General features: G+C 42.2%; 1 protein-coding gene across 1 annotated transcript; it reads right to left on the reverse strand.

The window, feature by feature from the left end:
- Positions 1 to 5109: 5109 nt before the first annotated feature.
- LOC136577911 (uncharacterized) lies at positions 5110 to 240110 on the reverse strand. The gene is made up of 66 exons (XM_066577827.1): positions 240022 to 240110; positions 229247 to 229412; positions 221033 to 221215; positions 220733 to 220885; positions 217480 to 217624; positions 208227 to 208385; positions 206172 to 206290; positions 202957 to 203241; positions 198807 to 198962; positions 195573 to 195757; positions 194971 to 195153; positions 192350 to 192441; positions 189295 to 189464; positions 184185 to 184344; positions 179995 to 180074; positions 177134 to 177314; positions 174235 to 174390; positions 171514 to 171647; positions 170276 to 170434; positions 169648 to 169819; positions 167711 to 167922; positions 166438 to 166626; positions 163900 to 164039; positions 151880 to 152042; positions 150481 to 150573; positions 149387 to 149521; positions 145653 to 145772; positions 141829 to 141921; positions 139913 to 140130; positions 139176 to 139369; positions 137755 to 138054; positions 134018 to 134238; positions 132032 to 132193; positions 129448 to 129525; positions 127108 to 127479; positions 126647 to 127000; positions 123747 to 124097; positions 120299 to 120433; positions 119690 to 119839; positions 117314 to 117430; positions 115938 to 116111; positions 114401 to 114608; positions 106855 to 107015; positions 105175 to 105287; positions 86170 to 86251; positions 71415 to 71552; positions 71088 to 71250; positions 69943 to 70064; positions 67599 to 67739; positions 62599 to 62712; positions 61189 to 61317; positions 49580 to 49741; positions 49341 to 49502; positions 48527 to 48695; positions 45904 to 46088; positions 43052 to 43144; positions 31976 to 32180; positions 28593 to 28780; positions 26522 to 26616; positions 22086 to 22270; positions 19676 to 19878; positions 19359 to 19521; positions 16166 to 16275; positions 15555 to 15677; positions 13792 to 13933; positions 5110 to 5227 (listed from the first exon to the last, which is right to left on the reverse strand). Exons 1-66 carry the CDS (start codon positions 240108 to 240110, stop codon positions 5223 to 5225), a joined length of 10659 nt encoding a protein of 3552 aa, XP_066433924.1. The 3' UTR covers positions 5110 to 5222.
- Between the last annotated feature and the right edge of the window lie 48248 nt (positions 240111 to 288358).

Genomic DNA, 288358 nt, shown 5'->3' on the forward strand with positions numbered 1-288358 from the left:
AATGGATCTTTTAAAAAAATCGCATAGCACTTGCATGCGAGTGCGATGCAATTTTTACCATTGATCTCTATTGGAAGCAGGTACATAGATGTGAGGCCATGTGTTTTTATTAAAGCTCGTATCCAGAATCACAAGTTTACAAGCACGATATTGGTCCAAGTTTCTTGGACTGATACCGTGCTCACTAATGTGAATACAGCCTTATAGAGGGGGCTCCTGAGGGGCTATGATGTCCCTCTAACTGAGCATATTGATAGTGGTTGTCTTTAGAAGAAAATCCCTTTGATTAGGATATCAAGGAACTAAATAATTGCTGTCAGAAACAGTCCCCTACTTCTAGTCGTATGAACTAAGTTTATAGGCTGAATGTAGGTGACCCACTGAGTCTGGAGATAAGTGTTATACTTCGCTTCCCCGGCGTTCTCCCAGTGTCAGCACAGGCAGACCTCTTTAGGGTGCCACTGAATGTATTAAGCGATGGCTTTCAGTGCTCACACCGGGGAAGGTAAGTATAACACTTACATACCCCAACTCAGAGGGTCACCTGGTTTGAGCCTATAAGTTAGCTTGGCATTCACAACCCTCGGCGACCCTAAATGGTTTTCGGTTTTGTACTGCTTTCAGTTGTCTGATATCCATGCCAGTATCAGCTCTGACAGTATCAAGCATATATATGTACTGTGGCCTTTATTCTGGCAATGTACTGCTGAAGGCTCTTGTAAAATCCTTCCACAAGATGGATCATACTGTACTGAAGTATTTGGCTTCTCATATGTTTTTATTTAGTTGTCAGAAATGTAATTTATGGAATTTCCCACTTGGCTACAGCTTATACATTTTTATGTACCCCTCACAGTATGTACTTGTATGTTTAGACTTGCACAATGCTAACGAGTACCAAAAACTGCAATTAGAATTACACCACACATGCAGAGTACAGAAGTGTTCTCATTTCTAAGAATGGCATCCAGTCTACATAACAAGAAAAGTGTTGTGCAGTGGACCACACAAGCCGAAATCTTGAAGACTGACTACACCGAACAACTAAAAGAGCGCATTCACATGATACTGATTTGCTGCAAGATGTTATGGATTTTGGTACAGATCTGCAGCAGATATTAACTCCTTCAATTTGAATTCAATGAAATCTGCTGCAGATCTGCCCCAAAATCTGCAGCAAATCAGCGACATATGAACGCCCCCGAAGAGCAGAAATTCTGGTGTAAAAATGTTTCCATATCTGGTGTGGTTTGGGGCAATATTTGATCTTCACGGCCTATTACCCCTAACTCTCTTGTGGCAGTTTTCCTCTTATTGGTACCCTCCACGTTCCTTTGCCAGGTATCTTCTGTGCGCATACAGAACGAGGTACATGTATCCACTTTCAAAGCATGGGTTCTAGGGATCTACTTGTTTAGCTGCAGGGAGAAAGAGACAGCTCAAACATCGAGCACAATATCAATGAAATATAATATTCAAAGGGTTTCCCGGGGAAAATACTATTGATGACCTATATCACGCTGGACCCCAACCAATCAGCTGATTATGCGCTGGCCGACAGCACCGCAATTACATCTGGTCAGAGCGGAAGCAGCAGAAGTATCTGCTCCAACCTCTGTGAAGTGGCCGACGCTTGTAACGGCAAGCTTGGCTCACAATGAAATCAAAGTGAGCCAAGTCTGCAGTTACAAGTGCCGGCCACTATGCAGAGGTCGGAGAGACTTCCGCTCTGACTCCTGTGTAATTGCAGCTTTGTCAGCGGGGGCACAATTAGCTGATCGGTCGGGGTCCCAATCGACAGACCCCAGCCGATCAAGTTGTCAACGAGAACGAACACCACCCAACCACTGTTCTGCAATATCATCCTAATAAGACATCTGGGCATGCTCAGTAACTCAGAAGCAGTTCTATGGAGGTCAATAGATTTCAGTTTTACGGAGCTTATCAGGGCTGTCAGTGTCTGTTATGTCTAGATAAATTACATAGATTACAGTCCAGACTGTAGAGCGCACCCTACAGCATGTGAGTTGAACACAACAGATATAGAATGTGAAGGCAAACTGGAAGAGGTAGGCAAAAAGGAGGGACTGGGAAGACTGAAGAAGGGGATGGCACAAGGCAACAACTAGCATAGTTGGATGGACTGTGCAGGGAGGTTTTTATGGTGACCGTTCTAGGCCTGAAGCTGATACAAGGACAGCAGGAAAATGCAAATTCAAGCTGTCAATCCGGAGGTGAGGAGAAATCGGGAAGTAGTCAGAAACTGCACAGGAGGTAAAATAGGGAAATGGGAACACCTCCTTAAATCTGATATTGCTCATGCGAACAATAAATTGTCAGGTGTAAAAGCACTCTAAGGGAATCTTTTCTCCTTCTCTTACGCCATCTTTCCATCTTATTTCTGTGACTACCTTGACATGGGTTATTTCACCACATCAGTGGCACTTGAATTCTACAGTTATTGCGTCTTGTATTATTGCTTTGATTTTGGGGTCAAAGTTTTCCTCAAATTATAATATAGCGTGGGGCTCATCCAGCTTGTATGTGTCTTTAGTGGATTGTTCTTGTACTGCGCCAGAGACCTGCTCAAAGAGATTCTGGGCTCCTGAATAAAGAAAAGGACACTTCTCATATCTCCCATATTCAATATCTGTAATATTATCTACATTTGTCTCGCTGTTAAGAGTTGTGTTTGTCGTATTACATGTAATAGGACTATATTTGTCATATTGCTGTTTGACACCTTTATAAATCTCCCCATGTTCCACTTCTGGCTTTGCATAAAGAAAAACTTCAAAAACTGAGCTAGGTGACCCTAATCTATAACCTGTCTGCCTTGTTTCCCCTACTGATCTCAATAGAAGAAACACTGCTACATTGTTACCGGAGTGTGATAACACTGACTGCCACAAATACAGTTCGTTGTTACTTACGACTTCAACAGTAAAATCTATCATATTTCCAGCGGGCTGATCTCATTATGATGTTTGATTTAGATACTAAGACAATTATTTGCCTTTCACTGGTTCAGGGAGCAAACAGTATTTTATGGGTTTGGAAGTAATTTATAACCTACGTTTGTCGAATTCATTTTTAACAGATTTTCCAATGCATCATTTTAAGATGTTGTCTTGTCTGCAGTCATTACAGACGATGTTCTGTAAATGGGAGGAGTAGTAAGTTAAGGGCGTCTATCATCACAATGGAGTTTAACAAATCATTTTAGAATGATATATTAAATATATCCTGAGCCGTTTGAAGGTTATTTCCTCCATACAACTTCAAATTATAATTATTAGTCCCCTGAAGTTTTTCTGTCATCAGTTGTTAAAGGGGTTTTCCACTGAAATACTATAGATGATCAGCTGGGGTTCGTTGCTTGGGACCCCGACCAATCAGCTGAGTGGGCGCATGCTGTCAGTGCCGCAACACAGAGGTCAGAGCAGAAGTCTTTGTGCTGACTTCCATGTTGTGGCTGGCACTTGTAATGGCAGATACAGCTCCCATTGATTTCAATGAGAGCCGTGCCTGCAGGCCACTACATACAGGTCAGAGCAGAGGCTTCCACTCCGACCTCTGTTATTGTAGCACTGATAGCATGTGCCCGCTCAGCTGATCGGTTGAGGCCACGAGCAGCGGACCACAGCCGATCAATTATTGATGACCTATTTCTGGAAAACTGGGGACCTGCTGCTTGGGATCTCCAGAAATGAGCTGATCATCCAGCCCGCTATCAGTGCAGTGGAGATGATGTGCATCATAGGGGACAGGAGCAGAAGTTCCCTAGTTAATTTCAATCTCATTGAAATTATTGGGAGCTGAAGCTGGCTATTACACTTATGGCACTTCTACTTCCGATACCCAGGACGGACGTGGAAGCGTAATAGCCGCATCAGTTCCATTGATTTCAATAGGAGGAAAGCCAGCTAGGGTACTTACACTCCCATTCCCTATAATGAAATTATACCAGTGCATTATACCATATGTCAGTGCAACGGGCCGGGTAATCAGCTCATCGTCAGGGATGCCAAATGGTGGGTCCCCAGCAACACACTATTAATGACCTTTCCTGGGGATAGTTCATCAATACTTTTTGCCTGGAAAACCCCTTTAATGAAAAGCCATCTTAAATAAATGGGTTGGCCATTCTTGATATTCCTCGGACTACTAGTGATTCTTCATTACCTGTGAGGACGCAGCAACAAGTGTCTAAATTTTCTTACAGCTTCACCATGGAGAAAAGATTCAGTATGACTTGTAATTTATTCATTTAAGTCATTTGGAGGTCCATTGGGTGGTCCTATTGGAGACTGACAGCTGCCTATGACTGTGCATACAGAAATAGTTGTCAATCACTGATAGGACCGCCCACTGAACCTCTGAGCTCAGAATGAGCAGAGATATAACTGAATACAATACAAGCTATAACAAATCTTTCTACAAACTATATATCAATCTGCTCGGCTCCTCCTGCTTTATAACATGATGCCTGCTGTTTGGACAGTATGCTCAGATTCCTTTTAAGCAGCTGCATCTGCAAACTGACAGCCAGAGGCGTAACTTGAATGCAAAATCTGTAAGGGGCCCCCCAACTATAATGCTTTATTCATAGTAGTGGGTTCCCTATATTGAAAAAAGAGGCTTTATGGGGCCCCTAAGGCTCCTGGGCCCAGGTGCAACTGCATCCCCTATAGTTACGCCCCTGCAGTGACAGCTGATTTGCTCGTTAAAATAAGCTCATATTTACTGTTGGGCAGCAGTGAATGTGATTGGTCAAAGACCTCACAAAAGAAGTCTGCAGGCTCCTTCACACGGACTAGTTCAGTGATAGACAAACTTCTGTAACTTGTTTCAACATCAATAAAAGTTCCTAGAAAAATGGCACAACATGATATGATGTCAGGGACGTTACAGCATATTATAAGGCAATGCTGATCCTTATTTAATAGACTAACAAAGAAAAAACAGTTTGAATATGAAATAAGAATCCTCTTTATTAAAAATAAAATAGTGTTACTTACAACAGAACACGGGGAGGTGTAAAATGCTCTAGATAGTCGGTTCTATACCCTGTTTTGGACTTAGTTAGTTCAGATCTAGTTTATATCTGCTTAGGTGAATACAAGTTTTACAAAGGTCAGATATAAGCACTTAATGTGTTCTTACTCCTCAGATACTACACAACATGGACGTCACCGCTGCTGCTGTGGATGGGGCTCGATTCACACTGCAGGAAGAAAATAGTCCAAGTTAGAACGCGTTAGTTACCAATTCACATACTTACAATTACTGCCATATAATGGACTAGCTGATATACCCGGCTTCACCCGAGTTAATTTGGTACGGGTGTTTATCTGGTGTTCACACGGAAAATCTTATGAAGTCGTGGTTACTTTAGAGATACCGGAGAAAACATATGTTCACCATTTTGCATAGTTCTCTGCGTTGCCCAGGAAACCCCACGGGGAGGTAACCATGCAACGTTTCCTTTATATAAAATGACATCAGTAAGTGAGAGAATTAAATTCCATACGTAAAATTTGGACGCTAATTATTTTGCACTTAGAATTGAATAATCGAGTTGGGACCCATTAACTTTTCCTATTTATGACAATGCCCGTGCCAAATTTCAAGTTTCTATGACATCGGGAAGTGAGAGAATTAGATTTCGTACGTAAAATGTGGACGCTAATTCTTTTGCGCTTAGAATTAAATAATCGAGTCGGGACCCATTAACTTTTCCTATTTATGACATAATCAATGCTCGTGCCAAATTTCACGTTTCTATGACACCGGAAAGTGAGAAAATTACATTCCGTGTGTAAAATTTGGACGCTAATTCTTTTGCACATAGAATTGAATAATCGAGTTGGGACCCATTAGCTTTTCCTATTTATGACAATCAATGCTCCTGCCAAATTTCACGTTTCTATGACACCGGAAAGTGAGAAAACTACATTCCGTACGTAAATTTCCTATTTTGGAGATAATCTATGCTTGTGCCAAAATTCATGTTTCTACGACATCGGGAAGTTGGAGAACTTTTGGCGAGTCAGTCAGTGAGGGCTTTCGTCTTTATATACATATAGATGGCTGTGCTGTAGAGATGAGCGAGTATACTCGCTAAGGCACTTTACTCGAGTGAGTAGTGCCTTAGCTGAGTATCTCCCCGCTCCTCTCTAAAGATTCGGGGGCCGGCGCCAGTGAAGGTGAGTTGCGGGGGGGGGAGAGAGATCTCCCCTCCGTTCCTCCCCGCCGGCCCCCGAATCTTTAGAGACGAGCGGGGAGATACTCGGCTAAGGCACTACTCGCTCAAGTAATGTGCCTTAGCGAGTATACTCGCTCATCTCTACTGTGCTGCTATTACATCAATACAGTCACATGACTCCAGAACTTATTGGAAGTTGTAGAACTAGGACAATGTGTATCTAGAAATCGTAGAGAACCAATCACTCACTAAGAAAATAAAATAATTGTCCTTAATAGATTATAGAGGTTTCGCAATATACGGGGGAATTCATCCCAGGCTCTACGGTCCCAACGACTGAGAATTCTAAGAATAAATCTGCATAAGTTAACAGGATCTAGACCCGATGCCCCATGGCCCACTTTGTAGCAATATTACTTTGAGAATGCTGTTTGCTTCCAATGTTGCTGGGCAGCACGATGACCTGCCATTTCTTTGGGTTTTCTTTACCAAAGTTGGAATGAGCTGCAGCATGTTGGCAGAGTATTCGGAATATCCAGCCATACACGCTAGTGTGAGCAAAGCTAACAGTAGTCTGGCCTCTGGCTTGATATCTGGCCCTAGCCTACCAGGTCTGGCTAGTAAAGTAAACATTAAGGTGCTTTTACACGGGAAGATCTGTCGGACAAAGATGCTCAATTGATCGTTCCAGTGATAATCATTCCTGTGCTTTACACAGGAACAATCATCGCCAGTGAATGGAGGCGGGGTGGGCCGGAGACCGTTCCAGCCCACCCACCTCCAGTCACAGTAAACATTCCCCTAATAGAGCTTCAGTGGCTGGTATAAAGGTCAATTAAATGAGCGGTGATCTCCTTGGTCGACACTTGTTTAACCCTCTCCAATCCACTGTCTGAGGTCTAAAGACATTCTGATTGAAGGCTGTACAGCTCCGATTTCGGAAAACCTCTGCAGGGTATTTTTTACTGTAGATAACTGCTCTGTTGTCAGGCGCCTCTCCAGCATGTCCCATACCGCAGCACTGGCTCTAGCCAGCAGATGGCGCCATTGTATAATGGCAGAAAGAGAGAGCCCCCTAGGAAACCCTGAATCCAAAATTGGATTGCAAAGGGTTAAAGGCTGTGATCGGCCTGCGTAATGTGCTATTTAGAAGGGATGACAGTCATCTAAACAACTGCATGAGCGCTGACCTCACCGCTTAGGCTGTTAGCACCTTTTTTGCATTTACACTGGACAATTATTGCTCAATTTAGTTCGTTTGAATGAATTTTGAGCGATAATTGTCCCATGTAATTGCCTTTAAAACAGCTTGCTTTATACACTGCTACATTTCAATTTCACTGACACATTGTAGCAAACAATTAGACAGGAGTGAGATCTGATGTATTTAGCTAACATTTGCTTCCCTAGACTGGATGCAGTTGTAGCCACATGTCAGTCTGTAGTAGTACTCATTCTGTACAGCTTTTCACTACCTGGATGTAACCAAGCGTATTTCTATCTACTTCCATCAACCAGAAACACTCAATCTAGACCCGCATGTTACCGTCACAGAACAGGGACCAGGAATGCAAACCTGCTGGATTTTTGGCGGCTGTTGTGTAGCATTTGGGATTTGCAATGTGCACGGATTCGGCTATGTCGTGTGTCCTAATTCTGTGTATAAAGTCACTAAGGGTGCTTTCACATGAGTCAGGATAGCCTGCAGAACGCACCCAAATCCACAGCCTGTTCTTTTTTGCAAATTTCTTTTAATTGAAAGCAAATTCTTTCAAGCACAATGTACAAACTAGTTCAGATAGAAAATGTCAGACAGTTTTCCACAAAGATAAAATATCTAAAAGGTTGACATAGCAACAATCTTATCTCAGAAAGGCAAGTCACTTACACTTACAGTACAAATAAGGAAAGAAAACAAACCATGTAGACTGTTCCCAAATCTCTACATCTGGAGATACACATCCACCAGGCTCAATATATATCAGACAGAAGAGGTTTGAGTGGAAATCAAGAGTTAGGCTGGGTTCCCACTGGACGTATTCTCAGTGGAAATCTCGCATTTTTTCTGCAGCACTTAGCTGTTGGTTTTGGAGCAGCCTGGCTGCATGCTTTTCCATTGCGGACAGCTCCTCTGTAGAGAGGAGCGCGACCATAACCGAAAAAAAAAAATTTGACATTCTGCGGCCGGGAAATCTGCACCGGAGCACCGGTTTTGCCGAGACGGATTGGCCGTCTCACGTGGACGAGATTTTTGACAAATCTTGTCCACATGGCTAGCTAATACCGGGATTAGCAGCCACAGGCGGATTTGTAGTAGCAAATAATTTCAGTGCATATCATTTGTGCGCTGGAAATTTTTCCAAGGGTTCCAAATGCATACAAAGTTAGAGCGCATTCAGACAACCGTATATCGGCCGGGTATTCACGCCGGCCGATATATGGCGTCTCTCTCTGCAGGGGGAGGAAGCTGGAAGAGCCAGGAGCAGTGCTCTGAGCTCCCGCCCCCTCTCTGCCTCCTCTCTACCTCCTCTCCGCCCCTCTGCACTATTTGCAATGAGAGGAGACAGGGCTAAATTCTGGGAATTAGCTTCGCCCCTGGCCCACCTCTCCGCATTGCAAATAGTGCCGAGGGGCGGAGAGAGGGTGGGAGCTCAGAGCACTGCTCCCGCCTCTTCCAGCCTCCACCCCCTGCAGAGAGAGCCGCCGTATATCGGCCGGCGTGAAAACCCAGCCGATATACGGTCGTGTGAATGCACCCTCAGGCTGTGATTTTGCCTGGAGAGTAGTTTGTACTTGTCCCTGAGGGCAAGGTCTTGTAGGAAATTGGTAGTATGAATTTTGGGGTGGACCTTAAATAAATCAACAACGGCAGTATTTTTAGTATTCTGAGTCTTCTTATTGGCGATTGTTTGAGGTTCTTTCCAACAAGGCAAAGTATTTTGCGTTTTCCCCAAGTAGAAGGAAAGGAAGTTCAGGGGGGCTAATGGAGAGATGTGTCTGGTGGGGTTAAAGAAGAAAATGAAGTCATGGAAAAATTCCACAGTATCTCTCGTAAATGTGCTAATAGGAATCTGCAGCTTATTCTGGCATTGCGGATTTCCAAACCAAAATCAGCAGGTTTAACCGCGGATGTTGATGCAAAATTGCAGGCAGATTTAAGCTCTTTTCAATTCCACATCAAAATCCGCAGATGGCCTGCAGACTTTGGTATGGAATTTACCACGGTTTGCAGTGCATCCTGAAGGCTCATTCCAGCCCATTTGAAAGCACCCTAAGGGTATTTTCATGTGTAGCAGAAATTATGCAGATTTTGACCTGTTTTTTGCCGAGGATCCTTTCAATTGAAGAAATGAAGTCTGCTGTGGAAATGTGGGGAATTCTGCGACAACAAATTTGTACCAACAGTTCATGCAGAGATAATTCAGGGCATGCTGTGGATTTCCCAGTCCTTGGCATGCCATTCTGTTGGGGAAATGCTGTGGATTTTAACATCGACTTTCACCCTTAATGATATAGTCTGAAATCCATGGCGAATCTGCAGCACACCTTCACATCTAAATCCGCAGCGGAAAAGCCCTGCTACATCTGGTCGTAGTCATGAATCCCATTAACCGCTCCTATTACCAAACTGTTCAGTATTCTTAACGATATAAAAAACAAGCTGATCCCTGAGCGATTAATCTTCCAACAACGTGGAGATATAGATTAGAGATGTCAGTAAATAGGATTTCATTTTATTATCATCCAACCAGAAAGCCAGCGGTGCATATTAGTAATGAGCGGCACTGAGGGCAGACACATTACCACAGCACAATGAAGTGCCCGTTCCATCACTGCAGCAGCTGGCACCGATATCTACTTCAATCTATAACTTTCAGTAAATGCTGCACAGCTTAGAGGAAAAACACACTGTGGGAAGGCCATTATGTTTTTATGGCACACTGAATGGCCTTGATGTCAGAAATGGAGCGCTAACAGCAAAACAAAGATTACAGCGTACTCAGTCTTAAAGCGTTCGCTATATATCAAGGACGAGTGACAAGGTTGTCACCATGAGTAGTGTGCCGAGCCGCTAAGATAACAAGATCTGGATGGATTAATGTATGCACATTAAGCAGTAGCAATATAGTTGATTACTGTAATATACTGCAGATATTACCGCAATGTTGCAGGCTGTTGATTGAACATAGGCAAAATGCTATTTTTTATTTCCGGTTACTTATATATCATCAACATATTCCACAGCACGTATCCTAGATAGAGAGAAAAGTTATTGAGCCCGGTTGGGGACGGGGAATGATGTGAAGTATGACAATTAGAGATGAGTGAGCACGCTCGGATAAGTCAGTTATTTGAGCGTGCATCACTCTTCTCGAGTAACTGCATTCTTGTCCGAGCAGGCTCGGGGGGGCGGCGGGGGAGAGAGTGAGAGAGATCTCTCTCTCTCCCCCCCGCCGCCCCCCCGAGCCTGTTCGGACAAGAATGCAGTTACTTGAGAAGAGCGTTGCTCGCTCGAGTAACTGACTTATCCGAGCATGCTCGCTCATCTCTAATTGTCATACTTCACATCAGTCCTCGTCCCCAACTGGGCTCAATAACTTTTCACTCTATCTAGGATACACACTAGGGAAGCAATTAAAGTGTATCTATGCTTTCCAAAACTTTTGACATGACATGGAGACATGATTGCTGGGGGTCCAGATGCTGAGACCCCTACTGATAGCTAGAATAAGGCCAGTTTCATGCAACAGGATTTTAATTGCGGAATCTGCGATTGTCACCCGCAAATGATCTGCACCTATTGAAAGAATAGTGATTGAGATTTCCGTGATCGGCTTTAAATCGCAGCATGTTCTATTTGCGTGCAAAATCCGCACGGACAGCTCCCATTGAAGTCAATGGAAGCCGTTCGACCAGCAGCCCATCTGCAATCAACATTGCGGATAGGCCGCAGGTACCCACGTCATTTCTCAGCGACAGTGCGAGAAAAACAAATATAAAAAAAAAATCTATACTGCGCATGAGCGATGGTGAGCGTTCGAGGTCATCTGCAATACAGAAAAGAGAAGGTACACGGGGGCGCTGGCCGGGGTTAGAGCCAGATTCCGCTGCGGCCTCCTGCATGTGGAATCCAGCTCGCCCGTGTGTAGCAAGCCTAAAGCAGCTGAAGTCACTGCTGAGTAGCTAAAGACAGACCCATAAACCTTCTGTTGATACATTTTGTTCTGGTTTACATCCTTAGGGTGGCGTAGAGCGTGTGTTTGTGCGTACATATGTGCGCACCCCTGTAAGCGCAAAAAGATGCGTGTATGCAGGTGTGCAGTGCCTTCAATGGAGTCGTGGCTGCTGCTGGCGCCTCCACTGAAGGCAATGGTCTGATGGCACCCCTTAATATATATTATATATATATAATATATATATAAATTCCCTGCTGCACCTGTCTCAGATGTGGGGAATAAAGAATTCCCTACCGCAGCTGTCACAAATGACAGCTGCGGTAGAGGGTCTAGCTCCTAGCACCCCGAATTGTTTTTCAGGGAATGGCTTTAAATATAAGCCATTTCCTGAAAAACAAGGCAAACTAGTGTAAAAAAAAAAAAAAAAAACATACTCCCCTTTCTTAAGCTGACGTGGCTCAGCCGCGTCCGCTCTGCGCTGTCCCCGGCTCTGCAATGCAGTTCTTTGAGCAGCCAGGGAATTAAAATCCCAGCCTGCTGAAAGAGCTGCTTCTGATTGGCTGAGGCGCTCAACCAATCACAGGCAGCTCTCGCTGAAAGAATGACTGGCGAGAGTTGCCTGTGATTGGCTGAGCGCAGCAGCCGCGGCTCCATTAAGGGCAATGCGTGCATTCCCTATGGTGCACGCATGTCCCATCTTTACAGGTGCATGCCTGTAAAATACGGACATGTGAACGCACCATAGGGAATGCATTGGTTGTAATAGATGCGTGCTTTTGTGTGCGTGTATGCACGCACAAAAACATACTCGTGTGAAGCCACCCTTAGTCATGTTGCAAAGCCTATTAGGCCTCATGTCCACGGGGAAAATCAGGCCCGCTACGGATTCTCCATGGAGAATCCGTAGCGGGTCCCTCCTGCCCCGCGGACATGAGGCATAAAAATAAGAATAAACTTACCTCTTGCCCGCTCCGGATCTTCCCTTCGTCGCGGCGTCATCTTCTCTGCGTCGCGGCCGGATCTTCTTTCTTCGGCCCGGCGGATGCGCAGGGCACGTCGGTGACGTGCCCCGTGCATGCGCCGGCCCGAAGAAAAAAGATCCGGCCGCGACGGAGAGATGATGGAGCCGCGGCGAAGGGAAGATCCTGAGCGGGTGAGTAAATTCCAAATTTTGTCTCCCGCGGATCCGGACGGCTTCCATAGGCTTCAATAGAAGCCTGCGGGAGACCCGCACGAAAATGGAGCATGGTCCAGATTTTTTCATGCTCCATTTTTTTAAAAATCACTTTTATTGACCATTCGCGGGTATTTATCTACCCGCGGGTGGTCAATGCATCCCTATAGGGTGCGGATCCGCGTGCAGGAGAAGAGTTAAAATCCGCTGCAGATTTTAATTCTTCTTTTGCCTGTGGACATGAGGCCTTAAAAGGTTGAATGCTGGCTCATAGGGTGGTTACCACTCCAACAGGTGGCGCTGTGCTGGCATGATTCCATCATTCGTAGCTTTTTCCTAGGCTACATTGCATGACACATAAGACTCTACAGACTCGTGGTGCTCTCCACACTGCAGCTGTTTTTTTTTATCAGAATTTGCCTGTATGTTTCTACACAGACTGATGCGGTCATCACCACTGCAGGGCTTTACAGAGGAAATTATAAATTTGTAAGTAGGACTTATTCTTTGCTTAAAGGGGTTTTCCGAGGTAATTGGTGGAAGTCGGGGAATACAGAGTACAGAAAACAATAAAGCCAGTACTCCCCTCCTGCTGCCACGATACTCCCACATCCTCTGGTCTTCTACTGACAAGTGCTGCAGTGGTCACTTGTGTTTGCTGCAGCCAATGGAAGGCTCAACAAGGATGTCCTAAGTAGTGCTCTAAGGGGTTGTCCGAGTTATAGATCCTGTGTAAAATGCATTTACCCTGCGGTTACATAATAAATAGCCTTATAGTCACTTCTCACCGCTCCTAACATGTCCCACAATGCCTCTCCATCCTCCACTACTTTGTTTGTTTAAAGCCTGCAGTCCCACCCAGTTTACAGGAAATCACAGGTACTGCAGCCAATAACAGCTCAGCAATCCTTCACTGAGCTCTGTTATTGGCTGCAGCGCCTGTGAAGTCCTGTAAACAAACTAGGACAGCCTGTAAACTTGACATCAGAGGGGAGACCCAGATCGGTGCCACAGACACAGCAGGAGCGGTGAGACGTGAGTATAAGCCTATTTATTATGTAACTGGATGGTGAATGCATTTTACATGGGATCTACAGTATAACTTGGACAATCCCTTTAAGTAGGACTTAATCTTTCTCCTAAGCCTGCATCCAGAGATGTATCTGCGCGACAGCTCTGGTAGACACAGTATTTTACTTTAACCACATTTTTGTATGGTTTATTATACTTACCACATTGGGACGGTATTACTATAGGAACAAAGTTTCTGTTGCATAAATGGACATATGCGGCCGCCAAGTTGCAGATTGGCTTAATCTCATGTGAATCACAAATGTCTTCTATGCACATTCTATAAAATGGAGCAGGTTGAACCTGAAGACAAAATATTGAAAAACAGTAAGTTGCTGCATAGTAACTGTTCTCTATCCATGGCAATCCCTTCTAAAAATGATGCTGGGCCCCACTTCTGAAACTTTCAGTGAAGTTGCATCCAGTTATACTTTACCCTGCAGCGGCCATCAAACGGGAAATGTAGAATAATCTAGAAGGCCCATCAAAAGCATTTCATGGATGTGCTGGGCCCGCACGAGCTCATAGAGGGGAATTCGAAGCAGGTGACCCTTCTCATGATATTCATATGCTTTAAGACATGCCACGACTAAGAGCGGTAACACTTGAAACGCGTAGGTGCTGGTGTGTGCAGTTACTACCTCTGCCATTTTTATGGATTAATAAAGTTGAACTTTTTAAGGAAGTGCTGGAATTTTTTTTCTATTTTTGGATCACTATACACATCTCCAAGGGTCCATCGGAGCTTCTCGATGCACTCCTCTAAACAACTTTCAGCTTGAGAGCAACATTTGCAAGACTGAGTGAGCTGACCTTTTTTTTGTTTTTTGAAATTACCATTATTCCTTTTCTCTCCTGTATTTAGCACCCCAGATCTGCACTATGGAGCGCTGTTTGTTTTTTCTCTACTCCAATCTGTTAGACATACTGGAGAGATTGAGGAATAACCCCACACCAGACTTGTGGGATAATATTTGCACTCATTTTTAAAAAAATGATATCCTTGGCCAATTATTTTCTTCACATCACCTTTGAGTCACCTTTAACATACAGATCCTCACCCTTCCCCAACCCATTGGCTATACCCTCCTACACACCGCCCCGCCCCTCCTGTTGCTTATAACCCCTTCTCCTCCACCTAATTCAACCAGGGTATCTCTAGTCTTATTTACCCAATTGCAAAATTGATCCACTTCCATAAAAACATTAAAAATTCCTCATAAGTTCTCTTCCCTCGATATCATCTTTGTACAAAGCGCTCAATCTTAGAAAATGACCAGTTTCTCAACGTCTCTACGTCATCATTCAAGTACAGTCAAAATAAAAACGAGCATATCCTTGCTCACAAAACAGTAGATATGATTCACCCTTATGAGTGCTAAGTACTCATGCATTTTTCATGATGTGTAGGCTATAGCATAGATGTAGCAGAGTTGAATTTACCAGTCTAAGGAGCTGTATTAATTAAAAGTCACTCTTAAAGGGGTCGTTCCACTAAAAATATTAATTTCCTATGTTAGATCATTGCGAAATATACTTTTTGTAATTGGAGCTCTTCTCTGTTTAGATATTCCTGTTACATATTCGTTATAGCACTTTCTCCTTTTTACCTCTCAGAAAGTCCACTTAATGTGTCCAGTGCCAGCGGTCACACATGCCCAGTAGCTCCATCCTACTGCTATAATACTCTTGTACATGCATGGCCAAGGCCAGTCAGTAAAGATAAGAGTGCGACAAGCTTCTTACCAGCACTGGACATGTCTGAGAGGAAAGCACAGGGCGCCAAAACACATGCTTTGAGCCTTCTCGTAGCCATAATCATGGCTCTAACATAAACTGCTCTCTGACATCTAAAAGACAACTATAAAAAACATTTTCTTTTTGACATATACTGAAGACATTGTCAGTGTTTTTAAGATCTTACCACTTTGAAGCAGTTCCTAAGCACAGACTGCCCCCCTTGGAAGAGGGCTTTACATAACTTCTGATGAGGTGCAGAAGTGCAGGCCTTCACCTTCTTTCTTCCAGAGCTACACTGGCTGTCAACCTAAGTAAAGCACAAAAGAGTAAATAAATATTCACAAGTTCTAATGTCTCTAGAATGGAAGACTGGTATTACTGATATCGGCTGATGATTTGAACCTGTCACCTACAGATAATGAAATATTTATTTGCAAGAGAATTAAGAGCCATTGACATCAACTTGGGGTGGGGCACAATTTGGTCACTTTATCTTATTCCTAAATTATGTTTTTGGTTTCATGAAAATTGCTAATAATTAAATCTAAAAAAATTATACATATTTTACTGATCTGCTATCTGAACAAAACAATAAAATATTTCATTTGTTTATATCTGAAAGTGCTCTAAAATATTACGAGACAAGGAGAGGAAAGTTTTGGCAAGTGGTAATGGTATTGATAGACTCCTACAGGCAGCCAAAAGTGCTAATGCCGCTAATACATACTAAAGTACCATGTTTATAATAGTTGATTTATTTTTAAACACAAGAATCAATAGAGAATAGATAACCACCTGCCACTTTAGTAAAAATTCATGTGTGCTGTTTGCGCGAGTATGTTCTGGAAGTGTCAGATCATTTCCAGCTTCATTGTCATTGGTGCCAAAAAGTCCAGCAGAGACCCCTATAAGTACAAAAACAATCAGATTAAAAAAACTGCTTTTCAAGAAAAGCTTCTATCACTACTCAGCTTCAAGGAGATTTCAGAAGAAAGGAACAGTATGATATATTTTTATCTCCTTTATCATGATCAGACTTCATGTTTGAACTGTGTACTTTATGATTATCTAAGTATGGAGAACAAATGGTTTTCTAACACTCATAGGTTTCCTCAGAAGTTATGTAGAAATGTTATAACCCTCCTAACTGATAAGCAATAACCACATTCCTGATCTAACTATGTTTATGGCTGAGCATATAGAATTATCTGAGATATCGGAGTCATAGCTACGCCCCAAACCACTAATGGGAGGTTCTGTAATTTTGAGAACTACCGTACTTCTCTCTGCTGTGGCTAATGGATGGGGACCTAAGTATGGTTTAACACTGATAAAAGTAAGGTTTTATTAGGCAAAACTATATAGACATACGTCTTTTTTCAGCCCGACATACTATGTTACTATGAAATGCATTGTCCACTTGGGAAACCTGTATAATGAGAAGTTCTGTACCTTCCTTGATCTACAAGGGGATTCAAAAAGAATGGTCTAAAGGTAAAGCTGATTCATTCATACATGAACTGACACACAACAGCCAGAATGACATGAAAAGATAGAGGAACTCTTCAAGTTTTTAATACGCCTTGCAGATGTTCTGGGACCCCAATACCAAAGCAGCTAGACAAGCTAAAACAATGTATCTCCACTGCAGTGGAATTGATAAGAGAGGATATGCTGGGATGCGTCTGGGTAGAACTTCACAACAGACTTGAAATCTGTTGTTCTACCAATAGCGCCCACATCAAACATCTTAAAGGTGCATTCAAAACTTGAACAGTTCTTCTGGCTGTTGTGTGTCAATTCATGTAAGAATAAATCAGCTTTACTTATGCACCATTCTTTTGGATCACCCAGAGTTACAGTAATTTCAATCAAGGGTTCTGATTATTCACTGTGAAGTTTAAGTAATCTAGAACCATGATGGACTGAAATTACTGGTAATCAGGAACTAAGCAAAAGTAGCCCTGATTTGTTAATGGACCTAGGGAAGCGACAAAACGGAAAGCCTGAAGGGCTGCCATTTTCCCCATACAGCTTACTTTGAGAGCCTGCCCAGCTGAAATTGAAAAGAAGCATCAACTTTCAAGAGCTGGGCTTTAAAAGAAATCCGTCACCATGAAAGAAATCCTGGCCTACTATAATACATGATAAATGAAAAGACACAGATTCCAATGAAGTAATTGGTTTTGAACTCACTTTTAGGCTAGGTGCACACAGGCATAACTGCAAGTTGTGCTCAAGGATCTCTGGTGTATCTTGCATCAAGCAGCACATGGCCAACACAGGAATTGCATGTACTATTTCTTAACCGTGCAACGGACAGGTATATATTTTAAGTTAAGGACATGCCATGAGATTTTACTTGGGTCAGTGTGAAAAAACATCCATGTGTATAGCATAAACAGCTATAATGGGCTTGTGTACAGTAAAATAACACAGACAACACACAGCCCGAAAATACAGCCGTGTGCCACCAGCCTTACTTCCCAACAAAAAGCTGTCGAACAGCCTGTGTTCCATATTGGCTCATGGGCCCTGGTAGGGTTATATGTAATGTACAGGAGGACACAAATCACTATATATAGTGCACCAAGGAGGGGGAAGTGAAGTCATGGAATCACATAGTAGTCTATAGAGTGTGTGAGAAAGATGGCACACACATCACTATGGGGGACACACTAAGTGAGGAATGCTATCACTGGGACCCTCATGACTTGGCCAGTCGATCATGCAGTGTCTTCGATCATGGTTTGTACCAGTTCAGTGGTTGGCTCTGTCATCCCCGACTCTTCCCTCCCTTTATTTCGTAGAAGCCAACAGCATGAGTCTATAGGTCTCCAGTGACAGCCTGGCATGGAACGTCTCCCTGGACCCCGAAGACCAGAGAAACCAGAGACGGGGAGACGTCTGGATATTCAGTGCACAGTTGAACAGCCCATCAGCAAGCACCGTAGAGCAACATTATGAGCGAGGTTACTTTCAATTCTACTCACAGACAGGACACAACATACACATTACTTCTCACTGATAACAACGCTCAGCCCCTTGCCCCGACTTCTGTCCCGTCTCAGTACACCAAGCACAAGAGTTGGAGAAGGGTCTGAGCGCTGTTATCATTGAGAAGCGCTGTTTATGTTGTGTTCTATCTGCATGAGTAGAATTGAACGTAACTTCGTTGCGTGAGAGATTGGGAATGGGAGCAGGAGGGGGGGGGGGGGGACAGCAATAGCTCTTATGGCGCGGGGGGCATTTGGGCCCCTAGACTTATGGGCCAGGTTGCAATTGCAACCCCTATAGCTATGCCACTGTTCCGTTTGCCTTTCCTTTACTGTTTGCCGGAACGTAGAAGTCATGGGGATGTTCTACGTTACAGGGCACAGAATGTCTGCGGACGTGCTGTGGGGAGAGAAAGGGAGTTCAGAGATAATAATTCCATGCATTGTAGTGGTACGGAGGGGGAAGGGGTCATTGTGATAGTTTCTTTTTAAAATACAGCATAGAGGACCTGGACTTTGTCTGCATTTTACTCATTTAAAGAGGACCTGCCAGCTCCTCTATGGCAAGGGGAGTAATAATGCACAGTTGTCCATTTGTTCCTTAATATTCATCAGGAATAAGAGAGGAAAAGCATAACACAGTTGTAAGAAAAGCTGCTGCAAAAACTGTTCTTTCATGAAGAATAGATGTAATTACTACAACACACATCTGGAGAGCTGATAGGTCCTCTTTTATATGCTGGTACCTTCAGTTGTATAGGCCGCAGACGTAAGATCTGATATTTCACCCTACTGCAGAATTAGTTCAACTGCCTGAGGACCAGAATATGTAACAATATGGCAGCTTGGTGACCCCAAACATACCAGATTATCATAATTTTACTCTACTTGCTTGTTGGATTACAGTACATATCCATTCATGTACTGTAGGGACATTCAATGTATTTATGCATATTGCCCAGTTGCTTCAGTTTGCCATGTTTAACTCATACCATGATGCCATCCTTCCAGGGTCATACTGCAGATGTCATAGTGATTGTCGCATTGTACAGTAATTCCTTCTTGATTTGACACCTCAATTTTGTTAGCGTGTTTCTTTACTGATACTCCATTCTTGAATGTTGGAAGATCGAGGTTCTGGCAATTCTCTTCTATCTGTGGAAAATATTGACATCAACATTTGGAGCAACACTGATTGCAAAATGTGTACAAAAAATAAATAAATATATATATATATATATATATATATATATATATATATATATATATAGTTTTAATGTTAAATCTGGATGGAGATTTAAAGTTTTACCTTTAGTCCAGGATAGATGTCAATGGCGAACTGATTCATTTCTATATGTAGTGATCTTTGGCCACCAGTACCTTGGTTTAGTACTATTGTGAAGGTATTGTGTAGAAAATCCTTAGCCAACAGGAGGCTACATTTTGAAGACAAGTCAACAGTGTTCCCATCAAAGGTCACAATGTGCTTGTTTCCAATCAAGACAGCATGATCTAGTAACAAAAGGGACAGGCGTAATAAATAGCATACAGTTCCATAAAGAAGACAATCTGATCACACGATTTGTTTGTTGATGATCATTTTGATGCTGACATTTTGACCAATAAATTGGATGTGTTTAACCTATGATATTCTGCTAGCATCACTTACTGATGCCACCTTTTCAAGGAGCCTGTATCCTATCAACTAATGATATAGTAACATACAGTGGTTCTTTACAGTTTGTGAACCCTTCAGAATTTTCCATATTTCTGCTTATACTTCACTTAAAACTCCATCAAATTTTCACACAAGTCTTAAAAATAAAGAAAACCAAATCAAACAAATGAAATTAGACTTGGTCATTTATTCATTGAGGAAAATGATCCAAAATCACGTGCCGGTAACTGGCAAAAGTATGCAAACCTTTAGGAATGGCAAATAATTTGAAAAATTGAAACGGGTATGTACCCCTGTTCAAGACAACTAGGCTTGTCCACTAGCAGAATAATGCAGACCAAGTCTATATAGACACTGATTAGTAAAAAATAGATCAACGGGGTAGTCTTTTAGTTCTGTTTCGCTAAATAGGATCCAGTTGTCAATAGGGACATACCCAAAGTTTGATCTATGTTATATTCCAGATTGAAAAGAAGACCTATATGGTTCACTATAGATAGATATTAAATGGCTTGATGCTAATTGGCTCGACATGTTTCTGTCGGAAAAAGCGACTCATCATGAGCTTAATTAATAGAAACAGGGAGAACCAAAAAAGGGTCCTGAGTTATTGAAACAATGGGGCCAATGCCTATTGGAGATAGGATCCACTATAGTACATGGGTAGCAATCCTCAGTATTAATACCAGAGTAGTACTGGTCCTATAGTTATTCCCCAGCCTAAAGGTTGCTAGCTCTCCCTGAGCTGCCTAGGGCTGGAAACAAACCCTGTTTAGATAAATGGAAAATGCCCTATCACAATTCCTAAGTACTCTGGATCAGTATTCCCCACAATCGGTGCCCAGAGAAGAAGGTCTCCAGTCTACCTTCATGGCAGGATTGAAAGGAGAACATTCTGAAGTGTTCATAAACTTTCAAGCACCACTGTAATTTGAAAAAGGCATGTGTCCATTCAGTCCAACCTATTATCCTACAATGTTGATCCAGAGGAAGGCAAAAAAAACGAGGTAGAAGTCAACTCTCCTCATCTTTGGAAAAAAAAATCATTCTCGACTCCAAATCTGGTTTGAGAATAAATTCCTGGTTCAACATTCCATCTTCAATAATCTACTTATTGTAACATGTAATATTTTTTACGTTCAAGAAAGGTATCCAGGCCCCTTATAAACTCTTTTGGTGAGTTCGCCATCACCACATCCTCAGGCAGAGAGTTCCATAGTCTCACTGCCGTTACAGTAAAGAACCCCCTTCTATATTGGTGTAGAAACCTTCTTTCCTCTAAATGTCGATGAGAGCCCCTTGTTACAGTTACAGACCTGGGTTTAAATACATCATGGATGAGAGCTTGTTATTGACCCATAGTTATGACCTAATAGTGTATTATTTCTAAAGTTGAAAAAGTCAAGGTGTAATCTATATCTACAGTACTACATTTTCTATTACACAAAAGTCCTTCAGGTTTCATACTTTTTAACATGTTTGTAGACACTAGATATTTGTATACTGAGTCAGCCTGTATTTGTTGGTAATCTAATGTCTATGGTAGGCCTATCGAATATATTGTCCTAGAATAGAAAACTTGTGCCAGATCCTGACCAATAACTTCTTCACTATTGGAAGGATATTTCATGTAGATGGTCATTCCCACTGTTGTAAATGTCATTCATCTGCATTATTTTCTCTTAGTTCCATGTGACATTGGACAGAATATTGGAATTTTTCTGGGTCATCAAGTTATGGTTATGGTTAAGTGTTATGCTCATCTACAAACCACTGTTGCCTATTCTTATTACATAAATACCACAGATATAACAGTTATCATTTATAATCATTATTTGTGATCAGATCAATAATAATTGTCATTATTTCTATGGCTTCAAGCTTTGCAATAGCTTCAACTAACATAAATAGTCCAATTCTATACTGTCAATCCATGACTGGGCAAGGATCAAGTGCTTTTCATGATTGTAATATCATATTCTAATAAATATTGCAATTTTACAATATATGTGGAACTGCACCAAATAACCTTGTCACCTACATTCAAATGGACTTTCCATCATCCTTCGCTTAAATCGGTAATACTCTGCTATGGGATTCACACTGTACAGCTCTCTTAGTGGTTTCATTAGCTTCTCCTCAATGATGTAGTGTGTGACATTGGCAAGGTCTGTTAAGTGGTATTCCATTGGAAGAACAGGGAAACTCAGTGTGACAGAACAGTTACTGCAAAGTACAAAAAAACAGATAAATGAATAGCTCAGAATAGTTACAATAACAGCATTTCCAACCAAATACATGAGAATGCTAACCTCAGATTGTGTAATACAGGCGAATGCACGGTCAGTCAACAACCATGTGGAAGTGTTTTTCACTTTTTCTTGGAAAGACCAATGTATAAATATGACAGATGCAATACTTATATCTACTGAAAACCTGACAACACTTTTGAATGGTTTTTGGAAACTTTCCATTACTAGAACAATTGTTTACATGACAACTGCAAGTAATTCAAGAGAAATCCAGGGTACATTAATTCCAGGAAAGATTGGTCACATTTTGTTATTAGTTTCAGTTATTAGTCATTAGCACCGTGTTTTGGAGGGGTGCAGATATACAGAAAACGAGAGCAGGTATAAGAATCTGGTCATGTGTGTTTAGATATTGGTCTTTGTTATATTCTATAGAAGCAGATAGAGGAAGAAAGACAAGTGCAAGGTCAAATCCACATGCTATTTTATGAAAATAGAAGCTGTTTGGAAATCAGATATAAATGAGAAACAGGAAGCAGATGATTCCGTTTAACTTTAGAGGTGTCAAAATAAAGTGCAGTGAGCAACATGGTAATGTCATCTATTCTTCCATCTGAATGCCTCTATTGAATTTTTCTGTATCCTTATTTGTAAGGGACCTACGAAGCAGAGATTCTGATGTTGATTCATTCAGTTCCACTAATCCAGAATAGGATGGTTTGCCTCCCACCTCACACCAGGACCTTTCGGCTGATTGTTGTAATGCCCATAGAGCATGGGTGGGTCCTCAGGCATTAAAAGCCATGAGCCCCTTACCAGCCACTATACCCTTGATATAATTGATTTAAAGTGCAGGTCCTGCATGTAACTTTTTTTTCATCATTAGCATTTTTTATTGAAAAAGATGTTTTAACAAACAATTAGGGTCATATTTTGTATAGAAGTCGGTGAACATAAAATTTGACAAATATTTGATAAAAAGCAATACAAAGTATAAAAAGTACACACCCTTACTGATAGAGAAAAAGTAAAAGTAAAACATGTACGAAATGTAGAATGCGATAAGGGAGTTTATAACCAGGATAAGGTTCAAAGAGCAAAATAATGATTCCAAGGGTTCCACATCATATGTGAAGGTTTTTTTTATGAAGGTCATAGATTTTTTCATAGGAGTTATGTTCGATATAAGGGAGATCAGGGCTGTAATAGCAGGAGACTTGGGGGACTTCCCATTTTTAGCTATAATCAGTTTTGCAGAAAGGAGTATGTGACAAATCAGTTTCCTGAAGGGTAAAGGTATCGAGCTGGAGACAATCAAGCTGGAGTATCATATCAGGGTTATTAGAAATGGTCACTCGAGTTACATTCCTTAAGGATAGTACTTCTTCCCAAAACGAGGTGAAAACCTGCCCCAGAAAATGTGGATTATGGAGCCTGGGTAACCACAATTCCTCCAGCACAAATTGCTCAGACCAGAGAAACATTTATCAATTTTCACTTGAGTAAAGTAGCAGCTAGTTGGGAGCTTGTAGTGAACCTCGGAAAGACAGGAGCTAAAAGGAGTTTTACCGATACACTCTAACACAAAAAAAAACATTGGTTTAATGAGAATTTAGTAGATACATCTCTTTCCCAATTTAGAAAATTAGCTGTTTTGGATTCGCCCATGTCTCCTGACAACACATTAGATATATGACATAAATGAATGACTGCCTGAAGAGTTTTTGGATATGATATAATGTAGCTTTGAATGGATGAGAACTTCAAAAATGTTAAGCATTTTAAAAAGGGGCAAATCTGGATAAATATAAAAGGATCTATACCTGAAATTTCAAATTCTAACCTGAGCTCAGAAAATGTCTTATTTTGTCATTATGAATAGAGATGAGCGAGCATACTCGCTAAGGACAATTACTCGATTGAGCATTGCCCTTAGCGAGTACCTGCCTGCTCGGAAGAAAAGGTTCGGCTGCCGGCGCGGGTGACAGGTGAGTTGCGGCAGTGAGCAGGGGGTAGTGGGGGGGAGAGAGGGAGAGAGAGATCGCCGCTCCCCGCCCGCTCGCTCATCTCTAATTATGAACAAGATCTGAAATAAAAGTGACTCCTTTTATAACCCAAATGGACACCCTCAAGTGGAGAACAAAGTATTAGAGTCTCCAGAGAAATTTTTATAGTAGTTTTCTCTGTGCTTTTTCCAAGCTTGAATAGTTACCAACATAGGGGGTGGGAAGGAATTTCTTCAGAGAAGGGAGTGTACATTTCAGGTCAATGCATGCTTGAATAGAAGTGATTTTAATGGTCTATTATCATTTTAAGTACAACTCTATAGAAGGCCAACTGGAGTCTGAAGAATAGTAGTCCTAGTTTTTTAATTGATTAAGAACTGTAGCATAATAGTAGAAGCGTAGATTCGGTACTCCCAGCTCCCCTATTTATGGTGAAGGCAAGTAATAGTGACCTTACGTTTTTTATTATTTCATATTAAATTTGTATTTGGAATTTTCTTATTATGGAATGGGTAATAGGGGTAGTGATTGTGTAGAAATAATTGAGAATTGTGGGAAGAATTAGCAACTTGTAAATTACAACACGCCCTAACCAGGAAATTCTGTGGCTTGAGAGAGGATTTAATTATGTTTGACTAGAAGAAAATAGAGGCAGGAAGTTTATAAAAATGAGATTTGCTAGAGAAAAGCATAGCTTAATCCCCAAATATGGAATGTTGTCCCGTAGCCAAAGGAAGGGAAGTTCAAGCTGGATGGATATTTTAAGTTCTTCTGGAATATTAAATGCCAAGAATGAATGATTAGGTTTATGATAGGAGGTTTGGCTAAAGTGAATAAGAATTTTACGCATTTTTAAAAGAGGGAAGAGGATATGAAATAATCAGTAGTACATTATCCGCAAGCAGGCTTGTTTTATGCTGCCCAAGACCAGCCATGATACATTTAATATTGGAGATTGAGCTGATCATCTCTGCCATTGGCTCTATTATAAGGGAGAACTATAGAGGAGACAGAGACATCCTCGCTGCATACCACTGGTGATTTGGAAAGAAAAAACATCTACCAGCACCCTTGGCTGAGGAAACACAGTATAGGGCTTGGAAAGCATTAAAAATATTGTCGTGAAAGCCAAATCTATGGAGAGTAGCAAAAGCGCAGCCCCAGTAGATTCTGTTGCCTTCTCAGCATTCAAGGCAAGAAGCAGCGAAGGCAAACGAGAGCCTCCAACCTCTGAAATTAGATTTAGCGTTCCCCTGGTAGCTTCCAGGGCCTGTCTCCCCCTCATAAACCCCACCTGATTATTATGAATTAAGTCAGGAAGTACCACTAAATGTCTTTATATTAACAATTTAGAATATATTTCAGTATCACAATTGAGCAGGGATATTGGTCTGAAGTTAGCTGAGGAGTCTAATGATTTGCCCAATTTGGGGATTGTAACTATAGTTGCATGCAGCATTTCATCCGGCAGACGACCTTAAGAAACCGCTTTCTAAAGAGTTTTGGTTAGGTGCGAGGGAAATTAGAGGATGAAATAATTTATAATACTTGTTAGTGAATCCATCTTGTCGCAGAGTTTTGTGGTACTTAAAAGATTTAATTATTTTTGAAACTTCTGCAGGATGAATGGGGGCATTCAGTTGTGTAAGGTGGTCTGGGGGAATTGTGGAGCGTTTGATTTTTTTTGGAGGAATTAATTAATTAGAGAATGTGTAGGTTGAGGAGTAGATAGGTCATCTATCATATTATACAATTTAGAGTAGAAAGCATTGAATTCATCCACCATATTAGGAACTGAACTCCCGGATTTATAAAAATATATGGAATTTTTGCTTATTATAAGAGGAATAATTTGAATAATTTTAAAATGAATAGAGCAGCAGCATGCTTGCTTGACTACACCATTCATTCCGGGATCTTCTCATGATCTGTGGGGGACATCCACTCATCAGAGAGTGTATAAGGAATAACTTTAAATCTTAGTACAACCCCTTTAAGCCATATGTAACACGTCAAGAAAAGTTACGCTTAGATATCATATCACTGTCATCATGAAGGGTCTATAGTTTATCTGCATAACAAATTATTTATATATATATATATATATATATATATATATATATATATATATATATAAAATACACTAAGAAGAAAACTTATGTCTTGCATAAAATAATTACACGTCTAAATATAGTACACAAAGGTGCTAATCCTCATACCTGGAGTAACGGAACAGTCCTGTCAGAGGTTTCCGTATCCTGCTAACTGCCCTGGAAAGTTTGTTCTCTGTCCACTTCAGAATCTGATGGATGCCCTAAAGTCAAGTTGATTAATATGACTTATATGGAAATTCATTTTATTATATTTATCAAGTTCATTGTTTCCAATCCTAAAGCAACATAAAAACCACATTACTTTCCAAAACATTTGATTAGTTAAATGTAGCATATGCCACCACATAGGAAATAAAGGATGCCATAACTTTACACACAGCAAATTATAATGTGTCACACCAAGACAGAAAACCTGATAATTGGCACATGGCAGCTCCTTACCAAAGGACAAGGGTATGGGGGGGAAGAGGTGTTGGCTTATGGAGGTATCATACACACAGTCAAGGCAACTAACTTGTCCACACATAGTATCTGAATATTACACTTATGCATATCATATTCCATTGCATTTGTAGACATGTTTTGCAGAGTATGACATGCAGGACATCTTATAAGCAGTTGGGTCAAATTCTAATAATCTTATCATTTGTGGCTGTATGAGTGGACATTGCCCAGCAGTTGTACTAGGCCATTTTCAACCCTTCCTTTGAAAGGAATTAAGCGGTGGCATGCATTTATGACCTCTGCTTCAGTGGGGTTCCCAGTGGTTGGATCTTCATCGATTATTAAGTTATCCCCTATCCTGTAAATAAGGAATAATTTTATAATCTTTTTAATGACATTTTTAATTGTTGAATTTTCATTTGTTCTCACTAAGACAACCCCTTTCCATATGACCATTTGCTAGCTAACATCAAGGGCCAATAAGAGAAGCTCTTGCCCTGACGGACCAACCCCCGAGTTTCCATACAGATGGAACAATATTTAACTTTACATTTTAATGCATTAAACAAACTGTGGCACAAAACAGATTTTCAATGGCTTTTTATCAGCATTGGCAAGTTATCAGCAATAAGTTAAATTTTGCTACATCTGTACATGGTTGGCTATTCATTTGAACTACCAGCATGCAATGATACATGTAGCCTGTAGCACCCAAGTGTATGGCCAGCTGCTGTTTCATCTAGAGATTTTTGAAGCTAACCCCACAGCAGTCAGCTGATCGAGGGTTGTCTTGACAGATATCTCGACTTTTAAGAAAAATACTTGCTACACACTCAGGGGTGTCAAACTCACTTTCACCGAGGGTCACATCAGCATTATGGTTGCCTTCAAAGGGCCATTTATAAGGGCTCATTCACACAGGTGTATTTGCATATTGTATTATGTACACAATTTGTACATGTGTAATATAGACAGCTTAAACACCGTTGATTTGTATTGGGGTATCTAAACATACGTTTTTCGCGTGTGTAAAAAAAAATCACAGCATGTCCGGTTTTGGTCCATATTACAATACAAAATTGCCCATTAAAGTCAATGGGATTGCATAAATACAAGGTGAATACGGCTGATACATGCACATTCACTGTGTGTTATGCATAAATGGAAAAGAAATCGATGGGACCTTCTTGTGTTTTGTTTTGCGCATGTGAATACTTGTCCAAAAAAGGAATGCAGGAAGGTCAAAATACACAATGAATGTGCCCAGTTTATCTGAAAATACAGACCGAAACAGCATATGCCCATGTGAATAAGCCCTACATGTAACTACTCCTTACTATGGCTATGAAGCTCTATGCACTATGTTGGTGTTTCTTCCCTTTCATCTCTTTAGCACCGAGCTTCCTACCTTGGAGGGTGACTAGGGTGCCAGGTACGGCAGTCAGAGCTGTGCCCCCCCCCCCCACCTGCGGGTTGCTGAACAGCGCGGTATGGAGGCATGCGCCAGAGTTGAGAATCCAAGATGACACCTGCTCCCTGTGTCGGCACTGCTCCCTCTGCCAAGTGCTGGCTACGTCCTCCGAGGAAAATGGAGATCTGGTCTTTCTGTGTCCGGACTTCGTCTTGGGCCACATAAAATGATGTGGCAGGTCGGATTTGTCCCGCAGGCCTTGAGTTTGACAATGTGCTATAGACTCACAAACTTTAGACTTCATATTGTTGTTACACTCACCAAATCTATACCAGCTTTCATGCCATGTAGAATGTGTCTTATAGGTTCCATTAACCATTCATCCTTAACAATACTTGGAAGATATGCATTGATTTGCTGAAGGCTAGTGTCTGTCCTTTCCTTCCAAACGTCATCCAGTGGTTTTAATGTTGCATCGTAATAGGCATCTTTTAATGTAGAAAGAGGCTCTAAAATGACACAGTAAATGACACAGCTCTATAAAATAGCACATTAACACTGTACACATTTCTTAGAGGGATCTTCTGAGTTATAAAAGATTGGAGTCAGTAGGGTGATGAGTCATATATTTAAAAAAACAAACACAATACTCAACTCCCCGCTAGCACCCTGCTGCTGCTTCGGACCTTCAGTCTTCTGTTCATACTGGCTGCAGCAGTCATATGGTTGTTTACCCACGTGACCGCTGCAGCTAATAGGAGGTCCAACAGGTGCATCATCAGTGACAACCCATAAACTTGTCAGGGGATTCTACATTAGAAGCCTATTTGACCAGTTTATGGGACGTCACCAGGCCAGATGACCCAGAGATGTCACCTGTCAGATGTTGTGGTGCCAGAGGGTGCTTTGGCGCAATACTGAGTATATTACTGTTATATAGTTTGGGGCATGGGGAAGCCCAAAACTTCATTAAACAATTAGGCTAAACAACCGCTTTAATGACATTATATAATTAGAAGGGAGGAGGTTAACAAAATATCTTCTTCCTCCTGCTGGTTGTAGCTGTCGGCATACTCTACAGTTTCATTGTGGCAGACACTGCACCATGCTCCCGTCAGTGCCACCTGTACGCTTTGTGCATGCACCTGCTCTGCCTCTTAAATGGCTGACCTATGCACCCAGCTTTTCTATTCTCAACCAATCCTTATACTTTCCTGGTTATTTAAAGGGCCACTCTGGCAAAACTCACATTTTTCCATATCTGCCCCCTCACCTGATTGTCTGTCAAACTCTGGGGGTCTCCTTTGTGTAATCTAGTCACCCTGCACTGAAGCCCCCTGTCAGGCATCATCTCGATGGTAAGATTGTTTACTTTTACATTCAACCAATCTAATGATGCATCAGCCCAACATAAATTAAGATTATACCAAGTGGGTCTTAAGGGGGAACAGTTAAATTAACATTATCTTCTATATTCACCTAAATAGGCTATAGACCATAAGCATACAGTCAGGAGGATGAGCTGTGATCTCCTCTATTATAACTGTCTGACGGGAGCTGTGTGATCATCATCAGTAACTGTGGCAGGGGTGTCTTGTCTGTCATTCAACAAAGTTTCAGTGGTAGATCCATGCAGACAGATTGAGAAATTGACTAGAAAATTAATCCCTAACCACAGCTAGATATTAACTGGTCAGAATTAAGATCACATGACCATCTTAGGAAAAAGAGGCTGGGAGTTTCAAATAGAAAGAAATAACTAACTAGGGTAACACTAGCTGACTTATATATACTGGGGGGATAGCTACATCATGAATGAATTTTTAAAAAATCACTGAAGTGGCCCTTTAAGGTATCTTCCCTCCACTAGAGGGTATCAGAGCAATAGATTTTGTTGGTTCTGTGAAGGTGAGACTAGTTTTGCTCGACCGTTGGTTGTGATCTGTGCCTGTTTAACCAGCTTTCTCAAATTTTGCTTGTCCTGAACCTGGCTTGTTGTTTAAATATGATTTACCTGACTGTGCCTACCCTGACCCTCTGCCTGTTTCTCCATTTTGCATGAACTCCATTTGCCACAATCTTGGCCTGTTACATTGACTCTGTCTCTGCCTGTACCTCTGTAACATACTACAGTGCTTTTGACCTGTCTCTGTCAGCTGCCACTGCAAGAGATCACTATTGGTGTAACGGCCTAGAGTCCTCTGCAGCCAAGACCAGATCCCTCAAAAAAGAGTTAAGTGGTGAAAAACAGGGAACTCCTTGGTGCAGCCCTCAGGAACTGCCCAAAGCTAAATCAGTTAGTAGTAAAGTGGGCCCACACCTGATGCGTCACACTGACCTTTCCACAAACTGCATAAATCAATAGCATAGGAGATTATAAGAAGCTTTGTAATACATCCTATCAGATAAAAATGTTTCTTTCTCCACTTAGCAGGTACTTCATGAAAGCCCAAAACAGTAGTGGTCCTAGAGCCGGCTGACAAAATAATCTGTAGCTTGTTATGGACTAAATGAGAGGCCTTTACCTAATGTTTAATTATTGGTGCCCATGGAACCTCATTGTACATGCCCAAATTCGGGACAAATTAAATGGGCCTTAATTAAATGCCAATGAGGATAGAAACAATGATAGATAAGTGTCATCTTAACGCAACATAAATGCAGAGGGGGAAAAGCGCAAACCTTCTCCCATTTCCTGTTCGCCTCTAGTAGTTGAAGTGATTGTTACATTTACACATCAGTCCTTTGATCGGTATTTTTAATCAATACCTGTAAGTCAAAACCAGGAGTAGAGCATAAACAGGAAAAAGGGATTGGGAGCATTTGCACCTTTGATGTGTTTTGGACCCACTCCTGGTTTTGGCTTACAAATCCTAAAGCAAATTTTTGAGCAAAATTTTGGGTGAAAGAGGCCTTAAAACAGTAATACTTTGGCAAAATAATTTTTGGCACTATAATTTCTGTATATCATCAATGTTTGCAGTTCATATGGAGGTATTGTTTTTCTTACTATGTTATGGATTTGGAGGTATTATTTGGGCTCTGTACTATCGAACTATTTGAACTAATTATTTGAACAGGGCATCACATACTTATTTTAGTATATATAATGTGTTATTAAGCTCCGTATGGCATTATTATCTGCACTATTTTGTGTGCACTACATGGTCTAGTATTATTTTGGTAGTAGTGTTTTAGTTACTTGCTGGATTGTTTTCTTAGTTTCCTTCACATAAGGTTATACTGTAGGTATATTCTAAAATATTCTTGTTTTAAAGAGAGTCTGTCACCACTTTTGAGCACCATAAACTCAGTTAGTCCGGGAAGTCTGGGGATGTAGATTTTATACTCACCTGGCTCCTTGTTCCCACACTTCCAATCGTGGGAGTCAGCGCCAGTGGACTCATTTCTACAGGCTGTGCACGGGTATTTCCATAGAGAACAATATGTGTGTGTGTACGCAGACGCTGTTCTCTATGGGAATGCACATATACAGCCTGCAGAGATGAGCTCGTTGGCACCAACTTCCATGGGTGACAGCATGTAAACGGTCAGTCGAGTGAGTATAACAACTACATCTCTGGACTCCTTATATTTATGGTGCTCATGCCTGCTGACAGATTCCCTTTAAGGACTTCTAAAATGATGTCCATCGTGATTCACTTGGCATAGGCAGTGCAAAATACTGTACATTATTCTCTTACTTTGCAGTTCAGTTTGCATTTGCTGGACCAAGTTGTTGAGTTTTTCTAAGTATAAAGGAAGGTCATGTCGAAGCATTTGTCTTAAGCCGCTCTGCTTCCACATCTGGTGAAATGCTTTTGGTCCATACTGTAGGATTTCAGCAATCTCCTGGGACACTGCCAGAGGCCACCCAGCTGCTTCATGGAGGAAGTGATATTTTTGCACCTGCAAAAGTAATTCAAAAGAAAATCACAAAGAATGGATTGGATGGATGCAATAGAGCTCAAGGCACCAGGCATTATTTAAAAATATAAGAATTTCTTCCACATTCTGAACAATTACTGGAGAATGAATATATATCTGATTTATTACTATAACATTAAAAATGTTCTCCCCATACTGTGCCGAAGGCACCCAACAACCGACTGCACATGGGCCAGCAGCAAGACAGGACAGTGTCAGAAGCTAATGATCATATACAGTGGGGAAAAAAAGTATTTAGTCAGATACCAATTGTACAAGTTCTCCCACTTAAAAAGATGAGAGAGGCCTGTAATTAACATCAGAGGTAGACCTCAACTATGAGAGACAACATGAGAAAACATATCCAGAAAATCACATTGTCTGATTTTTAACGAATTTATTTGCAAATTATGGTGGAAAATAAGTATTTGGTCACCTACAAACAAGCAAGATTTCTGGGTCTCACAGACCTGTAACTTCTTCTTTAAGAGGCTCCTCTGTCCTCCACTCATTACCTGTAGTAATGGCACCTGTTTGAACTTGTTATCAGTATAAAAGACACCTGTCCACAACCTTAAGCAGTCACACTCCAAACTCCACTATGGTGAAGACTAGAGATGAGCGAGCACCAAAATGCTCGGGAGCTCGTTACTCGAGACGAATTTTTCGCGATGCTCGAGGGTTCGTTTCGAGTAACGAACCCCATTGAAGTCAATGGGCGACCCGAGCATTTTTGTATTTCGCCGATGCTCGCTAAGGTTTTCATGTGTGAAAATCTGGGCAATTCAAGAAAGTGATGGGAACGACACAGCAACGGATAGGGCAGGCGAGGGGCTACATGTTGGGCTGCATCTCAAGTTCACAGGTGCCACTATTAAGCCACAATAGCGGCAAGAGTGCCCCCCCCCCTCCCAACAACTTTTACTTCTGAAAAGCCCTCATTAGCATGGCATACCTTAGCTAAGCACCACACTACCTCCAACAAAGCACAATCACTGCCTGCATGACACTCCGCTGCCACTTCTCCTGGGTTACATGCTGCCCCCCCCCCCCGCACGACAGTGTCCACAGCGTACACCAAATTGTCCCTGCCCAGCCTTCAGCTGCCCTCATGCCACGCCACCCTCATGTCTATTTATAAGTGCGTCTGCCAGAGGAAAAGCAGGCACACACTGCAGAGGGTTGGCATGGCTAGGCAGCGACCCCCCCCATAAAAGGGGCGGGCCGATAGTCCACAATGCTGTACAGAAGCAATCAGAAATCCAATCCTGTGCCACCTCCATCTGGAGCTGCACACGTGGGCATAGCAATGGGGAACCTATGTGCCACACACTATTCATTCTGTCAAGGTGTCTGCATGGCCCAGTCAGACCGCGGTTTTTTATAAATAGTCACAGGCAGGTACAACTCCGCAATGGGAATTCCGTGTGCACCCACAGCATGGGTGGCTCCCTGGAACCCACCGGCGGTACATAAAAATATCCCATTGCATTGCCCATCACAGCTGAGGTAATGTCGTGGTTAATACAGGTGGGCTTCGGCCCACACTGCATGCCCCAGTCTGACTGGGGTTCTTTACAAGTGGACAGATGTAGGTTAAACTCCCTGTGGACCCACAGCATGGGTGGGTGCCAGGAAGCCACCGGCGGTACATAAATAAATCCCATTGCATTGCCCATCACAGCTGAGGTAATGTCGTGGTTAATGCAGGTGGGCTTCGGCCCACACTGCATGCCCCAGTCAGACTGGGGTTCTTTACAAGTGGACAGATGTAGTAACAACTCCCTGTGGACCCACAGCATGGGTGGGTGCCAGGAAGCCACCGGCGGTACATAAATAAATCCCATTGCATTGCCCATCACAGCTGAGGTAATGTCGTGCTTAATACAGGTGGGCTTCGGCCCACACTGCATGCCCCAGTCTGACTGGGGTTCTTTACAAGTGGACAGATGCAGTTACAACTCCGTGTGGACCCACAGCATGGGTGGCTCCCTGGAACCCACCGGCGGTACATAAATATATCCCATTGCAGTGCCCTACTCAGCAGAGCTAACGTCAGATACAATACAGGTGGGCTTCGGCCCACACTGCATGCCCCAGTCAGACTGGTAATATGTACCTTAACAGTAACCTCGTTGGTGGTAATGTGGTGGTGACTGCGGACCTAGTAGCGCGGTTTTATGTAGTTGGTTTTCGGAATGTGGCCAGGATTAAGTGGGCCGTGGCGGGGGGATGGTGGTGGTGCTCTCTTGTTGTGTCGTTAAAGGTGAAATTCTTGGACTGCCACCAGACGGACCAATGCAAAGGTATTTGCCAAGAATGTTTTCATTGTTGGAGGAGGAGGGGGATGTTTTGGAGGCACTATGTGTCCTCTCCACGTGTCCGTGGTTATATGCACCTTAACAGTAACAGCGTTGGTGGGAAATGGCCTCGCTGCATCATGTCTTTGTGAAGCCTCTGTTTCCACACCCCAGTGACATACCATTAGCAGCGGTATAGGCAGAGCCCAGAATTATTAACATTTCAGCGGTAGCATTAGGGACAGGCCCCACTAACATATCACTAGCAGCAGTATAGGGGGAGAGCAGTCTTAGTTCCATTTCAGTAATAGTAGCACTCAAGACAGGCCCCAGTAACATTCCCATTGCAGCAGTTTAGGGAGATAACAGTCTCTTTCACATTTCAGTAGCTGCAGTATAGACAAGGCCCCAGTTACATTTATGTAGCAAAAGTGTAGGCCAACCCCACACACCTTTCTGTACCATGAGTGCAGGCGAAGAACATAGAAATTACTATGATTACACTGTAGGTGAGGGCCCAAAAAAATTGGTGTACCAACAGTACTAATGTACCTCAGAAAAAATTGGCCATGCCCAACCAAGATGGCAGGTGAAACCCATTAATCGCTTTGGTTAATGTGGCTTAAGTGGTAAAACTAGGCCTGGAGGCAGCCCAGTTTAACGAAAAATTGGTTCAAGTTAAAGTTTCAACGCTTTTAAGAGCATTGAAACGTATAAAAATGGTTTAGAAAAATTATATGAGTGAGACTTGTGGCCCTAAGAAAAATTGCCCGTTCGGCGTGATTACGTGAGGTTTCAGGAGGAGGAGCAGGAGGAGGAGGAGGAGGAATATTATACACAGATTGATGAAGCAGAAATGTCCCCGTTTTGGATGGTGATTAAGAACGATGCTTCCATCCGCGGGTGCAGCCTACGTATTGCTTAGGCATCGCTGCTGTCCGCTGGTGGAGAAGAGAAGTCTGGGGAAATCCAGGCTTTGTTCATCTTGATGAGTGTAAGCCTGTCGGCACTGTCGGTTGACAGGCGGGTACGCTTATCTGTGATGATTCCCCCAGCCGCACTAAACACCCTCTCTGACAAGACGCTAGCCGCAGGACAAGCAAGCACCTCCAGGGCATACAGCGCAAGTTCAGGCCACGTGTCCAGCTTCGACACCCAGTAGTTGTAGGGGGCAGAGGCGTCATGGAGGATGGTCGTGCGATCGGCTACGTACTCCCTCACCATCCTTTTACAGTGCTCCCGCCGACTCAGCCTTGACTGGGGAGCGGTGACACAGTCTTGCTGGGGAGCCATAAAGTTATCCAGGGCCTTAAAGAGTGTTGCACTGTGCTGTACATGCTGCTCGATCTCCGCACCTCCCCTGCTACCTGGCCCTCGGAACTACGCCTTCTGCCACTAGCGCTGTCGGATGGGAATTTTACCATCAGCTTGTCCGCCAGGGTCCTGTGGTATAGCAACACTCTCGAACCCCTTTCTTCTTCGGGAATGAGAGTGGAAAGGTTCTCCTTATACCGTGGGTCGAGCAGTGTGTACACCCAGTAATCCGTAGTGGCCAGAATACGTGCAACGCGAGGGTCACGAGAAAGGCATCCTAACATGAAGTCAGCCATGTGTGCCAGGGTACCTGTACGCAACACATGGCTGTCTTCACTAGGAAGATCACTTTCAGGATCATCCTCCTCCTCCTCCTCTTCCTCCTCCTCCTCCTCCTCAGGCCATACACGCTGAAAGGATGACAGGCAAGCAGCATGGGTACCGTCAGCAGTGGGCCAAGCTGTCTCTTCCCCCTCCTCCTCATCCTCCTCACGCTCCTCCTCCTCCTCAATGCGCTGAGATATAGACAGGAGGGTGCTCTGACTATCCAGCGACATACTGTCTTCCCCCGCCTCCGTTTCCGAGCGCAAAGCATCTGCCTTTATGCTTTACAGGGAACTTCTCAAGAGGCATAGCAGAGGAATGGTGACGCTAATGATTGCAGCATCCCCGCTCACCACCTGGGTAGACTCCTCAAACTTTCCAAGGACCTGGCAGATGTCTGCCAACCAGGCCCACTCTTCTGAAAATAATTGAGGAGGCTGACTCCCACTGCGCCGCCCATGTTGGAGTTGGTATTCCACTATAGCTCTACGCTGCTCATAGAGCCTGGCCAACATGTGGAGCGTAGAGTTTCACCGTGTGGGCACGTCGCACAGCAGTCGGTGCACTGGCAGATTAAACCGATGTTGCAGGGTGCGTAGGGTGGCAGCGTCCGTGTGGGACTTGCGGAAATGTGCGCAGAGCCGGCGCACCTTTCCGAGCAGGTCTGACAAGCGTGGGTAGCTTTTCAGAAAGCGCTGAACCACCAAATTAAAGACGTGGGCCAGGCATGGCACGTGCGTGAGGCTGCCGAGCTGCCGAGCTGCCACCAGGTTACGCCCGTTGTCACACACGACCATGCCCGGTTGGAGGCTCAGCGGCGCAAGCCAACGGTCTGTCTGCTCTGTTAGACCCAGCAGCAGTTCGTGGGCCGTGGGCCTCTTCTCTCCTAAGCTGAGTAGTTTCAGCACGGCCTGCTGACGCTTGCCCACCGCTGTGCTGCCACGCCGCGCGACACCGACTGCTGGCGACGTCCTGCTGCTGCTGACACATCTAGATTGCGAGACAGAGGTTGCAGAGGAGGAGGAGGAGGAGGAGTGTGGTTTAGTGGAGGAAGCATACACCGCCGAAGATACCACCACCGAGCTGGGGCCCGCAATTCTGGGGGTGGGTAGGACGTGAGCGGTCCCAGGCTCTGACTCTGTCCCAGCCTCCACTAAATTCACCCAATGTGCCGTCAGGGAGATATAGTGGCCCTGCCCGCCTGTGCTTGTCCACGTGTCCGTTGTTAAGTGGACCTTGGCAGTAACCGCATTGGTGAGGGTGCGTACAATGTTGCGGGAGACGTGGTCGTGCAGGGCTGGGATGACACATCGGGAAAAGTAGTGGCGACTGGGAACTGAGTAGCGCGGGGCCGCCGCCGCCATCATACTTTTGAAGGACTCCGTTTCCACAACCCTATACGGCAGCATCTCAAGGCTGATAAATTTGGCTATGTGGACGGTTAACGCTTGAGCATGCGGGTGCGTGGCGGCGTACTTGCGCTTGCGCTCAAACACTTGCGCTAGCGACGGCTGGACGGTGCGGTGCGAGACATTGCTGGATGGGGCCGAGGACAGCGGAGGTGAGGGTGTGGGTGCAGGCCAGGAGACGGTAGTGCCTGTGTCCTCAGAGGGGGGTTGGATCTCAGTGGCAGGTTGGGGCACAGGGGGAGAGGCAGCGGTGCAAACCGGAGGCGGTGAATGGCCTTCGTCCCACCTTGTGGGGTGCTTGGCCATCATATGTCTGCGCATGCTGGTGGTGGTGAGGCTGTTGGTGGTGGCTCCCCGGCTGATCTTGGCGCGACAAAGGTTGCACACCACTGTTCGTCGGTCGTCAGGCGTCTCTGTGAAAAACTGCCAGAGCTTAGAGCACCTCGGCCTCTGCAGGGTGGCATGGCGCGAGGGTGCGCTTTGGGAAACAGTTGGTGGATTATTCGGTCTGGCCCTGCCTCTACCCCTGGACACCGCACTGCCTCTTGCAACCTGCCCTGCTGCTGCCCTTGCCTCCCACTCTGAAGACCTGTCCTCAGTAGGCGTTGCAAACCAGGTGGGGTCAGTCACCTCATCGTCCTGCTGCTCTCCCTCCGAATCCTCTGTGCGCTCCTCCCTCGGACTTACTGCCCTTACTACTACCTCACCGATAGACAACTGTGTCTCATCGTCATCGTCCTCCTCACCCACTGAAAGGTCTTGAGACAGTTGCCGGAAGTCCCCAGCCTCATCCCCCGGACCCCGGGAACTTTCCAATGGTTGGGCATCAGTGACGATAAACTCCTCTGGTGGGAGAGGAACCACTGCTGCCCAATCTGAGCAGGGGCCCGAGAACAGTTCCTGGGAGTCTTCCCGCTCCTGAGCATGTGTCATTGTAGTGGAGTGAGGAGGCTGGGAGGAAGGAGGAGCAGCAGCCAGAGGATTCGGATTTGCAGCACTGGACGGCGCAGAACTGTGGGTGGACGATAGGTTGCTCGAAGCACTTTCTGCCATCCACGACAGGACCTGCTCACACTGCTCATTTTCTAATAAAGGTCTCCCGCGTGGACCCATTAATTGTGCGATGAATGTGGGGACGCCAGAAACGTGCCTCTCTCCTAATCGCACAGCAGTCGGCTGCGATACACCTGGATCAGGAGCTCGGCCTGTGCCCACCCTCACTTGGGCCTACGCATCCTCGGCAGCGTCCACGTCCTCTAGGCCTACCCCTACCCCTCAGCATGCTGTATTACCAGTGATTTGATTTCCCAGCCAGCAAATAAATTGGCGCAAGCCAGCAGGCCAAATAGAATTTTTGCCCTTTTTTTTTAAAGGAAAGGCCCACTGACTATATTCAATCAATAATAAATGTGTTGTGGCCCTGCTGTGTGTCACAGAACTGCAGTGTTGCAGTGTTATTAACTGCAGCAGAGCGGTGATTTCCCAGCCAGGAAATAAATTGGCGCAAGCCTGCTGTTAAACTTAGCTGGCTGCATATGATTTTTGTTTAAGTTCTCCACCCAGCACACACGTACCCAGAATGCTGAGGACTGTCAGAGGCAGGCCAAATAGAATTTTTGCCCTTTTTTTTAAAAGGAAAGGCCCACTGACTATATTCAATCAATAATAAATGTGTTGTGGCCCTGCTGTGTGTCACAGAACTGCAGTGTTATTAACTGCAGCAGAGCAGTGATTTCCCAGCCAGGAAATAAATTGGCGCAAGCCTGCTGTTAAACTTAGCTGGCTGCGTATGATTTTTTTTTACGTTCTCCACCCAGCACACACGTACCCAGAACGCTGAGGACTGTCAGAGGCAGGCGAAATAGAATTTTTGCCCTTTTTTTTTAAAAGGAAAGGCCCACTGACTATATTCAATCAATAATAAATGTGTTGTGGCCCTGCTGTGTGTCACAGAACTGCAGTGTTGCAGTGTTATTAACTGCAGCAGAGCGGTGATTTCCCAGCCAGGAAATAAATTGGCGCAAGCCTGCAGGCCAAATAGAATTTTTGCCCTTTTTTTTTAAAGGAGAGGCCCACTGACTATATTTAATCAATAAAATATGTCTTCTGGCCCTGCCTACACAATTCTGTCCCTGGAGTATTACTGCAGGGCGCAATGCTCTGCACGGACGATTTGAAAAAAAAAAAATGTGCAACACTGCTAACAGCAGCCTCCACAGTACTGCACACGGTTAGATGTGGCCCTAAGAAGGACCGTTGGGGTTCTTGAAGCCTACACTAACTCCTAACACTCTCCCTGCCTAACCACCACTTCTGTCCCTGTAGTATTACTGCAGGGCGCAATGCTCTGCACAGCCGATTTGGAAAAGAAATAAAAATGTGCAACACTGCTAACAGCAGCCTCCACACTACTGCACACTGTTAGATGTGGCCCTAAGAAGGACCGTTGGGGTTCTTGAAGCCTACACTAACTCCTAACGCTCTCCCTACAGCAGCTCCAACACTATAGCACTGTCCCTGATCTCTGTCACAAGTGACTCACAACGCATCTGAGGCGAGCCGCGGGAGGGGCCGACTTTTATACTCGGGTGACATCTGATCTCCCCAGCCACTCACAGCAGGGGGGTGGTATAGGGCTGGAACATCACAGGGGGAAGTTGTAATGCCTTCCCTGTCTTTCAATTGGCCAGAAAAGCGCGCTAACGTCTCAGAGATGAAAGTGAAAGTAACCCGAACATCGCGTGGTGCTCGTTACGAGTAACGAGCATCCCGAACACCCTAATATTCGCCCGAGCATCAAGCTCGGACGAGTACGTTCGCTCATCTCTAGTGAAGACCAAAGAGCTGTCAAAGGACACCAGAAACAAAATTGTAGTCCTGCACCAGACTGGGAAGACTGAATCTGCAATAGGCAAGCAGCTTGGTGTGAAGCAATCAACTGTGGGAGCAATAATTAGAGAATGGAAGAGATACAAGACCACTGATAATCTCCCTCGATCTTGGGCTCCATGCAAGATCTCACCCTGTGGGGTAAAAATGATCACAAGAATGGTGAGCAAAAATCCCAGAACCACACGGGGGAACCTAGTGAATGACATGCAGAGAGCTGGGACTAACATTACAAAGGCTACCATCAGTAACACACTACGCCGCCAGGGACTCAGATCCTGCAGTGCCAGACGTGTCCCCCTGCTTAAGCCAGTACATGTCCGGGGCCGACTGAAGTTTGCTATAGAGCATTTGGATGATCCAGAAGAGTATTGGGAGAATGTCATATGGTCAGATGAAACCAAAGTAGAACTGTTTGGCAGAAACACAACTCATCGTGTTTGGAGGAGAAAGAATGCTGAGTTGCATCCAAAGAACACCATACCTACTGTGAAGCATGGGGGTGGCAACATCATGCTTTGGGGCTGTTTCTCTGCAAAGGGACCAGGACGACTGATCCGTGTACATGAAAGAATGAATGGGGCCATGTATCGTGAGATTTTGAGTGCAAACCTCCTTCCATCAGCAGGGGCACTGAAGATGAAATGTGGATGGGTCTTTCAGCATGACAATGATCCCAAGCACACCGCCAGGACAATAAAGGAGTGGCTTTGTAAGAAGCATTTCAAGGTCCTGGAGTGGCCTAGCCAGTCTCCAGATCCCAACCCTATAGAAAACCTTTGGAGGGAGTTGAAAGTTTGTATTGCCCAGCGACAGCCCCAAAACATCACTGCTTTTGAGGAGATCTGCATGGAGGAATGGGCCAACATACCAGCAACAGTGTGTGCCAACGTTGTGAGGACTTACAGAAAACGTTTGACCTCTGTCATTGCCAATAAAGGATATATAACAAAGTATTGAGATGAACTTTTGTTATTGACCAAATACTTATTTTCCACCATAATTTGCAAATAAATTAATTAAATTTCAGACAATGTGATTTTTCTGGATATATTTTCTCATGTTGTCTCTCATAGTTGAGGTCTACCTATGATGTCAATTACAGGCCTCTCTCATCTTTTTAAGTGAGAGAACTTGTACAATTGGTATCTGACTAAATACTTTTTTTCCCCACTGTAGAAGAAATTAGTTAAAGCTACATTGAGGAGACAACCATTTCTGAGCAGGAAAGCAAGGGAGTAGGAGAAATGTCTACAGAAGAAATGTTGGTATAGTGCCAGTGGGAGGACTTTTGAGCTCAAAAGGTTCACTATACTCAAGAAAGCACTAAATAGTCCTCACTATAAACATCATGCAATAAATAATATGTTAGTAAACATTCAATATCTAGCAAAAACAAACATAATATTAAAAATGAAAGCATTATTGTGAACTTATTAACGATGAAATTAGTTGTTCAACCACAATAGAGGTTCCAATCTCTTCCAATATGCCCCACAGACCTTCCTCTTCTGAGTATAGGGTGATCAGGTTATAAGAATGCATCTAGTAATTCATAGAAGTATAGAAGGAGTGACTGAGATAAAGTTCAGCACTTCGTAGAACACTTACCTTTTAACCCTAATTCATTAACCTAATGCACAGATATCTATGCCTAATACAACTATACATGACTGCTGGTGTAAAGGGACAACTACAAGCTCTACAGCCCTGGTCATCTAAGATACATAAATTGTAACTTGCTGAATACACACAGTAGTCATGAAAATCACATTTTAGAAAATATATTTTTATACATGTTTAATGTTATACACGGTCAAAATCAAAAAATGTGCATGCACAGTTATTTCCATGCAGCTGCCAGAAAAATAGAGAAGTTAATGTATTTATGCGGTCCTCAGCAAGTTATCAGGATTAGAAAACAGCTCCACACCAGTACACAGGTTGTATGTGGTATTGCATCCAAGCCCATTTGCTTCTCAATGGGACAGATTTATCCATATACTTATACTATAAAATGGAAATACATAGAGAAAAATGCTGCTTAAAGCAGTATTCACAGTTTTGCAGATTTGAGAGCTTTAATCTACCAGCATTCAATGGTGGCCGATTATCTAAACAGATCTTGCACTGTGGATTTAACTTCTGAGAAGTGCAGCTTTTACCCTTAACTATTTCATGATCTGTTATAGAGAAAACTAACTGCATTATAAGGGCTCTTTTACATGGGCCTTCATTGAATAACACTGCGGTATTGGAAATTAGTGCATGCACAATGCCATGTAGAGTGTTATTCACCAAAGGGCAGTGATGGACAACCGTGGTCTCATTCCCCTCCATCAGTAGCAATGTTGAGGACTAGAGCACCATACAGACAGGGGAGAAGACTGCACTAAACAAGGGGGTGGCACTTGTCAGCGGAGGACATCAGCATTCGACATCTAATAACTATATATTAGTAAATGCCTGGTAGTACTCTTTGGAAAAATTATAATAACGTGACCAACCCCTTTAAGTGGAAATTGCTGTCATACTGCGGTTGTAGGAAGCCTAAGCTGCAAGAAGGAAAATGCAAAATCGTAGCAAAGTTTTATACATTATTCAGGATCTTACTTACAGTTTTCTGGATTCCACCAACATATACTTCAAATTTTTTATTCATCTCTGCAAGTCTTATTTTCAAACTAGATGTAAGACTTCCCAGTATGTTCTGAGATGGAAGAGAATTGAAAATGTTTTTAAGGAAAAAAATGGAAATTTCACATTCTCCATTTCCTTTTCAGTAATAGTAATTATGGCAGCAGCTATGTTTTATTTTATACTAGCGTACCCGTCGCGCGTTGCTGCGAAGACAGACATACATACATACATTCGTTTTTATATATCTAGATGACGGCAGCAGCGACCACTGAGGTTTTGTAGGCCGCTGCTTCCCCCTTGCAGGCTGAATAAAATAGCCGTTGTGTGGATCTATCTATCTATCTATGACATCAGGAAATGAGAGAATTAGATTCCGTACGTAAAATTTGAACGCTAATTCTTTGGCGCTTTGAATTGAATAATCGAGTTGGGACCCATTAACTTTTCCTATTTATGACATAATCAATGCTCGTGCCAAATTTCAAGTTTCTATGACATTGGGAAGTGAGAGAATTAAGTTGGGATGAGACATAAGGCCTTGCCCATAAGCATTCCCCAACCTCCAAGAACTGAACCTACCTACCTGAATGAGATTTTGTAGGCCGCTGCTTCCCCCTTGCGGGCTGAATAAAATAGCCGTTGGGTGGAACATAATGTGTCAGGGAATATTCAGCATTATTGTACCCGCTGTGTGACGTTGCTCTGGGGCTCCATTATACAAGGTTTCCATTTGTTTCCACTTTATTTAGTTCCTCTATACTTCAAATAAAGTGGAAACAAATGGAAATCTTGCAAAATAGACACTAAAGGGTTGTCTGTTTCACAACAGAAGTGAATGGTTCCTTTTTTTCCCGCTCAGGGATTCCGTCACAGCACTGTTTTCATCAGCCATCGCGGAACCCCCGAGCGGGGTCACACACAGTGAACAATAGCCATGTGTGAACAATCCCTTATTCTGCAACAAATATGAATGAGACATTTTGCAACATTTTGAAGTACAAGTAGTAATGTCTAATGGCAGAAAACTTTCACAAGTGGTCACTTTTTGCAATAAATATCTTTGGAGCCATTGTACACACATATAGCACAGCATAGAACAACTTTTTGTTCTCACCTGTGGTCATTTAGCAGATTGTACATGCAGCATTATTTGTAATATACTTCTTGAACAATAAAAGTGCTTTAATTGCTGAAACTGAAAAACTTTATTTAAGATTTATTTTGAGCTAGTAGTGTTTCTTATTAAAATACTGTGAGCTGTTAAGTACTATTATGATTTGGCTGAAATGTCAGCAAAGGATCTGCTCTTTCATTGTTGACTGTTGAAGTTCCAGAGCGAGGCAGAAAACTTACATAGATATTTTTTTCAAACCAGTCCAAGTTCTATCTTTTCATACTTAAAAACTCCAGCTGATCTAAAAGGGGGCAAAAAAACCACTCTAGAATATCAAAGGCCTAATTTGCCATAAAGTGGAAAAAAATCCCTTCCTGACTCATGCTGGCAATTAGACAGATCCCCGAATCAAGCATCCCTGCATATAGTGCATGATTCAGGTAGCCGGCTCAAGGTTGACTTAGCCTTCCATCCTTCCAAGGTCGGTAAAATGAGTGCCCAGCTTGGTGGGGGGGTAATAAGTAATAATTACCTGAAAGCGCTGAGGAATAAGTTGGCGCTATACAAATACCAAGATTTACATAGTGTTTTACAGAATATTTCTAATCCTCTCTTAAATCTATCCCCACATGTTCAGCCATGACCAAATGCTGTGGAAGCATCTTCCATAACTCGACAGACTTGCATGTCCCTTACCCATAAGCAGTGACTCATGTTCTCACATTCATTGCATAGATTTTATAGGGACCATTTACATTATTATATAAATCTCTCATATTCTTCACCCTTTTCTTCCCTATGGTAAATACATTTAGTTTTAATAGCATATCTTCATACCTGAAACGTTGAACTCTGTTAAGCTCTATGATGTATTTTTATGGCCCGGTGTCCTATACTGGCGTGCACACTGAAGATGTGGTCGGACCAGTGTTTTATAAAAAAGTTAAATAATAGTTTTTCTAGAAGCTATAGTTTTCTAATACAAAACAATAACTTGTTGGCTTTTGATGCAACTGAATGGCATTACATCCTATAATGTAGTTTATTATCCACAATTACACCAAATTCCTTCTCCAGTATAGACTCGCCCAACGGTGATCAATTTAGGGCAATAGCACGTCTACCTTTTGACCCAAAATGTATAACCTATGAGCAGTTGGGATGACTAAGATTCTAAAATTTGCGTCTTTATGGCGGTTGTAAGTGTAAGGCTTAAACAGATAGGCGTATGCACAACTATGCTTGCTGCTATGGAGCACAGTTGTGCATGAGCAAGGTATACATTTTTTTTTTAACCTTTCAAACTCCACGAGTTAAAAAAAAAAAGCAGGAAGAGCGATCCCTCCCTATTTTTCCTGCACGTAGTATTAACTACGCACGAGAAATATAGGGAAAGTCCTATCTTTTATCGCATGTAGTAATCACAAGTGAGAATCCCGATAGTGAAAACACAACCATTGAAATCAATAGTTTTGTTTCTTCCCGTTATGCAGCTGTGATTTTAATGACCGCATAACGGCACAACATCCCACCTATCTGTTTAAGCCCTAGGGCTTTGTAGTACTTGTGATAGTGTTACAAACTGTTGGAATTGTCAAATGTAATTATTTGCAGCTTCTTTAGAAAAAGCCCACGAATTATATGGCAAGATAACTTTATAAGATAGTACAGAGTGTGTTTAAATAACCATAAAAACCCCCTTGAGCATACTTCACCTCGGCTTTGGCAACATTATCTCCACATCCTTGGTAAGATAAACTTAGACTTTGGTTTACTGTAGAAAGGACACAATGTCCTAATCTTTCTACTGTTCTGTTCATATTCACGTAAGTATCCACTGTAGCCAAATGCTTGGAATCTATGCAGACTCTGAGCTCTATTCCTTTTTCATCAGAACTTCCTAAGAAATACGAAAAAAAGATCAACACTCAGCGCACCAATGTTTAGTTTTGTTGCAATAACCTTCAAGAGAAAACGATGAATTTACCCTCTTCAAAGCAATAGCAGGCCTTACCAAATGTAGCATAGGAGGAGTTGTACTATGTGGGTAAGTAATGGGTGAGAACACAGTCACCTGCTGTGGCAACATAATGTTCTGTTCCTTCAGTTCTTTGCACGACTACTTGGTAGACTTGTGCTCGGCAGACAATGTTCTGAATCAGATAATGCTGTCATTTTCCTGACAGCAAAACATTTTGTGTCATGAATTTGGCTTTTCTTTTTAAGATACTTTAACGAGCGCTTGCTGTTAAAGGGACTCTGTATATATAAATTGATGAAAAATTACATTCTTACTTGACAGTGTTCAAAGCTGAAGAAAACTTGCAGAAAATCTGGAGAGCTTTATCTCGATTCCAGTTGAACAGTAAAACAGTTGCAAAAATGATACAGTCTTTGTTGATACCTAGAGGTCACGTAGCACCCAAGATGACTGACAAGATCGCTCGAAACTTCTATGTCGTTATGGGTCTAAAGAAGGCTACTCCCTACAACAGCAGACCCTGCCTACTGTTTGCGGGATTCCACGAGCCTCTTGTTAAATAATGCCCTTGCACCTCTGAGGGTCTCTCTGACCTATAGGCTAGGAACTGTCAATTCTTATGGGCCCCATAAACTAAAATGATGGTCTCATAAGAGCTGAAACGCTGATGCAGGGATGTGACTCTTATACTTACCCCCCTCAGCATTCCCCCACTGTTCACTCTCAAAGCTGAGGCTGCATGCAAACCACAGATAAAACAGGCGCACACATAGAATGAGAGGACTAGTCCTGTTATTAGCGCACTTATGCAGTTAATGGTCTGCATGCAGAAGAGTGGTGGAATGCCAAGGATGGTAAACAGGGGTGTAAGTATAGGGGGTGCTGGTGGTGCAGTCGCACATGGGCCCATAAAGTCTCTTTGCAAGCCAATACTATCAATGAAGCTTTAAAATTGGGGGCCTAGTTCCAGACTTTAAACTGGGGCCGAGCAGCTTCAAGTTACGTCTCTTATGGTAAGTTTAGGAGTCACATCCCTGGATTCAGTGTTTTAGCCCTTATGAGTCTATAACTAGTTTATTGGGCTCATAACAGTTGACAGATTCTCTTTAAGAGTGACATTTCAACTTTATTTCGGAACAACAGCACACAGTTCAACTTGAAATTAATTTTACTTTACACTTTGGCTCTTGTTCTCTATTTGCAGCAAGAGGGTAACTACAGAAGCTAACTTTTGGTTCAGTCTCTACTGATTCAGTCAGCTTGTAGACACGATTCCTTGCTATCTCCAATCACAGCACACACTTGCACAGTCAGAGTCCCACTCTGGCCATTGACCAGGCCATGGGCAAGCCGTCTTAATATGTTGCTGAACTTGTTGGGGCTTAAACTATGTTCTGGGAAACTACAAAGCCACTGACTCCCTTCTCTAAGACTCACCAAACTCTGCAGTTCCTTCAATCTCTGAGTGACTCCTTTGAGATCTTCTAATTCCAGGACCCATCTCATCCTCACATCATCCTCCCCCAGTAGTTCCAAGCCTCCTCACACTTCAGTCTCTCCATTGTCCTCTCCATCACAGGCCCTGGGTGTGATGCTCCGCAGTGGCTGACCTCTGCTCCTCTTCTCTTAAATTGACTTTAATTTGCTCTACAGTACATGGTTATGTTTATCATTGCTACATATCAGTAATAAGGTTTAATGCTTTTATTCAACAGCTTAAGCAGTAAACCTGCCAAACATTTCCATTACTGGAGAGCACCACTGATGTGAATGGCTCTTTTAAGAACATTGTCTCACATTTATTAAGACTGCCATTTCTTAAAGCAGCCTAAGTGTAAGAAATAGTTGGACTTGATGTTAGGCAAATTTATTATAAGATGCACACCGCTTAGTAATTTTGCAGATTTAGAACTAACATCAGAAAATCAAATGTATGCCTGCTACGAGCATGCACAGATGTACACTATGCCAAACTGCACCATTTTCAGGATTTCCCTTTATGGTTTTAGTCAAATTTATTATCTCCTTGAAGGCCACAGCAACTTTCCTTATCACTGGTATAAACTACTTAGTAACTATGAAACCTAGTGTCAAAAATTAAAAATTATCTGAGAGGCATCAAAAGAATTTAAAATGTGCAAAGTTTTGGAAAACGGTGGTGGTGGTGGGGGGTAAAGTTGACATACTCGACCAACATGATATCACCACAATTTAGATGAGATTATAGTGGGTTAACGGGCATAAAAGAGATTTGAGGATTGGGAAATAATTGGTGAATGAAATCTAAAAGAATTTATGCAAACTCAACATTTCAATGAAACAATTTATTGTTCATCTCAGGTACTGAAATACGATACCTGGTGTCTGTTGTCCAAATTTCATCTGAAAACATCTCTGTGCGCTGGAAGCACTCACGGTCCATTTGTCATCATCAGGAAATTTCCCCTCTAACAAGAGCTGCCGGGTGACAGGAGTTGATATATATTTTCCATTGAAACCAAGCTGTATCGCAGCTGATGCTTTTAACTAAAAAGGTAAAAAAATGACAATATCTGTAGGGTTCACCAAAGTGGTCTGTGCCCCTTGCTATCCTCCTCATGGTTTTAATATAGCACTGAACTCAGTACTGCCCAAAGTTATAATTTCCCCATAACAAAAAGAAAATAAGAAAAACATTACTTTCTCATTTTAGTATTAACCCTTTCCAATCCACTGTCTGACGTCTGAAGACATTATGATTTAAGGCTGTACAGCTCTGATGTTGGAAGATGTCCGTTGGGGTTCTCTTACTGTATATTGCCAGCTTTTCTGCTGTCAAAGCCTATCCAATGTGTCACCTCATGCAGTACTGGCTTTAGCCAGCAGATAGTGCTGTTGTATAAAAGCAGAAAAAGAGTAAGCCACCTAGGAAAACCAGGATACAAATTGGATTGGAAAGGGTTACAAGGCTATTCCAGCCTAGGAAGAAATTAGAGGTGTAACTGAAGACCAGCATACTCTCCCGCTACCACCTCATTGGTGTCAAGGAAAAATGGTGACCACACCACTGGTGAATGTCAAGTGGTTGTGGTCTCCACTTCTTGTATTCTTGTGATTATCACTCTTGTGAGTTAAGTGGGATCTGAACTGTGTTCTTTGACTGAAGTTTTCCTTTAAGCTGGTACTTTTTACCTGTAAATTAAGTGAATAATTCTGTGCTTGTCTTTCTCCGTGATCACGCAAGACCAAAGCCAAAACGGCATCATCCTTCTCATCTGAAGAGACGCTTAGCTGAATGTTTGATTGTAAAAGCTCTTTCCTTCCGAGATGATGGCTTCCAGACAAAACAATCGGCTAAAAATAAAATGCAACTAATTTTTACTGGAAGAAAGAAAATTTGTGAAATTGCAATAATCAAAAGACAGGCTTACATGTGGAAGATCACAAACGTCCATCTTCAGGATGTGGTTCATGGTGTCCATGTAATTCGTGTCTATTTTAGTCAAAATATGTTGCTTGTTACAGCCAACTACAAAGATGTTTTCAAGTGTGGCTTCTAGCAGGAGACTGTCAGGATCCAATGTGTTATCTCTCTACGGCATTTTTAAGGAAGAATAAGAGAGTCATAAAACCAGATACCGACATGCATTACTAATAAAAAAAAGTAAATACCACAGCAGTTAATAGTTATAATATAACATTTACACACACTAATGCAATGGGTTCTCGTAAATACTATTTTATGCGCCATGTCTGGTTTTTCCCCACATGTCTCATGCACTGCCTGAAATTCTAAATTTCAGTGGTTTCAAACTGAATGTAAGAGGCCAAACTAAACTGAAAGCGCGAGGCACAGAAAAGTCAAGAATCACTTTAGAGACCCTTGAATAACATTTTTTTAAAATTCTGTGCTGATTTTCACAATTTCTTAATAGATCTTCAACCCCTTCAGGACCCCATTTTTTTCACTTTATTTTGGGGTTTTTTTTGTTCCTGTTTTCCAAGAGCTATAACTTTTTTATTTTTCTGTTTACATAGCTGTATGAGGATTTGTAAAATACATAACACTGAAAGACATAGAGACCTGAGAGAGCAGGAAAGTGTGTAAGAGGGGCTTCCCAGTACGACACAGATGTTGCAGTTGAACAGATTAAGTGTAGACATGTGGCATGATCGTACCGAGAGGTTCTTAAACTGGGACCAGGGATCTTAACCTCTGCAGGTGTTCCCACAAGGTTGTTCTACACATTTCTTCTTACTACTCCAGAGGAGGAATAATTCAGAGATTGTCCCTGTTACCCCACTAGTCCTCTAAGTCTAGGAGTCTCAGGAGGATCTTCTTTATAGTCAGTTTCTTCCAGAACAGATATTCTCTGTCCTCACCTTACAATCACGAAGGTCTCTTGCTAACAACTATCATGTGGGGCTGTTTGAGGCCTTCTGCAAACTTTCTGCACATAGATAATCCTGCTGTATGCACATGTGATCACTGCCACACTCATTCCACTTCTACCTTCCTCCACCGTAAAAGGGTATTTCGGGACTTTCATGACTTTTTCTATTGTGTACCGTGATTTAATCAATAGATGATCGGCGGGGACCTGCCACTCCGCTCTCTGCCGAACAAATGATTCCTAGGGCCACTGTCACGGCGGTAAATGCAGAAAGCGCTAACCATAGCGGAAAGGCCCGGGTCGATATTGCAGGCACAGCTCCTACTTATTTCAACAGGAGATGCACCTGCAATACCAACCCAGGCCCCTGCGTTATGGTCAGCACTTTTTGCTTCCTGCCCTGACTAGCAACAGTGGCATTGGGAAGCAGCTGATCGGCGGGGATAAGAGCAGCATGTCCCCTCTGATCATCTATTGATGACCTATTGGTCATCAAAAGAAAAAGTTAAAGGCCTAGGAAAACCCCTTTAAACTACTCCACACTCCTCCCATTCGCAGTGCTGTGACATACCCCTGAGTTCTCTGATGGTGCCCCTGCAACTCAATTTACTAACAACCAATGATGCTACATGTATTTGGCAGTGCTGCCATACGTGGGAGCCTGCTGAACAGAACATAGAAGAGACAGACAAGCGTACAAAACAGGGGTAATTGCACAGTATGGCGCAAATCATGTTGGATAAAGAGCAACTCATCTCCCTGGTTCATGACCGTCCTATCCTTTGGGATACCAGGAGGGGTGAGTATCACATCCGTAGCCGGAGGAACATGGCATGGGAGGAAGTGGCAGAGTTGTTGTTTGGGGGGAGGTTGGAGTCAGCCCATCCATCAGCAAGGTCCAAAATGTGTAAGTTGTTTTTCTTACACTCTGTCATTTATTGAGTCTCTTCTAATATCCCTGTGCATTTTCGATTTGGCCTGGCTATAATAGAAACCATATATTGCACTTGCTTGTTCTACATACATGTATTTATCCTGTGCTTTTCATTGGTGCCCCAAAAATCACAGCCTGCGTGTTGCAAGGACATATCTGTATCTCATTAAAAACTCCCTTCAAACAGTGTTCTGTGATTTGAAATGTGTAATTAGCCTTCATATAGGGCTCTGCGACTTAAACCAGGCATATTTCCTAGTACAAACATTGTGTGTGCAAGACTCCTTGATTTTTGGGGGGGAGGGGGTGGATGCCTGTCCTCTCACTGCATGCAAATCAACCAGCTCTGTGTGTGCCTAAGCAGCATTAAATTCCTCCTATGCACATGCCAAAACTGAACTATCCGTGTGATTTATTGGACGGTTACCACACAAAGTACGTCAACATTTTAGTTATCAGAAAAAGTCATGCTTTATTTTTTTTCTTATTTTCATAAAGTGGCAGAGATTCATAAGAAGTGGAGGAGCTGCTGGGACCCGGATCGGAAAGGAATGGGGCGCAAAGCAGCTGGTGGCTCTGGTGCGCCCTACTACTTGACACAGCAGCTGTCTTTCCTGCGCCCGCTACTAGAGCTTAGAGCGTGAGTGGTTTACATTTATAATGCATTTAAGTTTGGACACAGTTCTTCAATCCTTATTTTCTAGCTTAAAGGTAACCTCACACATCCCTACAGAAGCATCACCCATACAATGAGGCTGTAAGTGTATGTGTCGGTGAGCCGCCATCTGTTAGGTTTACCCTCAGCAGTAGTTACGCTGCATGCTAATCTGCCAACAGTCGGGCAGAGACCTGTGGATTAGAGCGTCCGCAAGGGAGTCTGCAAATAGTACAGTTTGCGGGTTCCCTGCTTTTTTAAAGTGGTGCACTAAATGCTCCCCCGGATGCCAGCTTTGGATCCCCGCAAAAAAGTCCAGGATATGTTCACTAGCAGCTGCATTAATGTTTTTAACACTGGAGTGGGGATGAGAGAGCTTCCCTGCATTTGGAGTTTCCTTCAAATTTTGGGGCCCTGGTCAAAATGTAATTAAGTTTGTTTTTGGCCTTTTTATTTTTTTTTATTCCGTTTTAAATTCTAAAATAGGATCTGTGAAGTTTTTCTAACATAGACGTGTATCTTTTTCCCTTCGATGACAATGATATAAGTCACCCACTTTGGGTTGCTTAATGTGATAATTTAGAGCCTTTCTGGGAAACAGTTTCATTTCTTTTCAGAAGCCCAGGGCTGCATCACCTGTCTGGTTCACGTCGCTGCCTAGAGGACTGTGTGATGGTCCTTATACTCTCTAATTTTTGAAGCCCTGCTACTGGTTAACAGCACGTCAGTGATGACATTTCTGTGTGTCTTCAATGGTTGGCAGTGGAATAGAAGTGAACCCGCCCTCGTTGCTGTTTGTAAAAAATGTACACGGAGGAAAGGGTAAAAGCCAAGGTAGGCCATTTTGGAGCACAGTTTCTGTGCTGGACTAGCCAGTTTCTAGCTTCTTTAATTAAAATCTTGCCAAGCTGCTGGCCCCCTAAGGTGTTTGTTCAAATGTGACCAAGGGCTGTAATGTGGGAAAAAAAACCTTCACTATGGATTAAGTATTGGAAAATCAAATAATACATAGTAACATAGTATGTTAGGCTGAATGAAGACAATGTCCATCTAGTTCAGTCTGTTTCAACCCCCCCCTTGTTGGAGGAAGACAAAGAAAACCCAACAAGCCAATTTAGTTCATTTGGAGGAAAAAAAAATCCTCCCTGACTCTATAATGGCAGCCAGAGTAATCCCTGGATCAACATTTGAGACCAACAACCCTTCTGGTCACCTAATGTCTATATCCTGTAATATTATAGTGCTCTAGAAAGACGTCTAGTCCCCTATTAAACTCCTCTATGGATTTTGCTATCGCCACGTCTGAAGGCAGAGAGTTCCACAGTCTCACTGCTCTTACAGTAAAGAACCCCCTTCTATGTTGGTGCTAAAACCTGGTAATGACCTTCCCAGTTTCCCACAGCAGTGTGCGCTGACAGATATATACCCCAGTGTGGCCTTTTTTGAGAGGTGCAGGCTGGCCCTCTTTCAGTAAAGGCCCTAAGGTGTATATGCTCTCCAAGCCTTTCCAGCTGAATTAGAACTTTGTCAAACCCCTTTTATATACCAATTTTGGAAGTGACTATTTTCCCCCCTAAAACTATTGCAAGGTTTTTTTCAGAACCATAGACATAACGATTTATTGGTGCTCGATGCCCCGCATAGTTGAAATCTTCACCTTCCTTTTAAGTTCTCTGCTAGAACAATAGAATTGCGTAATGCTTTTCTGAGAGAAGAAAATTAAAATGGGCTAATTAGCTTTGAAAAACATACTTGAAATAAGGAAAAATCATTGCAGATAGACATTCATACAATTATATTTTCTTTTAGAACTTGAGACAACCTGAATGAGGAGCAGCTCCACATAAGATGCTGGGAATGGAGGCATAGAGACAGTGATCTCGCTACCCATATCACCAAGGTCAAACCCAGCTGAAAAGGAGGAGGAGCCAAGAACATCCATGCTACCTGGCACATCTCAGGGGCCACAGCCTACGCATCCACCCAGCAGATCCAGGGGAGCAAGGGAGGATTGTGGACCAGCAAGTCCTTCAGTTCTTACAGGCACAAAGACATTTGGACTAAGCAGATCATTTTGCTCAAACTGTGGTGGACAGAATGACTGCATTGCCGGCGGAGTGCTGCTTTTTTCTGCAGGCGGCGATTAAGGCCTTGATAGGACTATCTGCCCCTTTCAGCATTGCCAGGCTTCTGTATGATGGGATCCATCAGTTCTGACTGAATCACAGTCTACAACCTGCGTTTCTCTCCTCCGCAGCCCAGGCATGTGCCTCCACCAACACAACCTACTCATCCACCACACTAGCAAAGTAAAAGGCTACTTCAGACAAGGGGCAAAAGCCCCCTTGTACCATGGGCAGGAACCTTATTATTTCAGTCAAGGCCTGAATTTTCCCCAGCAAAATGCAGGCCCCTTCCAAATGGCTGGCCAAGGGGAGTATGTTTCTGTGGCATTGGAGGACCAGGGACCTACTTTCATGTCCCTTTAATTTAAGTTTATAAATACATTTTGGTTATTTGTTTTGTTAAGAATTTTATATATTTTTTCATACGCCGATGTGACTTTTTTTTTTGTTTTTTCCATCACCACACCCAAAAAGTTCTTGTGATCCAGCTGAAGTGTGCCCTGGAAAACACACTAGTTGGTGACTAGTATCCCAAAAGCACACTCCAGAAACCGTCGTGCTATTGTGAGCTTGAAATTAAATACTCATCTCCTGTTGTTAAGGCCGCGGTGGGGAAAGGGACGCAGCAGGTGTTGGGTGAGCCTAAAACCTCTCATCTGCAATGATAACTAAGGGGAAAGGAGAGCTGATTCATCCAGGAAGGAAGCGAGAGGAATAGCTGTTGTGACTGAAGCTGCTGCCCCATTTGGGAAGCCATGAAGACGCACGCATCAGCAGTACTGTCATAGGCCCTGAGATCTCCAGTTACAAACTGGTAATTACGGTCAGCCAAAGCCAACAGAACCACTGAAAAATATTGCTTGTAACTGTAGTATCGGGACCCTTGGCTTCAGTACACATATGTGCTTCCCGTCCAGTGCACTAAGACAGTGTGGAGATTGTGTAGAACTCAACAAGCCATCGGCAATTTCCAACCAGCAGTCTACAGTTGGCTGTGGCATCACTTCTGGCTGAAGACTATGCCAGATCACCTCATAGGTACGATGAACAATGTTGGAAATGGTGGAGATTCCCAACAGTTACAAAAATGAAGTGAGGCAGACAAAGTTTCCCATGGCCAGAAACCTTAAAAAAGAAAGAAAACTGCCTTGGCTAGCTCAGGTGAGCTGCATTTGTGTGATTTTAGGGGGTTTGTACTACTAATCAGCAAATCTGCATCTCCTGGTAAGTGAAACATGCAATTACATCGCGCATGCAAAACACGCATGTTTTTCAAAGAAAACACCTTACAAGTGCAAGAAAATTGAAAGTTCGCTGCAATCTCGGAGCGAATTTCTCAGCCCAATATCATGCTTGTACATTAATGTAGTCTCATTGATAAGAGTGCAATAGTCAAAAAAAAAATCAGAGGGATATTGCACATGTAAACCTGTGATTTTTCTGTGATTATGATGTGATCTGGCTTTAAAAATCTATTGCATTGCTGTATATTCAATTTTCATGCTTGTTCTTCATGCACTTTAAAAAAAAAAATCACGATGTTCTAGTAGTGCATTGCACTTGCATTCAAATTGCTAAGAGTGATTTTCAGGGAAGGACTTATTATGTTTAAAGCTTTTCCTCAAATCATTGCAGTGGTTGCCTGCGTTCTATTGCTTTCAATGGAGCGCTGGTAGCAGTGGCGGCCCCATTGAAAGCAATGGGAGATCACCACAACCCTCTGCCACAGCTGTGACAGCTGTGGCAGGGGATTCTTTACTCCCCGCAGGAGTCCCCTTGTCACTGAACACTGTGACAGTGCTGTCACAGTGTTCAGTGATGAGGGGACGCCCTGCGTGGCATATTTACGTGCAGCACAGACTTTCCCTGCGCATGGATGTCCTATCTTTTGCAGGTGCGCTAATTTACACGCCTGCAAAAAATGGACATGTGAACACACCATAGGGAACCAATGGTTCTAATAGACAAAACAACGCCTGTGTGAACGAGGCTCAAGGCAGAGGCAATCTAAATTCAGATCGGCTCTGCATCTTGTCTACGCTATTGTGGGTATCAAAAATGCTATGTTGCCTTATGTTTTTTCTATAAGAGGCATGATCTTATATTTCACATGTGTATGGCATTGGCAATTCTGTATAGCTCACTGTCCTGACTAAAGAAACAAGATCATGTTTTACACTTTCATTGCTCAAAAGCATAAATAAATTTGGAAAAACAATTAGGAAAATAGCTTTAAAAATAGATTGAGCCAGACCTCAAATACCCAATGGCTGTGGTGAGGCTCAAGCATAATCTAAGTGTAAGTCTTTAAAAATACTATTTTTAATAACCGAATATAATAGTACAAATTAGTGTCAAACTGCCCTCAAGTTTTTGGCTGACTTTACTGAGGTTAACAATGTGACACCACTCTGGCACAGAAAGTAAAACACCACTTCCTGTGAAACACCACACCTTTTCAGCAGAACTTTATCTTCCACGCATTCAATTACATTGCATTTGAAGCCAGGTACAGAACACAAAAATGTAATCTGCTTCTGTTTTGCCAACTGGAAAGGCAACAAGTTCAGATACGGTTTTAAAGAAGAACAAGTGTGTTGATACAACACAATTTATTAATACAAATGAATAAATGATTATGATAAAACAAAGTTACATAAAAATAGGTGAAATTGCATAAACGTCTAGGTAAACAATTCTTAAACAATGGCTACATTAATACTCACATCACCAAGAGCCTTAGGCATACTTATCTGCTTTGTATATCAACCGGAGAAGCAACGGTGAAAACTTTGAAAACAGGAGGGCGTCTTGGGAACAACACTGTGAGAGGGCATTCCCCATTACAGGTCCAAAATGCTTCTGATCCAATCCACCCTATTGTGGTGCAAATATAATTGGCTATTTGTAGCCCTCTATTTTGTATCTTATTGTAATGCAGGCCTATATAAAATGGCTATTTATGTTCCTTTATCCTCCATTTTGTATATGAAATGCTATGAACACTCATGTGGACTTTAAACGTGTTTTGGTGTAGGCATAGTTATACAGTTACAATATTAATTGAATCAACTACAATTACCAGAACAATGCTAATTGTATTAACTACAATTCCATTTGTATAGGTTTGTTTAAACTCGGTCCATTGTATCACCATTAATCTGTTGAGTCTGTTAATCCTGTGATACCATCATCATCATTGTCTAAGGAATTAAGTTTTGTTGATTCTGAACCTTTCATCAATGAAGCTGGCTATGGATGGTGGGGGGTCTCAGATTGATAACATCTTGGTTGCAAAGCTTGGAGGATATGGCATATGACTTAGCAGTTATAGTGTATAAAATAGGAGGCAAATTGTAATAGATCAGAAGCATTTTGGACCTGTGATGGGGAATGCCCTCTCACAGTGTTGTTCCCAAGACTCCCTCCTGTTTTCTAACTTCTCACCGTTGCTTCTTCGGTTGATATACAAAGCAGTTAAGTATACCTAAGGCTCTTGGTGATGTGAGTATTAATGTAGCCAGTACCCCTTCAACCCTCGTGTGGTGAAGTGATGGAAGAAGAGGAGCAGTTCCTGAGGGTCCATATACCAGGAACTGTGGAGGAGAGAGAGCAAGAGAAGTAAGAGAAATAGAGAGTTTGAGAGTGAGCATGAAAAGAAAAGCCAGAGATCACCAAGGGAGAGGTACTGTACTATGAGAGTGTCTGGAGTAACCCTACACCTATCCGGTATTGTTGTATCTTGACGCCACTGGAAGTGGTGGGTGTAGTCAAGTGTGAGGGCGTGTGACAGCCAGGTGATGCCCCCCTCCCTCTGGCTGATTGGCTGCAAATGTCCTGATTGCCTGAGCGTGGAGGCATTTTGTGCTGGGATGGAGGGTTAGGGGTAGTTTAACAGTTAGGCTTACATTATTATGTGTAAATGCTTCCACGCTTCCTTACACACACACACACACACATGCACACGCACACACGCCGCTGGTAGGAGCGTGCCGCTCGTGTCTACTGTCCCCTGCAGTGTTATCCCCCTTACGCCGCGGCGCTGCTAATGGTGACCTGGGAGGCCACACGCGGCATTGTTACTACTACGAGCCACAGCGCCGCCGCCCCTGGCGCAGCAGATGCTGACCCAGGAGCCCACACGCCGCAGCTTTACTCACAGCAGCACTCTGCAGAGAACACAGAGAAGTAGGCGACAAGAAGACACTGCGTCGGAATCATTCACCGCAGCCGGCCGACAGCATTCTCTGGACCCCAGTACAAGCAACAGCAGTGGAGGGGTGAGTGCAGCCAATCAGGTACTGGGGGAGTCACCTGGCTGTCAAGCAGCCTCACACTTGGCTACACCCACCACTTCCGGTAGCATCAAGGTACAATAGTACCCCCCTATCCTCCTCTGGAGAGTTCCCCTGCCAGGAGTGGTTCCTGTCAGATAGCTTAGACTGCTGGATCGGTTTAATCAAATCTGCTGTTTTGCCTGCACGGCCGTCTTTTACATTTTTGCCTTGTACCAAGTTTTCTTCAAGTAAAGTTTTGCCAGGCCCTGACCTTTCCCAGGGTCTGAGGTACTTTAACACTGTCTGAAGCTTCTTTATTACCTGGAGCAAGGTCCTAACAGCGTGGGGACTGAGGTTTTGCCTGGATGGCGGGTTAGGGTTGGTTTAAGTGTTAGGCTTACATTATTAGCTCATAAAGCTTCCATGTGAATGCCGCCCCACTCTCACATGCAAGAATTTAGAGCTAATAATGTAAGCCTAACACTTAAACTAACCCAAACCCTCCACCTGAGGCAAACCTGAGTCCCCACGCTGCTAGGCTTGCTCCAGGGAACAGTGACCAGGTGCACTGCGATGGAACTGCTTAAAGCAGTGCGTGCTGTGGCAGACAAGGAAACTGCACACTGAGACTGTGTCCTCCCTGCTTCCCCCGGTGGCAGTGTTTTTTTTATGTCTCAATGCCCCTATCATCTGCAGTCGCTGAGCTGCTGTGAGTGTCCTCTCCACCGCCACCTGATCTCAGCTGTTTCGACCCCGCCTGCAACTGTGCCTGGCAGCCAATCATCTGTCTTCGCAGCACTTGCGGCTGCCGGAGGGGCTTGTGCCCCTAACATCTCCGGCCACGAAAGCACTGAAATTGTCCTGGCCGCCGCAATCCCAGATCTGCTGCTTCTGGCCTGGATGTCTGTGTCTCCAGTGGTCGCCCAGATGTCTGTATCTCCGGTGGCCACACATCACCGCAGCAGCGGCTGCTGGAGGAGCTGCTGTGGAAATCTCCTCCAGCCAATCAAGACCTTTGGGGGCGTTACCAAGCCCTTAGCTGTCACTGGAGGTCTCCACCCATAACCATAATTCTGGTGGAGACATAATACAACAGTACCGGAGCCTGGTAAGTGCCACCGTGACCACTCTACCCTCCCAGCTCCTCAACATATGCCCTGTGTCCGGAGTCACCCTATGGGACGCTGCACAAGCTAAAGTAGATTTCTTCTATAATGTATGCTAGTTTCTAGAAAATGAAGACTATCCAGCAGCAGAGAAAAATCATAGATAATAAAAACAGGGCATTTATTCATTCATCAATTCATCTGTATCACGACCGTGTAAACAGAAACTTCTGCTGCATGTGAGTTTTTTAACTTTTTTCATGGATCAATGAATGCCTGTTTTTATTACCTAATATTTTTCCCTGCTGCTGAATAGACTTTGTTTTCTGCTGAATACCAAAGCCTTGCCCCAAGATTGTCCTTGTATAGAATTGAGTCTCACGCTACACATGGGCATTTACCTTATGCAGGTGAGTGGACTGGTTTTTCTTTTTACTGGTAGATTTCATCTATAATTTATGCTTATTTCTGAAAATTAATTCTGTAAATTGATCTGTCAGGCCTGGACGACCATGCCACCCTCCCCCTCCAAAAAGCCCCGCCACCTTTTCTCAAAGTGGTATGAGCAGGTGTAAAAATTTGCAAGTACTTGCCTGCTGTGCATAAATTTGCAACTTTTGTATGCCACTTTTCATTTAATAAACCCCCCTCCCCCTTAGCATACAATTTCACAATGACAAGTCTACTGAAAGAGGGCTTGAATGGGTCGATGCTTTGATGCTAAGTAAGTTTACTGTCAGGTGACATACTTGACAATTGCAGCACTTTAACCTTGTTCTTTGGAAGAATGTTTGGGGTCAATGTTATACTGCAGAAGGGCACAATGACCCACGATATAGAAAGTAGCATCTTCTCTTTCACGATTCAGCTCTACAAGCAGCAATTCATGATGCAGTCAATGTAGTAAAATTCGCCCACATCTTTACCACCTATGCATCCCAATATGAGAACCTAATCACTGTAGGGATCATAAACTTTTCATCCTATGCTTCTTTCATATTTTCTCATTTAGTATCGACAGGTTTCACTGGTGATTAATAAACTAGAGTTGTCGGAACATTACCTCAAATAGGAACCCTAAATATTTCCGAGTAAAAGGAACTAGCTGACTGTATTAGGTTTCAGATGGGGTGTACACGTCTTTGATAGAAAACGTTTCCGAACCTTTCGTTAATGGCAAATATATGATACTATACAGGCATACAGTTACATACATCTGTCCGTAGGCAAGACTGTTTCAAACAGACCTGTCAATTGTAGACACCAAATACTACGATTCACAGTGTGAATTTGGCCTAAGATGCGCTCCCTATCCTCTGTGTAAACATGCACCCTCAGCTGAGCATGCATATGTATCCATTAGTGGACAGCTAAACAAATTGCAATTAGACACATCTTCTGGCAGAAAAAAAAGAAAAGTTGTGTTGATATCCAGTAGATAAAGGACTACACATTTCATGTATTTTGTTACTAGGAAATTAAAATTACCTTGAACAAACCAATAAATATTCTGCTTCTGCTATGGATTATACTTAAAACATAGTTTACCTTGTACAGTAGACTTTGCACTATTTTTTTGTCATTCCATTTCAAGTTTACATGTTCCTGAAATGTGTTTGAGTTTTTCTCCAAGTATCCGCACATGTGAAGGTCTCTGGTGATGAAGATGTGCTGCATCTGTAGCCAGGAGTTCATGAAATGAATTATTACTGGAAATTCTGTAACATTTTAAAATAAACAGGAACTGCCACGGCAATGAACTATTTACAAGAACCGCTTTATTGTCTTGTCAGTTTTCTAGGATAGTGTATGTGTAACTAATTCCGTATTCTTCAAAATGCAAAAAACAAATGAATTGGGAAGGTCATAACTGAGGTCCCGGTGTCACCCCTACTGCACAGGTCTACTTTTTATATTTGCATTGATATAATGTTTAAATGCTGTGCAGTCAGTGCTTCATTTGTAGATGCCAGATGAAAGAGCTTTTGCGCTCTGAAGGCTTACCAATATCATTTTTCAGGCTAGCCAATAAAGGTATTACCTCTTATAATACTTCTGTCTTTTTTATACTAGAGTACTTAACATTACATAGATTTAAAGGGAATCTGTCAAGTAGAACACGCTGTCCAAACTCCAGGCATCATGTAATAGAGCAGGAGGAATGGAGTAGATTCAGTAGAACTTGTATTTTATAAACCCAATAAAAGGCAAGCGCTTGGTCCTGGACTTTAGTCTCGCAGGACCAGGTTGGGTCCTCCGATGTCAGTGACAGCCAAAGACTCTGAGACGGCAGAAGCAGAGTCTCCTTTATGGGATGCTTAGCACTCAATGAGCACTATGTAGTGAATAGAGGAATTAGAAAGGTCGCTTCTGCTATTTGGCTGGCAATCATAAGATTGCCGGGTGCCCACTGGCATGGCAGAGTTGCAGGATCTTAGCAGACCCAGATTAGCTCTGCCAGTGACTATCGTCACTACTAGGGGGTTTTCCCCTGTAACTGGGGTTCCTATGGAAGCCTCAGTTACAGTGAAAAAGTGTGAAACAGAAAAAAAATGCCATTGTGAAGGTTTCCTAGAGGTCTTATCGGACATCAAGGGGGGCACAGATGTTAAAAAATGTAGTTACAAAAATAAGTTAAAAAATAAAAATATATCTTAAAAAAAAACCAAAACAACCCACCGCACACGCCAGCCTAAATCATCACCATAACCACCCCGTTATCCCAGACTATACAAATTATATAATGAAACGTTCAAAACAAAATGAAAGACTATTTCTGTACTTAATTTTAGCATGAATAGACTCATTTTTAAAATGAACAACTACTAATAAAAAAAATTGTTTTTCAACTTGTAATAGAAAAGATATTAAAAAAGGTAAGAATCAGTGTTACAGCAATCATTTAAAAAGTGTGTTTCTTAAATTAACATTTTTGCACTTTGGTCATATAGTTCATACCTGACCTGGTAAAATGTCCACACAGGCATTCCATACACTGGAGAAATTGGAAACCTTATCCTCTAGAGCGATTGTGATATTGATTGGAAGGCCTTTGTTCCAAGTAAGATGCGTCTACAACACATATGACATTGTGAGTGTTTAGAAGGGGAAAGAAAGGAATAGCAAAGTTCAGTTATCATGGTTTTCAAATATAGATTATTATAGGAACTATTGTACGGGTAACTAATGTGTGAGTAAAGCCTGTATTCTGTGCCTGAGCAATAAGGTCCTTTTAGTTCCTGTGACTACAAAGGAGTATTTCTTCCTGTTCCATTTGTCATCAACCCAACTTGGATTCTTGACCACATTGTCTTGTTTGCTGTCCATCCTGACCACTAGCCATCTACCACTCATGGTTGAACTCTGCCACTACCCATGCACGGTCTGACTATAATCCCTGTCTGCAAGTGGTGCATGTCATGGTGCAGAGGCCGGACACAGAGGGGCTGAGGACCCGTACTCAGAGGAGCATTGTGAAGCAGCAAGAAGCATGGGGATGCAGGAGAGAGAGGAGCAGAGCTATACATGAAAGATGTAAGGAGGGAGAACAGTAGAGTGTGGCTGGTGCCACATGGACAGCCATAGGGGACTTGTGATATGCAGGGAGAGACAGTCTGCTGATTTGCTGCTTATTTTGTAGATCTGCAGCAAATTTCACACCTTCAATTTGAATTCAATGGAAAGGGTGAGATCTGCTGTAGATTTGCATCAAAATCCCCACCAAATCTGCTACATGTGAATCACTGGCGTAACTATAGAGGATGCAGGGGATGCGGCTGCACCCGGGCTCAGGAGCCTTAGGGGGCCCATAAGGCCTATCTTCTCTATATAGGGAGCCCAGTACTATGAATAAAGCATTATAGTTGGGGGCCCTGTTGCATATTTTGCATTGGGGCCCCGGAGCTTCAAGTTACGCCTCTGATGTGAACGCATCATTAGTGTGCATGCACATTAAAAATAAGGGAGTCTAGTGCAAACCCATGTTGGAGAGACATAATGTGTCCGCAGCCATCAGCCCAACCACTGCTGTCCTTCCGCAGCTGCAATGTTCTGCATTTTAGAATATTTAACAGAACAAACATCGAAAAACACATTCATGAAATCCTTATCTTTTCTTATCCTTAAGTGTCTTTTATTCACTGGTTGGTTTATAACTGGTTCTCGGTTCAAATACAGAACTAAGCTCAGAAATTTGCAGCTTTCCTGTTTCCAGAGAGCCGTGAATTGTGGTCAGCCAGACTACTGTTACAGTGAACTAAGGCAAAAAGTCCCTGATGAAAGAGCACAACGTCGTGCATTATATTGTCTAGTAAAATGGTGGGCGGCATGCCAGAATCATGACAAACCTATTATTATATGTAATACGCTGTAAAATAGAACATGCTGCATTCTATTTACACACAATGAATACAAGTGTGAATGGATCAATGAAAATCAATGGACTTTCATTCACCATCAATGAATTTACACTCATGTGGGCCTGACCTTAACTTTAAGGCCCAATGTCCATGGGTGGATTTGAATTGCGGAATCCGCGTGGATGTCCCGCGTGGACGATCCACAGTTCAAGCCGCCCATAGAGAAGCAGGAGGCGTCCGCACTTCAATTAACACCTACAGATTTGATTTGCAGAAACAAAATTCAAGCATGCTCCATTTTAACGCAGATTCCGTGCGCATGGGCTTCATTGATCTCTATGGAAGCAAGTGAACCACAATGCACCCACAATGTAATTGCGGATTTGTAGGCAGATAGCTGTCACGGTTGCTTGGCAACCAAGCAGGGTGGTGGGGAGGCGGGGGAAGGCTTGCGATTTTTCTTCTGCGTGGACTATCTGCATTGTATCCGCGTGGAAAAATAACACAACTGTGATCACTGGCAAACATTTAAAAATAATTTCCACACTGACATGTAGGTCTCCCACTGCAGAAATCCGCATGCGGAATCCGCGCATGCCATGGACATGATGCCCAATAGTGGAGAGGAAGTGACTGAGGCCTCATGTTCACGGGCGGATCTGATTCCGCATGCAGCGGAATACGACCCTGCCTATGGCCAAGGACACTGCAGGTCTTCTGCTTACCTATCCAGGTCTTCATTTTCTTTAATGCGGATGTGTGCAGAAGTGCCAGCCGCCACACATGCGCAGTGGACTTCAATGGAAGCCGTCCATGCGGGATCCAAACTGAAATGGAGCATGCTGCAATTTTTTGTTCTGGCCCAAGAGGTCCACAAATCAAATTCGCATGCTTTCTTTCATTTGTGGACGCCCATGTTTCCCTATGGGGGGCTTCATTCGCTGATTCCGCAAATCAAATCTGCCTATGGACATTGGGCCTTACTGTTCTTCCTATGGCAGCCAGCAATCATATTCTTTGCTTATGAATGGAAAACACGGCATGTAATATCTTCAATGTGCCTGCAGTTACACTACCGTTCAAAAGTTTGGGGTCACATTGAAATGTCCTTATTTTTGAAGGAAAAGCACTGTACTTTTCAATGAAGATAACTTTAAACTAGTCCTAACTTTAAACAAATGCACTCTATACATTGCTAATGTGGTAAATGACTATTCTGGCTGCAAATGTCTGTTTTTTTGTGCAATATCTACAAAGGTGTATAGAGGCCCATTTCCAGCAACTATCACTCCAGTGTTCTAATGGTACAATGTGTTTGCTAATTGGCTCAGAAGGCTAATTGATGATTAGAAAACCCTTGTGCAATCATGTTCACACATCTGAAAACAGTCTAGCTCGTTACAGAAGCTACAAAACTGACCTTCCTGTGAGCAGATTGAGTTTCTGGAGCATCACATTTGTGGGGTCAATTAAACGCTCAAAATGGCCAGAAAAAGAGAACTTTCATCTGAAACTCGACAGTCTATTCTTGTTCTTAGAAATGAAGGCTATTCCATGCGAGAAATTGCTAAGAAATTGAAGATTTCCTACAACGGTGTGTACTACTCCCTTCAGAGGACAGCACAAACAGGCTCTAACCAGAGTAGAAAAAGAAGTGGGAGGCCGCGTTGCACAACTAAGCAAGAAGATAAGCACATTAGAGTCTCTAGTTTGAGAAACAGACGCCTCACAGGTACCCAACTGGCATCTTCATTAAATAGTACCCGCAAAACACCAGTGTCAACATCTACAGTAAAGAGGCGGCTGCGGGATTTTGGGCTTCAGGGCAGAGTGGCAAAGAAAAAGCCATATCTGAGACTGGCCAATAAAAGAAAAAGATTAAGATGGGCAAAAGAACACAGACATTGGACAGAGGAAGACTGGAAAAAAGTGTTGTGGACGGATGAATCCAAGTTTGAGGTGTTTGGATCACAAAGAAGAACGTTTGTGAGACGCAGAACACATGAAAAGATGCTGGAAGAATGCCTGACGCCATCTGTTAAGCATGGTGGAGGTAATGTGATGGTCTGGGGTTGCTTTGGTGCTGGTAAGGTGGGAGATTTGTACAGGGTAAAAGGGATTCTGAATAAGGAAGGCTATCACTCAATTTTGCAACGCCATGCCATACCCAGTGGACAGCGCTTGATTGGAACCAATTTCCTCCTACAACAGGACAATGACCCTAAACACACCTCCAAATTGTGCAAGAACTATTTACAGCAGCAGCAGGCAGCTGGTATTCTATCGGTAATGGAGTGGCCAGCGCAGTCACCAGATCTGAACCCCATTGAGCTGTTGTGGGAGCAGCTTGACCGTATGGTACGCCAGAAGTGCCCATCCAACCAATCCAACTTGTGGGAGATGCTTCTAGAAGCGTGGGGTGCAATTTCTCAAGCTTACCTCAACAAATTAACAGCTAGAATGTCAAAGGTGTGCAATGCTGTAATTGCTGCAAAAGGAGGATTCTTTGATGAAAGCAAAGTTTGATGTAAAAACAATGTTATTTCAAATACAAATCATTATTTCTAACCTTGTCAATGTCTTGACTCTATTTTCTATTCATTTCACAACGCATGGTGGTGAATAAGTGTGACTTTTCATGGAAAACACAAAATTCTTTGGGTGACCCCAAACTTTTGAACGGTAGTGTATGTGAGGAAATTAACATTGTGCAGCACTCACTAATTGCTACTATTTCCTAATTTCATTATCCACATACAATGCAATATGGACTGCACATATGAAGTTTTGATTGGCAGGAACTACAGAGAGGCTTTTCATAGAGGCTGGAAAGGAGGTCTATCCTCTTCAGGGAGGAGTCCCGCTTTTGTCTAAGATGCAATAATAGCTGGAGATTGCTCTTGAAACCATGCGGGCAACGCCATGAAGAAGCCTTCACAAGGGAATGTCACACCACTCCTACTCCCCTGATTATGGTGTGGGGTGGCATAATGTACAGTAGCCAGACCCCTCTAGTCTTCATTGCAGGTACATTCAAGTGTCACAAGACTTTTTTTCAACATGACAATGCCAGGCCGCATGTTGCTCATGCAACTGTAAGCAGCCTGCGTGGCCTAAACGTGCTACCATCAACTGCAGCGTCTCGGGACATATCTCCCATTGAGCACGTCTGGAATGCTATTGGTTGGCAATTGAAAAAGCAGCTGCCAGTAGCATATCTTGTTGAATTGTGTGCCCAGGTGTATTGAATGTGTCAGAACATTCTTCAGACAACCATCAATAACCTCATCGATAGCATGCCAAGGTGTGTAAGTGGCACTCATACTTGATACTGAATAGATCAAGATGTTTTGAATATTTTGTTTCCATTTTTCATCTTTTGCATATAATTAACATGTCTATTGTTCCTGTGATTTCCGTAATTTTAAGACTTTTCCTTCTTGGTGTTGCGATTTCAATAATGCAGAGTGTATCTAACTGAAATACAATGTTCAAGTGCAAGTGGAACTAGGTGTCAGGAATCTCCTCTAATTTAAATTCTAATTGACATGAAACAAATATTAATTTATGATTTTTTTTATATATTATATATTTATTTACCTTTTGATTATATTGGTCTCTTTTCCATTCTGATAAAGAACCAAGTTCCATCTCTCTTACAGCAAAATTGTAGGGATGTGAGAGGCTGGCTCTGTAATGCAGGTGTTCCTTCCCAATCTTCAGGTTGGAGGAGAAGTTGACCTTCAGAAAGAACCATGATGGTTATTCAATTACTTTGAGTTGAGTGCAGGGTGGATATGTCTGATTTATTGGCATCATCTAAGGGTGGTTTCACATCTGCACTTGGGTTCTGCTTTCCTGATCCGTTCAGGTAGCAGGAGAGGGGAATCACCGTGGCTGAAAGGTTCCATCCTGAAACAGCTCCGGGGCGGACCTCATTGACTAATAGGGTCTGTCTACTTTCTGCCCAGCTAGACAGAAGACAAAGCGCTGCATAGTTTTTTTTTCTTGTGGCATTGTCAACCTGATCTGCGATGGAACCTCTGAACGTAGGTGCCGACACAGATGTGAAACCGGCCTGATATTATCAAGAACTTTTCTCTTTACTTGAGACCACTGTAAATCTTATATATTTTATTATAATATCTCTAATACTTGCAGGGCCAGTTTTTAAGAAATTGGGGCCCTAGTTATCAGTTAAAGAAGTGTACTTAAAAAGCTATGGAGCTATTTTACTTCACAAAAAATGGTTATTTCCATACCTTCTATACTACTGTAAAAATGGACCTTACCGATAGATAAGAATAAAAAGCATTGAAGGGATCAATTATACATGCAGTCCTATTGCAAGCAGCATGGAGGAACTGAGCAGATGGATATGTCGTTTTATGGAAAACAAATTTGTATAATTTGCATTTTATTTATTTAAACCCTTTAAAACCTCTTTCCATGTTCACGAGTCCATGGGCGGTCCCATCAGTGACTGAGAGATTTCCTGTAGGACTGTGTAAACACATACTTATTAATCACTGATTAGGACTGCCCACTGGACTCTTAACATAAATTCATTTTACACAATCAGCAGGCCTATAACAGGAAAAAGGTAAATTTACAATTTGGAGAAATAAAATCTAGAAAGAGAAGCCGTGATAGGCAATATTTAGTGATAGTAAACACATTCACATAATAAATGTATTTGTAGTATGTTTCCGTAATTAACTATTTTTTTTAAGCCCCGAACACGGGATCAGAATGACTATTAGGATTATCCCACCAACTGTGTTGTGTTTGAGCTTTCTAATTCCTGAGAACTGGACTTTCTCACAGAAGAACACCCAGATAATTAACTAACAAACAACCTTATGTGACAGTCTGTACAAGCCAACTGGCGTATATTCTCCGTACTTTTCCTATGAAAGCTCAACAAAGAATCATCCAGGACTGTAAAACTAATAATTTCTCAACTATTGTTAAAAAGTCTAAACAGACTTAAGAAGGGGTCTTTCATCAATTTATGGAGGCACACAGTCTCTTCAGCGCCGTACTATGCATTCCGTGGGCACTCCATGTCTTGTCATAGGGTTCTCTGTGCAGTAAAATGCAGTTATTGTCCCTCTTTGTTGTAATTTTTTTTCTGGCAGACTCATCCAGAATCTAACAGAATCCAACAGAAAAAAATCTCAGTTTGCTTCAGTACGAGATCCATAGAAATCAATGGGGGCTGTATTATGGCCCATTGCAACTTGGAGGTTTTACTGAGCCGTAAATACATAAACATAAGGCTAAAGTTAGTTAATTAGTGTATATGAGTGTCTTTCATCATAGATTTCCGTATCTCCCTCTTATTTCACAGAAGAGGTGACCATATAATTTGGAGCACATTCTCTTCTCTAGGAACAGGTACATAATCATTTTCATTACTGGTGGGGTCTCAGATGTTAAATTCCCTCCACTATGATTTTTAGGACTGGTCTGCCTCTGCTGGCTTCATAGCTAAAATCTTCAAACATTCCTTGCTAGCTCATTGCCCGATACATTTCATATTTACACCAGATACTTTACAGAAATCTGTAACTTCCTCAATGTAATTAGAGGATTTCAACTGAGCTGTTAGGGGTGTATTTGTCAACAGGATAATTGACTGTTTCCAATAGCAACCAGCAAAAAAACTGTAAACTGTGTATCACTCAGATATATCAATTGTGTCTACAAACTTGCTCAACTTTCTTTGTTAATTTAAGATTATATATAATCTAGACAATGGTTTTGATTGGTTATATAACACTTACTGTATAAGTTAATTGTCTGCACTTTAGAGATCTTGAATGAACAGTATTGACACTAAGTGTATCAGAGCAACAAATGGCTTCTATGTAATTTATCTATACAACCAAAAACACGTTAGTCTGGTAATCTGTTACTAGATAGATAGATAGATAGATACCTGGTTTTTAATGTTCCAACCAAAGGCGATATGATCCTGATGGCTCTGATTTGAATGCTCTATATTGATAATGACATTGGCCTGACGTAGAGCTGCCAGAACAAGAGACTGAGAAAATTCACCTGCAACAAGTAGTGTTGGCATCAGGAGTGAATACATTTGTTAGCTCCAGATTTTAAATGTAAACTAAATAATGTGGGGCAGATTTACTAATACTAATGAGTAGACAGTCTTAAAGTGGTTGTTCGGTTGTAAACTATTGATGGCCTATCCTCAGGACAAGCACTTAATGGTAGATAGGCAGGAGTCTGCTGCCTGGGATCCTCATTGTTCAGCTGTTCACCAGCCCATTGTGCTCATGCATTAAGCTGACTCTGCAGGAAGCGGGCAGTTCCATTCTCACTGCAGCAGCCAGGTTTAGTACTGCTATTGGGAGGAAGAAGAAAAAATTGTTGATTGGCGCAACTCTCACAGATATTATAATGAGTATTATACCCAGTTCTTCTTTTACTAATAAATTTAAAAACAGTCAATATAACATGTTTCGGGGATACACCCCATCTTAAGAAATAACTGAGGAGCACCGAGTATGTCAGAGATTTCTCCTGTCTGTGCTCCCTTTATTAATAAAAGAAGAATTGCGCCAATCAAATCCACAATTATTTCTTCCTCCTTCCAGTCTACATGCTACCTTCCATATACATGGCTGGTGTTAGTGGACAGGTAGCACCTCACTCCATTTCTTCTAAGAAATATTAACCCTATAAGCTATAGGAGCTCCCTACCCCTTCTCGGCTTAGTAGTACAGGTAGGCTTAGTACTACAGGCAAATTTCCCATTCATTTCAATGGAAACTTTGCCTGTAATGCCAAGTTGATTAGTGCAATGAACACATTGGCCAGGCGACCAGCTGCACAATGAGGATCCCAGGTGGCAGTCTCCATGCTAATCTACTATTGATGGCTAGTCCTAAGTATAGGCCATCAGTAGTTTATAACAGGACAACCCCTTTAAAATAGGCCAGTTTATCACAGTGGCTCATGCTGGATGATAAATCTGGTGCATCCTTACTCTCTAATCTAAGTTTATACTATCTATTAGTTGGATTTTAGCACATCTTGGCAGGAAAAGTCAACCACTCTTACCTGTTATCTCATGTCCTCCTGCTAACTTTGGAAACTGTCCCTTGTAGGATGCTGCCAGTTTCAATTCTTTTCTTCCCCAAATGGTTTTATGTTGAATAGCAACTGTCCTATGTTTTTTTTCATAAAGTGTCTTCATTTCGACTAGAGCTGGAAGCTTCTTCATCTTGAAAAGTAAGAACACTTGTTACGTAATATTGTATTTTAAATGAAGTGCTAGCTAGATTGCAGATGACGATGTATGTGTAGTAAGATTCTTCTAATATGGCATTAATGGCCCTGATGCAGTAGGAGCTGGTTTATCGAATATTCTAGATTACCATTACTGACCTGTACTAACGAATGCTTAACTTGTAGAATGTTTAAACATTTATTTTCTGTAAAAAGTATCTTTGATGATAAATTCAATTCTTTTTCTTCCATCTTGACATATAGCTTTCCTTCTGCTTCATTTGTAGTGTAAGTGACCTACAAAGAGGTAATATAAAAATAGGTTATATTTAATAGGTAAATATTGTGAGAATGTCTACAAGGATCTATTTTTCAAAATACCCACAGCAGTCTATGGAAGAAACAATAGAATAGATTAAAAAACCATTGGTCTGTGTGTGTCTGAGTTCTTGGGCCCCCACCAATACTCAGACTTCCATTTATCTAAAATGGGAAATTACCACTTAGGCACTGTCTGTAGAGATGAGCGAATCTACTCGGTTCGGGTGTTTTTGAACTCGAGCACCGCTTTTTCCGAGTAACTCACTACTCGGACGAAAAGATTCGGGGGGCGCCGGGGGTGAGCGGGGGGTTGCAGAGGAGAGTGGGGGGGGGAGAGAGAGAGAGCTCCCCCCTGCTACCCCCCGCGCCACCATGCCGCCCCTGGTGCCCCCCGAATCTTTTCGTCCGAGTAGTGAGTTACTCGGAAAAAGCGGTGCTCGAGTGCAAAAACACCCGAATCGAGTAGGTTCGCTCATCTCTAACTGTCTGCTTTTTCCTAGCAAATTGGATAGTTCAAAAACAATAGACAGGTTTTAGTTGTATCAATAGTTCATGATAGGAAGACCACTTTGATAATTTTATATGTATACTCAATGATTAGTCTAAAAATTATTAAATTTAGCTCTTTTCTGGATCCCTAAAATATCCAGGCAGTTGTCTATGTAATAAGATATCCTACACATACACTGTCTTCTTTCATTTGCATAAAATGACAAAACAATGAACACTTTCCATTGCAAAATGTAGAAATTCATTCAAATTTCGACAAAATTAGGTTTGGTTCTTGATATAATCAACCACTAAAAGCTTTTGGGCAACTTCAGCCTAAGGGTTCCTTCACACGAGCAAAAACACGCGTGTATGCAGCTGCGTGCATTGTTTTCAATGGAGCAGTGGCTGCTGCCAGCGGCTCCATTGAAAACAATGCTTTGCCGACACACCTAAATTGTTTTTCATGGAAGGGCTTTACATTTTAGTGTTAAAAAAAAAAAACTTAAACGCCACCGCTGCCGTGTCCCCCACAGGGATGAAGAACACATCTGCCGCATGCGGCAGATGTTTCCTTCATCCCCGCTAGTAAAAAGAATTCCCTGCTGCTACATCTGCCACAACTGTGACAGATGCAGCAGAGGAATTCTTCTATTCCCTGCGTGGTAGAGGATCCTGCTGCCAGCACCAGTCAATGGATTTCAGGGAAGGGCTTTAATATAAGCCTTCCCTGAAAAAACATTAAAAAAAAGTTTATAAAAAAACAAAAACTCACCTCCCTTTAGCTGCCGGGGCTCCCCCGTGTCTTCTCTGCACTGGCCCCGGCTCTGCAGTCCTGATCTATCAGCAGGCGGGGATTTTAAATCCCCGCCTGCTGAAAGAGCTGATTGTAATTGGCTGAGGCCTCAAAATTTATTTGGGGTCCTGGTTCTCCATTGCAGTTGATTTTTATTCGAGAAAGATGAAGTCTTGAAATGCTTTGTTTCATTGTTTATTTTGATTTTTCTTGTAGCATTACTTGCTGTTGTCCTGAGCCAATTTTCTTGATATTCAAGTACTGACCTGTTTTTTCATTTTCTTCTTTACCTTTTAGTATCAGTTGTTCAAGATCTTCCTGACTTTCTGCCAGCAACGTTGTATTGTCTGCATACCTGAGATTTGGTTTCTTCCACCAATCTTGACTCCGATGTTGGATTTGTCTAAATTGTATTGCCCCAAGATTGCCACTGCATAGTGGTTGAACAATGCAGGACATTAGATGCAGTCTTGGCGTATGCCTTTCCTCATTCTGAATCACTCCGCACTACCAATGGAGGTCCTGACTGTAGTCTCTTGGTTCGCATATAATAACTGTATGAGTTGTTTCAGATGTCCCAGTGTGAGGGTATATATATATATATTGCCATATGTTTTTTATGCTTTATACCTGTATGCAAGTTCTATTCAATTCCAAATGAAAAAAACTTATATGTCGCCTTACATCAGATATTCCAAGGCTTTAGAAGGCTGAGAGAGATGTTCTAGAAATTCAGAGAAGATACGGAACCAGACACAAGGCCGCGTGTACTTGGCTGTTTTCCCAGAAGCGCTGGAACAAGATATCAAGATGTTCAAATGTACATAACTTTCACTGTCTTAGGCCAAAAATCCGGACTGCCCATATATGGTTATAAGCCCATCACCCCTTGTTGGTGATGGGACAAAGGGTATAAGATCTCATGTAATCTGTAATAAAGCACAGCCGAGAGCCATGTCCCGTGTGAGAAACTATACCAGACCTCCGTGTGGTGTTTTCTTCTTATCGCCGGCAGCGGGCAAGTGGGGTGGGCCCGATTGGTGCTGTACTTAGAATTTTATTACCCTGACAAATGGCGCAACCAACTGGGGTGGTAAAACCAGGAGCTTACAGCGCAATTCACCCGGATCCACGCCACTGAGAAGCCGTCCTGCTGCAAACCGAGCCTGATCAACTCACTTAGAACTCCAGGTAAGGCCAGCATATATTTATGTTGTGTTTTACGCTGAGAGTCTTGCAGCGGGACTGACTATCTGTGGTTTGTGACCGGACGGGTTGGGTTAAGAGTTCTACACGGTAACTCGTGTGGGCTCCGGGTTTGCCGTCATGGATCACTGACCGTGATATGCTCACCAATGGCTCACCCAGAAACTAGTCTGTAGTCTATTTGTACTTTGAAGTTTTAACGTTTTAATAATAGTGGAGATTGTTGTATCTGCAGAAGTTTTTTTTTTCTCTCTTTCTTTTCATTTAGTCTCACAAGAGAAGGGACCCTCAGTTTAGTTTAGTTAGTTGTTAATGGTTTAGCAGAGAGGGATGCATTTTGTGAGATAGGCTTCATAAGAGAAGGGACTCTCGGTCGTTTTGCCTTATATATGGGGCTAACGATCTGATTTCAGAGAGATGCATTTTATGGGGCTGGTTCCATAAGGAGAAGGGACCCTCGGTTGTCTTGCCGGTATATAAGGGGCTGACAATTTGAAAATTAAGAGGGATGCATTCTATGGAGCGTGTTATTATTATTATTATTGTTGTTGTTGTAATATGCGTAAGATCTTATTAAAGAAGATAGAGCCCCTCAAGGGCTGCCGCCGTGTGGATGAATCTGTAGAATGTAAGAAAACTTATGAAAATGTGTGACACCGACCCGCACGGCAGATTACAAAATGGTGTCTGGGAGGGAGGTCTTTAGGACCGAGAGGTTCCTTGGAAGATCAAGGTTTGCTAGAAAGTGCTGGAGAGGAGAGAGAGAGACAGTCAGAGTAAGTTAAGTATATACACATTATTTGTTTAAGAAAGTATCCGTAAGTGAAATGTTGAAAAGTACAGTAAGTGATCAAGAGGGCGTCAGGAGAGTGTCTATTAAAGGTTATATTGGCAGTTAGGTAGGGGAGAGAAATAAGGGGAGCAGGCAAGTCGATAAGAAAGTTACAATGCATGTGATTTGTTGGCAAAGAAAGAAGAAAATGTGTATAATACAAGATAGATAATAGATATGGATATATATGTGTATATATGTATATACTGTATGTGCAAATAGTTAACTGAGCTTGCTTTTAGATGAGAAAGATTGTTGACATGTAGCTGCGAGCTTGTGTTCAGTCTGTCTAGTTTTCAAGGTCGGAAGATAACAGCGAGAGAGAAAATGCAATAACAACCTTGGTTAATATCTTTGCTTGCTTACAATGAATTGAAATGAATTTAATTAATTATACCGTCTTAGTAGGCAGGAAACCTAGCATTCTAATGTATATTCTTACTTATACAGGGGTTGAAAATGAAGAACATGTTGCGCTGTAATTATGATTTCAAAATGCAGGCAATAGTTTACGCTAAAACAATTCAGTCTGTGTTTCATATTCGCGGAGAGATAACAGTTTGTTTTAAAAAGGTGGGGGCTTTCAGAATTCACTCCAAATTCAGGGTCACAGATTCTAAAACACTTCAGTGTTTAATACAGCATATAATAGCTTCAGTAAATAAGAAATATAGAATATCTCAGTCACTCAGCAAACTTTTTCACATAATTTGTCAAAGATAGCGCTCATTCACAATCTCATCTCAATAGAATAATGTACTTTATAAAATTATAACACTCACCTCAATGTTTTTCAACTGATGTATGTATGTTTGTCAAACTTTTTTTTTGTCCGTGCATCTCTATGTACTGGTACACCTTCAAAGGGGGTGACGGAGCAGACTTGAGAGCATGGATGGATGAGAATTAGTGACCCGTGTTCAAGCTGTGGTGGAATGTGTGATGTGGATAATAACTGGGGATAAAAGTCCTCCCCATGCATGGGACTTTGCTTGGTTGAGATGTGGACGTGTGGACTGTTACGCTGAAATGGAGTTGGGAAGAAAGTCGCAAGGAGCCAATATCGAAGGGGTGGAGCTAGATGATGTAATAGTACGTAGTAATGTTTCATCCTTCTTGTCCAAGGGAGGGGGTGAGGAGCGTGAGCAGCTAGTAAAAGTTTTTGTTTTGTTTTTTCTCCTGTCTCAGATTTGATAAGATATTGCATGCAGAAACAGACTAACAATGAATTCACTTAAAGGGATATCACATTTCAAATATTAATAGATGTTTTGTAGGTTATTCTTCCCCGATGTAACTCATGTTTCTGTTATAGATGCTAACATCTTACAGGCCTTATCTGCATCCATCAAATCTTTTTACAATGTTATACTACCTTGAAAACCGGGTACTATTGTTCCAATTGAGTACCCTGGTTTAAAGGGGGGGAGGAGAAGGCATAGGTGATCTAGGTATTGCAAGTCAGCCATTTTTTTAAATTTTTTGCAAGCCATTTTTAAATTGTTTAAATTTTTTTGCAACAAGGTTCTGATCTTTTTCAAATAGAATATCAGCCTGATTGTCTAGCATTGATGCAACAAGAAAATTTAAGTTTTAAAAAAAAAAGTTACTGAAAGCCCTTGTTAATAATGCATATTTTGAGTTGTTTTTTATAGATGGTACCCAGGGTGATTGATGACTCCACACTGGATATACAGTGGTTACACAACAAGATGTCCTAAAAGCAGAATGTCTCCGCATGTCGCAGTACAAGAAGCGGAATTAAAAGCACTCACGGAGGCGTGTAGAGTGGAGGAAGGTAAGACGGCAACCATTTACACTGACTCCCGGTATGCATTTGGCATAGCTCATGATTACGGCCCAACATGGAAGGCCAGACAGTTTTTTACCTCAGCAGGACAGCCAATTAAGAATGTTGCAGCGGTGCAGAGTCTCATGGAGACCCTACTTCTACCTGACAAGGTGGAGAGCTCACACCAATTCCTACACCGGAGAAGCAAGAGGCAATGCCATCACAGACCACACAGCAAAAGCAGCGGCCCTCAAGCCGTGGAAGAAAGAAGAAAAGAAGAATTTGATAACAACTTGGACTTTGATAAAAACTTGGACTTTGATTTGAACTTGGACTTTGATAAAAACTTTGGACTTTGATATGCTAATGACTTTACAGTTACAAGCCAGCAAGGAAGAAAAAGGAAAAATGGACTAAAAAGGGACGGCGTATGGTGAACAGTCAACAGCACTTGCCTACCACAGTCCCTGTGCCCCATGATGGCCCAGCTGACGCACGGAAAGACGCACCTCTCAAAGCAGCAATGATGACGACGCTTGAACAAGGACGGGTGGCTCCTGGGTTTTCTGTAGCTGCTGCATCATTTGTCCAATTTTGCATGATCTTTGCCGTAAAGCAACAGGGCAGAAGTAAATTTGCCACATAACACTTGCCTAGACCACTTTACCCATTTCAGGGATTGCAAATTGGCTACACTCAGCTCCCACTTGTTGGGAAGCATGAAAATGTGCTTGTTGTTGTTGATTTCTTTTCAGGTTGGAGACCTACTCTGTTACCAAAGTAAATAAGCAGGTAACTGCACAGAAGCTCATGAATGAGGTAATCTGCAGATATGGGGCACCGGAAGTGATTGAGTCAAACAAAGGTACACACTTCACAGGTGAAATAATGCAACACATCATGTCTGTTTTGGGTATATTCCAGGCTTTTCACACACCCTACCGTCCACGGAGTAGGGGAAAGTAGATACAAAAGGCAATAGAGAAAATGGGTAAATCTTGAATTGAGTGTCTTCCATTAGTTTTTCTTTTTCTAGGAGGGTACATGCCACAGTAGCAGAGTTTGGGGAATGATTCTCTTGTTAATTTTGTCATGAGCCTCTCCAAGGAATTGTCAATAATGCATTCTGCAGTCTCTGCTTTTCTCCCAGGTCCTACAGATGAGTGTCACTATCTGAAACCAGGTGACAGGGTCTATGTGAAAAAGTTTGAGAGAGAAACCCGGTTTGAATGTCCTTACCAGATGTTGTTCACCCAACTGCAGTCAAGCTCGAAGGAAAGCCCACTTGGATCCACACTTCGCACTGAAAAAACTAATGATCCTGCATATCCTTTACATGCTATAATGTGGTACAATTCCTCCAACACACACCTTTGACTACTGTACACTAGCCCCCTGTTTCAGAACAAATTAATACAATGAAATGTGCAATATGAAGCCTACACTGAGGGTGAGAATCCAACACCACATCGTGCTAAGAGAGACATTGATGCTCCAGGTGGTAACTTTTATCCACATGTATACATAGATGCAATAAGAGTGCCAAGGGGGGTGCGAGATGAATTTAATTCTAGAGATCAGGTTAAAGCAGGTTTTGAGTCCTTATTTGCTATTGTCACTGTTAATAATAATGTAGATTGGATGAATTATATCTATTACAATCAGCAGAGGTTTGTAAACTACACCAGAGATGCTTTGCAAGGGTTAGCTGACCAGTTAGGGCCCACTGCATCCATGGCGTTCCAAAATAGAGTAGCCCTGGATATGATTTTAGCAGAAAGAGGTGGGGTATGTAATTTCCTGTTTGTGTATTATCCCTTTGATCAAAAAGAGTATGAGTAAGGGACTGGATAATGTGACACCAACGTTTCCCTTGTTTGAAAAAGATGAAGAGCCAGTTCCGATAATGCCAACCATGTACATTACCAGAAGGATGGAGAAATGTACTAGTACTGCGCCTGTCCCGGTCTCATAAGATGGACTGTCAGTGGACTTCCCATTTGCCTAGGGAAAGTGCAGAAGACCTTGTCTAAATTGTATTGCCCCAAGATTGCCACTGCATAGTGGTTGAACAATGCAGGACATTAGATGCAGTCTTGGCGTATGCCTTTCCTCATTCTGAATCACTCCGCACTACCAATGGAGGTCCTGACTGTAGTCTCTTGGTTCGCATATAATAACTGTATGAGTTGTTTCAGATGTCCCAGTGTGAGGGTATATATATATATATTGCCATATGTTTTTTATGCTTTATACCTGTATGCAAGTTCTATTCAATTCCAAATGAAAAAAACTTATATGTCGCCTTACATCAGATATTCCAAGGCTTTAGAAGGCTGAGAGAGATGTTCTAGAAATTCAGAGAAGATACGGAACCAGACACAAGGCCGCGTGTACTTGGCTGTTTTCCCAGAAGCGCTGGAACAAGATATCAAGATGTTCAAATGTACATAACTTTCACTGTCTTAGGCCAAAAATCCGGACTGCCCATATATGGTTATAAGCCCATCACCCCTTGTTGGTGATGGGACAAAGGGTATAAGATCTCATGTAATCTGTAATAAAGCACAGCCGAGAGCCATGTCCCGTGTGAGAAACTATACCAGACCTCCGTGTGGTGTTTTCTTCTTATCGCCGGCAGCGGGCAAGTGGGGTGGGCCCGATTGGTGCTGTACTTAGAATTTTATTACCCTGACACCAGGACTCCCATTTGTCTTCGGCATGGCCACATCAATGCACTTTGCTGTAATTGATAAAGCATATATACACCTCCTTCTGGTATATCCGGTCCTTTTCTATGATCCCTTTCCAGATTTGTGGTTTGGTCATTTGTTTCTCTTCCTTTGCGAAAACCGGTTAGTGCATCAGGGAGTTCTTGCTCCACTATTACCATCATACGTTTTTGTATAATGTTCAGTAAGATTTTGCTTGCAAGCGATATTAGGGCTATTATGTAGTAGTTTGAGCATTCTCTCGGGTCACTGACATACATGTCCTATATGTACAAACCTGGCCCAGGTTCCTGCTACCCGTGGTTTGGGCAGTGTTAACCTAATGACATTTTTTAAAATTGATTGATTTGTGTGACGTTTATGTCAGCAGTTTAATCAAGTGTCTTACTGATTTACAGATTATCCCTAGAACATTTATGGTGGGAACGGCAAAGTAATATATATATATATATATATATATATGTGTATGTATGTGCGTATATGTATATATATATATATATATATATATATGTATGTATGTGTATATATATATATATATATATATATATATATATATATATATGGGTTCCTATCTTGCAGCACAATCTCCCAGTGAATGCATGTTTTTGATGGCATGTTGTTTGCAAATATATGAAGATTTCAAGAGAAAAATATTACAAGCTTCTTGGTTACATATATGGTTCCCTCACAGCTTGTTGACTGTGTGTACGTGTCTATGGCCAGGTAAGTATCATACCACATCAAGTCACAGTTCTTTAGAAATCAGACGAGTTGTGTTCTAAAAAGGGCAGAAATATTACCACTAATGTTATAATGTTTTGTGATAAAAAGCCACATAACCCACAAGTGTCACCGATCTCTCAGAATGAAACATAACATCTCACAGTTCTATGAACAGGTCAGCTCCGCCATAAACATCTCTATCATGCTGCAGGTTTTTTTTTCAAATTCTACAGAATATGACAACGTGAGAAAAAGATTTCTTCCATATTAAAGACTGCAGGCACTATATCATTTAGATTTACAGAAGATGTGTACTTTAACCCTTTCAGCACCACTATCACTCAGTTTTTCATTGTTGTTTCTTACTTCTAGCCTTTAAAGACCCATAACTATATTTTTTGATTGGAGTATTGGGGTTAATCACCAGGGCAGTAATTCCTCAAATATTAAACAAGATATTCACCGACGAAGAATCTGTTAAAATTTACTAACTTTATTAAAGGGGTTGTCTCGCGGCAGCAAGTGGGGTTATACACTTCTGTATGGCCATATTAATGCACTTTGTAATATACATCGTGCATTAAATATGAGCCATACAGAAGTTATTCACTTACCTGCTCCGTTGCTGGCGTCCCCGTTGCCATGGTTCCGTCTAACTTCGGTGTCTTCTTGCTTTTTTAGACGCGCTTGCGCAGATGCATCTTCTCCCTTCGGCTGGTCTTGGAAGCATCGGCGTTTTGGCTCCGCCCCCTTGTACGCATCATCGCGTAGCTCCGCCCCCATCACGTGCCGATTCCAGCCAATCGGGAGGCTGGAACTGGCACACGTCATGGGGCGGAGCTACGCGATGATGCGTACAAGGGGGCGGAGCCAAAACGCCGATGCTTCCAAGACCAGCCGAAGGGAGAAGATGCATCTGCGCAAGCGCGTCTAAAAAAGCAAGAAGACACCGAAGTTAGACGGAACCATGGCAACGGGGACGCTAGCAACGGAGCAGGTAAGTGAATAACTTCTGTATGGCTCATATTTAATGCACGATGTATATTACAAAGTGCATTAATATGGCCATACAGAAGTGTATAGACCCACTTGCTTTCGCGAGACCACCCCTTTAACTTTAAAATCTGGACAGAACATAACATATATAATAGATTCTGAGGGCCCTCAGGAATGTATCTTTTCAATGAAAAGAAAGATCATTTTATTCCTTGGCACCTCAGTCAAGAAAACAGTCTCTTATATACCCCTGCTATTCAGTGGGTATCCAGCATCTCGGCCACTTATAGGGTATTTACGGTACAAGTGGGATATTAGCCTATAGTCATTGATTTAGTCAGGGTTGCAGAGACGGATAAAGGAAACGCCTTTTTGTCAAAGATCTTTTTTATGAAAGTAGTCAAGTGATAGTGTCTCTCAGTGTTTTAACTGAAACTCTGCCTGTAATAGTATAGTTAGGGTCCCCTGTCTTTCAGAGATGCAAGGAGATCAAGTATGTTGTGTACTTGATTATCTAGTCCCAGAGTGACCCATCAGGACAGAGGAGTGCAGTTTCGACAGTGTTTAATGCCCCTTGTGGGTATTAAAGATGTGGTTACATCGATAAAAATATTCCTTTAGGGAAATACTGGGGAAAGGGGGTGTCAGATTCTGTCTCTGATCCTGGGATGCCACCTGTCATCACGGCTGCTCCCTGCTTCTCTTTCTAAAATCATCCTGATGAAGCAGTCCTTTTTCCTAAAGGCTTTTCTACAGCACGCAAAAAAAGAAGCCTCACAAACCTCTGCGGCCGCTCTCCTCTCTGTGGGGAAAGATTCCCGCAGCAGAATACAGGTGGACAAGCCGCTTAAAACCCGCGCTGAAGGCTGTGGGTTTTGAAGGTGCGGTCCCGCTGCGGACATTCCGCAAGATTTTCATGGGATTTCCACCCCGTATGAACCCAGCCTTAAACGGATTCTTTGAGCGCTGCAGTTCACAGTGTTTTTCTCGTTATTTATACTTCTGCAAAACTGAGATATATAGAAGCTTCTTGGGCCCGTCCTACTGCACTCTCCCACTGTTGATGTCCATTTTTTCACATCTGCGGTGATCACAGTTGTGACGGCCTAACAGGATGACAGGCTACCCACACCAGGTGAGTCCTCTCTGATTTATTTCTTGGATAAAGAGGCATTTTTCTATAATAACATATATTACAACGCTTCTTATTTTTGCTTGTATTATTGATTTATGTAGAGATTATTAAAACAGTGACTTTTTAAAAGGTTTATTTCATCAATTAAAATTGCTTCACTGTTGCTTTTGTTGTACTTCCTGGTTGCTTTTGACCGGGATTGGAGACTGCTGCAACCAATCACTGGCCACAGCAGTGACCTTCTATAGCCAGTGATTGGCTGCAATAGGTACATGTCCTGGTCAGAAGCAACCAGAAATACAGAATGGCTGTAAAGCAATTTTAAGAGGTAGTAAAACCTGTTTAAGGAACATTTCACATTTTAAAGTTCACCTGATCTGTATACATTAATTTGATGTTCACACTATCCATTTTCTGGGTGAAATCCTTTATATAGAAGTAGTTTTCTTTATCTGACCAGTGAACTATCCCTATCATTAAAAGTCCTAGAATGGCTATATTCTTATTAAAGCCAAAGCCTCTATTGATTTGGTTAACCTCGCTCATTATTATAAAGCTTGCTTGAAGTTCAAGCAGCTTATTAAGAACTGCTTAGGCTTTTGCTACTTGGCAATTAGAAACATTTAACTTGTCCTTAAGGGTACTTTATAAGGGGCAATTATGACCTAAATTCTGACAAGAAACAGCGAATTTGGTTGATAATTGTCCTGTGTACACATGGCAGCCGACAGGGCACTGAGCGAGACATTGCTCACCTGCCGGAGTCGCTTGGTTTTTAGTAGAGTGGGCTGTAAATAGGAGCTGCCCAATGTTTGAGCAACTTCTTTTTACTGTGGATGGATATGGGGGGCTACAATGATCCCAACCTGCTCTGCCTCCATTCACTTGAACAACTATCACTCCTGTGTAGTCGGACAGACGGTCGTGGGACGGATGTTGGGCACTTATGCACCTGACAGTTGTCGAGTGTACAGAGTCATTATCACCCATAGTATCACATGTCCTGCAACCTACCTTGTAGCAAACAAAAAAGCCAGTGAAAGGCCCGCTTCACACAACTGGATTCCAATTGCGGAAATCGCAGTTGGCGTCCGCACAGAGGTTCCGCAGCAAATTGCATGGATTGAAAGGTATGCACTTTTGCATTTTCCTTCACACTCGCGGAAATAAATTGCGTATTCCATGAATGGCGGAAAAATCACAACATGCTCAACTTTGCTGTGCACTCCGCACAGGCGGCCTCCATTAATATTACTGATGGACCACAGGTACTTGCATCATCACCTAGTAACATCGCAGGAAATACAAAAATTACAAAAAAGTCCATATTGCGCAAGACTGATAGCGAGTATCCGTAATAGTGATTTTGCAGGCACGTGGGTCAGCGGTTATGGTCAGGGTTCCCGCATGCGGAATCTATCTCTCTCTCCATGCAGTCGGCCAAATAGTTACAAAGTTGATAAGGTTAAAAAAGACTCATCAAGGCTAATCTATAGCCCTGTTGTATTGGGCTTCAAGCCGCTCTCACACAGGTGGATTTTAGAGCGTTGAGCAGTTTCTTACGCCTACCAAAAATTCTGCACTGAGCCTCCACTGGTTTCAATGGGGCTTCTCAGACGAGCGTTTTAGCAAAGCCATTTTAACGCGCGCAAAAACGAACGCTGTATGTTCTAGTTTTGTGTTCAGCGTGTTTTAATGCACCACGTCACCCATTGCAATGATGAGGTGCGTTGCAATTTGCTGTCAAAAATGCAGTTCTGAAACACTGTGTTTAAAAAACACAGCTTTTTTTTTTTTTTTTACAAATGCCTGTGTGAGAGTGGCTCAGATGGGCGTATGTGTATTCGCACGCGCTTGAGAACTGCAGTCTTGCAGAATGAACAATGCTTTTTTGCACGCACATCAGCGTATTTTACTGCACATTTTGCGCTTGCAAAGACATGTTCATTTATGCAGGCAGACAACTGAAATGGCTAATTAGTTTTAATTAGTTTCCGGATGTGCTCTTTTCCCTGCAGAATTAGGTGTAATTGTGCTTGCAAATACATGTGCAAATACGCCCGTGTGAAGCCGGCCTTACAGTATGTTTATACATAGCGGATGTGTTGCAGAAATGCTTGTGACTGAAAATCAGTTTCAATCATCTGAACAAGGTTATTTGGGGGCAAACACATGGATTTCAGCAAACCTCATTCACGTGAGTTGGAAGGATGCAGAAATTGCAGGCAAGCATAGGGGGGATTTGCTGTGGATCTTCTGTTTCATCCTGTGTGAAAAGTACTTAAAGGGGTTGTCTCGAGAAATCAAGTGGGGTTCAGCACTTCTGTATGGCCATATTAATGCACTTTGTAATATACATCGTGCATTAATTATGAGCCATACAGAAGTTATTCACTTACCTGCTCCGTTGCTAGCGTCCCCGTCGCCATGGATCCGTCTAAATTCGCCGTCTTCTGGCGTTTTTAGACGCGCTTGCGCAGTCCGGTCTTCTCCCTGGTGAATGGGGCCGCTCGTGCTGGAGAGCTGGTCCTCGTAGCTCCGCCCCGTCATGTGTACCGATTCCAGCCAATCAGGAGGCTGGAATCGGCAATGGACCGCACAGAGCCCACGGTGCACCATGGGAGAAGACCCGCGGTGCATCGTGGGTGAAGATCCCGGCGGCCATCTTGGTAAAGGAAGAAAGAAGTTGCCGCAGCGCGGGGATTCGGGTAAGTAATAAACTTTTTTTTTTAACCCATCCCTTGGGTTAGTCTCGCGACGAACGGGGGGCCTATTGAATAAAAAAAAAACCCGTTTCGGCGTGAGACAACCCCTTTAAGAAGCCCCCTCCCCATCCACCCCCCTAATACCTGGTAGGTATGAGAGTGGTTGTTCAGCAGTATTTTGCACCTGTACCATCTAAAAAGCATTTTTCCTTTTCTGCATGTTCCCAAGTACTTGCGTTTTACCTGCATGTATCTTTGTATCAGTAAGTATGCACTTTTCATTAATTTTTGTATGGATTCGACCGATTTTCAGTAAATTGATTTCAAAATCTGCAATGAAGATCAATTTATGTGTGGAAAATATTCAGCGTCTGTAGACAATCTCATCCACTTTGCTGGTACTGTATTACACTGCATATTTTCATTACGCAAACCCACATGGAAAATCAGAAAGTAATGCAGAGCATGTACATCCAGCCATACAGTCCATATTGTCCAATGTTCAGTTCTACTGGTCAAGCAGTTACCATGCTTGCTGTGATACACACCGCTAGCTGAGTCCTATAGTGCAGGACAGTTTTATTAGAGCAAGTTATGGTATATTGCCCGGTGTGAACACCGCTGTATACTTCTTAGCTTGAAAATCAGCAGTGCAAAATCTATGCAGTAATTCCGCCAGCAAGAACAACTAGGAGATGAAATCCAAAACCTGCAGAATTGGGAATGAAAATCTAAACTATACTATAAGACCCGACTAAGTACCCTCATAACTCTATTTTAAAGTACATTATTAGGGTGAAGAAAGCATTTCAAATGACTTAATTTTAGTGTTCATGTTCTCCATATGCCAAGTAATGCACTTTGTAGGACCTGCCAAAAGAAGTTAGAAAGGAAATGACAAGTACTCTGAGCAGATTTGCAGCTAAGAAAATTAGATGTCACTTGTCGATTACAATCGGCCACTGGCCAGACAAACGGATTTTAATCATTGTGCCATAGCATCAGTAAACATTATAATTCCCATACACTATGGAAAGCAATATTATCCTGAATTGATAGTAAAAAAAAAAAAAAATTATATATATATATATATATATATATAATTTATCTTTCTTTAAAGTCAACACACCAGTATATGTCATAGAGAACAATTCTGCGTATTCTCTCATCACTAGGCAGATGCTTACCCCTGTGATGAAGGTGCTGAAGCTTGGGATGTAGGTTTGCAGGGCTCGAATACTGTGTGTTGCTTTCACAATCAGTTCCTCACTGCACGGTAAAATAATAAGAATCCATATAACGAATAATATTATGTCACATCATGAAAAAAATAGCTGGAAAACACGGATATAGTTAAAAAGCCCAAATCAGTTATTTATATGTAATGTAAAGGTTCTACAGTAACTTCGTATAATTCCTTCTTACGTCTAAAAATTATAAAAAAAACAAAGTGAAATGGATAATAGTCTTGATTGAAGTTTCCTGCTGTTTTAGGTCTAAAGTTCCTGTGCAGAAGTCTATGTCTCCATAGTTACAGAATACTAAGTCTGTATGAAGTCTGATCCGGCAATCTGTTTTCACTCTTGTGCCTACTTTCTAATCATGAAAACACATAGGTCAGAACAGGATCGTTAAACACAACGTGGCAGGATATTTTTAGTGTGAAGTTCGCTTTAGAGAAGCAGTTGTCGAAGTACACCGTGTGCAGTATTTTTCATTCAGTTAACAGAAAAAAGGAAGCGTCTGCCTGATTAACATTTTTCATCAACCATTTTTAGTTTACCTCTATAATATTAACCCGTTTAGGACCAGCCACAGTAAATTTACGGCGGCTGGTCCTGGGCTTAGAGCACTGCTGATAGTAAAATTACGGCGGTGCTGTAAGTCTCCTGCCTCTGCAATCAGTCAGAGGCAGGAACAGGTTATCAGCTGTTTGTGACAGCTGATAAACCCAGAGCAGAAGGCAGGAGGGGTTTTTAACCCTTCCTGCCTTCTGCTTCCCCGATATATAGTGCTCAATGAGCACTGTATGGGGAAACTGAAAGTAAGAAGTACTTTCACTACGGGAGCCTCGGGGGGGGGGGGCATGTGACCTCCTGGGATTCCCTGCTACTGCAGAGTTTGAGGGTCAGACTAGACCCTGGCAGCTCTGCAGGTGACTAATGTCACCACAGGGTTTGCTTTCCCCTGTAACTGGGGCTCCTATGGACGCCCCAGCTACAGTGGGAAAGTGTCAAATAAAGAAAAAAAATGTGAATGTCCCCCAGAGGTCTTATATGAAGTCATGGGGGACATAGATAGTAAAAAACACAATTACATAAATAAGTAAAACAAAATAACAGAATAAATCAACAATACATACATAAGAAAGAGAATAACACAAAGCAGACGCCAACAAAAACCGTCGCCGTATGCGCTCTGTAAACCAAAACCATACATACGATATATCAAAATGTCCGAAACAAATAGAGGAACCTATTCCCATACTTTATTTTAGTGTAAATATAAATTTAAAAAAAATTATAAATGTTTAAAAAATGATTTTTTTTTAGCTTCTTACCCACAATAGAACTAAAAAAACGGATAAGAAAGTCAGTGAACAAGATATAAAAAAATAGTCCTATATGTCACAGGAAAAAAAACGCAGCTAAAATAATTTTGGTAGCTAAAGGAAAAAAAAATAGAGCAGTAAAACCGCCACATGGGTAAAATTCCTAAAAAGTGTCTGGTATTTAAGGTGCAAAACAGCTGGGTCCTTAAGGGGTTAAAGATATTTTGCTTTACTTACACTACAAAGCCAAGAGAGTGTGGTCACCAAAGATCTTATCCAAAGGTGCAGTTTGAACATCTACCGTAATTACAAAAAGCACAATTCCTGGACGTCCTGCACAGCAGCACATATGGAGATTTATCCGTCTACCACTTGGTTTGAACAGGTGACACGCAGAGTTAATTCATATTAAACCAACCCTATAAGAACCACCTTGGCTCTTCCTCCCTTTTTGTTTTTTTATTGTCCTACCTAGTGTAGTGGACAAGTGGTTGTTCTTCTTCCCAGTTTCGAACCTTGACAGTTCTTGATCACAGCTCTTTATGTTGTGATTCAGACTGGTGACTAGTAGTAATAAGCAGTCATATGAGCAGTAAGTTGCTTGTAGGGACTACCTTAGGTAGGTATCAAGGTTTTCCACCTCAGCTGCTTGCCAGGAGAAGATGTCCTGGGTAAAGGTCTTTGTCCAGTACTCTTTGGCAGGGCTCATGGAAGACCTACAAGATTTGGCATTCTTCTTAGTGCCATTGGTAAAGAGGAAGTACATCCTCCCATTGCATGGGGGTATTGAACAAAGGTAGATCTTCTGCTAAACGGCATTCCTCTTAAGCCCTGCTTTCTGTGAAACAAGTGAGCAGGCTCATCAGAGCAATTTGCTTGGAGAAATGCAAACCAGGGTTTTGTATGTTGACCAGGATTCCTCTAAAGTATCAAAGTCCGACATTTTACTGAAGCAGGAGTAACCCAGAACCTTGGAAGGTGGGAGACCTGAGAAGCAATGTAATATAACCAGCAAGTTTAGCTCCTTCTACCTCCTTGATGAGGAACAGGAAGAATATGGATTCTCCATAAAGCTGATGCATCTATAGCACATGGACAGATGTCTACAGTGCAATTCTACCAGTGGACCATATGGCAGACTGCATTTTGAAAAGAGTTTACAAGGGCAGTGCCGTCTATTTAGCTTCTGCACATGTTTTAAAGTGTTGCAATTAGTGATGAGCGAACGTACTCGTCCGAGCTTGATGCTCGGGCGAATATTAGGGTGTTCGGGATGCTCGTTACTCTTAAAGAGCACCACGCGGTGTTCGGGTTACTTTCACTTTCCTCTGTGAGATGTTAGTGCGCTTTTCTGGCCAATTGAAAGACAGGGAAGGCATTACAACTTCCCCCTGTGACGTTCAAGCCCTATACCACCCCCCTGCTGTGAGTGGCTGGGAGATCAGATGTCACCCGAGTATAAAAGTCGGCCCCTCCCGCGGCTCGCCTCAGATGCCTTGTGAGTTAGCTGAGGGAAAGTGCTGCTGCTGCTGTAGGGAGAGTGTTAGGAGTGAGTGTAGGCTTCAAGAACCCCAACGGTCCTTCTCAGGGCCACATCTATCCGTGTGCAGTACTGTGGAGGGTGCTGTTAGCAGTGTTGCACATTTTTTTTTTTTTCAAAATCGGCTGTCTGCAGAGCATTGCGCCCTGCAGTAATAGTCCAGGGACAGAAGTGGTGGTTAGGCAGGGAGAGTGTTAGGAGTGAGTGTAGGCTTCAAGAACCCCAACGGTCCTTCTTAGGGCCACATTTAACCGCGTGCAGTACTGTGCAGGCTGCTGTTAGCAGTGTTGCATTTTTTTTTTTTTTCAAAATCGGCTGTGCAGAGCATTGCGCCCTGCAGTAATACTACAGGGAGAGAATTGTGTAGGCAGGGCCAGAAGACATATATTATTGATTGAATATAGTCAGTGGGCCTTCCCTTTAAAAAAAAAAGGGAAAAATTCTATTTGGCCTGCCTCTGACAGTCCTCAGCGTTCTGGGTACGTGTGTGGTGGGTGGAGATAGTAAAAAAATCATACGCAGCCAGCTACGTTTAACAGCAGTCTTGCGCCAATTTATTTCCTGCCTGCCTGGGAAAAATCACCGCTCTGCTGCACTTCATATAACTGCATTTCTGTGGAACAGATTTCTTATCTGATTGAATATAGTCAGTGGGCCTTCCCTTTAAAAAAAAAAGGGAAAAATTCTATTTGGCCTGCCTCTGTCAGTCCTCAGCGTTCTGTGTACGTGTGTGGTGGGTGGAGATATTAAAAAAATCATACGCAGCCAGCTACGCTTAACAGCAGTCTTGCGCCAATTTATTTCCTGCCTGGGAAAAATCACCGCTCTGCTGCACCTCATATAACTGCATTTCTGTGGAACAGATTTCTTATCTGATTGAATATAGCCAGTGGGCCTTCCCTTTAAAAAAAAAAAGGGAAAAATTCTATTTCTCCTGCAGGCTTGCGCCAATTTATTTCCTGCCTGGGAAATCACTGGTAATACAGCATGCTGAGGGGTAGGGGTAGGCCTAGAGGACCTGGACGTGGCCGAGGACGCGTAGGCCCAAGTGAGGGTGTGGGCACAGGCCGAGCTCCTGATCCAGGTGTATCGCAGCCGACTGCTGCGCGATTAGGAGAGAGGCACGTTTCTGGCGTCCCCACATTCATCGCCCAATTAATGGGTCCACGCGGGAGACCTTTATTAGAAAATGAGCAGTGTGAGCAGGTCCTGTCGTGGATGGCAGAAAGTGCTTCGAGCAAGCTATCATCCACCCACAGTTCTGCGCCGTCCAGTGCTGCAAATCCGAATCCTCTGGCTGCTGCTCATCCTTCCTCCCAGCCTCCTCACTCCACTACAATGACACATGCTCAGGAGCGGGAAGACTCCCAGGAACTGTTCTCGGGCCCCTGCTCAGATTGGGCAGCAGTGGTTCCTCTCCCACCAGAGGAGTTTATCGTGACTGATGCCCAACCATTCGAAAGTTCCCGGGGTCCGGGGGATGAGGCTGGGGACTTCCGGCAACTGTCTCAAGACCTTTCAGTGGGTGAGGAGAACGATGACGATGAGACACAGTTGTCTTGCAGTGAGGTAGTAGTAAGGGCAGTAAGTGCGATGGAGGAGCACACAGAGGATTCGGAGGAAGAGCAGCAGGACGATGAGGTGACTGACCCCACCTGGTGTGCAACGCCTACTCAGGACAGGTCTTCAGAGGGGGAGGCAAGGGCAGCAGCAGGGCAGGTTGCAAGAGGCAGTGCGGTGTCCAGGGGTAGAGGCAGGGCCAGACCGAATAATCCACCAAGTGTTTCCCAAAGCGCACCCTCGCGCCATGCCACCCTGCAGAGGCCGAGGTGCTCTAAGGTCTGGCAGTTTTTCACTGAGACGCCTGACGACCGACGAACAGTGGTGTGCAACCTTTGTCACGCCAAGATCAGCCGGGGAGCCACCACCAACAGCCTCACCACCACCAGCATGCGCAGACATATGATGGCCAAGCACCCCACAAGGTGGGACGAAGGCCGTTCACCGCCTCCGGTTTGCACCGCTGCCTCTCCCCCTGTGCCCCAACCTGCCACTGAGATCCAACCCCCCTCTCAGGACACAGGCACTACCGTCTCCTGGCCTGCACCCACACCCTCACCTCCGGTGTCCTCGGCCCCATCCAGCAATGTCTCGCACCGCACCGTCCAGCCGTCGCTAGCGCAAGTTTTGAGCGGAAGCGCAAGTACGCCGCCACGCACCCGCACGCTCAAGCATTAACCGTCCACATAGCGTAATTTATCAGCCTTGAGATGCTGCCGTATAGGGTTGTGGAAACGGAGTCCTTCAAAAGTATGATGGCGGTGGCGGCCCCGCGCTACTCAGTTCCCAGTCGCCACTACTTTTCCCGATGTGCCATCCCAGCCCTGCACGACCACGTCTCCCACAACATTGTACGCGCCCTCACCAATGCGGTTAGTGGCAAGGTCCACTTAACAACGGACACGTGGACAAGCACAGGCAGGCAGGGCCACTACATCTCCCTGACGGCACATTGGGTGAATTTAGTGGAGGCTGGGACAGAGTCAGAGCCTGGGACCGCTCACGGGCCCCCAGAATTGCGGGCCCCAGCTCGGTGGTGGTATGTTCGGCGGTGTATGCTTCCTCCACTAAAGCACCCTCCTCCTCCTCCTCAACCTCTGTCTCGCAATCTAGATGTGTCAGCAGCAGCAGGACGTCGCCAGCAGTCGGTGTCGCGCGGCGTGGCAGCACAGCGGTGGGCAAGCGTCAGCAGGCCGTGCTGAAACTACTCAGCTTAGGAGAGAAGAGGCACACGGCCCACGAACTGCTGCAGGGTCTGACAGAGCAGACCGACCGCTGGCTTTCGCCGCTGAGCCTCCAACCGGGCATGGTCGTGTGTGACAACGGCCGTAACCTGGTGGCGGCTCTGCAGCTAGGCAGCCTCACGCACGTGCCATGCCTGGCCCACGTCTTTAATTTGGTGGTTCAGCGCTTTCTGAAAAGCTACCCACGCTTGTCAGACCTGCTCGTAAAAGTGCGCCGGCTCTGCGCACATTTCCGCAAGTCCCACACGGACGCTGCCACCCTGCGCACCCTGCAACATCGGTTTAATCTGCCAGTGCACCGACTGCTGTGCGACGTGCCCACACGGTGGAACTCTACGCTCCACATGTTGGCCAGGCTCTATGAGCAGCGTAGAGCTATAGTGGAATACCAACTCCAACATGGGCGGCGCAGTGGGAGTCAGCCTCCTCAATTATTTTCAGAAGAGTGGGCCTGGTTGGCAGACATCTGCCAGGTCCTTGGAAAGTTTGAGGAGTCTACCCAGGTGGTGAGCGGCGATGCTGCAATCATTAGCGTCACCATTCCTCTGCTATGCCTCTTGAGAAGTTCCCTGCAAAGCATAAAGGCAAATGCTTTGCGCTCAGAAACGGAGGCAGGGGAAGACAGTATGTCGCTGGATAGTCAGAGCACCCTCCTGTCTATATCTCAGCGCGTTGAGGAGGAGGAGGAGGAGGAGCATGAGGAGGATGAGGAGGAGGGGGAAGAGACAGCTTGGCCCACTGCTGACGGTACCCTTGCTGCTTGCCTGTCATCGTTTCAGCGTGTATGGCCTGAGGAGGAGGAGGAGGAGGAGGAGGAGGAGGAGGATCCTGAAAGTGATCTTCCTAGTGAAGACAGCCATGTGTTGCGTATAGGTACCCTGGCACACATGGCTGACTTCATGTTAGGATGCCTTTCTCGTGTCCCTCGTGTTGCACGCATTCTGGCCACTACGGATTACTGGGTGTACACACTGCTCGACCCACGGTATAAGGAGAACCTTTCCACTCTCATTCCCGAAGAGGAAAGGGGTTCGAGAGTGTTGCTATACCACAGGACCCTGGCGGACAAGCTGATGGTAAAATTCCCATCCGACAGCGCTAGTGGCAGAAGGCGCAGTTCCGAGGGCCAGGTAGCAGGGGAGGTGCGGAGATCGAGCAGCATGTTCAGCACAGGCAGTGCAACACTCTTTAAGGCCCTGGACAGCTTTATGGCTCCCCACCAAGACTGTGTCACCGCTCCCCAGTCAAGGCTGAGTCGGCGGGAGCACTGTAAAAGGATGGTGAGGGAGTACATAGCCGATCGCACGACCGTCCTCCGTGACGCCTCTGCCCCCTACAACTACTGGGTGTCGAAGCTGGACACGTGGCCTGAACTCGCGCTGTATGCCCTGGAGGTGCTTGCTTGTCCTGCGGCTAGCGTCTTGTCAGAGAGGGTGTTTAGTGCAGCTGGGGGAATCATCACGGATAAGCGTACCCGTCTGTCAACTGACAGTGCCGACAGGCTAACACTCATCAAGATGAACAAAGCCTGGATTTCCCCAGACTTCTCTTCTCCACCAGCGGACAGCAGCGATACTTAAGCAATACGTAGGCTGCACCCGCGGATGGAAGCATCGTTCTGTATCACCATCCAAAACGGTGACATTTCTGCTTCATCAATCTGTGTATAATATTCCTCCTCCTCCTCCTGCTCCTCCTCCTGAAACCTCACGTAATCACGCCGAACGGGCAATTTTTCTTTGGGCCACAAGGCTCACTCATATAATTTTTCCAAACAATTTTTATACGTTTCAATGCTCTTACAAGCGATGAAACTTTAACTTGAACCAATTTTTCGTTAAACTGGGCTGCCTCCAGGCCTAGTTACCACTTAAGCCACATTAACCAAAGCGATTAATGGGTTTCACCTGCCATCTTGGTTGGGCATGGCCAATTTTTTATGAGGTACATTAGTACTGTTGCTACACCAATTTTTTTGGGCCCTCACCTACAGTGTAATCATTGTAATTTCTATGTTCTTCGCCTGCATTCATGGTACAGAAAGGTGTGTGGGGTTGGCCTACACTTTTGCTACATAAATGTAACTGGGGCATTGTCTATACTGCAGCTACTGAAATGTGAAAGAGACTGTTATCTCCCTAAACTGCTGCTTCGGAATTGTTACTGGGGCTTGTCTTGAGTGCTACTATTACTGAAATGGAACTAAGATTGCGCTCCCCCTATACTGCTGCTAGTGATATGTTAGTGGGGCCTGTCCCTAATACTACCGCTGAAATGTGAATAATTCTGGGCTCTGCCTATACCGCAGCTAATGGTATGTCACTGGGGTGTGGAAACAGAGGCTTCACAAAGACATGATGGCGGCGAGGCCATTTCCCACCAACGCTGTTACTGTTAAGGTGCATATAACCACGGACACGTGGAGAGGACACATAGTGCCTCCAAAACATCCCCCTCCTCCTCCAACAATGAAAACTTTCTTGGCAAATACCTTTGCATTGGTCCGTCTGGTGGCAGTCCAAGAATTTCACCTTTAACGACACTACAAGAGAGCACCACCACCATCCCCCCGCCACGGCCCACTTAATCATGGCCACATTCTGAAAACCAACTACATAAAACCGCGCTACTAGGTCCGCAGTCACCACCACATTACCACCAACGAGGTTACTGTTAAGGTACATATTAACAGTCTGACTGGGGCATGCAGTGTGGGCCAAAGCCCACCTGTATTGTATCTGACGTTAGCTCTGCTGAGTAGGGCACTGCAATGGGATATATTTATGTACCACCGGTGGGTTCCAGGGAGCCACCCATGCTGTAGGTGCACACGGAGTTTAACCTACATCTGTCCACTTCTAAAGAACCCCAGTCTGACTGGGGCATGCAGTGTGGGCCGAAGCCCACCTGCATTAAGCACGACATTACTACCTCAGCTGTGTTGGGCAATGCAATGGGATATTTTTATGTACCGCCGGTGGCTTCCTGGCACCCACCCATGCTGTCGGTCCACAGGGAGTTGTAAATGCATCTGTGTCCACTTCTAAAGAACCCCAGGCTGACTGGGGCATGCAGTGTGGGCTGAAGCCCACCTGCATTAAGCACGACATTACTACCTCAGCTGTGTTGGGCAATGCAATGGGATATTTTTATGTACCGCCGGTGGCTTCCTGGCACCCACCCATGCTGTCGGTCCACAGGGAGTTGTAAATGCATCTGTGTCCACTTCTAAAGAACCCCAGGCTGACTGGGGCATGCAGTGTGGGCTGAAGCCCACCTGCATTAAGCACGACATTACTACCTCAGCTGTGTTGGGCAATGCAATGGGATATTTTTATGTACCGCCGGTGGGTTCCAGGGAGCCACCCATGCTGTGGGTGCACAGGGAGTTGTAACTACATGTGTCCACTTTTAAAGAACCCCAGTCTGACTGGGGCATGCAGTGTGGGCCGAAGCCCACCTGCATTAAGCACGACATTACTACCTCAGCTGTGTTGGGCAATGCAATGGGATATTTTTATGTACCGCCGGTGGGTTCCAGGGAGCCACCCATGCTGTGGGTGCACACGGAATTCCCATTGCGGAGTTGTACCTGCCTGTGACTATTTATAAAAAAACGCGGTCTGACTGGGGCGTGTAGACACCTTGACAGAATGAATAGTGTGTGGCACATAGGTTCCCCATTGCTATGCGCACGTGTGCAGCTCCAGATGGAGGTGGCACAGGATTGGATTTCTGATTGCTTCTGTACAGCATTGTGGACTATCGGCCCGCCCCTTTTATGGGGGGGGTCGCTGCCTAGCCATGCCAACCCTCTGCAGTGTGTGCCTGCTTTTCCTGTGGCAGACGCACTTATAAATAGACATGAGGGTGGCGTGGCATGAGGGCAGCTGAAGGCTGGGCAGGGACAATTTGGTGTACGCTGTGGACACTGTCGTGCGGGGGGGGGGGGGGGGGGGGGTTGGGCAGCATGTAACCCAGGAGAAGTGGCAGCGGAGTGTCATGCAGGCAGTGATTGTGCTTTGTTGGAGGTAGTGTGGTGCTTAGCTAAGGTATGCCATGCTAATGAGGGCTTTTCAGAAGTAAAAGTTGTTAGGAGGGGGGGGGCTCCACTCTTGCCGGTATTGTGGCTTAATAGTGGGACCTGTGAACTTGAGATGCAGCCCAACATGTAGCCCCTCGCCTGCCCTATCCGTTGCTGTGTCGTTCCCATCACTTTCTTGAATTGCCCAGATTTTCACACATGAAAACCTTAGCGAGCATCGGCGAAATACAAAAATGCTCCGGTCGCCCATTGACTTCAATGGGGTTCGTTATTCGAAACGAACCCTCGAGCATCGCGAAAAGTTCGTCCCGAGTAACGAGCACCCGAGCATTTTGGTGCTCGCTCATCTCTAGTTGCAATCTTTTCTCACCTGTCTGCAAGACAATATTCAGAAACAGGTCCATACGGAGAACCTGCTGACATTATTCAAATTCATATCTCTGGCTTTAACAAGGGCATTAAAGTTCCAATCAGGGAAGTTATTTAGTTCTAATTTTGACTAGCTGTTGGAGAACCTTTCAGATGCTATTTCCCAGGAAAACTCACACAGATGTGGTGTGAACAAACAAGACTCCTGGCAAAGCAACCATCCTCAAATCCCTGCATAATGAATTTGATGAGTTAAGCTTAAGTACAATACAGGTTCAGATTTCTGCTCTTTTGGCCTTTCTGACAAGTCCCTTTCTAAATAACTTTTGACAAAGCAGTTCGGTATGGCCATTTAAAAACTGCAGCTAATTAATGTCAACGCATTTCTAGAATGGGATTTCCTTCTGCTCTTAAGAAAGGTTGTGTGAACAGCCTTTTAAACTTATACAGGAGACTATTCCGGTTGGAAGAGATAGCATTATTAGTGGCAATTGCATCACCCAATCAGATCAGTGAGCTATAGGTCTTGACTGCCGAAGTGGCCAACCAAAAGCATTGTGATGTGCCTCAGACTATGAATGCACAGTGTGTACCAGGTTGTGAAAACAGTGGTGCTGCCATCTTGGAAAAGCAAAGAGAGGCTGGGACTCAACAGAGTCGGGGGAGAAAGCTGAGAAGAGAGGTCCTAGGACAGATTTTATCCCTGGGACCAGAGGATCGCTTTAAATAAGACATGGTGTTAAAAGGTGGATATTCACTGTAAGGTCAGAACAAAATAAATCATGTAATACACATGTATTTGTATAGTTACTCAGTAGAGATGAGCGAGCACCAAAATGCTCAAGTGCTCGTTACTCGAGTCGAACTTTCAGTAATGCTCGAGAGTTCGTTTCGAGTAACGAACCCCATTGAAGTCAATGGGCGACTCGAGCATTTTTGTATATGACAGGTGCTCCGCTAAGGTTTTCCTTTGTGAAAATCTTAGCAAATCACCAAAGTCATGTAAAAAACACAGAAATGGATAGGGCAGGCGAGGAGCAACATGCAGGGCTGCATTTCGGGCTCCGAGGTCTCACTATTAAGCCACAATAGTGGCAAGAGTGAGACCTCCCCCCCCCCGCACTGTCAGCATAAAGATCGTTCTCCTCTGCCACAGCTGTAACAGCTGTCATTCAGCTGAGAGCTGCCCCTGATTGGTCCCTGCGCTGAGCCAATAAGAGGCAGCACTCACTCACCCATTCATGAATTCATGAGGCTGTGACCAATCAGAGGCAGCTCATTCAGCAGGCGGGGATTTTAAATCCCCGGCTGCTGAATACTACTCAGAGCAGTTCAGGAGAACTGCGGGCCAGACGCGGCTGAACTCCGGCTGCAGCGGAAAGGTGAGTATACATTTTTTTTTTATTTTTACACATTTTAGGATGATTTTCAGGTAAGGACTTCTATATTTAAGCCCTTCCCGAAAATTCATCCCGTGCTCGCCGGCAGCCCATTGCTTTCAATGGAGACGGCTGTATTGCCGGCTCCATTGAATTCAATGGTCAGTGCTCATTTAATCAAGAGAAGTACCGTGTGGTGCTCGTCTCGAGTAACGAGCATCTCGAGCACCCTAATACTCGAAAGAGCATCAAGCTCGGATGAGTATGCTCGCTCATCTCTATTACTCAGCATTGTATATAGAATATTGTATATAGAACTTGTGTTTTAAAGGTCTCACTGGTCTTAAATTATTTCAATATGGTTGATATTAATATAATTGTGGGTCAACCTAACCTTTTTATGGGTTATATAAATCAGTAAAGACAAGTGAGACCAGGGCTATATCTATTACACATGCCACTATTGCACGTTTTCTTCGTTGACCCGGTTGTATTTTTGAATGGATTTGCTGTTATTTTGATCCGTGGTCACAGCAGTATTTAAACACAAATAGATGCATGATATGACAAAGCATTCAGTGTTACAAAAATGCAGAACTAATAACGGTTTAGGCAGCTTTCACTCAGTTTAGGGTTTCCGTGTCTCTGCTCTATTTTTCAACATGAGAAACTGAAATAAAACTGAAAAAAATTAATCAGTTTTTCACCACTTGATTTCAATGGGTTTCAAAAAAATGGTGAGCAAACGGAAAAATAACACTGCAGACTGTGCAATTTTTCCATCCAAAAAAATGCAAACCAGACGGAATGGGAGCAAGTGGAAGCCTTTCCATTTTTTCCTATTTAAATCAATGGGGAAAAAAATTGATCACTTTTTTTCAGTTTATTTCAGCGTTTCACGTCCAAAAATGGAGCAGAGAGGCGGAAACCCTGAACTGAGTCCTGAAGCAGGCATGAAAGCCACATTAGGAGAGCTTGATATTTGTAAACATTTACTAAGAAAGTAAAAAAAGACAAAAAAAGCAAGAGTCTGGAAGATGAATGTGAGAAGAGTATGGGGAAATTGTTGGCTAGGTCAGCTGGTTGTAAAGTAATAAATACTTTGGTTGCAAATAGAGATGAGCGAACGTACTCATCCGAGCTTGATACTCGTTCGAGTATTAGCGTGTTCGAGATGCTCGTTACTCGTGACGAGTACCACGCGATGTTCGGGTTACTTTCACTTTCATCTCTGAGACGTTAGCGCGTTTTTCTGGCCAATAGAAAGACAGGGAAGGCATTACAACTTCCCCCTGCGACGTTCAAGCCCTATACCACCCCCCTGCAGTGAGTGGCCGGCGAGATCAGGTGTCACCCGAGTATAAAAATCGGCCCCTCCCGCGGCTCGCCACAGATGCGTTCTGACAGAGATCAGGGAAAGTGCTGTTGGTGCCGGAGCTGCTATAGGGAGAGTGTTAGGAGTGATTTTAGGCTTCAAGAACCCCAACGGTCCTTCTTAGGGCCACATCTGACCGTGAGCAATACTGTGGAGGCTGCTTTTTGCAGTGTTGCACTTTTTTTTTTTTTGTATATCGGCCGTGCAGAGCATTGCGCCCTGCAGTAATTATTCATACTCCAGGGCCAGAAGTGGTGGTGAGGCAGGAACAGAAGACATATTTATTGAATATAGGCAGTGGGCCTTAGCAAAAACATTTGTGGAAAAAAATCTATTTGGGCTGCCTGTGACTGTCCTCAGTGTACTGGGTCTCTGCTGGGGGCAGTTGTCCTCCTAATTCATATGCAGCCAGCTAAGTGTTACAGCAAGCTTGTGCAAAATTATTTCCTGGCTCTGTGTTGGCTGTTAAATCACCGCTGTATTCCAGTCCACAGTGCAACAGTGTGCAGTTATTTTACATACTCCAGGGCCAGTAGTGGTGACGCAGGGACAGAAGACATATTTATTGAATATAGGCAGTGGGCCTTTGCAAAAACATTTGGGGAAAAAAATCCATTTGGGCTGCCTGTGACTGTCCTCAGTGTACTGGGTCTCTGCTGGGGGTAGTTGTCCTCCTAATTCATACGCAGCCAGCTAAGTGTTACAGCAGGCTTGCGCAAAATTATTTCCTGGCTCTGTGTTGGCTGTTAAATCACCGCTGTATTCCAGTCCACAGTCCAACAGTGTGCAGTTATTTTACATACTCCAGGGCCAGTAGTGGTGGTGAGGCAGGGACAGAAGACATATACACTGTATATAGGCAGTGGGCTTTTCCAAAAACATTTGGGGAAAAAAATCTATTTGGGCTGCCTGTGACTGTCCTCAGTATACTGGGTCTCTGCTGGGGGTAGTTGTCCTCCTAATTCATACGCAGCCAGCTAAGTGTTAGAGCAGGCTTGCGCAAAATTATTTCCTGGCTCTGTGTTGGCTGTTAAATCACCGCTGTATTCCAGTCCACAGTGCAACAGTGTGCAGTTATTTTACATACTCCAGGGCCAGTAGTGGTGACGCAGGGACAGAAGACATATACACTGTATATAGGCAGTGGGCCTTTCCAAAAACATTTGGGGAAAAAAATCTATTTGGGCTGCCTGTGACTGTCCTCAGTGTACTGGGTGTCTGCTGGGGGTAGTTGTCCTCCTAATTCATACGCAGCCAGCTAAGTGTTACAGCAGGCTTGCGCAAAATTATTTCCTGGCGTTCCGTAAGCGAAGTCAGCCTCCAACCACAGGCCAATAAGCGGCACATTTAATTACAGCGTTCTGTTTCTCCACTACTGCTAATACACCATGCTGAGGGGTAGGGGTAGGCCTAGAGGACGTGGACGGGGGCGAGGACGCGGAGGCCCAAGTCAGGGTGTGGGCACAGGCCGAGCTCCTGATCCAGGTGTTTCGCAGCCGACTGCTGCGGGATTAGGAGAGAGGCACGTTTCTGGCGTCCCCACATTCATCGCACAATTAATGGGTCCACGCGGTAGACCTTTATTAGAAAATGAGCAGTGTGAGCAGGTCCTGTCGTGGATGGCAGAAAGTGCATCCAGCAATCTATCGTCCACCCAGAGTTCTGTGCCGTCCACTGCTGCAACTCTGAATCCTCTGGCTGCTGCTCCTCCTTCCTCCCAGCCTCCTCACTCCATTACAATGACACATTCTGAGGAGCGGGCAGACTCCCAGGAACTGTTCTCGGCCCCCTGCTCAGATTGGGCAGCAATGGTTCCTCTCCCACCAGAGGAGTTTATCGTGACTGATGCCCAACCTTTGGAAAGTTCCCGGGGTCCGGGGGATGAGGCTGAGGACTTCCGGCAACTGTCTCAAGACCTTTCAGTGGGTGAGGAGGACGATGACGATGAGACACAGTTGTCTATCAGTGAGGTAGTAGTAAGGGCAGTAAGTCCGAGGGAGGAGCGCACAGAGGATTCGGAGGAAGAGCAGCAGGACGATGAGGTGACTGACCCCACCTGGTTTGCTACGCCTACTGAGGACAGGTCTTCAGAGGGGGAGGCAAGGGCAGCAGCAGGGCAGGTTGCAAGAGGCAGTGCGGTGTCCAGGGGTAGAGGCAGGGCCAGACCGAATAATCCAACAACTGTTTCCCAAAGCGCCCCCTCGCGCCATGCCACCCTGCAGAGGCCGAGGTGCTCAAAGGTCTGGCAGTTTTTCACTGAGAGTGCAGACGACCGACGAACAGTGGTGTGCAACCTTTGTCGCGCCAAGATCAGCCTGGGAGCCACCACCACCAGCATGTGCAGACATATGATGGCCAAGCACCCCACAAGGTGGGACGAAGGCCGTTCAGCGCCTCCGGTTTGCACCGCTGCCTCTCCCCCTGTGCCCCAACCTGCCACTGAGATCCAACCCCCCTCTCAGGGCACAGGCTCTACCGTCTCCTGGCCTGCACCCACACCCTCACCTCCGCTGTCCTCGGCCCCATCCACCAATGTCTGTCAGCGCACCGTCCAGCCGTCGCTAGCGCAAGTGTTGGAGCACAAGCGCAAGTACGCCGCCACGCACCCGCACGCTCAAGTGTTAAACGTGCACATAGCCAAATTTATCAGCCTACTTTTCCCGATGTGCTGTCCCAGCCCTGCACGACCACGTCTCCCGCAACATTGTACGCGCCCTCACCAACGCGGTTACTGGCAAGGTCCACTTAACAACGAACATGTGGACAAGCACAGGCGGGCAGGGCCACTATATCTCCCTGACGGCACATTGGGTGAATTTAGTGGAGGCTGGGACAGAGTCAGAGCCTGGGACCGCTCACGTCCTACCCACCCCAAGAATTGTGGGCCCCAGCTCGGTGGTGGTATCTGCGGCGGTGTATGCTTCCTCCACTAAACCACCCTCCTCCTCCTCGTCCTCCTCCTACGCAACCTCTGTCTCGTAATCAAGATGTGTCAGCAGCAGCACGTCGCCAGCAGTCGCTGTCGCGCGGCGTGGCAGCACAGCGGTGGGCAAGCGTCAGCAGGCCGTGCTGAAACTACTCAGCTTAGGAGAGAAGAGGCACACGGCCCACGAACTGCTGCGGGGTCTAACAGAGCAGACCGACCGTTGGCTTGCGCCGCTGAGCCTCCAACCGGGCATGGTCGTGTGTGACAACGGCCGTAACCTGGTGGCAGCTCGGCAGCTCGGCAGCCTCACGCACGTGCCATGCCTGGCCCACGTCTTTAATTTGGTGGTTCAGCGCTTTCTGAAAAGCTACCCACGCTTGTCAGACCTGCGCGGAAAGGTGCGCCGGCTCTGCGCACATTTCCGCAAGTCCCACACGGACGCTGCCACCCTGCGCACCCTGCAACATCGGTTTAATCTGCCAGTGCACCGACTGCTGTGCGACGTGCCCACACAGTGGAACTCTACGCTCCACATGTTGGCCAGGCTCTATGAGCAGCGTAGAGCTATAGTGGAATACATCTGCCAGGTCCTTGGAAACTTTGAGGAGTCTACCCAGATGGTGAGCGGGGATGCTGCAATCATTAGTGTCACCATTCTTCTGCTATGCCTCTTGAGAAGTTCCCTGCAAAGCATAAAGGCAGACGCTTTGCGCTCGGAAACAGAGCCGGGGGAAGACAGTATGTCGCTGGATAGTCAGAGCACCCTCCTGTCTATATCTCAGCGCGTTCAGGAGGAGGAGGAGGAGCATGAGGATGAGGAGGAGGGGGAAGAGACAGCTTGGCCCACTGCTGAGGGTACCCATGCTGCTTGCCTGTCATCCTTTCAGCGTGTATGGCCTGAGGAGGAGGAGGAGGAGGATCCTGAAAGTGATCTTCCTAGTGAGGACAGCCATGTGTTGCGTACAGGTACCCTGGCACACATGGCTGACTTCATGTTAGGATGCCTTTCTCGGGACCCTCGCGTTACACGCATTCTGGCCACTACGGATTACTGGGTGTACACACTGCTTGACCCACGGTATAAGGAGAACCTTTCCACTCTCATACCCGAAGAGGAAAGGGGTTCGAGAGTGATGCTATACCACAGGACCCTGGCGGACAAGCTGATGGTAAAATTCCCATCCGACAGCGCTAGTGGCCGAAGGCGCAGTTCCGAGGGCCAGGTAGCAGGGGAGGCGCAGAGATCAGGCAGCATGTACAGCACAGGCAGGGGAACACTCTCTAAGGCCTTTGCCAGCTTTATGGCTCCCCACCAAGACTGTGTCACCGCTCCCCAGTCAACGCTGAGTCGGCGGGAGCACTGTAAAAGGATGGTGAGGGAGTACGTAGCCGATCGCACGACCGTCCTCCGTGACGCCTCTGCCCCCTACAAGTACTGGGTGTCGAAGCTGGACACGTGGCCTGAACTCGCGCTGTATGCCCTGGAGGTGCTTGCTTGTCCTGCAGCTAGCGTCTTGTCAGAGAGGGTGTTTAGTGCGGCTGGGGGAATCATCACAGATAAGCGTACCCGCCTGTCAACCGACAGTGCCGACAGGTTTACACTCATCAAGATGAACAAAGCCTGGATTTCACCAGACTTCTCTTCTCCACCAGCGGACAGCAGCGATACCTAAACAATACGAACCCTCGAGCATCGCGATAATTTCGTCCCGAGTAACGAGCACCCAAGCATTTTGGTGCTCGCTCATCTCTAGTTGCAAACAATGTTCTTCTGTTTGGATGCCAGACAGATGCACATGATGCGGATTTTCTCTGTAACTGTGTCTGTCTCAGGCAAAAAAAAGAAAATATACGTGGAGCTATAGTATTCTACTTCCAAAGAGTTTCACGATGTCCACCAATGGCTACTACCAGTCATGTAGAGAGAGAATCATAAACGCTGCCCAGAAATGCACATGGGAATAATATTGTACAGAAGTGATCAAAAGTCCTAAAGCAATTCTGCATTAGACATGTAGGGGTCTAGCAGAGAGACAAATAATTATGTAGACCTGTTTCCATCTACATAGTTACATAAGTTATACGCAAATCCAGAAAGCGGTCTCGAAACTCTTGGATCTCAAAAACTATACCTGACCCCTGGCTTACTGCCTTTACAACTCCTAACACTATGCCAATCTGACAATCATCAGACCACGCTTTTCCAGTGCAATTGGAAGATCAATGGGTATTACTATTACCAGAATCTTCTGGCAAACGTCCTGTCTCAATCCATTCCATGCTTTGATTTCAGGGATCTTATGTATATCTAGTATAAATTATGGGTTGAATTTGATGGACTTGTGTTTTTATTTTTTTTAAACTATGTAAGCTGTTTGAGCTGCAAAACATACACTCTAGTTGTATAATTTAATGTATGCTCAATCTCTAGCGCTATCCTTGGCCCAAAGATACAATATGATATGACCCATAGTTATCAAAATAATTTTACTGGAATGGAGAGCCTATTTTCAGATGTTATTTTAGTGCAAACCCTTTCTAGTAAACACTAAAATAGTAAAATATAAGTTTTTGTATTTTGATAGCCTAAGAAACAAAAAAAATAGTCATTAGTCATTAAAACCTTTTGTAGCAAAAATACATTTGGAGCAAAACCCCCTCCAGCTTTGACAGGAAAGATGATGTCAATAAGAGGTAAAAAAGAAAAAGTCTGGTAAATAAGTACTGGAGGTCATTTCTGGAAGCATTTACAAGCAGAGGACAAAAATGACTCTGTATAAGAAAATATCCTTATAATTTGGAGCAGTAGAGGCTATATAAGGAGGATGAATCTATAAACAGTGTCTGAGGGAAGAGAACTAGTAACGAACCAAATGTGATGAAGGAGTTAATGATGAATCAGGTAGCTTGAATCAAAGATAATTGTTTTTAACTTATAAATCAGGAAGTTATACAACACAGATTGAGGTGAACAAGGCATTGCGCCGAAACGCGTTCTTGTTTGTATCATGTACCTGATTGTACGAGCATAACGAAGGAATAAAGCAAAGAAAAATCATCTGATGTGTCCGTATTCCCATGTATCCGCTATCATATAAACAGTGTCGTCTTATTTCAACCAGTCTGCACCATCAGTGAACCAGCAATGACTGGAGCAGTGCGACTCGGATTCCTGCTAACCAGAATGGAATGAGAATACTGACCTCTGCTGCTTGGATCTGACATTAGCAGTGAAGGAAATGTTGTTGCCCTTATCGCAGTTAACCACCAAAGCTCCACCAATATCTGCATTTGTTAAACCTGCTTGCAGCAGCACCTGATTAAAGAGAACAAATTCTCTTAGTTTAGTATCCAGGATGTGATAGTGTATAAAGTACAAGCAACCTGTGGCAAAAAGCTGTGTATGTAACATTATAAGCCATACTGTGTGTGAAACCATTATAAGGTCTGATTCACACTAGCATTTAATCCTCATTTTAGCTTTTTGCTTCCTTGCTTTATTTATGGAGCAGAGAGGTGAAAATTAAATGGATCTGTTTTTTACCACCATTGATTTCAAGGGGGGGGAGGTGTTAAAAATGGAAAGCAAAACAGAAAGTTTTCAGTTTTTTACATAGAAAGTAGTGCAGCCTGCAGCGCTATTTGTTCCACTTAAAAAATGGAACCTATCAGAACAGAAGCAAATGGAAAGCTCCATTTAACTTTGTCTTAAGGCCATCACTCTGCTCCAAAAACGGAACAGAGAGACGAAAAGGGAGATGCAAGTGTGATTCTCTTGGCTTTAGCAACCCAATAAAAAAATAATTGTTTTTTTTAAAGAATCATAATACATTATGGTATAGCAAACTCAACTCTACTGTACAAGGAAGAGTTTGTGTTCCCTACCACAAACCAGATTGTCCATTAGTACCAAAGTGAGTTTGATTTGATATAGCTAAAGTATTGATATAATCCTGTGTGCTGGACATATCCTTATACATATTCAAGAACAAGCCCCATCAGCTTCCATATGTACATCATAGAACAGGACCGCCGTTAGACCCCAGCCATGAGACAGACCGCAGGGCCATTGCAAACAGCATCTGCAGCTCTGGAAAAATCAATGTCACCATGCATTAATGCAATGACTTGTGCTGAGGAAATATGCTGCCACAAGAGCTGATATACAAGCTGAACACTAGGTGGCTTTATTTTAAGGTTGTCCAGATTATCCTAGAGATGAGCTGTCAATGTACTGTATATCCTGATAAAACCATGGGAGCATTAAAATGGAACACTGGATCCACCCTATGATGAAAAGAAACTGCATCAGATGGACCCCTTTGACTATGAGGGGATCGGTCAGGCTTCTGTGTTCAAGCATTTTCCTGGGCAAAATAGTGGAGAAAGCTGTGCAATTTTGACCTATATTTTGTGCTGGGTGTGCCAGGGGCTCCCAATGGAACCTCTGAAGCAGATACGTATATGGATTAAAATGTATAATGCTATTGATCAGTTTCATACCGAAATACTAAATGGAACGGTAATCATAGAATCCTAGAATGGTAGAGTTGGAAGGGACCTCCAGGGTCATCGGGTCCAACCTCCTGCTCAGTGCAGGATTCACTAAATCACCCCAGACAGATGTCTGTCCAGCCTTTGTTTGAATACTTCCATTGAAGGAGAACTCACCACCTCCCATGGTAACCTGTTCCACTCATTGATCACTCTCACTGCCAGAGTTTTTCTAATATCTAATTTGTGTCTCCTCCCTTTCAGTTTCATCCCATTGCTTCTAGTCTTTCCTTGTGCACATGAGAATAGGGCTGATCCCTCTGCACTGTGACAGCCCTTAAGATATTTGTAGACAGCTATTAAGTTTCATTCAGCAATCAATGAATTACCTGCATTGAGTTTGGTATTGACCAGGCAACCAGCACCGGCATTGAGTGCTTTGCTCCAGCAGCAATGCCAAAATTATGGCTCAGATCCATGAAGGATTTTACATCAATCCTTAGCCTTTTCTTATCAGATTCCAAATCCAGGGTGCCATTTACTTTATTTCCTACCAAAGGTATCATAAGAACATAATCAGTGACATAAAAATATTCTGAAATCTGTCTCCGTACTATGCATAGCCTTTTCAGTATTGCTAACGCTTACAGTAGTGTTAAAAAATTGCAGCCCAACATCATTAACCTGATAGATCACTGTTTTTGGTAGAAGTGATATCTCTACATAGCAAGTAATTTACTTGTAAGTGGAGTAGAGTAATAGAAAAGAACCGAGCCAACAATTAGGACGTGCCGCTCATTCTGAGGAATTCAATTAAGAACTGAGGGGAGTTTTCAAAATAATATCAGTGAGTAATTAAATTGGTGAAGTCACTAATTCTGTGGAATAACAGGTGTTAATTTTGGTCCTTATTTATGTAGGAGGGGGGCAAATGTTGCACATGTTGGTTATGTTGCATTTCCTTCCGAAATACTGGTGAAAATGAGTCATTCCAGACATTGTTCTGATGAAGGACATACTTTGATTAAAAGTTGATTGGAGAAGAAATAACTTATAGAGAAGTTCCGCAAATTATAGGCTGCTCAGCTAAAGTGATCTCAAATGCTTTGAGATAGCGACCCAAAAATGAAAGATGTGGAAGGAAACGAGGAAGCACTGTTCGAATGTATCGAAGAATAGCCAGAATGGCAAAAACCCAATCAATGATCACCTCCAGAAACATTAGAAAAGATGTGAACTTACCAGTGAGTACTGCTACAATCAAAAGACGATTAAGTGAAGCCAAGATACCAGCAAGAACTCCCTGCAAAGTCCCTTTGTTGAAAAAAAGTCATGTCCTGAATGGGTTAAAATTCGCAAAGGAACACATTGACTGTCCCAAAGAGAAATGTGGACATTTTGTGGACTGATGAAAGCATAATTGTTCCTTTTGGGTTTGTTAGCCACAGACAGTATGTTAGATGACCCCTGAGCATTGAACTGAAGCCACAGTACACTGTGAAGATAGTAAAGCATAGTGGTGCAAAAACCATTATATAGTGATGTTTCTCATACTATGGCCTATTTATCGCATATGAGGGATCATGGATCAGTTTGAATATATTGAAATACTTGAGGAGATCAAGTTGCCCTATGCCGAAGAAGAAATGTGCTTGAAAGGGATGCTTCAATAATAACCCAAAACATACCAATAAGTGAATAACATCTTGGTTACAAACACGGTTGAAGTAATGGAGTGGCCGGCCCAATCCCCTGACCTCAATCCCATAGGGAACTTGTGACATTTAAAAATGGGGTTTATGAGGCAAAACCAAAAAATACAGAAGAATTGAGGAAAGTAGTCCAATCTTCCTGGACTGAAACACTTGTTCAGAGGTGCCAGAAGTTGGTGGACTCCATGCAACACAGATGTCAAGCAGCTCTCAGAAACAACAGTGAGGCCACTAAATAGTTCAGTAATTCGAAGTAAAGTGAAATCTTCGATAGTTTTTCAGTTTATACATTACATTTTTGAATTTTTGCTATTTCTTTGAACAGCCAAAAATTCCATTTCCTTTACTTTCTATAGAGGATTAACACAAACTGCATAAACTGTGTTTTGATTTGGAAATGAATCTACAGTATTTCCAGTGCATTTGCATTTATGGAAGTAAAAGTTGTTATAATTATAATGATTTTGGTTTTCCAAACTCACTGCTATTTTTTTGAACACTACTATAAGTTTTATCACAGAGGTGACTTAGAATTAAAAAAATAATTTTATTGGGGAATTTATTAAAATAAAACACAAAAGGGCACAACTAATGAAAAAAACATTAAAGACGTAGTGTGGTGAATATCAGGACACACAAAACACAACTACTGGGGATAGGTGTCGGACAACGTAAGTATTGGTATGTGTTTTTTTGGACTTGGAGATCCAAAAACGTTGTGGCCTGACACGTAAGCCCAAAGGGTTGTAACCACTAAATATCTTATCCCAGTTAGTTATAGTGGAAAAATGGGTATAAGAGTATTGTGGATCGACCCACAAAAAGAAAGTCTATATTTCCAGCTAGTAGTTAGTCTCTTTTCAATTTCTGGTGTTGGATGTCCCAAACACCATCAGTGAGTCTAACAAGTACAGCTGTATTAGAATTTCTTCACAGATAGAAAGATTGGTTTCAATACTTCGAGTATTCTAATATAGGACTCGAAATTGATCCCAATATTAGAGAGTTTATGGAGATTCGGCACTGATATTTCTGCTGAGTCTCGCTCCAATTCTTATTTTCACTCGTTTTTTTAGCTCTATTTTCACTCTTTTTTGCTCAACGCGTTTCACCACTCGATTATGTGGATCATCGGGAGCGTTAGGTGATTAAAGGTATTCATCATATGGAGAAAATTGTAGAGTCTCGATAGACTAGATAATGAAGAAACAAGTGTCCTAGCATACAGGGAACAACTGTTTCGGCAGAATCTTTTTAGAGATGAACATAGCCTCAGAGGGGTCTCTGTACTTAGGCCCTTTTGCCTTATCGGAGACCAAGACATACAGCTAAGGTGGCGTCCCGCTTAGGCGTTCAGATGTAACGCTGAACTGATGCCTTTTGCCATATGGGAGATCAAGGCATCCAGTTGGAACAGCGTCCCGTTTGGGTGTTTGGATATAACGCTGAGCCGATGTCTCAAAATTTTTTTTCCCCTTTTTTCCAGGCAAAGACTGCAGTGCAGAAAGGCCTCTTAGTTAGAGAGGTCAATCAACCCACTTAGCTGTATGTCTTGGTCTCCGATAAGGCAAAAGGGCCTAAGAACAGAGACCCCTTTGAGGCTATGTTCATCTCTAAAAAGATTCTGCCAAAACAGTTGTTCCCTGTATGCTAGGACACTTGTTTCTTCATTATCTAGTCTATCGAGACTCTACAATTTTCTCCATATGATGAATACCTTCAATCACCTAACGCTCCCGATGATCCACGTAATCGAGTGGTGAAACGCGTTGAGCAAAAAAGAGTGAAAATAGAGCTAAAAAAACGAGTGAAAATAAGAATTGGAGCGAGACTCAGCAGAAATATCAGTGCCGAATCTCCATAAACTCTCTAATATTGGGATCAATTTCGAGTCCTATATTAGAATACTCGAAGTATTGAAACCAATCTTTCTATCTGTGAAGAAATTCTAACACAGCTGTACTTGTTAGACTCACTGATGGTGTTTGGGACATCCAACACCAGAAATTGAAAAGAGACTAACTACTAGCTGGAAATATAGACTTTCCTTTTGTGGGTCGATCCACAATACTCTTATACCCATTTTTCCACTATCACTAACTGGGATTAGATATTTAGTGGTTACAACCCTTTGGGCTTACGTGTCAGGCTACAAGGTTTTTGGATCTCCAAGTCCAAAAAAACACATACCAATACTTACGTTGTCCGACACCTATCCCCAGTAGTTGTGTTTTGTGTGTCCTGATATTCACCACACTACGTCTTTAATGTTTTTTTCATTAGTTGTGCCCTTTTGTGTTTTATTTTAATAAATTCCCCAATAAAATTATTTTTTTAATTCTAAGTCACCTCTGTGATAGGGCTTAACATATAATTTTGGAGACTTTCTTTGACTGCCACCTCTGTGAAAAACTACTATAAGTTTTGCTTAACCCCTTAATGACACAACCTTTTTTTTCTATTTTTGGTTCTTCCTCCCAACTTTCAAAAAAATATAGCTGTTATTTATCCATCGAAGTAGCTATCTCGGGGCTTGTTCTTTCAGGCTGAGTTGTATTTTTCAGTGGTAATATGTAATGTACCTTAGAATATACTAAAGACAATTTCTAAGTGTAGTTAAATCGGAAAAAATGCAATTCTGCCATCTTTGGAGGGGGTCTTGTTTGTACGGCATACTCAATGCAGCAAAAATGAAATAATATTTTTATTGCATGGGTTAGTACAATTACAACGATACCAAATTTATAGAATTGTTTTTTACATGCTACTTTAAAAAATATATATCTTTTGAAACAAATAAAATTGGAGTCTGCTGCCATCTTCTGACAGCAATCACTTTTTTGTTTTTCCATCAATATAGTTGTGTGAGGGCTTGCTTTTTGTGGTAATTTCTACTTGTACCATTTTGGAGTTGATATAACTTTTTGATCGCTTTCTATTACATTTTTTCTTGGAGGCTGGGGTGACCAAAAAAGCACAATTCTGGCATGCTGTATTTTTTTCTGATGATGTTCACTGTGTTGGATAAATAATACACTACTTTAATAGTTCAGATTTTTATGGATACAGCAGTTATATTAAATATGTTTCCGGGATCTTTTTCTTTAGATTTTTTAAATTATATTTGTGGGAATTTTTTTTTTTTATTACCTTTTATTTTTTCTAATAATTAACACAACTTTTTTTTACTCGTTTTTACATTTTTTTTAGTCCCCACAGGTGACTTGAACTTGCTATTGTTCTATGGCTCATACAGTATAATGCAACACCATAGTATTGCATTATACAGTGTTTTGACAGGCAGTTCTGATAGGCAATCAGTCATGGCAGCACTTGGGCCTTAAAAACACCTCAAGCTGTCATGGAAACCAAATGGCAGTTCACAATTTAATTGCAGGACAGGGTGGTTGGGGCCCCCCGAACATCGATTGAGGCATTTACATTCTGCTGTCAGAATTAACATCAGCATTTAAAGGTTTAATAGCCACGGTCAGCATTCACATAATTGTACGCCCTGGGGTGTGAAGGGATTAAGGTGGCCATAAAATCAGGCAGAAGCAGGTTCATAGTTGAACAACCATTGAATAATTAATCGTCTGTGAACCATAGTTTTGCAGACGTAGCCACACACATTTGAATCCATATTGGCCATTATGCTCATTCAGACTAGCCCTAAATGTGCAATGACACTGGGCAATGGACAAATCTTTCTGGGAGTTTTCATGTAAAGATGATCGTTCATCCAATTTCAAACCTGACCGGCTTCTTTCCAGCTGTTGCCAGTCATTGGTCAGCTGAAACAATTGTTCATTGTTCCATTTTACCTGATGAATGATTGTTTTGGTTGAAATCATCTGTTTTCATCAACTTTTAGCTTATCCCTCTTAAAACGTAACCTTTATTTCAAATAAAAAACTAAAAAGGATTTTACGGTAAATCCTGAAAAAAGACACAGACATACAAAAATATCTAGAACCTTGTCTCAGGACTAGCTTGATGTGTGTGAGCAAGATGAAGTATTCATGGGAATAAGGTTTGCGAAAACACCGTATTGGGTATGTCGACCCTATTTTCCAGCAACCATCAAATGTTTGAAAAATGGCTGTGACCACTTCAGGGGCCAGTGTTCTTTAAAAAGATGGTGTTCCTAACTTATATAGATTTTCTATTAGTAGGCGGAAAAAATAGTAAGTGCTCCAAAACCCTGGTGCACTAATCACTACGTTACGTACAAGATCAGAAATCTTCATGGTAGGTGGGTCTGCCACTTTTGACAGATGTCGCATTCCTACCCTACACTTGGCCCCGCCCCCAGTGTATTTAGATGGGCGCGCACACATGAAATAGATGTATACATTCCTTCTTATCCTGCTGCCGCGCCATAGATCTAGCTACCCGCCCTACATCATGGTTATCATTGCAGTTTCCCTAACATTACTAGTCATGGTATAGACTGATTGTTTGACTACAGCAAGATCTCCATATCTAACGCCGTATGGACGCCCGCTATTCACTGGCATCCTTATACCATCCCGCCATACATGAGTCATGTGACCAAGTCTGGTCACATGACCGCCAAGGGTCCTTCATTCCCTTCTCGGCAGGGCTAATAGACAGCGCTCCAACGTTGCAGGGGTGACGTCATCACGTCGGTCACATGACCGCCGTTGGTCATGCGACTACACCCACGGCATGATCCAAGCGCCGAGCGTCTCATAGAAGATCTTTTGGAAGGATGCTGCATCCACTAGATGTACGTTGTATATTCATTCCCTGTTTCCATTAACATATCTACCAACATGTCTTTTTTTTTTTTTCCTGGATTGCTGGTGTTAACACTTGCTCCGACGTGGTCCCGCCTCTGGTGGGCGAAGCTAACAAACCTACCTTCCTTCTATTGGCTAGGAGGGCACATACCCCCATCAGGGGAGGTCTTACACTGCTATATAAACTCTAACTAGACACAGATCTGATTCATAGCCACCAGCCTACCACTGAGGCAGGTGCTGCTGCTTTTTATTATTTTGTTCCTGCATTTGCTGGGGGGAAACTGGGTTTATTGTTACCTTAACTTAGTGTTAGGATCGACTACCTCCTCCTCTATGCGACTGTCTCCACACTTTGGAGTTTATTCAGATCAGATACCGCATTTGACCATTGGCAATATTTCTATTGTTGGGTTCCTGATGAAGCTGCGACATTTGTAGCAGAAACGAGTTGAACCTATTAACCTATTTGCACCAATTTATTTGGTCCTATCTTCTGACCCTAGTGGCATTTTGTGACCCTGTGTCACCTACCACGGCAGCTCTACCTTTCATCTGCATGTGACATATGCATATTGGTCTGAGACATCAGTCCTCAGTTATGGTGGCATGCCTATGGTCCGTGACACAATAAAGACAGCATTTCTCATAGAGTGATTAGTGCACCAAGGTTTTTGGAGCACTTACTATTTTTTCCGCCTACTGATAGAAAATCTATATAAGTTAGGAACACCATCTTTTTAAAGAACACTGACCACTGAAGTGGTCACAGCCATTTTTCGAACATTTGATGGGTGCTGGGAAATAGGGTCGACATACCCAATACGGTGTTTTCGCAAACCTTATTCCCATGAATACATGTTCGTCTTGCTCACACACATCAAGCTAGTCCTGAGACAAGGTTCTAGATATTTTTGTATGTCTGTGTCTTTTTTCAGGATTTACCGTAAAATCCTTTTTAGTTTTTTTATTTGAAATAAAGGGTACATTTTAAGAGGGATAAGCTAAACCCTTCCTGTGACAAATAAGATTGACCTCTAGGTGTTTATCCTGCTACTGTGAACACCCCCCCCCCCACCCCCATTTTCATCAACTTTAATCTAATGGGTATAGGGATCTTTGCAGAGCTGATATCTCAAATCTCATTTAAGTATCAGTGTATTCTATAAAGGTTCCAATTAATAGAAAGGGGTTTCTTTTTATAAAAGTCAAACCTGTATGCAATTTTCAAATATAACTTAATAACTATGTTTAATTCCTCAGTCCTTTTAAGATCTCTATTTGATGTCATTGAATTCAAAATGTATTACTTCAGTTCAGTCTTCTTAAATAAAGTGGTTCTTTAAAAAGTTCAGGAGCTCCCAAACAATGTGTTACCTACTGTAGATTTCCATCCAACCCTTCTATAAACCCATCTCACAACTGCTTTTCTGTTTCCCTGTAAGCAGAGTCCTTACCTTCCTTTGCCAATATTCCTATCCCATGGATCACTTTGGGATATCCATATTTGAGAAGAGAGTCGATGTTGTGGGCACTCCTCAGGAGGACCTTATTGTTCTTTGCTGCGGATAGAGAAGACACAGAGCACATAAAGGCATTCTGTGTTGTTGTCGCCTCCACAGACACTTCCTGCTTGCCATCCATTGCTTGAATATCCAGTGAACTCTAAAGAAAAACATTATTTTATTGCTTTCACGATGGCCTCATAACTAAATAAATGTCCGAATGCTTGAAGCATTCCTTGTATTTCTACATATAACCAACCATTGTATTTTCCTTACATGTTTCCAGGGCAAATGAAGTAAAGCTGCCCCACAGTCAGGAATGGGCCCACCACTTAATTGATCATAAACTGAACTTCACTAATGGAAGAAACAGCACAGCTTTGTGCTTAACAGGAATCCATGGATGATTATTAATGTCTAGTGATGAGCAAACTTTTGAAAATTTTGTTCCGGCTGTTTCACAGAAGTCTTGCAAAAAGTTTGCTTTGGTCCGAATTAGCTCGAACCAAACCAGACATTCACCAAAACACCTAAAACTGGTGTATAACATTGTCTAAGAGCCATAAAAGACCTGTGTTATACAGGGCTGTTATGACCCTTAGACAGTGTTATACACTAGTGTTCAGGACTAGTGTTGAGAGAATCGGACCAGTAGAATCCTATTTCAGTAGAACTTTGCTAAAAGTTTGGTTCAGATTTGTATGAACCGTACTTTTAGCAAGGTTTGACTTGAAACAGAGTTCTACTAGTCTGGTTCGCTTAATACTAGTAATGTCATATATCACATCTTCTGCACAAAGGAGAAGGCTCATGAAGTGCCACATTTTTGTCATCCACAAAAATGAATGATGCTTCTGCAACTAATTGGGAATGGACAGCCTCTGGATACCATAGCAGCTGCTACTACTCTAAAAGTATGGATAGCTGTTGGTATAGTTACCCAATACAGTATGAAATTCACCCATAGCAGATTCAGTATAACTTGCAATTTATTCACTGAAACATCTGCTTATTCGGAGCTTAGAAGTCCAGGAGGCAGTCCTGATCAGTTGACAGCCTTCCTCATATTAGTGTGGGACTATACAAAGACATCTGTCAATCACAGATAAGACCACCCACTGGACTCCTAAGCCCTAGATTGTACTAACGATCATTTTTCCTCATAGCAGCCATTTTCGTCCAGTGTAAATTAAAGCAAATGAACACATATCGACTTTTTGGCTGACTGATGTATGGGTCAAGAATAAGTCCATGTGAAAGGAATTTTAGGAACAGATTTATGTAAGTGTCTAGGAGTCAAACTGTCTTCATTGCCCATAGCAACCAATTGTAGCTCAGCCTTCATGTTTTATAGATCTTGGGGAAGCTCTTTTATAGTGCTTGTGATGATCTTGCCCCGAAGTGTGACAAATATACAAAGTTAGAAGACCTTAGTACAGATACACCACTGTATACAAATATGTAGGTGTTAAACCTCTCTATACCTCACCTGTATTGAAGAAGAAACTCCATTGCGCAGTAGCCAGGGCCAGTTGTGCTGGACGCTTGCAGTCAAGTTACAACTTGTCTCATTGCTCCTTATTCGCACTGTGGTATTTATGAAAAGGGGTCCATAGTAAGTGGCCAGGCTCATATTTCTACTTTCCTGAAGTTCTATATCAGCCTAAGAATAAAATGAAGATCTACAATGATTAAGTATGCAATGTACTGAGCATTTCTCTCTTACCATTAAGGGTCATTAAAATAATAAACCATGTTGGATACAATAGATAATAGGGATACATTATGGGAGTTTTCAAGGGTTCATAAAGATAGCATATTTCTGAGAAATGCAGCTAGATGTCATTATCTGTAAATGAAGTGCGGCAAGTTTTAGGAAATTTAGGGAAAACCTAAATGCTGAGGGTTGGGTATATTGATGGCCTAAGTTTCCAGTATATGAGCGTGTAGTGTCAAGATCAAGAGATTACAGGAATATTTTGGAAAATCTCAAGCATTTACAGTCACAATGACAAGCACACATTACTTATATACTGACTAGGGAAAGGAGTGCAGACTAACAGTAAATGTATTGTTATTAGCAAAAAAATAATAATATGTCAGTGTCATGCTACATAATTAGTGACTCTCTTCTGCCCCCTACGGGAAATCCTGTTCTAATAGTGATAGATGCATATCAGTCCCCGAAATCCCAAGCAGCTGGAGGATGGAGAGTATAACACCTTAAAGGGCCACTCTGGGGATTTATTAAATTAATTCATTATGTAGTTTTCTCCCCAGTATATATAAGTTAAGTAGTGTTACCTTGCTTAGTTATTTCTTTCCATCTCAAATTCCTTGCCTCTTTTTGCTTGGATGGTCATGTGACCAGCTCAGATGTGTTTGGGGTTATGCATTCATTTTCTAATTAATTTCACAATCTGTGTGATGCTGTTACATTGATGTACCAGACAAACTGCCCAGAGGAGAACACAAGTACTGCTATCACAGTTACTGGTGATGATCACACAGCTCCTGTCACACAGTTATAATAGAGGAGATCACGAGTCATCCTGTTGACTGTATATTTATGCTCTGTAAAAAATGGTACAGTCTTAACTAATGTTGTGCTGATGCATTATGGGATAGATGTGAAACTGAAAGTAAAAAAATCTCAGCTTCAAGATGGTGCCTGATCAGACAGGGGGCTGCACTATATGGAAGTGGCTGGAATACACAGGGGAGACTCCAGAGTGTGACAGGCAATCAGGTGAGGGGGTAGGCATGGAAAAATGGCTTTTCGCTGGAATGGCCCTTTAAATATCTCAATACAGGCAGTCAGTGTGTTTTACAGTAGGCGTTGGTCTGTGCAATGATATTACTTACCCGAATTTCAACTTTATCTTCTAGCAGGAACTTTTTGAGTGTTTCCAGATTATGTGTTAGCTTGTAACTGAAAGTTACGTGTTCATCCTTCTGAAGAAAGTTCACTTCTTCACTAATCTGTATCCCAAAAAGAGTCAACATGAGTGACTAACCAAGTATATTATTGAGGTAATGTTACTACTCCTCAACTATTTCTCTTCTACACATATGTAGCACCATCAGTGACAGCAGTATAAAAAGTAAAGACCAACTGGGTACACACAGAGGAGAGATCACCCCAGAATAAAATCACAAAATGAAGCATAAAATCTTGATGCTTGTTAAAAGGGTTGTTCCCTAAAAAATATTGTTTAGAGCTAATTCCAGCCCACAATTATAAACATTTTTTTAAATTTAGATCTCCCCCCAGATATTTCAGGGCTAATGTTAGAATAGCGCCACGTGCTGTTTATAATCCTGTTTCCACCTCAGTAATTGTTCCACCTACTCAGTCTGGCTTCTCTCTCTGCTCCGCTGGGTATGTGGAGAGGTGAGCGGCTGCTTCTGAAGTTGCTGCATCTTCTCTGATATCAGAAGAGATGATGAACAAGTGATAAGAGAATGAGACAGTGTTAATGTAGAGAGCAAGACTGAGTAGTGTGATCACCCTGGAACATTTACTGGGGTGGACCAGACACAGAAAGTCTCTTCAATAGAGACATCAGGTGGCACTATTCTAATATTAGTTCTGGAATATCTGGGGATAGAAACAGCAGGTAGCACTATTCTAACATTAGTCCTGGAATATCTGTGGATATATACAGCAGGTGGTGGTGTTCTAACATTAGTGCTGAAATATATGGGGATAGAAACAGCAGGTGGTGGTGTTCTAACATTAGTGCTGGAATATCTGGGGATAGAAACAGCAGGTGGTGCTATTCTAGCATTAGTCCTGGAATATCTGGAGATAGAAACAGCAGGTGGCACTATTCTAACATTAGTCCTGGAATGTCTCAGAATAGAAACCGCAGGTGGTGCTATTCTAGCATTAGTCCTAAAATATTTGGGGATAGGAACAGCAGGTGGCACTATTCTAACATTACCCCTGAAATATCCCAGGATAGAAACAGGTGGCACTATTCTAACACTACCCCTGAAATATTCCAGGATAGAAACAGGTGGCACTATTCTAACACTACCCCTGAAATATTCCAGGATAGAAACAGGTGGCACTATTCTAACACTACCCCTGAAATATTCCAGGATAGAAACAGGTGGCACTATTCTAACACTACCCCTGTAATATTCCAGGATAGAAACAGGTGGCACTATTCTAACACTACCCCTGAAATATCCCAGGATAGAAACAGGTGGCACTATTCTAACACTACCCCTGAAATATCCCAGGATAGAAACAGGTGGCACTATTCTAACACTACCCCTGAAATATTCCAGGATAGAAACAGGTGGCACTATTCTAACATTAGTCCTGGAATATCCTAGGATAGAAACAGTGGGTTGCACTATTCTAACATTAGTCCTGGAATATCTGGGGATATATACAGCAGGTAGCACTATTCTAACATTAGTCCTAGAATATCTGTGGATATAAACAGCAGTTGGCATTGTTCTAACATTAGTTCTGGAATACATAGGGATAGAAACAGCAGATGGCGCTGTTCTAACATTAATCCTAGAATATATGGAGATAGAAACGGTAGGTGACGCTATTCTAGCATTAGTCCTGGAATATCTGGAGATAGAAACAGTAGGTGACGCTATTCTAGCATTAGTCCTGGAATATCTGGAGATAGAAATAGCAGGTGGCACTATTCTAACATTAGTCCTGGAATGTCCCAGGATAGAAACAGCAGGTATTGCTATTCTAGCATAAATCCTGGAATATCCCATGATATAAACATTAGATTACAATATTCTAACATTAATCCTGGAATATCTGGGAATAGAAACAGCATGTGGCGCTATTCTAACATTAGTCCTGGAATATCTGGGGATACAAACATTTTTAATAAGTCTAAATACAAAAATATTTATAATTAGCTGTATGTAACTAAAAACAATATTCTTCGTTCCTCAACTTCTTTAATGTTACCAAACATCTCACCAATCCTAACACAGGAAACCCCAGTATTTGTTTTGTGCCTTCTCATCTCTTGTAGGAAAAATATAGTGTAATTTCCTTCAAACTTTTTCATACTCTTTTGTTAAGTCCCCTCTTTCTATATGAGTTGTCCCTATGGTGCTTGCACCCATGGCTACATTATACACATGTTTATGTATAATCACCTTGTATTTACATGTATATATATAATCCTGTTGTATGATAAATATATTTAAGATCTGTATTGCGGATTCCAATTTTTGCTTTTTAAATACCTGTTTATTGTCCCAGCTAAGGTGAATTGACCTCCTGTATAGTTCACTGCTTCTTTCCGTTGTCACATCTACCATGGTCCTTGTGGGTATACCAAGAGTTATTGCAGGCTGGACATTATGGGTGAGAATTGCATCTAATTCTTGTTTTTTCTGTTGCATATACAAATATGAGGAGCCAAAAGAAAATGTATATTATCATTGCTGACACATTACATCATTTTACTTTCAAACATGTCATGAAACCTTCTTTGAAGATTATTAACACAATGCGTAGTGCTACTTTAGTGCTTCTTCTAGCATGTCTGTTATAGTAAATACTTGCATTCTCCATTAAATAAAAATTCTGAAACATCTTTGCAGAAACTTTTTATTGTGCTGTCCCTATGTTATTCCTCCTGGAAATGTATTGACAACAATTTCCCTTGTCAGTGTGGAGTGTCCCTACATGGTCCTTTCAATCAAGGCTGGCAGCATCAGACTGTATGGATATACATGCTACTGACAATCATAATATACTGTTGTCGATTTTTTCATGGTAGGAAGGAATCATGTCAAGGTCTTTAAGCTTCAATTTGTTATGGTAGATTCTGTAGTAATAATTTTGCATACCTCTGTTGCTTTCAGGATCAGTAATCCTTGCAGGGTGCTTTCATCAACCACCACTAACATTTGTGAGTCTAGATTTGCTTTCTTGTTGATTACAATGTATCCAGAACCTTCTATTTTTATGGGTGCCCCAAGGTCCTGCAGAAAGAGAGAAATGCTACTATGACATCTCCAAATAAAATGTGACGACATCTGCAGCACACACTTCCCATTTTATCTACATGTATAAAGTAGAGCTTATGTATAAAAGTAAATATCCTTTTCATGGCTCAAAATCTGCCAGATACCAAGTGCCGATCGACAAAATCTGCAATACTTTACTCCTTAGTTTACACAGGGAAAAGTGCTGCCAACAAAAAAATATTTTTCTGGCAGCACAAAAGATCCAATCAGCCAATAAACAAGTGTTAGCTAATTTGTCTGCTGATCCTCCAGTTTCGGGACAGAATTCTATCCTGGGACCAGAAAGTATATAATCTGCCCTTGTTCTTCTCTACTGTGTTTCCGATCCACCGGTTCTAGGTCCCATTTTTATCCTTCCAAAATGGCCGTAACAATGTACTATACTGGCTCTCTGATTGGTCAGAGCTCTCAATGTGATCAGCATTGGCCAATCAAAGAGCAGAACATGGTAAGCAGCGCTGCAGCCATCTTGGACAGCCGAAAACGGTGTCCACAACTGGCTAATCAGAGAGGTTGCAAAGAAGAACACCTGCAGGTAATATACCCCCCTCCTCTCCCAGGACATACTTTTGTGCTGAAGCTAGATGGTCGCTTTAAGGCCTGTTCATACGAAACAAAGATCGGGTAAACAAAGTTCGGACAAATGTTACTTTACGATCATCGGCCTATGTAAAAAAAAGTCTTACAGATATTTTCAAGGACTTAACTACTAAAGATCTATCCTCAGGATAGATCATCAATAGTTGATTGTCGGGGGTCCGCCACTTAAGACCCCCAGCAATCAGCTTTTATTGGGCCCGCTGTCAGTGTGGATGGAGCCAGGAGCTGACAGCTCTGTCCGCATTGCAGCAGCCGGGGTTGGTAATGCTGGCTCACATCCCATTAAATTCAACAGACTGTTAACGATAATCTATATGTCTCTGGCCAGTTTTAGTTCTATTTCCATTTGATAGATCGTTTTCACGATGTGTACGCTATGTTTATTCCAAGTGACCAGTCACCATTACTTGAAAATCCTTTAATCACTGAGATATTTATGCTGAACTATGTCAGCCCAAGAGGACCTACAAAAGACATTTTAATGACAATGTTTGCAGCATAAATCTACATGACCTCATTTGCACACAAGCCCTTCTAACAGCGTTATCATGATTTTGCGTCCTGACATTCCCCATAAATAAACCTTGTGGCATTTACTCATCACAAGCAGGGTCACTCAACATCTTTCAATCTGCAATAAATTATAATTATATGACAATTAATTTTCCAGTAATTCCAAGCAACCTGCACTCCTTAATTGCATCTTATGTATGAATTATGTATAAACGTATATCATTATGGATACTATTTCAGTACCTGAAATTAAAATTATCAATTAAGCTTGTACTTTTAAGTAGTAGTATTATTATATGATTTACGGAAATACAGCCGTGAGCGCTAGAAAACCACTTTTATGCAGTTTGCTCTATTCGATCATGTTGATCTAACAATGCGTCCAGCCCAAGATCCCCTCTAATCTCAGAAACCCTACTCTACATTTAGCATGGCACTTTATTCAAAAGCATCCTATAGCACCAGGTTACCAACCCTTCGTAAATTCCTAAAACAGTCTGTAAAAACTTGTTTCCAGCGTCCATAGAAAAAAATTTAATGTCCAAGATTTTTCAAAGTTGGAGGAGTTTGCGCAGATTATTGAGTGCTACTAATATGTTCATATCAGTATATTCTGTTGTGGACATGTATCACTTATAATCTTTATGATTTGTTACTGTTTTCCAATCTCTCTGTAAAAAATTTCGACTGTCCATGATTTTTGGACAAGTCATCTAGAAAAAAAAAAAAATAAATCAGGTTGGCAACCCTGTGTAGCACCCATGACATCACTAGATGCTAACTTATTTCAATGGGCACCCTGTCATTCTTTCATTTCCTATTAATGGCAATTGCAGAAGAATTATGACCTTACACACAGCAGTTATTACTGCTACAGAGTTTTAGTCCAAATGAGGACAGATCACCCACAGATATGACAGGTTTCAGCACAGCAAAGATTTAAAGAGGTTGGCTCAAAAACACAATCCCTTTTCAGATGTAAGCTGCTGTCGTCATCATCTACTTGCCGTGGGTCCAGCTTCTCACATCCCTAACAAACTGCATTGGAAATAGCCGTCAAGTGAATGGCTGTCCATGTATTCAAGTACAGTGCAAGTCGGCCAGAACAAAAAGCATCATTTGTTTGCAACTCCCCGTTCTGGACTGAGGAGGGGAGAGTTCCATGTTCTTTGTGTCAAATAAACAGACCCTTAAATGTACTTTTGTGAAACTTGTGAAACATGTGTCAGAGATACATGTCAAAGTTTTGATCAGTGGGCGTCCCACTACTGAAACCCATGCTGATTGCTAGGACAAGGGTACAGCATTTTCTAGAGCACTGTGCCCCTTCTGGTGTCTTTGCAGCTTTTTAGCTCCTTCCAGCAGCTAAAGCAGCTTCATAGGGGTCTTCAGCTGCTGGGAGGAGCTAAAAAGCTGCAAAGACACCAGAAGGGGCACAGTGCTCCCGTAAGTGCTGCAGCCCCTTTGTTCTAGTGATCAGCAGGGGTCTTAGTAGCCGGATCCCCACTGATCAAAACTTTTGATCTGTCTCTGGCATGTCAAAAGTTTCACTAAAGTGTAGTTACTCTTTAAGCAATATAAAAGGTAGAATGGTAAAAAAAATAAGTTAGTAAGAATCATTAACACAGGGAGTCCTCGTTAACTCTTAATGGAGAAGGATCAACTACAATATCTTTGAAAACTAACTATATTTTATTCATATATAATTTTGTAGGTATGTTTTTTAGGATTTTAGAGGTTCTGGTATTTTATGAGCGTAGTACAGTGCAGTCTGATGCGATATGTTTACCTTCATAAATACCAGAATCCCATCTCCCAAGACCCATAATATGTTATCGGGATCCATCAGGATTTGTTAGGATCCATCTGAAAATGCCTGTCAAAACTATAAAGATTCAGAGACAGACATAAGTCATAATGTGAGCAGAACCTTAATACTCACCACCAGTTGAGAACCCCATAAAGAGTAAAGATAGTATGTTTACAATATAATTCATTGTCCCAAGTCCAAAGAGACACATCTAATTTATTTAATGTTCAACACATTAACCAGGATTGACAACCGGCAAGGGAACAATTATCTTTAACAGCGGCAGGACATACATAAGAGCCACTGAGAAATCCATTCCATTTCATTCTGATTTATTCTCATTACCTGAATGGTTTTGCACTTGTTCTCTGCCACCATCTTCCACTGCAATTTATTGTCAGCATTAATATCTCCTTTTATTTCTATGGAGCAAATTCCAGACTTCAGTAAAATGTCAACGTTGTAATTAGTCTGTTTGCCAACAGTGATGGACAGTTTGCTTTCCTCGCTGATTTCTCTCCACATGGGCAAGTTATGTCTGAATATAAATTCCACTTTTAGTTTTGGCTGGCACTCAGTCCTCATTCGAAGCATAGATGTGTTGCCATCCAATGTAAGGGCACAGCGCATCTCTGCTTCACAACCATTAATAACAGCAGAGCCATTAATCCGAGTCTGAGACGGAATATTGAGATCCTGTCAAAGCAAATGAAACCACAGAACATTAATCTTCATCACTCATAAAAATAAATGTGTTTGCTTTATTAATTGAATCGAGCTGCCAAAACATACAATTAATGATGAGGATTGGGTTTCACCTCCTCTCATTCACTTATATTTTGGCGCATGGAACTGCTTTTCCAACTGGATGATGTCATGGCTGATGTGGGTGTGACCCGTCTGATAAATATCACCCCATTAATAATACACATAGACAAGAAAACTGATGAGAAAGCTTTCAAAATGATTAGAAGGGGCAAAACCTGAGACTGGACATATTAAGACCAAGGTTGGATCCACCTTCTATCATTTTAACCTTTTTTCAAGGCTTAAATCTACTTAATTGATGTTTGGAGTTCACCACAGGACTTACTTGTAGGGTAAGAGTATAAATTCTATCCTATCTCATATCTGTCTGTCTGTCTGTCTGTCTGTCTGTCTATCTATCTATCTATCTATCTATCATACACAATTTCTACAGTTAATGATAAGAATACAATAATATACAATCATTGATTTAAAAAATGCACCCAACTCGGCATGCAATTATATCTCAGGCAGATATGTAAACAATTACAGTTGCGCTCTTATAGGGCAGTGGGGAAGTTGTTAAAGTACTTCACTATTGCCCTATAAAAGGCTCTCAGAGGCTCCTTGAGTGTAGTGAACTTCTTTTTCCTCTTGTGTAGAGCTGGTTGATCACTAGACATATCTACGACGCAATCAAAGAGATTTAGTCCAGTTAACAGAGTTTAAAAGGGGGCACATCATTGGAATAAGAGAAGCAGGGTGGTCATTTCGACAAATTGCCTACATCCTAAGTTGTTCTACTCAAACTCTGAGTTGGTATTGAGTACAGTGGTTACATGAGGGCACATGCACACAGTGAACAGGATCCATATGGCCCAGACACACCACCAGTAGAGTGGATTGTTCAACCCACAGACAAGCATGGGCAGGGACAACAATTTCATTGTCCATCATACAGACACTGGCTGCAGCTTCATTACAGAACCCTGTGTCTCTGCCCAGACCATTTCCAGGTGCTTAGCAAAAGGAAATTTGGCACTGTTATGGCAACTTTGGGGTCATAGATCCATTGTTGAAATATGTGGATAGCCACAGTGTGCTACAATATTCCAAAGAGAGGGAGGAGTAAAAATTATAAGTACAGGCTATATTTGGCACCAGAGAGTTAGTTGCAACCAATGGCATCACACACTAAGTCCTTAAGCCAAGGGAGTCCTAAGGTCCCCCCTTTCCACTGTGGCAGCTAGGGTTATGTTGTGGAGACATTCCTGAGATACCTTTGCTGCGTGTGGGCAAGCATTATCCTGTTGGAAGATGCCTCTTGGAAGCACAGCCATGAGAGGTAATACTTGTGGCAGTAGGATGTCCTGAATATATCGCTAGGCTGCGCCTCGTATCACTACTAGGGGTGATCCACTGTCGTATCTGATGGCCTCCTAAACCATTACACCAGCAATAGGGGCAGTGTGCTGCTCTATAGCAGAGGCACTCACCTATAGGTCTCCAGAGTTGAACATGGCAAACTAAACCTGGACCCACCACTGAAGACCATCCACTCTGTAGCAGTCCAGTTTTGTTGTTTATAACACCACTGCAAACAGAGGCGATGGTGGGTGTCAAAGGCAGCACAAGTAATGGGCGCCATGAGACCAAGTGTCCTTCAGCCAAGAGCTTTGAAATGGTTTCAACAGACACAAGAAACCTGTAACGATGCTGCCACCTGTCTCTGGATGACAGACAACAAAACAATTAGAGCTGCTTGTGCTTGTCGGACAATCAGGAGATCATTTCTACTGTTGGTCTGTTGAGGGTGTCCTGAGCCCGGTCGGCTTTATGTGTGTGCCCTCACGCATCTACTGGTCCCAATACCTCCTAACAGTCTTGTCAGAAAGGCCTAGGTGGCAAGCAATTTGTTGATATGACCAACCAGCTTCTCATATTCCAATAACACATGCCCTCTCAAACTTTGTTAAAAGGGCTAAATCTCTTTGGTTGCATCGTAGAGGCATCTAGTGGTCAACGAGCTCTACACATTCACGTCAACATGCTTATTTTTCTTTGCCGTCAAGCAAAGAAAATCCAAGTGGGCACTTCATCACTTCATTTGTCTGGAACGATTTAGTGAATCCTGCACTGAGCAGGGGGTTGGACCCGATGACCCTGGAGGTCCCTTCCAACTCTACCATTCTATGATTCTATGAGAACTACATAGGGCTCACTCAGACAGGCATTCTGTTGTGCCCCTCCCATTCCCTTTATTACTGCAGATTATAATACTAATACTATTATAATAAAATCTTAACCCTCTTTCTACCTTACAACACCAAAAATACTGACTCTTATCTGGACATGTTAGTAACATTAGTATAAAACATTTTTTTCCTATTTTCTGTTGTCTAAAGCCTGTGTGTGTCCTACAGCCAGGTGCGTCTTACAATCCAAAAGGTCTGGTAATGATATGCATTCAAAATGGAATATAAAAAAGGTGTTATTACCTTCAGCAATGTGCAGTCATTTTCTGATTGCAATATCCATTCTGTCTTGTTATTAGATTTGATGTCCGCCTTTGCATTAATTTTGCAGTTCCCAGAATGAAGCAAAATCAAGCCACCGACAGATGATCCAGCCAAAGTAGACAGCTCAATGCGGTTTGCATTTGGCAATCCAAGAGTCCTTAGGTAAGGTACAGAATGATTCACTGTTCCCTGTATGGTGTAAGGATCACATATAGTTTTGAACTGCAGCTTAACATCTTTTCCTTCATAGTCAACTCTCATAGACAGGCCAAAATCACAGTGAGTTCTCTGTAATGAACCATTCATAGTCAGGCTCTTTGGTAAACGTAATTTCTGAAAAAGAAGGAAAAATAATCTCATCCTCTACATAACTCTAAAGGATTGTTAAATGGCTGTATAGTGCAGAAAGTAAGTTTAAGACTGAGGAGTTTCTCCATTACCTCAAGCAGGTTGCAAGAGTTTAGTACTGAACTTGTCCAGTTTAGACTTGATGCTGCACTTCCATTGTTATCAGTCCGTATTTCACAACCAGCTTTGAAGACACATTTTCCAAATGTAAAGTCGAGTAATGCCGCGTTCTTGCCCTGCCTGATTGCCACAATCCTCATCTTGTTGTCTTTGGCTATCCCAAGGCTTTGGAGTTGCGGTAGGGCATGTTTAAACCCTATTTCAATAGTGTTGTGCAAGCCCCATTCAGTGTTGATATTTAGACGGGCAAATGTGTCACCTGAAGAGGCGAGTCCAAATATGTTGGTCTTGTAACCAGTAGTCAAAAGTGACCCATTGAAAGTAGCTTTTACAGGACCTGAAATCTTAACAAAACAGGATAATATAAAATTCTATTATAAGATTATACAGTGCTAATTCAAAAGAAAAAGTCAATCTTGGCACTGTTTTCTCTATAGTCCCTAACATGGGGCCCTTACAGTGCACTTTTGGTGGTGCTCAGCTTGTTCATATACATCCACAATGGTCCAAACAGTATAGCAAAGTCACTTGTGGCACTCACCAATATGAGGTTACTTTATTCTTCAAACCCTACCTAGAGTCTAAAGAAGTGTGTTTCACGCGAAACAGCAGTCTGGATTGCGCTTGTCTGTCTACCAAAATTATGGAATCAAATATCGTTGAGAGACGCAATTGGCTTTACTATACTGTTTGCATTATACAGTGCTAATATTGTATGTTCTACTTTTCTTGGTAGTAAGCATTTTAACACACGGCTTAATATAATGGTGTCCAAGCCTAGTTTCCTACATTACGTGGTCTCATATATGAACCGTGAAATACAATACAACATAAATGAATCTTATGCTTGCACAAGGACTGTGACACAGTGCATCCATCGAGACTGTATTATGTAAAACTGAGCCATACCAAAATGTATAATTTACTGAGGGTTTTCATTTGGGGAGATACCAAAAAAATCTCAAAATGTAATTTATTACATTTCATTAAATGAGCTCTATTTTCTAGTAAAACACAAAACAAATTGAATTTTGAGCATGTCATATAACAGAACCTCATTAGCGGCTTCATGTGAGCCAAAGCCAATACTCAGCAGGTGTTGTTTTAAAAGGGGTTATTTGGTCCCCAAAATTTTTTCAATAGCAGCTCAGCATAGTTGAAAAACATAGAAGGTGGCACACTTACCTCACCCAATGCCCCGATGCTCTTGTTCCAAAGCTGCCCGGTCCTGCTGCTCTCTACTTCCTGCTGCAGCAATGACATCACCATCAACATGGACATGTGACTGCTGCAGCAAAACCACGTCCCACTTTGGCCAGTATTTAGCTGCAGTGATGGCACGTCCTATTGTTAGGATGTCATTGCTGATATAGCAGGAAGCAGTGTGCATTGGGTACCTGGTACTATCAGAATGGGAGCAGCAGGGGATCATCTGAAGTGTGTATGTCTTCTTTTGTGTTTTTCCACCATGCTGAGCACCGTTCATGCTGGCAACCACTGGCCCTCATGTAATAGCACCCAATAGCGCTATTACACAAGCGCTAGCATAAACCGCTAGAGCTCACATTTTGCCGAAAATTGGCAGGCAGCACTTTTGAGCTCAGGTGCCACCCGAAACTAGCACTACTACAATTTGTTAATAGAGCTAACTGCCGGGCAGCAGCTGCTCTCACAGGTGGCACTGGGCAATTGTCCAGAAAACATGAGTAAACTTCTATAATAGCACCCTAAGTATTCGTTCCCAAGTACATACCCCGGCGTGCGGCTGAGACTCTGCCCAGTCACGGCTGCCAATGAAAGCTCAATCTTGCCAATAAGGCCGTCAAGATTGTGTGGTTATTGGCAGCCATGGCTGATTGGAGTCTTAGCTGCTAGGTGCTGCCTGTATGTGGGAACGCACCATAAAAATGCTATTACATGGGTACTGCTAACGCTTGTAATTTAGTTGTAATTGCTGGGCTGCACTTGGACATATAAGTTCAGCCCAGTAATCAGAGATAAATCTAGTACTAGCACCCATACAAATACATTTCACTGTAATCAGCACTTAGTTACGTGCTAAAAGCATAAATGAATGCCGCTTTCCCAGGTGACTTCACAGTAAAATTCACTGTAAATAAATGATTGATTTGAAATGCCCTTAAAGCACAAAGTGAGCCATAGATATTCCAATCACAGCCGTGGCTAAAGATTTACATTAATGAATCACTTCAATTAATGAGTCAGAGTTCTTTATAGTACTCTCCATTATACGCAATACAATCTTTATAGACTTTCTAAAAGCCATTTGATATTTCAAAGTAAATTTGTACCTCTATGACTTTCCGTGTTAGTTCCCCATGACAATGCCCATAAAATAAGTTAGGAGTGAATTCACCGTTGCAAATGGCCTATAACATGGGAAGAGAAGGAGAACACATTACACATTTATCTACAGCCCAATCAAGGTGCAAATCACTGGTTGAAACAGGAATACAGTCCGTATAAATCACTTCCACACTACTATATTATAAAAGGAGTACATGTGCAGTCTGGGTCAGCAATCTGCTTTCCTGTAATCTGCATGAGTAATGATTAAAGAAATGATGGAGATTAACATACTGATCAATATTTTCAGATTGACGGATTATATTGATAATCTGTATCAATAATATGAGCAATCACGAAAAGTAAAGTCTCAAAAAATTATATATTCAGTTGTGGTAAAAATTATCAGCACTCTTGATTGATTAGTATAAAGAATAAACAGTACATGGACGGGATTGGAAGGTCCCTTCCACAATACTTGGTTGCAGAATCGTTAGTAGCAAAGACCGCCTCAATATGTTTTTGTAGCCACCTGTGAGCTTCTTGCAGCCGTCTGCTGGCACTTTCTTCCACTGCAGATCTCTCAAGCTCTTGAATGTTTATAGGGTTCCTTTTTCCAATACCAAAGATGTTCAATTGGATTGACATCAGGACTCACTGATGGCCCGTTCAGCCATTTTTTGCCTTGTCAACCATTCTTGCATACTTTTAAATGTGTGTTTTAGGTCAATATTCTGCTGTAGGACCCATTTTGTTCAACTCAAACCTAGTTTCCTTTACTGGGGAAAAATTTTGATCCAAAATGCTCTGATTTCACTGTTTCAGTAACACATTCATGCCCTCCAGTTCCCGAGGCTGCAAAGCATCTCCATAACATTATGGATTCTTCACCATGTTACATTGTAAACAGGGTGTACTGTTCTTTATAGCCTTCATTTCTTTGTCTATAAACACAATGCTGGTAAAGAGCTCTAGTCTGGTTTAATTTGTCCAGAACATTTTTCCAGAAAGATTGTGGTATATCTATGTAACGTCTGGCCAAGTTCAGTGGCTCTTTTATAAGCAGTGAGGCCCTTCTTGGCTTTCGCCCATAGAGCCCTGTTTTCTTCAGTATGCAGATCATGGTACTGGTTGAAACCATCACTCAAGATATCTTCAGCTCAGCCTGTAGTTCTTTGGATGTAGGACATGGTTTCTTTGCCAGATTTAGAACCAGATTTCTTAGAGTTCTTTCACCAGTTTTACTATTTCCACCATATTCTGGAAGGTTCTTGACTGTTCCATGAGCAGCAAACTTCTTAATAACATTTCGAATTGTTGAACCCAGGATCCCATGATCTTTAGAGACAGTCTTGTACCATTTAGAGTGCTTGTGCTGGTGATAAGAGCACAAACAGATCTGGTCTTTGCCTTTGTGAACAGTGAATACAACTGGCCTTTTTAAGTATCCAAGCCACCATTTATAGACGGATTAAAGTCATATGAACACTGACAAGGAGGGGACAGGAGAGTCTAATTTCTAATTAATGAGAGGTTATTCTAATTTTATCCTTTGTATCATTAATCCTATTCTGACTTGTTTAGAATTTTGGATCCTTTTTGTGCAATTTTTATATTTTATTTTCTGTGCTTTTCTGTATCAAACATCTGCATTTACATATACACAAGCAGCTTCACGGGACACTTTACTTCAGGAGATATTTTCATGGTGTATTTAATATTCAGGAGTGCCAAAAATGTAAAGAAATCCATCAGGTCATCTGATTTTAAAGGCTTTGGTATCAAAGTACATCAGCATTTGTGTGCATATGATTAAAAAAAGACTATTCTTTTCCGAGAAACACTGCCATTTTTGCCCATGGGCCGAGTCTGGTATTGCATCGCATTCAAGTAAACAGAATATATTTGTTCTCATCTTATTAAACCCTTTAATAAAATAACCAAAATTTAACGGACATCAGTAATCTTTTACTAAATCTCTCATAATAGTATAAAGCTCATGATGGTGCAAACACAGTCCAAATTAGATCATGTTTTACAATAGAAAGCTTCAGAGAAGCAAGACACAAATAAAGATGGTGAAATCAACTACTGTGGGTTGTCCTATAATTTCTAGACTAACCCTAAATTATTTCATTGTGCTTCCAACATAACACCTATGCGTAATAAGAATATTTTTAGGCAAATTATAATTTATACTATAACCAATACTTTGATTCTAACCAGATAATACATTGCTACTAATGTAATTAACTAGTCGATGCATAGTCTCAATCAATCTACCACTTGGCGTTCTCACTCATGGAATTGCAGTGAGACGGGTTGCCATGACCTGTATTTTGTTAGACAAGATTGAATAGTGTTCATTTGTTAGCTCTAGGTTGAGTACAACCATTACATCCAATACCTCAGTACAAATGTAACGGAGATGAAAAGTGCAGTACTACCCTAGCAGTAACATATGTGCTAATATGGTTAATGAGTATGACCTCTGTACCACCTCACAATTTAACATCCGAGAAGTGCGACAAATGGCATTACACAAAGCAGAACGGCTTATGTAGTGATTATTGTGGGTCTGAAGCCAACCTTTATGCTTGATGGTATAAAGCTATTTATTGAGCTGAGGTCATTGTTGAGAACAAGGCTGATATCGGACGTACTTCCTGAAGTTTTCTTCTGAACTTCCATTTTTATGCGTTCACCTTCAATAGAAATATTGACTCCAGTAAAAACTTTTTTGTTTGTACTCTAAAAAATAAAATAAGAAATACATCATTTATTAGCAAGAAAAAAAAAATTATCATGTAAGTGAGATGGACGTGATGTTAATAATGCATGTGAAATAAAAGGGATAATAGGTCTATACCGAAAAAGCAATATGAATAGAGATGAGCGAACACGTTCGGCTCCGCCCCTTTTTCGCCCGAACACCGAACTTTGCGAACACTTCAGTGTTCGGGCGAAAAAGTTCGGGGGCCGCCGTGGCAGCGCGGGGGGGTGCGGCGGGGAGTGGGGGGGAGAGGGAGAGAGAGAGGGCTCCCCCCTGTTCCCCGCTACTGCCGCCCGCGCCGCCGCGCATCTCCCCGCCCCCCGGCGGCACCCGGACACTTACGCGCGAACACTGCAGTGTTCGGCAAAGCCGGTGTCCGGGTGCGGATGTGTCCGTAACGGACACGTTCGCTCATCCCTAAATATGAAACATTAAAGGGGTTGTCCAGAGAAAAAAAAACCTAATTTAAAAAAAGTTTTGAGCATCATGTGAAAACATAAAAAAAGGCGTAGTCATTTCACCCAACCCCTCTCTGATGCAGCCTGGTCCTCGACCACTCTACTTCTTGCTGCAGCTATGATGGCCCAGCACATTGACATGTGACTTTTGCAGCCAATCATCGGCCAAAGTGAGACAGTGATTTCAAAATAATTTTTTTCTCTCAATAACCCCTTAGAGAAATTGGTAACAAGCCCTTTTCAGGTTCCCACACAGTGGAATACATCTTATAGACAAAAAGTCTCCAATCTTTTAAAGGCCAAGAGGCACTTTCAAATTTGACAGGTAGTGTAAAGCCTCATTGAGTATTAAAATGGAAGAAGCCTACTAAGGATATGACCAAGCTGTATAACTCTTACCCTAATGTAAACTGCCTGTATGGTTTTGACCCCTATGCTACTTTTGAATACTATGACCTCCCTTATGCTATAGTTCTCAACAGTGTTTTGAGCTGCCTACATCTAGGAATCCACATGCCACCAGCATGGGAGCCACATACAGCTCCCAATCCACTGGTTGGAAAACACTGCAGTATACAGCCCCCAAAGTACCGCCAAACATGTATTCAGTACTAGAAGTATGGCTTATCACCTGAGTCTGTTTAGAGATCCCAAAGCCCCAGTTTTAGGGCTTGGGAGATGTCATGTGGGACCTTCTTTTCTGTTCTGATCTATTAGATAATCAAGAATCCTTAAAGAAGAAAGCAGAACCTCCATATATGCTCAGTAATTACAATATAAACTTTTATAGCAACCATATCTTGGGGTCTGTTTGGCTGCTGCAGAAAACTATAGGGGACTTGTGGGAATGGAAAGACTTTTATCTTCACTTTTACATCAAATCTTGTTAAGTCTAAGGGTATGTTTACACTGGTTGTATTTGCAATGTGCAATCCATAGCTAATCCACAGCGGAAAAATCCACACCTAATGCTACAGATTTCCTGAGGATTTCACCGATTGCATTATGAAGAGTCAAATCTGTTCTCAAATCAGCAGCAAATAACGTAGATGCTGCAGATTTAAAACCTGCAACATGTATGTCAATCTGCAGCATTTACACCCTGAATAAACATACCCTAAATATTAAAACAGGATGAAGAACTATGTACTACTGTATATATATTCCAAATCTTTAATGCAGAAAGCTTTATAAAACAGTGAGCCATTAAAATCTGCAAAACGCAGTGACAATACATCATCTCCTATTGGACAACACCAATGAAATTTTCCACGTATGCAATCCACATCCCAGTATTTCTAATGAATTTTCTATATGTCAATCAAATGCCATAGACTTAGTTACCTGATAAAAGCAGAGACTGTTCATAATGTAGGGAATTTTATGATTTTTAAGCTTTTCAATATTGTGCTTCAAGCTCATCCCAAGCTGGGTATGTACTGTTGATTTCTCTATTCCCATGGACACATCAATTCTACCCGATCCACTCCCCAGTACCATACCACAGGTCTTGTTGTTACTTGTGTTGTTATAGGTCAGTTCAAGGGCGCTCTCTGCTGGAAGTCCTGCAAAACAAGCACTAATAGTTATTTGCTTTAAGCAACTTTGTGCAGGCCGAATAGTTGATTTATGCTGATGAAGATTTAACAAGAAGTCCATCTGTTTCCGCTTTTTTGGTGGATGGTTCAAAAAAAATCCCACTTACCTGACACCAACTGGCAAATACTGGTTTTAGACCATTCTGTTATGTATTGGTAATCTTATTTGGCAGAGATGAGAAACGCCTGGCAGTCCATAAACTGGTCTGTACTGTCAGGACCAGCAGCTCTCGGGGTCTTCATGCCCACACCGCCGGTCCTATCCCTCGGGCTGCGGCGCAGGGGAGCCCTGGTTTTTGTGACCTCCCCTGGCCGCAGGCTCTGGGCGCGCGCTCCTGTGCGCAGGGAGCACAGGCCTAGGTAGCCGGGTTGCTGGGGGGCGCATGCTCTGTCTCTCTTTAGCAGGCGCTGGGGGCTGTTTCTCCCAGAGTCCTGTGATTGGGTCTTGCTGCTGTCAGGCTCCCTGCCCCAATCAGCTGCTGGGGCGGGAGTTCTAACAGCATTTAAACTGCTCAGTTTCCTTCTGACCTCACCAGTGTATGTTTGGTCTCCAGCTACACCCGTGTTGCCTTGAATTGATGCCCTGTTTTGACTCGGTTGCTTTGGACCTGACTTTGCCTGACCCCTTGTACCGCGTTCTCTCCTGTTGCCGACCCTGATTGCCCGACCTGCTTTTGTGTTTGTTTGTTTTCCTGTATTTGTCTGTGAGTCTGACTCCTGCCCCGCATCTCTAGTGAGCCTAGGGACTGGCGCCCAGTTGTTGCCCTAGGGCCTACCCTAGGGGGGCAAGTAGGTAGAAACAGGGGTTGCAGGTAGGACTAGGGACTTCCACCTGCCCGGACTCCAGTCGTGACATGTACGGGGTTATCCGGCCATAAACATCATATCTCATTACTTCCGTTTGCACATTTCCATGCACTTTGTAATTTACATTGTGCATTGAAAATGTTGCAAACAGAAGTTATTCACTTACCTTTAGGGTGGCCCCCCCCTGTGTTGCCCCTCGGTCGTCCGTGTTTACGACAAGAAATCGTCTGGTTTTCTTGTCGGGCCGGCAGCAGCTATCGTCGGCGCGGGAACGCACCTCTTCCCCTCCGTGCATGCGCAGTCCTTCGTTCTTCCGCCGGGACCGCGCTCTTTACCTAATCTTTGCAGGGGACGCGCGCCGCCGGTCGGCGCATGCGCAGTACACTCACTTCCTGGTTTCATATACCAGAGCGGAGTGAGTGACTGCCTGCCGTTGCTGCTTGGAGAAGAGCCAAGGAGACACCATCGGGACTTGAAAAGTATGTGGAAGGGGAGAAGGGGAGAAATGTTGGAAATGTTGGAGAGGAGGAGTTGACTGGCTGTCAGAAGTCCCGGGGGAAGGGGGGGGGGTGTGGAGAGGGAGAGATGGATGGATGGATGTGTGCAGGGGGGGGGGTGCAGTGATGTGTGTGTGTGTTCGTGGTGTCTGGAGACCGGCTGTCAGAAGTCCCGGGGGAAGGGGGGGTGTGTGGAGAGGGAGAGATGGAGGAATGGATGGATGGATGTGTGCAGGGGGGGGGGTGCAGTGATGTGTGTGTGTGTTCGTGGTGTCTGGAGACCGGCTGTCAGAAGTCCCGGGGGAAGGGGGGGGGTGGAGAGGGAGAGATGGATGGATGGATGGATGTGTGCAAGGGGGGGGGGGTGCAGTGATGTGTGTGTGTGTGTGTGCAGGGACCCGGCTGACAGAAGTGGGGGGGGGTCATTGTGAGAGGGGCACTATGAGGGCATGTGTGTGTGGGGAAATGTTTCACTTTACTTTAGCAGGGGGCGGGGCCTGGGCGGGGAGAGACTGTAGAGCAGTTCAATAGAGGTGGGCGTGTCGTGGGCGGGGCTAGGACGTGAGCTGAGGGAAATCCTGCCTTTTCATGCCTCTTACTACCATCGGGAGCGCGCACACAGAAGAGGGAGAGCGCAGAGCATTGTGGGAAGGCAGCACAGAGGCGCCATCTTTGAAAGCTGCAGTGAAGATCAGAATCTAAGGTAAGAAACTGACATTGCAGCTGATCTGCCGGCCGGTTTGAGCCCCTGTATGCTGTCTGTTACTATCCTTACTGAAAGGAAAGCAGCAGCATTATAAAAATTTTTACCCTGTGTGGCCGGACAACTCCTTTAACTGTAAAGGGGTATTCCAATCACAGACAATCATGGCCATAATGGGAGTAATTAGTAGATATAGAAACAGTGGGTACAGGCTGTCTTGCACTGTTTCCATAGCTCTCATAGAAGTGAATGGGAGTTATGTAAACACTGTACCATGCTGTGCTACTTTGTTTTCGTAACTTTCATCAACTACTATGGGAGTTACAGAAACACTGTAGCACAGTCTGTTCGGCTGTGTCCATAACGCTAAACCATCCCAGCCACTGAAATAAGCCAGGCCAGGGACTGTAGAGGCCAAAAAATGAGATAGTGTGGAGCACAGACGTAGGACCTGCACCTATCAGACCTTTATAGCTTATTCTGTGGATGTGCCATAAGAAAGTCTCAGATAGAAGTACCCCTATTAATGTGACCTTTTCTGCACAATTGGTCACCTTAGTCTTTTATTAAAGGAGTATTCCGAACTATTTGAATAGGTGAGCTATAGATCATCTGCAGTTGAAGAGTAGCAGTCCACCACTCGAGATCCTTGTCCATCAGCTGACTGCCTGGCCTGCTGTTAGTGCAGTGGGCCGGATGTTGTCATCAACGGTCACTGCAGGAAGTGAGAGTGCCGGCTTCACCCCCATTGAAATCAATGGGAGGGCCTTGCTTCTCTTACACTTTCTTCTTCTTCTCTAATGAGCAGGGCGACACATCCAGTCTTGGCGATGAAAGATGCAGAAAGTGGAATTGAAGCATGGTGCTCTCATTGGTTTAAATGGTAGTGAAGCTAGCGCTCCCAATTCTTGATGACATCTGGCCCGCTGTACTGACGGCAGGCAGGACTATCAGCTGATGCACAGGAAACCCTAGCAGTGGACCCCCATCAATCAACTACTGATGACGTATCCGTTAGGATAGGCCATCAATTCAAATACCCAGATTACCCTTTTAATCTCAGATTAATATATAGTTAATTGAAATTCTTCATTTATTGAACCTTCCAAAAAAAAAACACCTTTCCTGCTGTTTCTGAAAAACAGATCTGAATATTCCTTTCCAGATATATTGTTACCTTTTCATATAGTTACTGCTTCCTTTTTGTTTTTAAGCTTGTTATTTTTTGACAATAAGACAGTTGGATTTTAGTCTGTTCCCTGCTCCTACCATATTTCAAGTTGCTCTAATTATATACTCCCGAATCGTACAACCACCCTCCTTTCTCACAGTTAGTTGCACCTTTCCTGACCATGTCTTCCTTGCAGAAAGGTAGCAGACTTGTTTTTATAGTTATTGCTACCAGTCATTGTACAATGTATCAGGAAATACAAATATCAGCTTATTAAGAATATTAGTAAGTATTCTGGAACATACCTGCATTCTGCAATGAAACTATGTTATGTGACAATATTCCTTTAAGACGGTGCTCTTGGCCAGCTACATTCACCAAATCCACACACAAGAGTTTTGCATTGACCTGGATGCAGATCTGTCCTTGCTTCTGCAGCTCCTCCAGGTGAACATTTGCTCTGAGCTTGGTTTCAGAAGGCAAAATATGGCTTCCATTTTGGATGAAACTTATACTAATATTATGAAGGCTGCCGCTGTTAAAAACATTTCTGTTCCGGATATTGATCTGATAGAAATTCTGGTTCTTCATAAAGGTGATGTGACCTAAAATAAAATTAGAGGCTTATTAAACAAAATGTATTATGGAAATACAAATCGATTGTGTATGTTTGTGTTTTTCTGCTAATCCCTACTTATTTTAATCAGTAGATGTCGGCCTAGATACAAATTGAAAAAATATGCAGGTATATTTACACATGGCGGTTTTACTGCAGGAATTCCTCAGCAAATCACCATCAAAGTCTGTGTCAGAATCCGTACCAGACCACACTACAATCCACACCAAATGGTGCAGATTGTGGAAAATCTACAGCAAATCTGCCACGTGTGAACATACTCTTAGTGTCCTATTGTGCAGTCACAATGTTAGTTTACAGACTCCTCTCATCCCTGTGTAAGGCCTCAGGTGTGATTTTCATTATTTAGCTTCTTTATAAGAGCCGAACAATGAAAATATCCAACAGATCCGGCACATGTTGGAACCAAATCGTGCCAGATGGACACTATTGACTATAATGGGAGCCATCCAGCTTCCAGCATGCCACCGGAAATGTTCCCGGATGAAAAGGCACAGCATGTTGCACTATTTCTTCCTGGATTCCATGCCGGATTTGCGCTGGAGGCTCTGAATGGAGCCTCTGACACAGATATGAAAGGGAGTGTGTTGGGTCCCAGGAGCTCCTGGGCTGTATACACTAGGTATAGTGATAGACACACTAATATCACTGATCTGTCACTTATACCGATCAATTTAGTGGTTTTGCAAATCTTACTTTTTAAAATTTTCAAAGCTGGACAAGAAATGGGACCCTCCTTGCCCCTCCACATGCTGATTGACAAGTTTCTCCATCTACACAGTAGCATAGTCCTCTAGAGTCCTCTACATAAGGAATTATTCACACTGGCATTTTTACAGACAAATGCAGAGAACGTCTTCATTTTCATGTCCCCATTGATTTCTGCCAGAGATGTATCAAATGTATTAAGAGGCGTGCGTGTAAAATACTTGCCTTAGTAAATGTGCCCCATTATGTCTGCGACTCAACTCCTATACATAAATGCTTTTAAAGGGTTTGGAGCTTCTCTTACCTAGAGGTTATGTCTTCCTTCACACGGCAGTTGAAGGAAGTCTTGTAGATTTTATGTTTGCCATAGCGGTATCTTACCTTCATTAATGTTCTTTTTTTGCTTCAAAGCTCCATCTATGGATAGCTGTTGTGGGACAGTAGCCAAAACTTCAAAGTTGTGCAGCAAATTCCCAGCAAACGACAACGCAAGACCCACTTTCTGCTCTTTTGATCCCGATAAGTCAATTAACAAAGATTTGTCACTGAAATGAACCTTGGATGTTAAAGACATTCTGTCATAGAAAGAAAAAAAAATGTATTAATCATATCAGTCAATCCCAGCAGTAAAAGACAAACCAATCAATGATGTTTTATAGGGTAATATGAGAATCATAGAAACTTAAAGGAAACACAAAGAAAGCCAAGAAATGGTAGGCAAGATTCTATGGGACAGATTTACTATTGAAATGCACCAATTTACTGGTGCAAATTGCACCAAAAACTGTTACATGCGTTGCACCATATTTCTTTTATACAACTTTTGACACTTTTGTGCATAGCTTCACAAAAGGGGGAAAAACTGCCTAAGTACAACACTAATGCCCCAACATTTTGGCACAAAATGTGGCATCAACTAGGCCAAGTAATAGGTAGTATATAGCTAGATAAAGTTGTCTAAAGATGCACAAAATGTATCATCCGGCTTCAGCCACTGTGATAAACTGGTGCATTTTAAGACTGCCTGGTCTATTGGACAAGTTTAATAACTCTCCCCCTAATATTTCACGTAAATGATGGCAATTACATATGTACAGAGCTCAAAATCATTGCAGTACCTGGATGGTAGGACTTTACCAATTATTTTTAGTCCGGCAGTCTTTAGATCAGCTGTTAGAGCTTGTTGCATGGATACACTTACATCCAGCGTTCTGATATTCTTTCGACTTTCATGGTTTAAATCCACTTCCATTAATACCATGTCTCTACCATCATAGTGGAGAATAAAGCTTCCATTTATACTACTTCCACCATATTTCTTTCCCAGTGCTTGAATCTGTATACAGAACAAGGTAAAAGTTACTTGCAGATTAGTTTAAAATCTGTAAAACACTTGATGAGGCCACACAGCGAAATTTTGCCCCGATTTAGGTGCGAAGTCCGTGATCAAATTTGCAGGAAAATCTGCACAATTTAGCATTCTGTGTCGTAGTTCAAGCAACACAAATTTTTCTGCAAGCAGATTCTGAAATTCATGTTGCGGAAGAAAGAATTGGCATGTCAATTCTTGACATGGTTTCCTTGTGAAATGCATAGCAGGGCCGCTGAATGCAGATCCACATGAGAAGTCGGGGCAGAGCTCTGAGCATCATAGATCTACTGTGGAATGAACTGTCAGCTCCACATATGAAGAATCTTCCGTGAATCTGACAGTTATTAAAGGGGTTGTCCAGTTGTAAACTAGTGATAGGCCATCCATTACTAGATCAGTGAGGGTCTGCAGCAGGCTAGTGCTACACAGCATTTTTGGGTGCAACATTTGTCATGCAGCCACAGATTTCACCATGGCCCTGCTACATTGCAACCTAATGTAAGTGAATGTGATCATATCATGACTAGCAAATTACTATGATTTGACAGTGGCAAGATCTACAGACCTCATGACCACATTCACTTGCATTCAGATGCAATGTAGCAGGTGTATAGTGAAACCTTTGACTAGAATAGTGCACATGTGAAGAAAGTATTACTATTATGCCATCCCGATTGGTACTGTTTGATGGTTAGGATATGTCTGAAATAATGTTAATTGCCAGTGCATATGGTTACAATTCGGACTCCCATGGTGAGCCACACAGTAAGAGGCTGCGAGCCACATGTGCCTCCCAAGCCAGTGATTGGGGACCACTGTTCAATGTAATGCCAGATTAAAGGAATTTTACTGCATCTAACAAGATACTAAGAAGACATTTGACATAAATTACTATAATAACACATGGATAATAGATCATAAACCTAATTTAAAAATCAGTAGCCGGTAGTATGAATATGTATGAGCGTCAAGCATGTAGCTTAATACATATGGCTAGAAGGTCTTGTTGTTGCACATATAAATCAGTAGTATCAGGTGTAGAAAAGTATTTTACTGAGCTATGCTATAATGCTCATTGAAGGAGGATATACAGTATATGCTGGCCGACCTGTCAATGATGCACTAATTAATGTGAACTGTGCTATATACAGTATAGCCCCCTAATAGTCGCCGATGGTGGGAGCAGCCATTGTAAGGATGTGTTCAGATGGCTGAAAGCAAGTTGCACCTGAGATTGTTGGGTGCAACTTGCTTTGGATCGCACACAGACACCCCATCTTTGTACTGGCTGATATGTGGGAGAGTGGATATTGCATATCCTATTCTTGTCCATGGACCAAAGAAGAATAGACCATACTGTGATTTTTTTTTATATGAACCATCGGTCTGTGAAAAAAATTTGCTTGTCTGAAAAGACCCATTGATTTTACTGAGTCCAAGTTCTGTCCAAGTTTGCTCAGTTACAAACTCGAATGAAATTTGCATTTATTACACGCCCGTGTGAATGGGCCCTAATACTGCATTCAATTTGCCAAATACTGAAGTAGGGGAGTTATTTCTCCTTTTTTTCACATAGCATAGGAGTATATATTACAAAGAGTTTGTTAGTGGTGGCATGAAAGCTTCAGACAGCAGAATGTTTGGGTCTTCATCCAACATTACCTGAAGGTTCTGAGGAATTCTCCAGTGATAGGGATGGGAAAGATGAGAATAAAACCCCAGCTGATTGAGTGATTTGTTGAACTGAACATGCAGCTGAAACATAAAAGACACATTCAATGCTTCATATTAAATGTAACAGAGGCCACCAAGTCAGCAATAATTAAAGGGAAACGAAACATTGTATTAGGGGCAGCTTTATTAAATCCTTTCCAATCCAATTGGTATCCTGGTTTTCCTAGGGGGCTTACTCTTTTTCTGCCATTATACAATGGCGCTATATGCTGGCTAAAGCCAGTACTGCATGAGGTGACACGTTAGATGTCACCTCTACAGATGTCTTCCAACATCGGAGCTGTACAGCCTTAAATCATAATGTCTTCAGAGGTCAGACAGTGGATTGGAAAGGGTTAAAAGGGCATTCCTACACTGCCCTAGTAGGCTGTACTACACAATTCTTTTCTGGAACTCCCATAAAAGTAAATGTGATTTTTACAGAAACAGTGTAACACAGCGAGTTACACTGTTTCCATAACCTTGTAGCTTTGGAAACAGTACAGCTTGCTGTGCTACCCAGTTTCCATAACTTCCATTCCCTTTTATGGAAATTTCAGAAACAAGGTAAGACAGTCTGCTTCGCTGATTCTGTACTCCTAACTACTCCAAGTCACTGCATACAGCTGTGATGGGATTGGGCGAGTTCAGATTACAAGATAGTTACGGGTCCCTAAGGAGTTTTATGACATATTCCTCTAGATATACCATAAAAGTCAGAGATGGGAAAACTCATCTAATTTAATACTTATAGTGTTTTTCTTTTTCTAATAATATTGCATGTTGCAACTAAGTGCCGCAAGCTAATCCCAGAGGACCAGATAATCCAAGGTAGATCTGCCTACTGAGGAAACGATTCATTCTTGTCTTGACTACCGTAGCTCAATACTGATCGAACTTTCCTTCATTAAACTGACCACTCCTCCACCCTGTGACATTCACTACACTGATGCCTCCACCCTGTGCCCGTCACTACACTGATGCCTCCAACATGTGCCCGTCACGACACTGATGCCTCCACCCTGTGCCAGTCACTACACTGATGCCTCCACCCTGTGCCAGTCACTACACTAATGCCTCCACCCTATGCCAGTCACTATACTGTTGCCTCCACCCTGTGCCAGTCACTATACTGTTGCCTCCACCCTATGCCAGTCACTACACTGATACCTCCACCCTATGCCAGTCACTACACTGATGCCTCCACCTTGTGCCAGTCACTACACTGATGCCTCCACCTTGTGCCCGTCACTACACTGATGCCTCCACCTTGTGCCCGTCGCTACACTGATGCCTCCACCTTGTGCCCGTCACTATACTGATGCCTCCACCCTGTGCTAGTCACTATACTGATGCCTCCACCCTGTGCCAGTCACTACACTGATGCCTCCACCCTGTGCCAGTCACTACACTGATGCCTCCACCCTGTGCCTGTCACTACACTGATGCCTCCACCCTGTGCCTGTCACTACACTGATGCCTCCACCCTGTGCCAGTCACTACACTGATGCCTCCACCCTGTGCCAGTCACTACACTGATGCCTCCAACCTGTGCCTGTCACTACACTGATGCCTCCACTCTGTGCCTGTCACTACACTGATGCCTCCACCCTGTGCCTGTCACTACACTGATGCCTCCACCCTGTGCCTGTCACTACACTGATGCCTCCACCCTGTGCCTGTCACTACTCTGATGCCTCCACCCTGTGCCTGTCACTACTCTGATGCCTCCACCCTGTGCCTGTCACTACTCTGATGCCTCCACCCTGTGCCTGTCACTACACTGATGCCTCCACCCTGTGCCTGTCACTACTCTGATGCCTCCACCCTGTGCCTGTCACTGTCTAACTTTGTGCCAGTTGCGTCTATTCTAAAATACAATTTGAACTCATCACCCTCATCCATAAAGCTCTCCACAGTGCTGCACCACCCTATATCTCTATTTTATGTCTGTGTACCACCCTACCAGTGCTCTTCATTCTGCTTATAATTTCAGACTAGTTGATCCATAAGCTGCTGCATAGTTGCTTCATGATACGAGCCTCCCACTCCCATTTGACAAATGTTTATTGGGCTTAGAGCGTTACGTATACTATTCTATGTAGAAAAGATGGCTGGCGTATTGTATAGAACAAGCACTTTTGTGTCACCGTATTTCCTCATAGATTGTCAACTCTTGTGAACTGGGGTCACTCCTATTGTTGAAAATGTCTGATTTTGTCTATACATCTATGGTCTCATTAGTAAAGCTCTTTGGAATATGTTGCGGCTATATAATTATGATGATTATTAAAGGGGTTGTCTCGCGAAAGCAAGTGGGGTACAGCACTTCTGTATGGCCATATTAATGCACTTTGTAATATACATCGTGCATTAAATATGAGCCATACAAAAGTGATTCACTTACCTTCCCTGCGCTGGCGTCCCCGTCTCCATGGCTCCGTCTAACTTCAGAGTCTAATCGCCCGATTAGACGCGCTTGCGCAGAAGCGTCTTCTGCCTTCGGCTCGGTTCGGCAGTAGCGGCGTTCTGGCTCCGCCCCCTTCTGCACGTCATCGCTTAGCTCCGCCCCATGACGTGTGCCGATTCTAGCCTCCTGATTGGCTGGAATCGGCACACGTGACGGGGCGGAGCTACGCGATTATGCATAAAAGGGGCGGAGCCAGAACGCCGCTGCTGCCGAACCGAGCCGAAGGCAGAAGACCCTTCTGTGCAAGCGCGTCTAATCGGGCGATTAGACGCTGAAGTTAGACGGAGCCATGGAGACGGGGACGCCAGCAACGGAACAGGTAAGTGAATCACTTTTGTATGGCTCATATTTAATGCACGATGTATATTACAAAGTGCATTAATATGGCCATACAGAAGTGTATAACCCCACTTGCTTTCGCGAGACAACCCCTTTAATAAACATGCAAGTCCCATTACCTAGAAAACTCCCATTAACTAGAAAATCTAATAATGGGGATCTTTTGATGAAACCAGAGGCAAGTGAAGGAAATCAAGGTAATCTGTGTCCCCGCTCATCCAATTTTTTATATCATCAGAATGGACCTTATATAATAAATTCTAGTTCAAGTGTTTCTAGAACGCTCCATATAAACAGTCTATGTGTTCTGGGGGGCTATCACACTATTCCCTTCATTGACTTTCTTTCATCTACTTCAGGTTTGATCTTAACAGCTTGTGAATCTTGCTTAGATGGCAATGATACAGTACATCTAATCAAAGAAGCCATGTTGACAAGTGGATAGCGAGTATAAGGTTAGAAATACCTGTACACGGGTGTTGCCGAAATGAGTTCAAAGCCGAGTTGTAATGCAACATATTAACCCTTTGCAATCCAATTTTGGATTCAGGGTTTCCTAGGGGCTTTCTCTTTCTGCTGTTATACAATGGCGCCATCTGCTGGCTAGAGCCACTACTGCGGTATGGGACATGCTGGAGAGGCCCCCCGACAACAGAGCGGCCAGTAATATACAGTAAGAATACCCTGCCGGACGTCTTCCGACATGGGAGCTGTACAGCCTTCAATCAGAATGTCTTTAGACGTCAGACAGTGGATTGGAAAGGGTTAAATTATTAAATAAGAGAACTATAAATATCTGGTTAAAATGATGGGGTTTCAATTAATACTATAAGCAACATTTTGTACAATATGAATAGTGTTTTACCTATATTATTGTTTCTTTTAGGGTTAAGTGATTCAGCCCTTTATTTCCCCAAACCATGTTTTGTCCCCAGAAATATATGATATAATATATATTTCATACCTGTAGTGTATTGTTGGCATTGATTATGACTTTTCCACGTAATCCATGATCAACGCCATCTTGCTTATTTTCCCTTGAGAAAATTTCCCCATCAAACCTCACACTGCGTGGAAATCTCAACTGTTACGGAGAAAAACATCAAAAAACTTTAATATTTTCAAGAATTTACATTTTCATGTTCTCATTGCCTCCACAAGGGCAGCTTGTTTCTGCAGTGCTATATTCAACTTATTTCTAATTGGTCTTGCTGACAAACTTGTACATGAGATTGCTAAGAAATACAGTATATATAATAATAATCTTTATTTGTATAGCGCCAACTTATTCCGCAGCGCTTTCAGGCATGGATAAATGCAAACTAATCCCAGGGACTGCAGTGTATCGATGTGTATGGCTATACATGCAAGCCTAAACAGCAGACACTTCTATATGGCATAGACCTGCATTTTAGCACTTTACCTAATGGTGCAACTAATAGAATTTTGAATTGTTTAGGACAATTACTTGATCGAGCAGCGCTTTTTTCGAGAAACTGCCTACTCGGGCGAAAAGATTCGGGGGGCGGCGGGGTGGAGCGGGGGGTAGCAGGGGGAAGCTCTCTCTCTCCCTCCCCCCCCCCCTCACTCCCCACCACATCTTTTCGCCCGATTAGGCAGTTACTCGAAAAAAGCGATGCTCGATCGAGTAATTGCTCTAAACGAGCACGTTTGCTCATCTCTATTGATGAACCATTTTTAATTGTCTCTAAATGAATTTAAGCTGTATTTATGCGGGAAAAAATATTTTTGTACAGTATATACACACAGATGCAGGGCGGAGAAGGTGAAGTCTTTGTGTATTCAGTTTAATGAAGCCATGTTGCATTTCCCTGCACAAATGTCGCAGCTTTCTCTAGACTGACAGCTGTCCTGGAGGTTGGGATCCCTCCTCTCCTGTACAAGAACTGCAGGCTGTTTGCATGAACGCCATAGCAACACTACTTCTATATAACCAACAAGAGCTTCAATTTAGAGATGTATGTGGTATAGTTGTGAACCAGGATGGGTAACAGATGCTGTGCAATAGCAATTAGTAAAGAGGCCACTTCATTGTGTCATGCAATATATCCATGTAACATAGTATGTAAGACCGAAAAAAAGACATATGTCTATCCAGTTCAGCCTATTATCCCAAATGTTGATCCAGAAGAAGGCAAAAAAACACAATGAGGCAGAAGCCAAAATACTAAATGGTGCCTTAGGTGGAACCATACCCAGACTACTTCTTGTCTCAGTCCTGTATGGAACTTCCTGGAAGAGGCCAGAGACTATTTGTATTAGAAGAGAAGTACTGAGAGAGTAGAAGTCTTTAGTTTTTATATAAGAAACTCTAAACATAATTCAAGGTTCCTGCAGAGGTCTTTAATTCCAGTACATCTACTCTTTGGCTGCACTTAGACTCAACAATCATCATTTAGAAAATCGTTGAAACGAGCTAAACTGATCAATAATTGTTCAGTTTAAACATGAGCCAATGACTGAACGTCAAACGAGAATTGTGTGGCTCTCATTCATCATTCAGTTTCAGGGGCCATAAAAATGGTTGCCAACTTGTGTACTTCTCGTGCAATTAAAACACTGATCATTCAGTGTTTCATGTAGGAATGTGAAACATTGAACAAGAAGTGAACTAGAACTGCACGGCAGTCTAAACACACGGCCCGAGCGTGAACGAGCTGGTGATGACATCACTCGGGCAAACGAGAATTGGGAGATTCTCATTCTGTCTAAAAGGACCATTAGAATACAGAATATCTGTGAATGAAAAAGACGCATTCAAATAAAAGGGAACGGTATCAGTGGCTACTCTTTTTTTCTTGATAATGTGTTTTACTAAAAATTATTGGCTGAGAAGTGGTAATATTCATCATTCTCATTTTTTAATGTAACACTCCTGTCCAGGTACAAAATGTATCCAGAGGCGGGAGGAAGTACTTATATAACCCGTTGCCATCCTCTTCCCAGTTCAGCTGCTGATCTACCTGTTCCTTGGGCCATTCTTCAAATGTACAGGATGGCTGATGATTCTTAGACTACCCGATGCGCACTAAGCACTGTTGGTGCATTGGTAGTCTAAGACAGTGGTCCCTAACGTTTTTGGCACCAGGGACCGGCTTCAAGCAAGAACATTTTTACAAGGCCTGGCAGGGTTGGGCGGGACTTTGGTTATATGGGGCGGGGCTATGAAGGGGGTTGGAGTTTAGTGCATACTTATTTAATTATGACATTTAGAATGTCCTGGCAGTACACACATAGGGCAGTATAATATATCCCCCCCCCCCCGCCTGGCAGCACACACATAGGGCAGTATATAATCTATCCCGTCCCCCCAGCACACACATAGGGCAGCATATAATTTATCCCCCCCCCCCAGTAATAGACAGCCCTCCCCAGTAATAAGCAGCCTCCCCCCCAGTAATAACCAGACCCCCCAGTAATTAGCAGCCCCCCCAATAATTAGCAGCCCCCCCAGTAATTAGCAGTCCCTCCCCCTGTAATAAGTAGCCCCCATCCCCAGTAATAAGCAGCCCCCCCCACCAGTAATAAGCAGCCCCCCCAGTAATAGGCAGCCCCCACCCCTCAGTAATAGGCAGCGCCCCCAGTAATAACCAGACCACCCCCCAGTAATTAGCAGCCCCCCCAGTAATAAGCAGCCCCTCAGTAATAAGCAGCCCCCCCAGTAGTAAGCAGCTACCCCCAGTAGTAAGCAGCTGCCCCCAGTAGTAAGCAGCCCCCCCAGTAGTAAGCAGGCCCCCCCAGTAGTAAGCAGCCCCTCCCCCAGTAGTAAGCAGCCCCTCCCCCAGTAGTAAGCAGCCACACCCCAGTAGTAAGCAGCCCCACCCCAGTAGTAAGCAACCCCCCCAGTAGTAAGCAACCCCCCCAGTAGTAAGCAACCCCCCCAGTAGTAAGCAATCCCTCCCAGTAGTAAGCAGCCCCCCCAGTAGTAAGCAGCCCCCCCAGTAGTAAGCAGCCCCCCCAGTAGTAAGCAGCCCTCCCAGGGGAGGAGGATCCTGGCTGCACAATGACGTCAGTGTGCGCCGGGATCAGCGCGATTACCAGCGGGGAGCTGCGGCGCTCCTGCTGGTAATCGCTTCAGTGGTGAGCAGCGTCGGCACGCCGCGGGCCACATAACACGAGGCAGCGGGCCGGATTCGGCCCGCGGGCCTTGTGTTTAGAAGAAAAGTTCCCGCGAAGCACCTAACGGCCTGCCCCAGTCTGCGGACTGGTGGTTGGGGACCCCTGGTCTAAGACATTACATTGGCACTTAGGAAAAAGTATGAGCAGTTGGACTATCAATGCACAGTGAGCAACATGTAACATAATCCTTCCATCCCCCTTTGTCCCCGGATCGGAGGATTGCTTTAAATGAAAAGTCTTAGGTTAACAAGACAGCAAATGGCTCCTGTTTAACTGTTCACAACTTGACCCAAAGCAGGTTAGGAACACCTACTCATTGCACAAAGTACAATAGTGCTAGAGGGCCATTGCTTAATGGAAGTTACAGAAGAGCTCCACAGGGTTTCTGTTTTCCATAGAATATTATAATGCATTTATATTTACACCTGTATGACTTATATGATAATTAGAGGCATGTAGTTGCTATGACTTACAAGAACATTTTCTCCAGGAAAAAAAATTAATTTGTATGAGAACAACAGCTGAGATATTCCATGCATCAGTGCCAAATCATATTACCTGGAGAGCATGAGTCATATCAATTTGAACAGCTTGCAGCAATTCTTTTTTGGTAGATTTGTTCTCAAACTTCCCTGTGAGACCAAATATATCTTTCCTATTAATCTTAATGATAGCTTCAACTTCATGCTTGCCCTATTGAGGTAGAAAATTCAACACTTCAATATATTTTAAAGAGCACATTTATATCCCTACATCAAATGAACTTAGTAAGTACAGTCAATTAATTTAGTAACTCACCCAGTAACAAACAAAGATATATAATAAGAGATAGTTATTCCTATTTCAGTAGACCTAGTTTGCCAATGGCTTTGATATGTCTCTTTCCTGGGCCTGGATTATTATGGAATGGCCGGTAGGTTGGTAGTGGGATCTGGCATTCACTCCCATTCCAGTTTGAATTTTCTAGGTTATCATTAGTGGATTCAGTGGTAATTCTTCTATGGCCGCTGAAGCCTGTGATTGGCTGAGCGGTCATGCGCACAATGATGGTATATGACCACAGTCGCTTTCTTTTGGGTTCCGAGTGGCAGGCACCAGGGCTTCAGGGCTGGACAGGAAGCCGCTCAAGTAAGTGAAATATGTCATTTTTATTAATTACAAACAATTCTAAGCCAGTAAATCATTTTCTTTAAGTCACAGGAAACCCATTTAAATGCAACCCCACTCTGGAGGACCCAACCTGTCCATGCATTATACAAACAGCCTAATGCATTCAGTAGGTACCATATAATAAATTCTGTTTACGAGTAGTTTTTTAAAGCACAGGTCATACGTTATTTGTTTACATTAGGGCTCAGTCAAATGAGCGTATAGTTGCGTTTTCGATTCGCAGCTATCAGAACCAATGCTCTCCGATGAAAGCGGTCACATATGCATTTTTAATATGCAAATAAAATTCGCATCTGCAAAAGATAGGACATGTGAGTGCAAATGCACTCGGTCACGTCATTTTTTTTTTCTACAGGCAATGTGTGATTTTTTTTTCTTTCCTGCACCTATAATTCATGAAAAATGTGTTCGTCTGACTGAGCCCTTAGTCTGGTTTCAATTAGTACAAATGAAGAATTTACAAAAAAAGAACTTAAACTTACGGATATATATTTCCGAGTTGAGGCGCAAGCTTCAATGTTGCCAGGCACAGTTTGAAAGGATTGCTTGAAAGGATGTTTTAGGGTAGCACAGATCTAAAAGACATTGACGATAAAAAATAAATAAATCAGACAAAATATATTAAACCCATTCATGACTGAAGGTGATCGATGAGCCTACAACCCGGTCACATTTTGCAGTTCTGGTATTTCCACTTTCAAAAACCCATAACTTTTTTTATATTTCTGGTGACATAGCTATGTGAGGGCCAAAAGAAGAAGAGTGGCAGCATAAATGGGTGCAAAGATAGTAGGAAACTTTGTTCTTCCATGCCAAAGTCAAACAGCTACGTTTCGACCCTGTGGGTCTTCGTCAAGGTCCAGTCCTGCCCAATTTGGGTTCAATGATGTGCTGCTGGTAAGCCTTCTTTTCAATATCTATGTAAGGACTTGATTTATGCAGGATCAACTTTTTTATTCAATGGTACCATTTAATCTACCATATTGGAAGACTTCTATCATTTTTAAGTATGGCAAAATGGGAAAAAACACAACTGCACCATTTGGGGGGGGGGGGGTATTTTTATGGTGTCCGTGGTGCAGTAAAAATGACAGATGCCTTTATTCTATGGGTCAGTACGCTTACAGCAATACCAAATTTATATAGTTTTTATATATTATAATGCTTAAAAAAAAAAACAACCTTTTTTTACTCACCTGCTCCCACGATCCAGCGCTGTCACCTAGCGAAGTCTACACAGCACATGAAAAACTGACTTTTTGCGGAGTTCCCTGCACGCGCCTTCCCATACAAGTCTTTGGGAGCATGCACACATGGTACTTAGAGTAGTCCGATTTTCACGCATCGTCCAAACTTCACTGGGTGACAGTGCTGGATCACTGGAGCGGGTGAGTAAAAAAAAAAAACATCACTCGGCTCCTTGTCACATCCTCTAACAGAACCAGAACTTAGTTTATGGTGCTGCAAGCATGTGACAGGTTCACTTTAAATGTCATTGTCAGAACTGACAGCAGCATTCAAAGGATTTGCAGCCACGATCGAGTTATCTCCTATTGCGGCTGTTGTAGGCAGGTGATGGCTGTAAGAGACAGCTGATACCCGCCAGGTAGGGAGGGGCTGGGAGCCAAGCCCACTCCATACACAGCATATGCTGTGGACAGCTATATACGTGCTAATTGCACAAGTTATATGCAGTTAGGAAGTAAATAGTCATATATATGTGTCTGGAAGGGGTTACTTTCTGGATACTTACTCTAAGTTTATACTAAGTTATTGTCATCAGAATAAAAAACATATACAAGGGAATGTACATCTTATAAAACATAGCCTATACATGACAGATGCTCTTTAAATACCAGACTACTCTGTTACTCTACTCACATAAGGATTGTCACTTTGGTACCCAAGTACAATGGTCTGCAAGCATTCATCAGTGTGGTCAAGAACCAGCTTGGTTTCTAGGATGTATTGCTTTTTTCTTTTATCTACTGTAAAGGTTTCCTGGAGAAGGACGCTCTGCGGGACGGGAAGTTTAAACGGATGCCTAAACAAGATAAGAAACATTTACAACATTGCAAAGCAAGAATGGTAGTTCATTGTGTAAGAGATGATTTACTCTACAGTTACCCCATTGTCAATCCATGTACATTTTTGGCATAGTTTACTATGAGTTAGTCATTATGATTACATTTGTGAATTAGTTCCCATGGCAGGATATGTCCCCAAAGCCGGATTCAGCCTGCGTCAACAGCCAGATTCACTAAAATTTGACTTTCAAATGATTCATTTTGAATTCAGGATGATGTTTTCTCTCTTACTAAACATTCTCTAGTTTCTGCTATATCCCTAGTAGAGTCTGAAGTAATGAACCACTACAAAATTACTGCAAAATTCACAAGTCTACTTGTAATATGCAATCTATGGCAGGAGAAAACATCTAAAGAATTCAATATACTGCATAAATATGATCCATATAAACTTTTCTATCAGTAATGATTGTGGCATCTAAGGTGTTAAACGGCTGACATTGAAGGTTTCTCAGCAGACCTCTGTCAGTATAGCTGTGATTGCACAGGCACATAACCTGTACCCAAATGATCATCAAGATGTACTATTATGTCCTATTCCAGTTACAAGACTGCAATTAGGATGTCATAGTGCATCCAAGTGCGGGAAGGAGTTTATTCCTGTGTGAGGGCATATAAATAGAAATTAGTTTTATCAGTAATCTGATTTCCAGAAATACTACGACAATGGAGAGATTACCTATTGTCCTTTTTAGGGCAGGAAGGAGACAAAAGGTTAACCAACCCCCCCCCCCCCCCCTCCCACCCCCCGTTCCCAAAATCCTGCCCATTTCCAGTGACTTCCAGATTAACATGCTGGAAGCATAGGATGTAACCTATTAATAACCTGAGGAAGTTTTGATAAAATGGACGGCTTGGAAGATGTTAATATGCAACTCCAATGTTGCCATAAAGGCATTCATGATGTTTTTTAAAGGGATTTTCGATCTGATTGACTCCATCTTCAACCTACAATACTGGTGGAATCTGTTCAAATACCTGAGGCTCACAATTGTACTGTAACTGCCATTTGTACTTTTGACCAAAAATATTCGGGAGTAATAACGTTCTTTTGGGAACTGGGGTCACCACCCCCATGTTCAGCTATTTTTATTTTTACCCCTTTCTATCATTTTAGCTGGAGATTTTTCTAGGCAGAGAGGTTCCCAAAATCTTTTCTCGAAGAAAAGAGGCAAAATCTATTTTGTATCCTTCTTGAATAGAATTTAGAATCCATGGGTTTGAGGTAACTTCTTCTCACGGAGACGCAAAGTTTTTGAGCTCCCAATAAGGCTGTTTCCTACGAAAAACTTTGGTTTCAGGTAAGGCTTTCATTGTTTTGCCAGTCTTTTCCAATATCTTATCCAAGGCAAGGCTGAACACATATTTACCTCCAAAGGGGATGGAAGACAACTTAGATTTGGAAATTGTGTTGGATGACCAGGACTTCAACCATAAAGCCTGTCTAGCTGCATTAGACAAAATTGTCAGTCTAGCTGCAGATCTCACTTCTCAGCAGAGGCGTCAGTGATAAATCTTGTCACCTTTTGAAGTAGAGAAAGAGAGGATAAAAGTTTAACCCTGCGAGTCTGACCCCTAATATGATTTTTGAGCTGTGAGACCCAAATGTACATGGACCTGGCCATGTAAGTTATAGTCATGTTCCTTTTTAGAGAAGCCAGAGCAGAATCAGAAACAGTTTCTTAAGTAGGCCCTTAGCCTTCCAGTCCATTGGATTGCCGAGTAGATTCCTCAAGGTAAAAAGATGTTTTCGTTTTTTGGTTCCTTTGCCACCTGAAGATCTATCAAAAATAAGCAATTTTTAGATTCTTAATTTCCTTAGGCATACTGAGGCACTTTTTTGGCTCTTTCCACTTAATATTAATGTTTTTAGCATTACTGTGCAACAGAAACTTTCTTTTCCTTCTGCCACCTTCTGGAACATTTCATCTTGAACAGGTTGGCTTTTTTAGTATCCTCAATGTCGATAGTGTTTCTAGCAGCTTTCAGTAGCCAATCAGTATCCTCAGAGGAAAAGTATTATTTTCAATCTTCCTCCTCTACCACCAAAGTAGTCTCCCCTTCTTTAAAGTCAATGTCCTGTGAATAAGATAAACAATCCACCAAAAATTGTGCTACTTACGGTAAAAAAAAACAAAAAACCCAGAACTACCTGTGATGCATAAAAAACAACTCCATCAGGCATGCACTTCAAATATATTGAAAAAAAAAAACAGTTATTCCTTATGGAGGACAAAGGATCCATTCTAAGACAAGAAATTCAGATTTCCTTGACCAGTCAGGCTCCCTGCTCTGATTTACCAGCTTCAGCTAAAAAGTGAAAATGACCGGATATTTTGGATTCGGACTCCGAAGAATGTTCTAGTGCCGCTTATTCACAGGACATTGACTTTGAAGAAGGGGAGACTACTTTGGTGGTAGAGGAGGAAGATTGAAAATAATACTTTTCCTCTGAGGATACTGATTGGCTACTGAAAGCTGCTAGAAACACTATCGACATTGAGGATACTAAAAAAGCCAACCTGTTCAAGATGAAATGTTCCAGAAGGTGGCAGAAGGAAAAGAAAGTTTCTGTTGCACAGTAATGCTAAAAACATTAATATTAAGTGGAAAGAGCCAAAAAAGTGCCTCAGTATGCCTAAGGAAATTAACAATCTAAAAATTGCTTATTTTTGATAGATCTTCAGGTGGCAAAGGAACCAAAAAACGAAAACATCTTTTTACCTTGAGGAATCTACTCGGCAATCCAATGGACTGGAAGGCTGAGGGCCTACTTAAGAAACTGTGAGATTCTGCTCTGGCTTCTCTAAAAAGGAACATGACTATAACTTACATGGCCAGGTCCATGTACATTTGGGTCTCACAGCTCAAAAATCATATTAGGGGTCAGACTCGCAGGGTTATTAAACTTTTATCCTCTCTTTCTCTACTTCAAAAGGTGACAAGATTTATCACTGACGCCTCTGCTGAGAAGTGAGATCTGCAGCTAGACTGACAATTTCGTCTAATGCAGCTAGACAGGCTTTATGGTTGAAGTCCTGGTCATCCAACACAATTTCCAAATCTAAGTTGTCTTCCATCCCCTTTGGAGGTTAATATGTGTTCAGCCTTGCCTTGGATAAGATATTGGAAAAGACTGGCAAAACAATGAAAGCCTTACCTGAAACCAAAGTTTTTCGTAGGAAACAGCCTTATCGGGAGCTCAAAAACTTTGCGTCTTCGTGAGAAGAAGTTACCTCAAACCCATGGATTCTAAATTCTATTCAAGAAGGATACAAAATAGATTTTGCCTCTTTTCTTCGAGAAAAGATTTTGGGAACCTCTCTGCCTAGAAAAATCTCCAGCTAAAATGAGAGAAAAGGGTAAAAATAAAAATAGATAAACAATCCACCAAAAATTGTGCTACTTATCTTATTTTGCTCTCTCTGAAGGACTCTTATCTTCCTAAGAAAGAAGAATTATAGCTTGATAAAAAGAACAACTAAAACTATCACACCGCTGTAGTAAGATTACTCACTGGACCAGGATTAGGCGCATGTTCTCCAGCCTCAGAGCGGAGAGCAGACTGACCCTCCATGGTAATGAGCTAACCAAAGAAGCAACAGCAAGTGAGCAGATCTCTCTTACATTGACAGCAGACCCCAGTCATTTCCAAAACCTGGCACCAAATGTGACTTCCAGTGTTCCTGCTACACCGTGCTACTTCCAGTAAATGGTCCACGGCAATAGAAGTCCAGGGAATTCACCATGAGAACTGAGGACATGTGCATCACCCAGCCTCTTCAACCAACCAAGGAAGCCGAGGAAGATCAGCCATATCCCGTCTACCCATAGCAGACCAGGAGTAGCCTTTAGGGGAGGGTGGAGACCAGGTCCCTGATCCAGGTTGCCTTTATACACATACTTCTGTCACCCTCTTCTTTAGACACTGGATAATATTACCTGCTTGTAGCCTCATTCCCTGCATATTGGCAGCTTCTTTCCCTTGCAGCTCCTCACTAGTGGGCACTGCCCAGTATCCTGCAGGCAGTGTGTTGCTGACTGCAACCTGCTTTCTTGTTGGGGCAGAGGAGAACCATCTCGGTGGAGCTGATGCTCCTCTTTGAAGAGCTAAAGATACGGTCATGTGATGCGATCATGTGACAATATCTTGCAGCTCCTTCCACAAGCTGTCAGGTCCTTGTCTACTAGAAATAGTTACAGTTCGGTGTTATAGATTTTTTCCTGTGATTTGTGGCAAAAAACACAGCAAACCTACAGTATGTACTCATCACTATGTGCCCATACAAAGTATCGGCAATTATTATTGCTGGTAAAAAAAAAACATTTACTGGCACTGGCTTCCTGAATAAATTAGTGGCTGATTTGGTCATTTATCAATCCGGAGGCAACCCTACCTAAATACCTTTGTGATCACTAACAATAAACCCTTTATTTCATTGTATTGGATCTGACACTGAAACAAGAGTTTATACCTTTCTGCTGCACTCATCAAGATACTCATATAAAGGCCCATTTAGATACAATGATTATCGCTCAAAATTCGCTCAAAAGCCGTCTTTTGAGCGATAATCATTACATCCAAATGTAATGCACGGCCATCGTGCACTGTTCATGCATTGCTCATTTCTAGCCAGCTAGAAATTAGTGATGAGCCGTATCAGCGCCGCCCGCTGATATCTCAGTGGGCGGTGCTGATAGCATTCTTTCAGCTGGTATCCCACTGGCAGTTCTAAGCGAGACACCAGCTGAAAGCACCCAGAACAATGCAGCTGTTTGCATATTCAAAACAGCTGCATTATTCTCCGAGCAATCACAGCAGTATCCCGCTCCGCCTGCATTCTCTTAAGTAGCTAATTAACTACTTAGAGTTATGCAAAGATGATTGCTCAAAACTGTCACTCAAACTGCCTTTTGAGTGATTTTTGAGCGATTATCGCTCCATATAAATGGACATTAACTCCATAATTGCAGTGAGTTTGGTTTTGTGCTGGGCAGCCCTTTCATTTAAAATGACCTTAAGACGTCATTGAAGTTGTGACCACCCCATTTGATCACCGCCATAGATTCCAACAAGGAGTACATGTTCATTGTGTACTTCTAAAAGTACTTTTACTGATTTGCATTCTATCACTTTAAAACCCCATCAAAGTGAATGCTATATTTTAGCATGTTGTTCATCCAGTGTTACTACATTTACATATACGCGTATTTCTATATATGAATATCCTCAGCCATACACATAGTACTTATATCAGGTAAATGAAATTCACTAATGTCTTGCTGATTTACTTGTTCTGAGTGTACTATAGATAAAATACAATAGCTAATTATCCGTTCAATGAAGTGCTGCTTTAATTGCACTTATTAACCAAGTTTTTTTTTATAGTAGAAAATAAATCTGCTTTTTGTTCTGCCCTTGCTGACTCAATTTGCAGTTTAAATGGAGTTCTTAAATGTAAAATGTCATAAAAACCTCTCAGCAAGTTGGCTGTGTACCCTGCTTTGTAATAGGCTTATTGAGCTATAATATTTACACCCGTATATGAGAGTGTATGTATATACACATATATATTTATGTTTTTTATATATTTGCAAGAAAAAGAAAGTGAACCATTTCAGGTTGATTTCTGCATCGGTTAATACATTACTAGTAAAATGTGGGCTGACTGTTATCGAAGTCCTAATGATAGACGAGCCAATCCTCCTCACTCTCCTCTGTTCCCCTTGTGGCTCCTCTTATAGCTCCCAAAATGGAATAGGTGGACAAATGTTCACAAGGGACATTACCAGCTGCACCCACTACTTACATTATCAGTATAGTGTAGCACCTCAAATTATGGCCTCCTCCATGTCTCCGCTGTGAAGAAGCGGTATTCTGGGAGTTACAGCCATATAGGGCTCGGTTCACATCAGCCTTCACATTTCTGTTTTTTTGTTCCGTCATAGGAACAGTAAGCCAAAAATATCAGCAGTGCCGGATCCATAACATGTTGGACACCGATGGCACCCATCAGGGGCGTAACTATAGAAGATGCAGGGGATGCGGTTGCACCCGGGCCCAGGAGCCTTGGGGGGCCCATAAGGCCTCTCTTCTCCATATAGAAAGCCCAGTACTATGAATAAAGCATTATAGTTGGGGCACCTGTTACAGGTTTTGCATTGGGGCCCAGGAGCTTCAAGTTACGCCTCTGGCGCCCATCGTTCCCCAATGACTATAATGTAGGATAGATATAGTTATAGTGTTACTGGGGGGAGAGACATAAGTTATATAATATGGGGGCAGAGAAAAGGAGTATGGTGAGGATTTACATACTGTGGGGGGAAACATATATTGTACAGCTAAAGATATATACTGTTCAAGGCAAAAACAATTATAAAAGCTATTCAATTCATTGTATCATATTCATTGTCATTAACCCCTTTCTGACATGTGCCATACAAATACAGAGTATGCCTGGTGTCTGCGTATAGAGAGAGGGCCCAGGAGCCGAGAGCACACCATGCATCTTTGACAACTGACACCTGACATTAACAGCCGTGACTGGCAATAACACCAATTCAAGCTGTTAACTCTTGAAATGCCCCGATCGGCTTTCAGGAAGTCCCAAACGGCCGCCCCGCAATGAGATTGCAAAGTGCTGCCCTGGTGTTAAGGCAGTCATGGGTCTTCTGAAAGTGCCCAGGCCAGCCAAGTATATGGTCTGCAGAAATACCCTTTATTTGAATAATCTATCAAATGAACACAAGTTCTAGTCTCCTTAGGGGATAAAAAAAAAGTGTAAAAGAAGTTCTTTTAATATTTAAAAAAATAAGAGATATCAAATGTTTTAAAAAACGTTTTTCTTTTCCTATATTTAAAATAAAAAAAATCAAAACAAAAAAAAAATTGTTTTACCGCATCTACAAAAGTTTGATCTCTTAAAATAATGCATCAATCATCCCGCATAGTGAATGTAGTCAGAAAAAAAATCTGCAACTCCAGAATTGCACTTTTTATTTAGTCACCCCATCAAGAAAAAAATTGAATGAAAAGCGATCAAAAAGTACTATGTATGCAAAAAATAATATCAATGAAAAATACAGGTCACCCTGTAAAAACACGAGCCCTCACACAGCACTATCAATGGAAAAATAAAATAGTTATGTGGCCAAAAGATGGCAACAGAATTTTTTAAAAAAAGGTATTTAATTTTTTTAAGCAGTAAGACATAAATAAATTCTATAAACAGTATCACCATAATTAAAATGACCCATACAATAAAGATATGTCAATTTTACTGTTCCATGAACACTGTAAATGCAAACGTCCCCAAAATGGTAAAATTATACTTTATCCATTTCTACCAAATTTCTAAAATTATTCCAGTACATTACATTGTTTTAGAAGTGTTAGCATTGCAGAATACAACTCGTTCTGCAAAAACAAGTCCTCATGTAGCTATTTTGTCAGAAAAATAAAGTTGAACGGACCAATCAAATAACTGCCCTAGCCCTTAATAGGCATAATTATATAACTGTGCATGCGCAAAAGAATACATAGCGCTTAGGATTACATTGCTCCGTATACAATAGTAGTATAATCAGAACCATGTGCATGCGCAAGTTTATGAATGGCGGGGGAATATATATCAATATTTAATACTATTTTTAATGCCTGAATGAATATTGTCCATGACAATTAACAATAAGAAAAGTATACATTATATAGGCTAAAATGCCTGGATCCACTGTCAAAAGTGAGTTAGGCGAAATCCATAGCAATATGGGTCACCTTAAATATGCAAACCACAGCTATCGCCATACAGCACTCCTCCTATCAGATATATATCACCACAATCAACCTCTCAACCTGATGCTTACCAACCATATGATCAAAAACGGAGAATGCATAACTCTGAGAAGTTAACATGCATATATGTATAATATACCATAATCCCGATCCTAGCAGTCAATCAAACCATACAGAGAGACTCTACCACAAAAGCAGCCAAAGAAATACGCATTATTCGTCATATTCATTGCAAGCCCCACCCTTGTTTATAGACACAACGCATACACAGGACATCAAGTGGAAAAATATCAAGTGGAAAAAATATATATATAAGGGTGCCTGCACACGAACGGAATTTCCAGCGCGTTATTTTAGGCACATTATCTGCCCCAGACCGCAGCCAATATACTCCTATGAGGATCCGCAGTTGTCCCCAGACGGACGGATTTGTATCGCGTTTTTTCACGCGCGTGAAAAAATCTGCGACCTGTTCTAATTTGGGTCGGATTCTGCGCGTGAAGCCTCCAATACAAGTGAATGGGTGCGTTTTTTCACGCAGTACATCCGGAGTGCAGCTGCAGATGGAGTCACTGGTTGCTATGACTACAGGAAGTAGGCATGGTAGGAGGCGTCCCAACACACAGCACAGAGCTTCACAGGCAAATTTGTAGAGGGAGATAGGTAGTATTTCTTGCCAATGCAGGATGTAAGAATGCAAAATCTGTAGTAATGAATTCCTCTTGTGAATTTTTTTGCAGTGACTGAAATAAAGTCACGCTGGAGAAGCGCCTGAAAAAAGTTACATGGATCAACCATGCCCACAAAGACATCAATAATTTAACGGTGCTCGCACAAGCAAGAGGGACAAAACAGAGTCTGGGTGTTGGTTTTTAAGCTGTTTTCCAAGGAATGGGCAGTTCTCTAGGGGTTGGGTTTACAATAAGGGGTGTCTGCTGGTTTTTCTGCGCGTTTTTTCCCGCAACACATCCGCGTATATCCGCGCGTGATTTTTCACGCATCCACACCTATCCGCAAGCACATTTAGGTACCATACGCGCGTGAAAATCCGCTAGCGGAATCCGGAACGCTCGTATGCAGGCGGCCTAACAGAGCAAAAAATGATCCGATGCACCGTGCTGCAGGATACCGATCCAAAATGCAATACCTAGAAATAAAAAAACACACATTAAAATAAAAATAAATAAATAAATAAATAATGCTGATGAGACCAAATGTATCAGGACTAATATAGGTATGAACCAAAACAACTTAATTAATGACTACATTAATGCAATATAGCCATCCACAGGTGGTTCATACCTATATTAGTCCTGATACATTAGGTCTCATCAGCATTATTTATTTATTTATTCTTTTATTTTAATGTGTGTTTTTTTATTTCATGACGTTATTGAATGGCTGTGATTGGCTAACGCTTGCAGAAAGCAATGCTCTGCCAGCGTGCTCGAGGGAGTGACAGCCTGCAGCAGCACCTCCAGAGGTGAGTATTGAATTTTTTTTTTCACACTGTATTCCCAGCATATAAGACGAAAAGTCGGGGATCGTCTTATACGCCCCGTCTTCTTATATGCCGGAAAATACAGTATTTGTATTATGAAAAGTTACACAATTTTCGTACATATTATTTTGTGTAAATCTATCACAATCTTCAAGGTCCCTGCTTGCAGTCATTCAAGAGAAGCCTTTCTTGTGTGATGATCAAAGAAGTCGTTCCAGTTGAGTCATCAGAGCTGCGCCTTGTAAGCAGCCATGTGCCTGTGTGTCCATCACATCAATAGGACAGATTTATATCCTCTGGAAAGTGAACAATGGAGGTTTCTATTAAATGACAGCAAGCAGAGACTTTGAAATCCGTGAGATAATTTATATAGATGGTAGTTTGGAAAATTGAATAACTTTTCATGATGCATAAGAAGTAACCTTTATTTGCTGAACGGGAATACCCTTTTAATGCCTCTATTTTTAGGAGAGGAGACTCATCAGTCTGCAAAAAAAATCTGCAGTTTATTGAAGTGTAAAAGTTCAGCGCAGTATATCCAGAGCGAAGGGCCGAGAAGTTCGAGGATTAGAAAGCATCAGTGATATATGCCCTGCTATATTAGCCAGAGAAGGCTTCTGGAGGCTGACTGCAGCTCGTTAGTCACATACAATATATTGGAGACTGAGTAATTCTAACACTTAGTATCACTAAAACAAATATGTGTTCAGGCTGCAGCCTAGTAACAACGGATGATGACTGCAGAGGACAATACTGTTCTTGTAGAGGTCCAGCATTGTCACTCTGACACACTACTAGAGCTTCCAATCATGACTACCAGGGCCCAGCACCCTGATTTCTGGACATTTTTTAACCCCTTAAGGAACAGGCTGTTTTGGTCCTAAAAGGACCAGACACTTTTTGGAGATTTTACCCATGTGGTGGTTTTACTGCCCTATTTTTTTCCCTTCAGCTACCTAAATTGTTTTTGCTGAGTTATTTTTCACATGACATATAGGACTATTTTTTAATATCTTTTTCACTGACTTTTTTTCCATTTTTTAATCTTATTGGGGGTAAAAAGCTAAAAAAAAATGTTTTTTTTTTAAATTTATAGTTGTTTTTTTTTTATTAGTATATTTAGACTAAAAAAGTATGGGAATGGGTTCCTCATTTTGTTTTGGACATTTTGATATATAATATGTATAGTTTTGTATTACAGGGCGCATATGGTTTTGGTCGGCTTGGAGTCATTTTCTTTTTTATGTATATATTTTTATTTTATTCTGTAATTTTTGAAACTATTTTTTTTACCTTTTATGTCCTCCATGACATCATATAAGACCTCTGGGGGCCATTCACATTGTCTTTTTTTTTAAATTTCACACTTTTCCACTGTGGCTGGGGCATCTATAGGAGTACCATCCATAGGAGCCCCAGTTACAGAGGAGAACCTCTCCCTGTAGTGGTGTCAGTCACTGGCAGAGCTGATTCGGGTCTGCGAGGACCCTGCTGCTCTGCTGTAACAGGGGGCACCTGGAGGTCACATAATGGAAGTAATACTTCCACTTTCACTTTTTAGTACATAGGGCTCATTGAGCACTATGTAGCTTGGAAAGGAGAAAGATGAAGTGGTTCAAAATTGCTTCTTTCATCTCCTCTGGGTCCTCAGTTGTTACCTCAGCCGAGGACCCGACCTGCTTCTGCTTGATTGCAGTAGCAGAGGCTATAATCCCGTGCTGTATATCTACTATCGGTGGAGATTAAAGCCAGGACCAAGCACCACATATTTACCGCGCTTAGTCCTTAAGGACTTAATCGCAAAGTTGTACTTGGGACATAGTAGTATTATGTTTCTAACAGGGCTAGACATAGGGGTTTGCAACCTGTGTTGTCCGGTCGCACAGGGCACATCAGTCCTCTCTGCAGAAGTGGGTGCAGCACTAAGGCAGGTGGTGTTGGATGATATCTCTTACATCTTCACTCCGACTCATACATTTCACAAGGCAAGATGATCACTGTTCCTCAATACTTGTGTATGGATTATCAGATTTGCTTTTTCAAGGGTATGTACACATGCGGTGTTCATGCTGAAGATTCTCTGCACATACGATGCACAGCATTTACAATATAAGCCATGTCGATAAAATTCAGCAAATTTCATCCATATGGTGTAGAAAAAGTCAACACAGATTCCACAGCAAAATTGACAAATGCTGTGCATTCTATATCCACAATATGCCAAATGTTTGCTACGGATTTCAGTGTGGATTTCACTCTCTGCTATACAAAGGGTGAATTCTGCGGCAAATCTGCAGTAAAATGTACAACAAAGTCTGGATCATTAAATGTGGATCTTCCACTGTGGAAAATCTGCAGCGGCTTCAATCTGTGTTAACCATATCCTAAATGTGGCACATAGGAAAAGGAGACTGGCAGAAATAATACAAATAATACATTAATGTTCATATTCGTGTTCTAATGTGCATGCGAATGAAGCCTCTGCATCAAAAAGAAAGGTTTTGAGTAAAAAAAAAAATACCTGAAGTGTATGAGCCCATGTTTCTGATAGAACAGAACTTCTTTTTTCACGTCTTCTATCTCACCATTGAGCTGTAGAACTAATGGGGTGCTCTTCTGACCAGCCCACACTGATTTAATTAGAAAACTAGACTTCTTTGGCTACAATATAAAGAAAAAATCTGTTAATGAAGAGAAACATTGATTTCTATAATACTGGGTTTGAAAAATATATTAACAAACAGTTAAAAAGCAACTGTTTGTGAGAGCAAATGTTTACATATGTACCAATGTGAGCATTAAAATCATCATTCTGGACCCACATACACTGTGTGTGTAGTGACTCAGAACGGTCACTACAAAATAATATTTAGATTTGTAGCACTGTGTATATATACGAGCCTATATATCGTATAAATGTTTTGTCTTGAAGGTGGTGACTCCAGTAGAGTTCAATTTAGAGAGGGATTAAAAGGGCTACCATCACCGCCTCCCAGCCGTCAGCCAATCAGCATTGGGCAAGTGGGAAGAGCAAAAGTTATATAAATTCTTGTAATGTTCAAGAAAGGTTAGAAAAAGCAAATAGTGGTGTAGTGCAAAGTAAACTGATTTAAGGGATAGATTCTCATGGACTCCTGCAGATATATTCAGGATCTAGCTACTGCGGGAGAATAGGTGCCTAGGCCAAAAACTCCAGGGCCATAGTGAAAAACCCAGATCAGGAATACGGAACAGAAAGGCAGCAGCACTAAAAGCCACCACCATCAGGAACTGACTTTGGATTTGTTTGCACAAGAAATTATGCCTTCTGATGTTGTACCAGGATGCTTCTGAACTAAATAAGAGTGAATTAACTGTTACCCTTCCTGTCTCATTAGACTCTCTTCCACTGGGGAGTATCACTCTACACCAAGTAATCACACCAGGAAGCAGAGATTGGTCTTACACCATCACCCCCACATCTCAGTGTAGTGTAGCCATTTGGGGAGTGCTTCACTTAGTAACAACCACAATGGGGCTAATCCCATCCCATCCCATCAGCCCAAACCATGACCCCTATTTTGGCTTACTGCATGTGAAACACATGTTAATTTAGTTGAAGCTAAGACTGATTTCAGACAGATGTTATTTTGCAGCATTTCACTGTCCATATTACAACTACAGTAACCTAAATTCTAGTGGTTACTCTAAAATGAACTTAGACCACCGCAGAAGCTTATGTAATTTAAAACCACATGTGTACATGAGGAAAAACACAATTTCTGGCCATTATATAACTTGTATCCTTCATTTATTACCTGCTTCCCCCCTCTGCAGGCTGAATCTATAATTTTTAGTTTTCTCTGAGATGGTGGGTAGAGGCTGCTGTTATCATGGCTCCCATACACTGCACATTGAGAAAACAGCAGATTCTGCTCCCTGACATCTAATCCCTAAACCAGCTGGAACTTTGCAAAGAGAACCGCTTACTTTCAAGATCTATATCACTGGCATTTCACCAAGATAACTAGAACCTTACTATGTACTGACGAGGAGCAAGAATTCTAGTTTGGCTGACAACCTTAGTTGTGTGTCAAGGCTTTTTATTGGTTTCGACATTGACTAAGGCTAGGCATACATATTAGTTGTATATTGGCTGAACCTGCTGATCTCAGGAGAACACCATCGAAAATGTATGGGGCCTCCCCACTCTCCCCCAATAGCAGATTTTTACTCCGACTCCTCCTTTTGCTTTGGTGCTTCTGAGACTTGCTTTGAGTATGTGTGTAATTCTGGATTTTGTTCTTTGTACTGTGACTTTCTGCTACTACTGGTGCTACCTGCAGTCGTTCACGAGTTTTGTATTCAGATTGTCTGTTCTTGCTTTTTCCTTTGCCTTGGTTTTCCATCTAGGGAAGTTTAGCAAATCTATCATCCTGACAAAGGGGTGGCCCTTTTCAGGGCGGATGTTCTGCTCTTTTAGGTCAGATCAATCGGGGCAGAAAAAGGAAAGATCCTTTTTGTTTTTTAACCCACCCCCCCACCACCACCTATATTCTACACACCATTTAGTCTGTCCCTTTCCCCTTTTTCTGAATCTATGTGTCAGTTTCCTTGACAGGACAGGACAGACATGTCATGCACCATTAGGGCTTGGTCAGACGAGCATAGTGTACACGCTGCTAAGCAACGTGTAAACCACGCTGCTGTCATGTTGAAAAAGATTGTGTGACTAGGCTGCTTCTAGCTCCGTGAAGTACCCTGGTCACACATCCATGGTGCAGGCTGCTTGCTTCCACGACTCCCATAGGAGCATATGGAAAGCACCCTGCACTGCTGCGCACCACGGAGCTGACAGGCAAGTCGGCACTCGCTATCCATTTTTTTAGAAGCACAGATTCTGCACTTCTAAAAAGGGTCTGTGTGACCACTTCCATAGGAACCTATTGGTTCCTAAAGCAGCGTGGTTTGCATGCTGCTGTAGCAGCATGTACGCCACACTTGCTGACCAAACCCTTATCACAATATACATGTGTCATGGAAGGCTATTCGGTGAGTTTACACACAGTATTGAGCATACCAGATCTGTGATCCAATAATCCGCTGTCACATTAAACTCTTGCTTTGATCCCTTGATTTTGAATGAAATAGTCTTCATTTTCAGACTATTTTCTAGGTGGATTTCATTCTTAACCAGCTGATTCCACAATGACACCATTTCACTATAACTTCTGAAAGAACTGCTCCCAATAAAATTTACAGTAGAAGCCTAAGAAACAGATGATCATTGTTATTTACATTCTAATACAACTTAGTAATAATACTTAGTAAATCATGACGAGAAATATCAAAACGATCATGGTGTTATAATGCTTATTGACTCATAAAGATATAACCTTTAAAATGTAATTAAAAGTTAATTTTAGTGTATAGCAGCTATAAACATTAAAAATTGGTTCACACAAACAGCTATAGTATTTTTTTCTGCTGGTTCAGTGTCAGACTGGCATGTCTTCATGGGCAAATTTTCACTGCGTTCCCCTTGGCGATAATCCGGCCCCGGGGAACACAGTGAACACTTTCCATAGACTTACTTACTTACTATGGAAAGCGCAGCCCAGCTGTCCACGAATGGAGAATCATAGCGATTCTCCACTTGCGGGATTTAAATCACAGCATGCTGCGAATTGCCACGACTCTCCGTGGTGAGTCCATCTGTCCCCGGCGGCGACTCCCGTGGCAGAGATCTCCCGCTGGATATCGCTACGCCCGTGGACAGGAGCCCTTAAACTACATATGTAGCAAAGTTTAACTTGAGACTTACTATGTTACTAAAGTCTTGTGCCACCATTTATATCACCTTCCAATAACTTTTAAATGGTCTTTGTGTGAAGATATAAAAGCAATAACTTTTCATTGGCTTAAGGTAAGATAACTTGTAAAAAGTTATCACACTCAATTTAAAGTTTGCTACATCCCGATACTGTTATCATTATATAACATATCGATAAATGCTCATTTTATTTGCAAACCAATTGTTTCTAACAATGATAAGCTCCAAATCAACTTTCTAGTGTGCTTGTCTTCTTCTCAAACTCTCAGCCTCATTATTGTGTCTTGTGTTGTATGCCCAGAGGCATCTCGGATACAGCACTACCTCTCTATAGTATTGTGCCCACAAACCCATGCACTTTTTTTAATACATAGCCATGGTATTTTCTTTCACTGCTTAGTCAATAACACATTAAAAGTAACTTCAAAGTCATGTAGCATTTGTAGCACATAAATTCCAACTAAACACAAGAACATTGAATGATATTTGGGAAATAAAACAATCTTAAAGTTAGACTGACTCTTAGGTAAGTAACCGTAGGTGTGTGTATATGAATTCTCCCCTCTTTCTCACTTCCTGAATCTTTGTAGAATATATCCAGCACTAGGTTTTTGACAGATAGAGCTTTTCCAGCAGTCAATTCAATGATGGTGTTGTAGGCATATCGCTGAGACTGGTGCAGTTTGAGTGCTGAGTAGAGATACAACCAAGGAGTGTCCATTGTAAATGCCCCTGAGTAAAAGTAAGACAATGCGGCATTAAGTGTGGAGCGTCTATTCTACTGGCTTGTCAGAAAAAAAACTTGTTAATAGCCAAGTCATTTAGTTAATAATTAAAGTTGTTGTCTATACGCCATCTAATCATCACCATAGTTGGTGCCACCCTGTTTGGGGCCTTCCTCTACTGAGCCAGAGCAAGAAGCTGATGAGAAAGAGCGGCTCCTGCTCTAGAGGATCTGACCCGACTATTTATTACATGAGTGACCATTAACAGCCAGCATGTAATGCTACTTTTATATACTACATTAGTATGGCCAATCGAATCTTTGTCCAGCAGTAGTAGCTGATTACTGGGGGTTTCGGAAGCCAGTGACGTACATGATTAATCCATATAAATCAGTATATACAGTATAGACTCATAGATATACTACTTTATTTTTTGATCCAGTTACATTTTCAGCTAACCAAAAAAATTATGCATAAATTCCAATTCTTAATACAGACAGAATCCTCTGAATTGAGCTAGCAATCCATATGAATGGGTTTCATATACTCCATTTATACACCCCTGAGAAAAATCTGCATCAATTAACAAGCATGTCACACTTTTCATAATCTGCAACGTGTTCATTATTCTTGTAGACTTTGTGCTAAAGAGTTGTGGATTAGCAGCATTAAAGTATAACTAAACTTAATAAAAAAAAATTATGAAGACATGTCAGAATAATTGATCAGTGGGGGTCTGGGTGCTGAGACCCCTACCAATCACTAAGGGCTCTTCCCCACTGGCGATAGATTTTCCCACGATGCAAGTGTGAGTGAAAACGCATGAGTTTGAAACCAATTGTAGTGTCCCAGAATGTCATCCTAGTACCCTCCATAAATGTCATCTTGTGTATCCTCCCTGACCTCTGATCTCGGTGTCTTTACCTGCACTGTGAAGAATTGTACCTGAATTGCTGAGTCAAAATTGTTGTTAAAAAGTTTCTTTCAAGTAGAGTTTATACCGGGCCCTAACCATTCCTGGGGACCTGAGGTACTATACACCAGTGTCCAGGTTTATTCTCTGCCATGTGATATATCGGTGTGTGGGAACGGTGGCGTCACCCATGACAAATACATCTACCCCCATCCTCCTGTTTATTGGCATGCCTTGCCTTAGAGGTGTTGACAGTGGCCTGCAGTTCTGTTCTGGCCTTGGCTGTGTGTCATCCATCTGGGATAGGAGCCTGGTAAGTGCCGCTGTGACAAGCCATCACTTAACCCTCCCAGCTCCCCACGTTAACAAAGTGTCCAGGGGTGTTCCTATGGGACGTTGCACAATGATTTTCAATGGTTACATTCTCACTTGCAATGTTTTCACTCACTTCAAGTTGCTGTAAGAAAATCTGCGATATCGCCTATTGTTTTCAATGGGGCTGACAGCAGCAGCGCCGGCCCCATTCAAATCAATGGGAGAAGATCGAGAAAGAGCTTTGGAATCCCCCATTGCAGGGAGAGAGAGGAGGTGAAGCTACAGGGGATCTCTTACATATCTCCCCATATTTGGAGATATAGGGGCGGGGCTACAGGACTTTCCCAGGGCTTATTTTTTATAGAGGTGTGAGCCATTTAGAGGTTCAATTTTGGTAACAGACTCCACTTAATTGTCACAGAAGCTACAATTTTCTCATATTGTATAGCTGTTTGGCACTGACATTGACTAAAAATAGGAATAGAAATCATCTTTTTATTTTACCCTCCCATTTGTAAAGGTCGTTCTTGGATGTATCCTTCCACTGTAGTCCAGCGACAAATGGTATTCGGTCGTTGTACTGCACTTTGAAATTGGTATTGCTTTCCAGAGCCGAGTGAGTATGTGAAAGTTGTGTCCTATAGTTCACTTGTTTCTCAGCAACTTGTAGGGTGAACTGAAAGAAATACATATTGTCACTATCAGAAAAGATATTTAAAGAGACCCTGTCAGTTCCTATGAACCACATTAACTAAAGTTAGGGGCTCATAGGAGCTCGGGTGCTGAATCCAGGAAAGCCACTTTTATACTCACCCGCCTCCCTGTTCACCTGCTATCCAACAGCAAAGCTGCCATACAATGGACTACTTTTGCGAAGGATCACAATCAAGAGGACTAGTTCTGTCATTATGAGTGCACACATATGTAGTCTGCTGTATACAACGAGCAGCAGCTTTGCAGGCAGACAACAGGGGAATGGGAGGCAGTTGACTATAGGAGTGTCATCCCTGGACTCCTATGAATCCATAGCTTTAGTTTATGAGGCTCACAAGAGTCTCTTTAATAGAAACACAGAACAAGGAGACTGGAAGCACGTCTTTCAACCCGAGATCTATGCGAAAATGTAATTTACCTCCATGAAGTAGCTGGAAGATGACGGATTTGAGTTGTTCTTGAAGGTCTGACTGATGAACAGTTTCTTTTTATTGTTCATTTCATCCCAGTGCTTCCCATAGCTCACCTCTAGGTATGAATGTATGTGCGGTGCATATTCTTCATGGTGTAAGTGTACCTATAACACATTTATCAGATTGGTAATTAGACCTCATACTAGAACAATTCATATCATAGACAGTAGTAAATAGAAATGTGCGTGCTCTTCCAGCACATACATAGAGATGTGGCAGAGATGAATTTGGTATTGAACTCACTTGAGGATACCTCTGACATATGAGATGATAATACAGTAGATCACGAGACCAATATCCTATGTGTGTCTGTGTGTGCCCACTCGGTGGTTGTGATGTAAATTGCAGAATTCGAGAGTCTTGCTAGTATGTCATGGTGTTTTGATTAATTCACTCCATGAGAAAGTGGAATCCTTAAAAGGGTTGTATGAAGGCCTCTGACTGGGTCCCTCAAAGTGTAAAATAAGAAAGTAGCTGATACTCAGCTTTTCCTGCTTCCCGTTCATCCCCTTATGTCGGCTCTGGTCTGTCTACCGAAGTCATCTTTACATCCAGCTGTCAGCCTGAGCCATCTACAAACAAGCCGCTGCAGCCAATGGCTGCACTGAGAGATGCTTGTTGAGCGCCGTCATTGGCTGCAGCAGCAGGTTTACAGGATGAGACAGGCAACCTGTAAACAAATGCAGCAGAGACCGGAGCTGGTAGTGGGGCGAAGTGAGTATCAGTTGATTTGTTATTTTACAGCATGGGTAGAGGCCTTAACAGTACTCAGAAATCCTCTTAAATGGGGTTGAACAGCCTTTTAAAATTGATTACCTATCCTCAGGCCATCAATATCTGATCAGACAAGCCTGTAAGTACTCAGAACGGGCCCTATATATAATATGGCATATTGCGTACGAACACAATCTTGCTCAGATGTAAACACTGAAGAGGTTGTGGCGCTCACTGGAGCACTGCAGCCCCTTCAATCAGTTGATTGGTGAGGATCCCAGCCGGGGGACCTGTGTATTCTATCTCATTCCCTTTCCTACTGTAGGTTAGCCACACCCCATAGGTTAGCCACACCCCATAGGTTAGCCACACCCTCTAAAAGGCACTCCCATCACCCTGTGAAAGTTTCTCCCAGGTTAACACCTCTGTATATAAGACAACACGTAAAACTAAGCAAACAGTCTGGTACCTTGTGGTTAAAAGATTGAATTTGTGTGCAATGAAATTCATGCTCAAAGTCAACTTTGTACTGTTCTTCAGAATCTGTGTCGATTTTAAATTTTTGGCCTGTGTCACATTCATGGCGGAGAAATTTGGCATCACCTATAAAAAACAGAAAACGTAGGTCACACAAAGGGCTGGAAAAAATGAAATACATTTTTAGTTTAGAATTCTGCAAAACTGACATTCATATTTTCAGACTTCTCTTGGCTGTTCTGGAAGCCTGATCATAGGATTTACATAAGAGAAGGATGTGTTGCAACATTTTTGTTTTTACATTTCTACTGGCAAGTTTTGCTACATCTTCTTTTTTAATATCGGATACAGAAAGAAAACACTGCAAAAATAATTTATGGCTTTATGGCAATATCATTTGCCTCAAGCAGCTTGGTCTATGGTCCACTTTATAAGTTTATAGATATAGAGTACTTATTGGAAGCAAAGTATCACATATTTATTCACTTCTCCAAAATCACATGCTTAACGTTTTTTATTAACTGTAACTAGGGCTTATTTTGGAGTAGGGCTAATATTTAAAGCATCCTCAAAACTCCTGTAAATCATGCTAGGGCTTATTTTCAAAGTAGGTCTTATTTTCAGGAAAACAGTCTAGTTAACAATACAAATATGGAACTACCAGGTAACCCCCATTCTAAAACTTGGAAGCACTTTGTTCTGCCAGCACTCCAACTGAAAGTAGTGACACATAAGATCTCTAACAGATCAGTTTGTGTCACCTGCTGACTTTAACCTGAAGTGTTATACAATAGTCTGAACATTTACAGGAAACTTCTTAGTCAGCAGTGCTCGGAACACAATAGGAAGGTACGTAATGAACTCTTTTTTTCCAGCAAGCTAATAGACTATGCATTTTACCACCAAGGTCCAGCGGCTTCCTCGGGCCACTGCCTAAGGACGCACCGGTCCTTGGTGATGAAACGCATACTATTGTATACCAAGCACTACTTGTTCAACTGTTTTTTCCCACTTAGGAGAGAAACAAGCAGCCACCAACGTTATCTCATTCTCCCCGCCCAAGTGAACCAGAAACCACAGGTGAGACGTTCGGCTTTCTGATCTCACCTCCCCTATTCTATCAGGCCACACGTGAGGCACTTTCCCTTTGTACTTTCTTAGCTCGTAGCTAAAACACTTTTTTTCATGAAACAGCCTGAAAGACAAATGTACACTTCCTGTGCGAAACTCCCGTGTTGGAAGAAACGTGCATTTGCCACTAACAGATTGTCCTAAAAATCTATAGTCAAATATTAAAGGTTTTGAAATAATTACAGGTCAAAGAAGTTCAAAACGAGATTGATTTACCACTTACGTCCATAAATTGGAAATATGGAAAAGAGGGGAGGTCACCTTAGCAGTTTTATTGCACAACAGTCACGTAATCTTAGCAAACTCTTAGGCAAATGTAAATGAATGAGATCTGCATTCAATTGTATCTTAATTCCTAGGAAAGTGCCCTCTGGAACGCCGTCCAGGGTTATGAACTGGAGACGAAAATTAATCAAAATTGTGTTACAAGAGCTGATTTGACAGCACTGATCCCACTGAACCACAGCTGAATCTGGCTAGAGACTGAGGTTATAAAATACAGCTAATGATTCCGTAGAACAAGCCAAGCACAAGATAAACGATAAATGAACGTTATAAAGCAGCGCTTGTGCCAAGGACCACGAACTATGTGGTGAATATATGAGCCTGAAGTAATGTAATCTATGAAAAATTCAATTTAAAGAAGCCATTTATGGAATGAAACATTAGCTCCAAGTAAGTACAGAGAAGCCTGATGTAAGCACCTAATATTATTACATGCTTTTCGGTTAGATTTTTTTTGGTCCCTTAAAGAGGACCCGTCATGTTAACAGCACCTTACTAAATAGTATCTCTTCCTGAATCTCAACTTGTGCTGTTCCTCTGTTATTTCTTCCAAAACATATGAATAAATTTACAACTGGGCGTTACCTGTTTGGGGTGTTTCCCTGCACCCTTGACAGCTAAGAGTTTGTAGGTAATACTGCCCTTCAACTGGCAAAACCTTTCAGCCATTGGCCATCATGGGTGGGATTGCAGCTGCATGGAGTTCACTACAGTCTAGTTGAACATGGAATCCAACTCTGAGTGTGTCTGCAGTGATTGAATAGCATGTATGAACACACCCCTTTGACAAGGAGAACAGCTCCTAAAATTTGCCCAGTGTAAATAATGCAGCAACCTTCTGATAAAGAAGCAAATACTCTTTAGTCAGCTGATCGCATCTTCTATGTGGGTCAAAATATAACCATTTGTTGGCAGCACAGGGGATGTGCTGTTGATAATATGGAAACTGTATGGGGCCTGAATGATTGTATTATCATTCATTTATCCCACTACAGTTTGCATCGGTCCTTGTAAGCAAGCACGGATTATTACATTATCAATTGCCAATCTTAATCCAAACATGTTCTGCATACCTGAACTTGCAATTGGATGGCAAGCCAATGACTGTTCATCATAAATTGGCAACCCAATAAAGAACAGAAAGAAAATATATTTTGTCTGCCCATTTTTCTGCAGTCATATCTTTGTCATAGGACATCATGAAGACCTGTTTGCATTAAATGTTCAACCAACAACAAAAAGTATGCCAACATCTAATATGCAGTAGAGTCTTTAGACAACTAAATAGACATATTACCTAAAAGTCCATACTTGACTCTCATGGCATTTGACCATACAGTTCCTCGTTGTTGCAGAAGTCCAATACTATATGACCCAAATACTCCTGGAACATAAGCTTCACTCTCTAATGAATATTGCTTCATCTTATCATCAGCCTTCTTGTCAATTAAAACTGTAAAAAAAAAATAATAATAATAAAAATATTTTTGTAACAAAGGACAGTTTCTATTTTATTATATTAACGTAATGTAAATATGCATATTAGTAAATTTGGACAAACTCGACTCAGTTTTTCCAATGAATGATTTATTCAATTTCTATTTATATGTCCTTAAAGTGAATCTCCACTTTCAAACACATTGGGGGTTATTTACCATTGAAAATTGGACAGTTTGGTGGAGCAAATTGTGTAAGAAATCTGTAAAACATGCTTTGCGCCACATTACTACGGTATGTGTTTTTACAAATTTTTGAAACGTTTTTGATGTGTCTGACAGAGGGGCGTTCCTTTATTAAAAAGGTGATAAGGCTTAACATGTGCTAAAAAATGCACCAGATTGCGGAAAATTGCACCAAACATCTGGAGCAATGTTTGGCATAAATTAAGCCAACTAATTAATAGGTGGTCTAAACTTAGACTAGAAAGTGTTAAAACTCCAGAGATTTATCGTTCAACAGAGCTACTGTAATAAGTCGGACACATTTCAAGACTATCTAGTCTAGGTTTGCCCTGTTTAACCTTTAGACAGTATTACTAAACAAGCCCTACTGTTTATTTAATGTCTGCTACCACAGGGACATGTGGAGGATGCCGAAACCTTTTCTTCCCCTTATCGCCTGCCACTGCAGAATTAGCTCTTGTACCTCTTGTGTCACCACTATTTCTTAATAGATGATGCTGTGGAATATGTTTGCGGAATAATCAATATCCAACCTTGTAATAGGCCTTGCAACGTAATTAAGGATGTACAAAAAGTATTTCAAATTGTAAGTCTTCTTATGCCTACTTGGTGCTCTCCACATTGGGAAATGGTGCCCCTCTCAAACCACATCACATGCCTATCACCCAGCCAAACAGAAATCTAGTGTACATTGATGAGGGCCAAGAACAATAAAATAACCTATCTGTACATGGTTATCTTTTCTTTATAGAGACATTTTGCTTTGGCTTTTTATTTTACTGCAGGAAGCAGGCAGTTCAGTACATTACGCATTGGCCAGGGTACGCACTGCAGACTAACTGACATTCACTTCAGTAGAACTCAGCCTGCAGTACCAAGCCAGACCACTGCGCAGTGTACGGAGGTGTCTACTTCCTGCAGCAAAACAAATAGAGGTGGGACAATCCTTTTAACAAAAATACAGAGTTACTGTTCATCAAAGGAATAGGGAGGTGGAAAAGATGATGCAGTGAAGATGAAAGAGCTCCATATCTAAGCTGCCCTGGATACAAAACATGGAAAGAACAGTAACCAGTATTGCGTGGAAGCAATAAGAGCAAACAAAAGAACAAAGTGCTATTATAAAAAAAACATATAGGTACTGTCAGGAGGAGCTGAGAAGAAATAATGTCACAAATGTCTTCTTGAAGAATGGAAAACAGGAAAGCCTTCAAGTCATAATATTAACGTCTATACAAAAAGTACTGCATTAGAAGAACGTGGGATTTAAAAACAGTAGCTTCTTGGAGACAATATTATTATGTAAGAAACTGTAGATTGTTACATGTAGATTTCATGTTTCTTTTTTTAGAATGTGCCAATTAGCTAAAAGTAGTTTGAAATTGATTTGTGGAAACTTAAAAGGTCACTTTCTAAATAGAATTGACAAATGCCTTAAAAGTAGAGATGAGTGAGCGTACTCGATAAGGCAAACTACTCGAGCGAGTAGTGCCTTATTCGAGTACCTGCCCCCTCGTCTCTAAAGATTTGGATGCCGGCAGGGGGCGGAGAGCGGCGAGGGAGAGCGGGGAGGAACAGGGGGGAGATCTCTCTCTCACTCTTTCCTCCCGCAATTCCCTGCTCACTCCCGCAACTCACCGCTCACCCGTGCCGGCACCCGAATCTTTAGAGACGAGCGGGCATGTACTTGCATAAGGCACTACTCGCTCGAGTAATTTAGCTTAGCGAATACACTCGCTCATCTCTACTTTTAAGGCATTTGTCAACTCAAGTTATGCCATAGGAGGTGTTCATAAGATGCGCTTTCCTGCTCAAACTATAACATGTACAGCAGGAAGAGTAAGTAAACAAGCACAGCGCAGTGATGTAGGTGGAGTCTATGTGACGCATCACCTGATTACTTCACACTTAAGGCCATTTTAGACGGAACGATTATCGTTCAAAAACATAATTAAAACGAGTGAAATTGCATTAGTTTAGTCGAAATACAACTGAACGACGAAGTCTAATTGTTCACTTTTTGTTGGCCTCTCATTTTATGCAGGCATAAAAATCATTGTTGGCTCGTTCGCTAATCGTTCAGTGAAAATAGGGCTTGTTCAGTTGTTCTCATTCACTTATACAGCGAATGTAAAAGACTGAATGATTTTTCGGTCGAACGAGCCAACGATGTATCTGCCTGTATAAACAGGCTGCACAAATGAATGAGCGAACTCTGACGTCATTTACTCATTCGTTTGGTGTAAACGGCCCGATTCTCCCTTGCCATTGCACCCATGTACAAGTAGTACATTTGCCTGTATATGCCTAGACAGTTGCATGCATCGGTCATTGATAGTATACCACACTGTATATTGCTTTATATACAGTTGTATTGAAGAGTACAGTCAACTACATTTTTCAGTCCAGTTGGGGCTCCAAGATCCCGACACATTCCAACATATTAGCAGACAGCTCTGCTGTAGTTACCACACTTAAATATTCCATAATAATGAACCAAAGACTATTTCAAACCTGAGATAAAGGCTGTTTCCTTGAGTAAGTTATTTAGTGATGCAGAAAATGCCATCTTCTTCCCTAGTTGTTTAGTAATGTTTCCGGTGACGATGATGGGGCTGCCATGTTTGCTTAACTTCAGTTCCGCCAGAGCAGAATATCGCTGTTCTCCCCCAACTGTCTGTGAATCGGTCATCCCCTGCAATGGACAAGGATACATTCATTCTTAAAACTCGTTATTGTTCAGTGACACATCTCCTACAGAATTTTAATAATATTTTTAAATGGTTAATTTTATCTAATCTGCAACCTGTCGAGTTTGTTTGAAAATGTGACAAGCATATTTAAGGTTATATATCTGCTTTGTGTCATATTTACACAGTGCCACTGATACCAGGACATGCTGTAAAAACCTAACCGATGCAGGTCCTAGACAAGACCTCGTTCACCACTCTACAGCTTCAACAGACTCAATACAGTTTAATGGAGAAGTGGCTTGTTCGGCTCTTCCCGTAGACTCCCTTAACCAATGTATATGACATAAATGTTTAAAGGGTTGTCCCATGAAAAATATTGTTTATAGTCATTAATTTCAGATCCATGGGCGTCTGCCATTTGTGATCAGCTGTTTCCAAGAACCAGGCAGTGCATGTACGAGCAGTGTTTGTGCTAGAAGCAGAAAGCTCCTTGGCTGAGTCCGATCCAATGAAGTGAATGGAACTCAAGGAAAAAAATGAATAGGGGCTCACCTCACTAGCAGTGCCTCCGGTACAGGGGAAAAAACAATATCTGTTTCCCAGCGGGAGCTCCGTCCCCGGATGGCTGTTGGCAATCGGCTAAACTTCAGTTTCTCTCATGAATGGAACTCAGCCTGCAATTCGAGGCAGGACCATTGCACAATATATGGAACTGTCTGATTCCACAGAGAGACTGTTCCATACACACAAATACCGCCATAAGGAAACAGCTGATCAGTGGGGTCATGAATGGTGGATCCCTGACAATCTGCTTTTGCTGATCTGACCTATCCTAAGGACAGCTACAAGTGGGAGAACAACTTTAAGTCCAGCCCATAATTCTAAACATTTTTTTAATTTACACTTATTAAAACAATGTTTCTATCTCCAGATATTCCAGGACTAATGTTAGAATAGTGCCACCTGCTGTTTCTATTGAAGAGCATTTCTGTGTCTGGTCCACCTCAGTAAATTTAGCAAGGTGGTCCACCTAGTCAGTCTTGCTCTCTGAAGTAACACTGTCTCATTCTCTCATCCCTTGTTCATCATCTCTTCTGACACCGGAAAGACGCAGAAACTTCCGAAGCAGCCGCTCACCTCACCAATGATCCCTCCACATATCCAGCGGAGCAGAGAGAGAAGCAAGACTGAGCAGGTGGAGCAATTGCTGAAGTGGAGACAGAATCAAGACAGTAGTTGGCGCTATTCTAACATCAGTCCTGGAATATTTGGGCAGAGAAATATTTTTTTTAATTAGTTCAAATACAAGAAATGTTTATAATTATTGTTTGGATTTATCTAGAAACAACATTTTTCATGGGAGAAAGGAGAGATCCATCTTAATACATCATCTCATATGAATAGTCACTAGATAGTTACTAAAATCTTTTAGGGCCTCAAATGGGATTTAACTAGTGAAATCTTGTACAGCATACTGTGCGGCACGTACTGGACATACATGGTTATTACAAATGATCTTCCCAATTCAAAACACTCAACTCACGCTTAATGACACTCAGATACATAAATTTGATATCAATGGAAACAGAAACTCAAAAAGTTTTGTTTCACAACATCAAATACATTTAACACATAAGAGGTGATCAATGTGAGCCCCTTTGTCACTCGGCACACATTGAGCCCGTGGTCAAGTTTCCACCATATATGTTGTAGTGTATCATGATTGACTGATGTAACGGCTTCTGTGAAGCGTCCTCGCAGATCATGGATGGTGGGCGGTAAGGGTGGCATGTAGGCTCTTTAACACTCCTAGAGAGCAAAAAGTCCAAGGTGTAAGATCTGGGGAACATGGAGGCCAAGGAAGAAGTTCACTATCATCACAACCTGTTTGGTAATCACCTATTGAGCTCACTTCTGATTTCATTGTAAAAATGGAGGGTACTCTGTCCTGCTGGAAGATGAAACGTGGGATTTCCAGTTCCAGCTGTGACAGAAGCCATATCTGTAGCGTCCGAGAACAAGATATCCATGATTGTTTCCCCAGAAAATGAAGGGGCCATACACTATACTACAAGTTATAGTGCAAAACACAGTCACCTTGAGGGAGTCACACATACACTCCACGTAGTCATATATATGTATCTGGGTGTCATTATAGGTGAGTTATGAGGGTTTCAAATCAGGAAGATCATTTGTGATAACCCTGAATTCTGCAATAAACGGAATGATATAAAATCACAGTACACCAGCAATAGGTAAAGGGGTTTTCTGGAACCTAAAAGAAAAAGTTAAAAGGGCTTAAAATGAATAAAAATTGCAGCCGATCAAGTGCGTTCATTATGCACCTGACCACCCAGCCACTTACATTCTTCTAAGTCTGCTGAAGCCTCTGGGTGGCTGAGTAGTCACATGCACGGTGAATAGCATGTGACTGCATGTTCTTGTAGGTACCGTGCGACGGGCACCAGGACAGCAGAGCTGCGTAGGGAGTTCCCAGTAAAAGTGAGTATTCAATTTTTATTGATTTTAAACCCTTTTAACGGTTTTTACGTCCCAGGAACCCCCTGTTAAAGTAGCTACGTACTAAAACCAAATGCCATTTGCAGATAAACAAGATAGCTGTATGATCCCTTATGTAAGACATGCAGTAGCTTTTAGTGTAATAGAAATAATATAAAGTACTTTAATGTAGTAGATCTCCTTGTCATCCACAATTAATTCCAAGTGTCCATTTCTGGAATTTCTTGAAGATTCAATTCTTCCTGTTAGCAATGAAAAAAAACCACGAGATTTAAGAATATGAATCAATTTTCAATACCACAATATCAGGCCTCAGTCACACGGGCGTTTTGATGCACAAATTTTTGAACACATCAGTTATGCGTTCAAAAATTTGTGTGACCGAAGTGGACGTCACGGCGGAAAAAACGCTGCTAGCAGCGTTTATCAGCTCACAGAGAGCGCTGCTCGCTATCCCCCGCTGCGGGTGTGACAGCTACAGCAGGGGATTCCTTGGATGTGAAACTCCTGGATGCTGTCACATTCAGGACTTTCACCTGTGGGGCCGGCGGCAGCTGTGGCAGCCCCATTGACATACAGAGAACATCGCGATCCTCTGCTACAGCTGTGACAGAGGATTTCTTCATCTCCGAGGGGAGTCCCACTGTCACTGGACACTGTGACAGCTGAGAGCTGCCTCTGACTGGTCCCAGCGCTCAGCCAGTCAGAGGCTGCACTCACCCATTTATGAATTCATGAAAGGGTGAGTGCTGCCTCTGATTGGCTGAGTGCAGAGACCAATCAGAGACAGCTCTCAGCTGTCATTCAATAGCTGAGAGCTGCCTCTGATTGGTCAAAGTGCTCAGCCAATCAGAGGCAGCCCTTTCAGCAGGTGGGTATTTTAAACCCCTGCCTGCTGAAAAGTCCTCAGAGCAGTGCAGCAGAAGAGCCGGATGGACGCGGCTGAGCCCCGGCAGCTGCAGAGAGGTGAGTATACTTTTTTTTTTTTAATTTTTACACATTTTTGGATTGTTTTTTAGGGAAGGGCTTATATTTGAAGCCCTTTCCTGAAAATCACTGCAGCACTTGCCGGCAGCCCATTGCTTTCAATGGAGACGGCTGTATTGCCGGCTTCATTGAATTCAATGGGAGAACATTGCTCTCCTCTGCCACAGCTGTTACAGCTGTGACAGAGGATCGCGATCTTCACTACATGTTCTCAATGGGGTCGACGCTGCTGCCGCCGACCCCGTTGAGCGCAAGGTGACGCATCCAGGGGTTTCACATACACAGAACACCGATTTGCCGCAGAACGCAGTTACATGCGTTCTGCGAACCGGTGTCCTATAATTTTCGCCGCAGGTGTTTTTCCGCATGTAGAAATTCACACGTGACCGCTGCTATTGAAAAGCATTGGTTCTATCTAGTGCAAATTTTTTGACATGCGGAAGAACGCCCATGTGACTAAGCCCTCAATATGTAATGCAAATATACCTACTGTACAATTATAGTGTAGTTACAATTATATCCTATTTTTATTCTTTAATCTTTAACGTTTATGGTTCATTACAGTCAGCATTAAGATATAAATATTCTCCATTCTGCTTTTTTCACAAAAAACAAGGAATGCAACAAAAAAGCACTTTTGGTCATAAATAGAGATGAGCGAACACCAAAATGTTCGGGTGTTCGTTATTCGGAACGAACTTCCCGTGATGCTCGAGGGTTCGTTTCGAACAATGAACCCCATTGAAGTCAATGGGCGACCAGAACATTTTTGTATTTCGCCGATGCTCGCTAAGGTTTTCATGTGTGAAAATCTGGGCAATTCAAGAAAGTGATGGGAATGACACAGTGACGGATAGGGCAGGCGAGGGGCTACATGGTGGGCTGCATCTCAAGTTCACAGGTCCCACTATTAAGCCACAATAGCGGCAAGAGTGCCCCCCCCCCCCCACTGTCAGCATAAAGATCGTCCTCCTCTGGCACAGCTGTAACAGCTGTAGCAGAGAAGAACGATGTTTGCCCATTGAATTCAATGGAGCGGCAATACAGCATGTTCCACTGAATGCAATGGGCTGCCGGCGATCGCAGGATGAATGGTCGGAAAGGGGTTAAATATATAACCCCTTTCCTGCAATTCATCCAGAAATGTGTTACACTAAAAATATATACCGGCGTATAAGGCGACGGGGCGTATAAGACGACCCCCCAACTGTCACCTTATACGCCGGTAATACAGTGGAGAAAAGAATAAAAATCATTACTTACGTTTTTAGATGATCTGCGGCGCTCCTGCAGGCTGTCACTCCCTCCTAATCCACGGCAGACAAGCTTTCTCTATGAAAGGCTTTAAATCCCTGCCTCCAGAAAGACACGTGCCTTCAGCCAATCACAGCCAATGACAATGATGTCATTGAATGGCTGTGATTGGCTGTGTTTCTGGAGGCGGGGATTTCAAGCCTTGAAATCCCCGCCTCCAGAAACACAGCCAATCACAGCCATTCAATGACATCATTGTCATTGGCTGTGATTGGCTGAAGGCACGTGTGCTTCTGGAGGCAGGGATTTAAAGTCTTTCGTGGAGAAAGCAATACTCTGCCGTGGACCAGGAGGGAGTGACAGCCTGCAGGAGCGCCGCAGATCATCTAAAAACGTAAGTAATGATTTTTATTCTTTTCTCCACTGTATTACCGGCGTATAAGGTGACAGTTGGGGGGTCGTCTTATACGCCCCGTCGCCTTATACGCCGGTATATATTTTTAGTGTAACACATTTCTGGATGAATTGCAGGAAAGGGGTTATATATTTAACCCCTTTCCGACCATTCATCCTGCGATCGCCGGCAGCCCATTGCATTCAGTGGAACATGCTGTATTGCCGCTCCATTGAATTCAATGGGCAAACATCGTTCTTCTCTGCTACAGCTGTTACAGCTGTGCCAGAGAAGAAGGATTTGTCTTCTATATGTTCTCAATGGGGTCAGCGCTGCTGCCGCTGGCCCCATTGAGCGCATATAGAATGCATCCATAGCGAGCCGCGGGAGGGGCAGATTTCAATACTCAGGTGACACCTTATCTCCCCAGCCACTCACAGCAGGGGGGTGGTATAGGGCTTAAACGTTGCAGGGGGAAGTTGTAATGCCTTCCCTGTCTTTATATTGGCCAAAAAAAAGCGCTAACGTCTCAGGGAAGAAAGTTAAATTAACCAGAACACCGCATGGTGTTCGTTACGAATAACGAACATCCCGAACACCCTAATATTCGCACGAATATCATGCTCGGACGAGTGCGTTCGCTCATCTCTAGTCATAAACAATAGGGAGAGCATTTATTTTAAATTGCTGTTCAGAGCTGAACTCTTTTTTACAATTATAAAAACAGCTACAAGTTAAATGATTTAACATTGAATGTCAGTATCAAAACCTCCCCATTTAGGTTAGTACTTTGAAATCCCCACTGATCTCCAGGGTCTTCCATTTCAGCTACAAGCCCCAATTATATAACCATGAACATACAATCTATGGCCACTTTAGTAGAGACACCAGACCTTTCACAATTAATGCTTCCCTGTATGGAAATTAGACATATGACCTTGGAGTGCAGCATAAAATCAAGTAAGCAAGTTTTCCATCGGCTCAGTTTCTGTGTGAAGCCACGTTAGAATGGGGAAATTGGGCAATCTTAGTGAGTTCCAATGAGGCTAGATCATCAGCGTTAGACTAGCCAGTATTTCAAGTAAAGCCCATCTGTCGGGGTTTTTGCTGCGCAAATGTTGATGAAAGGGGTCATAGGAGGATGTTAAAAATGGTTTTGAGGAACAGACTGTGCATAGTTAGGCAAACTGCAGCTTGCAGCTAACTAATGTGTCCGAAAGTACAACTCGTTCCTTAGAACAGATGGACTATAAGGGCAGATGATCAGTTCCAGCGCCATTGCTGTCAAAGAAAAAAATGAAAGGGCAAAAGAGCCCAAATATTGGATTACTGAGCAGTGGAAAAATATCACCTGGTAAGATGAATCTATATTTTCTGTAGCACCGTGCTAGTGAGGGGGGAAGGGGATGGGTAGAATTTGGCTCAAGCAGCTTGAATTGATGTGTAGCACATCTCAGTACCTCCATCTAATCTGCGACAACTGCAGGAAGCTCTCCTGTCTACATGGGCAAATATCCCCGCAGAATGATTTCAGCACCAAGTGGAATCTATGCCACAAAGAATTTCTGCAGTTCTGAAGGCCAAAGAAAGTCCAACACGCTAATATGAAGGTGTTTCTTATATAGGTCACCATTCAGTGTAATTAGTAATACAAGTGTAATTAAACAGGTATTGAAGGACATACAGTATTTGGCTATAAGAATTCCGCATAACATACCATCCATCTGAACCTTCTTTTTTGGATGCAAAAGCTTTAGCCTGAATCTCCTGTGTGGTATATTATAATATAGATCAATGCCAACATCCCTTTTCAGCTCAGATTTTGGCGTTCCCAGGAAAAAATGCACCGTGGCTTCATTTGGCAACCAACCATCTTTCTGGAAAGTGAACAGAAGGAAAGATTACAATAACTGAGTGCGATCCAACAGAAATCTAGGAGAAACTATCCATCTTTATTTTGCAATATCACATTGTAGAAGCTATGCTGTTTTTTAATTCAAGAAACTCTTAGAGTATGTTCAAATTTCCACGAGTTACACCTTTAAAAATTCACATCTTTTTGCGCTGTTTTTCACATGGATCCGCATGCGAAATTTGTTCTGTCAATGGGCAAAATCCAAATGCAGAATATTCGACACAGAAAATCTCGTTTCCATGCGTTTCTGCATGAAGAAGTGACAAGTCATGTGAACATGAAATGAACACAGGTTAAAACATGAATAAGTGTAACTGCAGTGAAACTCTCTCTTGGGATGGATCTGTGTTAATCCCAGGCAGATTGAATTCATTTATTGCTGATTTTCCAACCACGTCTGCTGGAAGATTCTTCTTACTATCTACTATTCTTTCAGTAAAATAATACTTCCTTTCTGATTTTTCTCCCAACTAATTTAAGATTGTGCCCTCTTGTACTAGTGTACCCCTCATCATATCCCCCCTCTCCGTTCTTCCCTCATGCAACATAAATAAGTTTCCATTATGTCCCTTCTTTGCCTTTCCTCCTGTAGTATATATACAGGTTTCCATTATGTCCTCCCATCCCTCCTCCTGTAATATATATAAAGGTTTCCATCATGTCCCCTCTTCTCTCCTCCTATAACATATATAAAGACTTCCATTATGTCCTCCCCTCCCTTCTCTACTCCTGTAACATATATAAAGGCTTCCATCATGTCCTCCACTCCCTGCTTCCTCCTGCAACTTATATAGAGGTTTCTATCATGTCCTCCTCTCCCTTCTCTCCTTAGGTAACATATATAAAGGTTTCCATCATGTGCCTCGTCTCCCTTCTTTCCTCCTGTAACATATTTGAAGGTTTCCATCATGTCCTCCTCTCCCTTTCCTCCTCCTATAACATATATAAAAGCTTCCATCATGTCCTCCCTCTCCCTTCTCACTTCCTGTAACATATATAAAGGTTTCCATCATGTCCCGCCTCTCTTTTCTCTTTCTGTAACATAGACAAATGTTTCCATCATGTCCTCCTCCCCCTTCTCTCCTTCTATTACATATATAAAGGTTTCCATCATATTCCCCCTCTCCCTTCTCTCCTCCTGTAACATATGTAAAGGTTTCCATCATATTCCCCCTCTCCCTTCTGTCCTCCTGTAGTATATATAATGGTTTCCATCATATCCCCCCACTCCCTTCTCTCCTCCTGTAACATATATAAAGGTTTCCATCATATCCCCCCTCTCCCTTCTCTCCTGTAACATATATAAAGGTTTCCATCATATCCCCCATCTCCCTTCTCTCCTCCTGTAACATATATAAAGGTTTCCATCATGCCCCCTCTTCCTTCTCTCCTCCTGTAACATATATAAAGGTTTCTATCATATCCCCCCACTCCCTTCTCTCCTCATGTAACATATATAGAGGTTTCCATCATGTCCCTCTCTCCCTTCTTCCTCCTGTAACATATATAAAGGTTTCCATCATATTCCCCCTCTCCCTTCTGTCCTCCTGTAGTATATATAATGGTTTCCATCATATCCCCCCACTCCCTTCTCTCCTCCTGTAACATATATAAAGGTTTTCATCATATCCCCCCTCTCCCTTCTCTCCTGTAACATATATAAAGGTTTCCATCATGTCCTCACTCTTCCTTCTCTCCTCCTGTAACATATATAAAGGTTTCCATCATATCCCCCCACTCCCTTCTCTCCTCATGTAACATATATAAAGGTTTCCATCATGTCCTTCTCTCCCTTCTTCCTCCTGTAACATATATAAAGGTTTCCATCATATCCCCCATCTCCCTTCTCTCCTCCTGTAACATATATAAAGGTTTTCATCATATCCCCCCTCTCCCTTCTCTCCTCCTGTAACATATATACAGGTTTCCATCATATCCCCCATCTCCCTTCTCTCCTCCTGTAACATATATAAAGGTTTCCATCATATCCCCCCACTCCCTTCTCTCCTCCTGTAACATATATAAAGGTTTCCATCATGCCCCCTCTTCCTTCTCTCCTCCTGTAACATATATAAAGGTTTCTATCATATCCCCCCACTCCCTTCTCTCCTCATGTAACATATATAGAGGTTTCCATCATGTCCCTCTCTCCCTTCTTCCTCCTGTAACATATATAAAGGTTTCCATCATATTCCCCCTCTCCCTTCTGTCCTCCTGTAGTATATATAATGGTTTCCATCATATCCCCCCACTCCCTTCTCTCCTCCTGTAACATATATAAAGGTTTCCATCATATCCCCCCTCTCCCTTCTCTCCTGTAACATATATAAAGGTTTCCATCATGTCCTCACTCTTCCTTCTCTCCTCCTGTAACATATATAAAGGTTTCCATCATATCCCCCCACTCCCTTCTCTCCTCATGTAACATATATAAAGGTTTCCATCATGTCCTTCTCTCCCTTCTTCCTCCTGTAACATATATAAAGGTTTCCATCATATCCCCCATCTCCCTTCTCTCCTCCTGTAACATATATAAAGGTTTTCATCATATCCCCCCTCTCCCTTCTCTCCTCCTGTAACATATATACAGGTTTCCATCATATCCCCCATCTCCCTTCTCTCCTCCTGTAACATATATAAAGGTTTCCATCATGTCCCTCTCTCCCTTCTTCCTCCTGTAACACATATAAAGGTTTCCATCATGTCCTCACTCTTCCTTCTCTCCTCCTGTAACATATATAAAGGTTTCCATCATATCCCCCATCTCCCTTCTCTCCTCCTGTAACATATATAAAGGTTTCCATCATATCCCCCATCTCCCTTCTCTCCTCCTGTAACATATATAAAGGTTTCCATCATGTCCTCACTCTTCCTTCTCTCCTCCTCTAACATATATAAAGGTTTCCATCATGTCCTCATTCTTCCTTCTCTCCTCCTGTAGTATATATAAAGGTTTCCATCTTGTCCTCCTCTCCCTTCTCCTGTAACATATATAAAGGTTTCCATCATGTTCCCCCTCTCCCTTCTCTCCTCCTGCAACATATATAAAGGCTTCCATCATATCCCCCCTCTCCCTTCTCTCCTCCTGTAGTATATATAATGGTTTCCATCATATCCCCCCTCTCCCTTCTCTACTCCTGTAACATATATAAAGGTTTCCATCATATCCCCCCTCTCCCTTCTCTCCTCCTGTAACATATATAAAGGTTTCCATCATGTCCTCACTCTTCCTTCTCTCCTCCTGTAACATATATAAAGGTTTCCATCATGTCCTCACTTTTCCTTCTCTCCTCCTGTAGTATATATAAAGGTTTCCATCATGTCCTCCTCTCCCTTCTCTCCTCCTGTAGTATATATATAATGGTTTCCATCATATCCCCCCTCTCCCTTCACTCCTCCTGTAACATATATAAAGGTTTCCATCATGCCCCCTCTTCCTTCTCTCCTCCTGTAACATATATAAAGGTTTCCATCATATCCCTCTCTCCCTTCTTCCTCCTGTAACATATATAAAGGTTTCCATCATATCCCTCTCTCCCTTCTTCCTCCTGTAACATATATAAAGGTTTCCATCATGTCCTCCTCACCCTTCTCCTGTAACATATATAAAGGTTTCCATCATGTTCCCCTCTCCCTTCTCTCCTCCTGTAACATATATAAAGGTTTCCATCATGTCCCCCCATCCCTCCTCCTGTAACATATATAAAGGTTTCCATCATGTCCTCCTCTCCCTTCTGTCCTCCTGTAGTATATATAATGGTTTCCATCATATCCCCCCCTCTCTCTTCTCTACTCCTGTAACATATATAAAGGTTTCCATCATATCCCCCCTCTCCCTTCACTCCTCCTGTAACATATATAAAAGGTTTCCATCATGTCCCCCTCTTCCTTCTCTCCTCCTGTAGTATATATAATGGTTTCCATCATGTCCTCCTCTTCCTTCTCTCCTCCTGTAACATATATAAAGGTTTCCATCATATCCCTCTCTCCCTTCTTCCTCCTGTAACATATATAAAGGTTTCCATCATGTCCCCCTCTCCCTTCTCTCCTCATGTAACACATATAAAGGTTTCCATCATGTCCCCCTCCCTTCTCTCCTCCTGTAACATATATAAAGGTTTCCATCATGTCCCCCCCTCTCCCTTCTCTCCTCATGTAACATATCAGGGTTTCCAGCGTCCTCTAATTATGACATATTTACAACATTTGTAAAAATGACAAATGGCTCTACTAGTATTAGCAAAATGCGCATTACCATGCATCTTCTTTGTTAACTTTCAGTCTATAAAAATCTTTCCTGACCCCCGATAACTGTAATTCAAATGTAATTAAGCCAAGCACTCATGTTTTGCTTGACAGCAGAGATCTTCAAAACCATGAGGAATTAATAACCTTTCATTGAAAACAAAACTGTAGTCTATAAATGTGTTGTGTGTGTACAGAAACATAGAGGTAAATGTAGTTATTACCATTTCTTATGATTAGAGATGAGCGGGCGTACTCGGTTTAGGTGTTTTTGCACTCGAGCACCGCTTTTTCCGAGTAACTGACTACTCGGACGAAAAGATTCGGGGGGCGCCGGGGGTGAGCGGGGGGTTGCAGAGGGGAGTGGGGGGGAGGGAGAAAGAGAGCTCCCCCCTGTTCCCCTCTGCTACCCCCCACTCCACCACGCTGCTCCCCCGCCCCCCGAATCTTTTTGTCCGAGTAGTCAGTTACTCGGAAAAAGCGGTGCTCGAGTGCAAAAACACCTGAACCGAGTACGCCCGCTCATCTCTACTTATGATGTGTAGTTAAAAACAACCAACAAGATAACAAATCAATATCTCTGTGGGACACAATGTTACAGATCCCAACTATTATAATAAATTGGTGGTAGTCGATACAGAAAGAAAAAAACTTAAAACCCCAGTACCTGTGAAACATGGTTGTAGGAGGCTTCAAGGAGGTACTGCTGCAGTGCCTTGTCATGCTTTTTAAATACCAGCAATGCTTTTCCAGGTCCAGAAAAGGGGAAAGGCAAGATATTTTCCCCGTTAGGGAAAGACATTTCCAAGCAAGGCTGCCAACCCAACAGTTTAGATGCTATGGAAAAAAGCACAATTGGTAAATTAACATTTTCTTATTTGTTGACACCACTCTTCATTTTGTGTAACTGTGTTCTTCTGCTGAAGTCTATCCATATCTATGAGTCTACATCATTTATCTACAATAGAAATGCAAAAGGTGTCATTACCTGCATGATCCCAGTAAATGGAACCCCATTTTGCAAGAAGTGACAAAAATCAGATTTTATCATACTATGAGTAAAGTTATAAAGTACTTCCCGAACTGCCCCAAATGGACCAACAACTAAGGGGAGCACCCCCTCTGAAAAGGGCAATCCCACTACTGGAAAGAAGCATTGTCTAAGTCAAAGTTATGTCATGGGTGGTGAGTGTAACACAGGATTCAGGAGTATGATGCAGGCCAATGAGTACAAAAGAAGATAAACATTGAAGAACAGTCAGAATATACAGAAGTTAACCAAGTTATACTGTACGATTATGCAACCCTTCCTAAGCTAGCTATAGCCGGATGACAAGTCTTATTGTAGGTAAATAAACCAGTACTTATTAACAGACACTATAAGAGGAATTCTACGACAAGTATTTATGTTACACTATTAATGCACTATAGATGAAACTAAAATTTAACTGAAGAGCACATGTATGGGCTGGCACAAAGCGTGTTTGATATATGGGATTGCGTCTCAAGTGCATTTCACTTAGTCCTCCACCCACAAGCCACTCTCCTTGTATATGGTAACTGCTTCAGTGTTCTATTTGCAGTAACAGGCATATTATGTGCTACTGTAGTCTCTGCCGGTGTGCACACTTACTGCTGATGCTGAGGGAGGGCGCCTCATATACTGTCCTTAGTTTGGGAGAGTATCCAGCTGCCCTCAGTAACTGATCTCTGGTTGTTTCATCCAATTACACACAGGTTCCAAGTCTCAACACTTACAGCGGTCATCCCTCCTGCAGACTGTAATATCTTGCTAAGCAAGCCCTTTAAATGTTCTTTCTGCAGCCCTCCAATAATTCTCCTTTTCTGTTACTGCAAGTCCCAGTCTCCTAATACTGCGTCCCGTGGCACCGCTCCTCAGGTGGTAGTTTCCAATCTGCGGGTTTGAACATCCCTTATGCTGTCTGCTCACTTGCCCTTCACCTGCCCATCCAGCTATACCGTCTGAGATGCAGATACAATCACTTCCTTATCTGTTGCAGAGCCCTAGTAACCTTGTAGGACCTGTGGAGAAGGTGGGCTTACCCCTAGCCACTATCCCCTATGCTTAAGGGCTGACTCTGGACTAGAGACTATGTTAACCCCTTGTGAGTAGCCCCTTACAGTTACACAAGGATACCTGACCTCCGTTCACTGAACACTAAACAGAGTACACTAAAAAAATAATACAAAGAACTAGATACAGAACACTAAATACTGAGTATAGAACTCTGAGCAGTGAGAGCAGAACTCTGAGCAGTGAGAGCAGAACTCTGAGCAGTGAGAGCAGAACTCTGAGCAGTGAGAGCAGAACTCTGAGCAGTGAGAGCAGAACTCTGAGCAGTGAGAGCAGAACTCTGAACAGTGAGAGCAGAACTCTGAACAGTGAGAGCAGAACTCTGAGCAGTGAGAGCAGAACTCTGAGCAGTGAGAGTAGAACTCTGAGCAGTGAGAGTAGAACTCTGAGCAGTGAGAGCAGAACTCTGAGCAGTGAGAGCAGAACTCTGAGCAGTGAGAGCAGAACTCTGAGCAGTGAGAGCAGAACTCTGAGCAGTGAGAGCAGAACTCTGAGCAGTGAGAGCAGAACTCTGACAAGAACATGAAGAATATTACCGGCGTCCAGAGCTGGTTTAAAAACCCTTCAGAGAACATGATAAGCTGGCTGAGGATATACACAACCTAGCCAGTCTATCGATACAGATAGGGAAAGGTTTCTCCCACAACATTAGGCACCAAAACAACACTGTACCTGTACTGACAAATGCATCATGAGGTCTGATGCAGATGCCATAATGTCACGACGGACCTGCACCTATACCCAGAACTACTTGGCACCTGAAACACCATGACAGATGCATGTGCTTCTTAACCCTTTGAAATCCAATTTTGGATTCAGGGTTTCCTAGAGGGCTTTCTCTTTCTGCCATTATACAATGGCGCCATTCGCTGGCTAGAGACAGTACTGCAGTATGTCACATGCCAGGGAGGCCCCTGAGAACAAAGCGGCTGGCAATATACAGTAGGAATACCCTGTCAGAGGTCTTCCGACATCGGAGCTGTACAGAGTTCCTTCAGAATGTTGGAAGACGTCAGACAGTGGATTGGAAAGGGTTAATATATTAGAAGCATCTTCCAATGATGGTGCTGCACACTAAGGCCAGTCATAATACTTCTTAGTTTTCAGTCCTACAGACACGTACTCTTAGTATTTTATAATGCCAACTGATTCTAAAGAACAGCTTACTGCACTTTTGTGGTCATCACTTCTCAGGAACTACTGACTATGAGCTGCTTCTTCTCTAAAGCATTGATAGCGGGGATCCTAACTGCCAGACAGATATCAATGTAATCGTTTATGACATGTCTGATTGAAATCAAATGATGCCTTACTAGAAGGATCCCTTATATGGAAGGCAGTATGGTAGGTTATAAATATGTCCATAAAATGAAGGGGAGGACCTGGGGGTCATAGCCAGGGGCATACATTCACAGTAAACCCCCTTGTGGGCCTTTGCATATCCCCAGGATTCTGTCTGGTTCTGAGGCCGATCCTCTTTATCACTAAAGAATGATAATTGGAACCTTCGTCAGGTGTATGGAAGATTTACTGCATTAAATAGAAATTTAATTTAACATTTTATTTCCAAGGGAATTAGACTTTAAATATAAGAGTTACAATACGGACAGCACATCGGTGACGTTACCTTCCTCGTTCATGCAGGATTTTCTTTCAGCCTGACCTCTGGGACTTTTGATTTTCTCCAGAACATCTACTGTCATAAGGTACAACTGGGAGCTGATAGAAAGAACAATAAGTAATTAATCATGGAAACAAGGGGAAAAAGGCTAAAAAATGAGGAAAACAAATCAGCCTTCATTCACATAGCATTAAGAATCCACCATATAGGATGCACAAACTCCAAGGGTTCTTGGGTCTTGTATGGTGGAGTTTAATGCTGTGTGAACAAAGGCTGTATTCCAATCTTACGACACTATGGGGTAAACTGTCTTACATGATTAAGTGGGAGGAGGAATTGGGAGAGGAGCTACCAGCTCCTGATTGGCGTAAAATAGCTAACGCAACGGCCAAGCTGTCTATAAACGTATCTATCACAGAGGCAGGATACAAGCTTCTCATGCGATGGTACGTAACCCCCCCAAGAGGCTTTCTAAGATGTTCCCAGGGGCACCAGGTCTGTGCTTCCGAGGTTGTAGTGGACAGGGAACGTTCTTACATAATTGGTGGAATTGCCCTAGATTACGACGATTCTGGATACAAGCGTATAACTTGATATTCACCATCACAAATCTAAATTTCATAAATCCCCTTAGGAGGCACTTTTGGGCAGGCGGATTCCTGATACACCAAAACATGTGTCTTGATGGGCCTCTCTGTGCTTTTTATCCACTCACATGGCTATTGCGTGCTCCTGTTGGAAGGCATCAGTTAACATTGACCTTGTTAAGGTTAAACTGTGGTGGATAATGATCAATGAGAAATTGGCCTCCCTTCTACTGGATCAGGAGGAACGTTTTGAGCGCACAGGGCCATCTTAGTAGCAATATTCCCTAACAATGCTGATATGGAACCCCTCAGCCCTAAACCAAATTTACCCCAGCGATCCTAGCCATTCTACTAGTGCCTCCTCTACACCCCCTACTTAGGGGGAAGTGGATCAAGAAATCCCATGAGGTTGGATGAACTACATAGGACATGAAGATAGAAAGGCATCCAGCTCTGGCTCTTTCCTTCCCTTTAATTCCCTCGTGTCTGGACCCTAAATTCCCCCGTTTTTATGTTACTGTAGTAATGTTTTTATGAACAGTATTTTTTGAATTGGTAATAGGAAGTATCCTGATTAGAGATGAGCGAACCTACTCATTTCGAGTAATTACTCGATCGAGCACCGCGATTTTCAAGTACTTCCGTACTCGGGTGAAAAGATTCGTGGGGCGCCGGGGGGCAGGGGGAGGTGAGGCGGAGCAGGGGGTAGCAGCGGGGAACAGGGGGGAGCCCTCTCTTTCTCCCTCTCCCCCCCCCCCCACTCCCTGCTGCAACTCCCCACTCACCCACGGCGCCCCCCGAATCTTTTCACCCGAGTACAGAAGTACTCGAAAATCGCGGCGCTCGGGCGAAAAAGGGGCGTGGCCGAGTAGTTTCGCTCATCCCTAATCCTGATACTAATACCTTCATTGGGTATGGACGATAGTCTACCACGGTCTTGATCATCCTTGATATGTTTCATGTCCAATGTTCATTTAATAATGACTGCTTTGTTTGTTCACGTTTGAATGTACCTTTTTTTCTTTTCAAGATGTAATAAAATTCATGAGAAACAATAAAGGCTGCATTGTTTTCTCCATTTGCTGGACTTTTCCCCATTGTTTTCCTGGTATACAGCACACAGCTGAAGCGTGATCCGTGCATACAGGAGCAGCGAGCATAATGCTGGGGAGCTGGCATCTCTCCTTTCAGCATTGATAATGAATAATTAGTGTGATGTTACATTGTTTTATTATACAGCCATTGCATTTAATTAGCTTATACATACATCATTGGCTGTATGCACATTTGTTTGGCCCATGACTGGAAGGTAGTGCCAATCACGTGTAATCCAATCATGGCACAATAAGTAAGTGGGCCTGAATTATTTGCTGGTGGTTCTGGGAGTTTGGGCTAGAGATTGGACCTGGAATGCAATCCTTTCAATCCACTCTTTTTTCTTATTAAGGGTCCCACATTGCTTAAATTAAAGAAAAGTGCTGGTTAGGCAGTACAGACTTTAGTGGCAGCAATCACATTGTTGTTTAATTGAGCTATTATGAACATGTGTCCTGTTGCTGGAATTGGAAAAGAATTGAAACTTGTCCCCATCAATTTACAAATAAGAGGAATGCCCTCACCCACGCAGAAGACCAGAGAGGCAATTGGAATGTCCAAACATGTAAAACCGCAGTGCGTACAAATTGCCTGTAGATGTCACTGTTGTAATTATTGCCAAGTAACAATGTAGATGGCAAAACTTCAAGTAAACTACTGTCCGTAACCAAACCCAAACGTCACCCAATGCGGAGGCTTTATTTGATCATGCTTAGTAGACTAAATAAACTTCTAATTTCCTATTTTTATCAGTGAAAGACTTTTCATATGGTATAAGTTAAATTTGAGATTGTGCAGCGGATGACTGATGACTATACCTCATTTGTGCAGGGTGCAAATATGGCGCCCCTCATGGGCATCACCAACACCAAAAAGTCATGGTGTTCCATTACTTTATATACCAACACTGTAAAGGGTTACAAGGGCTAGATCACAAAACCTTACCTGTAATCTAGTATTTCCATAGATTCTTCATGGGTGTTCAGGAAAACCTTGAGATCTTGTCCACGCTTCATATGAATACCTCCATCCAAGCTGGTCATGGTTTTCACACCAGATACCCATTTCAGCCCAATTTTTCCCACTGCTCCAGTAATTCCCATACAGGCGGAGAGTTGCAGTGACGCGCTGTTAAAGAAACGCAAAATGAGACTTGAAAACATTTTTGTTCCTATATTTTCTTTGTTGAGTAGATAGATAGATAGATAGATAGATGATTAACTCTATCTATCTCAGGTATATCCCAACTCTGAAAGTAGTGTCTAGAGTGAAATCTCCATTTACAGCTGCTACGGTATATAAAGACAAGCCCTGAGAATATCACTTATACTACTGCCTGTGGACTTTTTAAAGCATAGTAAGTAGAGGGTTAACTACAAGCTCCTAGGTTAAATCTGTAACAGGGCACCTTAAGTAGCATTTAGAGTAATGGTTCCCTGGAATAGGGCAGAGTATTTTCACCTTTTGGGCACCTCATGCTGCAATGTCCACCTCTGCAGTCACCCCTTTGACTCTAAGTGTGTTTTGCTTCCACTAGGTTTTCTTACCTCGGTTTGACATATCCATTTATAAAAAAATTAGTTTGCTGCTTAAAGTCCATATTCCCTCGTATCTTGATGCTGCTTGAAGCCGAGGCATTAATGGCAAGCTGGACTGGAAAACCAGAAATAACGGGAAATACAACACTGTCTGCTGCCAAGGTTAGCCTCTTGTTGTATTGAACTTCTTGGCCCTGTAACAAATAATAAAACCTTAGACTATAGATATTGTAAAATATTCTTATGTCCCTTGAAGACCTTTTTTTTTCAGCTAAGTTTTTTTGTTATTTCAGCCTTTCAAGATCCATAACTTTATTCACATTGTACTCATCATATTTTGGGGGTGCTCAAAAGACGCAATTCAGGCATTGTGATTTTTCTCCTAGGACGAACACTGTGCAGGTTAGATTATGAATTGGCTTTTTTGCTTTGATTGTTTTTATGTGTATAGTGGGAAAGGGGTTTAATTGTACTTGTAATTAAAGGGGTTTAATTGAACTTGTAATTAAAGGGGTTTAATTGTACATTTTTCAACACTTAAAAACACTTTATTAAATGTATTTTTACTTTCTTTTTTACTCCTCATAGAAAATGTGAACATAAACAATATACTACAGTACATCAGTATTGCAGTATATTGTACTCTTATAGGCAGTATATCAAGGCTTGCTAAATGCAGGGCTTAACAGGCTGAAACACATGAGAGACCTGGGAGCCTTTAATAGGCCCCAGGCTGCCTTGGCAATCCTTTGACATCCAGCAAATACGTCACTGGGAGCAACAGTGATGCAATACTTAAACAGTACCTGACAGCATCCCTTTAACAGGGACTTTAAGAGGTAAGTACTGCTAGTTTTATTATTTTACTAGAGAGGGTTGTTGTCTAATAACTGGACAACTTCTTTAGACACTTGAAGCCACCTCCAATCACATCAGTTGTGGCTGACTGTCAACTGTATGCAACAACTGACAGCTAGTGGTTTGGAGCAGGCTTGGCTCCCAGATTCCCCCCCCCCCAAACCTAACCCATGTGACCCATTACATCACAGGTCTTTAATGGGTTAAAGGTTTGAACACAGTTTATAATATGTAGTAACTTTGTAATTATATTGCATTGCTTTTCTTGTACTGTCTAACAATTCAGAGGTACATTGACTATTCCACAGAGCGGACATCTCCCAGAACTTCTCTCTGGCTCAATGTCTGCGCAGAGCTTGCTCTGGTGATTTTTATTGTGTAAAGTGTTTTCTCTACAACAGGGATAGGAAAAATTAATTGCCCCATAGAGATGTGCATGATGACCAGCTTGTGGACTGTTTTCAATTACATCTAGCAGAATTGTGAATGCAGCCTTGGAGTATAAACAGGCTGCAATTCAGAATTAGTACAAAGTACAGTAAGTAATGCAAGTAAGTTACTTCATTTATAACCCTTTGCCATCCAATTTTGGATTCAGGGTTGCCTATGGGGTTTTCTCTTTCTGCCATTATACAATGGCACCATCTGCTGGCTAGAGTCAGTCCTGCAGTATGTGACATGCTGGAGAGGCCCCCAACAACAGAGCGGCCAGTAATATACAGTAAGAATACCCTGACAGACGTCATCCGACATCGAAAGCTGTACAGCCTTCAATCAGAATGTCTTTGAACGTCAGACAGTGGATTGGAAAGGGTTAATGTGGATTACATCTGTATATAAACTGTGTTTAAGGGTGGACATATTCTTTTAAGGAATTGTCCCTTTGCAGATACATTAAGGTTTAATTAGTAATTCTTGATCTCCATAAACTATACAGGAAAAACTCTTGCAAGTAAACAATATTTATTTTCCTGTTTCCAAAATATGTATATGAAATATAAAGGAATATAAGGTGACCACACTGTTTTGGCAGATTCAGCAAGATCTCCTTTGTTTCAGGTTTTGTTCCCAGGTTGTGTCACCTGTATCACCAAAAATTGCTTCCAGGTGGAATTTTTAAAGGAACCATAGGTTACCATTGCTCAAATGGAGGCCAAAAACATCCCAGTTTCTGCAGGTTTCCATTTATTTCCGATATTTGTGGTCAACTACACTATTCTCCAAAAATGCCTAAAACTAGCAGAACCCCTTATGTCACGTCCGACTAGTCTTGTTGAGGAAACAGATTAAAAAACAGGGGACAGGCTGAATGATGGATAGAGCATGGGTGATTTGGGGATTGCTAGATGTCAAGACAAGACAAGATAACTGACAGTGGTAGAAATGAAGGCGAGACCTAGGATCTCCCTTAATTTCTACCACTTTATTGAACCTAGCAAAAGAGCAGAGCACACGCCCTGAAAAGGGCGACACCACATCTGGAACCTAAATTGATTCCCTATATGTCACTACATGTAATATAGAGAAGAGGGAATATATGAGGACTGGGTGGGACAGAATAAACAAATAAACAACCTGAGGTAAGAATTTGAGAGTGACAAAAGGACCAAAAAGGGAAGCAGACAGAAGTAGACCAAAGTCCAAAGTTTAAAAAAGAAAGGCACCAAAAGAAAATCTCAGAAGCGCAAAGGCAAAAAACCTAACCACAGGATCAATATACATGCCCAGCGCTGAATGCCACTTCGTATGCATCAGCAAGCGCATCGGATGGTCGAGCTCTGGCATCACAGCGAACCCGTGCATGTGCCCAATGATTAGTCTCTGCTTCAACAATGAAAACCTACAGTTCTATCTAGGTTTCCATCTGGATGCCATTTTTGGTTACAATTGGAATTGGAACCCAATGACAGAAGTTAAAATGAAGCATTAACAGGCTCTTAGAGGGTTATTAGATAGTTGCTGAAACTTATTTCGGTACTGCTGTGTATCCATTAGGAATTCCAATGTTTTACCCAAGTTTCCCTTTACTCCACAATACAATCAGTGCTTAGAATATTGTATCCTGCAATAAAAATCCATTTTCAATGTATAGTGAATTGTTGAATGAACCATAAATATTTAGATTATTCCTTAGAAGATTCTCAAACACATCTCATAATTTTTCTAGACAAAAAAAAAAAAACATACTGTATAAACTGTAGGTTCATTGCTTTCAATAGGTTTGATGTCATAGTCTATAAAATGACCTATGAATAGTCCAAAGATTGGGGGTTTTCACATTGTTTCAGAACACATGATACATGAATACAGAATGTGCTTTAGTCCCTAAACGAAAAGTTATTTGAGAACTTCTGACTATCACAAACCTAATGCTAATGATTATACCTTAAGGAGTTTTACTGCAAGTCCAGCCAGGCTCAAGGAGTATTGTTTTACGGTGTCTCCTACTCCCTCACAATCCAGGAAGATGAGCTCATTCCCAAAGATCTTCATGCTTAGTCCACATCTTAGCTCTTTCTTGTCAGTCATTCTTTGGGAAAACTTCCAGATGAAAAAGGAAAATGCCATTAATAACAATTTGTAGAAGTAAACTAGAGTCCTTCATAATAAGCCTATAAAAAAAATATCTTGCCTACAAAACTATATGTAGAGGCGCAGCGTGAGGCTGCTGGGCCCGAATGCAAAATCTATAAAAGGGCCCCACAACTCTCACACATCACTAATATTACTGGTCTCTCTGTACTTGAGGCAAAGGGACCTTTTAGACCTGTCAGGCCTCAGGACCGGTGTATGTCCGCAGTCCTCTGAACCCTGCATGGTTATGCCTTTGACTGTAACCAGTGTAAGTGCCTGAGAATTTTGTGTAAATTCTGATTAAACTGGAAACCATGCAGTGAATGTCTTTATGGTTTCACTGGCCAATCACTCCAATAGTTAAAGGGCTGTTTCATTTTATTTCATTTTTTTACAGTTCCACCCCAGCTGCCGCAACCAATTATTCATTCAATTACTTACCCTGGCATAAGAGCACCATTTTGCATCACATCACATGGCATTCTGGAACAAGTAAAGTCCCATTTACAGGTCACATAGCCTACTAATGAGCAGCCCAGGCCTGTTTATGGGGCATTCTTGATCATGCTCAATTTCAGGCCTTTCATTGGCTGTAGCAGGCACATAGGTAAAATAGACACGTGAGCACTGGCCAAGAGGAAGGGAGTAGTGGTGGCAAAGCAGCTGATGAGCAAAGAAATAACTATGTGCTGTTTTTTATTTTTTAAATGGATCCCCCACCACTGCTACCAATGATGTGAATATTGGAAAATTCCCCTAAAGGGGAATTTCCTGAATAGAAAGCATAGAAGCACAGAAAATTGTCACCAGAAAAAAACCCACATGGACCATCTAGTCCACCCTTATATTATCTCTTTATCTCCTATCCATCCACTACACAACTCAATTTAAACTCCTCACCTACAAAGCTCGCCATGGCACCGCACCTATGTACATCGCTTACCTCCTGTCCACACATCACCCAGCCGGCATTCCGCTCTGCTAACGCACTTAGACTAAACACCCCTCCAGTATGAACCTCACATGGTCGCCTCCAGGACTTTTTTAGAGCAGCACCGATCCTCTGGAATGCTCTATCCCAAAACATCCGGACAATCCCTGACACGCGGAACTTCAGACGTGCCTTAAAGATGCACCTGTTCATAGACGCATACCAAACTTCCTGATCTAGTCCCCCATCGCCCCCTCCCTATGATTTTCCACTTTTGCCTATCATGTACACTTCCTGCCCCACACCTTCTGTACTATCCCCACCCCATTTGTGTCCCAAAAAACTCTATATTACATGTTATTGTTGCATTGCTGTGTTCTTCCTTGTTCCACTGCCTCCCCCTGTACCTTCTGTATAACCCCACCTCCATTGTTTCCAAATAATTGAATACCACATGTAACTTTTGTAATTTCTGTAATTTTCGTATTGTTTGTGTTCTCCATGTGCCCCGAAAGCACTGTGGAATAAGTTGGCACTGTATAAATACAGATTATTATTGTTATTTATTTCTCTCTTAGAATAGATCTATGCTTATCCCAGGCAGCTTTAATTCTTTTATTTTGGATTTTCCAACCACGTCTGCTGGAAGATTATTCCAAGCATCTACTACTCTTTAGTAAAATAATATTTCCCGACATTGCTTCTAATTGTTCCACAACTAATTTCAGATTGTGTTAAAGGGGTTGTCTCGCGAAAGCAAGTGGGTCTATACACTTCTGTATGGCCATATTAATGCACTTTGTAATATACATCGTGCATTAAATATGAGCCATACAGAAGTTATTCACTTACCTGCTCCGTTGCTAGCGTCCCCGTTGCCATGGTTCCGTCTAACTTCGGTGTCTTCTTGCTTTTTTAGACGCGCTTGTGCAGATGCATCTTCTCCCTTCGGCTGGTCTTGGAAGCATCGGCGTTTTGGCTCCGCCCCCTTGTACGCATCATCGCGTAGCTCCGCCCCATGACGTGTGCCGGTTCCAGCCTCCTGATTGGGGGGACGCTAGCAACGGAGCAGGTAAGTGAATAACTTCTGTATGGCTCATATTTAATGCACGATGTATATTACAAAGTGCATTAATATGGCCATACAGAAGTGTATAGACCCACTTGCTTTCGCGAGACAACCCCTTTAAGCTTCTTAACAACAACTCTTCCCTCCATATTCTTATTTATAGCTTTAATGTAGTTAAAGGTTCTGATCATGCCCCCCTTCTTCCTCGTGTAACATATATAATGATTTCCATCATGCCACCCCCCTCTCCCTTCTCCAGACTATACAAATTATGCTCTTCTAGTCTTTCTTGATAACTTTTGCTCTTGAGACCTTCCACCATTTTTGTCTTTGTCTTTCTGTAGGTGAGATCTCCAGAACTGAGCTCAGTATTCCAGATGTGATATCATCAGAGCTCTATACAGCAGGATCACAATCTCCTTCTTTCTACTGGTAATACCCCTAGCTATGCAGCTGAGCATCCTACTTGCTTTCTTTGCTGCTTGACTGCAATGTGGACTCATCTTTAGGCTGTCAGAAATCAGAACCCCAAAATCCTTCTCTTCTAAAGTCGTGGATAACACACAACAGCCAATATGATACTTAGTCCGTGGATTTCTTATTTTACATTTGGAAACATTGAACTGCAGTTTCCATTGCCTTGACTATTCATCCACAAAGGATAAATCTTTCTCCATGGTCAAGATACCATGAGGAATATCATCCCTGTTAAACCTTCTCCTATGTCACTTACAAACATATTATAAAGAATAGGACCCAAGACAGATCATTGTGGTATACAACTTATTAGTTCCACAGGATGTGTCTGATCAATGTAGGGTTAAACCACTAGGATCCTCACAAATCACAAGAAAGTGGTCCAGTGTCCCCTTTTTAAATGAAGCAGCGGTCTAGCATGCACACTGCCACTTTACCCAAACTCTATGGGACTACCGGAAATAGCCTAACCCTAGCAGCCAGGTTTAATCTGTGGAGGAAGCTGACAGCAATTGTCCAATTTCCCTGAGGTGCAATCAAACTAGAAATGAAGTGTTAGACAATCCCCAAATAAATCAATGGGCTATCTGTGTAAAGCAAGAACAAGATGGGTCCTTTAGAGTGTGAGAGGTTCTTTGCATTTGCTCTCCTTTTTGACTAATGGATTATGTATCCTGAGCGGAAAAACAATGCTCTAATGTTTTATTCAAAAATTGATTTTCTAAATGATGCAACATTTTGAACTAGGCATCCGCATAGTCTTATGGAGAACCATACATAGTACACTGTGATTTCATTATGGGTTGTACAAAATGACTCTTTTTTTACGAGGATTCACAAACTCAACTTCACACATTTATCTGCTACAATTTTGATCATACAATGATATATGGTAACTGATGCTGGCACAAAGCATCAGCTACCATAGCTAATATCTAAACACCATTTGGTGTCGCTTTGATGGAATTGGAATACCCCTTTAACCACAAATTGAAAGAGATATAAATTATAGGCTCCGCATTTCTATGTTCCTTTTTGTGCTCTTTATACTATATCTGGGATCTTATTTATATAAAGTCACAGTAGTTACACAATCGTAAGATTAGTTGAAGGAAACATGAGTAGCAATGGCAAATAATAATAGTAGATGCTTGGAACAAACTTCCAGCAGACGTGGTTGGAAAATCACTAATAAATGAATTAAGCCTGCCTGGTATAAATATATATCTATAGTGAGAGAAATCTAAATATAAGGGCAGACTAGATGGACCAGGGGGTCTTTTTCTGATGTCAGACTTTTATGTTTCTAAGTGATATTTAAAATATTTTAATTATGAGTCAATAAGCAGCTGCATTGAGCCCAAGTGATAACCCCCGGGACTATGACATGTGATGCACAATGGTGGGCTTGTGGCATCTGCCCTTTTATACAGAAGAGGGTGAAAGGTCTGTTTGGCTTGGATTAGGATGTAATAGTTCATTACCTTCTGCTGCAGTTCATTTAGTTTGTTGTACTTTCCACTTGGACAGCTGTGCTTGGATTTCTTAACTTTTTGCTGATCTGACTTTTTTTCAAGTAGTTCCCCAGGGTTATACCTCTTAGATGTAGGCTTCTTATCAGTAGGTGATGTTACAGTCTCTATGGGTGGTTCAGAAGTGAACTGCTTGTCTTCTTCATCTTTCCCCACAAGAATTTCATTTAATGTTGAAGAGTGACGACCTAGCATTGACTTGAGAAGGTCTTCAGCATTTTCTAAGCGAATTCCAAGCTACAATAGAACAATATAATATATATGGCCACCACTGATCTCGAATGTTAACTGTGAGCACAAATTTCATTTTTGTAGATAATCAAGAGAAAATAAAATTTGATAGACAGCAAATAAACCTTGATAGAACCCAAATGCTTAATGATAACCATCAGTTATTCAGTTATGTTTCTGAGCTGACCTGTTGTGGAAAAGCTTGCCTAGCAGATGCTTGAATGGTGACCACTAATGACAGCCATTGAGGGACTGTTGAGTGGGTTTTCAGGGCATTTACGATTGTCCTCAGGACAGATCATCATCAGTTGATTGGAGGGGGTCAGCCACTTGGGATCCCTACTGATCAGCTGATCCTCCGGCCTGCTGTCAGTGCAGATTAGCTGAACATCCGCATCATGGGCAGACCCGGAAGTCAAATAGAGGGTTTTGCTCCCACTAAAATCAATGGGAAAAATGCCTTCCATTACACTTCCAGCTCCTCACTGCAGTCGGAGAGGGAAGTTTAAAAGAAAGCATCGCTCTCATTGATTTCAATAGAAGTGAAACCATCTCTTACACTACCAGCTCTGAGCACCAATACAGACATCTAGCCCCTTTGTATTGACAGCAGGCCAGAGGATCAGTTGATTACTGGTCATTCACTGGCTCTACCTCCTCTCCACTTCCTCTCGCTGTTGGGGTCCCCCAGTGCTCGGTCCTTGGCCCCCCTTTTCCTCTCTATCTACACAGCCTCAATCGGACAAACCATCCGCAAATTTGGCCTCCAACATCACCTCTATGCTGATGACACCCAGTTATATACTTCTTCCCCCGACATCTCTGCACCTTTCCTCTAAAACATTTCCAGCTGTCTGTCCACTGTCTCAAACACCATGTCCTCCCAAACTTAGCCTCTCAAAAACTGACCTTCTCATTTTTCCACCCTTTACCAGCTGACCTCCCCCCAACATCTCTATATCAGTAGCTGGCACTACCATAACCCCCAGACAGAAACTCCGCTGCCTAAGGGGTCACATTGGACTCGGACCTCTCCATCAACCACATCCAATCTCTGGCCTGAACCTGCCACCTGCACCTCAGGAACATTGCAAAAATCTGTCCGTTCCTCACCACGGACACGCTAAAGACACTCGTTGTTGCCCTCAACCATTCCAGACTTGATTACTGCACCTCACTGCTCATTGGCCTTCCCTGCACCAGGCTCTTCCCTCTCCAATCCATACTAAAAGAGAAAACTGGACTCATCTTCCTGTCCAGCCACTCCGCAGATACTTCTGCACTATGTCAGTCGCTGCACTGGCTGCCCATGTATTACATAACTCAATTCAAACTCATCACCCTCAGTCACAGAGCTCTCCATGGCACGGCACCACTATACATCACCTCCCTCCTCTCCATACATGACCCAGCCCGCACACCCTGCTCTGCCAACAAGTCAGACTTGATGTCCCCCTAATACAAACCTCACATGCTCACCTCCAGGACTTCACTAGAGCAGCACCGACCCTAAGGAACGCTCTACCCCAAGACATCCGTACAATTCCTGATGCACGGAATTTCAGACGTGCCCTAAAGACTCACCTCATCAAAGAAGCAAACCAACTCTCCTGATTTAGTTCCCTGCCCTCAAATTACACCCACCATGTACTCTCCCTGCCCCATACCTTCGGTAACATCCCACTCCGTCCTGATTCAGCTCCCCCATGCATCAAAAGCACTGTGGAATAAGATCTTATACAATGATAATGCATAATTATATATCATCTTATACAACGATAATGCAGGTTTATATGTAATTTAGGGTCTCTGGCAGGCTGAGGCCAACCTATCATAAATGTCTAACAGTGGTGGTAATCAATTACTGTTCTCATCTCTCGTAAAATGACTTTTCTGAAACTAATTTTATACTTGACATTTTTTTTAATTTAGTCAACGCAAATGTTAATTGAGCCAAATTTCTGAAGACATGAACTTCTTTCAGTTTTTTTTAATCAGAGCAACAGTAATGTTATAGTTAAAGGGGTTTTATCATAAAAAAAAAATTCTATACTCACCTATTTCTTTCCTGTCAGTCTCCTTACCACATTTTCTCCTTGCTGAGCTTCTGCAGTGCCGCGGGTCACCTCACCGCATGCCGGCTGGCTTGTTATGAAGTGTGCATTCCTCGCATTCTCTTCCGGCCAGGTCAGTGAAGGTCACATCCCTGTGCTGTAGCATTTACTGCCTAGAAAGGAATTCTGATCTATTGCCGAGACAGCAGTCTCTGAAATAGATCGTCACTCCCCCTTGGTGGCCTGTGAGCTGTGACGTAACGTACATTGACTGGCAGGTAGAAGACTGCCAGCAATGTATGTAACCTCACAGGAAGCAGTAGAATCAGCCAGCTGGAGGTGAGGTGACCGCCCCCGGACTGCAGGAAACAGGAGAAGATAGGTGATCTGGTAAGTAGACTGACAGGGAAGGAATAAGTAAGTATATAATTTTTTTTTTAAATGACAGAACCCCTTTAAGTGCATATATAGCATACTTTAAAATATCATAACTGTTGAGTACAAAGCCAGCAAATCTATATTAATACTGTTTTCATTGCTCTTTCCTTAGTAGAAAGTCCATCCTAAGCATTAAAGAAGTATGCCCTTCTTAACCTTTTAAGACATATTAACAGGATGGGTGCAGGTCTTAGAGGTGGGCCCTACATCTATCAATCTTCCTTGGCATATCCTGTAGATATGCCATGAAAGTCTCAGATGGGAATACCCCTTTAAATTTCAGATGTCATGTTTAATTTAGATTTCACAGAAATTATTGAACCAAGTAACCCGGTTGTCTTCTCTTAGATAGGTCTTCAAATAATAACAATGTAGGAATCCTATAAAGAATACACAATAGACACTTAAGCCTAAACTATAAAAGTAGGTAACATAATGACCCACCTCAATGATATTCACTGCCCGTCCTAATGTGTGTATTGTAAGGTTGGCCATTGCAGCACGTGGAATGAAGGAGGATGGTGTAAAAATCATTGAAGCCTCCATATTAGCACCAACAGATTCTGGGAAAATTTTAGCAAAATATTAAGAACAAAAGGTTTTCATGAAGGAATATTAAAAGCACAAGGAAAAAATACATAAAAAGATCAAAAACACAGATCTTAAAAATTGCAATTGTGATACATTAAGTAAAATTAAAAGCTGCTACATTTTCAATTGAAGTACATGATATGCTTTGACTGAGTAGAATACCTGCAATACCTGTGGATACCTGCAACCCAAGATATTGCTTATTCTTTAACACTACATAGATTAATCTAAAGGGGTGACTCTACCTAAAATCCTACTGAAAAGTAATAGACATGCGTACGTTCATTCCTCATCTGCCTGTATTTTAATAAGAGCAATTAAATGCTCATCTCATAGTGAGGAGAAAGAAAACACAGAGCAGATTTGCTTAGACCAGCATTTTGTATACTGGTCTACGTAAAGGATATACTGTGTGAAGTGCACCAAATGTATTAATAGGCGCAGGTCAATACATTTGGGGCTTTTGGCTTCCCATGTACTAGAAATGACATCTGCACCAGCTTCGAGCCTTTATGCCAGCTTTTGTGTATAAAGGCTACCTACTTTTAAGGCAACCTATTTTTTTAAAACAGTGAGGCCAAAAAAATTGCAAAAATGTGCACATGTGTAAATGTGCACAATATTTATAGCACTGGGGAAAGGGAGATACTTTTTTGTTCCCCCAGTAATTTTATGAGATCGAAATGTATTTTTTTAAGTCCAGATTGAAGATGCAGTTTTCATGCAATTTGTTATATAAAAGTTTATTTTCTAGCCAAAACCTTTAGTACGCACATATCAAACACAAGGCTTGTGACCTCTTTTTATGTGGCTGGCAGCATCCTAACAGGCATTCTACTCACCCAGCCTGCAGCTCCAGTCTGGTGGCAGCCAATGCTGAGTCTATGACTGCTGACCCCTTTCCCCTCTGTATCTATGTGTGCCATCCTGTATGCAGTGCAGACACCAAGGGGAGAGGTCAGCAGCCACAGCGGCTGCCGGCTGGACTGGAGCTGCAGGCTGGGTGAGTGGAATGCCTTTAGGGATGCTGCCCAGCCAGAGAACAAAATGGGGAAAGTCACTATTACTACTGCAGCCAATATGGGGGGCACAATTACTACTGGGACCAGCAATATAGGAGACATACTACTGGGGCCACTATGGGGGTCACGTATTACTACTGGGGCTACTATGGGGGTCACTTATTACTAATGGGGTCAATATAGGAGGCACTATTACTAATGGGACCACTATGGGGGCCACTGTCACTACTGGGGCCACTATGGGGGTTATTATTACTACTGGGGCCACTATAGTGGTCACTATTACTACTGCAGCCACTATAAGGGAACCTATTATTACTGGGGCCACTATGGGGGACCCCATTATTACTGGAGACACTATGGAGATCACTATTACTGCTGCAGCTACTATGGGGGTCACTATTACTATAAAGTCTTGCAATTATAATCGGCCCTTTGAAGGCAACAATAAGGCTGATGTGGCCCTCAGTGAAAATCAGTTTCACATCATCACTCTAGTAAATAGAAAATTGTGAAATTCTGGGGAAAAAAACTTAGACTTCTCCTTGCATTCACTTTCATATTTGGCTTAAAATATTGGACCAAAACCTGCATTCATAAGTCTGGTGTAATGAAAACATGCACTTTAAATGTCATAATAGTCTATTTTTTAATATAAATAAATATCTATACAAAACGCCAATCAGGGTCTCATATAACAATTTCAATCCAAAATATTGAACATTTTAGGCCACACCCATTCATGCAAAGAACACATCGAAACTGCATAGAAATATCACCTTGCCATTCCGTTTATGGGGTGGTAGCACAAAAAAAAACAAGATTGCTTGGGGGTATGCTTTAATGTGTCAGGTTTATTCTATAATAATCGGTAGTGGTCTTGTACCTGAATGAATTGTAGCATCTGAATATGTAGAGTATTTCCATGATTCACCCTCAAAGTCCTTGGTTAGAATGTCATCTGGGAGGATTTCAGCAATGGCCTGTTTTAGTGGATCATCGGATTCAAGGAGTTGCGACAGGTGACTCCATACGAAAGACCCAACTGAAAGGACAACCGTAGGTTTTAAATGGCGGTAAACCTCTGGAATGTGGGGTAATCTGCAGTCAAGCATGAATGTTTAGCTTTGGAAGACGTAGAGCCTTAAATTTTCAGTCCTGTCCTCGCATTAACTACTTTAATAAAACTCAATTAAGATGTAATAATAGAGGCTGTTTTCAGAATGATCAGAAAATGCTAATCTTAATAGAACGCTCTCTTACAGACATAAATTTTCAAGCCATTTCATTTCCATCTTGAAAGTATGTCTTGTGTGAATAAATCAATTCACTAATGAAGTCGTTTAACGTCCTCTCCTGTTTCTAGAGGCCAAGGGAGACATGACAGGCTGCCAAGGCTCCTCTTTAGAATTCAGGAGTTTGTGTCCTTTTATTCATCGGAAAGGCAATTTATTTTAGGAATTGATAACTAGATTAGTTCAGCGTACATCAAGAAATGGACAACATTTACCAACAGTTTTCATTTTCCAAAGCAGTTTAAGACATTAAAACTGAGCTGTGGTTGGTTGCTACAGGCAGAAGAACCCGTTTGCTAGACAGTACTGTATTCTAGAACTAGGAAGGCAAGGTAGATGAAGAGCCTGTCCTGCTGGGCCATCCTAGGTCATATGGAGGATTACTGCCAATCTGGGGGCGAGTGGTTCCCATGGCAAGGAGCCCCTATTATCACTCTCAGTAGATGTCTGAGGTCCTCCAAGGCTGGACAGAAATGTTAGCTTTAGATAGTGGAAGTGAAGGTTCCCAGCAGGCAATCCTTAGTCAATTATAACACCATGACCTGGTAGGACGTATGGAAAGCAGATGTCCATAGACAACAACTCCTTACGTAAAACTGGTATGAATATTTTCTTGCCCCCTCCTTTAAGCACTTAAAAAGCCAGTGAGAAAATCTAAGGAATCAAGAATCAATTGAGTTTCCCCGTAGCTACAGTCTCAAAATGATGTGCAACACTATGTCTTTACATGACCTCTCGGAGTGCAGAATGGTTATAGCATTAGATGAAAGCTTCACATTTGGGAATAAAGCTGCACAAAACAGCCCATTAACGCATGCATATTTTGCTGCAATCTTGCTACAATGGTGATTGCATTTTTTAAAGGGGTTTTCCAATTTAACATAAAAAAAGCTTGATTGTGTTCATCTTTAGAAGCTTTAACGTTTTGTGCAGAAAAGGTTTGCTATCTCTTTAATGGAAATTGCATGGTAGTTTGGGGATCTAATAAAATTATTTTTTCTTATCGTTATCTGATTTACCTTTTACATCTTTTCACATATGACACAGACTTTTTTTCTTTACTTAACAGGGATCTTAAGGAAAATTGTTTACTATTTTGGATCTCTTGATATCTAATACCTTGTTGAAAGGTGCTTCATGGGTGTTTGTATATGAGCTTGTTAATGATCATGCTTCATCTATGGTGACATTTAAAGGGGAATTCCCATTTTAGACTTTCAGGGCGTCACTTCTGGGACCTCTACTTCTGACTCCCACTGCCCTGGCCTTGGCTCAAATCAGTGATCGGGACTTATAACTCCTATATAAGTCAACATTGTTTCCCCAACTCGGGAGGCACAGAAATAGTGTAATTCTCATTGATTTCTATTGGAGCTACAGAAACAGCATAGTGTAGCTTGCTCAGCTGTTTTCATAAGTTCTAATCACCTCTTTCAACCACATTCAGCTGAGCTGGGGGCAGTGGGGACTAGAAATAGAGATAGTTGCAGGTCCTAGATGTGGTATAGATAAAATGAAGAAAATAACTTCTGCACTCAGGGAACCGAAAACACACCTGAAGACACTGACAAGTAGATACAATGAGAGGCGCTACAAGAAATAGACCTCTTGTGTATTTAATGCAGAGTGGTCATCAAGAATAATACAACCTCTGTGATAAGGTCAAAAGAACAGCTTTTTTTATTTGACAAAACAGAACATCCTTTGGGGAGATTTTCTGATGCAGCACGGCAAAATGTTTTGCAATTTATTTAAGGTTGATGAAATTATTTTCTTCACCATTATTGCTATATAAAATTAGACAGGTCCACTGCGAGTTGTGGAAAGTGTAGAACAAATGAGGCTAATCTCAGCCACACAATGTGGCTATGTCCATGGATTAAGGACTATTGGATTGATGTATTATTGATGATGAGAGATAAATTAAACCGCCCTGTAGCATTATAACCATTCATATGTGTTTTGGTGAATACCACAGATATTAACTTTCCATCTTTCCAATACAGTATATTAGTAGAAAGACTCCTCTTCCTTGCCAGACATCTCATTTTAGGAAATGGATGTCTTCTAAAAACCTATTTTGTCCAGAATGCCTTACAGGGGTTGTCCCGTGATAGCAAGTGGTGTTAAGTACTTCTGTATGGCCATATTAATGCACTTTGTAATATACATTGTGCATTAAATATGAGCCATACAGAAGTTATTCACTTACCCCCTCCGGTGTTGGCATCCCCGTCTCCATGGCACCGACCAAAGCCGCCTTCTCCCTGGATTAGACACGCTTGTGCTGAAGGGGCTGCTCCGGCGTGCTCGCGCCGCAGAGGTCTTCTGCGCATGCGCAGAAGACCTCTGCAGCGCAAGCATGCCGGAGCCGGACAGAAGAGGGCAGACAGCGCAAGCACGTCTAATCCAGGCAGAAGGCAGCTTTGGTTGGCGCCATGGAGACGGGGACGCCAACACCGGAGGGGGTAAGTGTATAACTTCTGTATGGCCAATATTTAATGCACGATGTATATTACAAAGTGCATTAATATGGCCATACAGAAGTGTATGACCCCACTTGCTATCACGGGACAACCCCTTTAACTTGCTTAAGTAAATTTATATGTTTAAAACCACAGCTAATGATGTCTCCGAGTCGGACTGGTTATGGTTCAGATTATTTACACAAGATTTCCCCTTTTCTATTCCTTCCTCTTCCTCTTTCTCTCAATCTCAATAGTAGAGAGGAGGGTTAGTGTATTCTCATTTTAGAAATCTTGTTTTTATGTTGAGTGTTCTTTTTCTATAATCAAAAAAAAATAAAAGATGCTTAATTATTTTATAATTGAGAAATCATGTAACTTTGTAATATATTTTGTGTTTTATTAACTTGACATTTCTTTGCTTGCTGCAAGTCAATAGAAGCCTAGCAATGTGATTTGATCTGATTGTTATCGAAATCACAATTATAGAAAAGCGCAATTTAACTAAATTTATAACACACAAACAATTATAGAACACAGTGAGCAAACATCCACAGTGCAGAGAGAAAAATTAGGTGAACCCTTCAATTTAATATCCTCTCGATCCCCTGTTCACCTCCACCTCCACCAAACATTTCTGGTAGATCCCTTTTGTAGCCACAATCACCTCCACCAAATGTTTCCTACAGCTGCAAATAAGATTTGCATAGCACTGAAAAGGAATTTTACTCTATTTCTTACTGCAAATGTTTCAGTTAATCAATATTTCTGGGACGCCTTGTGTGCACAGCCCTCTTCTGGTTCTGCCACAGCATTACAATAAGATTAAGGCCAGGGCTGTTTTTCAACCATTCTTTAGTTGATGTACTTGTGTGCATTGGGTCATTGTCTTGTTGCATGACACAACATCTCTCCAGCTTGATGTCATGGACTGCTGCCGATACATTCTGCTATAAAACATTCTGATGCACCTTTGAATTCATTTCTCACTTAAGGCTCTGAAGCAGTCCCAAACCCTGATGCTCACACGACCGGGTCGGATTCCGCATGCGAGAGGCCGGCAGTGGATTCCGGCTGTGAGCTCGGCTGGTGACCCTGCGTATGGCGCGTCATGCACAGTACTACTTTTTTAATTTTTTTGTATTTCCCATGCCGTTGCTAAGCAATGAAACGGGTACTCGCAGCCCATACGCAATGTAATTGCATATAGGCTGTGGGTATATCCATGACCATAGAGCACAATGGTCTCTATGGTCGCAGATTCCAAGGTAAAATAGGGCATGCTTAGCTCTATTCCACAAGTGTGAGGAAAACTTCAAAAATACATACCTTTCAATGCCCCCATATTACCGTGGTGCATTGAACTGCAAATCAAATCTGGTTGTGTGAGACCGGCCTTAAATTGTGCTTTTCTATAATTATGACTTCGATAACAATTAGACTGCATTTTATTAGTAATTAATGCAGAAGTCCAGGAAATTATATAGAGTTTACTTACTTTTTCTTGCAACTGTATATAAATATTTATATTAACCAAAACAGACAAAAAGTAACAAAAAAGTAGCCAAAATGTGGAACAGAACACAACACATGGTGCTCGCAATATACAGATGCAGCAAATTTTAGCTTGATTGTGATAAAATGGCGCAGAAAGTTATCCTATCTTAACACTAAGTTCACATCGCCTGCTCAGGAATGTGTGATTTCCCCACAGATACGAGGCGTTTTTGTGTCACTTCAGGGAAGTAGCAATCCTCAATGGAAGACCTCGCATCACACTGGCGTGCACCTCGCACGCCATGCAATGTTTTTGCAGGCCCCAATGAAAACAATGAGCGATGCATTTTGAGGGAACGCCCAAAGATGGGACATGCCACAATTTTTTTCCACACTGCGATCTGTGGAAAAAAAATTGTTCGTGTATATGACCCCATTCAAAATGGATTTTCTTGGCCGTGTGGAAGTGGCCTTACACATTAAAAAGCTATTGTTCTCTTATCTGAACACAACAAAACCCATTACAAAGCACTCTTAAAGGCCTTTTACATGGGACGATTATCGCTCAAAATTCGTTCAAACTAACGAAAATGAGCGAAAATCGTCAAATGTAAATACAAAAAAATACTTTACTATTCGTTCACTGTTTGTTATCATTAAATATTATAAAATATCAGTCAGCATAAAAACCATTGCTGGATTGCTGGCATCTCGTTTCGTGTAGGTTCTCCCCGCTCAACATTTCATAGAAGGTGAAGCACTGAGCGGGAAGCCCGCGATCCAGCTGTGTTGTCTGCATGTCTAAACGACCTTAGCAGTGACGTCAGCAATCGTGCAGTCATTTAGACAATTGTTGTCCTGTGTAAAAGGGACATTACTGAAAGAGTGGTAGGTGCTTGGAATAAACTTCCCATACACGTGGTTAGGAAATCAGCGAGAAATTAATTAAGCCTGGGATAAACATACAGTACATCTACCCTAAGGCAAACTTGAAACACGTGAGCGCAATATTGGGCCATGAAACTCGGTCCGATATTGCCTTCAAGGACGTGCGATTCCCCATGGATGCAAGGTGTTAATGTTTCAAAACCACCTTCCATCACTTCAGAGAGATTGTGATCCTTGAGTTGTTTTCAATGGGGCCGGCAAAAACATGCCCTACGATGTTTTTGCCAGCCCAATTGAAAACAATGGGCCAGGCGTTCCTATTAAAAGCCCAAAGATAGGGCATGCAGCTATTTTTTTTCCCGCAGCGCCATACGATGCCAAAAAAAAATATTAAAATTGCTCATATATATGACCCCATTCAAAAGGATGAGGTTCATATTTGTGTGAGATTTGTGCATCTCGCAATGTACTAATCTCATCTCGGCCGTGCGAAAGTGGCCTAAGAGAGAAATGAAGAGGAAGTAATGTAAGAGCAGTTCTCTATCATAGTGTTAAATACTGATCCTTTTACATATATAGAAGTCAGCAGATACAGTATATGGAAAAAAAGGATTAAAGCAAGGAACACATTATCATATTCTATCAGATTTTCACTCAAATCCTTTCAATTCATAAAACAGACCCATCTCCGAACACCTAGATTGAAACTATATTTTAATGTTAGGGCTTTCAGGAGTTGGCATGATCTGGGCAATAACTTTGCCGTTCTTTATTATCAGTGTCACAGTAAATGTGAGAGATGAATATTTTTAGAGCGGACTCTCAAGCCAGAAATTGCTTCTCTCTACATTCATAATTAGGAGATTTAAAAGCAGTGAATCAAGATGATGACTACATACACTGGATTTTACTTGCCCACATAATGTTAGCTCACACTAAATGTTATTTGTTTAAGAGGATCTGCTAAGAAAAATGGTACAGGATAAAGGAGGAGATTCATCAATAGTGTCATAAGATGCATGACTTCAGGGTAGGAAGAATGGCGCAAATTGCACTAAATATTGCATTTCTGACATCCCTTCCAATGGCATACGTGTACATCATAATGCCTCAAAGGGTTATATTCTTGTATGCGACAGCAGGGCCATTAATTTTCAGGTGCAACCACCACATTTGCTCCCACTCACAATATACACGTTTCTTACTGAACTGGATCATCTACATGCTAAATACAGGGATAATAAACACGAATATAATATTACAGGCATAAGTATAGTGATATCTCTTTATATGGATGAAAGATAGTAGTGATGTCATTGCCACGGGATAATAATAACAATAATGAAGTAATCATAACACCAAACAGTGATGTCACAGTACAACGATAGGATGATGCAGGGGTAGTGTAAAAAGTTATGTAATAACAGAACAGGAATAATAAAGAAACTCAAAAACAATCAAAAGATAAATCAAATGAAAGAAATAATAAATAACCAACACCCCTGATGGTGGGTTGTCAGTGGTTTTGGCACTATCTGATATTTTATCTGTTAACAATCTTGTGAGCAACTATTTTGCTGATGCCAGAATACTGAGTTTCTTTTTGATAAGATTGCACTAGAAGCTCCTGAAACGGAATATGGGCTTTGTCCAGATAGTAGTTAGTCCACCTATTATTTAAGTAGGGGGCTCTAAGTGATACCATCTTTCCTGATCGCAGGGTATGATACCCATTGACATCTGGGACATACCACGATCGGGTTATTACTCTAACACTGTATGAGGGTATTTAGGGCCCTGAAGATTATACCTCTATTGAAATGCGTTGGACTGTTAGTGTTAGTCGCCAAGTTGGGACCACTTCAGCCCAAAATATAGGGGGCATGAGTAGTGGACCTAATTTGTGCAAGATTACAGGAAAACTTAGTGCCTGGATTTTCTAGTCCAATACATTTTCAGCTAGTACCGCAGACCCCACCAGTGCACTAAAGTTTGTTCTGGTTATTTAACTGAAAGAGAATCTATTTCCTCTTTTCTCTTAGGCATATTGGCTCTATTGCTGAATTATGCATAGGGACCATTGTTCATAACATCGGTCTTTTTTCTGGTTGCTTTATATGTTTGTTCGCCACGGATCTGTGATTTTTCTACTATTTCCATCTTTTTAGTTAGTATCTAATAAAATTCATTACTTTAGGTGTCTAGTCAGTGAAATTGCTATTCAATAATAGTTCGCTTCTACCTCAGTGACGGGGTACACTAATTATATATTTATAGCATACCCTATATCATTAATGAAAGGACTGAAAATGGGTAAATAGCTAGTTATATGGTGAAAAGGCCATCACACCTGTAGTCCTATATGCTTCAAATAATGAATGTTGTAATCATCATAGCACCCCTCGTCATACAGGACATCCATAATTGTACTGGTAGAAGGCTATTGATACTACGATCTTCTACAATACCAAAATACATAGAAAACTACTTAAGTCCTCCTTTTGTAACATACTTTACACGTTCTGTTTTCCATGTGATGTCATTTTCCACTTCAGCCAACAGTGATTGCATTAATGCCAACCATGTCTGATGAGCTACTACTATAATGCATATAGAGGGAATACTCGGGAGAACAGTCTACATGTGTGGCCTTCTTGCCAGCTGTCACTTGCACTAACTTTTCCTAACAGCTTAACCTGCAGGTACAATAAGACTGTGTTTCAATTTTGGAAGTCAGCCTCACTACTAAAATGCAGAATAAAGATCATTCTTTCCACGCAGAGACCCCCTACCATGGGACTTTAATTTAAAACTCTACAACAGCCAAAAACATGAAACTGGCAATTTTAAAGTTGTAGACTTTTAATGACTAGGTTGGCATGCCAGGTTGCCATGACCAATGACATCAGCTAGTGTAGGTTTAGAGAGGAAATATTATAGGGAAGTGAAGATGCCGAGCCATCAGTTACATTGAGATGCTACTGAGAGTACTGTCATATCCAATTTAACAAGTGACATTCTCCCCTGCTCTCAGGCCCTGCAGGGATGTATAGTGAATGGGCACCGTGATGATGTCATTAGTGCCCATCCATCTGAGAGCATGGAGGAGTGTCTCAGACTACAAAAGCACACAGAGTATAGGGTAGTCGGAGAATCTGATAGCTGTTTTGCATTCATTAAGAGCGGACTGGGAATGGGATGAACTGCGGCAGTAGCCTTGATAATGAGGGAGCCAGATATGCTAACTAAGCATTCTGCGTGTATAGTGAAAGTTTTACTGTAGGATGAAGGGTGACTGTAATTAGACGACCCTTCTGACATCCTTGGAATATCTGTATGCACTCTGCCTGAATATGTTTAGCTATGGCCTAGCATCAAGCACCATAGACAGTGGGCAACAAAGTCGTATTTTCAAACTAACGAGGGGATTGTCAGTCTAGAAGGCTGGAGGAGAATATGAATGGTGTATCACCATCATCATAGTCTGGGCTCATTCACATGAAAGTAAATATCGAATGTATTTACATGTGTGCAATACACAATGAATAGAACCTATTGTTTTCAATGGGTTCATTCACAGCTGAGTATTTTTAAAGCAATTTCGGTCTTGTGAAAAAAACTTTGGTGCATATTACGCATGGAAATAGCCTACTGAAATCAATGGGTTTCCGTAAATACGCAGTAAATACACAGGAAACCTGAGCATTCGCTGTGTATTTATGTAAGAAATTAATGGGATTTCTTGTGCTTTTTTAAAAAATGTGTAAATACGCTGTGTATTTTTGCATGTAAAAACCACAAATAAGCAGAAATACACAGGGAATCAGCGTATTTCAGTCTGTGAATATGCTGCATATTCATGGACTGATGATACGTAATACATTCATGTGAATGACTCCGTAACTGCTTGTTTCCAGGACTGGAGTTCAAATTGATGTCTATATAGAGATCTCATCTAAAACACGTGGACTGAATTAGTATTTTTCGCACTTACCTTGTGTTGATGTCTCATGTCTGAGTGTTTGCCGCACTAACTGTAACAGTTCCTGGCCTGGACACTTCATAGCAGTGTAGTATGCTGCAATCCTTATTTCTTCAGTCTCTTCTAGATCCTGATACAGCCGGAGCAATGTGTCTCTCTAAATACAAATACATTTCAGTTCAGAATGCGAGAACAGGGGATATGTCAGTAAAGGGCCCATTTGAATGAGCAGATAAACAGTCAAGGCCCTTTTACACGCAACGATTACCGCTCAAAATTCGTTCAAGCAAACAAACTTACGCACGATAATCAGTACATGTAAACGTTTATGGCTGATTTTTAGGATAAAAAAATAGTTATCTGGCAGTTCAAAGTTTGTTCCATTTGAATAGGAATTGTTCAGTCTCTTGAGCAGCTTGAGGACTTGAGAGGAGTAAACAATGTACTCATTGTGTATGCAAGGCAAACACAATGAGTACATTGTTTACTCATGACCTGAGAAGATAATAGAATCCTGCTGGCCATATAATGCATTGCATAAACACACACCCATCTGAGCAAACAACTGATACTGAGGTTACTTTAGCTAATGAGGGAAACAGAGATGATTTCAAGCCACTATCTGTGTTGTAATTTTATGCAAAAAAAAATAAATTTTCAATTCTTTCAGTCGTTGGGTTGTTTTTGTGATAATCATTGCATGTAAAAGGGCCTTTATATTCGCTGCAAACTAGCAATTGTGCGTAATAATTGATTAGTCTAAACTGGTTAACTGACAGAGATTAGCAATAAAACGCTCAGTGGTAATGTGATTGATCGTTTATGAAAACATTAAATTAATGATTGATTGTTTTGGTTCATTAAATTATTAAAAAATTGATCAAACAATGAATTTATTACAATTAGTTAGAAAGATAACGTTGTGTGTAAATTAGAGATGAGCGAGCATGCTCGTTTAAGACTGATGCTCGAGAGAGCATCGGTCTTTTCAAGTAACTGCTTACTCGTTTGAGCACCATGCAGGGGATGGGGCGGCAGGGGGAGGGAGGGGTGGAGAGAGAGAGCTCTCTCTCACTCTCCCCTCAGCGCACCCCCGCCGCATGGTGCTCGGATGAGTAAGCAGTTACTTGAAAAAACCAATGCTCTCTCAAGCATCAGTCTTAAACGAGCATGCTCGCTCATCTCTAGCGTAAATGCTTCTCTGTAATCACTAGTAAGTGGATGACAGAGGTCAACTTGGTGATCACTAATAGCACTATCAGCTCAAGTAAATGAAACATAACCCCAAATCACCACTAATGGGCCTTTTTATGGTGGTCACAAATGGGCTTTAGAGCTGTACATACATCTTTTTAAAGCAGTGGCTTGGCTGACTACTGTCAGCCAGGCTCCTGCTGTAACTGCTAGGAATGGAGAAATCTCAGATCCTGGCAGTTAAATCTCTTGCATACTATAATCAATAGTAACCACAGCATTTAAGCAGATGACAGGGGCTCCTCCTATCAATTATCGGCACCCCGCAATGCGATCCAAGTTACCAATGGGCTCCCATAGCAGGCAGAGGTCCAAACTGTTTAGATGTATCTATTAGGAGTGTCTTTCTGGATTACAGTCCATGCAGTAGTCCCCAAACGCAACATCAGTTTCATGTATGAAATGCAGAAGTGCATTTTGGCCTGACTGCAGCTCTTTGAATCCGAACTCAAGCAAAAAGGGCTTGTTCATAAGGAACAAAGTTGGAGAGGACCTGACATGTCTGTGCATTACATGGTTCCCTCTTTGATTTCAGTGAGCACTATGTAATGCATTTCTCTGATGGTAGCGCTGTTGGAGAATTGTACATTTTTCCACCTTCCTGGCAGTTGCAACGCTAAAGGTAATAATCCGTAAATAAGACTATATATCAACTGGAGAGAGTTATATAAAGACATTTATAATACTATTTTCTGTTTAGTACTGAATTAAACTCATCGTAAAACTGGACAAAAATGTTCACTTATGTAATTAAACAGTATATACAGCAACCGATGTTGATGACAATGATGGATTAGTTGTGACAACAGTATTAGGAGAGGTACAGTGAAAATGTACTTTTCTGCCAGAGGAGATAGGAGGGCCTGACATCTTTTTTTCTTCTTGTTTTGCTAGGAAGAGATTCAGTATTTCCAACTGTGGAACTTTTGGGGCTATCTCTCTATAAGGTCATGAGGTGATCTGCGAGGACAAGCACATGTGGAGATTTCCTGCTGGCACATCTCTAGCTCATTACCATTCCTTGGCCTTCCTTCTGGCCTTTAGCTCTGTTCTCATGAAATTCTTTGATCTGCTTTGTTGTTATACTCTGTTGGACAATTTGTCTAAAACATGATTGCTATTAATTATAATTAATAAGGCCTTCACTGGATAATCATGATTCTGAATATAGAAGCCGCTAAGTGGCAGAACAATGGGATTCGAATATATGATATGCCAACACACTGAGAGAAAAAGATGTCTTAGGCACTTAATTGACTGCCAATAATTCTAGAAAGCTATTAAATCCAATGACTCAAAGAACAGGAGCTTCTAGTCTATATTCATGCAATGCACTGGTCTTCAATATAAAAAATTGACTCCAATGATACATGTGCAGTACGGAGACGGATATACTGCTTGGATTAGTACATCATAAGTGAGAGCTAAAGCTAACGTTATTAATAATAATCTTTTACTTAGGTTGCATTCCCACGAACGTATATGGCTCGGTTTTCACGCCGAGCCGATATACGTCCTCCTCATCTTCAGGAAGGGGGGGTGGAAGAGCCAGGAGCAGGAACTGAGCTCCCGCCCCCTCTCTGCCTCCTCTCCGCCCCTCTGCACTATTTGCAATTGGGAGAGGCGGGGCGGGGCTAGTTCTCAGAATTTAGCCCCACCCCGTCCCGCCTCCTTTCATTGCAAATAGTGCAGAGGGGCGTCGAGGAGGCAGAGAGGGGGTGGGAGCTCAGTTCCTGCTCCTGGCTCTTCCATCCTTCCCCCCCCTGCACACGAGGACAACGTATATCGGCTCTGCGTGAAAACCGAGCCGATATACGTTTGTCTGAATGCAGTCTCAAAGATATATTGACAAGTGGAGGTACACTTTAAAGGGGTGTTCCCATCTCTGGAACCCCATTCCAATGTACTGCCAATAGGAAACGGGAGAGATGAGAATACCCTTTTTAAGGCATCTTAATGATTTAGGCAGAGCGTCAATAATGCATAGTGTTGAAGTCTTGCAGATGCTTACATTAGCGGAGCAGGGAATCCTCCTGAATGCATCCACGGCGGCCAGTCTAATACTTTCAGGATTGGTTTTTAAGAGAACACACCAGCTAAGTGTAGGAATTAATGAACTTGCAGCCACTCCAGCATTTCCTATAGCTTTTAAAACCCCCTGCACCTAGACAAAAAGAGAAAGCAAGAAGAAAATAACACTGATTATGTTCTAAAATAAATAGAATATGCACATTTTATTAGAAATGAATGAATTCATGTCATCACATATAAATCTTCCAATGCGTATGAAGCTCAGGCTTGTACTACATACTTGTTGCACTTCCTCAGGCTCCTGTGCAGAACAGTTATTTCCCAGGCGTTCTTGCAGAATATTCATTACATTTTTTACTTCTATAACATCATAACAGCCTGTATTGGACAAGCAGAAGTGGTGTACCATGGAGGTGATGGCTAGGTATACGCTCAGTCCAGCTCCAGGGTCTAGCAGCAAAGGCTGAAATACAGAATTCATTAATTATTGTATTGCAAATCACAAAGGTCCATATTCTCTTGTGAGGGGAAATGTTTTATAAGGCAACTTTCAAACACTCCATGCTTACTACCCAGATCACCATATATATGTCCTATACTATTAGGCTATCTAAGTCTGCTTTATGTTTACTTCTGTGTATGCCTAAGCAATGCTCTGCTGTAGACCTTAATCATCCTTTATTAAATGAATCCCCCTTCTGCTTCACTGAAGAGGGCAGATCTCTTCCCTGAAGTACCTCTTGAGGTCCTTCTACTTTAATCCATCATTGCTTACTGGTGAATTCTTGAAGGAATTCTATAGGATCTTGGTTGAGGCCACTCTAGAAGGTCTGGCTGCTGCCGACAGGCAGATAACTGTTCCCTGGGTGGCAATGTATATACAGGATCATTTTGGTAAGTATATAGTGAATTTAGAAATTAAGTTAATATCAGCCATGTTTGGCATTTCCAATATCTATTAATGTGAAGGGAGACAAGCTTGAATCTATGGACCCCTGATGCAAAGTCAACTTACTCATCTATTCATCTAAGGCCCCCATCTACAATATTACATTTACTAACTTCACACTGTGTAAGATCATATTATTGAAGTATTCATGTGTATAGTAGGAGTTACTACATCACCTATAGGCTGGGCTCACACAGAGGACGGAATTTCCGTGCAGACTTTCTGCACGGAAATTCCGCCAGCAGTCTTAAGCCTGAGTTTAAGCAGAAACGTGGTTGAGGTTTGCAAAAAATCTTGTTCACATGCTGCAGACAGTTCGATGTGGCCAAGCCACGCTGAAACGGACATGCCGCATGGAATTCAAAGTCGAAGCATGTCAGTTTTATCGCCGTTTTTGCTGCCAGCTCTCCTATCTATGGGGAGAGATGGCCACAGTGGAAGAAGACGCTTTCAAAACCCGTGGGACTTCAGCTTTGGAAATCTTTCGAAATGTCCACAGTGGGATCACTGCGGACATTCTACGAGATTTCTGTGGGATTTATGCCCAGCCATATAGCTATGCACTGTTTACAAACATAAACTATATGGACAAATGTATATAAACACCCCATATAATTCAGGTTTCTGGGTCGGCACCAGCACCCGGCAAATGTGGACATGTGCCGAGGCTCACTGAGCCTGGGGGGGAATCAATCCAGTCCTTCTTCTAAATTAATTGTAACTATCCGAGTTTTCAATTGACTATGACAGCGGCACTGCAGATCACTTCCTGTTCCGCCTCCCGGAAACTTCTGTATCATGCATGTGGGGTAATGATGTCATTGCTCCTCCTGCATCATTCCACATGATTCTAGCCAGAAGAGGTGAAGGCAGAGGAGGAGGATGTTGTGGTAGCATGCGTGGGTGAGTCAGTTTATTATTTTGTATTATTGCCAGAGTATAGTGGGGCCTTACTAATTTCTCAGGGGCATATCAGGGCCCATAAATAACTCAGGGGACCCAGTGGAACCAATAAATGACTCAGGGTACACAGTGGGGCTTATTCATTACAAAGGGGAGAGAATTTGTCCTATAAATTACTAAAGGGGCCCAGGGCAAGGCTTATAAATTACTAAGAGAACAGAGCAGGGCCTATAAATAATTAAAGGGGTTGTCCGAGTTCTACCTTCCGTGTAAAATCTATTCACCAAGCAGTGAGGTAACAAATAGGCATATACTTATCTCTCCTTGCTCTTGCTGTGTCTTGCACCACTCTGGGTCTGCCCTCTAACGTCACGTTTACAGACTGCGCCAGCCTGTTTATGCGACATCACAGTCTCCCCAGCCAATATTGATCACTGAGCTCTGCTATTGGCTGCAGTACCTCTGACGTCCAGAGGACAGCAGACTGTACAAAAAAAAGAAGCAGAGGACCGTGCAGCAGCGTGTCACACAGCAGGAGTGGGGAGAGATAAGTATATGTCTATTTGTTATGTTATTCCTTGGGGAATGGATTTTACATAGGAGCTATGACTCAGAAAATCCCTTTAAAGGAGTACAGCAAAAACTAAAAAAAACTAACAATGCAGAAAGGGGCCTATAAATGACTAAGGGGGCCAACTATGACTCTTCTGTCCAAGGGCCCATGTAAACCTGAAGCCTGTCAGGTGTTTCAGCCACATCCATTCCAAACAGGTGCATAAAATAAAAGCACGTAATCATATAATCTCCATAGACAAAGACTGGGACAGTAGTTGTATGGGTCATACTAAAGAGCTCATTGACTCTGGCACTGTCATATCAACTTTACCACAAGTCAGTTTGTGACATTTCTGATCTATTAGATCCGACCCATTTAACTATTATTGGAAGTGGAAGTGTCTAGGAGTAAGAACAACTCAACCATAAAACAGTAGATTACCGAGCAGGGCTGCTGAATGCTAAAGTGTGTGTAACACAAAACTTGTCTCTTCTGTGTTGTATCACTCACTACGGAGTTCCAAACTGCCTGCGGAAGTGACACCCACACAAGAACTGAGTGTTAGGAGCTTCATGAAAATTGCTTTCCAGGAACGAGCAGCTGCATACAAACCAAAGATTACCATTCCCATTGCCAAGTGTCAGCTGGAGTGATGTAAAGCAGTGGAAACATGTTTTATGGAGTGATGAATCACATTTCACCATCTACTAGTCTGACGGACGGATTTGGGTTTGGCCTACCAGAATGTACAGTACCTACTGTAAAATTTGGTGGAGGCGGGACACTGCTATGAAACTGTTGTTCATGGTTTGGGCTAAATCCCTTATTTTCTCAATGGATAATGTTAACAGTTAAGGTTACAGCATGCAAAAGAATTTAGATTAATTTATGCTTTTAACTCTGTGGTAACAGCTTGGGAAAAGCTCTTTCCTGTCCCAGCATGATTGTTCCCCAATGCACAAAGTGAAGTCCATAAAGACATGGCGCAATACGATTCGTGGAGAAACTTGAGCAGCTGCACATAGTCTGAACCTTAACGTCATCCAACATCTTAGGGATAAATTGGAAGGCTGAGCCAAATCTTCTTGTCTAATGTCAGTACCTGACCTCACAAAATGACTTTTGGCTCAGTGGTCACAGATTCCCACAAACGCACATCAAAATCTTGTGGAAAGTCTTTCCAGAAAAGTGGATGCTGTTGTCAGGACCAGCACTCTTTGGGTCTCCGCGCCCGCACCGCTGGTCCTATCAGCCGGACTGCTGGGGTGTGGTGCAGGGGAGCCCCGGTCTTTGTGACTTTCTCTGGCCGCCACAATCCAGGACGCTGGCTGTGGGCGCACACTCCCGTACCCAGGGGAGGGGGAACCAAAGTAGCAGGGTTACTGGGGACATGGCGAGTGTTGTTTCGCGCCACGTTCCCATTGCCATCACCCCGGGCCTGCTTGCTCTGTCCTCCTGTCTTTAGCAGGTGCCGGGGGCTCTTTCTTCTAGCATCCCGTTATTGGTTTTTGCTGCTGTCAGGCTCCCCGCCCCAATCAGCTGCTGGGGCAGGAGTTCGGACAGCATTTAAACTCCTCAGTTCCCTTCTGTCTTTGCCAGTGTACGTTTGGTCTCCAGCTACTTCCGCGTATTCCTGATTTGATGCTCTGTCTCGACTTGCTTGCTTGGACCTGACTTCGCCTGACCCCTTGTACTGCGCTCTCTCCTGTTGCCGGCCCGGACTGCCTGACCTGCTTCTGTATTTGTTTGTTTCTCTATATTTGTGTGTAGTCTGACTCCCTCCAGTATTTGTCTGTTCGTCTACTTCCTGCCCCGCATCCCTAGTGAGCATAGGGACTGTCCCCCAGTTGTCATCCTGGGGCCTAGCCCACAGGGGCAAGTAGGTAGGGACAGGGGTTGCAGGTAGTTTCAGGGACTTCCAGTTACCCGGCCCCCAGCTCCCTGACAGCTGTGCCACAAAAGGGAGCCCTAATCCATGTCAACTCCCATAGTTTTGGAAATGGGCTGCCCAACAAAATCATATAGGTTTGATGGTCATATGTCCATATATGTTTGTCCATGTAGTGTATACTGTAAGATCTGTTCATGCATTAGTCATGTTCCCTTTAAATAATCATTTAATATGCTTAAAACGTAAGTGATGCGGCGGATAATACGAAGCAGATTGTATTAATTTTAAACACAATGAAATGGAAAATTCTTCCGAACAACTGTATAGAATTATTTTCAGCTGTCCTATGTTATACTGCCGACCTTAAGAGAATTTGTGTTGTAACAAATGCAAGATGTCAAATGCAGTGAGTCACAGCAAGCCAAGATGTCAGCACAAAATACGCTGTGAAAAGTAACGTCTAGGATGGGGTATATCTGACTTCTAATAAATATGGTACCTATCTGGTTAATCCCTATGGATGATAACCCCATATAGATCATTGTATCAATGCTGGAACCTTTTATTTTACAAAATTACTTTACTTTGTGTTGAAACAGTGCAGACTTACTATCGCTATTTGTAGTTTTCTGCAAAAAAAAATTATAAACCTATGATAACAAGTCCCCAATGTCATGCTCATACTCAGGCAGAAGAGAGCGATATAAAAGGAATGTGTTACTTACTTTTACCACTATAAGCTAAGTTTAGTGAGTCTGGCGATGTAAGTGTTATACTTACCTTCCCCATCATCTCCCCAGTGTCAGCCCATTCTAATTTTATAATGGGCGGACTACTCAGCAGCACCACTCAATGCACTGAGCAGCGGCTTCCAGCATTCACATCGGTGGAGCGGCAGGAAAGGTAAGTATGACACTTATATCCCCGGACTCAGCAGGTCACCTACTTTTAGCCCATAAGCTTAACTCGCTGGGCTAAAAGTAGGTGACAATCTCTTAAAAAAAAAATACTGTAATTCACCCCACAAAAGTAAATTGCAGTGTTGTGCACAAGTTCCATTGACTTCTGTGGGCCATGAAGTTGCAGTCTCGTCACTTTTTATCTGGATAACAGTGGATGAATAACACTTTGCTGATTTACTGACCAAATGTCATATATTTACTGCAAAACCTCTTTGAGACCATCACCAAAAAGTGCATCAAGAAGTCCAAATTTCTGCAGCATGCGAATGAGACTCATTAAAGTCATGGCTCGTACTGTACGGTTAGGTTCACACAGTGGAATCCGAATTAGAATTTTCCGAGCAGATTCCACTTCAAATCCACTACAGAAATCGACTGCAGATTCACACTTCAGTTTACTGCAGATCTGCACACCGATTTAGCCCTTTTCAATGGGCTATCCACACAGGGATTTCCCAACATGAAATCCATATCGAGAAGTGACATTCCACTTTGGCTTTTTCAGCACATGGATTTCAAATGGGTGCACAGAAAAAAAAATCCATGCAGTATAGACTATGCATGAATTTCCACAAAAATGAGTGGCATACTTAGATGACGAGGATTGGTCGTGGGTTTCACATCAATTCCAATGTTTGAATAAATCCTAAATGCTGTAAACTTTTCATGAAATCCATGTGGAAAATGTGCAGTATTTACATTCGTGTGAACATACCCTTAGGGTTACACAATCTATTCAGGGCTGGCTAGGTGTGTATTGATATTAGAAATGTTCTTTTCCACTATTTTACAACTGGCCAATATTCTGGTATTACTTACATGAGTACCTACCGTCCAACTGCATTTCATTTTTGTGCTCAATGCCAGTCAGATGGGTAGGAGCAAGGGTTTGGATTGGAGTAGCATAGGGAGGTAAAAGAAAACAACTGCAGATACTTTGAATTTTAACTTTTTTTGTTATTAACCTTTTCATGACCATGAGTCATTGATGCCCCTGTGTCACATTTTGTAGTTCTGATATGCTGCGCTATAAATAATGATAGTGTGTTTTTTTTTCCAGACATCATTTACATGAGGGCTTAGTCAGACGAGCGTTTTTTGCAGCACATTTACTTGTGTAATGCATGCAAAATGCATATGGCAAAAATTCATGTAACCGAAGCGGGCGTCACAGTTACAAAAAATTTCACACTCGGGTGCATTCAAAATTCGCACATAAAATGTGGTGCCATTACTATCCCCTGCTGCAGCAGGGAATACCTTGGATGTGAAACCCCTGGATGCTGTCATATCCAGGAGTTTCACCTTGTGGTCAATGGGGCCGGCGGCAGCAGTGGTGGCCCCATTGAGAACATACAGAGAAGATTGCAATCCTCTGCCACAGCTGTGACAGCTGTGGCAGAGGATTTCTTCATCTCCATGGGGAGTCCTCTCATCACTGAACATTGTTGAGGTGAGAGGTGAGTATATATTTTTTATTTGTTTACATATTGTAGGGATGATTTTCAGGGGAGGGCTTATATTTAAAGCCCTTCCACGAAAATCACTGCAGGGGTTGCGGCTGCAGAAGCGCCAGCCCCATTGAAAGCAATGGGAGAACATCGCACTCCTCTGCCACAGCTGTGACAGCTGTGGCAGGGGAATTCTTCATCCCCACAGAGAGTCCCCTTGTCACTGGACACTGTGACAATGCTGTCACAGTATTCAGTAATGAGGGGACTCCCTGCAGAGATGAAGAAATCCTCTGCAACAGCTGTCACAGCTGTGGCAGAGGATCGCAATCTTCTCTGTATGTTGTCAATGGGGCAGCCGCTCCACAAGGTGAAACCCCTTCATGACAGCATGCAGGGATTTCACATCCAAAGATTCCTGATGCCGCAATTAGTTGTGTTTTGCAATTCGCTGTCCAATTTTTTACTAGTGCAAACTTTTTGCGCAGGTAAAAAAATCGGACATTTGACCATTGCCATTGAAAAGCATTGGTTCTAATAGATGCGAATCACAAACGCAAAAAGCATGGGCAATACAAAATGCTCGTATGACTGAGCCCTGAGGGATTAATAATGTGATATTTTAATGAATTGGAGTATTACGGGTACAGCATTTCTACATTTTTTTAAATATATTGTATGTTGATGTGACAACAGGATGATTTTTTTTTTTACTTTTCATAATTTTTGCAATTATTTAAAAAAAATATATTCTACTTATTTTTCTTATTTTTACTTTTTCTTATTCCTCATATGGGACTTAAAGTTGTGATCATTTGATCTCTTATACAGTATACTGCAATACAATAGTATTGCAGTATACTGTACCTTAATATATTTTAACAGGCATTCTATTGAGATGTGCGACGTGCCACAGGCAAACAATCATGGCAGGCCAAAGGGCCTTCAGAAGGCCTAGGTTGCCATGACATCCGGACAGTGCCACGTGATTTCATTGTGGAGGGCCTATTCAGGACATTTCAATCCTGATTGGAACATTTAAATGCCGCTGTCAGAATTGACAGTGGCATTGAAAAAGGCTAACAGTAGAGATGAGCGAGCGTACTCGCTAAGGCAAACTACTCGAGCGAGTAGTGCCTTATGCGAGTACCTGCCCGCTCATCTCAAAAGATTCAGGTGCCGGCGGGGGGCGGGGAGTGGCGGGGGAGAGCGGAGAGGAACGGGAAGGAGGTCTCTCTCTCCCACCCGCTCCCCTTTGCTCCCTCCCGCAACTCACCGCTCTTCCCCGACGGCACCCGAATCTTTTGAGACGAGCGGGCAAGTACTCGCATAAGGCACTACTCGCTCGAGTAGTCTCACATCTCTAGCTAACAGCCATAATCACTGTTATCTCAGGATCAAGGCTGTTGCCGGTGGGTGTTGTCTATCTTTGATAGCCAACACGCACAGTATATAGAATGGGCTCGGTTTCCAAGCCTGCGTTATACAATGACAAAGAGGTTAAAGACGCAGTGGAAGCAAGAGGTGCTAATTACAGCATATACTTCCAAGGCCTATAAGCATCCTAACTGCATGCCACATAGCCAGTTAGGACATATATAGCTGTATGGCGGTTAGGAAGGGGTTAAAGTATCACTTTTAAAATATGTTTTAGTAGATGCAGAAGATTTTATCTACATTTTCTAACAAATTTACTAATATTCACCTGTCATAGAAACTAAACAAGATCTTGTAAAATAATTAGGAAGTTATCAGAAGAGCAGAGCATCAGCAATGACTCACAGTAAGAGAGCCTATCATCCCAGACGTGGGTTCTGGTATGAACGCCAGTGACCAGAGATAGGATTCAAATTTCTCATCTTCTAATTCCTTTGAAAGTAGTATTTCTTTCATTAAACCAACACAGGCCTCAGTTCCACAGGATGGAAGAGCGTCCAGCAGGGGTTGCCTAAAATGAGAAGATGAATATGCAAAATCTAAGGTAAAACAATTGAAATATTTAATAATGAGGAATGTCTATGTAGGCATTTTTTACATTTTTATAAATTGAATGTCCAGCTTTCAACACCATGTCAATGTATGTTTAATTAATACCCCGTGTCCCTGAAAATAAGACATACCCTGAAAATAAGACATATCATGATTTTCCAGAATTTTTGAGGATGCAAAATGATTTTTCAGGCTTTTTGAGGATGCTTGAAATATAAGCCCTACTCCAAAATTAAGCCCTGCTAACAGTTAATTTAAAAAGTCAATTTAATTAGTGTCCAGGCAGCTATACATGTAAAAAATTAAACCTTTTTGAACAAAAATTAATATAAAACACTGTCTTATTTTCAGGAAAACACGGTATGCAGATAAAAATGGTTTCTTTGGCTTTAAATATAAAATCTGGAACAGTCACTTATAGATGGGTGCTGCACTCGTCAGCTGTGCCTTAAGGTCTGTTCAGACCTGCCGATTTCTCGATTGAACGAGTGAAATATGTCAGAATTCCCTTTTCGCTCATACAACCTGTTTATAGGCCGATACATTGTTGGCTCGGTCAGACAAGAAATAATTCAGTCGTTCACATTCACTGTATAAGTGAGAACAACTGAACAATCGATGTTTAAACCGAACGATTAGTGAACGAGTGAACAATGAACAATGTACGAAAAGTGAACAATTTATCATTTGTTGTTCGGTCATGGCTTAGTTTAATCGTAATGTGAAAAAGGGCCTTTACACTTCTGCTTAAGGCCAATAAAAAAGGCAGATCACTAGGACTCTTTTTTTTCCTTCTCCTATAGCTCTCCTCTCCTTCCTTTCAACCCTAACCCCTCCATCCATACACCACATTCCAAACCCTTTCCAACAGCACATTCATCTGAAGCTGGCCATACACATTGGATAGAAGTAGACTAAAAGGTTGAACAACCATTAAACAATCATCTGGTGAGCACTCATATCACAGATGCAGGCATACACACTTTAGTCCATACTGGCCATAAAAGTTGTTCGAATTGTCCATACATGTTCAATGACACCAGGTAATGGACTAATGATCTTTCTGAGAACATTCTTTAAAAGAAAGGTCATTGTCAAAAGATCAGTCTTGAAAACAAAAGATCTTGATCTACTGGATGAAAATTTTGATTGTAGACAACTTTTTTTTCCAGATGATTACGATCTTTCATTGGTCAGCTAAAAATGATTGTTTCTTGCTAAATTTCACTCAATGAATGATCGTTTTTGTTGAAATTGTCCATTTGCATAAACTTTACTCTAAAGTGTATGGGTACCTTGACACAAGCAGGTGTTAAGTAGGAGACCATGGAAGAAGGGGGATATATCTGGGTCTCATGCTGTTGTGATATGTCAACTACTTAGGGAACGTTCAGTCCAATGATGTAGGGGACATGTGGTCATTACCAAATGGACAGTGAAAATGGCTTACTGCATCTGACCAACGCAGTGGTCATCTCTAAGTGAGTAGTGCAGAGTTGTTATTTAAAGCCACAGAAACCAATTTTACCTGAAAAGCCCTTTAAATTATTGAACAGCAGGCATTTGCGGCCACTACTCTAGAGAGTTTAGGAGTTTACCACATACTGTCTTATGATTGTGTTCAATGTATAAATGTGATCTTACTCTGACCAGCTCAGATTTACTTGGGGTTAGGTTCTTTCAAATTAGTCAGTTTCTCAGTCAGCATAATTCCTGTGTGATGATATTACATGAAGTGTACCACAACTGTTCTTTAGAGTGGAACACAGTCACTCCTATCACAGTTACTGACGATTAGAGGCTCCTGTTATACAGTTATAATAAACGAAATCACAGCTCATCTTCCTGACTGCATACTTATGCTCTGTACTTTATTTAGATGAATATAGAATACAGATGGTAATGGCAGTGTTCTCCCAGCAGGCAGAGATGGTACAGCCTGTATCTTCTCATATGGTGATGTATTGATGCATCATGAGAATGCTAGCACAGAATAGAGCAAATAAAAGCAAGGAGAAATCTCAGCATCAAGATGATGCCTGATAAGCATCTGACAGGAAGCTGTACTACATGGAAGTCCATAATTAGAAAGATGCAGTTTGTCAATTAATTAGAAGTACTTTAGAACCCGAGGCTTTGTCCCATGGATCTAGATGTGGCTGGTGAGCTGGTTCTCTTATTTTTAATTCATTGCATGGAAGTGAGTGCAATATACATAGGAGGCCTCCAAAGTGTAACAGACAATCAGGTGAGGGGTGCAGGGATGGAAAAATGTGTCTTCATCAGAGCCGCCCTTTAAAAAAAACTTACTACCACAGAAATATGGATCTATTCAGAATAACAAAATACGTTCAAGGGTAGTTTTACTTTAAGACTTTATTTACAGCCGGAGACAGTGGGACAGTTTTAAGGCGTTCAACCATCTCACCTTAAAGTATAGCAAAAAAGCATAGTTGTGGATTTTCTAAAGAGAGCACAGAAGGTTAACTGAATAATGACATTGAATGAAGGAGTGATGGCGGGAGGGGGTGACCAATAAATAAACTGTTTTGTCTTCTGTAATTTGTTCTACAAGGGTCTTTGTTTCTGTTTTGCTTGTTTGCATATCCCACATAATCATTAGGGTGTATTTACTTTAGTGCACAATACTTATCACATTTACCGAGCCCCAGCATGAGTGATGGATATAATCGAATATCTTATCTATCCGTTCTACATGTAAGATACAGATATCACGACCAACAATTTCTAGCTATACTCTACTTCACTTATTTCCATTCTCTCTACAGTTTGGTTGCTGCATTACACATAAATAATAATAATCTTTATTTGTATAGCGCCAACTTATTCCGCAGTGCTTTATTCTATGCTTCCATAAATTATGGAACCAGTGACTATGGCATCCTTCCAGGGAACAGCAAACAAAACCATTATATCCAAAGTATTGGGCAGAGAAGTTCACACTAGAGTAAAACACAAATGTCAGAGAAATCCACACACTGCTTTGAAAGTTTTCTTTTGGGTAAAGGCTTTTCCCATTGAAGATGAAATGTTTATCTATGGAACTACATACCACGGTCTATGTGTCAGCACCATGGACAGGGCATGACTATAATGGATGATCTACAATACTTCACATGGCTTCCTTATGGTCAGCATAAACATATCTGCTCTTTAAAGGGTATGTGGACCATTATGCAGCTTCAAAGATGCCATTAACATCTCAGAAGATGTCAATGATTCAGGGTCCATAAGCCAAGACACCCACCATTCACTGCAATGGAGGATTTGTGGCATCCTGCCAAGAGTCATGCCCCTTCAGTATAATTTTGGCTTAAGCTAATGGTACTCCCTTTGCAATCAATGGGACCACCATTAAAATAAGAGCTCTAACATCTCTAATATTGGGAATCATTTGGAGATTGTCTGACATTTTGACAAATATACTCCCATGGCCTTGGCTGTGAACAGCTTATCTTCCTCCCACCTTTATCTGCCTCTGGTTGCTTTCATCAGTGTTCCCATCTGTTGTGCAGCTGGCAATATATCATTTCTCCTGTCACTTCACAGACCCGCAGGGTACGATACTGCTCAGCCCGCCTCTTGAAGTGCTTGTAAATGCACCCAGAATTCCTGTTGCCAGCCTATCCCAGCCATTTCTATCCCATTCAAGGTACCCTCCCACACTGAAGATGTTGCAGTACTCTTCATGATACCCATTTTGACCATTGCCTGTATACCCAGCTTTCCCAAACTCTGCCTGTCCCAACCTCACCTGTTTTATGATTATAGCTTGCCTGGTTGGTTCCTACACTGACCTCTAGCCTGATTTCCAGATTGCATGAAATCCACCTTGGGCTGTTATTCTAAAAACAGCCTTGCTTGTTCCCTTGGTACTATGCTCTGGTGCCTTTTTGCCTGCCTGGCTCAGCTGTCACTGCACTGTAACTACTCCTGGGGAAACAGCCTGGGGGATCTTTGCAGAAAAAAATAGATCACTCAAAAAGGGAAACCAGGGGACACCTTAAAGCAGTCCTCAAAAGTGGCCCAAAGCCAAATCACTCAGTGACATAATGGGTCTGCATGTCCTGTGCTACATATACAAAATCATTTTAGAATATAGTATGGTAAGCAGAAGTGTTGTAAATTAGTAAATTGCAGACATGAGTGAAAATGTATGAAATTTCCCTCATGCATCATGAGACATTTTTTATGTACAGTATATATCACATTGCTGAAATAAATGCTGCCATTGTCCCATATCTCTAGAGGACATTTTATAGAGGTTATTTGACATCAAAACATTTTACCCCTCAGTGCTTCATCGACTACATCAAGGCCTTTGATTGCATGACCATGACAAGCTATGGCAGGCTCTACAAGAACTGGGAGTATCGGCACATCTAGCTGATAAAATCACTTTATACCAAGCCGCTGTGAAAACACAGTATGCAGGCACAGATTGGTTTGGGATCGGCAAAGGTGTCCAACAGGGCTGCATCCTCTCACCCTTCTTGTTTAACCTATATGCCGAAGTGATCATGTGGAAAATGGACCTAGACGAATTGTAAACCGGGGTGAGAATAGGTGGCAGAATCATCAACAATCTCCATTACGCGGATGACACTACTCTGCTTGCAGAAACAGAGGCTGGTCTGAAGCAGCTGATATGAAAGATTAAAACTGAAAGTGAAAAAATGGGCCTCTACCTGAATTTAAAGAAGACAAAAATTATGACAACTGCAAAAAATGGCCCAATTCAAATCAAAACGAGGCAATATAATGCGTGTGAGACTTTATCTTCCTTGGTTCGAAAATTGACTAGGATGGAGAATCTATGCCAGAGATAAAACATAGGATAGCATTGTGGCGAAGCGTGATGCTAAACATGGACAAAATCGGGAAAATAAGGGATATCGGAGTAGCAACTAAATGCAGGATAGTGCCAATCAGCGATTCCCCATAGCCATGTATGGATGTGAAAGCTGGACTGCAAAAAAAAAAATTTTGCAAGGAGGATTGATGTGTTTAAGCTGTGGCGCTGGTGAAAGCTGCTGCGTATGACCTGGACAGCAAGAGTAACAAACAGAAGTCCTGAATCATATAAGACCCAAAATATCACTAGAGGGGAACATGACCGGCCCAGGCTTATGTATTTTGGCCATGTAATGCGAGCAGAGTCGCTAGAAAAATCTATAATGCTTGGGCAGACCAGCGGCAAAATAAGACCCGGCCGCCAAAGAACACGATGGCCGATACTGTCAAAGATGATACTGGCATGGATATCACACAACTGAAAGAAGCAGAGCAAAACAGAAAAACATGGAGGGAGCGCACATTTAGGGTCACCGAGGGTCGCGAATGACTAAATGGCTAACAACGACAACACTCAACAGGATATTGTGAACCACCATTTCAAGATTTTTGCAACATGTTGATCTCTCCTCTGTCCTTTTACAAAACTAAAAAGGTTCTGCCCTGAACATTAGGCAATTGTCCTATGTTCTGTTGGGCATGGGTTTTGTGAAGATATTCTTCTAACATATGCCATACACAGAAGTTTTAAGGGCTCCATGTCATAATAAGGAGCCTATAATTAAGGCACAAGAATCATCATCTTATGTGGCAGCATTGAGAAGGCCTGATAATTCTTTGGTTATAAAGGAAGATGACATTTTGGAGCCATTTATTCTCTATTTTAAAAAGCTGTATGCTTCTAAGTTAAGTGTGGATTGTGAAGATCTTTAGGAATATTTGGCTCGAGTACAATTGCCAACTTTGTCTGTGACGATATAATAGGCTCCTTTAACATGGAATGAGTTGAAGGTTGCAGTAGGAGCACTTCCTAATGAAAAGTCGCCTGAGTTGAATGGCCTTCCAAATGATTTTTTTAAAGCGCTAACAGGATATGCTTCTGTCATACTTATTGACAGTATTTAATGAACCATTACATGAAGGTATACTTCTATGAACAATCAGAGATGCTATGATTGTCTTAGTTTCCTAAACTGGAAAAGAATTTGTCTCTTCCTGATTCATATCATCCAATATCTCTGTTGACCAATCTTGGTGTAATCTGTGATTCTTCCTTTAGATCATTTGTCAGTGTGCTATTCATTAGAACATACATAATTACAAATAGTAAACAAATTCACATATTTGGGAGTTGTGGTATCTTCTAAGCCTCAAAGCTATATATTCTGCCAATGTGCTTCTATTGGTATGAAAGTGTGATAAGGTCAAGATCTGGAATCATTGTCAATAATTAGCAGGGAAAATCTTATCAAAATGGTTTTGATGCCACAACTCCTTTATATACTTCAAAATTCTCTGGTTTTGATTCCATCACAATATTTTTTTAGACTGCATACAATATTCAGGAGTTTATTCTGGAATAAGAAAACTGCTAGAATAAAATTGGAGACCCTTCAAATAGATAAATTGTCTGGAAGGTTGTCAATTCCAAATTATTGGATACATTTTTTGGAATCTCAATTGCAATATTTGAAGGGGTGGGGAGAAAGAAATGGGGTGGATTGAATGGCAGTAGTTTCTAAAATGACATTTTGCAGGTTCCTAAAATGGTGTGTGAGAGAGGGATAAGAGGAGGGGAAAGGAATAATATCTGACTGTTACATTAATAATTAAATTCTGGAATAAATGTAATCAGATTTTGCAATGAAACGGGCTTCCTTAATCCCCCCTCCCCCCCCCCATCTCTTCCCCCTCAGGAGGAACCCTATATCTTACTTATATAGACAGATGTTTTTTTACTATTTGTTCTCAATACAGGTAAAAGAAAAATAGGAAAAAGTTTTAGGCAAAGGTGAATGCTCTGTAGTGTTGTGTATGATTCCGATGATATCTCAATATGAAAATCAACGAGTATGGCAATTGTATTTAGTGCATGGAGTTTATCATACTCCATTAAAGTTGTTTAACATGGGTATTAGATAAATTCAGACTGTTATATGGATGGTGCAGATTTAATACATATGATCTGGGATTGTGGAAAATTATGTGAATTTTGGAATGGGGTACTATCAATATTGGTCTTAATCCCAGAATGTATATGCTGGGTTTTGTTGATGGGCTCAAAGGCCATATTCTTTTGGGAATTCAGAGAACATTGTATCAGGCATGGAGGTCAATTACTGCCAGTTGGATGCAGCCTGTTCCCCTCTCCACTCACCACCACCAACAGTAGGAGATTGTGTCACAAAAATAAGGAAGTTTATATCTTTGGAAAAGAGGATACATAAAAAAGAGGCTGACTAATTTGAGGACATTTGGGGGAGATGGTCTGATATATATAATGGATAGTTTACATCAAGTGCTGGTTGCGTTGAGGTATTGTAGAAAAGTTGATGAGATTTAGGAAGAAGAGAGGTGAGAAGGTGGAGAAGAGTTAATTTTTTTGTATGTGTCTAAATATTTTTAGTAGGGGGATGGGGGAGATTATGATTTGCTTAAATATAGTAATGATTGATTGTATTATTTGGGTGGAGTAATGCTACCGGTATGTTCTATGTATATTATACTTATGCATGTTAAAATGTCATGAAATTAAGAGCTAATTGTATTCAATAATATAATTTTAATAAAAAAGATCTGCTTTACAGAAAAGGAGCCTGAGAGACTCCATGTGCCGCAGTAAAGGGGGCAAGTAGCTCCTCTTCTTACTTTGATCTAGTTTGCTCTTAATCCAAATAATATGGTCCATTAAATAATGAAAAAATCAAGAATATCTTGTCCTCAAATTTTACTTTAAAGCCAAATTGTGAACAAAGTATGAATATTAAGAATGTTGTATGAAAGGGGTAAATAGGTTATATAAAAAACGATACCTTGATGCCATACTTTACTTTTTAATGCTTGAAATTAATTATATAAGAGCCAAATATCACTGCAAGCTTTCATTTTCTCTGGCAAACTAATCAAACCATTGAAATTCAAAGAAGAACAATTGTAATTAGGCATATTTCAAGAATGACTACATCGATTAATATGGACAAAAAGGTTAAAGATAGCAAGGAAAATTCAGAATTTAAGGGGAATTAATTAGAAAATATCCTCTCAGTGAGACTGAGTTCTTCCCAGAATAAATTCCTGCCAGCCAAAAGAGGACAATAAGGCTTGCATTAAAATGAAACACATCGCCTGTGATAGATGTCACTCATGAGTCAGTGAAAGACAAGAGAAGGACAGGTGCACTTCATCATTTCACAAGGGAAATCCAGACAGTGTTGCCCTGAGGATTGGATTTGCATCAGAATGAAGGTTTTCTCTGGTGACTTTCTAAGTCATTCTCACTCTGTGAAGTCATTTATATTTTTGGTTCCCTAGTGATAACACTTGGTTACAGCACAGTTTAGAATGTGTTGGGTCATTAGTTTGGGATCAATGCCACGTTGTAGCCTCACCTACAAACAAGAGCCTTTCAAGAGGCAACTACCAACCCTGCTGTGGAAATTTGACTTTGTTGTATAAGTTTATGTGAATTAAAAAAAAAAAGTCAAGTTGTTTTTCTATAAACAGTACATATTGCTCTACGTTTAAAAAGGTTATATTTAATATACACTGAAAAGCCACTTAATTAGACATACCCATTTAGTAGCAAAGTGGACCTTCTCGGACTTTCAGAACTGAAGCAATTTGTCATGGCATAGATTCCACTAGGTGTTGCAATCATTCTATAGGTATATTGGCCTACGTGGACAGAATAACTTCTTGCAGTTGCAGTAAATTAGAGGACAGTACTGAGATGCTCGGAACAGCTGACAGGAAGAGTTCAGCAATTCATCTTGTATAATCCTTGGATCAACAACCCTTCTAAAGTAATCAGTGACTATAACATGTAATATTATTACACAGAAAGACATCTAAGCTCTACTTAAAATCTTTTATCAAATTCGCCATCACCAAGTCTTCAGGTAGAAAGTTCTATAGTCTCACTGCTCTTACAGTAAAGAACCCCCTTCTGTGTTGGTGTAGGAACCTTCTTTCCTCTAGATGTAGAGGACGTCCCCTTGTTACATTCACAGTCCTGGGTGTAAATAGATGATGGGAGAGATCTCTGTATTGTCCCCTGATATATTTATACATAGTTATTAGGTCGCCCCTCAGCATCTTTTTTCTAAACTAAACCCGCATTTGATAACCTCTCTGGGTATTATAGTCCGCCCATTCCATTTATTACTTTAGTTGTCCTCCTTTGTACCCGCTCAATCTCTTATATGTCCTTCCTGAGTCCCAAAACATTGCACATTATTCCACATGTGGTCTGACCTGTGATTTATAAGGAGGAAGAACAATGTTCTTGTCATGCACCCCTAGACCTCTTTTGATGCACCACTTGATCCTATTTGCCCTGGCAGCAGCTGCCTGACACTGGTTGCTCCAGTTAAAAGGAATCTGTCACCTATTATATAAGCTGTTACAACCAACTGGTGTGGACCCACTGTGCCAACTAACCGGTTTGACTTTGGGCTAAACATAAAGGGGTTGTACTGCTGGTACCTCTGTATTCACCCTTTAACTTCTGTACAGTAATCTGGACTTTTGCTGCAAAGGAACCGAGCAGGCCGCTACCTCTTGGAGTAGACCCGGTATAGTTGGCGGCTGACCCGCAGGAGTCGGCGACACTTGTGCAACTCACCACGTGACAGGCCAAAGCATACAGTCTGGATATGGTACACTGGCGGCGTATAAGCAAGATCTGGTTCACAGGTCTGAGGGTCGGGCAGGCAGAGTTCAAGCAAGTCCAAGGTTCAGTGCATGGGAATCAGAAACAGAATAGCTATGCTAGAAGCAGGAACAAACAAACACCAACACTCAGGAAAAGAAGGAGGATCCTGAGCTCAGCTAAATAGGGAGGTAATAGCTGATTACCCTGCAGCTGGGCTGAGAGAACTGAGGAGGATTAACTCCTGCAGTGCTGGTGGAAAGTAAACAGCAGTTCATTCATACAGAGGGATCAGGGCAACACCCGCATTTGCCAGGAATAGCAAGAGGGTGGCAGGCATGAGCAGCCGGACTAACATAAGCTAAGCTTATGGAATGAAAGTAGGTGACCCACTGAGTCTGGGAAAGTTTTATATTTACCTTTCCCGTCATTCCCCTAGGGTTTGTACTGAAAGTCACCGTTCGATGCATTGAGCGGCGCACTAAGTACTTCACCCATTCTAATTTTATAATGGGTGGACTACTTAGCAGCGCAACTCAATGCATTCAGTGGTAGCTTCCAGTGCTGACACCGGGAGAGCGACAGGGAAGGTAAGTATAAAACTTACATCAGCAGATAACGAACTTTCAGCCCGTAGGCCTAAAAATAGGTGAAAGAGCCACTTTAGGTTTACAGTTAACTAAACTACACTAATTTATAAAACTGCATGATGAAGTAAAGAGATAAGAAACAAAGCATAAGTGAGGCATATGGTAAAATTCACTGTTATCTAGTATGAACATAACAGATATCCTGTTACTGCTGAGCAACATAAGTGTTATAATACATCAGTGATTTCAGGGCACACTTAACATTTTGAAGGCTAAACATAAGTAGTACCTACCAGTTATCTCTGCATTTAAATGATGACCTTTGCCAAAGATCAGACAGTGCATCAGAGGACAGGAGTCTCAGCTCAAACACCAAACTCATGAACAGATCTGTGGTCTAGATAGGAGAAGGGATAAAAACACAACCCTATAACTCATAGTTCTGGGAAATAAATGCCTTACAAGAATGTACCTTTTCTGTAGATTACAGTATGTACCAGGATAAAATTAGTAAAAATCAAAATACACTGAAAACACATTAAAATTAGTATGTGTACTGCTATTTTGCATTCAAAAAAGTTTCACCAACTTTGCTGGATTTGGCCTAAGGCGGTTGGTTGGGGTTTGTCTTGTATACATAGACCTGGTGAGGGTTGATTGTATCTTTTGCAAAAAAATTTTATGCAGACCCCTATATTAGCATGTGACTGTTAGATAGGTATTAGTACATTCTTTTGCATAGCTAAAAATGGCCAAAGTCTGCTGTAGTCCTTAAAATAGAAATCAATCCAAAATTAACCCACTGACATGTTACACATATGGATCCCAAGATAACATCAATGTAGTTCATGAGCTTGGACCATTTTTGATTTCAAGAATGAATGTGCTAAGGTGCACTTGAGTATTAGAGGATCCCAGCCTCCAACATGATAAAGGGTTTCAAAAGTCCAGCAGAGAACAGTGTAGTTGGAAGCTGATTTTTAGGCCTCCTTCATACGGGCAACATGATATCAATGGTCTGTGCGATATCGCTGCGTTTTCCCGCAGCAATACCACGATTTTGTACCGCTACAAAGTCGCAAGTGGTGCTACAAAGTTGCGTGACTTGAAATATAAGCTCTACCCTGAAAATAAGCCCTAGCTGCATAAAAAAACCAATATACATCACCGCTCCGACACTGTCCGGCTCTGCTGAAACTTCTCCCCAGTACAATTCTTCAGCATCTCTTCTGGCTACCACTGATTGGCTGAGCTCTGTGACGCTCAGCCAATCAGTGCCAGCACTCGATGAACCAATCACAGCCATTCATTTTAATAATGGACTGATTCACAAATAACCTATTAGATCTATTAATATGTCCTGAGTGCAGAATGATAAAAAAAAGCTTAAAAGGGTTTTGCCAAGATGGCATCCCCACACTATAAAAGCATATGAACAAAACAGAGCAGGGTCCCCCATTCAGATTCCCTTCTATGTCCCAGAACAGAGAAACGCTCAATAAGAATAGCACCCACCTTGGGGGGCCTTCTGCCATCGTGTTATTACAGGTTGGCCTTTTATTTGAATGTCCTTCATGTAAAACTACATTTCTCCTGCAGCAGTTCTGCATCCTGGCATAAGGAATTAAAAGGCACATACACATGGTCTGTATAGTTAGAGGGCGAGCCCTCAAAATTATTTCCTCTGTTGAGCCTTAGGAACACCAACCAGACACTGCATTATGTCCTCAAACCTACTCAGCATCAGTCAGAGATTTTAGTCAATGGAAATGCAAGAAAGAAGTAATGCCTTCGTGTGTGTAACTTACAGCATCCATTTGAGTGACTGAGAATGGCTATTAATGAGTTTATATAGGTGTCCTTACTCTAATATTAGCGATTAGAGCCATGGATCTGAGGCTAAAACAAAGAGCTGTCATTGAATTTCTGGTGAAAGGGGACTATGCACTTAAGGAAATCCATAATTATAATCGGCTGTGCAAGCGATGATTACTGACTTTAGGTATCACGAGTTTATGCTGAGTGGGTTTCCAAGCAGTTGACAATCAAAGTAGGCAGGTGGAAGTCTGTCAAGAGCTCCTGGATGCTTTTGAAGTTAAGGAAGAGGAATTCTTCAAAAATGTTGTCACTAGGTACAAGAAGGGGGGATACGGGTATAACCTGAGAGTAAGGTTCATTCCAAAGAATGGTGCCATAAAGGTTCTCCATATCCCCAAAAATACAAGTTTGCCAAATCAACACAGAAGCAAATTCCTCAATTTTTCTAATCCGGATATTTCATATTTGGGTTAAATGATGGCATAAATGTATTGTAAGTAATGGTGACTACCTTGAACAGCAGTTTTACCTGCAGGAGACTTCAGGCCACAATCTAGGTCATTTTTGCTTTGATCTGTTCATTACTAAAGTTGGGGTAACAGTGGAGGCATTACTTTTTCATTCACCCTCGTATCTGACATAACATTGTAAACAAACGGCCATTCAAATAAGTAGCATTTTGAGCTCCTCAGTGCCAAACTACTGTAGTTTGGGTGTTCTAGAGTTTTGGAAATCAGCAGAGGAACAGGACTGCAGACTCCATAATGCAATACTCTAACTTGCCCCTATGATACGTCAAACATACATTTTGGGTGGATTCCTTTAAATCACTCTACATTAATTCCTTGATCTGTACTCCCTGAATATCCATTATACACCAACTCAAGACATGTTTTTGTGGTTGTATATAGAATGATCTAAGAGAATCTGTGATTTAAAAAAATGCTTAAAACGTATGTCAATTATCCATGCACAGCTTCGGCACACAAGCCACATTCGATTCACTTCTCTTAGGATCTTCCTCATTGCCGGTGGTAATGTTTTGTAACACATAAATGGCTTCTCAGTAAACAGAAACTAAGCTTGTAACATTTTTATGATCTGAAATAGCGGCCTAGTGAGATGCTTCCAAAAACAACTAAGGTTTGGTGTCATGTACTGCCAACACTTCACATACGACAAAGCCGCATCCCAGCGGCTGCCAGCAGAGGTAATTAAATGAACCAGCACTCTACGAAGAATCACAAAGTCTCTCTTCTTCTACAAATGCATACAGGTTGACCACAAATAAGGAGCACTTGAGATATCTAGCTAGTTCGTTCTCTTTGACTTGAACTATTCACCTTCAGCATCTATCCTGTATATGCTTAGTTAACCTAATTCATAACGGACCATCAAAGCAGGTAAGAGCAATGCCAAGAAGGTCGCTTTGCTATTGAGTCATGTGCAATTTAAATCAACAAGTAGATCAGTGTGGATTATTCAAACGACTATTATACATCCATGAATAAAAATACCCAATTTGGGGTAATACTCATCATTTGAATGAGGTTTTTAAGCCTGCTGCTTCCTACTAAGTGCATAGAATGGGTTTGCACAGCACCAACACTTGCAGGTGACATGCTTACGAATTTGAGTGTACTTGTACAACATAGAATAAAGAACATTATGCAATGTCAATTAGCTGTTTGTAAGACCTAACATATCTATCGCCTGAGGAAACCTAGAGAAAGATGTGTGATACCCAGTTCCTATGAATGGAAACCTACACCTTTATGATACTCACTGGATATCAGCTGGTTGGTTTGGTAAGTGTACCGCTCGATGTGCACTAGTGTCTCTCTAGACTAGATTGGGCAACCCCATTAACCAAAAACTAATTTATGCAAATTTAGGCTAGGGGTACAATATGACTTTGGCTGCAACACATATTGCATAGCCAAAGATCGCAGTGTTGTATTGCCTTCCATACATGTGATGTACCGTAAGTGAATGCAGTTGAAACTTTCAAATTGCCATGATAGAGACATGGCAAGAAATTCTAAAAACTGTATTTTTTGTGTGAATGTTGGGTTTTAGCAACTTGCAAGTAACAATGCAACCGCATTCACTTACATTATAAGTGAGGGAAACAGCATGACACTTATCCTTGGCTGCATGAAAAGTCACTGTTTAGCCCTGTTCTCATTTTAATTAGTTGAGAGGGCAGGGGACAATAAGGGCACAAAGAAAGCCGACTAAATAAATTGTCTGGTCAACAAGAAGGGCTGGGCAACCTGTCATGCCTGCGTATAAACCCGAACTGCCTGGAATAGAGTAGATACAGTACAAAGGACACTTATTCCTCCAAGAACAGCCTGTACGGAAGAACACAAGACCCAGAAAACACAGGCAGTGATAGTCAGTGGGGCAGTGTCTGCAGAGAAATGCAGTCAGCCCTGCTAACATACAGACATGACAGGTCCTCTTTAACCCATTCATGTCTGCCGATGGTAAATTTATAACACGGCTTGATGGCCTCTCTGCAGCAACCATGTAAATTTATGTCCTGCATTCCACTGCCAATTGTCCCCCTAAGCAGGTGAAACAGTTTGCGATTTGGGTGTCCTCATCAGGAACAGATTGGTTCAGGTCCTAATGACATAATTAGAGTGACAGCCAATCACAGCGCTGGCCGAGAAAGTTTGTTGTAGTAACGAAAATGAAGATTAAATTAGCACGTCTCCAAAATAGCTCCGAAATATGCAAACATTTTCAAATCTGCTTCCATAATAAAGTAAACTAATGGAAATATATCTAATCATAAAATAGTGCAATATGTATGTACATGTTTGACATATTGCAGCAGGTTTGCCAACCGGAATTTTTCCTTTTTTTCTGGACAAATGATCCAAAAATCATGGACAGACATTTTTATGGACACATAATAAATGATAAAGATTAAGTGCTACATGTTCCTAGGTCACATACAGATATGAACTCATTATTCGCTATTCTATGTTAAAGTGACACATAACAGATTACTAAAATTTGATATTATAAGATGCCTATGGCCGCCTGCAGACAGCCGGGTCGGATCCGGCTGCGAGAATTCTCACAGCGGGACCCAACCCGAGCGCCTGCAGAGAGCAGCACAGCACTCACCCTCGGCTCCGGCTCTTTCATGTGCCGGGTGCCGGGCAGCCGGCACATGCGCAACCGGAGCCGGCGGCCGGGGAGTGACATTTCTGTGCGGGGCTCGCAGAGCCCCTCACAGAAATAGAGCATGCCGCGGTTTGTTTTCTGTGCGTGATTTCGCGCAGACAAACCGCGGACGTCTGCCTAGGATTACGTTTTCTAACGTAATCCTATGGCAGCTTCCATGGGCGGAAATTCTGTGGGAAATCCCGCCGCAGAATTTCCGCCCGTGTGCAGGTGGCCTATAGGGACATAATGCTGCCCATAGTACTGTTAGCCATTTCTACTGAGCCTGTAAGTTTCAATGCAACATAATGTAAAATCTGGAATTCTTTATAAAGAGCTTATCCCACAAGTCCACAGGATAGTTGATAAATATATAATTGCTGGGGGCTCCACTGCCATGACCCCCACTGACTACAAGAATAAATAAATCAATCTTGTTATTTGTACAGCGCCAACTTATTCCACAGCGCTTTCAAGTCATTTACTTATTAACCCCCACCAAGCTGGGTACTCATTTTACCAACCTCAGAAGGATGGAAGGCTGAGTCAATCTTGAGCCGGCTACCTGAACCAAGCAGGGATTGAACTCGCAACCTTCAGGCCGTGAGCAAGAGGATAGGACTGCATTTCTGCTGCTTTAGCAAGAATGGGGATCCTGACTCCCCCATAAATGCTTTTCCTACAACTGCGGTGAGATGTAGTGATCTCAGTCGGTCCCAGAGCTTGAGCCTTCTATCCCACGGAAAGGTGATAAATGTATTTTGTGGGAAAACCCCTTTAAATGCTTTCAAAATGCAAATCTGAAATTCTCCTTTTTTGGCATTCATAGTACTTCAGCTAAAGCTAAATGTTATTGCAGTATTGGCTACTTCCTATAAAACTGATACATACTCAACTTTTCCTGCGGCCAGAAATAGCAACATTAAATAAGTAGAACTTAGTAGATTCTCATTAAACATTTATACAAGATTCATGTTATTGCAGTTGCATTAAAAACAACACTAATAACTTTCTCTGAAAGTCCTTCAGAGTCTGAATATTTCTTAGTATCACATGTAAACAACTGAAAGGTTACTTTATACAGAACTGTACTCGTTGAAAGAGAAATAACACCATTGGAAAACTATATGCAGGAACCACAACTAAGGACACTTCAAGCTTATATAAAGGCCGAGGGAGTCAAATCTGCCAGGATAAATGATAATGTGTTGAACATGGCTCATGTGAGGAGGAGATAGCATCTCTAGCCAGAGACTTTTATTTAATTGGCAACCCATGAAAAGTATCCAGAGTCAGATAAAACTGACACTAACTTCTTACTAACATAGTACGTTAGGATGAATGAAGACAATATCCATCTAGTTCAGCCTGTTTTAACCCCCCACCCCCACCCCCCACACACACACACCTTGTTGATCCAGAGGAAGGCAAAAAAAACCAATGAGGCAGAAGCCAATTAGCCCATTCGGGGGAAAAATTCCTTCCCGAATCCATAATGGTAATCAGAATAATTCCTAGATTAACCTTTGATAGTTCCTACCTGACTGTAAGACCCGGATCACCTAATGTCTATATCCTGTAATATCATAGTGCACTAGAAAGACATCTAGTCCCCTCTTAAACTCCTCTATGCATTTTGCCATCACCACGTCCTCAGGCAGAGAGTTCCATAGAACTCCAGTTTCCATTTCTCAAGCAATATTAAAAGGTATGTAGACATGCAATATTAAAAGGCATGTCAACCTCTGCAGCCATTTCTTTCACAGTCCTAATGCATATAAACTAAAGCATGAAGCAACTTAATAATTTTGAAAATCTGATATCTTGTGCATACAGCTCCTATACAATACTATGTGATTATATGGTAACAGACTAAAAACAAACCTTGTGTTGTTTGATCCATAGTCAAACCCCCTTCTTCCCTTACTTCTTACTAGCATACAATTGGTAGGTTAGTCTTTGATGAGAAAATAGATGTGCTATTGATACATACAAGGGGAAATGGGGGTGTGGGGAAAGGGACTTGTTATTTGTATAGCGCTAACTTATTCCGCAGTGCTCTCAGGTTATTTATTACACCCCCCAGCAAGCTGGGTACTCATTTTACCGACCTTGGAAAGATGGTAGGCTGAGTCAAGCTTGAGCCAGGTACCTGAACTAAGCGGAGATTAAACTTGCAACCTTCAGGTATACTGCAGCCTTAATACTCTGCGCCACAAGAGGCCCCTACATACAATGAGACAACCAAAAGAAACAGGAATCTTCTGGTGGGCAGGGTATTAGTATGGGCTTCTGTTGCTATGTGAATGTCTACACAACTCCTTTTAAAAATGTGGCAAGGCCGGTGCAAAAAACCTAAAAGTCACAAATTTTTGGGCAATTCCCCACTTGTACAAAAATGTGTGACTTTAAATGTCAAAAATTGATGTAAAAGACATTATTCCTGTACCCCAGTCATAAAAGCAAATTACTGAGTGTTTTGACTGATGGCTGATTTTTAGTGGATCTTGATTCAAAGAATGGGATGTCAACATGAAACAATCCCTTTAAAAGACAAAAATGTTTTTCTTACATTTTAATTGACCTATGATTAAAACATGCTGAAATACAGGAATTAACAACTTGAAATGAGTGAAAGGCCTACACTTGTAATGCTTATTGACATTGCCTTAAAAATCACATTTTATATTGAATTCTTGTTTTTAACTTGGGCAGATCATATTGTCTGATGAGAATCTATTTTGGAATTATTGTAAGTGCTTTCCGGTCATAATTAGAAACTTAAATTTTTAGTAAATTCCGTTTTTTAGTCCATGCTTTACTACATTTCTATTCATCGTCTCTCTGTAGCATTCATGCACCAAGATTAATTTCACAAAGTACGAGACAATGGTCTAAGAATTCAACAAGAGTCAAGCAAATTAGCAAAAGTCACAGACATGATATCTCCAAGACAACAAGAGGAGGTTGGAAAAAATCTTGTGTTGTAATGAGATTGGTCTGAAGTCCCCGCTGGGTGGAGTGATGTCAGCTTTTGTTTCATGGATGGGAGTTCAGTTGAAGCATGGAAAACTTGGCAATAGCTGGTGGTGTGAAGGTCTTCAGAGATACTTTATGCAGTAGAAACTACAAGAATGATTTTGTTTTGGTATCTGGCAACTTTCTTATCTGATCTGTGACGGTGTTTGTTTCAGAACATTTTCGAGTCTACTGTACAAAGAGAAAATCTCCCCCACTCAGATATGTTTTCAATTATTTAGAAAGTTCAACCAGGAATTTAAAAGATAGAGTAAAGATTTAAATTTACAATGCAATGATCCTATTTCCTCTTTTAATACTAATCATACTAAAGAGAACTTTCTGGCAGTTGGCTGATGTCACTCTTAGAAGACATAGAGCAGTTTTTGTTACCCCGCATTTTGCAATGGCTCTGTTCTGTGATTAAACTGCTTTAGGATATCACTTTCTAGGGGATAATCTCTCATATTACAATGGCAGTGTTAAATGCCAAACTATGGTCCACATGATCAGCTAAAAGAAATAGCCACAGTGAGTGTTTTAGTAATACTTTGCACTATGTTAGCTGTGTTAGGTTTGTGCAATGTACAGTGTCTTAACTTAAAACATACAAAAATACTTTTTAACCCTTTGCAATCCAATTTTAGATTCAGGGTTTCCTAGGGGGCTTTCTCTTTCTGCCACTATACAATGGCGCCAGCTGTTGGTTAGAGCCAGTACTGCGGTTATGAGACATGCTGGAGAGGCCCCCCGACAACAGAGTGGCCAGTAATCTACAGTAAGAATACCCTGCCGGACGTCTTCCGACATCGGAGCTGTACAGCCTTCAATCAGAATGTCTTTAGACGTCAGACAGTGGATTGGAAAGGGTTAAAGAGCACTGGTCACATCCTCTGACCAGCGGAATGAGCTACATACCTTTATAGCAGTATTTCACACTAATTTTCCTGCTGTTTTTTTTTTCACTTTATCCCCCACCCGTGTCTCCCGTAACTTTCAGGGTCGGATACTAGGCAGGTTTCATGTGAGCAGCTAACACTGCCCAGTGTCAATCAAATGTCATCTCAGCTAGTGACACCAAGTAGTGAATTACTGTCAGGCTCAAAAAATAATGGAAGCCTATGTCGGCAAAGAGGGAGGTTAAAAATTAAGTAAAAAATAGTGGAGGAATCAATGGTGAAGTGGCTATAAAGTTATGAAGCCTGTTCCGCTTCTTAGATGATGTGACAGGTCCTCTTAAAATGGGTTTTTCGGGCTATTACTATTGATGACTTATCCCCAGGGTAGTTATCAATAGTTGATCATCAGGAGTCCACCACTTGGGATCCCTGCTGATTGTTCGGACACTTGTTAGTGCAGTTAGCTATACGTCATCATCAGGGTCAGAGCCAGAAGTGTAATAGCTAGCTTTATTCCTATCTAAGTCAATGGGAGCAAAGCCGGCTCTTACACATACGGCTCCAACCCCGATTATGACGTCCAGCCCACTACAACAGCAGGACTATCAGCTCCTAAGATCTAGGACAAGCAGATCCTAAGCAGCAGACCCCAACTCTTGATGGCCTATCCTGAGGATAAGTTATCAATAGTAAGAGCCCGGAAAACACCTAAGATCAACTATTAATTTAGGTCTTTGAGCTTTAAAAAAAAAGTTGTCATTGGCGAAGGGGGCTACACTTTGTGATCCCTATGTTTTGCTAGAACAAAAGGCAGTTATGCTCCTCCAAAATCCAAGAATCTCCAAATGTGTCATTGGAATCTCCCATGCATAGCAATTGAACTGCATATTACTGAATGGGTGATTCTGTCAATAGACTCAAATATCTTTATGTGACAAGACAAAAGCACATTACACTCAGAGGAGCACCACGGCCCCTAAGGAAGATGTCCAGAGTGGAAGTGCAAAATTCCTGAAATCCGAATTGCTTAATTGTTGTTTCTACCATCCCCACTCTTAATTAAATAATACAAATTATGCAATCGGGAATCAAATTAGAGGAAATCTCCATTTTTCATTAAACTAACTCTCATAGCACTGGTTAAATTCTACTATTGATATATTGCCTGCTATATAAGGTAAGCAGCTCAAGCAGAGTGTTTACATACTTTTATACGTATTTCTCATTATGTCATCAAACCACTTATTGTGTCTGCTACCATACATACATATATTGCTAGGCATCATTGTGGAAACTCTCAAGCATCTAAAATACTATTAAAATTCTATGAATGAAGGCTCTATGTCTTGTGCACTCCTGCGGTTAGGACATTCATAGGTAGCTCAATAACCAAAGACTGCAAACTCTCAGCCACTGCCCACTTTCTCACAGTACCTTTCAGTTATCTGGTTCTTACTTCAGCATCACCCTGAGACTGTGTTTAAGGAATATGGTTAATTTAGAGTAGGTTTATAACCTATGAATGCAAACAATGGCAGATTATAATAGGGGTGGAAGGGGCAGTCTCTTCGGGTCCGAGGCTACAGGGGAACCACGGCTATCCAAACTGCCCCTATTAATAATTTGTCACATGCACCTCTTATGCGGGGGTAAGCTGAAATAAAAGCAAAAATAAAAACAGCTATACTCACCTGTGTAGCTTCTCCCATTCCTGGCCTCTGCAATCTGTGCCACTGGTCTCCAGTTTGCTTCCGGTTAGACCGTTCACATAACAAACACACATGATCACTACAGACTGCAGAGGCTGGGAGTGGGGAGGATTGATGCAGGAAAGTCAAGCTTTTTTTTTATTCTAGTGGCTACAAAGAGTGTTTCTTCTAAACAGGGCGATGAGGGCTATTAGCACTTAATGGCGGCCATGAGGGGCATTATTACTGATTGTGGAGTGGGAAGAATAAAGAAGGCATTATCACTGATTGGGGGCACTTTTACTGTGTGTGGGCTCTAAAATGCATACTTACTGTGTGGGGCCTACAGGAGCACAAAAAGGGGGATACTACAGTATTACTATGTGGGTGTCATTTTTATTACCTGGATGGGCCACCAAATGACCACCTGTCCGTAAGTGACTGTGTGAGTGCATGAGTTACATGCTCTGCCCCTGATCACATGACAGTGACCTCATCAAAGGACCTCAAACATAAAACATGCAGAGCCTGACAGCAGCTGAGTGCTTACAACACCTGTGATGATGTCACCATCATGTGATGAGTCACCTGGGCTGTGTGTCCTTGAGTGAGTTACATGCTCCGCCCCTGATCACATGATGTGACATCATCACAGGTCCTTCACAGCATCTGTGAGGAATTGATATCTACTGCTAATCCCTGCTGCATCCCTGTGCAGATTACGGGCGGACTACATCACCTACAAACCCCCGCAGCCTCAGTTGCTAAGGAATACTAATGACCACCTGTCTGTAAGTGAATGACTGTTTGAGTAACATGTGAAGATGCCAGCATCATGTGATCAGTCATCTGGGCTCTGACCTGCACCCCTGATCACATGTTGGTGATGTCACCACAGGTCCTTCACTTTACTAAAAACCTGCAGAGCCGGACAGCAGCCGTATGTTTACAACACCTGTGATTATGTCACCATCAGTCACCTGTGTGGGAGGAGTCTGAGGTCACATGACCAGGGGGTGATCAGTGTGTGCAGAACTCTGCTATGCTGCTTGTGATCCCTGTTGTATGGGATGAGCTGTAGCAGAGCTGTATGAGATTGAAAATGTATGTAGCTGGGCTGTGTGTGTGTGATTTGCATGTAGCCGAGCTCTGTGTGTGTGTGACGTGCATGTAGCCAAGCAGTGTGTGTGTGTGTGTGTGTGTGTGTGACGTGCATGTAGCAGAGTTGTGTGGTGCATTGCGCCACCAGAAACCCTAGTGCTATAATTTCCTAATAATTACAAGTTCTTAAATAAGTACCAACATTGTTCATATTGTGTTGCCCTATTTACTTATTTTTTTCCACGTATCTATGGTTAGGACCCTAACGAATATCCAGTTTCTGGTTATAATAAGAACACTATGAACAATTGTTTTTAAGTTGCTTCCCTACTAAAAGATTATACTTTCTAGTTCTACCTACAAAATACACATCTTCATCATATTTCCAAAATGTTCAATATTAACTACAAACACAGTTTTGTTTTGTGTATAATTCCTACTGATAATTTGTAAGTATCTATAATGATCACCATTCCTGTGAAATGCACCACAGAACCATACGGCCATTATCAGACGAGCGTGCTTTTTGCACACGCAAAATGAACGCTTCTAAAAGAATCAATGGCTTACCATAGGAGCGTTCATATGCGCGGAATTAGGGGTGCAAAACGCTGCACACCTAAGAAAGATAGAACATGCACTATCTTTGTTGTGCAATGGCAGGAGTTTCCATTGACTCCTATGGGAGCACGAGTTAATGGAAACTCCTGCACACGGAATAGCTTCCCCACTGCTTACAGCAGGACATTTAGAGCACCTTTTCAATGTTCCCCTGGAAGCAGCAGGGTATTCCTCCTGTCCCCCTGCTGGGAAATTCCAGTAGGGGACCCCCCCCCCCCCCCCACCTCTCTCCGCAAGGAATTTCCCTATTGCGTGGAGAGGGGGGCACAGTTACAGGGCTTCCCCTGAAGGCATCCTCCGAGCACGTCGGAGGAGGGGGCAGAGCTAGATTGATCGTCCTATAGCCCCACCCCCTATGGTTTGCTATAGGGATTCTCAGTGAGAATCTCTATTGCCCCACCCACTCACTCTCCACTATCGGGATATCCCCCGGAATTTCCCCATAGCAGGGAGATTTAGTGGAGCTATGGGGGATCTCCCCAGAGCAGGGAGAGTGAGCGAACCTATGGGGGATTTCACCATAGAAAGGGACAAAGAGTGGAGCAATGAGGAACCCTTTGCCCTGCTCCATCTTTCCGTGCTATGGGGAAACCCCCCATAGATCTGCTCACTCTCCCTGCTTTGGGGAAATCCCAAAGCCCTGCGGGGCTTCTTCTCTCTCCTCCTGGAGCAGCTGCGCTTCTCCAAGCACAGAAGCTCCAGTCAATGGGTGATGTTTCAAGAGATGTGCATATGAAACATTGCCTGTTCACGCGCTTTCAGCATATGCGAGTGGCGCGTTTTTTGCCTACCAATGTATTCAGCACCAAATGAACCTTCCTCACAATACAACTGTTTGTATAACGTGCTGAATATTTGTACTGTGCCTTACGCTATTTGCGTAGCCCACTATAGTCTACTGACTGCCTGGCTATGGAAATAGCATAGGTGCGCTATGATAATGTAGCACACCGTGCTAGTCAAGTTAGGGAAAAGTATATGTAAGCTTTTCTGCTTATAAAACATGTATTTTACATGAAACAACCCTTTATCTACCCAATATTTCCCATTTCTTATCTTAATAAATTCTTGGATAGTTTGATTAAATAAAGGGGAGTGAAGTTCAATGCCCCCACTATACCGAGTGTTGCTTTAAATTATCCTATATTTTACTCATTTCATCCATTATACACCATTCCTTTCTCCTTAACCGGCATGATTCTACCAGGAAAAAATATTATCACTGGTCCCAGATTGTTAGTAACTTTTTCTCTCAATATAGCAGATTCTCTCTGTTTTGTCAACTGAGTATCCTTAGCCGCCACAAAGAAAAACTAGCAGTGTGGAATAGATAATGCACTGTATTATCCCCAATACATTCACTGAATATTTTTCAAAACCATTTTGCTGCTACTAAATTGTAGAATTACTGACTGCATACAAAAATACATGAAAAGAAAATTATTAGTGCCAGTTGTTCTGACATATTTAGTGACGGCCTCCTCCACACTGACAATTTACCACTCAATTTTTACAACAATGGTTGTAAATTCAGTTCTCCAAATCTCTTCAAATTTACTGAATTATTAACTCTTATATATTTAAAACAGTCTATGTGCTCCAGCATGCGCCTCTTACACAACATGTTATTATCTCTACAAAGGAAGCGTACTGATTTTTTGCAATTAACAGCCAACCTGGACTATTCTCCAAATTTTTATATTAACTGAGTAACAATCAGAGTGCCTGAGTGATTAGGCTTTCTGAAATCTGATTGACTCATGGTTTGACCTGTGCTTGTTCTACTCAACCAGGCCTGTACAATTTGGCAGTAGGTAGGAGCCAAAATTAAAATCGGCAAACTTCTTGTGGCCCCAGGTAGGTTTTAACTTTCTTACTACTGCTCCAAGTTATGCTTTATTGCGGGAAAAGATGGGAAAAAAAGTTTCATTGTAGGGATTTTCTAAGTTATTTCTTTTATATAGTTTTGGGCTCTACATGCCCAAATCTATATGAAAGAAATATACTCACCACAGCGCTGGATCGCCATTTTAGCAGTCCAGGACTATGGCATCTGACAGGTGACATCACCGGGCCAGAAGGCCTGGTGACATCCCATAAACCTGTAATGCGGGTTTCTAACATAGAAGTGTAACATCCTGCAGCGACCAAGACACGAGGCACACGCTGAGGAGATGGCGGGGGTAGAGATGGCACTTGTTACGGTGGCTCTACCAAACTTCTCCACAGAGGGATGCATACAGCCTGAGCCAAGGCACCACTAGGCCTCTTCCAGACAACACTGGGCCAGCGGTCATCCGTACAGTGGTGTAGTGGACTGAAGAAGTTGTCACTCGTCACACCACCGTTCCTTCACACCGTTAGTTGTCTGGCAGGAAAAATAATGGAGTCCACACACTGTTATAGTTGAATACCTCAATCACTGGGAACAAGCAGTGACTGGAACTTTACTTCTTTAAAGAAACTTTTACACACCAATGCAGGAATAACAGTTGAGCAAGGTCAGGGAGGAGAAAACAGAATGACACCGGGCCTACAGTCCTAGTTATCTGTATGACGCCACTCCTGGACAGACACACACACTCCGGGACACAGGATGACACCGGGCCTACAGGCTTAGTTATCTGTAAGACTCTGCTCCTAGGGCAACATCACGTGACAAGACAATTGGTTACACTTTCCAGACATATCCCAGACATCAACCTCTTACATGCTGCAGCTGTGCAATACACATAACTAGAGACAAGACAGTTTGCACAGTGCAACTACACTGAAGACATGACATGTATGACTATTATGGTGGGGCCAGATATATAGACTTTGGGCCACTACAGAAGCCCAGAAGCAGCTTTATGGGATGTCAATGATGATGTCCCTGCCGGTCTCCCATTGTCTGCAGTGGTCACATGGGTAAACAACTCATGTCACCACTGCAGCCAATGTAAACAGAGACCAGAGCGGTGGCCAGCAGCAGCGAATGATCAGGGTGCAGCAAGTGGTGAGTATGTGTGGTTTTATTTTACACACACCTCGTCCACCCCACTGCCACCGATTTCAGAAAACCTCTATAAGAATCCAGGATTTGAGCGCTTACCTTCCTTATTATGGATCAAGTGTCTAATGAACTACCTACCTGGAACTAAATTTTAGTTCCGGGTAGGTAGTTCATTCATTATTCATTAGATTTCTGATTCATACTAAAGCATCTGTCCGGTTACTCTAGTCTGGTACGAACAGCAAATTATTTATATATCAGTTGCGTGACCGTCTGCATGCTGTGCAGCGTGGCTGGTCACATGACTGCAATTCACTGAAGGCCCTTTACACTAGTCTGTTGACATCATAATCATGTCACAGTCTGTGGCCCACCAGAAATCCTCTGCCAAGCCGCTTGTGGCCCGTAGGCCGTGTGTTGTGCAGGCCTGTACTTAACTTTTCCATCTTCTCCCTAACCTCAGTTCGTTCCTGGACCACACTGCAATATATGTGTCTGCTGCCTGCCTTGACCCTTGGCTTGTCATATTATTATGCATGAATTTTGCCTGACTTCGGCTTTGTATCATCTAGTACTGTGCTGCAGTTGTCCTGACCACTGTGCATCCACTGCCACAACACCAAGACTACTTCTGGGATAACAGCCTGGAGGTCCCTGCATTAAAGACCAGGTCCTGACTGGTAGGGTTAAAGGGTGAATACAGGACTAGGGGATCCTAGGTGCTGCTCTCAGGAATAGCCCCAAGCCAAGTTGGTTTATCCATATAGTGCTTGTTGGGATTCTGCTTTAGCTCTCTACTGTTTGAAGGCCATATCCCATGTTAACACTATGGACAGTCATGTGTCATTCTTGTGATGTCGCATCCATATGGTTTTGTGATCTTCACAGTTCATGCAACAGACATAGCAGTATCCTCATTTTAATCCTAAACAAGATACAATTACCCTGTTTCCCTGAAATAAGACATAGCATGATTTTCCAAAATTTTTGAGGATGCAAAATGATTTTTCAGGCTTTTTGAGGTATATAGCTTATTCCTAGTAAACATGTGCTATAAGCCTTTAGGCTGGTCATACCCAAGCTTATGCATATACATTGCCTTACTGCAGTACTGTAGCTCACCTCGTAGTTTAAATGCGAAGACTGGCAAAGGTTTCTGACAGTTTCAGCTGCATCTTCCCCTACTGATTTAGCAGGGGTTGTTTCCTTTTCGTACATCAGGTTGGTCACATAAACCCTTCCAGGTAGCGCTACACACAAAGAACAAACACATAAAAAATGAATATAAACACTAAGGATGGATGGATGGATGGATAGATAGGTAGATTAGTAATAGATATATAGATAGATAGATAGATAGATATGAGATAGATAGATATATAGATAGATAGATACATAGATAGATAGATAGATAGATAGATAGATTAGTAATAGATTGATAGATTAGTAATAGATTGATAGATAGATAGACTAGTAATAGATAGACTAGTAGTAGATAGATAGATAGATAGATTAGTAATAGATTGATAGATAGATAGACTAGTAATAGATAGACTAGTAGCAGATAGATAGATAGACAAGTGATAGATAGATAGATAGATAGATAGATAGATAGATAGATAGATAGATATACATAGATAGACTAGTGATAGATAGATAGACTAGTAGTAGATAGATAGATAGACTAGTAGTAGATAGATAGATAGATAGATAGATTGGTAATAGATTGATAGATAGATAGATAGACTAGTAATAGATAGACTAGTAGCAGATAGATAGACTAGTGATAGATAGATAGACTAGTAATAGATAGACTAGTAGTAGATAGATAGATAGATAGATAGATAGATAGATAGATAGATAGATAGATAGATAGATAGATAGACTAGTAATAGATAGACTAGTAGCAGATAGATAGATAGACTAGTGATAGATAGATAGATAGATAGATAGATAGATAGATAGACATAGATAGACTAGTGATAGATAGATAGACTAGTGATAGATAGATAGATAGATAGATAGATAGATAGATAGATAGATAGATAGATAGATAGATAGATATACATAGATAGACTAGTAATAGATAGACTAGTGATAGATAGATAGATAAATACGTAGATAGACTAGTGATAGATAGATAGACAGACTAGTGATAGATAGACTAGTGATAGATAGATAGATAGACTAGTGATAGATAGATAGATAGATAGATAGATAGATAGATAGATAGACTAGTGATAGATAGATAGATAGATAGATAGATAGACTAATGATAGATAGATAGACTAGTGATAGATACATAGATAGATAGATAGATAGACTAGTGATAGATAGATAGACAGACTAGTGATAGATAGATAGATAGATAGATAGATAGATAGATAGACTAGTGATAGATAGATAGATAGATAGATAGATAGATAGATACATAGATAGACTAGTGATAGATAGATAGATAGATAGATAGATAGATAGATAGATAGATAGATAGATAGATAGACTAGTGATAGATAGCTAGATACACAGATAGACTAGTGATAGATAGATAGACTAGTGATAGATAGATAGATAGATAGATAGATAGATAGATAGATAAGTAGTAAAAGTTTCATTTTTTATTTAACCTTTATTAGATATAATATCCACTTCTGTTTTCTGCAGCTTAAGAATAGTTTGAGTGTTTGTTTTAGCACCATTTCTTTCTCGAGAAAATAGTGTGACAAGATGAAGCTCTTTGCACGTGGCTTCTGCTAAGACGCCACCTTTAAAATTTTGCGTGCATTCCAGGTTGGAATCAAGAATTTGCTGTAAAAAGAAAAAACATGAAAAAATATTAAAGGGGTTGTCCAGTTACCAGACAAACCCCTTTCAATACGGCTGCCTGTATTAAAATAATAAACTGAGCTATACTTCTCCTTCCGCCACCGGTGAGATCCAGCACTACTGCCCCTTTATTGTGATAGCTGCCAGCACTGGAAGTCGGGTGACTGTTGCAGCCAGTCAGGTGCTGCAGCGTCACTGCTTGTTCCTCTTGGCATTGGTGCTCACATCCTGAGCACTATGATGCCAGGAGTTCTGGGATGTGATGCTGCAGCCTCGGATTTCCCGCAGCGGTCACTTGACTTCTGGAGACGGCAGCTATCACAACAAATGTTGGGACCACAGCAGGGCTGCAGTACTCGATCCCAGCAGCAGTGGAGGGGTAAGTATAGCTCGGCTTATTTTTTTAATACAGACACTCTTATTGAAGGGGGATTTGTCTGGTAACCAGACAACCCCTTTAAATACTAGTTATTATTCATGAGGTTCAGAGTTACAGAGGGATATAAAACAACATTTCTAGACTTGTTTAAAGGTGCATTCCCATCTTGGTTTTTATAGGTACACATCTATGTCAATTTGTGGTCCTAACAATCCCTGGACCAGCTGTATGTGGTGGTTGGAAGTCGTTGGGTATTATGGAAACAGTCGAGCTATTCAGCCACCTGGGTCATGTTTGACTGGGACAGGAACACACCTTTAATTGTTTTCCATTGAAACAGAAAAATAAAATTCTGGAGGTTGGAATATATATGAGGAATAATGCTGGATAACACTTGAAGCACTAAGGAATCAATGTACCACAGTTAAAAACATTTACTAGCGGATGCAATCATTGTTGGACTTCTTTTTTGACATGGTCATCAGACTGGGAGTGTAAGCCTTAAAGGTGTTTCTTTGACTTTGGAAAAGTTGGTGCCGAGTCTGGGTTGTGGACAGGATATTTCAAAATTCCACAGTATTTACTCTTCAAGAGATTCACCATATGAGTAACAGTATATGGCTGGTATTGTCACATGTTTGGACATAAATTCTGGCCTCTCGAAATGAACACCCTTCTTCAGTTTCTTAAGCATCCACATTGATGGTTACATTATAAGAAGTAAATTCTGTTAAAAGTACATTAACTCTATCCTAAAATACTGCTCTAGACTAGTTTTAAGGACTATAGTTATTGTCTTGAATTTTTTGACTGTAAAGCCATACTCAAGTATCATTGCCAGTTCCTAAATACTGTATATACTCGAGTATAAGCCTAGTTTTTCAGCACATTTTTGTGTGCTGAAAAAGCCCCCCTCGGCTTATACTCGAGTCAGGGAAGGCTTAAAAAAACCCTCCATACTCACCTCCCAGCCGGAGTCTGTGTCTCTGGCGGTGATGCTGCAGGCTGCTTGAATGCTTTCGGCTGTCATTGCCCGACATCCTCTTTGCTCGGCTCTGTCATCCCCCGCTGTCAGCGCTGTGTAAGTAAGAGCTGTGATTGGATCGAGCGTCAGCCAATCACAGCCATTGCTCAAACATTCACAGCCAATCAAGCTTTTAGAATTCTCTCTGTGGTCATCTTCCAGCTCGGCTTTCAAATCCCCTGCCGTCAGTGCTGTGTCAGCAAGCACTGTGATTGGATCGAGCGCCAGCTGTGATTGGCTGGCGCTCAAACCAATCACAGCGCTTACTTACACAGCGCTGACAGAGCCAAGCAAAGAGGACGGCGGGGGATGACAGCGGGGAGAATTCAAGCAGCTTGTCACACAGACACAGATGCCGCTGGGAGGTGAGTATGGAGGGTTTTTCTTGTTTACCTAGTATATACTCGAGTATAGCTCGGCTTATACTCGAGTCAATAAGTTTTCCCAGTTTTTTGCAGTGAAACTTATTGTCTTGGCTTATACTCGGGTCGGCTAATACTAGAGTATATACGGTAAGTAACTGCTAGAGGAACATGAGCAAAGTGCTGAATCTAAATGCCCCACGTTGGACTCCTCTCAGGATTTTACAAAACGACTGAATTGATTGGTGCTGGTCACTATAAAAAAAGCCAATCATATATTATAGATAGAAGTCATCTTCTAAACAGATTTATTTAATAAAATGCTGAATCTGATTGGCTATCTGATAACTACTGTTCTGGAAAGAAACCAGCTCATCCCAATGAAGGTTATCTGAGATTGCATAAACAGAAAGCTCTTCTAGTGTTCCAAGAATAGCGAAGTAAATCTAGCAAAATAACATATCTGGCAGAAAGTCTGTGAATAACTTCTCCAAACAAAGTGAAATCATTTATTATACGGGTTTAAAAGCTTTTCCTATGAATAGTAACATTTAAAGGAGATGTCCCGAGGCAGCAAGTGGGGTTATACACTTCTGTATGGCCATAATAATGCACTTTGTAATATACATTGTGCATTAATTATGAGCCATACAGAAGTTATAAAAAGTTTTTTACTTACCTGCTCCGTTGCTAGCGTCCTGGTCTCCATGGTGCCGACTAATTTTTGGCCTCCGATGGCCAAATTAGCCGCGCTTGCGCAGTCCGGGTCTTCTGCTGTTCTCTATGGGGCTCCGTGTAGCTCCGTGTAGCTCCGCCCCGTCACGTGCCGATTCCAGCCAATCAGGAGGCTGGAATCGGCAGTGGACCGCACAGAAGAGCTGCGGTCCACGAAGATAGAGGATCCCGGCGGCCATCTTCAGCGGTAAGTATTGAAGTCACCGGACCGCCGGGATTCAGGTAAGCGCTGTGCGGGTGGTTTTTTTAACCCCTGCATCGGGGTTGTCTCGCGCCGAACGGGGGGGGGGTTTAAAAAAAAAAAAACCCGTTTCGGCGCGGGACATCTCCTTTAAGAGACTAGACCTTCTATAAACATTTTATAGCAATGATGATCCGACTTGTGGGAAATTACAATGAAGAGAGTTCAAAATCCAAAAACACTAAATGATTTATTAAAGAAGCTGTACATTTTGGATAATCCCCCTTTTTCTAATGGTGCCTTGTTAATCAAAGAGTGTCCTGCTACCCGGAACCACGGAGATGAGCTGTTATCTATGGGGGATCAAGAGTACAATTCTCCTGCATGGGGAAAAGGAAGCACTACTTGGGTCTGAATGAAGCCAATGGGCTGTGTCTGAACAACGAATGGTAAGCGAATAAATTGTTCAATTGTTGGCCATGTTTACACTGTATGAATAGCGCTCATTTTTTATGATCCAATGATTCACTGGAAATGTGATTTTTGTGTCTAAGAAAAGTTTATTTGTTCCTGTTAGCGTATTGTAATGTATAATGGAAAATAACTTTTATTTCGAAAAAGGTTTGCTTTTGGCCTCCAGCAGACGGCCGGGTCAAATCTCGCTGTGGCTCACCTCCTCCCGGGGTCTCTCCGCTCTGTTGCGTGACGGCTGCGGCCCAGTCGGCACATGAGCTGGCGCGTCACCAGTGACATTTCTGTGCGGGCCAGCGTAGAGAGGGGCGTAGAGAGGGGCAGCGTATATTGGCCGGGCGTGAAAACCCGACCGATATACGCCCATCTCAATAAGCCCTTAATTAGATTAAATAGATTTAAAAAAACTAATTTATTAAAAAGTAATCCTCTTCCATTTCTATACATAACACCAGATATGTGTACTCCAATTAACCTATGAATTCTGGGAACAATGGTCCCTATATTTAGTATCTCCTGTCATTAGCTGGTAATTTGGCCGCTATGTTTATCACTTTTCATTGCTGAGCGCTGATCGTTACAACTCCGTCCCTTTATTAAGGTTGAACTAACTAAGTGCCGGCCCAATCTCTTGACTGTGAGATTTGCCACTAAGGGCTCGTTCAGAAGAGCCCTGTTTTCGCACTGTTAGCAGCGCACACGACGCGCTTCTAATAGGAACCAATAGGATCCTATATAAGCGTTCACATGAGAGAATGTTAGGCGCGCTGAATCAGCGTATCTAACAAAAGATAGGACATGCGAGTACAAACATGCATGTCACGTCCGAGGTGCGCGAAAAGTTTGGACCGGTCCTATCTTTGCTGCGGGCTTCCCATGGGCCCCTATGGGAGCCTTGAAACCACGCAACACACACCTCGGATAATGTGAATGGCCAACTTCAAGTAGCATGAATTAGCCTGATTATGCGATCTTTACAGCACTATAGCTGTGACCTTTTCACATTGTTAGCGCGAAAATAGCGCTCACGACCTGAAGGTTGAGAGTTCAATCCCCGCTTGGTTCAGGTAGCTGCCTCGAGGTTGATTCAGCCTTCCATCCTTCTACGGTCGGTAAAATGAGTACCCAGCTTGGTGGGGGGGTAATAAATAAATTACCTGAAAGCGCTGCGGAATAAGTCGGTGTTATACAAATAAAAAGTTTTTTTTAGTTTATTTTTATTTAGTGCTTCTTCACACGGGCATTTCTTTTTACCTTTCAAACTCTGCACTATTCCTCACGAGTTTGGGGGGAAAAAAGCGGTAAGATAGGTTCTATCCTATCTTTTTCACATGTAGTATTAATGGACGAGAATAGCGTAGTGAAAACAAAAACATTGAAATCAATGTTTTTGTTTCCTCCCATTACGCGACCTTGATTTTCTTGGCCACATAGAGGGAAAAACTCACGCCCATCTGTTTAAGCCCTAATTGTACTTTATATCAGGAGCTTTCAAGTCTAATAAAAAAGGGTAATGTGAAAAGTTTGCATGGCTGCATAAGGGTTGCTGGAGAATGTGCGTGTTCGATGTCCCTGTGCAACATTTCAGATACTTACAGTTTTACCAGGAAGAGCAACTGATCTCAGAGATGTGGAGCCTAATATCCTGTTCGAACACTGGGTCAAGTCTTTTTTCTTCCAGACAGATTGTCCTCTGAACACATATGTTGTGAGACATTTTCCTAATACATCGACCTGCAGAGAAAAACCCCAAGTACTACAGATTATATCATTAGCCATCACATCTGCACCACAACAAATAAAATCCTCCTGTTCCGTTCATACTAGCAGCTGCACAACCATAAAGCATGTACACAGCAGAGTCATTCAGCCAACTCCAAAAGTGGTCCCACTGGAGCGTAGTCTTGGAGCTTTCTTCCCAGCATCTAGCATTCATAGACAGATGGTAATGATAAGGCTGAGCAGAACTACTAGTGGGAATGATCACGGGAAAAGGTCGGTGGTAAGGAAGAAATATCGTAGGTGAGGGGTACAGAAGTGAAAATGCAGAAAACAGAAATGGACACATTTTGAAGGTAAATATTTTACCTCTTCAATGGTCCGTCCAGCAGAAGGCATCTTCAGGTTACCCTGCAGAACACTCAGAATTCCTCGCTTGACATTGAGAGCCCATGTCTTCTCCTCTCGCACTGGACATATCCTTTGTATTTTCCCATCTTGGTATGAAAACTGCAGGGGATACTTTTCTAGATTGTCACTGATGCCAGCAACCAAGAAAAAAACATGATATATATAGTTGAACTGGTCTACTACAAAAAATAATAAGAATTAGCAAGTAGCAAAACATGTCCCACCTATCTATCTATCTATCTAATATCTATCTATCTAATATCTACCCATCTAATATCTACCCATCTAATATCTACCCATCTAATATCTACCCATCTAATATCTATCGGAATAGCTATAGGGGTCACAGTAGTCATAGTTCTAACCCAGCCCAAAGTCCTCCCAAACTACATGACTGCTGCTGAAAGCTGCTCCATCACTGGGTCACTTACTTCAGGGGGAAATATTTCCCCTAATATAAGAGACCCAGAGATGTAGCATTACTATTGGGGAACCACAGCTAAGCAATGGCCAATAGACTAGACAATGCAGAGTGGGAAGTTTTTAAAGAGCTGGATGGCAGTGGTGTATGACCAATGAAGACATACCACACCATGTGTTAAAAAGTCAGAGAAGCCCTTTAAGAGTCAATTTAAAACTTGCTGCAACTGTGTATTTAACAGCAGGCCATGCGATAAAATAACATAAGCTATACTCATCCGTCTTCTTTTACCCAGAAAACAGTCAAATGGCTCCTGCAGTGCTCCTGGTCTGCACTGACAATGGACGTCAGGTGACTGCTGCAGCCAATCAGAGATCACAGCGTCACTGCCTGTTCTCTTGGCTTCAGCACTCACATCCTGAGCACCATGATGCCAGGAGATCGGAATGGGGGAGGGGAGGGGGATTAGAGTGTGGTTGTTAAAAAAAAGTCAGACTACCCCTTTAACACGACAAGGGCCATTAAAAAGGCGAGCAAAACTTTACAGCAACTGTGCATTCAATGTATTAATGTCAAGTTAATGTCTGCTGCATATACTTGCATGTGCTTTTATGTGTATATGTGCACTTGTGTGCAATAATGTATGTTATAAAGTATAAGCTCTGCTAGTCTATTAAAAACTTCTATCTATCTATCGCTCTCCCTCATATCTCTCTCATATCTATCTACCTTTCTCTCTCATATCTATCTACCTCTCTCTCTCATATCTATCTCTCTCATATCTATCTCTCTCATATCTATCTCTCTCATATCTATCTCTCTATCTACCTACCTAGCCATATCATAGCTATGGCATATCTATGGAATCCCAGAAAGTAGCATTCTTTGACAAGAAAATAAAGCAGTCTAATTTGTTCTTTTATCACCTTAACTCATGGAATTCCCTCTGGGAACCTTGCTTTGATGTCATATTTGCCTTCAGGTGTGCATTCTGTATCTATAAAAGTATAAAAAGGAAGTTAACACAACATAGAATCCAGCCAGGAATAAGCTGTTGCTACATAATCAATAGCAAATACACTCTTTGTAAAAAAAAAACAAAAAAAAAAAACGAGCACCTAGGATTTGCTTTGATGCAAAACTTGGCATGCAGTTACATCTCAGGCAGATATGTAAATGATTAGAGTTGTGGCATGATTAATATATGAACGGTCTTGCCACCTGAAGCTCTGAAAGTGGTTCCACCCTTGGCTTATAAAAAGGCTCTCAGAGGCTTCTTGTGTGTAGTGACCTCTTTTTCCGCTTGTGTAGAGCTTGTTGACCACTAGATGCCTTTACAATGCAATGAAAGAGATTTCAACCAATTAATAGAGCTTGAGATGGGGAGCATAGTTAGAATGCAAGAAGTTGCATGGTCGTATCGACAAATTGCCAGCCACCTGGGCCACTCTAACCAGACTGTTAGGAGATGTTGGGACCAGTGGATGCGTGTGGGTACACACCCAAGCGACCAGGCTCAGGTTGCCCTCTACAGACCACCAGTAGAGAACAACGTCTGATTGTCCTACAAGCATGAACAGCTGCAACTGTTTCATTGTCCGCCATCCAGAGACAGATAGCACCATCGTTATTGGGCCCCTGTGTACATCGGAGCCATTTACAGGCACTTGTCTGTAGGACATTTGGTCTTACAGTACGTGTATTGCCTTTGACAACCACTGTCACCTCAGTTTGCAGTGGTCACAAACGATGAAACTGAACTGCTACAGAGTGGAACCAGTTTGTCTTCAGCAAGGAGTCCAGATAAAATTTGGGCACTGATAATGGCCATGTTCGCGTCTGGAACCCTAGGGGTGAGCACCTCACTCCAGCCTTTGCTGTGGAGTGGCACACTGCCCCCACTGCTGATGTGATGATCTGGGGGGACATTACACATGACAGTCAGTCACCCCTGGTGGTGGTACAAGGGACAATGACAGCTCAGTTATATGTTCAGGACATTCTGCAGCCACATGTGTTCCTCTTATGGCTGGGCTTCCAAGAGGGATTCTCCAGCAGGATAATGCTTGGCCGCACACAACAACGATATCACAGGAATCACACATACGAGCTTCATCTGATTCCGACAACTTTTTCTAGCTGCTTGATTTTTTTGATAATGAGTGTATATAAATAACATTTTTTGGAGTCCTTCTAGTCTCAGCTTCAGGACATATCCTGAGAGCAAACCAGCAGATGTCGCTCCACTTTATTTGGAAGAGCTATTCCCAGATTAGCTCGCTCTACTTTGTACGGACACAGACTCAATGGAGCACTCAGTATGCCTAATTTTACAAAGTATCATCCCAGCCCAGATTGCTTAATTGCCTCTCCTCTATTTAACAGAGGATGCTCCTTCTGTAGGTGGCTCTCCCTTGAAAGCTTTTCACTTATCCCCTGCTTAAAAATACCACTTCTCCCCTTACGAGAACCTCACTTGAGAATTATTGATTGTAGTATCCACATGCCAGAGACCCTGTTACTCATCAATTCTAAGCTGGTCACACCTCGTACTGCACCCAGCTATCCTACATCTCCAAATGGGAATCAAATTTAGGCTCCACTGTGTTTGACGAACTGTGGGCACAAATTTAGGAGTTTACTTGCAAGAGTGCCCAAAATGTATTAATGTTGGAAACATCTTTCAAATCCTATTAACATGCCAACTTGTTCCTCCTAGAATGACTCATGCAGCGCCAACTTACTCTCCAAACTGCTTTAGAGGATGTCAATCTTCTAGTAACATGCTACACTTATGGTGGCCCATCACTTGTGTGAAGAGACTCTGGATTTGAGTCTATTCTCTCATCTATTGAGTAACGGGCTCTAACATTTCGAAGCACCCATGGGAAGCCCTGTTAAACATAGGGGTTTATTTATGAAGCCTTTTCCACCAGATTTGTGGTGTAATTTGCGCCAGAGTAATGGCGTACTACTTTTAAGACATATTTACAACTGTTTTGCACCAAAAAGAAGGAAAAATTAGGAATGGCTCTGTAATTCGTTTTTCTTACGAATGTTGGCGTGGCCTCTGTGTGTCAGATGTTTCTGACACACTAATAAAGCTGAATGTCAGAAAACAGGTGCAAAAAGTAAGTGCAGATTAGACTAAGTAAAACTTGGTGTAAATATAATAGGTAATGGGTTGGGGCATTTTATGGCACATGGTATGAATTTGCAGAATTTGGCGCAATTTTATTGTGGAATCTTTTGGCCTCTAAGGTAAATTTTGAGCGCAGGCAGAAAAGCTATTTCATTTTGGCACATCTGTGTGGCTTTCGCCGCAACTACGTATGCTTTTTAGTGCATCTCACCTCACTTTGGCCCTCGCAATGCTCTTGCTTTTATAAACTCTACGAACATTTTTTGTTAATTTAGTGGAATAACATCCTTTATATGGCTGTGAATGCAGACACTCAGCTACTTGGTATAAAAATCATCTAAGCACACATTCTAAGGTTCATTTTGAGCAAGCTCGAACAAATTCCCATTTTGGTGAATATTTGCGCATGTCAGCTTCTTATGCTTCCCCTATTGAGTGTTTCCTGGCCCGCATACACCTCTTTGTAAAATTTGTCAAAATTTGGTGCATTTTGAAAATTTTTGGTATATCTCTGATGCACTTAGAAAATTTTTGGTATATCTACGAAGATTTTCCAGCATTTCTAAATATTCATCACATTTACAAGCGTTGCTCAGCTCTTTCCTCTCTTTTATTAATATAATTAGTCAGAAACTAGTATAATATCGGTGCATTGTACGCATTTATTGATAAATGAGCCTAATAGAGTTTTAAAAAATTGCTCCAGATTCTCAGAAACGAATTCCTTTTTTCTTCCTTGCTGCTAAATGAACCATTGTTTAGCCCCTTAAGGACCAAAGGCGGGAAATACACTGTGCTTGGTCCTGGGCTTTAATACCGGCTGATAGCAGAAGTACAGTGTTGGAGTAAAGTCTTTGTGCCTGCAATCAAGCGGGAGCAGGTCGGGTCATCAGCTGTCAGACACAGCTGAGGACCCAGAAGAGAAGCGGTTTTTAACCACTTCTGCCCTCTCCTTCCCAAGCTACATAGCGCTCAATGACCACTATGTACTAAAGAGTGAAAGTGACAGTATTACTTCTACTATGAGACCCAATAATCATGTGACCACCGTGTTCCATCTGTCACAGAAAAGCTTCAGGATCCTAGCAGACCCTGATTAGCTGTTAGTGACTATTGTGACTACAGAGAGGTTTTTTTTGCCTGTAACTGGGGCTCCTATGGATGCTGCTCCCGTGGATGCTCCAGCTTCAGTGGAAAAGTATGAAATAATAAAAAAAACACTATGTGAATGACCTCCAGAGGTCTTCTATAACATCATGGGGGGAAGGTATAAATGGTAAAAAAATAGCTACAAAAATAAGTTTAAAAAATTACAGAATAAAATAAAAAAGCATAAAAAAGAAAGTGACCCAAAGCCAACCAAAACCGTCTCCATATGTGCCCTGTAATCTGAGACTATACAAAGTATTTATGTAAGGGCTTATTCAGACAGGCGTATATCGGCCGGGTTTTCACACCCGGCCGATATACACTGTCCCTATTTGCAAGGGGAGGAGGCGGGCCTGGCCGGGACCTAGTGCACTGAGCTCCCCATCCCTCTCCCTGCCCTCGCCACTGTTTGCAATGGGAGGTACGGAACTTAGCTCACCTCCATCCTGGCCCTCCCATTGCAAGCAGTGGCGAGGGGTGGGGAGAGGGTGGAGAGGGGGCAGGAGCTGAGTGCACTAGCTCACGGTCAGGCCTGCCTTTTCCCATTGCAGAGAGGGACGGCATACGATATATCGACCAGGCATGAAAACCCAGCCCATATACGCCCTCAATGTCAGAAACAAAATGAAGAACCCATTCCGATACTTTATTTTAGCATAAGTATACTAATTTTAAAAGTAAACCACTATACATTTTAAAAAATCAATCATTTTCTTAGACTTTAACCCAGAATAAAACTAAAAAACTGGGGGAAAAGAAGTCAGTGCAAAAAGGAATAAAAAAAATAGCCCTATATGGAAAAAACTCAGTTAAAATAATTTTGCTAGCTGAAGAAAATAATAGGCCAGTAAAACCACCACATGGGTAAAATTCCTAAAATGTGCTTAATCCTTTAGGACCAAAACACAGAAAAAGTTGAGCTGGAACTTTTTGAAACCAAGAGGCAACTTAATTCGTAGGCTACATTAGTAATGAAAAATTGACGTCCATTATGGTACACTGTCATAACAAATTTCTCAGGGTCTGGATCGCATAAATAGATTATATCCTTCCTTCCCCGGACAGTACAAATTTACCTGCCACACTCATCTGACTTTTGGTTCCCACCACTAGTGAGAGAATACCCTCCCCTTCTGTTTACTTCAATCATTTCCTTGTTATCACGAGGTTTTGAAATGGCCTCAAGCTGGCCTCTAGTTTTCGTTAGGTCATTTTAAGATTACATTAACTTTGATTTATTATGCTGTTTTTCATATATTTTGGTATATACGCTCTTCCAGGCAAGTTCACCAAAATGATCAAATAACAGCCTGTTGCATTAGGCAAAGGCACATGTACAGAGTCTGTACAGCAGCACTATAGAGTCCCATGGTTCCCTAGCAAGGAACCATAGGCACTTCATATGCTGCTATACAGTGTCTCTAGGAGAGGATACGATCATACCTAAGTATGGGATGGCATGAAGCATACCTCAAATATATATATATAAAATGCTGGAATTTGAACATCTCAATAATAATAAAGTCACACTGGGAACATTAAAGGAAAACATCCACATTGTGCTACATCCAGCACAGTGTAATAGAGTAATTACAAAATAAAATGCAGCACTTACCTTTAAAAGCATATGACATTTTCCCACAACTTCTATCTGAACAAAACATTCTAATGCCAGAAGACTCCTTTCCGAAGAAGTTCCTTGTAAAAATGTCTCGGTGACTGCAGAATAGCTATAGATATATTTGTATCCCTTCTGAAACGCCAGCTGACCAGTGCCTGAAAAAAATAGTACATGCAAAGTAAAAGGAGGGAAAAAAAACTGCATTATCATACTTAGAAAGTGAAATGGCTATACTAGATGCAAACCCTGAGCCAGGAGATTTCAAATTCCCCACGCTGATCCAGTCTTCTGCGCATGCGCCACCTTCTCTCCTTTGTCACGCATGTGCAGAAGACGGCGGAAGGTCCTTTCCGGACCAGATCATTGCAGGATATCGTGGAGGACAGGGGTGAGTACTTTCAGCTCCCCCATAGCTATCCGTGAAGGCAGTTGAAACTAACTTTTTTCACTTTTTATTTACTTTCATGTCATTATTCATTGATTGCAGGACTGGGGGTCAGATTTCCCGTCCCGTCCCCCCCTATGACAGCTACCTCTGGCCACACTTGGCCACACATTCTCAGCCGTAAAAACACGCTCGCCCTGAGGATTAAAGCCCACTTAGGCAAGACGTAAAAAGGCAATGGGGCCGTCACTAAGGGGTTAACACAAAATTCCACTTTTAACCCCTTCCCGCCCAATCACATAAGGGTACGTCATGGCAGGCTGGTACTTCGCGCAAAATGACGTACCCTTACGTCATCGGGATAGCCGAGATCATGACTGACCTCGCGCTATCCCGCAGCGGGAGCTGGCTGTCAGTCACAGCATATGCTTCATTCTACCTCCTCCAGAAGTACTGCTGATCCATAGGCCTGAAAAGTTCCAGTTTTGTTTCATCGTTCCACAAAACAAAATCCTAAAACTTCTGTGGTTTATTTATATGGTTATGTACATATTAGAGCCACTTTTCTCGTGCTCTTCTTTTAGTAGAAATGTATGTCTTGGAGTTCGGTCATCAACACCCTCAGCATTCAGTATGTGCCTTACTGTACAAAGTCAGAAACTTCAGTGCCAGCTGACACCAAATCTTGCTGCAGGTCTTCTGCAGTCACTCAACAGTTTTTGACCACCTGCCTTCTCAAGAATCTGATGGCAGACAAGGAGAGTTTCCTCTTTCTGCCACGTCCACGTTGTGTAGCCAGTGTTCACTTAACTTTGAACTTTTCAAACTATGCTTCCAACTATATCTCTAGGCACACTTAGTGCATTTGCTACCTTCTTGTGTCCTTTTCCTTGTTTGTGCAAGATAACGATCTCTTCTCTTATCTTTATGGACAACTCTCTTTACTTATGTCTAACATGCAATCAAACATCACAGTCCACAAAGCCCTTGCCAGTCTAGGTATTTAATGTGTTAATATCTCAAGCACACCTGATGCAACTAATGAAGCCTTTGATTAGTTGCATCATATGTGCTTAAAGGGGTTGTCCCGCAGCAGCAAGTGGGTCTATACACTTCTGTATGGCCATATTAATGCACTTTGTAATATACATTGTGCATTAATTATGAGCCATACAGAAGTTATCAAAAGTTTTATACTTACCTGCTCCGTTGCTGGCGTCCTCGTCTCCATGGTTTCGGACTAATTTTCGGCCTCTGATGGCCAAATTAGCCGCGCTTGCGCAGTCCGGGTCTTCTGCTTTCTTCAATGGAGCCTCTCGTGCAGGATGCCGGCTCCGTGTAGCTCCGCCCCGTCACGTGCCGATTCCAGCCAATCAGGAGGCTGGAATCGGCAATGGACCGCACAGAAGAGCTGCGGTCCACGGAGGAAGAGGATCCCGGCGGCCATCTTCACCGGTAAGTATAGAAGTCACCGGAGCGCGGGGATTCAGGTAAGCGCTCCGGTAAGATTTCTTTAGGTCCCTGCATCGGGGTTGTCTCGCGCCGAACGGGGGGGGGTTGAAAAAAAAAAAAACCCGTTTCGGCGCGGGACAACCCCTTTAAGATAAAACACAAGACTTGCAAGTATGTGCTCTTGTGAGGGAATCTTTTCAGGGGAGTTGAATAATTCTGAGACTGAGTTGTCATCAAAATCGGGAATTATTCTTACTGTTAATTCCTTTTCCATGAGTCCATCATGAAACTACACAGGGAAATTGCCCCTCCCGAGCTCAGTGGGACAGGAAGAGGAGAATTCTTAAGGCCACCTTCCACCATCCATGTCCAGGGACTTCAAATTATCACAACGGGTACGTGGCCCAATCTTTTATAGCTGCTGCAAAACAACATACTGTTATGTTGCATGCACAATATACAGTAATTTACTAGGGTATCATGATGGAACTCATGAAAAAGGAATTAACGGTAAGAATAATTCCCGATTTACCATTACGTCCATCCTGACAGCACACATGGAGGCAATACCAAATTACCACTGACACATTAGGAGGGAACAACGGCCTGCAGGATTTTCCACCCAACAGGCCAACTCCCTACCACAATGGAGATCCAAGCGATAATGCTTAGAACATGTGTGGATGCTACACCACATTGGAGCTTTACAAATCTGCTCTGTAAAGCTTCACCACCTTCAGCCCAAGAAGAAGCGAAAGCCCTTGTAATGTGGGCTCTTAACCACTCAGTGGAGGCAGATCTCTGGCTTTACATGCTTCCTGAATTGAGGTTTTAATCCATCTAGTGATGGTATCTTTAGATGCTGGTTTTCCCTTATTCTGACACTGAAATTGAAGGAATAGGTTATCTGATTTTTTTAAAGGTTTGTGAGACCTGTAAATAGGACAGGACTGTACGTCTGACGTCTAAGCTGTGCAGGCACCGTTCTTTGTCATTTTAAAATCCTGACAGAAGCAAGGCAGAATTATTCCCTGTTCCATGTGGAACATCGACACCACTTTGGGAAAAAGAGATAGGATAGTCATGAGACTAGACCTATCATCAAGCAACTTTAAGTAGGACTTTCTACAGGGTAATTCCCGTATCTCCCCAATCCGTCCAGTGGTTGTAATAATATCAGTAAAGCTACATTGATGGATATGTTTTTAAGTGAAACCGAATGCATGGGTCTCAAAGAGAGGTTTGTAGAGGTTGTCTAACACTAAATTAAAATCCCAGATGTTGTAAGGTCTGGGCTATCTGAGATCTGGACCATCTGCTCTGCGCTAGTTGCGGAATTTCCTCCATACCCTAGAGTATATATTGGAGGTAGAAGTCTTTCGACTCTTAAGAGAGTGTGCATTACCTTGGACGATAGTCCTTGGTCTCTCAATCTCTGCCGCTCAGCAACCAGGCCATCAGCTTCATGCAGAGGATCTCCTGGCAGAACACTGGACCTTTGAACAGAAGGCCCTGCCTGAGGACAGTGGAATCATGTGTCTGTATCGCCTAGAAAAGACAATAACGGAAACCAGGGCCTTTGGGCCACGCTGGGCAATGAATACAACTCCGGTCCGGCAGTTCTGGATTTTATGCAAAGCCCGGGAATTTAAGGGAAGGGAGAAAGGCATACAACAAATCCAAGTCCCAGTTCTGTGAAAGTGCATTTGGTGCCAAGGGATTGTCTGCTGGATTTAAGAAGAAAAGTTTCTGCATTTCAAATTTGTCTTTGATGCAAGAGGTCTATCTGGGGGTAACCTGATTGAGACGTTAGTATATTGAATATGTCTAATTTTAGGGACCACTCCCCTGGATCTAACCTTCCCCGACTGCAATAATATTTTGGGAGCCTTTTAGGTGAATAGCCGATAACGACTTTATCTATTTCTCTGCCCAGGAGAATATTCTTTTGATAGACATTTGAAGATGGAGTGTCTGGTGTCAAATAAAGACACTGTTGACAGACAACATTCTTTTCGTGTTTTCCACAAATTATATCTTCAGCGTGAATCGACATTTCCCAAACTGCTTTGAGCTCTGTATAGCTCAAGGATTTAGAGCAGACATAAGTCGGACAGCAACCCTACTGTACCTTGTCTGTCACCTGTCCTCCCCAACCAGACTCCCTAGCCCATTTGGATGGACAATTTAAGCTTTTGTCTAATGACGATTGCCTTCTATCTCCTCTTGACAGGATTTCCTGCTGGAGGGATCTATAATGTAACCCATCTGCAGACAAGTGGTCCTATGACCAAACAACCTTGTTTTGTTTGAGGAAAAAGGAGTATCCCTTCGAGGAATCAACGAATACCCCGAGAACTTTTTGGGTGTCTGGGTTTAGGCTAGAAACAAATGATTTTGTACTCATTTTAAGTGCAATCTAATGTATTTGTGTTACGCCGGGTGGATGGGCATATGTAGTGTGCGTCTTTGAGTTCAACATGCAAATGATACTGCCCTGATTAACCCGGGGAATCGTAGTCCTAATAGTCTTCATTTTAGACTAAATTCAGAAATGTATTGATTAAAGGACTGTAAATTAAGTATAGTTCGAAAGGAATAGTTCACTAAAGGAACTGGATAACAGCTCCAAATGTATTCAGTCTGAACTCCCTGCCCCAATACTTATTGGAGAAGAGGGAACTGGGTCTGGCGTAACTATAACCCTTTTAGGGGAAAAAGGCAAAAATTCTATTTTGGATCTCGGAGATATGGTCGATCTGGGGCAAAGAGAGGCTATTACGCCAGTTATCTTTTTGTAGGTTCATCTACCCATTTTCCCTTGCCTGCGCTTTTTTTTTAAAAGATTTTTTAAAATTTATATATTTTTTTTAATAACTACTCCCCCCGAGACGGGAATGGAGCATAGCTTATTTTTTGAGACTGTGTTTTAGGCCATAGGGCACACCTTGCATAGATTTCAAACAGTGCATTTTTTGGCTGAAAGTATAGAGCTCTGTGGCAGCACCTGCCAGCTGCAGATGGTCTCCTAGCTTTGAGAGCCAAAGGCATGTTGAGCGTGCCACCGAGGTGGCTGCTGTAATTGGTTCTGGAAGACTACATGCAGTCTCATAGGATTTGGTGGTCGCTTGTAAATCAATTTTAGGCACTTCACTCTACAGTTCAAAGTTTTAACCTCTATGGAAGATAGCCAGTCTTTTTAAAAAGTTGCTCTTTTCTGCTTCAGCTGTTTGATTTAAAAGTTTTGTCCTTGCTCAGCCTTGCACCTGTGACTCTAGTATCACAGACATCAGTTCTACTAGATGAATCTTTATATATTATTTTCCTTTTTTGTATACAGAGCACGGAACTGCTGAGCTAAACTCAGGATCTCCTGTTTACTAGACATGCGCTTTAATCCAGCTAAGCTATAGCGCCACATCCCCTCAGGGTGCTCATAAATCCGGGTCCTTATTTGCTGGTCTAGAGGGACCCGGCTGGGGTTAGAGACTGGTTCTCTGACCATCTGGTGGAGATTATTCATCAAGGATTCCAGCTCCACCCTGATTAGCTTTCCCCAAGCCCTGGCTATGGAGTTTCATCCTGCATTAACAGGTGAGTGCCATTATACCAAACATGTACTATGAGTTCCTGTTCCAGTGAACTGCTCACCAGGCCTTGGCTATTGAGTTTCAATCTGCATTAACAAGAGAATGCCAATATAACAAAAATATACTATGAGCTTCTGTTCAAGTGAACTGCTCTCTAGGCCTTGGCTATGGAGTTTCATCCTGCATTAACAGGTGAGTGCCATTATACTAAACATATATTATGAGTTTCTGTACCAGTGAACTACTCACCAGGCATTGGCTATTGAGTTTCAACCTGCATTTAACAAGAGAATGCCATTATACAAGACATATACTATGAGCTTTTGTTCCAGTGAACTGCTCTCCAGGTCTTGGCTATGAAGTTTCAACCTGCATCAACAGGTGAGTGTCATTATACTAACCATATACTATGAGCTTTTGTTCTCTTGAACTGCTCTCCAGGCCTTGGCTATGGAGTTTCATCCTGCATTAACAGGTGAGTGCCATTATACTGAACATAGGCAATGAGCTTTTTGTCCAAGTAGACTACTCACGGTTTGTAGATTTCCCCTGCTACCTCCATAGTGTCCATAGCATTAGGAGGAGACTCTGAGCTGTAATCCCACAGGAGAAGCCCATTAGGGATTTAAACCTGCCACCGTACCTCATAGCCCCGCAGGGGGGGCTCTCTGGGGTAATGGAGTCATCAAGCCATCATCCAGTGCCCCTTCACTGGCCGCCACCAAATGACGACCCCTCTTCAGGGATGTAAAGCATTTGTAGAAGGGCAGCAATCCAAAGACCACCTCTGCTCTCCTGAGCAGGTACAGGACCGAACTTCCGCGGCAAGCGCTTCCTCCGGTATACATGGATAACTCCCTCTGTATCCCGCTGGGACAGGAATTATACTGGAGATAGATGGTGGGAGGTGGCCTTAAGAACTCTCCTTTTCCTGTCCCAACGAGCTTGAGAGGGGCAACCTCTATGTGTGCTGTCAGGATAGACGTAATGGTAAGATGGCATTTTGTGCTGAATTTGGAGAAACCACTTATTTATGTTAGTTGTATACAATTATTTAGAGTGTTCTTATTTGACTATGTTTTTGCAGACAGCTGAAAGTTTGTAAAGTTGGCGAATAAACTCAATTAGTAATGGAGGTTGAATAGTTTCGGTTGCAGCTGTAGCTAATTTAAAGGGGTCGTATGATCGCAGAAAGATGGATCTGTGTTTTTCCAGAAACCGAACCACTCTTGTCCATGGGCTCTTTCTGTTATTCTATCTCAGCTCCATTAAAGTGAATGGGACTGAGGTGCAATACTGTAATCTTCCCATGAACAAAAGTGGCATTCAGTTTGGGAGAAAAGAAAAAAGGCTTTCTTCCCAATATCATACAACTACTTTAACAAGCATGTGTTATTAATAGTGACAGTGCTCACATCTTAATAGTAATTGCACAGAAACACATTAAGTATTAATGAAACATTTCCAAATTCAGTATTGTTTCAATTAGACGTCAGTTATGTATATGAAAAAGCAGAAGTTTGGAAAACTTTCATTGTGGGGAAAAAAGTCACACCAAATGCAGCTGTTATGGAGAGTTCTGTAGTTTAGAGAAGGAAAGACAAAACACTGCGAAGCTGCAGATGTGACTCATTCCTATGCAGACAACTTGGAACCCTTTTCAGTTGTTTAATATAAGACATACAGCTGATGGGATTCACAGTATTATTCAGTACTCACAAGAAAATCGATCTTCTACAAGAGGAGAATCCGGGTTTCGTGTAGAGGAACACACAATTATTTACAGGCGGAACAACATACGGAAAGGCTGCCACTATGAAGCTTTTTAATAAGCTTGATATCAGTTTACCCTTGTCATAAATCTGCAGGAACTCTGTAAGGAACCTGGAGCAGTGTCCAGCAATTTGTTACAGTTCTCCCAAGTCTTAAAGGGGTATGAATGTGTTCGGAGTCACAAAACAATGCACTGGCCCGTAAGATGTTTATTTCCAAACTGCTCCGTTCTCCAGATATTACAGCTGTTGATTCCTCTGCCCTCTGGTTGTTTACTGCTCATTTCAAGGGAAACAGACCACCTCTTCTATGAAAAGAAATAGCAGAACACAATGGTAGCTGCTGGTTGGGCCAAAAGCTAGTGTGCATGAGTTCCTGGGACCCCGTGCATCAGATTTAGATGAGAGAAGTGCGAAAGCAGCGGCCACCTCCAATCCTCTACTATTACTCTCCATAGAATAGGTGGTCCATTTCCCTGATAACAAGCAGTCAAAAAACAGAGAAAAGAGGAATCAATATATGGAAAATGGATCATTTTGGAAATAAACACCCAATGGGTGAGTGCATATTTTGTGATTTAAAACACTTTGAAATAGAATTCCTTGAATGTGACCTAATTTTAAGAGTGTAAGGAAAGCCCTTTTAATAAAAAGTATTCTGTAGTTTTCTTGAGGCGGTGCAAGGAATTGTAGAGTTTGGTCTGGTACAATACTTTCCCTTCACTGTGCCCACTTCAAACAGTTGATCAGTGGGGATGCCAAGAGCTGAACCTCCCACTAATCTAGTATTGATGGTCTATCCTAGGAATAGGCCATCAATTTTAAAATGATGAATGAGCCATTTGATCAGGCGGCGGGAAGACTGTGCTATTTGTTCAAGTAAAATAACGGAAACTAAATGGGAAAGAAGCAAACGGACAGAAAACTTTTTTCAGGAAACCCATTGAAAGCTATGGGGAAAAGACTGAAATGTTTAATTCCGTTTGTCTGCTTCTTAAACAGAACAGAGATGTGGAATTGTGCAGAAAAGTCCTAATCCAGGTGTGAATGTGCCCTTATTATTTACATGTTACCAGTGCATTTTGCATACTTACCTGGACATTCTGACATACAAGGCCCAAGATCTACTATATTTTCTGAAGGACCTATAAAACAAAAATATGCAAAATAAGGTGAAAACAAACAGTATCAGTCAAAAGATCAGCGTAAAAGATATATTGATTTTTAACATCAGAAGCAGTAAAATAAAAACTAACATCAAGTGCCATAGTAAAGTCAAGATGGTTTGGGGCCACTTTATTGCAGTAGTGAATTGCGCTATAGGCAAGTTTGTTATAAACTATTAGCAGGACCAATCTTTGTACAAGTAGAAGACCTTCTGATATGAGGATTGTATGGTTCGAAAATCAAGAACTCTTGTCTTAACTTAGATAAGGAATACATGTATGGCGTCTTTAGATAGGATGCTGCAATGCATATTGACATGTTGCAGCACTCACAAATTACTGATGGCACCCACAGGGTAACTGATTGTGCAACAACCTCAAGGCAGGTAGCAGTTATGATAGAATAATGTAGTGCATTAATATAATAGTTAAAGGGCCACTCCAGTGAAAACACATTTTTCTATTTCTGCCCCCCTCACCTGATTGCCTGTCACTCTCTGAAGGTTTCCACAGTGTATTGCAACCACTTCAATGCAGTGCTGCCCCCTGTCTGATGTTTATTACTATTCTACCTGCTGGGTGACAGTTTAATTATCATTACCTTCTATATTCACCTAAATAAGCTACAGACCATCAAAATACTAACGACCACCTGTCTGTGAGTGACTGAATGAGTTACATGTGATTATGTCACCATCATGTGATCAGTCACTGGGGCTCTGAGCTCCACTCCTGATCACATAACGGTGACTTCATAACAGGTCCTAAAACATGCAGTGCCTGACAGCAGCTGTGTGCTTACAGGTCCTGTGATGATGTCACTGCCATCTGATTAGGGTGGAGCTCAGAGCCCTGATAACTGATCACATGATGGTGACATCATCACAAGTCCTGTAAGCACATGGCTGCTGTCAGGCTCTGCATGTTTTAGGACCTGTGACCAACTCCAATCCTTTTCACTATTATATTAGTAAGTGGCGCATTGCACCACCAGCAACACTGGGACTAGTAAGTATAGTGTCAAGAAGATGAGCTGTGATCTCCTCTACTATAACTGTGTGACAGGAGCTATGTGATCATCATCAGTAACTGCAACAGAAGTGCCTGTGTCCCCCTCTAGACAGTTTCAATGGTAGATTCATTTAAGAGCATCACACAAACTGAGAATCGGACCAGAAAAAGAATCCATAACACCAAGTAGATCTGATCTGGTCATGTCAGAACTGATATCACATGACCATCTGAGAAAAAAAAGAAGTCAGGAGTTTCAGAAAGGAATAACTATCTAAGGTAAAACTAGAACACTTATATATACTGGGGCCACAGCTACATAATGAATATATTTTAAAAAATCACCAGAGTGGCCCTTTAAAGGGTTGTCCGAGTTATAAAAGGGCAGGCTAAGGCAGGGGTATAACTATAGGGGATATAGAGAATGAGGTTACACCCGGACCCACGAGCCTTAGGGGGTCCACAAGGGACCCCAGTACGATGACTAAAGCATTACAGTTAGGGGGTCTTTGTTACCAGTTTTACATCGGGGCCCAGATGCTTCAAGTTACACCATTACTCTAAGGGGTCTCTCATAGTATAAAATAACAAAACAGCTGATATAGCTTCCCACTCATCCCCACCGCTCATGCTTCCCTGCTGGCATCCCCTTTAGAGACTACAGTCAGCCTGAGCTATCTACAAACAAGCTGCTGCAGCCAATGGCAATGCTCAGCAATTTTTGCTTAGCAGTTTCATTGGCTGGCGCGGCAGGTTTACAAGATGTCACAGGCTGTCTGCAGCATGTAAGCATCAATACAGCGGATACCCGAGGTGGCAGTGGGGAACAAATGGGGAGAGGTGAGTTGTGACCATCAGCTGTTTTATAATTTCATACCATGGGGGACTGCTTAGGCTGCCCTTTTATAACACGGATAACCCCTTTAACGTCATTCCAAACCAGAGCTTCATTTTTTTGAAAGGTTTATGAAGAAACCATTTTCATTGGCTTCTTAAGACCATTGGAGAAGATTTAGTAATAGTGTGTGAAATAGTGGATGGGCCTTTGGGACCCATCATTATTCAGCTGTGGTAAATGGTCAATGCTTTGAAATTCTAGTATACGGCAGGGACAAAGTCATCAAATATTGTTGTCCACAAATTAAAACTGTATGACAGATCGCATACAACTGCAAAATAACACATCAGCCAGCAAAATGTACAGATGACTATAAGTCAAGTATCATGTTCATATGATCCCAGGTGCAGGCAAAGCATTTGCATCAGATCGCATGCTTTTGGAAATTTTCCAAAATTTTATCAGACCTTTTAAAATATTATTCTTAATTCTTGGTTGTCAGAGCACAATATCTTATTGGAGGATATTAGCAAAATGTATGATGCCTGTGGGAAGATTACTAGGATACTTCAACTTGTCCAGCGTCTGACCTTCGTATTACTGACTTGTTCCTGATCTGCTTTGTTGTATGCTGTGACCATTGTTTTCTAACTACCCGTTTTCTAGCATTACTCAAATCGTCCAATAAGTCGTTTTAGGATCCAATTGCCAAATAAGTAATTTTAGGATTTGTCTGGCCACTGCTCCTAAGGTCTTGAGCTGCACTTTGTTTTACGTTTACTGATGCCATTTTCATGGTAATCATTTTTTTGCATTTTGGGTTAGTTTTACAAGAAAAATTACACAGTAAAAACAAAAGAACTCAACAATATAACATGATGACTCAGTGGTTAGCACTAGTCGGGAAAGTGGGGTTTTTTTGACGGATTTGCTAATTTGCAAATTGGTTTTCTGCTCAGTAGAACGTATTGGTGTTAGGGTTGATATTTACTTAGAGGGATTCTGTTATCAGGTTCATGAAGTTTGACTTGGAGCTGAGCTCTGAGTTATGGGGAATGCGCTGCTCCGGCCTCTCCCCCACCGACAGCATATAGAGTGACAGCTCTCTCCCCATACAAAAAAGGAGAGAGTGCTATCAATCTGCATGATGCAGGTGGGGCGAAGCCAGCATGGCCCGCCTCTGTGACTCAGAGCTCACCTCCAAGTCAAACGTCATGAATCTGGTAACCAAATCCTTTTAAGATAATAGCATTATAAGAACTCTTCACTGACTTCATACTTTCTATAACTCATACACAGTTCTTCAAGAAAAGTCAAAAAATGCTAATGGCACTTAAGCAGTACAGTGTGCAGTAGAGCCCTTCTACCTCTTCATTCCAGCAATCAATAGTCTTAAAACTCATACACTCACAGATCTCCAAGACATACAGTATTACTTTATATAAGGTAAGTATTTTTATATGTGGTGCTACTTATTTATTTATACAAGTGAGAACGAAACGTACTGACAGTCATATGATATATATGCTGTCAAAAGTCAGTCACTGAACTGAGATTCCACCTGTATGAATATGCTTATTCCTTTCTGCGCACACATCCATACAGCAGCCTCTTTGTACAATTAGTGTACATAGACTTCAATAAATGAGGAAGGTCCATAGCAGATCCCGTGTGTAAACAAATATAGCATATTCATACAGCTGTCGTCCTAGAAATCAGGTACTGAACATCAGCAGCACGCAGATTAAATTACCAAATATTAGTATTATTAAACCCATAATCCCAGAAGCAAGTCACTCACAGAGCGATCCAAGCTATACACATATAGTGCCAAAGGCGTAAGCGCCTGGGCCCCAATGCAAAATATGCAACAGGACTTCTCACCTACTATGTGCCATTACTAATACTAGTATCTTCATATGTGGCCTTGGAACCCCCTTAGGCAACAGAACCCCAAGGTTTTTGCCACCTCTGCACATCCTGTAGCTAAGTCCCTGTATAGCAAACTCAGTGTTTCCATATCTTTCATATGCTTCCATGCTAAACACTTAGGGATGGGCTTATAGAAGACTTGTGTTGGGGTAAAATCCATGGTGATGGCTGCATAGCTCTATTACTGTGGCCCTGACTCTATCCCCCTTTTTTCCCATACTCACCGCCCTTCATCAGGATGGGCTCTTCTTAGGGTCCAGATCCCAATGCTGTTAAGTGAGTATTCCCCACCGCTTGCTCTCAATGGGTGATGTCAGATTTGATTGATAGTCCAATGTCACCAATTGAGAGTGAGCAGTGGGATGCCTACTTGAGATATTGACAGCTAAGAGTTATAATTAAGAAGAGCCTGTTCTGGCAAAGGGAGGGGAGTATGAAAAAAAGGGGGGGGGGTTGGAGTCAGAGACACCATATGAACACATATGAGGGAGGAATAAGGTTCATATATCCTTTGCACCTGGTATTCTGTCACAGATAACTTTTTCTGAGAGGTATGGCTCTGAGGATTCCAGACCCTGGTGACTCTGCATAACTCTAATGTTGTATACATAAAGAGTGCAGCTTGCAAGTTTTGTTCTTTTGCTATTTGTATCCTGCATTTATCCCCATTTTCCCCTATGCAGGCAAGAAACGCACAGGGAAAACTGCAGAGTCTGCTCCCTGTCCATAACATACACAGAGAACATAGTCATGAAAGGACATTATACTGCAGTACTGAGCAGTGTAGATGTGATTTGAATAGTTGCAAATCATTAGCAGCTGGCAAGTCTGTGTGAGTCTTTCTGCCTGTTTCCCTCCAGCAGTTCACTCCTCTACCTCCCCTCTCCATAGACTTCTATGTATATCATCACTTATCACCCCCTTCCACTTCTTGGTTTCAGTCTGATTATCTCTGACAGTCCCATAGAGTTGAATAGAGTAACAGCACACACGCTTAGGCTGGGCTCACATGGCTGTAAGATTCCTATGGGAGCCTATGCTAGCTGACGGAGAAGGGAGGTGGAAGGGAGTTTAGCAGAATGACTGCTAAACTCCCTCCCCCTTCTCCTCTCCGCCCCTTGCCGCTGTTTGCAATTGGAGGGGGCGGGGTAGAGCTAAGCTCCGGTCATTTCACCCCTCCCATTGCTGGCTGTGGACAAGGGGCAGGGAGGGGGGAACTTATCTCCGCCCCCTCCCATTGCAAACAGCGGGAGGGGTGGAGAGAGGAGGTGAGCCATTGAGGGGGAGGGAATGTCTCCCCAGGCCTCACAACATTGCGGCCTCAACGTATATGCGCGGGGTTCTTTGCAGTTCAGGCATCTTTACGGCGCCGGCAGGTGCCCGTAAAACACCTACGGCTGTGTAAATGGGCCCTGAGCATAAAGCATTGCGTGAGTCACATGGAGCTGGGGATTAGTCGGCCTATCACTGCGTGTGGCAGTAAAATTACTCTGTGCATGACAGCATATATCACGCACGCTGCCATGCGCAGTTTTCTTGTTTTTTTTTGTTCATATTTCCAGCACCCTTGCATTGCGTAATATAATTGTGTGTGGGCGGCGTGGATTATGGGCCCATACAGAACAATGGGCTCTTTCGCGCGCAATACGCTGCAAAATAAAACATGCTGTGGTTTTTTTTGTGCTTGCATATTAAGCAATTATGACATGCTAATATGAGCAGAACTACGTAAGGCAATGTATTTGATTGTCTGCTAATTACCGCGTATCACACGAGCGTACAGCAAATGCGTAATACGCGGTAATCTTACGCTCCTGTGAACCCAGCCTAAATTGCCACTCAATTCGGGCTACTCCTCATTGCAGGGTTGTAGTGGGAAGGAAAGGAGGACACGGGACCCCGATTTTTGTGATCAGTGGGGGTCACAGTGGTAGGACCCCCACTAATCAGACTTTTAGCACCTATCCCCTACAGTATATTAAGAAATATATTGTGGCAGCTGTTTAGCATTACTATTTGGGCAGTGCTGTAGTGTCATTTGGACAATACATAGCATGGTTATTTGGGAACCATAATGAATAGCACTGATAATAATCAGCACTATATCATATGATTACTTGTACACTACATAATGGAACATCATATGGATGCAAGAAATGTGCCTGTGGGACAGTCAGGGGGAAAATTATGATGCTATCCCCAGAAATTACCAAAATGTGTCCAAAATTAAAATCGTGAACATCTCCAGTGATAAAGAATAGGAAGAGGATGATGAATAATTTACGTAGCCCACTGCGAGATGCAGCACGAAGGGTAAGGGTGAAGGCTGGTAACTCGTTGGAGATGGCCATTTTCTACCCATTTCAATGTGGCCCATTCACTACCACTTTTCACAGTCAATCAATGGGCAACAAAAGTATCCATAAACAAAAGTGTCAATCCTCCCCGCTGACATTTACAGGGACATTTGTCCACAGCTCTGAATAAGGGGAGGCTATGTCATCCATTGTTCGATTCTTCGCTTTATCACAGCCATTGATGTGTGTTACGCATTGCATTTTATTGAAAATGAAGTCACATTAAACAGCAATTCTTACTTTGTGCTGCAAATGGGCAGAAAACAGTAAAGTCACAGATACTTTAACGACTTTGTTTTGGAGGTTACTTATAAACTCCGATCACCATCCATTAATTATAATGACATCTTCCTCTCTGTTATATACTGCGTATATGTAGAGTAACATGTGGACATCTTGAAGAATCCTCATTTATGAGGTTTGTGAAAAAATTCATTTTTCCACAAAGGTTTTGGGTGGGTTTAAAGCCTACTTTTGCGGTAGAGTAAGACTACCATTAGATAGATGTACTTTATTCATATCCACTCACCTCAATTAGGGAGAATTGCTATAAAAACATGCATTTTCTAAATGTAAATGTAGAAATGGTTATTAATAATAACAATATTAGGCTGAGTTCACAATTTGTAGTCTTAGAAAGATGGAAGACACCAGTGTGAAGTGAATATAGGTTGCCATCCCATTTTTCCAGATACATATACTGTATAATGTTCTTAAAACAGCTGGTGAATAATAGGAATAAACAGTAACCTTCTTCTGCCGAGGTGGATATGTATATCACAATGCATTCTCAATATAGTTATGCCACCCTTGATACGGCAGCAGATTTTTCACTTGTACCATTATGTCTCCATAAAAGAGTAAATGATAATAGTGCCAAGCCATAGGAGGGATTTTAGCAAGAGTTGTGTGGAAGTTTTCTGTTAAAAGTTGTATATTTTTGTGCAGATGGGTTTTGCTCAAAAGTTTCAAACTTTTTCATGTTTTACACTTCTCATGTCACTTTCCCAAAATGGTCAGTAAAAGGAAATGTGGTTTGTGTTGTGTAAAGGATGACCACACGTTTCTATTTAGGGTGCATGCACGCATACCACAATATATTCCATAACATGCATTGGAATATTCTGCTGCAGAAATCTACCAAAATCCACCAGTCTAATGCGGATATTGATGCAGATTTGCAGTAGAATTTAGCCATTTGCAAATTTGCATCAAAATTAGAATGTTTTCCGCACAGTGGAATATTCTGCTGCAGGTTGCTGAATATTTCCGTACACATGAAAGAGCCCTAAAGATGCAACTAATTTATCATCACGTACAACACTGTAGTAAATGTGTCGCAAATATCGATGCGGCCTCCAGCAAAACTGACTTAAAAAAACACCTCGTATATCAGTGCCCCAAAAAGTTGTGTAGGAACAACATTTCACTAACTTTCTTCTGCACGTCTGCTCTGAATGATGTGCTGACATCTCAAACTAATTGAATGGCTGGGTTTAAGAAAGCAGTAAAATCAGTTAGCACTTAAATTGAAAGGTATAGACTAAAGACAAGGATGAACTTAAGACTGTTTCATAAATCCTAAGAAAATATAGTGTAACACCCACATTAAGGAATTTAATTAGACTGTCATTTTAGATCTATCTCTCTGAAGAGAGATCTGCATTGAAGTGCACACAAGTTTATTATTATTGTATATTATATATAATGGCCATTCAGAGTACTACATACTTGTCCCGTAAAAGTGAATGGAACAAGTCTGTACTATTCAGATTGGCTGTGATAAGTAATACGGCACTCTGGGTATAAACATGATTGTGCTTAGATGTAAACATTGAAGAGTCTGCGGCATTCACATGAGAGCCATGGCCCCTTCTATCAGCTGATCAGTGGGAATCCTGAGAGGCGCACGTCTACCAGATCAGATATTGCTGGCCTACCCTAAAGTCTGGCCATCAAGTTTTAAAATGTTGAATAATCCCTTTAACTTCTGTTATGGTCGCCACTGGCGCAGTCCTGCATTTCATTAAATTAGTTAACTAAAAAAGAAAAGGGGGCTCCCAACATTTTTTTTTTGCCTAGGACCCTCACAACTTTAATCTTGCCCTGCTATTGAGACATAGGCACTGATATCGTTATGCTGCCATATGGTGTTCCATATATCGCTTTATTATGGAGGGCCATGGAGTCTTAGACAAATACTTGGTCCATTGCCCTGATTTTTCGCCCTATCCAATCCCCTAAGTAGTAGGGACACTTGGACACCTACTTCTCCTTGTCAACTAAGTATCCCTCTGCAGCAAAACTTCAACTCATTTCCACTAAAGTAACTTCAAAGAGAAAAAATGAAGAACTTCATACATTTGCCTTTATCTCTTTTCAAAGTTGGAATTTTAATGGGAGCACTATATTAAAGGGGTGCTCTGGGACATAACTCATGATAGGACATCAGTGGTTGATCAGTGGAGGGCTGCCACTCAAGATCTTTGGCGATCAGCTGATATCGGGCCAGTTGTAATTGTGAACAAAGTCAGAAGCAGACATCTCTATCCAAATTGCAGCTGTCAAAGTTGGAAAAGCAGGCGCAACTCTAATTGAATTCTATGCAATACAAAGCCAAGCCGCTGCAGTGCGGACAAAGATGTCAGTTTCTAGCTGCATCCTATTAGAAAGTTTAAAGTCCTTTTAGACAGCAAGACTGTTGAACACTTAAAGGGATTTTCTTGGCAACGCTAGCTGTTGGTGCCGGAATACACCGGGGTCAGAATGGCAGCCACTGCTCTGATCCCTGTATAGTAGCTGATGCTCATAATTGGAGACTGGGGTCCCACTGATTTCAATGGGAGCTGCACCTGCAATTACGAATGCTGCCCACTATACAGGGGTCGGAGCAGTGGCTTCCGCACCAACTCCAGTGTATCCCGGTATTGACAGCCAGCGCTGCCTGGAAAACGGCTTTAAGCATCCTATAGTGATTCCAGGGATGATTGCGTCTGTGATTTTACACAGGAGCAATAATCATTCAGTGAATGGAGGTTGATCATCGATGAACAACTGACTGTTTACACGGGCCGATCGTTGTTTGATTTTTATGCCTGTACAAACTGAACAACAAACAATAAGCAAACAAGTGATCATTCATTGTTCACTCGCTGGCAGCATTTACATGGAACGATTATAGTTCAGATGCGCATGATCCAGCGAGAATCTGAACGATCATCGTTCCGTGTAAAAGGGCCCTTATTCTAGTACTTCATGACTAAACAGCTCTAGTTCTCAATGAAAGTTAAAAAAAATTAGATGGTGCTTCAGGAAGACAAACGCATCAGTCAATGTCTCTCCTCCAATCAGTATTGCCATAAGAGTACTAATACCTGTTGAGTTTAGTCTTTTAGAGCCTTGTGTGGTGCAGAGTGGCAGCAGAAATGCAGCCCTAAGCTCTCCCCCACGACCTGAAGGTTGCAGTTTCAAACCCTGCATGTTCAGGTAGCTGGCTCAAGGTTGACTCATACTTGCAAGGTTGATAAAATGAGCACCCAACTTGGTGGGGCGTAATAAATAAAAATTACCTGAAAGTGCTGTGGAATAAGTTGGCGCTATACAACTACCAAGGTTCATTTATTTATTTTATGCCCACATTTAATGGGCATAAACAGCATTGACAGCATATCACCAGGATTTGGCCCCAATGTCCAATCAGGAGATTCCAACTTCGGCAAACACCATTACTTTCTAGAATGAAGTGGCAGAAGTACAACGAAATCATTACACCACTTTGTCACCTGTTGACTTTGCTCATCTTCCTCCAGAGGCCACAGTCAGCCTGTGATAGTCAGTGTCAGACGATGTGGCCTCTGGAAATAGTCATGCTGAACTGACAGGTGTCAAAGATTTGTGGAACTTTCTCTAAGCAGCTGACACTTCATTCTAGTCATGAGTGTACCCCAGAACCCTGCCGGTCAGACACTGGCCGTATATACTAGCGATACAGTAACATTTCACTATCCTGAGAGAACCCCTTTAAAGCACAACTTTTTCATAACATTGACACCCTAACCTTCACTAGACATTTTCTTCAAACGCAGGCAACAAATGTAACAGATTGCGACTGAATTGAATCATTTGGAATCTGCTGCATCTTTTAATTTGCAACAAGTGAATCGGTACCATAAAGCGACATACATGTTGCCTGTGTACAGTACAGTAGATGTGAAAACCAATGCAGCCCTGACGTACAACTTCGCCTGTGTTGCAAAGATGGCTTTCTAGACGAATTAATGTATTGCAGGCTCATGCACTTATTACAGCTGTGTCGGATTTAATACAGTATACCAAACAAGAAGAAAGATCGAGGATGACAGAA

The sequence above is a fragment of the Eleutherodactylus coqui genome, chromosome 8 (assembly GCF_035609145.1).
Source record: "Eleutherodactylus coqui strain aEleCoq1 chromosome 8, aEleCoq1.hap1, whole genome shotgun sequence".
Taxonomy (NCBI): Eukaryota; Metazoa; Chordata; class Amphibia; order Anura; family Eleutherodactylidae; genus Eleutherodactylus; species Eleutherodactylus coqui.

Bases quoted from the DNA above. Each gene is read 5' to 3' on its own strand.
- LOC136577911 (XM_066577827.1), bottom strand. From the start codon at position 240,110: ATGAGTTTGGTGTTTGAGCTGAGACTCCTGTCCTCTGATGCACTGTCT. The intron at 167,923-169,647 runs GTAAAATAAAAA...ACTTTTACTCAG, and splicing joins CGACCTTTACAAATGGGAGG to GGGCATTTACAATGGACACT. The intron at 127,480-129,447 runs GTACAAATTTAC...TGTTTTGTTAAG, and splicing joins TAACACGGAAAGTCATAGAG to ATTTCAGGTCCTGTAAAAGC.